This window comes from Carassius carassius, chromosome 15 (genome assembly GCF_963082965.1).
Source record: "Carassius carassius chromosome 15, fCarCar2.1, whole genome shotgun sequence".
NCBI classification, from domain to species: Eukaryota; Metazoa; Chordata; class Actinopteri; order Cypriniformes; family Cyprinidae; genus Carassius; species Carassius carassius.
Genome location: NC_081769.1, coordinates 20278109 through 20522598, shown reverse-complemented (window position 1 = coordinate 20522598; position 244490 = coordinate 20278109). Strand labels below are relative to the sequence as shown.

Below are 244490 nucleotides of genomic sequence, written 5' to 3'. Positions count from 1 at the left end.
AAATATATATCTGAAAACAAGCTGTGTGACAGATGAAAATCACTGTATATTCATACAGAGCGTAAAGGTCACCTTCACACAGCTGTGTGCTCACAATCTTGAGTAATACAGGCCAGCAATCTTTGATCCTTGATCTTTTGACAGAGTCTGGCATGGTTGTGCTCCATGCTTCTCAGTTTCATCTAAATCTGAAAATGAATACATCAGATAGAACTTCTAAGCTATTCAGCAGTGACACTTACTCTAATATTGTTTCGTTCCAAACCTGCATGGCTTTTCTTTCTTCTGTGGAACACAAAAGATGATGTTGTTTTGGACCCCGTTAACTTTCGCTCTATTGACAAAAACAACTGAAAACATTTTTTAAATGTAATCTTTTAAAAATACGACCACAGAATGATTTGAAACATCAGGTATTACAGGTGCGAGTGGCGGCACACTTACATAAGATAAAGCAAATATGGACATGAATACTTCTGAAAAATCTATTGTAATCACTTCCTGTAAAAGTGACCCCTTCCATGTAAATGTCTCAGGTTAAAGGCACCTTGAGTGGTAGTTACTCAAGAATTTCCCATGGTTTTCCATTGACTAATTATTATGAAGTCATATCAGCACAATGGAGAATAAGTAAGAGGGTAAAGGTTAAGTTTAGGAGCGACGATACTTACTGCAGGCACTGGTACTGAAACAGAGAACCCTGCTGCTGCTACTGTGATGAACTATTATACTGCAGGTGACCACATTTTAAGTAACTTTGCAATGTAGATCTGACAGGTAATGGCCTCAAAATGAGCAATTCCTGACAAGCTGCCAAACTCCATGTGTACTCACAAACGAACAGGCAACGGATGCTTAACTAGCTTCAGTCTTACAGTTTAAACACATCTTCTACATTCATAATCATTCACACAGCAGCGATCACACATCAGCTCAATGTGTCATTTATTTGTCCTTCTCACCTTTGAAGGGAAGGTAGGAGGAGTGTTTCTGAATAACAGGAACAAATGTGTTCCTCTATTACACACATACATTCGTCAGCAGGGCTAAGGCTGTAATCAAATACGTCCGTTATCTGTGAATTATCGTAATTTATCAAATAAATAGATAAATATAATAATACTGTATGTTAACTGGCAGCACTTATTCATCAGTTAATGTTAGTTAATCCAGCGAAAAAAAAATGTGCAATATATATGTTACAGAATTACTATGTTAGCATAAAAAATATAATGTCATATATTGTAAGGCCATGTTCACTAGATGTTGAATTTAACATTGACTAAGAGTAACATTTCTTTGTTCTTTGATTATAAAAAAAAAAAAAAAAAAACTTGGTTAAAAAATGGTTATTTCCAGTATTAAATATTAAACCCCAGACTTTCAGTGTATATTTAGACTTTACAGTATGCCTAATTGTAAACTTGTTAAAAACACACGATCGACGTGTAAAAATGATCATTTGTGCATAATGGGTAGAGGACATATGTATATCTAAAGTTGTAGTCCCTGAATAATATGTTGTCATATGCACACCATAGGAACAGCTGGTGTATGTTTTTTTATGCATTTATGTTATATGATATACTTCAGCGTGACACCAGCCGAAAAGACATTACCATAGATATGTAATAAAAGTGCTTTTCCAGATGTGTGCACTTTTGAAAGGACCGAAGTATTTGAGAGTTATCATAAAAAACAATCTTTTATTTCTTTTGAATGCTATATGCTCAAAATGAGCAAAAGCTGGACAAACCGTTTCACACACAATGTACCTCAAAGAAGTTTCTCAATTCAAAAGCAAATCCATCAGGAAAATCATAAAAAAAGTAAAAGGACCACTTTTAGCGAGGTGGGGTTCCCACAAAAACATTTTAGTATTTTATAGCTTTTGAAATGTTGGCATGTGAAATGGACGATGGGCAAGACTAGAGCGTTCTGTCCTTCACAGAGGGAGCGAGAAGCCTGTAATCGATGCTCTTCTACAGCACAGTCTAATATAGACATCCATCGCTTTTTTAGAAATCACTAAATGGGGAAAAAAACAAACACTTGAACAGATACTTTCCAGAATGTTTGCACCCAAACTTCACACAATACAATTCAAATTTTCAGACCAATTCAAAGTCTCTGCACTACAGACTCATCAGGTCATGACATGATTTGGACTTGAGTTTGAAGGCTGCTTGCTTGTTCTTCTTAGCAACCATTCTGTTAATGAAACGCTTCGCTTTCTTCGGGAGACTCTCCCGTCGCTTTTGAAGAGAACAACGTCTGGTGAGGTTCTCTGTGCTGTCTCTTCGCAGACGGAGCTGGCGGATGATGCCCTCAAACAGCGGCCAGACATTGTGTTGCATAGCTGCTGACGTTTCAATGAACTTACAGTCAAAGACAGCAGCAGACGAGCGACCCTCTAAAAAATAAAAAATAAAATAATAAACGAAAATCCCCAGTGATCTAAGGTAAAACAAAGAGTCATTTATTAATCCCACAAGTGGATTTGCAGATTAAGAAGATGCTACTGGTAGCAGTAACATTAGTTTAAGAAGTAAAGAAGCACTGAGGAGTTTTACTATTTAAGTTCAGAATCACTCACCACTAATGGACACTTCCCTGCAACGAACCAGGTCACATTTATTGCCGACGAGGATGATGGGAGTTCGATCGGCCTCACGTTGGCGTCGAAGCTGAATACGAAGATCTAATGCATGAAGGAAGCTTGAACGATCTGTTATGGCATAAACTATAATGAAAGCGTCTCCTGTCTGCAAACATCGCTCCTGTGTCCAGCCCCCCTCACCCTGATGGAAACAGAAATCAGAATTTCTCTAAACCTCTTATAAAGTATATTAATTTACATTTCTGATGAACTAAAGGTGTTACCCGTGAGTCCCAGGTGTCGAGTAGGGTAACTGTGGCCCTCTCACCGTCTACTGTTATTGTCTGCTCAAATACTTCACCTGAGAACATTAAAAAGGACAAAGGGTTGAAGGTTATCAATCGCGGCCATGGAAAAAACATACAAAATTACAATCAGATCCACTTTATATCTTATAGTGACAATAAAAACTGGTTTATTTGAAGATTCCTGTTCAATCTGAAGAGGTTTGATTTGCGCAACACGGTTACACAAAGGCCAGCGATTTCTGTTAATGAGCCTCTGAATATATTTGAACTTGTTGCTATAATAATATTAAATGCTCATTCTTGTATTTATAGAATTATTGCACTTATATTAAATGTTTAGTGTGCACTTCAGTAGTCCTAAAAATGCCTCTAAATATGCCGTTAAAAATATTTCCCTAAATATGACTTTTTGTCAATTTTAGCCCCGGACCCCTAGTTTGCAACTTCGTTTATAAATGTCAAAAAATCATAAAAGTCATTTATGACCTGTTGTTTTGAATTTCTAATTCTACACAATTCTCTCTAATTCTAAATGACCTCTAGACTATATGATTTCCAATTGTAAACATTTCTTAAATTGCACCATTATGATGGGAAAACGTTGAATAGGTGTAGCCTAAACATAACTTCTATAAACAGGCTTAGGCTATATCCAAATTTCAATCTGAATCTAGAACATCAATGGAACGCCAAGTGATGACTTGCGATAGTTGGTTGGGAGTACAAAGAGTAAAGGCAAAGTCCAGTTAATTGTCAACATACCTCCATATAACTCGCATTCGCTGCCCATGCTGTCGGATGCTCCAGCGAATATACTAGCGAGCGCGGACTTCCCGACGCCGTTGTCCCCGAGCAGGACAACAGTGAAGGGTCCGACGGATGTTGGAGTCGCAGACTCGCTGGAGAGAGCGGAGTCTGAAGAGGCGGACGAGCAGGAACTGGACCTGGACATACCGATGTCGGGAGGCGCGAAACCATCGCTCAGCAGCTGTCCTCCGTCCGTCCCGCAGATGCTCCACCGGTGCAGGTGATGCTGAACGCGGATACTGTGGCGCCGCATGCTCGCCAGCAGGGTCATTTGTGCAAGTCGACGACAAACGACGGGTGTCTCTTCGAATGTGACTGCACAAAGAATTGACGAACTAAATCAGACGCTCCAAATTGTGCTCCAATAAAACATCCAGTCCCATCCAACAGAAACCTGTTCGACAAGATCTGATTGCTCTTGGCTTCTTTGTCTGCAATTAAGCACACCTGAGTGAGGATTGGAGCTGTTTGCCCTGGTAATCCTGCACGTCTATATTTTGCGCAGTAATGTGCTTTGGGCTATCAGTGCAGTTCATGGTTATATTAAGGTCTCAGTAGCAGTGAGGATTTCCTTGACGTCACTTTTCTCTCCCAATAAGCTGCAGCGGGTCTTTCCTTTTAGCGCCCGATGGGTGTGAGTTCCTCTTGTGCGCATCGAGACGTGATTCAAGACCAGGGGCCAAAATTGAGAGAAAACCAGATTCAAGGAAACTTGTGGTTATGAAAATTCATTTTTAAACACATTTTATATTTGTACAGTATTTTTTAGATAATGTGTTAATTTCCACTCTCTATCTCATAACCCTTAATATTTTCTAACAAAGTATAAACTGGTCTTTATGAAAATACACAACTACCTTCATATTTCTCGATAGGGTGCAAGATCTTCATATAGGCTATTTGGGGTTCCTTGGCATCAAAAGTTTGAAAGCCCCTGATATCCAGGTAGCCTAACAAAAATATGCTTTTAGAACGTTTTGCTAACATCCCACTAAATTATAAGAACATTACTTCAGAATGTTCACAATGTTAAGGAAAAATGCCATATTATCATTGCAAACATACTGGAAAGGTTTTAAGGTTTCACTTTTATAGTAACAAATGTTAGATGAACATCCAACTAAAAAAAATTCAAGAAAAAAAAAAACGTATCATGAACGGTTGTTACAGACAACTTTTTACAAATGTGACCCTGGACCACAAAACCAGTCTTAAGTGTCAATATTTTCATTGATGTGGTTTGTTAGCATCGGACAATATTTGGCCGAGATACTACGATTTGAAAATCTGTAATCTGAGGGTACAAAAAAATCTAAATACTGAGAAATACTGAGAAGTCGTGGCCTATAGTGGTTAGAGAGTTTGACTCCTAATAGGGTTATGGGTTCGAATCTTGGGACAGTCTCTTGAACCCCCAACTGCTCCCTGGGCGCCGCAGCATAAATGGCTGCCCACTGCTCCAGGTGTGTGTTCACAGTGTCTGTGTTCACTGCTGTGTGTGTGCACTTTGGATGGGTTAAATGCAGAGAACGAATTCTGTGTATGGGTACCATACTTGGATGAATGTCACGTCACTTTTTCACTTTAACATCACCTTTAAAGTTGTCCAAATGAGGTTCTTAGCAATGCATATTACTAATCAAAAATGTAGTTTTTTTATATTTACGTTATGAAATATACAAAATATCTTCATGGAACATGATCTTTACTTAATTCCTAATGATTTTTGGCATAAAAGAAAAAATGATAATTTTGACCAATTCAATGTTTTTTTGGCTACTGCTAAACGTTTACCCAAACGACTTAAGACTGGTTTTGTGGTCCAGGGTCACAAATGTTCTGTTAATGTTATTTGAATTACATTTGCTTATAACGTTGATAGAACCTAACCAGAACGTTATCCAAAGTTTGAGAATGTTCCCTGTTTATTGGGTCTGTTTGTCTAAAATGCTGTACAGACTGGATAAAATGAACTGTGAGTGTCATTGTCAGTGACATAATGCAACCTTGATTAGTCTGCTGGTCAACCAGTTAAGGCCAGGTTAAAGCAGGACACCTAGGCAGAACAGTAGATCCTATTTGGCTCTTCAGGACACCTAATCACATTTAGTATAGACAGACAAACAAAACAAAAGACATTCTCAGTCACTAGTTTGCTTATACATGTTTGGTACAGCAAATAATAAATATATTTTAAATTAAGACTTGTACTGCAGAATGCAAATCGCAGTTTGAAACTCGAACAAATCTCGGGATCCTGTTTTCTGTCGAGGCTTGCTTGCTAACACCAATTTAAAGGAAATCAATGTGGCCAATTCTGAACTAAATCAAAACTAAATTCTCATCAGGCTACATCATTCTCTTTACATCTACGTCAGTCTATTACATACCATGCAAACAAATCAAGGGTTCAGACAGAGTACAGCACCACAGATGCTCATGCTCTCCATGTCACGCATGCACAAACGTGCACATAAACACGTACCGAGATACAGATTGACACTGACTTAATGCTCAAAGAGGGACAAATGACAGATTATAATGAGTTATTAATGTAATTGCTGGATTATGATGATTGCTTCTATATTCAGAATTGATACAGATGAAGGGATTGGATGGATAAGAGAAATCGCAGTAGAGTGCTGGATTACCTCTTTCATTCATTCACTTCTCTAAGAGCAGATCAGAAATAGGGCATTAGAGATCAGAGCGGGTCAGAGACATAAATGGTGTTTTACAAATAATATGAGTGATGCACCACCAACACAAAACCAAAAGCAACAATGGTATTTTAGGTTGTGATAGCTGAAAAAGCTGATCAGTCTGGAACTTTTTCAAAAGTGTTTAAGCAGCAACATCTACAAAAAGGGATGTGAATGGGATAGTGCAATTTGTGTGTGGTGTTGCAGTAAAGTGTGGGTTACGTTAGGTTAGTGCTATGGCCATGAGACCTGAGCAGACCATTGATCTCGAAACAGTAATTGCAGGATCTGGGCCATGCGTCAGGAAAGAAGGAATGAAAAGAGATAAGTTAATTTGGTCTTGGAGAGCAAAAACACTACAGAGAGACAGATTAGCAGAGTGTCAAGTGTTAAATTACCTGCATGGTCCCCCACCATATTATATATATATATATATATATATATATATATATATATATATATATATATATATATATATATATATTTCTCACATTATCAATTTATTTGCTATAGTTTAGAAAATGGTAATAAAATATGTAAAAACTCTAAGCTAAACTGTGTCAGAACAAATGCATCTGGATAATGTCAGATAACTTTGATAGATACGTATGTAATGAATAAGACTGAATAGCTGTCAGCTGTTAAATTTAAGTACACAATTAGATAATACCAATTTCGGTCAACCAATTATCAAGCAATGCTTAATTTTGTTCAGTCTGTTGTGTAAAAAGTTCACATAAGCAAAACATGGTCAGGTCAAAGTTTCTGAATTTACATGTTTTTGAATTTGCAAATTTTACTGATAGTCCACTGTATGAAGAATTTTTGGGTATTATATGTCACAGTTTACTCTATTTTGCTAATTTCACATACATAAATGAACTACAGTGTCCTGCACACACACACACAAACACACACTACTGGTCAAAAGTTTGGGATCAGTGAGATTTGTAACGTTTTTTAAAGAAGTATCTTATGCTCATCAAGGCTGCATTTATTTAATAAAAAAAAAACTGCTAATCTGGCAAAATGTTGTTACAATATAAACTAATGGTTTCTATTGTAATATCCTTTAAAATATAATTTATTTCTGTTACACAAAGCTGAATTACCATCAGCAATTTCTCCAGTATAAAGTGTCTCATGATCCTTCAGAAATCATTCCAATATGGTGTTTTATCATTAGAATTATCAATTCTAATTAACTTTTTTCTAATTTAACTTTTTAATTAACTTCTCCTCTTAACTTTTTATTCATCAATGAAACCTGAAAAAAAGTATCACAGGTTAAAAAATATTAAGTAGCACAACAGTTTCCAGCACTGATAATAAATCAGCATATTAGTAATGATGCTGAAAATTCAGCTTTGCATCACAGGAATAAATTAGATTTTAATCTATATTAAAATAGAAAAACATTGTTTTACATCATCATAATATTTCACAACATAATTTTTTTTGTTTTAACTCCTGTAAAAAACAATAGAAATCATTTTGATCCCAAACTTTTGACTGGTAGTGTTAGAGTGTATGTGTGTGTGTATATATACTGTACATCACAGAAAAATTAAGCAGCACAATTAAGCAGCACAATTGCTTCCAATAATTAATAATAATAATAAATGGTATTAAATAATTAAGTAATAATAAATAATAATAAATCCTTGAGCACCAAATCAGCATATTAGAATGATTATTGAAAGAATCATGTGACACTGAAGACTGGAGTAATGATACTGAAAATTCAGCATTGCATCACAGCAATAAATGACATTTAATACAGATATAACTGCATTTTGATCAAATAAATGCCTTGGTGAGCAAAAGAGAATAAGGTGAGCATTTTTCAAAATCATAAAAAAAACTACTGGCTGATATAAGATACACAATATATTTAGCACTGCCTTTATATATATATATATTATTTAGATTTTCCTAATTTGAAATAAATAAAAAAAGTAATAAAAAAATTCAGCTGTAAAGTTTTGTTCCTACTAGTTGTGTCTTTCATTATTACATATACATTATTTCACTAATATCAATAATTTTCTGTCTACTCCTAGCATAAATACAAGCTTTGCTACATTTGCAATGGACAGTCACCATTACGTCCTCAACAACCTAACTGATCTGAGCACACGTCTTTCCCTCTGGGATTACACTGCAGGAACAATCTGCACACCTGATGGTACTTACAGTAAAGGATTGGCTGAGGAACATACACACTTCCCTACAGACCCAATACACATTGTATTGTTACTCAGGAAACAGTTGCTGGGATCTCATCATCACAGCCTGGACAGTGTCAGGCTCCCAAGAGGTTGCTTATACACAAGTGTCTGACTAACACGCCATCTCCAAGACTTCACTCTCCCCCCAGAGATACAGACGCATACAGATACATACAATCTGTGACTCAGACATTATATCACAGCAGAATGATCTATCAGTGCCCCATTCAAACCCTGATACTCCAACAATAAACAACATCACCAGCGAACGTGCACCCAGGTTTATTTCATTAATGAGTCACAGGGCTGACAAGTTCATTTCCTGCTGGTGACTGTTCCTCACTGCTTTCGTGATTGCTCTGTATTTCAGATTCCTGTAGTCAGTGTTTGTGACTACAGGAAACAGATTTAGCTAGAAAATGCATTAAATGGACCATCTGCGCAACAAATGTAATCCTGCACAGCGTCACATTCAACAATTCTCCTACTGAGATGGAACAATCCTGCTTTTGGATACATTTCATGTAAACCATCCACACTGTATAAATTATGATGATAACGGGAGGAAACAACATAATAAACAAGATGATGGAGGTCAATGGAAACTGGTTCTCAGACAGGATTTTACTAGAAACTTCTATAAAAAGAAACAACAACAACAACAAAAAACTCTTATTGTGACATATTTTTTCTGACAGATGCCCTGATGCCTTTTTTCCGCTTCTATTAATGTTTTTGATTGCGCTATTAATCTATTTCTGTGTACTGCTGATTCATTCTGATATTTAAATCAGCGGGTTCACCTAAATGGACACAAACACACTTGTGCACAACCAAAATATAATTACTACATAAGGTTTATTAAAGGGAAAAATGTCAATGTTCAATCCTACACCAGATATTTAGACAGAGCACGTGGGCAGTAGGTTTTTATATGTTTTGGAAAGAGGAAGAAGAGTTTAGACTGTGGTTTGGGATTTGGAAGTGCTGCTTTGAAAGGCATATGTGATGTGGTTACGGGCATGATTTAGATAAATATCATCATATGACTGAACATCTCCAGAGAAATGCCTCCAGTGCATGAGCTCGGACATGCTGACTCGTTGTGGACATGATACCGTGCTGTCGCAGTGGCGACCCAGCTGACATGCCCTTACGGTGTCCTCCTTTATCTCCTTCACAAAACCTGGACATGTTCACATTCAAATGAATTAAAGTGGTTACTTTTTCATCTTATTTTGAGAGCAGATCAAAAAATTGTGAAATATTATTAAGAGATGTAATTTTTTTATATATATTTAAAATGTAATTTATTCCCGTAATAAATAGCAATGCTAAATATTTAGTTTTCAAAGCTGTTGCTTAATGATGCCTGATATTTTTGTGAAGACTGAGACACATTTTCTCATTCCTTTTGTAACATTAAAAATGTCTGTACTTTCACTTTTGATCAATTTAATGCATCTTTGCTAAAAAAAAAAGTATAAATTTCTATTAAAAGAAATGACCCCCAAATTTAGAGCAGAAGTGTACATAAACATGTATAAATATATATTCATCTACTATACCTCAAATATATATGACTGATTGCAATTAATTAATCTGTATCTTTCAATGATTTAAATTTTTTTAATTGATTAAAAGCCCAATTGCATAACAGCAAAAAAATCATCTAGTTCCTCCTCTACTTAATTTGCTTGTATTTATTTACCTGGAGTATTTCCATCTCCAGAGCACTGGCAGTCCAGTAGGTCATATGTGAGGCAGGTGGTGTTAGAGTCAAAACTGAAAAGGTCCCGTAGCTCCTCACCAGAAAAGCTAATATGCTCCGCTTTCTTGGACAGGTCCACCACTGTCCCAGAAAGCCCCTGTTAATTCACCTGCCTCTGATAAATCTTTTCTTCTATTGAACCTACAAGACACACAAGGTACAGTATTGCAGACCCAAATTTGTGTGCAAACTCTGTAAACAAATGCCTGTTCCATCCATGAATCATCAATCTGAAAGCCAAAAATAAGAGTGTGATATGTGTCATAATATAGAGCAGTCAGTTTGTGTGGGTTATGATGAAAGGCTGTGAGATGTTTCAGGTCAAGTACTTCTTTCATAACAAACAGCTATTTTATTCAGTGACAGACAGGCTGATTATACTTATTTTATGGCTAGTTTACAAATGTTTTGGTTACCTGTTGTAAGAAATCTGTAGATGTGAACTGTTTTCTTCTGTCCATCCCGCCACACTCGTGCCATGGCCTGACAAATTTACATCAATAATTGTTTAGATGATTTGAGCCTTATAAAACAGTCACTCAAAGCCCTCAGGGGGCATTCATCATGGCAGCGAAACAAAATGATGGTGACACATAAAAGCAGAGCATTCAGACTGATAAATACCAGAGAGAGAATGGTAAGAATTACAACAGAGGTTCAAGTTTTTTTTTGTATTAACTGCCATCTAGTGGTCTGAATGAAAAGGCGTAACTAAGACAAGTAAGTGGACTCAAAAAACATTGAGCTGCATGATGATCCATTTTTGGTTTTGTGAGAAATATTGTATAACATGTGTTTTATTGTTGCTTTGCAGTGTTACATGGCTAACTGTAACACTGGAAGTCCACTGACCTGTAAGTCATTGGCAGGGTTCCAGTCTATATCATATAAAACCAGATGGGAGGCACCAATGAGGTTTAGTCCCACCCCTCCAGCCTTGGAGCTGAGTAGCAACAGGAAGCTGGACGAGTGTGGGCTGTTGAAGGAATCAACAATTCGTTGTCGCTGGGCTACAGGTGTCTGTCCATCAAGCCGACACCATTTATATCCTATATGATCACAGACATCCTGCAGTAAGTCAAGAGTTTGTGTGTAGTTGGACACCAAAACTACCCTAAATAGAGAGACACAGAGACAAAAACAGACATGAGTTTCACACTAGATATGTCAATTGAATGTGTAATCCCCAATTAAATGGATAATGTTGGTAAAGGGGTCAAACTGTTTTTTCAAATAATATAATGTAATATATTTAGTGCTGTCAAACAATTAATCGCATCTAAAATAAAAGTTTGTGTTTGCATAATATATGTGTGTACTGTGCATATTTATGTGTGTGTGTGTATACATATACATATATACATATATATATATCCATTTGAAATTTTTTTTTTATATATATATATATATATATATATATACAGTACAGACCAAAAGTTTGGACACACCTTGTCATTCAAAGAGTTTTCTTTATTTTCATGACTATGAAAATTGTAGAGTCACACTGAAGGCATCAAGGGCTATTTGACCAAGAAGGAGAGTGATGGGGTGCTGCGCCAGATGACCTGGCCTTCACAGTCACCGGACCTGAACCCAATCGAGATGGTTTAGGGGTGAGCTGGACCACAGACAGAAGGCAAAAGGGCCAACAAGTGCTAAGCATCTCTCGGGGAACTCCTTCAAGACTGTTGGAAGACCATTTCAGGGGAGTACCTCTTGAAGCTCATCAAGAGAATGTCAAGAGTGTGCAAAGCAGTAATCAAAGGAAAAGGTGGCTACTTTGAAGAACCTAGAATATGACATATTTTCAGTTGTTTCACACTTTTTTGTTATGTATATAATTCCATATGTGTTAATTCATAGTTTTGATGCCTTCAGTGTGAATCTACAATTTTCATAGTCATGAAAATAAAGAAAACTCTTTGAATGAGAAGGTGTGTCCAAACGTTTGGTCTGTACTGTGTGTATATTTATATATATATATATATATATATATATATATATATATATATATATGATTTTTATAAGGTATAAATATAAACATTTTATACATAAATATAACATATGTTCCTTAAAAATATGCATGTACGTGTGTGCATTTATATATATACATAAATACACAGTGCACATATTTTGTAAACACATACATATTTTGGACACAATTAATCACGATTAATCATTTGACAGCATTAAATGTAATTAATTATAAATAAAATTAATATAATTTGTTAGATGTACTTTTGTTTTTCTTTTTATGTGTTTTAGCACTCAAAATGCATTATAGTGTATACCAAAAAAAAATATATATATTCCTTTAATCAGTTTCATCTGTTCCATGATTTTTCCTGACTGTGTTGTAAGCTCTTCGGTATAAATTGGTACTTTAATAAATTCATTTTCTTGTGGCAATTATTTTTTCTCATCTTCAATACTGAAAGTAAACTTAGCAGCAGCAGTAACAGTCGAATTTATTGGCAAGACACTGTTTGTAATGTGACCTCAACTTGGTGACACCCTTGTTATAACTAATATAACTTTCACAAAGACACTGATATGACCTCAGTGTTTACTGTTGAGTGTACTGTACATCATCTACGACATTTATTTATCAGATTAGTCATTAGTTGTAATCATTTCTTGATGTGAAACCTTTCAAATGAAATGACGTCTGTAATGAAGCCAGACAGCAGTTGTACATGTGATACCTGTCTGTGCGATTGACGTGCTGTATAGCTGACAGCAGGTCTGTTAGCACTAGAAGTTTCCCAGAGTCTGCAGTGCTGAAGGCACCTGTTGAGTATCCCTCAGGAAAGAGGTCCATCATTCCATCCTCAAACATCTCATCCGACTTTTCCTGAAGCAAATACCACAAAGAATAATTAAAAATCAGCAATAATAAGACAAAAAACAAGGCATGGCAAAATACCAGCACTATTGTACCTGTAAAGTGTTGTAGAGCAGCCCGGGGTGGTTGCAGAGTTTCTTGAGGGAGTTGCATGCGAGGTGTGGGCTGTGTGTGTAAGTGTGTGTGCGGGCACCAGTGAGGCAGGCTCTGATGGGCCGTGTGGCCAGCAGGACTCCATACAAACGCAGCTACAGTTCAGTGGGTTGGCAGAATACGGGCCACTCTATCCGCTCGGATAAATACTGATTAATGATCTCCTGAGTGCGCCGTAACGTAAACAAACCTGTTAGACGAAAGAGCTCAGCGGCACGCTCCTCTCCAATGCACCGCTCTTCCTGAAACACAGTTGTGATCAATGCCACTACAGCTAAAGGACACAGACTCACAGTGAGGGGGACAATTTTCTGAAGAGATTTTTTTTCTATCTATTAATATCGGATGATGATCATTATTGGATACGTAATTGCAAATGTTAATGTCCTCTATTTTTACATTTGCATCACCTTTGCCATTAAATATTTAATATTTAAAATGAATAAAAAATTTCGTAGTGAACATTATGTTGTTGTGATGCATTAATTCACTTATATAATTTAAACTTATATAAGACTGATTTTCTGTTATACCTTCATATATCATATGCATTTACTTAAAAATAAATAAATAATATATATATTATATATGTGTGTGTGTGTGTGTGTGTGTGTGTGCGCATATAAATATATATGTATATACATATATTTTAAGTAATATAATAATCATTTAAATTAAAATATGTATTTAAAAAAAGTAATTAAAATAAATATTATTAATATTTTATTACTCTGAAAATGCAGATATTTACCTCAGTGCAGGTGGGCTGGCGAGATCTGAGAATGGGTTCTTCATAAATCTTCCTGTAGGCTGCAGATGTTCCCAGAATTCCTGGATTTACAAACTCAATGATGGAATAAAATTCCTGCAGGTCATTCTGCACTGGAGTTCCTGTTAAATTAATAATTACACTCTTTTTTTTTTACAATTACATAATGTTATACTACTACACGTGTTTACAAAAGTGTGTGTGTTTGTTTGAAATAGGAAACCTGTTAATATAAGACGGCGTTCACATGAGAGGGCTGTGAGTGTGCTGGCCGTTTTGATGTTGCTGTTTTTAAGGCGATGACCCTCGTCACAGATGAGCACTCCAAACTCCAGCTCTTTCAGCTGGTCCACAGAGCGCAACAGCATCTTGTAACTGATCACCATGACGGAGCAAAGAGGAGAAGACACACCACAGAAGTCCTCCACACGGTGATCCTACAGAGACAATATATTCTTTTACCTTTCATCACTCTATCTATTATATGACACAAACAGCCACACATACACACTTGGTCCACAGTGTGAACACTGATCCTCTCCCTGCCCAGCCACTTGTTGAACTCAGCAGCCCAGTTCTTGACCAAACTTCCTGGACAAACCACAAGTGCCCTCTTCAGTACGGGACGTCTACCGTAGGGGCCCTGTCTCAGCAGCGTCCACAGAACACAAACACACTGCAGCGTCTTTCCCAGTCCCATCTCATCTGCCAGAATACCCCCGCAGTGGCCAGGGAGTCTGCAGCACACAGACATACATGTGTAAAACAGTCATATGTAAGAACATTACAATAACAGATGAACTCTTATTTACCTCATTCCCATTAAACATTCATAAAGGAAGACCACACCCTCTCTTTGATGTGGCCGAAGATGATTGGTCAAATGGGAATCGATGACCACATCCACCAGAGGAGAACCAGATTTATTATATAGCCACTGGTGATCGGTTGTAGGTCGTGGCATCACAAGGGCACCTTGGGACCAATAGAAAGTAAGCGGTATGGATATGGATAGCTTGGATTAAAATGTAATAATTATAATGTACTGTATATGAACATTTCAGGGATAGTGTTTATCCTGTAATGCAACCAATTTTAGCAATTTTCTTAAACGAAATTTCATTGTACATTTTTAGAAGTATAAATATTACATGCATCAATTAAATCAAGTTGAGAATGTGCTATACCTGGTGCGTTTGGGTCATGTCTTGGTTTACAGATTGGTTTCTCAGGTTCGGAATCTGTAAGTGCACCTCCCTTGAGCGCTGGTTTGGTAAAGGATTTGGACACTGGTCGATATGCAGGAGCCTTTAAGACTGTTTCTGCAGGAGTCTCAACAGCAGCATTTTGAAAATAACGGCCTTTGGCGTAGTCCTCATCGGATATGACCCTCATTACCTCGATTTGCTTCCCTCCTACCATAAGAGTCTGACCCTCACACAAGCTCTCCAGCTCTGATGCCTGCACCTGACAGAAAAACACTGATTTAAAACACACATCTACACAAACTCAAACATATTACCTCAAAAGTGAAGTAAAGGGAGAACTGTGCATTTCAAACAGGGATGCACCAATACTAAAATTCTTGATTTATATGATACTGCTGAGATTTTTTAATATATTTTGATGTTTAATGTTCAAAAATTTGAATGTTTAAAAAGTGAATTTAGGTAACAGAAAATGATAATGTACAGTGAAAATAATTGGTATTCAGAGATTTACTAGCAATTCGATTTAACAGTGTTAGTTTAAATTAGCTCTAAACAATCAGATAACAATTTGGGGAAATGATCAAAGCTTGCAGAAATATAAAATATCAACAGAAAAAAACTCTTATAGGCTGATAAACTATATATTGAGCATCCCTATTCAAATATGCATTTATATACAAATCCAGAACTATTGCTAGAATGTGCTGTGACAGGCAAACCTCGTCCAATGTTCTGCCCCTCCATGTCTTTGAGGACAACAGTCCGCCCCCTGGCAACAAGCACAGCGTCACCTTCCCAACGCTTATGCTTCCTTGATGACGCCTTGCACCACATTACACTATAGTAGCGTGCTTTAAAATAAACAAAAAAGTATTGTTTCAATAAAACAGCAGTGATATACGACACAGCAATAGCCTAATCATTGACAATGTTTTACTGATTACATAGTCTCAAATTAGAAATGTGCCTTTTACAGCCACTAATCATATGCATAAATGCTCATTTTGCGCCTTGTACTTTTGTTCTTTTAAAGTAAACTACATGACTGGTGAGACAGACAGACAGAGACAGACAGAGAGACAGACGGACAGGCAGAAACAGACAGACAGACAGGCAGAGACAGACAGAGAGACAGACAGACAGAGAGACAGGCAGACAGACAGACAGACAGACACACAAAGACAAGTGAGTGAGTGAGTGAGTGAGTGAGTGAAGTGACATTCAGCCAAGTATGGGGACCCATACTCAGAATTTGTGCTCTGCATTTAACCCATCCGAAATGCACACACACAGAGCAGTGAACACACACACACACTGTGAGCACACACCCGGAGCAGTGGGCAGCCATTTATGCTGCGGCGCCCGGGGAGCAGTTGGGGGTTCGATGCCTTGCTCAAGGGCACCTAAGTCGTGGTATTGAAGGTGGAGAGAGAACTGTACATGCACTCCCCCCACCCACAATTCCTGCCGGCCCGGGACTCGAACTCACAACCTTTCGATTGGGAGTCCGACTCTCTAACCATTAGGCCACGACAAAGAGACAGACAGACAGACAGACAGACAGACAGATTTTTTTATGTTTAAGTATTTATTATGAATTATAAATTATTAACAATTGAACAACAACAACAATCCAAACGATTCCCAACGGACAAAATCAGTCCTGGTCTCATCTGAGAAGCTGTTTTATTCTGATGTCACAATAAGGGGAAAAAAAGCCATTTCTGTTTCATTACACTGAATTATGCTGTAAATAATCACCCAAATGAAGTTCACATAAACATCTTGACTGATATGGTTTCCATTCATTTCTGTTGCTATGTAACACTCCCTGTCTAACAAAAAAGAATAACAGGACAGGATCAAAACAGAGTTAAAAGCAATTATAAATTTATTAGTGAATACATAGAAAATAAACTCTTATTTTCTTCTTTAAGTAGGCATTCACCCATTTAAAAAATATAAATTTCTGCTTCAAACATCAGGAACAATCCTTGTACAAGTGTCGATCTAATACAAAATCAAGAAATAACTGTACAAACTGTACAAACAAGCCTGTTCATTTTAACTTCACATTACAGAGTTCCCTTTGTGATAGACTTTCAGACGTGACACCATACGTGTCACATCAGCGGCAATCCTTGGCGTAGCCTGGCCGCCCTCAATTTCTCCACTTTGACCCTTGACCGAAGTAGCTCCTCTTCCAGTTGTTGCTTTCTCTTAAGCCCCTCCCTCTTCTCCTCTAGATATAGTCCAAGCTTTCTGTGATTGGCCAGAAGCAGCTCATGCTCCTCTCTCATCATTTGCAGAGCTTCTGCCTCAAAAACGGGATTCTTGAACATTGCCCTCCCTCTCTGAAACGCGCTCCTCCTGGGGCCAGGGTCTGACGGCGAGGGTGGCAGGTGTGCAGAAGAGGGGCACGGAGACAGAGAGGCCGCATACACGTGGGAGGCCAATTCCTCCTCCTCATCATCTTCCTCCTCTCCCACTACTTCACTGTCCCTCTCGTTCTGTCCGTGGTGGGCCTGACTGCTCGGGGTGGTGATGGTGACAGGTGAACTCTGGGATGTGATCAGGTGGATATCAGGAGGTGGTTTCACATCCTCAGTCTCCACCATCACAGCCGCAACAGGTGCATAGTCCGACAATGCTGGGAGGGATAAACTGCTGCCTGGCTGCTCTACTGGAGAATTCCTCTTGAACTGAAGCCTAGCACAGACACATAGAAAAAAAATCTAATTTTGAACATGATAAATTTGATGAATTTTGACCTAATAAAAATGCTGAATCTGATTCACCTAGTGAATTCAAATGAATCAGATCATGTGGATCCCCAGCTCTAGGCTGGATTTGTGGTGATAACTGACAAAAAGAAAGACCTGTTGTTTTGTCAACACAACCAAAAGACTTGGCAATGCTAGTGGAAAGTAATTTCTCTGGCACATGGTGGCAAACCTGGCATTAACGCAGCATCGGAAATACAGTTAATGACATCCAAATCCCCTCAGTGCTGCAGCTTACCTCTGGCACAGGACAGAGTGAAAGGACAGCGAGCGTGTGACTACAATGTGTGCTTTGACTGCATGAGACATATTCAAACTAGCAAAGGAGATGTTCGCATATCAAAACTGCTGATTTCTAATGTGTGTGACAATTAACACAGCAGCAGAAGGAAAGATGGGAAGATGTATGTGAGGATATTAGCAGAAGCTGAATCAATATTTTAAAGTCCAGTGGATGCACAGGATCTGATTCATTTGAATTTACTAGTGGAATCAGATCCATCTTCTCAGAGTAGACAATTAGGCCTCCTGAGAGTATGTGTTTTATGTATTTACTTGTTATTGATTTCATTTTTCCATTGGGTGATAGATGTTTTTAATTATGGATGCACCTAATAATGTGCCAGTTTTGTCATGCAATTATCTGTACGCTCAGTCTCACCTGTGGAGTGCGTTCGGCTCTTTGTCCCCCACATGAAATAGTTGAGGTATCATTTCCATAATGCGCTTGGTTGGCTCTGAGATGCTGCCCCGGTACTCGGGTTGGGCATGGCTTCGCTGAAGAACTTCCTGCTTGGCACTTTCTTTAAGTCGCTTATAGAGGGTCCGAAGGCCCTGAGCCGTTCTGGGGGGCCTTTCACCTCCGAAATTATTATAGTGCTCTGCTATGCTGTCCCAGCACCGGTTCTTATCCACGATCACGGCATGCTTGTTGGTGTGCTCCTCCAGAATGCGTATGTGAGGCTGGACCAGCCGCAGAAGATCCAGTTTCTCAGATAGGGTGAAGTTGGAGGAGCGGGCCTTGCCGACCATGCTGTTTGACATGAATATGGTAGACATCCTGCCTTTAGGCTGGTCTCAGTGCTCTAGGTTTGATCTCCTTCTCTTCTTTTCCTTGTGCTGTGTCTGTCTTTCTCTACTCACTTGTGTGAGCAGGCTGCTGCACTGCTTGTCTCAGTTAAACAACACACACATGCACAAACTGGCTCTCAAGCACACATTACACAGACGTAAGAAAAAGAATCAGGCTTAACTAGGCCAGCCTCGATTAGGCCCACGCCTACCCGGGGAGGGCTTTGCTGGAATTCCTTTTAGCTTAAGCTGACGCAGGTTCAGTAAAGCTGCTTAAGCCTGGCCTGACCTACATAACAAACCCGACTACATTAAACTAGAAACACAGCGGAGCTCTTTTATTCCGCTGCAAACAGCGACACATATTGCATTTTAGCGGGAAACGACAAAGTGCGTGTTTTTAAACGTGTTGTTATATTTGAAGCGCGTCAGGTCCGTGTTTTGACTGCTAAAACGCCAGAGGAGACCTTAAACTGACGCTTAACGCGTTCGAGCCGCGTTCGAGTGTGTGTGTGTACAGACAGTGTTTTGTGTGTGAGAGAACTGCTTTTCGGACACCAGTTGCTATTTATTTCCCAGGCTGACTGACAAATGCACCATAACTCGCACTCTTGAATCTGTGCAGTTGCAAATCCGTGCGCGCCACGATTCACGAACACGATCCAATAAGCACATTGCGCCTGTCAATCAAGCGTTCCGTGCGCACGGATTGGTTAGTTTCACTCAAAGCCTAAGTTGAAGGCGGGGAATAGAGACGTCGCTTGTTCAACCAGACCGTTCGCTGAGCCTTTTGCTGTTTTTATCTACTAGATTTAATCAAATAATTTAATAGTGCATTTCCTCTTTATTAATCTTTATTTTAATTTCTTTCTTAGTTTTTAAGTGTACACTACATCCAAGCAACTTTGAGGAATAGCAGTGTAATAAAGGGAATAATACAGTCATTGTTGCAAAATAACACCCATTAAGGTAATACAGGTCTGGGATTTGTTTTACGACAATGAACGTCAGCTCAATTAAGTACTTTGATTTTTGGATTATGGGTAAATTAAAGCAGATTTTAAAACCTAACGTTACCAGTTTCTAAAACCAATTGTTACAAGAAGATAATAAATTTAAAACAAAAACAGACCATTTAAGATGAGTTGTAACTACAGAACATTTTTTTCAGCAATGTGTTTATTTTGTTGAGTGGCACTGGATTGTAAAAAATTAAAATCTACATATAAAAATGTGTTATTTTTTTTTTTTTGTCTTAGTTTAAAATGCAGTTACAAATAATGCATTACATAGATATTACCAAGGCAAAATCATTTTACTTATACTAATATACACTAACCAGACTGAAAAATCTTTTTTACATTTACTGAACAAAAAAATAATAAAAAAATATTTAATAACCTTTCAATCATAACATGCACCCAAAATCTGGTAGCTGTGCCACTGGAAAGTTTGTTTGGCTGCGTTGAACAGCTGTCTTTATCTGCTCTGCTTTTATCAGGTTCAAAACTGAAGCTGTTTTCCTTACATTCACCGTGAGAAAGTGCACTCAGCACCCTGGCTAAAGCCTTACTGGCCGCTGGAGCATTCACAGCTGGAGTATCTCCACCACTCAAACACCTCTGGACCTGCAGAGAGAATTCACTTTTGAAGCAACATCTGCAAGGGAAAACAGACCCTAATGCATGCACCTCTTCAATCACAGTGTTACACAGAATTATTATCATGACACTGATGAAAACACTAGTAATAACACATACAAACAACCTGAATAGAAAATGTGAATGTTAAGATGTTATCAATAACATATAAATTACATAATCACATATAAACACTGCATAAGATTTGTCATCATGACCACTTTTTAAATATCCTCTTGTTTGTGACCTTATTGAGCAGCACATTTCCCAAAACAGGTGTGGCTGGTGCTGGTACTGATGGTTCTGGATGGGGATGAGATAAAGGTGGTCCGTCATTCTTTGCAGGCCCTGGTGGCATAAACCTGGGTTTCTTAGCAGTATTTCCATGGAGCTGACTCAGAGCTCCAGATCTACGCATTCTGTCAATAAAGACACACAGTAATAAAACCATAAAACCATTAAAGATTAAAAGGATAGCTTATATTCTTCTTTAAAAAAATAAATAAATAAAAATAATTAACTGAAGGAGAAATTTTATTAACCATTATTTTAGTACATTTGAGGAGGCGATATTTGGACAAACAAAAAAAGATATGCAGTTCTTATTGTATTTATTGCCCCAGCAGTTTGTTGTCAATGATTTAAAATAGAACTGACAGAATCCCAGAAATTATTTTAGTTAATTTATTCATTTATAGTGTGCGTTTACACACTTTTAGACGCGGAATGAATGCCAGCAATTGGTCATAATTATACACTGAATAAAACCAAAAAAGTGTAAACATTTCATTATTTTACTTTTTATTAAATTCCACTGATTACAACTAAACTCATATCTACTATTTGATGTCATATGAACATCCAGTCAGTAACTATGGTGATTTAAGTCTCACGGTTCTTAACCTTTAATCACTCTTTGGGGTCAAAATGACCCCAATGGACTTTTCCTTCATTTTTTAAAAGTGTTACCTTCATCGCAGGGGCATGAAACTCTGACTTTTCCTAAATAATCTATCTAAACATGCACAAAAAAACTGGGCTTGATTTGGTTGTTCTAAAGGTGTGTAAAAATTTTTTTACCTTTTAAGGTCTTTGGGGTCAAAATGACCCCACATTGAAAATGAATGGGAAAATGCAAAAAATGACTTTTTAAAATTTTGTTTGTCAAAAAAATAAAACTAAATCCATTATAAATCTGAAAATTTCAACAAATAAACCAAGATCTGGTCCTAGAGCATAAATAAAAAGTAGAACGAACTTTGTATCTCATACACACACACACACACACACACACACACACAAACACACACATGTATGTGACTGCAACAGAGAGCATTTTTACAGAAATTGGCAAATAAAATTAACTAAACTGGCATAAATCTAAAAATTTTTACATTTAATTCAAGGTCTGGTCCTAGAGCATAAACCCAAAGTGGAACAAACTTTCTATCTCATACACACACACACACACACACACACACACACACAAACAAACACACACGTATGCCACTGCAACAGAGAGCATTTTTATAGAAATTGGCAAATAAAATCAACTAACCTGGCATAAATCTGAAAAATGTCACATATGCAACATGGAACAAGCTTGTTCCCACACACACACACACACACAGATAGAGAGAGAGAAAGAGAGGGAAAGGGCAGATACAAGAAAGATGAAATGCAGCTGAACTTTTGCACTCTGAGAAAGTTTACAGTTAGATGAAAGAGCTGCAGCAGTATTTTGAAAACATCCCAGTTAGAGTATAAAAGTGGCAGTCTGGTTCCCGCACACAGCTCATTCTGTGACAGCACTATGGCCAAAAGGTCTTTAGTTCATCCATCCAAAAAAGAAAGCGCTGTGAGGTGTGTCCACGCAGCAGAGACGTGGATTTCAGATGGGACTGCACAAACTGGAAGAACATCTGCACTGCTCATACTGTCAACATCTGCCAGATGTGCATCGACTTTAGTTCACGATATGAAGTGCCATTATCAGTGTTTTGCACTCTGCTTGTTCTTTCACATGTTTATTAGCCATGTGATTTATAAAAAAAGTTGTTCTGTGTACCCTTCACTCCTGTTCATTACAGTTTATTGGTGCTGTTGTTTTGTATTATATTGGTTTATTTACTTTTAAAATTCATCTTGTTCTAAAATCTCTTGTTCTAAAAAAATAAATAATTGTTGATAAATAATTTTCTGAAATAAATAGTGTGTGATTACAATCATGTCATAGTGGTGACTTGTAATGTTTTTTTCAATTGTATGTATAATAATTTGCAAAAGCAGATAATTCAAAATATATTAGAAAACAACAACAAATTCTAACTCTGACAAAACTACTGATTTTTTATGTATTTCAAAATGTTTCAATAAATATTCACAAAATATATATCATAAAGTTGTGAGAAGTTGAAGCATCAAGAAAAATGAAGTGAAAATGAATGAGTCTCTATAGCACTCTAGTGGATACATGTGGCCATTGCACTTTAATTCCTTAACCATAAGAAATACAGTTTTTTGACTAACCTTTAGATGGCAGTATTCTATCCCTAACACATAGAGCAATGTCCAGAAACTATTTAGATTTAATTAAGATCATCATTTAAGTGATTTTTCTTTAAATAAATAACGGTGGCTCTCGTAAGATTCATTCATTTGGGAATCGGACTAACTTACTGGCTGTTTTTTCTCAATTCATTAAAAAGAACCTGCTCATACGGGTTTAGGATGACATAAACAATGAAATAAATTTTATTTTGGGTGAACTAACGTTATTCTTCCAGTCTACCTAAAGGACATATAAAAAGCACCAGTCGCTGTTTTGAGCTAAACCGGGGTGAACTACTAAAGCTTGTTGACTGTCTCTACTTGAATTTAATATTGTACAAGTCGACAGACAGTACGGTAAACGCTTACCCTTTCTTATGTTTTCTCCTCGTATGTGAATCACTTTTCCTATTTTCAAAAACTCCCTCGAAAAGCAGCAGAAGCTCGAGTCTCGCGCGGAAGTGACGTGTCTTCACCGCGATTGTTCGAATCGCGACGTCACGTGAAGGGAGTGGCGTGCAGGAGCTTATGAGCAGCAGAAATCAACAGTAGAGGAGTGTCAAGGAAACCTGACAGTAAATGTTGGCTGCAAAATTGTATCTAATCCAGCAGAAGTAAATGAAGCAACATCAGAAGACGTATCAAAATGTAGATCTCTGTCAACCATCACTTATCAAAGGCAAGTACTATGTGCAACTCACACATTATTAACCCTTACTTGTTTTATTTTAATTCATGTACATTATACAACAGATATGACCATACCGCTTTGTACATAAGTATAGTTTGACATCAAACCATTCATTGATTTATATGTCTTTTATTCGTTTCAAAATTAAAATCAGACATAAATCCTTACAGTCTTTCATTAATTACTATCATTCATGCTTCAGATTCATATTAACTGTAGAGATGGGTTATTAATTAACATGCTTTATTGACAAGCAGTACATTTTTATTTCTGTATGGTTTCGGTTTTCATTTGTACTGTACAGGTTTCCCACTTATGTCAGTGTTTTGTTTCTGTCTTTAAAAAGACAGTATAAAAGAAAGATGCTTCTATAACCAAAACACATCTTTTTTTCTCGTTATCTTTAGCTCTAGAATATTTAATTTGATGGTATTATTCTTTGTAAGTAACATTTCTGTAAAATATATTTAAAAACATTTAAGATCAGAAATGATCAGAAATGTCATAGAGAAATCATAATAAAGGGTAAATTACATTCATTGGTCAGTTTGTGGGAATACTGATTTTAGTCATTTGTAATATATAGTGCTTGACTGTGATGGTATTTCATTTTTCTTTCATGATCACATGTGTTATCTCTTGCATGTGCACGGATGCATGTCTGCTGGTTGTGTTTGTGCCAATGTTTTGCTGCATGTCTGAAGGTGAAGCTACTGTGTTGCTGTGTGAAAAATAATCCAATCAGAGTGTGAGAAAGCGTAATCCGGTCTAATCCCACCACAGCCATGAAGAACAGAGATCATTCAGGCAGTGAGAGTGTTCAGACACAGACACACCAGCACAAACAAACATCCTCTCCCTCAGAAAAGTGTGTGGATCTGCAACAAATGACAATAAAGGTTTAACTAGAGTGCAGTAGTATAGAAAAGAATTGGACATGTGAGAGTTGACATCATAGACTAGATCAGTTGTTTTACCTCTCACATGTCCAGACACAGGTCACCTGTTACTTTTAAGGGGCTCTTTTTGAGGATGTCATTGAGGAGGAAACAAATGCGATCTTGCATTTATCTATTTTACCCATGGTTTTATTGTTGTGAAATGAAGATGAAATCTAATAAAATCAGAACTAAAATGTTAAATAAATATACGTTTTGCATAACAATAATAGGACATATAAACAAATCATTGGTATTGGTTATAAAAATCTTTATTGGTAATTCTAAAAAAAAAAAAAAATTCTAAATCTAAATTTATTCTCAAACATGCATCTTAAATATGAGTTTTGTATTTCTGAACTCTGATGTTTGTGTTGTCGGTAGATGGTGTGCATCGATCTGTGTATGTGTGTGTTTGTGTGTGGGGTTACCAGGTGCTTGAGTCTCATGTGATCACAGCATGAGGATGAGATTCCCAAAGGGTTCCTCTAAGTGATTTAGGCAAGTGTGTGTTGTATTTTTTTTTACATTTTTTATCAGATGGTTTGTGGTACAGGTGAGAGTTGCCTCATACAATTTATGCTCCTTGAGGAGTCTGTTTCCTGACGTTTAGTATAAATGTATGCCGCGTTTCCACCGAAATTACCTGGAACATTTGTACCAGGAATTTTCCCCCCCCAGACCTGTTGCTTTCTGCGTTTCCACCGCGGTGTAAAGTACCGGGAAGATTAGGCAAATAGACTGGTGACAATATACAAAGTATGCTGATTTTGGACGTGCATCCTCGGTAGTTCAGACTTTGTGCATTCGACTCGGGAGTGTGATGTCTGCGACGACGCAAATCCAGTAATTCTGCAAACAGCAGCTAACATCAGTCAGCTCACCTTGACTACTGCAATTTTCCTCACTGTACATTTACAATAAAACAAATTATGATATCAAATACCACTGCCTCATTTCGTTTTCATTTAAACATAATAACAGCTGCAGAAATGTACTTAGTTCAGGGATATGTGTACAGCCATTACAATGAAACGAAATATTATATAAATTTGCCTTTTTTATTTTCATTATAACATATAGTTAAACTGAATACAGACCAAAGATAACCTGTTAGATTTACCCAAAACGAATGATGTTTTATGTTTAACCGCTAAAGAGACATCAGAGCCAGCGGCACATATCAGAAGGTCTAGCCGAGCTGAGACTGCTCTCGGCGGATACATAAACACGCTGATCTCGTGGAGCTCACGTCTCCGAGATCGGCGAAAAACATTTTTAAATAGGCGCTGTATTTATAAATAAACCACAGATTTGAGTTTTAAACAACTACATTCTTGCCTTAAATACTTTTAAAATTACATTTCATGACACAATAACAGTAATATCTTGAAAATTATCCTAATAAATGGTGGTTGAACTCAACCAATGCTGCGTGAACTCAACCAATCAGGATGTTTAGCGCCCAAGTCCCGCCCCCAAAGTTCCGGAACTTTGAAAAAGTACCACCTCGCCAGCAGGGACTTTCTGAGGGGCATTTTTTTACCCGGAACTTTATTTAGTTCCTGGTTCCTGCGGTGGAAACACACCAAGTACCAGGCCAAAGTCCCTAGTTCCTGGGTAAAGTTCCTGCGGTGGAAACGTGGCAGAAGATGGCAAACTGACCCCAGATCCCCAGTGAATGTCTTCACCCATAACCCCTCCCACTCATGTTTCAGTCCAACATCTGCCACCTGGCTGTTTCTACGGCAACTGACCAGACCACCTTCAGCAAGCACACCTGAGAGAAGGAGAGAGGAGAAGACAAGATACCAGACTCTGCCAGGTAATTTAACTTTCTTTTTTTCTCTTTTTTTTATATATATTTTAATATATATTTAAAATATATTTTAAGAAATATTTATTATACATTATGCTGTTATGTTAACATTAATAGCCTGTATGTTTTAGTGTGCGCATGCAGTGCATGCAGCCTTCAATATTTTAAACCTTATTTAAATATTTTTTTATGTAAAAAAAAGATAAAATATATATATATATAATTATTATGATTACTTTTCATTTTTTTCAACGGTTTAACATTTGGAAAAATCCATTATTTTATTAAAAATCATACTTTTCTGTACCAAATGTAAAAAAAAATACTCTATAATATACAATTTTTTTGCTAAATTTTTATTTTTAAAAGGTTAAGATATTTAAAACATTAATGTGCAAAATATGTAATCTTTGTTTTTGTTATTTGTATAGTTTTGATTTAAATAGTATGGTTTATATGAATGTAACTTAATATGACTTTGATTAATACAACTTTAAATTAAGTCATTTTTTTTTATTATTTTTCGAATTATATTTTAGGAAATTTAGGAAAGTTTAGATTTTAGTGTGCACATACAGTGGACTTAAAGACATAATTTTCTAGTTTTATCTAAGTTTTATTTAAAAAAAAATCTATTCCATTAATTTTACTAAGTGAAGTTGTTGTTTTTGACTAAATGTCTGGTTTAAAATTTTGAAATGATAAAAGTATGAATGTGCAAATTATGTTATTATTGTATTTTTGGATCCATCCATCCATTATCCAGACAGCTTATCCTCTGCAGGATAGGTGTATTGTTGAATTTCAAAATTAAATTATAAATTTTTTCGTTATTTTAGTTATTATATGTATTTTGGTACTTTACATCAGTTTGTTGAGTGTTGTTTTCTGCGTATGTACTCTAGGATGGGGTACGATCTAGAACGTTTTGTAGGCTATGTGAACGAGGGTCTGTTGTGCTGTGTGTGTCGGGACGTCTTAGAAGATCCTTTGCAGGCTCCTGTGAACATGCTTTCTGCAGCTCCTGCATTCAGGGATGGCTCGTCCACCATAACACCTGTCCAGAGGACCACTTGCCTTTAGACATCTCACATCTACGCCCGCTGTTCAGGTAACACAGATGTATTAAATACCTTGCAGACAATCACTTAAGATAACCTGATCGTTAATGCCATTTATTTTATTGACTTATAAATACATGTGTATAGTGTTACAGATACATGAGAAATGATTTATCAAGGCTGCAGGTGAGGTGTGTATTCCGGCCACAAGGTTGTGAGGTCATATGCACTCTGGAGTCTGTTCATCGGCATGAGCAACAGTGTGATTATGCTTTGCTGAACTGCAGTAATGCAGGTACATATATACAAGCATATATCATTATATCTTGGTACCCACAATTTGTTGGCAGGGAACAGGTGGCCCATACACAGCAGCTACAGTCTCATTCATACATATGCAATACTAGTGCTTTTGTAACAGCAGATGAAAGAGAGTTGTAGCCGCAAGATAAAGCATCTAGAGTTGAGTGATCACATTTTTAATTATTAATGAGGGACCCCCTCAGGCAGCCAATGAGGTGAAACGTTTATGTGAGAGTTAAAACAATTGAGCTGTTCCGTCAGTAAGCTAAGCAGATTCTTGAACATAATACATATGTATTAGTTTTAGTAATCTTAATGCAACATTCCCTAATCCCGGAAATCTTTGTTTGTGTATGCATGTATATAAAAAGCAGGTGAGGAGTACCTATGCTATCGTTGTGGTAGGTGTACTGTGTTCTGTGTGTTGTGTGACTGCTGTGTCTTTTTCTTCAACAATAAACCTTTGCTTGCTGTGCCAACATTTTCCCTGGCTGCTCGAAGATGACACATTTAATTTATTTTATAATTTCATAAATTTGATTAAATTGTATCATTTTTATTCATGTGTAATTTCATATTTTTGAATGTGGTTTAAAAATGATTAATAATCATTTAATACTGTAATTATATATATGTATATATATATATATATATATATATATATATATATATATATATATATATACTGTATATAAATTTTTTATTCATTTACAAAGAAAATTGGCATTATTAGCTGGACATTATACAGTAATTATAATTAGATATAAAATAGAAAACAGTTATGTAAAATTGAACAATATTTACTGTATTTTTGATTAAATAATCAAACTGATCTAACCCCAAACCTTTTTTTTGTCATTTATTTAGATTAATATTTAGGTTCATCATTTTTAAATGTTTAGTTTTCACATTTAATATTTGAAAAAAAGAAATGTTATACTTTTTTAAAACATGTCCATTTTTATTTATCTTTTTCAAATGTTATGTTTACTTCCTAAAAAGAAGAGGCAATTATAGCTGGAAATTATATTAGTTCTACAATGAACTCAAAGAGTCACAAATTCATAAACACTTTTGCTGTAAAGTGTTGGCATATATGTCAATCATGTATATAAGATTACTGACTGATTTGTAATTATTGACCCATTCTCACTGATCCTGGCAAGACTATCATATCATTCTCACAATTTCAACAAATCCTGAACTAGATCATTTTACCTAGGACTGTCCTTATTGTTCAGCCCTGCCTGGGTTTCCTCTATTTTTGAGGTTTAATGTTCAGTTTTCTTTTGCGGTGGCATTCAGGCTGCCCAGTTCAGGAGTAGCGGCGCTCTCTGGAAGCTCATCTGTGTGTGTGTGAATACAGCAGTAGAGTCTGTGCAAGCGGCTGTGGATACACAATCCTAAACACAGAGGAGGACCAACAAAACTGTGTGTCGGAGCTACGAGCTGAGCTGGATATGCTCAGGGAAAAACATCTGCTCAAGTCATACTGACTGTCACCACGTAAATGTTTTTTTGAAGCTTGAAAAATGCCAGCGCGTTTGTTACAGGGCAGAATTAGACTGCAAAGTCGAACAGTGCGACAAGAAAAGGAATCTCGCTTGGATATCCAAAGACGACACATGGTGCAGAAGGAGAGTCTGCTGAGGAGTGAAATGGACAAACTGAAGGTACCATACTTTTCACATCAGCAGGGTTTTGTATGTGTAGCGAGTTACTGACAGGTGTGTGTGTGTCTTTGTGCAAAGGGCCAGCTGTCAAGAGTCATGTCAGATGTCCGCGTTCTGCTGGGTGCAGAGAGAGTGCGCAGACAAGAGCTGGAGAAGGCGGAGCTTCTTGAACTTTTTAAAAAGGAGGGGCTCAGACCAGCCACGCCCTCTGAAGCAGCACCGCCCCCTGCTGAGGTGCAGAGAAAGCTGAGCCCAAGAAGCCTAGCTTTGGACTGCATCAAAAGAAAGAATAGAGAGGTGACAGTCATCTGAGGAAACTGCTTTTCACAGCAGAACTTTAAGGAAGAAGGAATGTCACATGATGCCAATAAAAAAAAAAACACTAACTGGAACTCATCATCTGAATGAAGCCCCATTATTGCAGTTCCTCTGGGTGAACCGAATCACTGCTACGAGATTGGCTATGTTCTATGATTTATCCAAATTGTGTAGACTTTTTTGACCAGTTTTCTATTATTTTTTTTTTACTTTTATAGGCTTTTCCTATTTAAAAGTACATGCATTCTGTTAAATCCGTTGATATTACAACAGTTTTGACAAGGTAGACTGTGGATTTCTATATAAAAATACACTCAAAAACATATACTCACAAGAATTTAATCATATTTAACGGTTTTAAAAATGAGAGAAACACAAAACATGACAATGATATACACAATATCATCCGATGGTTGCAACAGATACAGCAGATCCACATCCTGATTGGTCCTTTAGAGCCTGACGGCTGAGTCTGCTTTGCTCCAGGAAGGGTTTAGCGAGTGAATGAGCGGACGTGACGGCCCCGTCCGCCTCCACTTCCTCCACTGTTGAACTTCCCTTGACCACGACCACCACCACTTACTCCACCTCCTCCTACACTAACACCACCACTCAGCCAGGACAGGCCCGTCCCTCTGCCTCTGGTGGCTCTGTCCCGAGGAGCCAATCGGTAAGCACCTGAAGAGTTGGGACAGAGGGGTCAGGAACTGTTTGACATGTAGATGTAGGGTGAGCTAAAGAGCTTGTAAAAACAGTTTATTCATTACAGAAATATTTTACACATTTAATGATGAGTAAGAAGTCATCTCTGAGGGACACATCCAGCAGGTGGCAGTATCACTTATTTACATTTATCACACCAGTTTAAAATAGCAACTCACCAATATGATTTTTTAAACCGGTAATGTTGAAAGAGAAATAACTGTATTGTTGTTATTACTGTTAAATGTAAAAATGATAATATATATATAAAAAGCAACTTTTATATTTTATTTAAATTTCATACTTTTAAGAAAAATTTTTTTTTACATTATATAAGGGTAAGATAGAGGTTTAAGATAGAGGTTGAACAATAGATTTAATTTAATAGCCAATGCCTAAAGAGAATATAATTGAATTGATTATTATTATTATTTATTATGTTTACATTTTTATATTACATACATAGCCATAAGAAAATAACTAAATTATGATTACTGTTACATCTGATCAAAATAGTTGAAAACTAACCAATTATAACTTAAATCTGGAATCTGATGGTACAAAAATAATTAAAATATTGAGCAAATTGCCTTTAAAGTTGTCCAACTTAAGTTCTTTGCAATGCATATTACTAATCAAAAATTCAGTATATATATTTACAGTAGAATATTAACAAAATATCTGAACATGATCTTTACTTAAAATCCTAATGATTTTTGGCATAAAAGAAAAAAAGTGATAATTTTGACCCATACAATGTATTGTTTGCCACTGCTACAAAAATACCCTTGCTACTAATGACTGGTTTTGTGCTCCAGGGTCACACACACATACACACACACACATATATCTTCTGCCCACCAACCCTGCATTTATTTGATCCAAAAAACAGCAAAAGCAGTAATATTGTGAAATATTTTTTTCTATGTAAAACAACTGCTTTCTATCAGTTTTCTTTTTGATGAATAGAAAGATCCAAAGATCAGCATTTATCTGAAATAAAAAGCTTTTGCAGCATTATACACTATACCATTCAAAAGCTTGGAGTCAGTATAATTCTTTATTTATTTATTGGGAAAGAAATTATAGAAATTAATTATTTTATTAAGCAATGATGCTTTAAATTTATCAAAAGTGATGATAAAGACATTAATAATATTACAAATGTTTATTTTTCAAATAATGTTGTTCTTCTGGAATTACTATTCAAAGAAACGTGAAAAAAATCTACCGTATTTTCCTGACTATAAGTCGCACTTTTTTTCATAGTTTGGCTGGTCCTGCGACTTATAGTCAGGTGCGACTTTTTTATCAAAATTAATTTGACATGAACCGAGAGAAATGAACCAAGAGAAAACATTACCATTTACAGCCGCGAGAGGGCGCTCTATGCTGCTCTGTGCTCCTGTAGTCTACACTGAGCAGCATAGAGCGCCCTCTCGCGGCTGTAAACGGTAATGTTTTCTCTTGGTGCTTGGTTCTAAATAAATGTGACTTATAGTCCAGTGCGACTTATATATGTTTTTTTTCCCTCGTCATGACGTATTTTTGGACTGATGCGACTTATAGTCCGAAAAATACGGTACTCGGTTTTTTTTAATAATAATAATAATAAATGTTTTTTGAGCAGCAAATCAGAACAGAATGATTTCTGAAGGATCATGTGCCTGGAGTAATTATGCTAGAAATTCAGCTTTGAAATCACAGAAATAGATTACATTTTAAATTATATTCAAACCAGAAAACATAATTATTTTTTGGATCTTAAATGCAGGCTTGGTGAGCAGAAGAGACTTCTTAAAAAAACACCTGACTGATAGTGTGTGTGTGTAACATTTCAAAAAGCCTACCTGTAGGTGGCTGTCTGGATGGTAACGGTCGAGTGAAGTTGTTTTGCCCTCCACGAGGATCACTGTAAGTCCCTCTGTGAGTGTCAGCGGTCACTGGAGTGCTCCAAGTGGAACCACGACCACCCTCACGACGAGGGTAGTTACCTAAAACAAACAAATTATTTTGATGAATGGGTCAAGAGTATATATATATATATATATATATATATATATATATATATATATTTGCTAAATCAAACATATATGTGTACCAGCAAGCAGCACACTCTTGGGGGCTGGTGGAGTGAAGAAGCGGGCGTGACTCTGGAAGCCCCTCCCTCTGGTTCCTCCAGTAAACAAGCCTCTAGTTGGTGGCTTGGCTCCTCCTCCTTTTGGTGGGCGTTTGGGCAGGGTCAGACCAGTGGGTTGACCCACGTCCTTGAACTCTGCAGCAAGAAAATCATCTACATGCATGGAAGGAGGTCGACTGGTGTTCTGCTTGCGCTGGCGGAAAATGTCATGTGGTCGAGAGAGCTGGCCAAAAGCACCACGACCCCGACCCCGAGGGGCCGGCATGAAATGAGCTCTTTTCGCAGGCTCCACATAATCTGGATTCCCACTGCAAACAAAAACAATTATTTGTAGCTATATAGAGTTCATACATTCAAGGAAGAGTAGTAACCCCAGACCAGAATTGTAAGCAGACACATTGTGTACCTGGATGTGATGAAGGTCTCATGTTTGTGTTTGCCCAGTCTGAAGCCTTTGGGGGGTTTGCTGTGTCCTGGGGAAGAGGGTTCACTGAGGAACGAACGTTCTACCTCTGCCTTTAGGTCTAGATCTGGACAACACTGCTGGGCCAGTGCAACTAGGTCTACTTTCACCTGCAACACATACATTAACAATGCTCACACAAAACACTACACATAACAACATTAAGAGCATTTTATACTTTTATAATTTATTAATAATACAGACTAATAAATGTATTGTCGCCATAATAATTCTGCATTCTAAAATTTGTATAAGGAAACAAAAATGTGTTACCATAAACTGTAACTTGTACGTTGCTCTCCAATTGCTTAATTATATATTTCAATCACAAATATATTTATCGTTCCCGCAAACACGTCTCACCATGTCAACTTCTGTCTCCATCTCATCTGACTGGAATGGAGAGAACCACAGGGCCTTCAACTGCTCATCCAAGACATCCGAGAGAACGAAAACAGTCCTGAATGTAGATAACCAGTTAGTGAGGGGAAAAAAGAGAATGTAACATTTAGGCATTCAAGTATTTTCATTTAATACTAAGCATGTGCAAAACTACATATTTAGAATATTAACGAATCCACTTAGACACATTCAGTTGGGGCATTTAATTAAATAAGAAGAATTTTTTTTTGCATTCAACTAGATCACACACAACAGAAGTAGAATAGCAAGCAGGTTTCTCAAGTTGAATTTAAAGGGGTCATATGATGCTGCTAAAAAGAAAATTATTTGGTGTAATGAAATGTGTTTATGCGGTTTAAGGTAAAAATAACACATTATTTTCCACATTATGTACATTATTGTTTCTCCTCTATGCCCGCCTTCTAAAACGCGTCAATTTTTACAAGACTCATCGGTCTGAAAAGCGAGGTGTGCTGTGATTGGCCAGCTATCCAGTGCGTTGTGATTAACCGAATACCTCAAGCGTGTGACGGAAATGTAACGCTTCCTGTTATTCATTTCTCACTCAGTGCTACCTAATCATATTGTGTGTTATGCCTTAACACCGTTATCTCTGTGAAGGCCCTTACAGTACCGTTGTTGCTTCTGCCCTGTTCTCAGCACAGCCTACGTTAGTACTGGCCAGATATGGAAATTTTGTATACCTGTCTTTAAGATGCTCATTGGTTTATCTCCACCTATCAGCTGCGAGCACGCCTAACAAGTATCGCTATTGGTTGGGAATTGTGTGTGTTATATCTTCGTTGAGTGTGTAACTTGTACAGGCTGCTCGTAGCCTCTCTCATGGTGGGATTGAATATCGAACGGAGAAATATCTCTGTGATGTCGCGGCCTTGAGTGAGCGAAGTGTGTGAGCCTAGGCGGCGGATTCTATGAAGGGGTGTCCATTGGGCTTGCGGCAATCACATGTGACGACCCCAGGCTGGACTCCTCTTCGTTCATGGTGAAAGCCGATCCTGCGATCCACAGTGCAAAGTTGATGTATTTCCTCAGTAACCAGCACGGATCCCCATATGTAACCATGCCTCATGTTGAAGTTCTGCTCGACACCAACAAGTATTCTAAACTTAACAGGTTTAACTAAACAAGTCTTTTATATCGCAACTCACTTGACTCAATTCACACACAAGTGTTATTTTAATGTTACTGAGATACTGTTATATATTATATTTTAGCACATCAAATTAAATGAAAATGAGAAAGCGGCCTTGGCACTGAAATGTTAATTTTTTAATATATAATATTTTATTTAAATTCACGTTTATTTCAAGTAATATTTCAAAGTTTTAGTTTTTTATGGATTTCGTTAACTCTAAAAAAAAAACCCAGTCATATACACAATTACTCTCTCTGTCTGTACTACCTGTGGTTGAACTGTGTCTGAAGGGGTTCTGGTGCAGGTAGAGTGGGCTCTGCTTCAGGCTCTGCATTAGTTGGGGCATCTCCAGAACTTTCAATAATCTGTCGCAGTCCAGCCACATTCTCCAGCAGAGTCTCCAAAGACTCATCCTCCTTACAGAGCTTCTGCACACATGGGGATACGAGAGAGTAGGACAAGATAAATGTGTGTCTCTCTTCATTCAGGCTATAGGGCACAGCTTAATTATGATATATAACCTAAGCTGCCACATGTACCATGATGTGTTTCTCCAGTTCTGATAAAGGATGTTCCCCTGAGTCCTCCTTCCACTGCAGCAGCTGCTTCATGTCGCTCACACTAAGAGCTAAAGAGCGACTGTCTATGTCTTCATCCTATGTAGCATAAAGAATATGTATTATTAACATATACACGCATGCATGCATACAAGCACAAATGTACTGATTCTATGGTGGGCCTACCATGGCTTCACTGTTCAGAATCTGTCTCAAAAAGTCAAACAGGGCTGAGAGGAGCTCGGTTAACTCTTTGTTGAAGGACGTGGTTTCCCTGCGGATCAGAGAGGAAATGGCCAAGCTGTGTTTCTTCAGAGAGCTGGAACACAAACACAAGAACATTAACCCACAAATATCACGCATAAAAACATTTTCATCTTTCATATTACTGTAAAGAAGCCTAGGGATGCTTTGATAATTATTTTCACTTAATGACCGATAACCGATAAATATGAAAATCCTATACTATTTTGTCTAAATAAATAAATATAAAACATAAAAATGAAAATAATTTTAAATGGTAAAAAAAAGAGAGAAGATTGCATTTAACTGTTTAACAAAAAAAAAAAAAAAAAAAAAAAAAAAGAGGAAAATGAGCAAACAATTAAAAATTCTATATTAACCATAACATTTTAAAAATTCTCCAATAATGACGTCAAACGCATTGTGATACCTTTTCAGGTGATAGAGACCATAGTCATGCTCAGTGAGAAACATCATGGTTCGCAGACATGTGAGCTGGAGTGTGTAGCTGCTGTGTGCATTTCCCAACACTTCCAGCATCCCGTCACATATGCATGTCATCATGTCTCTGGTCGGCAGTGCGTTGGCCAGCTGCTCTACCTCAGACACCGAGGCTTCACCCGAGCCACTCACGACCAGTGACACGTCCTGGTCACACAGTGACAGAAGGATGGTAGCCGTCAATTCAGCATTCTGCTGTGCTGACAGTGCAGCGTCTGCAGGTAGGATAAGCATGGCAACCATTGAGGGAAGAAGTTCAGACAGTTTGTCCTCCACTTTCCCATCACTCCGGCCCTCATTGCGTGCAGATCCACCCAGTAGAGCCAACATGGCTGATTTGCAAGCCCGTTGAGATCCCAGTGAGTCGAGGAGAGCTAGTAACCTCATCAGGCGTGAGCCAGCTGCCTCCCTAAACACACAACACAGTCCATTTGAGCTGTCTGGAATATAAACACCAGTCAAGCTAACCCATTTAAAAGTATCTAGGCTTAATCAGTTATCACTAGACCTAGGGACCTCATAATTATTTTTTTATTATATGTTGGTGATTTAATTTAATTAACTGCATATAGCTAAAAATATCCCCCAACAAGAGGTCCACAGCTGAATTACAGGAAGTCTGCCAGATATGTCGCACATTCTAATTGCAACTCCTACATTTGTAAATTACTATTTTTAATAATATAATATTTAATAACAATAAATATTTATAATTCTGAAAATTCTGTCATTAATTACTGTCATTCCAAACCTGTTAGATATTTGTTCATCTTCGAAACACAAATTAAGATATTTTTGATTAAATCTGAGAGCTCGATTTTTAACATAATCAGTGTTTTTACGTTTAGGAGAAAGTGCATTCGTCGTGGTACTCTTCAAAAAGGTGGAAGACGTTACCTTTGGGAGAAAAATTGTTAAATTGTGTTATTTTTGTTTTCGTTGTGCACAAAAAGTATTCTCGTAGCTTCACAAAATAGAAGTTGAGCCACTGATGTCACATGGACTGTTTTATCGAAGTCCTTGCTACGTTTCTGGGTCTGGGAACATATTAGTTCTGTCGCTGTCAATGCAGGGTCAGAAAGTTGTCAGATTTAATCAAAAATATCTTAATTTGTGCTCTGAAGATTAACAAGGGTCTCACGTGTTTGGAACGACATGAGGGTGAGTAATTAATAACAGAATTTTCATTTGAGGGTGAACTACCTCTTTAAGTCATTAAATACATCATTAACTATGTTTTTATAACATTTAGATAAGAAATATATGTGTATATAAAAATGTTTTATAAATGTTTAATTATAAATGCTAAAATAAAATAAAAAAAGTGTTATTTTTATGTTCATGTGTATAAATATAAATGTATAATTGTTCTTGAAATCTTATTAAAACAAATCTACAAGCTATTAACAAACTGCCCTTAATATGACGACTGTGTCTTACTGTTGCATTTCCTCCTGCAGCTGCTCCAACAATGTCCTCATCACCAGAGTCGCAGTGGGGGCAGCAAGATCACAGAGCTGCACACACACGCGGCGGAGCATGGAGAGCAGCGGCGGACAGCTGTTGACACACACGCACCTCAACACTTCCTGTAATACTCGAGCCTGAGCGTGTAAGTGAACACTCCACAACTTTCTCGTGTTCATCGCAACCCCGATGTCTTGCACAGATAGTGCCTAAAAGAGATAAAGAGAGATGGAAAGAGTAAATTAAATAAACTATTTTCTAGAAATACCTCCTGGTAATTAACAAAACAGTTATGGAAGCATAAATTAGCTGCCTGTGTTTTGAAATCATCCTCATGTTAGTAGTTTTGTCCAAATTTGTCTAAAAAGTGTCTAGTCAGGCTGGCAGATCACAAGGGTTTGGATCAGAGCTCCTGTTTGTATGACAATCAGCAGCAAGCAGCGACAGGTACTTGTAGCCGCTAGCGTGTTCAGTTACCTGAGTGGTCTGCATGGGCAGAGGTAGAGGAAGCAGTTCTGACAGCAGACTAAGGCTGCTGTAGATGTTCTCTGGAGCAGCCAGTACAGAGTTCAACACTTCCCTCAGCATCAGAGACCAGCTGTTTCCAGCCACAGTCTCCTCTGAACCCGTCATCTGTTGGCTAACAGCATGTGTGAATGTTAACAGTATCTCGGTCACGTCTCCCTGGATACGCAGCTCCTCTGCATCCAGGCGACCGGTTGTTGGGGTGGAGCAGAGGATCTTGTGAAGGGCGACACAGACGGAGGGCACACGCACGTCACGGAACTCACAGGTTCCACCGCACAGTAGCTCTGTCAGCATGGCTCGGATGAGTCTCAGCGAGCAGGAAGCCACTGACAGCATCATGAGTCTCTGCGCTGTGGGTGCCATTGGACCATGTAGTCGCCATGGCAGCAGCAGCAGCGATGTAAGCTTTTGGAGGACTTTAATAAAAGTGTCCATGCCCTCTGCACTGAAGAGTGCTATGATGGCCTGGTTCCACTTCAAGTCTTTCTGCTGGCCTGCAGATACACAATGATTCACATAAGTTAACATTTTTATTGGTAATCAATAGGTTTCAGCAGTCAATAATACCAGTGCTAAATGAAACAATTTGAGAATGCAGCAAAGCAGATAATCTACTGAACATTTCTTTAAAATTAAAATGTATTCATTTAAATATTTGCAACACTTTTTTATTTATTTAAGTATTTATCAAAATATAAATGACAGGATTTATATTTAAATTGGATTAATTATAAGAATATAATAGATAATGTCTAAAATTAGGTGCATTTATACTGCAAAGCCTAGATAGATAGATAGACTAAAACTTTTTGTTTGTTTAGTATCTATTTAAGACAAGCCAAGTTAAAAGTAAGGCATACAATATGTTTACATGTACCTGGCACAGTGGTTGGAGGGCAGGCAATGTGACACAACACTCTGAGAGCGGTTACAAGACCCACCCCATCTGCTGTCATCAAGTTCTCCAGATTCTGACAAAGAAACAGCAACGTTTCAATGCTACACCATATTTAATAATTGTATGATGCCTTGAACATTTGAGCATATGAGTGGAGTAGTTAGTTTTGTTTTATGGGAGATCAAATTGTTGTGTTTGTTCTTGTTCTTGTTGAAACTTAAACCATCAGTGCTTTAATGTCTTGATCAATGCCTAACATTAAATTAGCATACATGATTTAACTCATTCTCTATAATCTTAAACCCCTTTAAAATGCCATATTATGTGGTTGATAACCTCACCTGCTTTATGTAGTCAATAAGTGTAGGAATACCACTGATATCAAAGTGTAATTTTTCAAGTGGCTCCAACCACTTAGAAAGCTCTGAAAAACACATTTTATCATAGAGGTCAGATGTGATGGCACTTACATTTATCAAAATTATTAAATGGCTTTTAGGGCCTTGGAAAAAATTGATCACAGAACTGCTTTTTAATAGATCACAGAACTGAAGGTTTGACTGATATTGAAGTGTTTGGTGGGCTGCAAAAGAGTAGCAGTCTCACCTTGAAGCTTGGCATTGTTTTCATCCGCTTTGGAAACATTAAGTAGTTGAGCGGCATAGTGCTCCATCATCCGGAGATCACCTGATGTCTGAATCACCAGCAGTACAAGCATACAGGCATAGTTATATGTTACAGACTTCCTTGCTTTTCCTTCCCTGTATGAGAGAGTTAGAGGAAATCAGCAAGAGAACAAGTCACGTAAGAAGACACAGTACATTAAGTGAAAATGACTATGGAGTGCCTCAGGGTTCTGTATTTGGCAAATCTGTGTTTACTAACAACCTATCTACTACATGGTGTCAAGAAACATTCAACGCAAACACATAATATTCTTATACCTCATTATATAGATTGCCAAAATATACACTCTGGCAGATCAGCTATTTTTAAAACCCTGTTTATATACAACAGGTGTATTAGCATATTCTCACCCTTGGCCCTCTTTGGCATGGAATTCCACCAGGTTGACCAGACAGCTGAGGTTGTTATCCAAGCTAAAAGCATGTGCGACAGCATTTCGGCCTGTGCTGCTAAAACTAATGAGATACAGGCTGTGAAGTGTTGCCAGAACTCCTGGATTATCGCCATCTTCAAGCTCTGCCCCGCTCAGCTCAGCAACACCCTGTAGTGCATGTAGAGTCTGCATAAGCCACACCCAAAAACCATCATCCATCGAACCCTCTGCCCCTGCAGAAGCATCTTCACCCTCACCCTCTGAAAGGGGCGTCAGCAGAGCCAAGTGAGAGGGTGGGGTCAGGTTAGTAAGAGGTGTGAGGAGACGAAGCAGCAAATTGGTGGTTTCGTGTTGGCTAAGGAGGAAGAGGAGGCCCTGCTGGGACTGTGATAGGAAACGCATCAGTTCTCTGACAGCATGCAGGACTCCGATGTGGGCACATGTAGCTGGATACGACAGAACAACTGCCAGGGATTCCAGAAGGTGACAAGCATGCATGTATCTGTAAAATAATAGGGTAAATAATAAAATGCAATATTAAAGAGTTGCTAAATATTTGAACAAAAGGGGTAAATAACATAGCTGAGTACACATTAAAAATAAATTAAAAATTATTATATTTAAACTTAAAGGGATAGTTCACCCAAAAATATTATTATTAATTACTCATTAAGGACTTTATTGTTGAATAAAGTCGTTATTTTTGTTTTCTTTGCACACAAAAAGTATTCTCATAGCTTCGTAAAATTATGGTTGAACCCCTTACCGATGTTATTGCTATGTTTCTGGACCTTGATTGTGGTAGTACCCTCTCTATGAGAGGGTCAGAAAAGCTCTATTTGTTTTTATCAAAAATATCTTAATTTGTGTTCTAAAGATGAATAAAGGTCTTACGGGTTTGGAACAACATGAGGGTTAGTAATTAATGACAGAATTTTCATTTTCTGGGTGAACTATCCCTTTAATAACAATTAATATTGACTATATATATAATAGAAACCACAAATTTTCATCATAAATAAACAAGACAATAGATTTGTAGCCATATGGTCCTGACCTGTACAGTGTTGGATAGGGATCATCACGCTCTGGTGGCCCAGTGATTCGAGCACTGGTGGGAAAAGCTTTCCCAGGAGGCTGTACCATACAGTGAGGTGCTGTCTCCAGCAGGTGGAGCAGTTCTTCCAGAAGACCTTGCAGCCTTTCCAGGTCACCTTCTGACAAAGAAGCAGATTCCAGCAAGGTATCAATGTCCATTGGGCTTTCCCGCTCTACCTCCTGGGTTTCCATCTCCCTCTCATCTCCTTCCCTCTCAGTGCTTTCTCTGTCTCTCTCTCCAGCTTCTCTCTCACTCTCGATACCCTCTCGCTCACCCACCTCCCCTACTGTGTTATGGCGTTCAGCCCAAATGCTGGCTGTTTTCTGCAGGTCAGTCAAAACCTCATAAAAATGTCCCTTTTGTAAGATGGCTGCGCCAGCCATTGCGACACGCACGGTTTGGTCCAACAGAAACAGATCCAGCATACGCTGGTACCCACTCGTTCCATCATTGTCATGGTGACGGTCTCTGAGCAGGGCCTCCATACCCTGTGGCTCACTGATGATGCTGTCGAGGGAGCGCAGCACGTTGAGTTTCAGAGTGGATGAAACGTGTTCTGCAAACAGCAAGCCTAGGAGGCTGCCAACAATCCCTTTCTCCAGCAGATTCTGCACAGCCTGGGCACCACAGTCGGCCAAGGCAGAGGCCAGTTTGGTTCCTGCTTTGAGCTGGCGTAAGTTCAGCGCTATGGGCTGTGCCAGGGCAAAGTCCAAATTAAGAGCTTCACAGCTCCAGTCGACCAGCTGCTTCAACTTCTCACTCAGCCCATCAGGGTCCTTAATAGACAGGAAGCTCATCCCTTTTAGCAGAAAGGCAGGGATCTCCTCTAAGGCAGTTACCCATCCTGCACCTCGCTCTGCTCCCTGTCCCTCCCCCCAGGCCTCCAACATTTCTGATAGTTTTGCTGCAGACTCCGCCCACAATGAGCTTGAGTCCTCGGTGTCCACCGTCTTCAGGTGTTTTAGCTCTGCCTCAAAACGTGTAATGTGTGGCGGTGTGGAGTGCTGGAGGGGTCGGAGTTCACGCTCGTATGGATCATACTGAACGGTTGGTAGTGATGCAAGGTCTTCAGGTGTGTAGTCCAGGTCAAAGGCAGGCAGCTTGAAAGCCCCACTCTCCAAATCCTCCTCATCACTGGATATCTGCTCATATCCATCATCACCTGCGTACAATAGCAAAACATTTCAGACACAGAAAACACAACATCTGATACATTGTTATTGGCTCAGCAAATCTAGCAAGTTCAGTCTTGGGTCATTAGGGGGGCAATATTTGCAATTGTTTACCTTATGAGAGCATTATATGTGTGGGTATGTATGCATATATGTATTTATTTAATTGTTTCCAATAAAATAAATGATAAATACATACTTTTTTAATTTTTGTAAGTTAACAAATAGTTGCACATTTATATTTAATGAATTAAACAAATATACATAATAGATTTCTTCAATTTGATTTAGGGAGCATTTTTTGCCCTCAAACATGAAATATCTGGGTCATTCTTCCCCAGAGCACCTGGTTTATTCACCCTCACAAATACTGCAACTCCTCACCTTCTCCATCTTCATCTGTGACCTCCTCAACCACTTCATCTTCTTCAACATTTTCATCAGCCTCACTTCCTTCAGACTGCACATCCTCATCCTCCTCATCATCAGCCGGACCCTCATCATCCTCCTGCTCTGCGTCTGAGTAATTCTCATCTGCAGGAAGAGATCCTCGCTCAGGTGAGACAGGCTCCAGGTAATCATCACTCTGTTCTGTGCTCTCCACCTTTACTGGACCTAAACCAAAGACAACACAATAAAGGTCAGTGCTCAACATACAAATATATATATATATATATATATATATATATATATATATATATATATATATATATATATAAAATATACACATACATATACATAAAGTGCTGTCAATCAATTAAAAAATTTAACTAAAGCACACATTTTTTCTTAAATTAATTGCGATTAAGCCCACCTAACATTAAAGTAAAAAAAAAAAAAAAGTTAAATTGCAATAATTTCCAATTAAATTTTCAAACTAATGTAGAAACAACAAGGACAGTACCGGTATATTTGTAATATTTCTATAACAGCATTTTTTTATGACTAAATACTAATGATGTCTCTGTGAAAGATTTTTTCTCCAAATATTTAACCATTGACTAGCCATTCAACATGACAAGAGCTATCAAACTTAACATTTATTATACTACTTAAAATAACTTCCTTAAATACTTAAAATAAAAGTGAACTTCAAACAATGTTCACATAAACCCATTATAATTAATATCATATTTAGTTACCTGTGCCCTTCAGCAAGTAGGAAATATACAGAAATTGAATAAAGTTATTCTGACCCACTTCAGGTCTTAAAGTCTCTACTAATGAGTTGAATGGGGTGTGTTTACATGAGTGTGACAATGATGGAGTGCTCCTGGACAGTTAGGAAAACCAGTGTATTTCAGAGACATGTTCTTAAATGTGATTCATGTAACAAATACATATATATTATCCATCTCTCTCTATCTATAGTCGATCTGCTAATATCCGTCTTGTACTCAAACTGAGCGCTCTCTTCTCTCTGTCAATAAAAGACATCCCCCCTTATTGCTGATTGGCAACAAGTGTGTTTTGGGACTCGGTCAAAAAAAATCGCTTAGTGCACCTTTAACTGAAAACATAATTTAGACATTGCATGCTTGTAGTTTTTCATGCTTTGATATGAAATGATACAGGCTACAGCACATGCTGGTGCATTTGGGAATGTAATTGAAGAGCACATGCTATGAGCACAGTAGCATTTCCACGCTCTTTTGGCGAAACTGGAGCACGCATCTGAAAAGTCTTCTGTTTTATGTGGTTGTAAAAATGTTATGCATTTGAATAAATAATAGTTCTTGTCAAGAAAAATTAGACAGAAGCAGCAGTTATGAGTGGGGTGGACAACCATAGCTCTGCCCCGTGTTAACTGCATTAAATATTTTTTTCATCTGCATTAACTCACTAATTTTGATAGCACTGATATATTATATATATATATTTTTTATCAGCTTTTTGAGTTTTCTTCTCTTATATCTAATACTTAATCTTTTCTACACAGACATACACTGACCAGGTGTAGGTAGTGCCTCCTCGTCATCATCATCTGGAGGTGGTGGTCCTGGTGGTGTCCGTGGCCCCCTAGGTTGTGGTCTGGGTGGGCTGCCATTAAACTGTTCTTCATTCTCCCACTCTGCAATAGATTTACACACTCATGTTCAATGCTTGACATAATGACCACGTTATATATTTGTGTATATAATATTTGTGCTGACCAGTTTTAACGATCCGCTTGGATCCCAGCTGCTGCTGTTGGGGCAGAGGGGGTGGTGGAGGGGGCGGAGAGTCCCGCTCGTGGCTGTGGGGGCGCTCGGCTGTGCCATACACTGCCAACGTCAGGCATGTGTACCATCCACGCAGGACTAACCCATCTGTGTTTATCTTCAATAGCACAAAGACAAAATGAAAATTAGGACACGGTTCGAGACTCTTAAAGGGGAGGAGCAAAAAAATTGCTCAGTCCAAAACACAAATGAAGGATCATTTGTTTGCAAGCCACGTGAGTGTTGGAGCTGACAGCTTTAGTCATTAAAGAGGCATCTGCAAATACATCGTGGATTTCAGAAAATGCTTTTGAAGTATTCAAAGCCAAAGAAAGATGCTGTCAGTTGATGTGGAGAAACCAGAAACATACTGGTGAATGTGTGTAAGTTTTATACAGAAGTTTGATGCCGAGTTGTCATGAGGGGGTCTCTTACCTTCCCATTAGGCCTGAAGATGATTGATTTGTTCTCATCGTACTCGAGGCTAGTGCAAAACGAACACCAACTTCAGTGATTTGAACAATCCAAAAAGTACATGAATCTATTCAGCTAGAGATTTGTGAGACAGCGTACTGTATTTCTTGCTGAGCCTGTCCGACACAGATGTGCATGTGTGTGTGTGAGTTTATTTAGTACCTGCCCAACCTGTCAAACACCGGGGCGTTGGGTTTGGACACATTGTTGAAGAACAGGTCCAACTGGAATGCATGAGGGGCTGTTTCCCTGAAGATACACAGGAAGGGGCATTGTAACCGTCAAAACTTAAACTGAAACCCCTATTTGCCATCGGAAGCTATTTTCTGTCTATTCAAACTTCCTGTAAATCAGTTAGTTTGCAGGAATCATTTAAAAAATGCCTCTTTTTCTATACAGATTTAATGTCAATTTTATCATTTTAAAAGGACAGAATAAAGAATAGTGTTATGTAGTCTGGGCTATTAAAACAAACTTCCCTTTACTCTCATTGGCCTCTTAACAGGTATGGAGACAAGTGGGATGAGATCATGGGAAAAGCTCAGAGTGGTCAGAGAATAAGGGGTGTGGTGGATCTGGTTTTAAAGAAGGAACAAAAGGGATAACAGAAACCTTTTCCAATTTCCTCAAATGTCCTCCAGCCATTTCACTCCTGAGGACACCACAGAATTACTCACTGGAAAAGTTTGTACACACTATAAACATGGTAGAAGGCTTCTAGAAGCACTGTTAACTGTCATATTAGGTGTAGTGAATTTTTTGTTTTTTAAAGGGGATGAATTCAGATTTTCGGATTCAACTTTTCTTAACTTCTTTTATAACTGTTAGAATGTCAGCAGTCAAAAAATCATTTTGGATAAGTTGTCTCTAGATTCACCATACTGGTACTAAAAAAAACATTATAAACTTCTTGAAATAAAAAGCCTTCTCTAAATGACTAGCTGGCTGTTGGAGGACCAGTGAACCATCCTAACCCAAGATTGGTCATGTAATGTGGATGGCACAGACCAATAAGTAGCACCTGTGTAGAGGGATTCACTAGCTGTTGTGTGATTCTTTATAGACTATTTCATTTGTTGCTGTACTTTTAGACAAGAGTGTGTGTATGTTGTACTTTTGTATGTGAGTGTGTTTTCTCACCCAAACGCTCTGCTGTCAGGCAGGTTGCTGTGTGCTTTGATGCCAGGGGGAATGACTCGCACTTCTGTGATCAAGACGCCGTAAGGAAACCGCACAACGTCCACATTTGTCAACTTGTAATAAGACAGACATGGAAAAATGTTACGAAGCTTACTTATCAAGACATGGATAAATGTTATGACAGATAGACTGATACAAGGGCCCGACACACCCTGACTGAGCAGCCAAACAGAAAAACTGTCCGGCTTATTCATCTGTTAAAGTCTTGGAATTAGGATTCCTATGATTCATGGTATTTGAATACACAAAAGAATTCTCAGAAGTTCTAATTGAATCTAAAAATGGCTGAATGGTGTATATAGCCTAGTCTCTTCTTCAACAAACTGTCATAGGGCAACAGGCCTGTCCAACCTGTTTTTACAGAGCTGTTGGAATACACCTGTGGGGTTGCAGATCACTAACAAAACAAAAACACCAATCAAACAGATACATACATACACACCCTAACAAGACAAATTCCAGGACAAGAGATCTGTCTCCAGCCTTCACTAACAGGATACTATTTAAAACATTGGAAACAGGAGAAATTGCATGTAAAGCGATTCTCAGATAAAGGCTATAACTGTTGATAGCAATTTAAGATTATTTTAATCCATGCCAGGTAACTAGTTGAAACCTAAAAATGAGCTTTATATAGTAACAATTTTGTAAGTTTATGAGGCTGTATCTCTCATAATTTGAGCACACTGATTTAAACTTTTTTTTTTTTATCTTTGTGCTGTCAACGTTTAGTCATGATTAAAATTTTAGGGTACATTTCTGGAAGATACGATGATCAGCAGAAAAATCTGCACACGGTAATATGCAGACTTTACACTTCCTCAAAAAAATCTTTTACTTAATGCTTTATCAGGAGGCCGTAAAAAACAAGTGAAAAGTGCAAAGCATTTTCAAGACAAAAGCTCTTCCTCAGTGCTAGACAAAACATCAATATTCACCCTGGACGCGCATCTCATCAGTAAAAGCCGGTTCTGTGATTACTAGTATATCTTCATCCCATGCTTTCAGATGGAGCAGCATTTAATACACAGAGCCCTAGTTCACTGATAAGCTATGCAATATCGCATTTATAATCACAGGTGATTCATCCTCAATTATGAATGCGATATCACATAGCTTGTCAGTGATCTATGGCTCGGTGTATTAAATGCTGCTCCATCTGAAAGCACTCATTCTGACGGCACCCATTCACTGCAGAGGATCCACTGGTGAGCAAGTGATGCAGTGCTACATTTCTTTAAATCTGACCCAATAAAGAAAACTCATCTACATCTTCAGAAAATTTAGATTTTTAACTGAACTATTTCTTTACCAATAGAGAAGTTAAGCCACATTCACAACTATAAGCGACTAGGGTTATGACAGTGAGAAAATTTTCCCACCGGTTAATCGATGTGTGACAACACCGGTAAAACCAGTTTCAACGTGGGGGCATGGGCATTCCCCTCTTTTCGAACTGAACTAAAGATTTTTATTACTATGGGGATGACAGTGGGGGTCAGTGCCACGGTGGGCAAGTGACATAACTGGTGTTGTGGCTTAAAGGGATAGTTCACCCAAAAATGGAAATTATGTAATTAATAACTCACCCTCATGTCGTTCCAAACCAGTAAGACCTCCATTTATCTTCGGAACACAGTTTAAGATATTTTAGATATAGTCAGAGAGCTCTCAGTCCCTCCATTGAAACAGTATACTGTGTGTACAGTATACTGTCCATTAGGGATGCACCAAATATTCGGCCACCGAAAGTTTTCGGCCGAAAATGGCCCAAAAGTATTTTTGGTTTTCAGCCGAAAGACTTTTATCACCGAAACAACACGGCCGTAATTTTGTGATGACGCAAACAGAAACCGCGACCTGCAAGTGCACCTGCATAGCGCAGACCACGAGCTCCCCACGACATTCACTTCACAACAGAGGGTTTTAATAGAGAACATTCTCTCTCTTCTTATTCCTTTATTCGCAGCACTAAAGCGTCTCCTAACAAAGAGATTGAGACGGACCACGAAGTGAAAAAGAAAAGTACAGTCTTATAGAGTCTGTTAGCACACGTCTCACTGAGATCTTTTCGGATCCTCTGCACTTCATCACGAATGTGCTTGATCCGCGTTATAAAGACCATTACTTGGATGCGGAAATAAGGCAGCGCGCATGAGAAATGATCCAGGCCGTGCTGGACGTGGAGAACGCGCGTGGAGACGGAGAAGCTCCAAGCGCAGGAGACAGATCAGAGAGCAGAAAAAAAGACTCGTCTCTGCACCAGATGAGGAACATGCACCCTCATTGTCTGATGTGTTCAGTGAAATTCTGCAAGAAAGTGCCTCAAATAATAATAATACGTTGGCTATTTTGTTCTTAGGCTACTATATATGTGACATATATATTATATATTATATATATATATAGACACACACACACACACACACATATACATACATAATATTAGATTGTAGCCATATTTCTGCTAGATTTTCTGCTAGATTTCTGCTTTAATTTGATAAAAATGTTTATTTATGCCCTGGCCCTATTTAAATACACTCTCTCAAATATTTCTCAAATGTCAGGCAGATGACAAGCTCAACTGCTCAACAGCTAGATGGTTATCTGTCTGAAGTCCCCATCCCCAGAAGTGATAACCCTCTTGCCTATACTGGAGAAGTAATGCACTTTCTAGTCCTACAGAGAAATAAATTCAAATGCACTTCACCTAAATGCACTTTGTTTTTATGAGAGAACAGTTCATTTTAAAACCTTTCTGCAGGCCTGTACATTAGGGTTGTGTCGATAGACGATAGTATCGTGTATCGACGATCGTCAGAGATATCGACATAAGCAGAATTCTCTGTCGATAATCAAGATGATATTATGATACTTTTCTTAAAGACTGATCACTTAACTTATAAAACACACTGTGTGGTGATGACGTAGAAGGACTACGTGAGAACCACCATGGATAATAAGTTCAATCTGCCGTCTTGTTATTATTTTCATGCACACCGCACTATAATGTGATGCATGCAAAATACATAGTTTTGGCCGTTACAAAGTCTCCATCCACAAACAGACGTACATCGTCTGCAGATATAAGGTATTTAATTGCACTTTAACAAGTAATCTAAACGGCCTATATACTGTATGTGCAATATATTAAACGAGCCCTCACTAACTGAGTTTAATGCCAAAGTTATGTTAGGATGCATCTCATTCTTGTTTCTGTGACGGTGCGTCAGACTCGTCATGAGGCGCGCGGTCCGGAGCGCTGTATGAGTGATGCATCAGTTCAATTCAACTTTACTACAAATATATCAACTTACCTGTTTTAAATACTTTATATTTAAATGTTTGTTTATGCCCAATATTAGTGTTAAACTGTTGGACTTGAAATTAAATCTGCTATTGATTTTCACCGTTGACTGATTTTGCAGAACATTTAGACTGATAACTTCCCTGCGCAGATGCAGACGTGCGATATGACAGTTGCATCCGACTATGTATGAACTAGCTGTTTTAAATACAGTATTTTTATATTAAACGTTAGTTAAATCAGTCAGTATGTTTGAAAGTATTATTTTTTGATTATTGGTGACTTCATAGGCTCTCTCTCTCTCGCACCTGCGCGGTTTAAAACACCCAATAGTTATGCTATGACAAGAACAAAGAGTCTCTCTCTTGCTCCACCCATGCATGATAATATGGTGTATCATCGATCTCATGGGCTGACGATATGACGATTTGAAAAATGACCATATCGCCCAACACTACTGTACATTATTATTTATTATACACATGAGTGGGATAAATTTTTAGTTTGAATTTTATTTTATACTGTGCATTGTTGCAATGTGCTTAATGAATATTTGCATAATTTGTAATTATGTATTTTTATGTTTTTTATAATTTATGTAATTGTAATTATCTTTGAAACTTTAATATTAATTTATGCAATTCCAATGTCTTAATTTTAGTAAAGTTAATACACGGTCATAGCAATAAATGCAATGGTACTAATAATTGGCATAATTTCTTTCGGTGTTTCGGTTTCGGTTTTCGGCCTTGGTTTTCTCTTTTTCGGTTTTTGGTTTCGGCCAAGAATTTTCATTTCGGTGCATCCCTACAGTCCATGTCCAGAAAGGTAAGAAAAACATCATCAAAGTAGTCCATGTGACATCAGAGGGTCAGTTAGAATTTTTTGAAGCATTGAAAATACATTTTGGTCCAAAAATAGCAAAAATTTGTCCAAAGACAGTTCAAAACAAAGCAGTTTGTGATATCCGGTTCGCGAACGAAACATTCGATGTAACCGGATCTTTTTGAACCAGTTCACCCCAGTTACGTCCATTTCGCTCTACGTAATGGCGTCATTGGCGATGATTGCAAGCCTTCGGTTTACCTGGGCTCATAACATTAGCACAGAATCAGTTCAGAATCAATCACCAAAAGAATAAGTTCAGTTCAGACGCTCTGTGTGTCGGTTTGCTTCACGTTGAATCACACATGCGCAGTATCATCATCTCCTCGGTTCTCGAATCGGACACGTCTGACAGAAACGGTTCTTGACTCGTGAACGAGTCATTATCTGGCTCGGCTCGGTGTTCATCTTCAGTTCTCTCTTCACAGCAGTTCAGTCAGTGTACTGTTGGAGTACATGAATTACTCCAGGAAATTGGTTTGTTTGAACTCAGAGGGAGTGTCAGCCACATTAAAAAAGTTAACAGCTTAAGTCATTAGCGGATTAATGCGTATTGGAGACGCGAACCGTTTAAAACGATTCAGTACGATTTGGTGAACTGGTTAAAAAAATTAGGTTACATCGAATGATTCGTTCGCGAACTGGATATGACAAACTGCTTTGTTTTTAACTGTCTTACAACAGACACGGAAGAGAAGACAATGCTGAATAAAGTCGTAGTTTTTGCTATTTTTGGACCAAAATGTATTTTCGATGCTTCAAAAAATTCTAACTGACCCTCTGATGTCACATGGACTACTCTGATGTTGTTTTTCTTACCTTTCTGGACATGGACAGTATACTGTTAACACAGCTTCAATGGCGGGACTAAGAGCTCTCGGACTAAATCTAAAATATCTTAAACGGTGTTCCAAATATAAACAGAGGTCCTACGGGTTTGGAACAACATGAGGGTAAGTTATTAATGACATAATTTTGCAAATTGGGCGAACTAACCCTTTAACACCGGTATCACCATTTACACCTTCTATCGCGGCAAGCCTACAGGCGACACGCAATACAAAGCGACACGATACCAGATTTCAATGGAGATGGATGGGGTGTGTCCAGCAACGTGACAAAGTTCAGAATCCTACAACTTTATGCAAATGAAGAGCAACTTTTGGGAGGGACAGCCAATAGGAAAGAAGTGTGATCGTTCTCCTCTCAGCTCAGCAGTGATGGAAATGAGGCTGATCCCTGCCATCATAAGGGGCGAACTCAACCAATAAGCGGGGTAAACAGCCGTTTAGGGGGCCCCCATCTGATATTGGCAAAAAATATTTGGCAAACGCTCCAGTGTTTATTTGTGTTCTGGAGAGCGTCAAATGTTTTATAAGTTGTGAAGAGGTAAATAAACTATAAACTATGAGTGTGAGAGACAGAGACAGAGAGAGAGAGCAAAGTAAGGGTTAGGTGTAAAAGAGCATGCTTAGTAGTTGTGTTGGGGTCCCATAGCTGACATTTGCTTAGGGCCCCCAAATTACTAATTCCGCCCTGGCCGTCTTCATTAACTTTTTCGTTTTTATGTAAATGTTTAATTTATATTATCTTTTGTCTTTTGCCTCCAAAATGTTTGTATTTAGCGGCAAGAAAACTGATTTGTCAACTTAAGAATGGCCAGCCCCCAGCAACATGCAGTGAAAAAAGTCACCTCTAGTGTGAATGCAGCTATACAGAATCATAAGACACAAAGAAAAAAAAAAAAGCTTTCACACAACCACAGCGGTTAAAAGAGCTCAAATAGATGCAATTCAAATATTAATCACTAGCTAAACGGTACATTGAATACACGGTGTTTCTGCTTTCCTATTGACCCCAACTCCACACACTTTAACCTCAGGCTACTTCTGTAGATTACAGACAGATCTTCTTGTTTACATGCACATGGGGTGCTGTCAGATAAACATGAACCAGGGGCATATCTGAACAGGCACCGGTTGATACCTTTACAACAATATATGAGCATCTTATTGTTAATTAATACATTAAAAAATGAATTATCGTCACAGTAACGTTACAATCTACTTGTTAAAAGCAACTGCACTTACGCGGTCAACAATAACAATATAACCACGAGTTTGCTTGCTCTGGGGAACAACTTAAACGTAATACAATAACGTCAAGTTAACGTAACTGTTTTAAATGAAGAATAACGGGTGTTATTATGCAAATGTTACTAACATATTTCATGAATTGAATATTTATGAATTACTGTGCTACTTAGCAAGCTAACGGTTTACAGCGCTCAGTGCGTTAAAACAATGGAAACTTTAAGAAAGCGAAAAAAAAAATATTTTAACATCTGATAGACTTTAGTGTCTGTATCATGCGGTTAAAAAGACACGGGTGGAGATGGAAAACTTCGCAAGATTACCTCTGCACTCTGATGCTTGAACGTATCTAAAAAGAGCAGCTCCATTGCAGAATCCCCCGCCATCTTTCTTGGTCACATTAGGACTTCCGGTAAAGAAAACACTTCCGGAGTTGAAGGCGAACGTCACAAACGTTGGTTGTGTTGTAAAATCAGTAGATTTTAGAAATAGCATTTTACATGTTCTTAAACATTTCAGTAAAGCCATAAACATACATCGTTTATTAATTATTAATTAGGCTACTAGGTTTAGATAATAGTTTTGTATATCACAACACATTGTGTCCAATGTTGCCCATGTAGACTATTCCAAAAGTATTAAGAATAGATTATAGAAAAAATATAATAACCGTTTCAGTAATAACCGTTATATATATATATATATATATATATATATATATATATATATACAAAATCCTCTCACAGTTATTTGACTTTTACAAATAAAATGCATATACAATTTCTGGGGCTTTTTATGCATTAATAAATCTTTTTAACAGCACAATATTATAAAGGATTGACTGGAAATCCCTGAATGATTAATCCATAGAAATTACAGAAGAAAAAATCAATTTACAGGTTAAAGTAATTAATCTTCATTCTATTAAGGACATAAACGAGTCCAATAACAGGTGCAAGAATGTCAGAAACATTGCTAAAGTTTCAAATGACACAAAATGTATAAATAAATAAAGGCTTTCGGTGATTTGCGTGTTGTAACATCTAACAAGCTCACAGTACTGCTGGAGGTGCCAGATGTGGTTAAGCAAGAGTTGTTTACACAAATACTTTCTGTGTATGACATAGCCTAAAGGACAGAGGTTTGTTGATTGATCACCTTAAGTGAACAAATATATAATTATCACAAAATAAGGGAGTCCCTCTTAAACAATAGTTTTGCTTTTGTTGCATTTAATGACTTAGCTTAAATATTATCAGAAAAATATTGGGATTACTGGCATTTATGTTATGTGGCATCTTTCACTTTCTCTTTTTTCAGTGCCTGTGATGATCATACTAACAGATATAGGCCTAGACTGACTGCACATTTACTTCTGCTTTACAACTGTCGAAACATTGACTTATAACATGGTTATATAATAGTTCAGATACATTTTAAATCTAGGTATTTGTTTGGTCTGGCTAATATATTTTAGTTAGTAGGCTACAATATTTAAACTAAAGTGAAAGGCTTTGCGTCATTTTTTTCATATGTAGCCCTGTTTGCGTTTGATGGCAGGGGAGCAGGTGTTAACGCTGGGTTATTTCATTAGTAGACTGTGTAAACGTGTAATAAACAGATCCTGAATTCCCTCACATCATGTACCACGAGCGCGTTTTTGCGTGCCATGCCACGTCCTTTGTTTCTCAGCAGCAGTAGGAGGGCTTTCTTTTGGGCAGGTATCTATTACCTGTGTCACGTGGGCGGTGGCCAGGTAGGGCGCACACAAAACCAGCGCGATCCAAGCAGCCATTGCGGAGCAGAGCCGACGGTTTCGGACTTGTTTGCATCGATTCTCACGCAGTTAAAAGGCCACGGGACTCATCGAGGCGATACCGAGCCTGGCACAGATCTTTCTGTAGGTGTGGGGTCACTGGGCTCTTGGCTTCTCTGTCACCTGGAGTTGATCTCTAGGGTTTTGCTTTTGCTATCAGGGTTGGTGTGACAATAGGTTTTTCCCCCTTCTTAAAAATGACGGTTAATCCAGATTATCTGGTGCTTTTATTCACCACCACATCTGGCGCAAGTGGGGACCAATTGGGATCAGATGAGAAGGAAATTGTACAGGTGGTTTGGCAGGTTGTGGATTTAGCGACTAAAAAGGTAATTTCATATTTCCCCATGATGGTGTGTATGCGTGTTATGCATTGGTGTGTGTGTGTGTGTGTGTGTAATTCTGGTGGAGGTCAGAGAGAGAGAGTAAGTTTTTTTATTAATAAAAAAAAAAGGAAAATTACAATTTATTCATGCATATATTTATTTATTTCATCTATCTGTCTGTCTGTGTGTATATCTGCATTTGTGTGGGTGTGGGTGTACTGTATATTTATATAAGGCAGATATTTAAACAACAATTACAAAGTCAAATCTAAGGCTCTATCAGTCTTAATCCAGATCTATTCCCCTGCTATGTGTAAATCTATATGCTGGAAATGAGCATTCCTCTGCTTTCCACATTTAGGCTGGTCAGGTAAACGAATTGCTATTCAAACCGGATCACATTGAGCTCTCTGAGGATTGTCAGGAGGTGAGTGGACTTACCGAAGAGACCTTGACAGAAGCTGAACCGCTTGAGGAGGCCATCGAACAGGTGATCAGTCTCATACAATCTGTCCTGACAGGCTGCTATTTAACTTTTTTATTATGTTCTGTTCAAAATACATAAAGATATTTGCATTTGAGAGTGGATCCTTTCATAGGACAGTTAAACTTTCTTTTCTGATTCTCTTTGAGGGAGGGTCTGCACTCTGCATATAAACCATTTAGTGGCAAATCTTTACACACTATTATATGCATTATTGAACAGCTTGCGGACTGATATTTGCACAAGCAGCCTTGTGGGTATGTGTTAAATGGCACATAAAAGTAGCATTCACTCAGAGTGTCCATGTGTGTGCAGTTGAATCAGAGGTTATGTGCAGAAGTGGACGCAGGTGCAGGAAACACCTTCTACCTCTGTACAGATGGACAGCTTCATGTTCGACAGGTCCTCCATCCCGAGGCTTTCAGCAAGGTATTAAACTCTAAATACTGCAACTGAGCAGGTGATATTTATTTATAAGGAAATCATTTATAAGTGCAGATGTGTGTTCTTGACTGCTTGCTTTTGTGCTTTTCAGAATATTTTGTTGCCTGAGTGTTTCTTCTCATTCTTTGACCTGCGAAAAGAGTTCAAGAATAAATTCCCATCAGAAGGGGAGTTGAAAGACTTGAATCTTCAGGTCATGGCTGACTGTATCCTTAAAGAAGATCATGACATCATTTTGTGTGTTTTTTGTAAGACTTAAATGGATGATATTATAGATTATGACACATGGTTGTCAATTCTCTGACAACCAGTGTAAGGAAGTTGTATTTGAGTGTGTATGAGAGAAAAAGATAGGCAACAGGGTGTTGGCTGCAGGATCCCAAGGTTTTGAAATGCAAATAGACTCACAATAGTGTGGGCTCAATTGAGCCAGCAAGAGAAAGCCAAGAGTGTTTAGCCAACAAGCTTAACCTGCCACACCTACGCTGTAACGTCTTAATATACACACACACACTTACTGAATCAAACACACAATGCGATAGCACAGCCCTCTGCAAAGCAAGAAAGGTTAATCGAAAGTCATCCTCTCCCTTCATGTTTCTATTGTTACTTTATGGAAGCCTGCTGTGTTTCAACGGTCCCTGTGCGTTTATAGACGCCATCCTAGTTGTTCCTTGCATCTTTACTGTGTCATTAAGTGGTAATTATCATGGTAACACTAAACACAGACGCTGTATTCCTTGACTAAGTTTGCGATCAGACCTAAATGTGGTTGTGGATTCTTCTCTTCATGCTTTCACTGCTCACAAGGTTCAGCAGATGTCCGAAATTGTTTTAGCACTTATCTCGGAGCCTGTCTGTAAGTCATGATAACTTATTATATATTATTGTCTGAACAATTTATTGTAATATTCAGAAGTGTTTTTTGTTATGAACCTGCTTTATTCGTCTTCATAGGCCACCAGTTCTCCTTCCCAGAAAAAGTGAATGACAAGTTTGAGACTGGCACTTGGTAAGTGTTTCTTATTCAAATTAAACTATCAAACAAATGTTTGCAACTTTGTTCTAAGTATTGTTTTTATTAATTGATATATATATATATATATATATATATATATATATATATATATATATATATATATATATATATATATAAATAAATAAACTGACAGAAAAGTCATGGGATTTTTTATAATGATTATACATTTTGTAGATTATACTGTTTGTGAATCTAATTTCTATCAAATTAATCATAAATGACTATAAAATGGAAATTGAAGATGTGTGTTAAGTTTAAATGTTTTCATGAAATTTTATGTTGCTGGAGCACTTATGATAGAGATGGCTATAATTCGGAGAGGATATTAAGTAGTATTGAGTATTTAATATAAAGGTCTTTTTTTCTTTTTCCCAATATTTTAATAAATCCTTAGAAATTCATGCAATTTATCTGTTTAGATATTGAAGTTTTGTTTTTATTAAGAAGTATTTATTTAAAGAAAAACATCTGATAAGATGCTGTACAGTGTCACACATAATTCTAGCCAGAGCAAATTTTCTTCATGCAGGTTACTGAAATCTCTTGTTGAATCCTATGAGAATTTCTGTAAAGCTTAAAGTAGTAGTAACCAAGGACATAGAGCTTTAACAAAGGGTCACTTGATGTTAATTTTTGCCTGGTGTGACATATTTTTAAATTGCATGTATGTATGTGTATAGTAGTAAGATGGAGAGGGTGGATGATAACACGGTGATCAGAGCTCGGGGTCTTCCATGGCAGTCCTCAGACCAGGACATCGCCCGATTCTTCAGGGGTCTCAACATCGCCAAGTATGCACACATACAGTAACCTGCAAACCACCCATATGCAGCACTTATTAATAAATTATTATCATTCAGTCTGTGCACAATGCAAGTGTTTCTAATGAATGCCTGCATGTGTGTGTGTGTGTGTGTGTGTGTGTGTGTTTGTGTGTGTGTGTGTGTGTGTGTTTGTGTGTGTAGAGGAGGTGCTGCGTTGTGTCTGAATGCTCAGGGCAGGAGGAACGGAGAGGCACTAGTGCGGTTTGAGAGTGAAGAGCACAGGGATTTGGCCCTGCAGAGACACAAGCATCACATGGGAACCAGATACATTGAGGTGCACACAGATTCATAAAGCTATTATGTTAAGTATAGTGTAATACTAAGTATAGTGATATATAAATATATCATATTAATAAAAAAATCTGTTTTGGTACATTTAGTACCCTGATGTCCAGTTACTATAACCTTTTTTTAATTGTAGTGAAATTGTATGTACGGTACGTTTAAAACTATTTACATAATTTTTTATTGCAGGTTTACAAGGCAACAGGTGAAGACTTTCTGAAGATTGCAGGAGGTAAAAAGACGTTTTTTTTTTTTTTAGTTTGCATGTATGTGATATTTGTGTTTGTATCTGGATAGGGTTGGGTTCGGAGAACTGGTTCCATTATTAATTAAACCAGTGTAGATTCCCAAACTTAATTATTTGAGCCACTTCTATGAATTTAAAAATGAAATGTGCAACCAATATAGTGAACAAATGATTCAGAGTCAGTCCTTTGCAGTGAACCAAAATCAGTGAGATCTGATTTACATTTATTCATTATTGAAGTCATCTAATTTTTCCAAATAGAAAGACCTACAGGAAGTAAAATAACTGTAATCATTTACAAGAATTGGAACAGGAACTAACGTTCTTACCTTCCCATCCCTATATGTGAACAATCTTTGCACATTCTAGTCTTACTAGCGATTATATTAATGCTGTTGTAATAAAACTTTGTATATACACTGATTCCCTGAGTTTGTGTTCCGTCAGGTTTATTTGTGTTGGTTTGAGTATGTTTTGTGTATTTTAGCTTCACATTGAGTGGCTCATGTGTCAATGTCTGACCGATAGGTACCTCTAATGAAGTCGCCAAATTTCTGTCGAGGGAGAATCAGGTTATCGTGCGCATGCGTGGACTTCCATTCACCGCCACTGCTGAGCAGGTGCTGCAGTTCTTCTCCCTGGCGTGTCCTGTGACAGACGGCAGCGAAGGCATTCTGTTTGTACGCTTTCCCGATGGCAGGCCCACTGGGGACGCATTCGTCCTGTTCTCCTGCGAGGAGCATGCTCAGAACGCACTGAAAAAACACAAGGACATCCTGGGCAAGAGGTACATAGAGCTGTTCAAGAGCACTGCAGCTGAGGTGCAACAGGTGAGAGCAGCACTTCCTATTTGATTTGAAACCATCAGTTGTGTGGAGTGTATTATAGTTGGTTTAGACAGACAGACTCGGCTGGGCAAGTAAAGCGTGATGTGTTTGGGTGTGTAAGTGTGTGTACAAGCATGTACTCTATCGGCTCGCTGAACAAACACTCAGCTCGACAATCTGTAAAATATTAGCTTTTCAAAGATGTCATAAAATCTTTCTTCTAGTCTTCCTGTTCTGCAATGCAAAATCTTTCAAATGTCATTGTTACTAATTTTGTAGGATTACTTGGAATTTCTCTTTGTTAATATTTAGCTGCCGTCATATATATCAAACCAAAACTACTCAACCATAGCAGGTGGTTGAACTCACTTTAACCTGTTTTTGAGCAGATGTGTGTTTGACTAGCTCAGCTGTGTTGTTCACCAGCAGTGGGGTTTTAGTGTTATAAGTGTGTGTCATTTAGGCAAAGACAAGCCCATCGTGCTTTAAATTAATAGTTGACTGGTTGTTAGGTTCTTTAATAAACAGAATACTTACAATTGAATCATCACGTCACAAATTTGAATTAAACATCTTTTTTTTGTTTGCTTGTTTTTATAACCAGTACATTTTTTTTGTCTAATAACAGTATGCAGAACTGATTTTTTTATTGTTTTATTTTTACTTTTAACATAATAAATGCATAATCATCAGACTACAACAATGAACGTTATATGCATAATAAATCTATTTTATTATTTTTAGTTTAGTCATATATATAAGGGCATTTAAGGGTTCAGACACACCAAACGTTTGTGTTTGCATGGTGGCAAACAGTATCAGTACCTGCAGGTAGAGCACAGTTCATCCATCATCTCCACACCTGGAGCTTTAAACAGGCAGAAGTCTTTTTGATGATCTGCATTGCCAGTCATATAACTCCAGCATTTGTGTCAGGTTCTGAACAGATACTCATCGGCCCCATTGATTCCCGTGGCCCCATCCCCCATCCTGTCTATTGTGCCACCCCCCACATTCGTGCCCCCAGCAGCAGCAGTGACAGGTGTGCGGGACTGCGTGAGATTGAGGGGTCTGCCGTACGATGCCACCATCCAGGACATATTGGTTTTCTTGGGGGAATACACTGCTGACATCAAGCCACATGGAGTGCATATGGTGCTTAACCAGCAGGTAAGGATCTCAGACCCACTTATATACATATGAACTGTAGTATTCTTATGAAGTTCATCCAGTTACAAAATAAGCACACCTATGCAGCTCAGAATGTGTTCTTTCAGGGAGTTTTCCCCCTTTGGCTCAACCGCTCCGTGAAAGGGGTGCTTAATCACAGCTTCTGTCAGGACTTGTGATTCTTCATTCCTTTACAATGTGTTTCTATCATTGCCCGCTGAAGATAACTGTACTTGATAATAGTTTAGATTATACAAATGTTTCCACACAAACTGCCTTTTCTTTTTTTAAGTTGGCTTGCTGGCTTGTATATTTCCAGCTAGATAAAAAGAAGGAATTTAATGATTCTGATTCCTCTTAACGGTTCCATTAAATATCCTTTTACAATACCGTTCAAACGATTTAGTCGGATATAATTAAAAAAGAAAAATTAATGTTTTGAAAGAATTCAAACATTGTCCATTCACGTATTGAACTGAAAGAACAATTGGACTGTTTTGCACTGTATGCTTTTGATTTAAAGAACTCATAAGTTTGGGGAGTTAGGTTTTTGATTCTATTAAAAGAACTGGCTGGTAAGAGTCTGTAATTGTCCTGAAATTAATCTATGTAGTTTACACTGTCTGTTTGCTGCTGTCAGATTAAAAATAAGAATAATTAAAAGATTCTCATTGTGGATAAGAATCAGTTTTCTGTTCCAAACCCTGCTGTTTACTTGGCATTTTAAAAACCAGATGTTCCTGGCAGAAGATGCTGAAAAAAAAAACATTTAGTACTTTGACAATTTAACAATTAAATCAATTTGAAGTGGAAACAGGTCCTGCTCTGTTGTTATGTGCCTGTTTGTTTTTTGTTTTTGTTTAAAGTGAGTTTATGAATTCAGCATCTTTTTGTGTGTTTGATCAGGGCCGTCCGTCGGGTGATGCTTTTATCCAGATGCGTTCAGCTGAGCGGGCGTTCCTGGCGGCCCAGCAATGCCACAAGCGCAGCATGAAGGAGCGATATGTGGAGGTGTTTGCGTGCTCTGCTCAGGAGATGAACATCGTGTTGATGGGGGGCACGCTCAACAGGAGCGGCCTCTCACCGCCGCCATGTAAGTTACGACGTAAGTGCCGCTGGGCTCTGGGTCTGCTTCTCTCAGCTGTGTGTGCGGGTAGGTGGCGCTTCACGCCTTCCTGTTTTTCCCCTTTTCTCTCATTCATTCACTTATTCATTCATGGTGGGTGTCCCGTCCATTTTCCTGCCCAGGCAGGAATGGGCTTCAGGAGACGTAGGAATCTGGGTGGGTGAATGTTTTTCGATAGCGGGGGAATGGAGGGCTTTGATTTGGGGTGATTTATTGCAATCTTTCTAAATCTAAATGTGCACAATTTTAGTCCTTAATCATAAATGTCACCACATGCACTTTGGTGTGTTTGATTTAGTGTAGATTTCTTTCTTTCTTCGGTTATAGATAGTCAGCTCCATAACTTTGCTATCCTATCAACCAACACATGTAAAAGCCTCGGCACGCCACAGGTTCAGTCCGGTTAAAGGCATCTAAATGCCTGTGGCTGTGTACTGATATGTGTTGAAGGGTGGAGGAACATACTTGACTTGTAGCTGAATTATAATGGCAGTTATTGAGAGTTTTGGGTTATGGTCTGCTGGTCACACTGGAGTGTGAGATAAAGTTTGGGCTAGAGATTTTAATAGATATATATTTATTCTCCTAAACTGGTATTTCTTCAATACAGTGAGCAAAACATTTTGACAGATTTAATATAACAAGACACATACCATTCACATGATTGATGAGATTTGTAATTGTAGCGTTAACTATGAGGCATGCTCAAATTAGCTGCAAGACAGCTCATTTATTTTTCAGGCTCACAATGTGACAGGTGGGCTTTTGAGATGGCTACTGCTTGTGGCTACACCGTATATAGTTCATTGTTTGTTTGAAGAGATGACTGCATGAGCCTCTGATGACAAACAAGGAACAGGACTTGAAAGAGGTTTTAAGGTGTAAAGCCCTCATTGTAACTGGATTAGGTTCAGTCAGGACCACTCCCTTTAATTATTTGGCAAAAATACCTTGACTACCTCACTAGTTTTTATTTTATTAGTAATGATGTAAATTCACTTTATTCGCACTGAAATGATATACACAAAGTTTTGTCAACAATTTTGTGCCATCTTAGTGAGAATAAAATGAATTAAAATAATATAAAAAATTATGAAATTATGCATTTAAAAATATATATATATATCCTATCCCCTGCTCCATACAGGACACAATATTTCCAGTATTTCTGCTGTAATTTGTGACAAAACTTTTTTAGTTAACAGAAACGGAGAGTATTAATATATTAAATTTCTTAACCTGAAATTAACTTTCTTTTTTTAATCTTAAAGGGATGGTTCACCCAAAAATAAAATTCTATCATTAATTTCTCAACCTCATGTTGTTTCAAACCCGTATGACCTTTGTTTATCTTTGGAACACAGTTAATATATGTTTGTTGAAATCTGAGAGCTTTTTGATCCTCCATAGACAGCAATGTGACTGAAATGTTCCCAGGCCCAGAAACATAGTAAGAACATTTTTTAAATAGTCCATGTAACATCAGTGCTTCAACATTGCTATCTGTGGAGGGTCAGAAAGCTCTCGGATTTCATCTAAAATAACTTGATTCATGTTCCGAAGATGAACAAAAGTCTCATCACATCTAGTTGCAAAAACTGGAAGCTTCAAGGTTGTTTTTTCACTCAATAATTCCTCAATATACCACCTCCACCATTTCAGGTTTGTCCCCTCCATCATACGCATTTCCTCACGGGACAGCTGTTCTTCCTGCTGGAGCGGTCCTTCCTGCGGGAGCAATGCTACCTGTGGAACCAGCAGCTATCTACCCCTCCCAATTCCTGTTGAGTCCCCGACCCCTGGCACCAGCGACAGCCTTCTACCCTGCCAGCAACCCATTGTACATGAACTACACCACCTATTATCCCAGGTAACAGTTATATCCCTTATGGTTGTTTTTCAGTCAAAGACAAGCCATGCGCATACACTTATGCAGCATAAGATCAATAGTTACCTGCAATTTCATTCACAGAAGATGATGAATGGATGATTGAATGACATTTATTTTGGATTTAATGACATGTCTAATACTCTAGTGTACATATTAATCCAAGTCAGCGTCTGTATCCAAAACTTAGGGAAATTACTGAGGAATGAAGGCGTCACAGATGCATAAATGGTTTCAAGGCACTGCCTTTAATATTCCATAATGCTGTGTGTGAAATGATACAAATGGCATCTGAAGTACTGGTTAAAAGGGAAAAAAATTAATTAATGAATATCCACTGGAATTCATAGTTGCAGTTCTAACAAGAAATTAGCAGTGTAGTCTTGAAATATTTCCTTAGTTATATCTAAAGTTGTTCTAGATCAGTAGTTGTGATGCCTTGAAAACCTGTCTGAACCAGTTTCTTTAAGAGGCACCTTTATGTTTTGGACACGTTGGTCAATATGTCACTCTTACATGATGTCAGAATACTCATCGGTAGCTGTCTTATGTTTAATAAGATGTTTCACAAAATGTGATTATTTACGTACAACCCCTTTGTGTATTAAAAAAAATATTTTATTTTTTGAAGAGTTGCTTAAATGAAGCTCTCAAAGCTGAACATAATGACTTTGTCTCTAAGAAGGACTTGCACAACCAGGACTGGGTGGGTTTACAAGGGTAACTACACAGTGAGTGTGTCACACCCGTTTAACACAGCATTAATGTGCATTTTAGCTCACTTCATAGTTGAAGAACTGGTTCAGTTACTTATTGTCCGTGTGACATTTAGGGACAGAAATATGATTATCTTACTTTAGGAAGACTACAGAAACCCTAGAGAAGATCTATAGAGTTATCTATTACTCCAACACAATGAGGTTTGATTGGGGTGGGACTATTTGTTCAACCAATAAGAAGAAACAGATAATAAAAAAAATATATAAATATTTCATATTTAATCTAAAAGTGTTATAAAATACATATATATATATGAATATTTTGACTAATTTACCTTTTTTGTTTTAGTTTTTCATAAATTTGATCCATGTCTGTTTTCATACAGCCCACCTGGCTCCCCGACTAACATCAGCTACTTCCCTACTGGCCACACCCCTTCAGCTGGCTCAGTCCTCTCAGCCCCACCCACAGCACTGATACGAATGCAAGGCCACGCCCCTTCCCATGTTTATAATAGCGGGTTTAAAGAAATCCTCAGCATGGTACATGGATATCAGGTGAGTTTAAAATACACCCGCGACTGTATTATAATATCAGTGTGAGTTCAGGAATTTCTTTCATACCATTTCTATGATTTTTTTTAGTTGACTTCCTACCAAATAGCAAGTAACTCAATTAATTGCAGTTCACTGCTGGCCTCTTTTTAAATGTATTAGTAGCCAGCTGCACAATGTTATTGAGTGCCACTGATCCAAATACAAGTCCTAGTTTGTTCCACATCAGAAACTCAGTGTGTATGTGTGTGTGTTTATAGGCAGGGCAAGGCTGGATTGTAGGGAACATTAAGGTGTGTCTTTTGCCCTGAAGTGCTCAGCATTGAAGATTTAGATGCTTTAGTGGGTTTGAGTAAAAGGAATGCTTAGTTGCATTGTCACAACCCCTCGATGAGCTAAACAGGTTCCTCTGGTCTAAATTCCCTCACAGACACACACACACACACACCGAGCTAAGGTGCGGTGCATTGGCCTGCTCTAACTTGATTACTGGTTTTCCGTTGCATTGCAGTAGGAGCCCGGTGGTAGTCTAGATCAGGCACACAATGAACACTTCCATATTGCACACCTACTCATATTATATATATATATTCAATTAAGTTTCAATATTTATAAAAATGATACATTTCATTTTTTATGCTTATTATTATAACTTGATATATTATATAGCAATCATATTATAATTATAATTTTAAAATACATTAAACAAATATATATGTATATGGGTAAAAGACAAGATGTCCCATTTTGGTGTCTGCATCAAGTTAAATGTACAAAAGTGATTTTATATTCATAGAAAGCGATATTTAATGCAAGCTTGTGTCTAATGTTTCGAATAACTTTTGTGAAAAATAACATGATATGTGATATAATGTTTCATCATCATGCAACATAACAGATATATTTATGTAAAAATTAAACGACATGCAAGATAAGATTTTTGGGTATATGAACTATTGTTACACTGAATAACATTTTAGTGTGTCTTGTAAATCATAGTAAAAAAAAGGATGATAGTCATCTTTTTTTATTCAGAAAACATTCAATTAAAAAGGACACATTTCAATATACAGGAAAAAAATGTTAAGCTGTATATTATATATATATATATATATATATATATATATATATATATATATACATACTCGATCACTGTAATACATTTCATATTTATTTCTAATAAGGGAAGGAGACCCTTTGCAATCAGAATAAACTAGGCTAGGGTGTTTCACTTTCTTTTTAACATTCTTGCTTCAAGTTAAGGGCGTGAAGGGTTTCACCCAAAGTATCTATATGTGTTCAAAATATATTTTTTCACAGGAGTGAAACATTCTATTAGGCTGCCTAATGGGCTAACAAACCCATTCTAAAAACAGCTGTGACTCCTGGCATGCACACCCACAATGTGCGTCTCTCCCATGCAGGCTGTACATTCGCCTCAGGCGGTTTGCTAGTTAGTCAGTAGGAGGGCTGTCATTCATTTGAGATGTGACCTATTACAAATAATGAGGCATAAGCATGTGTTTCTTGAGTAAATGTAATTTCTTTCTGTCTCCTTTAGCCCGGCAACAGCGACGCTTTGGTAACTCTCCCTTCTATGCTGTCGGCCAAGCAGCCTATTGGAGACCAGACTGTAGGAGGCGGAGCCTATCTTGACTTGCAGTTGCTTTAAGCTAATCTATTGACGAGGCCACGCCCCTGTGGTGGATTCAACAAACCCCTCAATACAAAGCAGTTTATGCCATTTATGCTATTTATATAAAAATTTGAAAAATAATTATATGTATTTTGACATTTATTGTATATTGCACATTGTTTTTTTTATGCATTAGAGCTAATATTCTACTCATTCGGTTTGTTGCGTGAGTTTGTATGTTTGTGTCCATGCACATGTAGTGATGTTCACTCAGGAAATAGCTTCTTGAACCAGGGTCTAAACATTAAACCTGCCGAATAGAGGCAGACTTTCACTGATACCATAAATTTAAGCCAAAGGACCAGAAAATAAGTGTGTTTGTGTGTGTCAGTGCCTCCCTGTTGATGTGACTCTACCGTGAGTATGTGTAAATATGTAGAGACATTCTCAAGCCTCTCTTTTTTTTCTTTGAAGGTTATAATTTGCATGAAGTTCATAAAGCTAGCTGTTCTAACATGTTTACAAGATTCGCCAAACTCTTGCACCACGCACAGTGTAGTTCGTGGATGTATGCAACATAGTTCTTTTGTCATTTCGCCAAAAATAGCTCAGAACCAGAATCAGGATCAACTTTTGTGCTTTATATCTGTCTGAAAAATATGTATTGTCCGTACCAATCAATGTACAAAATTCTATAGCTAAATGTGCTTGTTGATGTGTGCATGTATAGTAGATGTAACCAACTAATGAATGTGTGTGTGTGTGTGTTTAGCCAAAAAAGTCAATGCATGTGTGTTTATTTACTGCACTCAGAGAGTGTTTCAGGCCTGCTGTAATGCACACAGGTGTATTTTCACCCATTGTCTGTGTATTAAGGAGAGTGTTTGTGTGCATCTGCTGGAATGTGAACAGGATCATTTGTTACCTGCAGCTGTATCCCATCTATACCCTCCTGTTTGTTTATGCCAGTGTGCCTCATTTATTATACTCTGTGCTTATTTTTAAATACTAGGAGTAATTTGCATGTTTAGGCTTTTATGAGCAGTAGGAGTAAAGTGTATGACCATGAAATAGTCAGTTTGATTTATTTGTACTAGTACCCACATATGCCAATGGGCAGTAGTTAAGCAAAAGCACTACTCTTTCATGTTATTGATTTGTTGCCATCATCATATTTGTAATTCGAAAACATATGTAGAAAAGAGAAATCAAGAATTTGGCTGTTTGGAGAAAGTATTATTTTATTTTGATATTTTATAATAATTTAAAATAAAGGAAATTTAACAACGTTTCTGAGGGACTGAGTGAGTGACTCACTATGTATATGTATTAACATTTCCACACCTAAAAAAGTGAGAAGTGATTGAGCTACATTAAATAGATTTTGTTTCAGTAGTTGTGGTCATATAAAAATATTAACACGGGAGTTGCTCTCCCTTATGATAATCAAGGTTGTAAACAAGAAAAGAAAAGGTTAGATCTACCTCTCAAAAGAAATTCTGAAATGCATATTTAATGCCCTCTAGTGGGCAATGTAAGCATTAAAACATAATCTCTTTCCAACGCACTACCGGAAATGTCTTTGTTTTTATATTACAAGAGAGATAAAGGAGGTTGTTGTATAAAACTGCAGCTTCATATGACAATGTATATAGAGATAGCAGTAAAATCTTTCACAAAATATATATTAGAAACCTTTAACTTTGCAAGACAGTTACGCACATGTTAAGAATAGCATATTTACTTTCATACTGCGCAATACACACTATATAGGCTATACTGTCTAAAAATAGTATATTATGCAGTACAATATACACCTTTTTAAACAGTAGTATGCTAAATACATTCGTGACCCCATTATGCTTTCAGGTCAAGTGGTGCTAATAACTTCAGAAATAAAAATGAATTTTTATCCAATTTTAAAGATGTTTAAAAAACAAAAACCAATAGTGAATAAATACAGATGTTCAAGTGCACAAGTCACATTTGAAATAGGTGTCTGAACACATTGCATTGTGGGATATAGTCTCCCTGGCAGTGTGTTGTGCTGTATACCATACATTTTGGCAAATGTGAAAGGTCAAACTGGTATTTTGCATACTGTGCACAGTATTCATACTGCATACTACAGAAATAGTATGAGTAGTATAGTAGTATTCTATTCCGAACATAATCAAATATAGTTGTTCTATAAACTGAGAGCTTTAAGCAAAGCCTGGCTCGTTTAAATGAACTCTGCCCCCTAAACCTCAGGAAACCATAGACAGATTATCAAGCATTGGGAAAAATAAGTATAAAGAATTATTAAAAGTTAATCAGCCTGTTTATACAGCGCCAGTGCCATGCTATGAACAGAGCAAGCAAACAAACAGAAATTTTGCTGTTACTGATTTAAACAATGCTATGTTAATGCTAAATGCTAAAACAGCTCTTATAGTTTAGAGGTTTGTTTAGGTTCATATACTGGTTAACAGTAAAAGTAGTGCATTGAGTTAAGGGCTGTTTTGTCTGTGTAGGTTTTGTGGTCTGTCAGCTGCATGTTGTCTCAGAGTTCTGTCATTAACAGAGCCCTCAGCAGTTTCTCTCTCTCCATCCGCAGGTCTTCAGAGCTTCACACATAAGAAGACAGACGGATGAACACAAAGAAGGATGGGAACAATCAGAGAAACACCAAGAACCATGTCAACAGATGGAAAGAAAAATGGACAAACACATAACAAAAGAAAGATATGAATAGTCACAGAGAGGCAGCCAGAAATATAGTAGGAAAATATATCTACTTATATGTTAATGAAATTATTCAAGATTTTGTAAAGGGCCTGAATGATGTGTGTGTACTAAGTATTCCCTACATTATGGGGACCAAATGTCCCCAAGGACAGTAATACCAGTCATTTTTGTTTTTGTGGGAACATTTTATTTTTAGTAGTCCCCATGAGGAAAACAGACTAAATAATACATAATTACATTTTTTGTAAAATCTAAAAATGCAGAAAGTTTTCTGTGAAGTGTAGGGTTAGGGTAAAGGGATAGAAAATACAGTTTGTTCAGTTATTACATCAAAAATCATTACATCTATTGGAAGTACCCCATAACACGTGGAAACCAGTGTCTTTGTGATAGTATGTTACCTTTCTGTATGTGTAGCATACGGCAGCAGGTGAGGTACAGGACTTGGAAAGAACGGTGGAGAGTTGTCACGCTCTAATCGTGACGTATCCTTCTGCTATAAAGGAGAAAAAACAAAACAAAAACTAAGGTCTGTATATTGTCACATAGCATCTCTAGAGATTAAACAGAGATTTTAGTGGTGGGGGAACTTGTTTGCACAAATTTGTAATAAACCAAATGAAACTGTTATTGGATATAAGCAGATTTATATTAGAAACAATGGTTGCATTTTATTTTGTGATTTAACTAAAGCATACATTATTTATCTTATTTATACAGTATACGTAGGCGTAGGTCTACACCATATTCGTTAAAGTGCCCCTATTATGGATTTTTGAAAACGCCCACTTGTTGGGTCTTTTCGCGTTGAACTGCAAATTCATTTTTTGCCACTAGATGGCCGCTTTTGCAGCGGTAAAAATAGCGGTTTCCCCGGTAACACTGTACACAAAACAGCACTGCGCTCACAAACGCTGCTTTATCACGCATTACAGCATGATGAAGTAAAGATGAGACCAATTGGACCATCACCGCAGATTAGTTTGGAAAAAAAATAATCGTTGAGCGACTCCTTTTGGAGTAAATGCATATTATAAGATAATGAAAGAGTGCATGCATGTCAACTTTTTGTTGGGGTCTCCCAAAACCAAAATATGAACTTTTCATTACCCATAATTACTCACTTTAACAGGTGAGTAAGTTAACTTAACTAGAACAAAGTGCCATGTACATAGTAAAACTACTTTAAACAAATAGTGCAAACACTAATTTTACACTGCTAAAATAACTGGAAGTGGCTGACACCATTAAAATAAGGTGCATAGCGGGAGTTAGCGCCATTCTCCCGGTCGCGCGCTGCCGCGTGAACAGTGACGCAGGCTACAACTGGCTAGAGGGATGCACAAATGCTAAAGGTAACCAACTTCAAGCGTTTTTTGACCGAGTTTCACTTTCTAAATCGAGACGGATTGAGTCTACTGGGCTAGTCTATTGGTGTTTTGCAAAGTTTGCAGCTTAAGCAGTTTTGGTGTTCATTCACATTGTTTCTAGATTATTATGTAGAGTGATCAGATGCATTTTAAATAATTGCTAAAAGCTTATCTCGCCAAAAAAAATAACTTTTCGCAAAAAACAAAACTGTTTTCACTGTTTTTGTGATCCTGACACAAAATGACCAGCTAACATGAATTAATAATCACATTAATAATAATTAATAATCAATAATCATATCAACAGCTAGGGTTGCCACCTTCAGCAAGGCAAAATAAGGGAAACCCATTCACGGCCCCCTCCTGAAGGAGTGGGGATATAGTAAATCTTACCGGTGGGTATATGGGTGGTTGGACTTGTTTGTCCAAGGAGCTGTTTGAGGAGGATTTTCCCATACTGCACTGGGAGGATATGGCTGCAAGTGCCTCAGGGAGGTCATCTTCATCACTATGGTTACTATAGGACGCATAAAATATATCAAGAGAGGCCATACTGTTAAATCTAAAAGGCCCCAGAAGTTAAACACTGTCGTCCTACTGACTCACAAGCTAAACTGTCTGACGAGGCGTTTGCGCCGATCCACTCTGGGCTTCTCTATGTTCAGACTACTTGAGCCTGAATCCTGTGAGGAGCTGGGATACCTGGGATAGGAATCTGAAGTCAGTGAATATAATAACACATGGAGACAAAGATGTTTGATGCTTGAAAACCATTTGAAAACCAGCTGTTCTCACCTGTCAGTTTGGTCTCCACTTGAAGAGTTCCCCTTTGAGGTTCCACTATCACTTTGGGTGGTGCGCTACAGTAGAAGAGAGCAGAGCACAAGGTATGCATCATCTCACCATTACTGCCACATGCCCTCATTCTGTAATCTGAATATTTGTGCTTTATAAACGGTTATAATTATCCTGTGTATAGTTGTACAGTATTTGACAATTTTTTCCAAAATCCAGCCAAAAAGATAGGTGGCTTTAGTTTATGTAGTTCCTAGCTGGTCTTTAATTTCTACACCCTTAAAAATAAAGGTTCTCTGTTGGCATCTATGTTTCTATGAAGAAACTTTACTTTCCATGGAACCTCTCCACTGCACAAAATGTTCCACTAATAAAATGTTCTTCATACTAAAAAATGGTTTTGTAAACTGTTCACCTAAAGGTTCTTTGAAAAAAAAAGAAAAGGTTCTTCTATGACATCACTGCAAAAAATCCTATTGGAACTATTGTTTTGGTTATGCCTGAGGTCAACCTGGTAGATCTTGGTCAACCTCAGGTTTCTTGGACTTGGTAAAGGAGACCTAATCAAGCTGGTTAAAGGGTTAGTTCACTCAAAAATGAAAATTAAGCCTTAAATTACTCACCCTGATGACTTCACTAGGTGTATATGACGTTTTTCTTTCAGACTAATCCAGTTGGAGTTACTTTAAAAATTGTCTTTGATCTCTCAGGCTGTTTTTTTAGCTGTTTCCCCTGGAACTGCTTCCGTCTTACAACTGTGAGCGCAAGCTAGAAGTGATTATTACATTTTGAATTAGTGTTGTCAAAAATATCGATATTTGGTAAGTATCGATACTAAAATATCTGAACGGTACCAATACTAATTTCTCTAAGTATCGATACACCGATACTAGCCAAGCTCTCACGTTCACTTCTCTCCACAGGCGCGTTGACAAACACCACACTTGACCGTGGTGCCTGTCTCGTCTCATTCCCGATGGTGAAACAGCATAAGTGAATAGAAAGATGGCGAGTGCGGCACCCCCGCGGCCAGCTTTGGTTGATAAAGAACAAAGCAGTTCTCAATGGATGCGCAGTGCACCTGTATTTGATGTACCGTGACCACACACACAAGCACACTTTGGGTCATGCTCACGAAACTGTTGAAACGCCATGGCACTAGTTATTTTAGATATTAATCATGCAATTTATTAATATATAAATACACCATAATAAAGACAATACTGTTCTCTACCTTGCACAAAGAATAATTTCAACATAGGAATTAATTATTTTTGCATTTTATTGCTTTTTCTGCTGAAATTCTCATTACCGCAATGCGTCCAGCTGTATCTTAACTTATGTTATGTTGTAATTTAAACAAATTACAATTAAAATATTCTGAAAAAAGTAAATGGATATTCTTCTATAATTTTTGACTTGACAGAAAAATGACAAACTGAATACTGTATTCATGTATAATAATAATGATACAATAGTGGACTAATGTTCTCATCCTCCGCAATATTTTTTGAGGGTCATTTACGCACACAGTTTTTTCTTAATATAAATCTTGATTTTAAATTAAGCAACACATGAGGCAGAACCTTCAAAATACCAACAAGGTAGGCAGAAATCTTCATATTGTTCCAGTTAAAAGTTTAAAATTCTCTTGTCAGAACGTGTACATGACAAATTGATTATCATCACTTAAACGGGTAGTTTTCCACATTTAGAAAAATATTATATTACAAATTTTCTATGAAAATATATTTCATTAATGCCTGATTATATACACAGAGTAAAAAATTAGCTAAATCATCATGGTTCTCTGTTGTTAGCAAAACATGCTAAGACGCCTCATTGTCCGCAACACCATTTTCACTCACCGCAACAATTTAAGGCCAGTTGCGGAAGAGAGAACCTCTTTTTCGGTAATGAGAATTTAATCATACAGACTATTTTTAAATGTATATAATGAGTTATTAAATTAAATATTATTTAATAACAAAACAAAAGCTTAAGCAAAGGCTAGGGTGACCAATTTCAGAAAAAACGTTTATACCATCCCACCAACTCCCAGGAAGGAGAGAGACATTATGGGTTAGAGGTGACAGCAGGAGTAGTTATCAAAAATAGTTGGGAAGCCTACACAAATGTTTGTGCATCTATCATTATGAGGACTTTCTATAAGTGTAATGATTTTTATACTGAGCAACAGAACTTTGTGTGTGTGTGTGTTCACTGCTGTGTGTGTGCACTTTGGATGGGTTAAATGCAGAGCACAAATTCTGAGTATGGGTCACCATACTTGGCTGTATGTCATATTAGAATAATTTCTAAAGGATAGTTTGACACTGAAACCTGGAGTAATGATGCTGAAAATTCAGCTTTGTCACCACAGAAATAAAATTCTGGTTTAAAGTAGAGCCCGGCCGATATTATCGGCTGATATAAGCTAATTGCATTTAAATCGGCATCGGCATTTATAACGGCCGATGAAACATGAGAAACAGAGTCTCATGCTTCACTCATGTTATGAGTGTTGCATAGTGTGCCCACCAGAGGGAGCTCTGCAGCTCCAGAGTTAACAACAGCGCCAAAAGACCACTACAGAAGAAAGCGATCAGCCAAGGAGATGAAGGAGATGTAACTTACTGTTTTGACGGTGAGTCTGTCGTTCGTCATGTGAAATGATTGTAGATTTAGTTCATACCCTGTATATAAAAACTGTGTGGTAGTTCTAGCTAACGGTCCTATCATTATCACTTCTAAATATTCTGTAACATCACTTACAGCCGCTAATGCATTGCTATATTAGATTAGCCACAAAGCTAATACCATGTTTATCAGTGGAAGAGCGCGAACGTTAATAGGAGGTCAAACTATAACGTTAGCGTTTAACTTATTCTTATTCTATTGCGATGTGTTTCCCACATAATGACCGCGTAATTGGGCCTTTCACACAGGACGCGGTATGCACGGCGCTTGCCGCTGGGTTCAGCGTTGCCCTTCAGATACAACGCGATTTGCGCTGCGCTATGGCGTAGGCGGAGTTTTAAAAACGTTTAGCGGGAGCTCTTTCATAGTCTGTTGTTCCTCCTTTCGGTCAGAAGCAAACATGTATCTGTCCCGTTGTCAGAAGCGATCGATAGCGCTAGTCCTGCTGATGAGAATTAAGAGAGAAGCAAGGAAGAAGAGGCTACCGTCAGGTCCAGAGAACAATTTGGTGAATTCAGGCTGGTTACGTTACTCTAACGCTAATAGCTTCCTTTTTAGCAGGCCCCTTAAATGCTTGCTATTAACTTGTTTGAAGGTGGTTCTTCTCAAAATTGACAGCGGTGTGTTCATGACACTATCGTTAACCATTCAACTTCGAATTGATTCCGTAATCTTCCGGTAATAGTAGGCAAGACGATGTTTTGATTCAGACTGCACAAAGAGAGGAGGAGAAGATACGGGTCTGTTGTGAATGTGTCTGTGAGAGCAAATATAGTGTAGTTACAGTAACTACAGTAGGTGCGTCAGAAATGATTAAACCAGAGGGGACATGTAAATAAATGTGAGCTGAACTAGCGCTTTTTTTTTTTTTTTTTTTTTTTACATATTGTTTCAAAGCAGCTTTACAGACATAACAGGAAAATGTTGAAATAATATTGTTAAATATAAGTAGGTAATACCTATTGCTTGACAAATAAAATATATATATATATTTCTCATTTTTGCCTATGTAGGAGATCCCAGTTTATTATTATTATAATTCTAATGATGACATGAGTAATGATACATGGTGATATTATTAATACACATGCTTATTCTTTCTCCTTCTCTCTTTCTGCCTACAGATGGCTGAAAAGGTGAATGCTGTAGCAGCAAAGTGTGGGACTACTTCTGCAAATACTTTAACTTTAGTATTATAATTTATTTACAGTACACACACAGACTGTAAAAACCAGCTTCAACTGGAAGAAAGTTTAAATGTTTAAAACCAGACTGTTTTTGATCATTAAAAAATATATACTTTTGATGTGCAATTGTTTAGTCATTGAGACTGTAATCTAAGGCTTTTTTTTTAACATAATCCATTCTGGAAAATGGTTTATACAGCCCACATACATAGAACAGGCAGATATTTTGCTATTGAATGTTGTGTAAGTGCAGTTTATAGGAAATGGGTCTAATATCCAGATTATTTTTAAAATCAAAATATCGGCTTATAGATCGGCCTTTTTTCGAGTTAATATCGGCATCGGCATCAGCCCCCAAAAATCCACATCGGTCGGGCTCTAGTTTAAAGTATATTAAAAAGATAAACTTTAAACTGATTCTTTGCTCACAACAATATAATATTCTGTATTCACAAAACCTTTTATCTTGCCACTAAGAGTTCTCCTTAACAGCAGTAAAAGTCTTAAGGTACGAGTATTCTCATAAAACCTATTCATAAAGCAGCTGAGACAGGATTTTACTAAGGAATGGGGAGAAATCTTAAGCTAAGAGAAAGAGTGAGGATGACCTTTTTGGTATGGATGATGTCAGCATGATTACTAACTACACCCACAGTGATTGGCTGATAGGGGATGGGTCTCTGTCAGTCATTTTATAATAGAAATATTGTAGAATGAGATCATGTTGCCATAATCAAATAAAGATTTCAAAATTAAAATAATGCAATATTCAAAAAAAGTTTTTAAAATATAGGCTGCTAAGTGACACTAATTAAACAAGAATATGCTCAGCTAATTGTCAGCCTCAACATGTCTGCATCTTATAAGTAATTGTTATATGTATAAGCAGCCTTTTAATTAACAGACTAGAATTATTATGGCTGATATGACAGTAAAATTTAGTACAAAGGTAAAAGAAATCCAAACTGGATTGCTGTGGAAACAGCCATTTTAGGATTGTTTATGATTTGGTCTTTGTGATTTAGGTGTCCTCTTGACTACCACTAACTTTTCACATATTTAAGAGCTGATTTTTATATAAAAACACTTTGTGAAGTACTCCAAGAACAAAAATCTATGAGTCCTAAAGATGAGGAGTTAGGAGCAACATTTAGTCTTAAAATATTTTGTGAAAATGGCCCCTGATGTTTTTACCCTATGTTATCTAGTTTTGAAGCACTGCAAAATAATTTATGCCAATATTATCTAATTTATTTTCTACATTAAATATTATTTGTTTGACTATACCACATACTTAATATGCCTATTATCATTACCGAAATCATGAACCTCATTTCCGTAACCTATGTATCATTACCACAACATGTGTTTTTTTTATATTTAAGAAATTGAAAAATAGTAGTCTGCTTTTAAATGTATGTGCAGAATCTATACATTATGTTCTTTCAGGTTTGCCACATCATTTTGAAAATATTTAAGTTTTTAATGAAAAAAAAAAATAATTGGCTGCAAAATGCAGAAGGTGTTGCGGTAATGAGAGAAATAATTGAAAATTACATAAAAATATTATTATAAAAATTTATTTTATTTCAGAGTTTCCAGTATTTGTGCATGACTGTTAATAAACCATTTTTAAAACTGTAAAAATGTATTCGTTTTCCCCATGGCACTGGCCTTTTCAGAGTGTTACGGTAATGAGATTTTTAAGGACGTTTTGGAAAATATGTTCAAAAAGTTGTTAAATTGTCAGTAAAACTTTTTTACATTTATGGTCACCGACACTTCAGACCTGGCTCTTAATGCTTAAAAAGAAAATTTGTTGATACAAATTTTTTTTAAATGTCATATATGAAATCTTTGAAACTACGATTTCGTGAGAATCACCCCTTTGCACATGTGAGTGAAAGTGATGGCGAGTCGTGGAGTAACCTTCACTTACACACGCAAAGTTTAAATTGTTTTATTTATTTATTGCTAAGGTTTGCATATGGTGGTGTGTTCTTAATGACAGCTTTCCTAAAAATATATCCTATTTTTAAAATAACACATATCCCAACATATTGCCTTGCTTACAGTATCGCAGTGTATCGCAATATATCGTGTTGCAACCCCTTGTATTGTGATACATATCGTATTGCCAGATTTTTGCCGATACACAGCCCTACCACTGAGTGGCATCAAACAGCTTGAAAGATCAAAGATAGTTTTTTATATAACTCCGACTGGATTCGTATGAAAGAATAAAGTCATATACACCTAGGATGACTTCAGGGTGAGTAGAAAAGATGTTGCTACTTCCATTTCATCGCAACTTTAAATCTGGAATGACCTGTTTTTTTTCAGTCACTTTAGATGCAGATATATAAATAAGTAAACTTTGCATCAGCTTTTATGAATAGAGTGTCATGTTCATGCAGTCTTTCAGTGTGTGCAGTTACTTTTGAAATGTTGCTTTTGAGCTGTTCCTGTAAAACCGCAGGGGAGGAAGGAAGACTTTTCTCGGAAAGTGGTTTTTCTTCTGCCTGTAGTGACAAAGGGAATTGAATTCTTATTCATATGGAATAAACGAGCCATAAAAATATTTTCTGTTTGTTCCAGGTGGCTGTGATCTCCATTACTGACCATGTCTATATTGATGTGGAGGGCTGGCCAGGCTGCAGGTTCTGCTTCTAGCTGGTTCTGTAGAGCTCGATCCAACTCATCCGGGAGCCCAGGAGGCATGACCCAAGCTTCTGATGTAAACAAACATACTTCATCAGCATACTTATTCTGAATTTTACAAGGTAGTTTCACTCCTCAAATGTGATTGGCAGAGCGGTATTCCCGGAGTGCAGTCCAAAAGATCTTAGTGAGGGTAGCAGCATGTTTAATTTTTGACAGGAATGAAAACAAGGCTGTGAGGGATAGAAGTACTTCCCAAGTGTTCAATTGTTTACCAACATGGAATTGTTCAGCTCATTATAAAGTTCTTGTAAATTGTAACTTTAGAACATGAAGTGTTATCTTGGATCTTTATAAAGTGCATGGCATGCCATTATAAAGACATTAAAGAGTCGTTCACACCAAGATCACTATAACAATAACAATTACGTTTTAGAAGTTGTTCAAATTCTATGAGAATAGGGGTCCACACCAGATATTGGAATCACTCTAAGAAGGTTTTTTTTTCAGCTGATAAATGATAAAAACATGACAGCTAATAAGAATCTGTTGAGAAAGGGTGAAGGCCCTATCACACCAAGATTGATAACTAGTCTATAACTATATTAGCATCAACAACAAATTCTGATTGGTTGTTAATGTTTGTTTTGTTATTCAGCTAGTTATTCATGCTGAATAAGCATAAGTCCAAGTGGACGTCCATGACGGAGTCTCACAAGGGTCAATTCTTGCACCGCTCTTGTTTAGCCTGTATATGCTCCCACTAAGTCAAATAATGGAACATTGAACATGAAAAAACATGGAACATGGAAAACATGGAAACATGGAAAAAACTGAAGTCATTGCATTTGGAAACAAAGATGAAGTTCTCAAGGTGAATGCATACCTTGACTCTAGGAGTCTAACAACTATAAATCAAGTCAGCAGACTTGGTGTGATTATGGAGACAGACCTTAGTTTCAGTAGTCATGTCAAAGCAGTAACTAAATCAGCATACTATCATCTAAAAAACATTGCAAGAATTAGATTTTGTTTTCAGTCAAGACTTGGAGAAACTTGTTCATGCCTTTATCACCAGCAGGGTGGACTATTGTAATGGGCTCCTCACCAGCCTTCTTAAGAAGACTAGACAGCTGCAGCTCATCCAGAACGCTGCTGCCAGAATTCTGACTAGAACCAGAAAATCTGAGCATATCACCCCAGTCCTCAGGTCCTTACACTGGCTTCCAGTTACATTTAGGATTGATTTTAAAATGTAGTTTTACTCGTTTATAAATCACTCAATGGCCTAGGACAGGGATAGGCAACTCCAGTCCTGGAGGGCCACTGCCCTGCAGAGTTTAGCTCCAACCCTAATTAAACACACCTAAACAAGGCAATCAGTGTTTTCGGGATTGCTAGATAGATACAGGCAGGTGAGTTTTTATGAGGGCTGAAGCTAAACTCTGCAGGATAGTGGCCCTCCAGGACCGGAGTTGGCTATCCCTGGCCTAGGACCTAAATACATAGCAGATATGCTCACTGAATATAAACCTAACAGACCACTCAGATCATTAGGATAGAGTCAGTTAAAAATACTAAGGGTTCACACAAAACAAGGGGAGTCTGCTTTTAGTTATTATTCCGCCCGCAGTTGGAATCAGCTTCCAGAAGAGATCAGATGTGCTAAAACATTAGTCACATTTAAATGCAGACTCAAAACTCATCTGTTTAGCTGTGCATTTATTGAACGAGCACTGTGCAATGTCCGAACTGATTGCATTATATTTTATGTATAATCATTTTCTATTCTTAACAGTATTAAATAAATGTTAAACCTTTTAAACTAATTTTAAATCATTTTTAAATTCAAAGTTTTAAAATTCCTTGTTTTATTTTTGTGATTTTTTTTCTTTTATGTAAAGCACTTTTAATTACCATTGTGTATGAAATGTGCTATATAAATAAATTTTCCTTGCCAGAATTTTTTTAAAGGCATTTTTTATTTATTTACTTTATTAGTACAGGAGAGTGTAGAAGTGACAGGAAGCGAAGTGGGAGAGAGAGGGGGGCAGAATTGGGAAAAGTCCTCAAGGTGGGATTTGAACTCGGGACACCCGTAGCACAACTATATGTCAGCTGCCCACAATGGTATCAGTGCCACAAGAATTTTTAGTGATCCCCATCTGCAGGTTAAGTTGATAGGCCTACAGGTGGCAACAAGTGAGCGAGTCATTAAATCATTTACTTAACCGACTTGACTCGTTCAAAGACAGGAATCGCTAGCGCGAGTTGTTCAGAGATGTGTGCAACAAGGATTTCTGCATTGGTGGAGAAAATATAAACAAAATATTTTACAATATACATGTCTTAAAAATGTTTAAAAAAAAAAAAATATATATATATATATGTATATATAATCTCTTATTTAGCAAAAAGCTGCACCCATATTAAATCAAGTAGCTATAGTCAGACTCTGGACTCACTAGGTTTAACTGTTGTGAGGCACAATGCTTCCTGTTTTTCGTATCCATGCCGATGGTAGCAGCGATAGATCTTTCCAGAAAGAGGAGCTTCGTTCTCTTCCACACTAAACCTCCGGGTGTCTGCAGTGCTCAAAGGGAAACTATAAAACAATGCACAACAATGACAAAGAGTACAATGGTACATATGACAGCTCCACATTATTTTTGGTCTGTATGACGTAAAGATTCAGAGAACAAAAGAGGCTCTCATGTTCATTCATACATGCACCAGAATGGCATATGTCATCTTTATTGATCCTATACATTCACAACACAGTTAGCACCAGCATAAGACCAATGCAAACCTGAACTGGTACTTATATATATTGAATTATTTTTAAGTAGCATGTTATGAATAACCACGGTAAAATTACATGTAGAAACATGCACACACAGCTTTCCAATATAATAACAGAGTGCTTATGAAAGTAATTTCAGTGGCTGGACCAAAAACAACAACTGTTTATGCAAATGGTGTTATTAAACAGAAAATGGAACAGTGCAAATGTTAATACAGAAATGAGAAGCAAATGTCAAGGGTCGATTAGTGTAAACAACACATTTATTAAGGCAGGTCTCATTGCTGCAGTCCGTAATCATTAAAAGCCACGTCCCTTGCTGATTGAACAGATTTCAATGGCCAAACACAAAGGTTTCTAACTTAACACTTCAGCAAATATACGTAATGATTATTTGCACATATAGAACTGCTGTCACTTGTACTTTCAGTGTGAATTTAAATTAAGTAAAGCAGGGTTTGTAAACAGTGAAGTGCTTGGCATGATATTATATAAGTGATTTGCACTTAAACATTTAGACATAATATGCACAAATCTATGAACTAAAATGATAAAATATGCTATAATCTAGAACAATGGTGCTCAGTCTGGCTTTTGGAGGTGCTTGCACACTTGTCCATAATTCTTAACAGCTTGGAGAGATGTGTTAAGAGTAGCATTGGAACTAAACTGAGCAACCTTGCTATAGAATGTAAAACCACAACAGCAGCAGTTACATATCCATTGCTGGCATCGTCTTTCAGATAATTTTCTAGTTCTAAATTTGATCGTAAATCATGTAAAACTCTAAAAGCTATAAACATTGTCAGAGTCAGACGTCAAGGTCTACATATGCTGAATATGTTTGTCATTTCAGGATGCATTCAGTCTGTTGCGACATTTCACATGATGGATGATCACAAGCAATGGATGAGACTCCTGCAGGTGTGATGATGCAGATGGATGACACACTGTGACTGGATGCGAGCGTTCAGCGGTCTCTTGTACTAAGGTGAGTGGCTCATCCAAACACTCTTTCACATGCTCACAGCGCAGTCATAAGTTTGTCTCTGTGCATGATCGACACACTCCTGCCACTGCGCTCAACCAAACTGGTCTCACCAAACCCACCACTGCTCGCAGGGGGTCTTTCCACATTAGAGGGTCTAAATCAGACACATATGCACATGCAGGTGAAACACAGATGAGATCGGCCTACATTGTGTGATATTTTTAACAGAAACTGGAAGATTGGCATAGGTTTTATCTTTCAGTTTCGGTAGATAAAAATGTATACCTGTGTGGTGGCGGAACATGTCCCAGTTCCATAGGCTGTACGTATAGGGGAGGGGTTAGACTAGGCAGATGTGATCTTTGCCAGGGATCCTGTCCAGTTGGAATGTTGTGCTTATACTGGAGGGAAGCAGTAAAATATGATTCATGTGAGTGAAGTCTCTTGCTAGCTACTTCAGCATTAAGAATTTTTTCAGCTAAATATCAGAAAAAAACATCTCATTATGCTTTGCTCATAAAAATCTTTTAGTTTTTTGTCAGAATGTTATTTGGAGATTGAAATGAGTCATACGACTCAGGTTTTCTATGGGACTATGTTGATGAGAAAAAAATGTGATGGGAGGAAAAATGTTATTTGAAGTATTTTGAGAACAATTTCCTGCAAAACTTTAGTTTTCTCTTTGAAAAAACCTTAACGTTTCCCTTTGCATTTGATTGCAAATTTTTGTGATTATTATAATTTTTTTGTTAAAAACTATAATGCAAAGCGTGTTAATGCAAAGTTTCTTGGGGGAAGTCGATACTAAAAGCACCGAAATACATAACTTTTTCTTTCATCTCCTATTAGTTTTAAAAAAATTTCGCAAAGGGCTTCCGGATATGATGTTTGCCTTGTGAAGGAGCCAAAAAAATCTCAAAAAAATATTTCACAATAGATTAAGAAAACTTTGACTTACAATCAACATTTACTACTGTTACACAGTCTAAAATAATAAAACAATCAATTTCCAACCTATCTTTTATAAAACTTAAACCATAAAAATATATATTAAATAATAATGATAAAAAAAAGTATTCAATTAATATTTAGGCAGCCCTTAAACAATGTAAAAAAAAAAATAATTTTTGGATCCCAGTCAAAAGTAAAAGCTACTAAATCCTCACATGTAATTCTTCCTAAAATAATCACATAAAGTATGAAGTATATTTAAAGAGTACCGGTGATAAGCTTGGCTCGGGGCTGGTCTGTGCACTACAGAATGGAAAGAGAATCTTTCATTACTCAGTCACAACCAGTACAATAGAATAATTTTTCATTACACAAGCAAAACAAAAATAATGAAATAAGCATTAAAAAACATGTTTTTATATCTGAATACTCATAATTGTGTGTGTGGCTTTACCTTAAATGTGGATGTTTTGCTGGAGTTATGGCTGTGGAAGACAAAAGCTATTATATAAATATGACATATGTGACGTGGCACTTAAGTTAAAGCAGCATTTAAAGGCTTTAGAGTCAGTGGCAGACACATAGATTAAGATGTCAGAAATGCATTAGGTTGATTATTGAAAGGAAATATTGCATATGGCACACAGACATACTCTTGACCATAGACTGGGCTCGTGATGGATATCTTTTACTTGGTCTTCTCTCAAAAGTGCTTGCTCTCCTGACTTTACCACTACGTGTGGCCTGATATTCAGTCCTTCCACTGTAATAACAAACAACATGACACTTAAAAAAGGCGACAGTGTAAATATGTTGCCAGATTAGGTGTATGGATATGTACTGTACCTGAATCTGAACCGTGAGCCGAGGCGTGTGAAGTCACTGCGGCTTCTGTTGTTGTGGGTTGGCTGTCTGAGCCGGAAGAAGGCGTGACTCTCGACTGCACACTTCCATAAGTGCTTACACTCCCAAGAACTCGAAAGCTGAAACACAAATGTGTGCTCCTGCTCTCGGCCCTGCACCCACAAACATACAGGCGCTTACGTTTTAAAGCACTTCAAAATATAGATAGAGCACAGGATTTTTCCAAATTATGAAGTCATTTTTTTATGCTTTACTATTAGATTGTAATATTAAAATTATTTTAAATTAATTATGAATGAATCATTTAAAGAGTTAAATTAGCCTATGATTTACTCATCTTTAAGACCTCCTGGGTGTATATGACTTTCTTCTTTCAGAAGAATCCAATCGGAGTTATACAAAAAAAAAGTGTCCTGGATCTCCCGAGCTTTATAATAGCAGTGGGCAGGTGTTTTTGTTCAACATTCCAAAAGAAGTCCAAAAAAGTGGATCCATCTATAATAAAAAGTGCCTCACACAGCTCCGGTGGTTGAATAAAGGCCTCCTGTAGCAAATTGATGCATTTGTAAAAAATATCCATATTTAAAAATCAAAAACGAAATCCTCCAAATATATTTCTTTACAAATCCTCGTTTTGTACTTTTAATTCGTGTGACCGGTGTTTGTTTTGCTCTCTCCTCTACGCTTCCACGTTCGTCACTTTTCACCGGCACATGCGGTACGCATACATCCTACATCATCCGCTCAGAACAACTTGCACTTATGACAGTTAGCAAAAGCTAGAGAGAACTGTTTTGAATGTGGATATTTTTCTTACAAAAATGCATCGATTACGACTACAGGAGGCCTTTATTCACCCCCAGAGCTGTTTGACGCACTTTTTATTATGGAAGGAGTTTTATTGGACTTCTTTTGGACTGTTGGACTGACAAAAACACCCAACTACTCCCATTATAAAGCTTAGAAAATGCCAGGACAATTTTTAATACAACTCTGATTGGATTTGTTTGAAAAAATATAGTCATACACATAGGATGCCTTGAGCATGAGTAAATTTCATTTTTGGGTGAACTAACCCTTTAAAAATGATTTGTGAAAATTCAAGTAAAATATGAAGTCAGCATGAACAAAGCCATATTTCAGCAAAATACTCAATTGTTTATCCCACATTAAAATGTATTAAGCAAAATTAAAATATATTGTACAAGTATGACATCACAGCAATAGTGATTATTTTATCAGCTTATCAAGCAAGGCTTAAAGCCCCTGGTATAGAGGAATGTCTACAATGTAAGCACAGATAAGCCAGTGCAATTTTGTGTATGTAAAACTTACCTTCTCATCATCCTCCACAACTACTAATGTCAGTCGGTTCTTCCTGAAGTCAAGACGGGTTATTTTAGGCCTGAATGGAAACATTTACGTAAAGAATGTTGAGATGGAAAATATCAGCCATGACTGAAAAGTCAAAGGTCAGCTACTGGTCAGAACAACTAGAGTGTATATGTGGATCCTACCAAAAGAAGAGACCAATTTTACTGGATCCCTCAAAAACAAGGATTCCGGTTGGTGTGAGTCCCAGAGCATATTCTCCTCCATCCCGTCCCTGCATGTCAGCATAGAGCATTTTACACAGCAGTCCCACAAGTACATTACACACGTTTTACTGAACAGGTACAATACACTACTGTTCAAAGGTTTGGGGTGAGTGTGATTATTATAATAATTTTTTTTATGTTTTTGACAATGCTTTTATGCTTATTTATTGTAGAAGACTGCTTAATACTGGGTGGAAGTCATGATACAGTTTTGCAGGATTTTTGAGAAATTTATTGGAAATAGAAATATTTTTAACATCAACTGTCACTTTTGATCAATTTAATGCATCCATGCGGAATAAAAATATTAATTTCTTTTTTTTTTTTTTTTTTTTTTCCAAAACATTTAAAATGGTAATGTCCCTCCTGATATTACAGTTCTTTTTCTAACTTCGCTCGGTGTTTCACTATGGGAATCGCTTTGGGCGTGACCAACTACGGAAGCTCCTATGCCACCACGTCTGTCTTTGACAGACAGGTCGACCTGAGATCAGGCTCCGCCCCCACCTATATTACTCAGGTCGACCCCTACGAAGTCATTCTCGCTTTCTTCCCGTGATGGACTACAAGCTCTCTCAGCACGTCCGACCTTGTCGCTGATTTCGCTTAACTGTTCAACAGGCGGGCCGTCATTGGTTTTCGCCACCGAACGCGACATCAGTGGATTGTATTGGGACTGTGTTGACTGTCACACTGAATAGTGTCCGCGTCAAGGCGAGCTATTCTGTTCGGAATATCGCGTGTTATCACGACGGTAGGATTTTCAGTGGTGTCAAGCCACCGTAGGCTTTACGCGTCAGGGCGGGCCGTGAAAAGGGCTAACTACCCTGTGAACCATCAATCGGACTAACGTGTTGTGACGAGTCTTCGAATCACTCCTTCTCTCTCCAGCCATCATGTCGACAGTCATTACCCCCGCCAAAGGGAATGAGTCGAAGAAGGAACCCGCACCCCGCCCATGTCCATCATCATGTGGAGCAACCATCTCGGGCAGGGATCCCCATCCCATGTGCATCGTGTGCATGTGCGCTAAGCACGCTCAAACGTCGCTTGCGGACCCACAAACGTGCGTTCACTGTGCGTCATTGCCGGTTAAAATTTTAGAGAGAAGGCTGAGAGTGGCGGTGGCTAGCCAGCATGACCCATGTCTGACTGGAGCCATCGCGAAAACTAAGGCTAACGATCATCAGCGAGCTACCACGACGAGCTGGGCTGAGATGATGCAAGCCGAATCCCCGGATATGCCTCCTCTGTTCGATGGCCTTCTCGCACACGAGGAGGAGGAGCCTGGAGATGAGGACGCAGAGGGCGATGCTAACTCTGACCTCCTCGACTTGGACATGGACGAAGAAGAGAAGACAACGCTCTCTTCCCCGTCCAGCAGTCGAGACCTCCTAGCGCGACTGACGCTGGCTCTCAGGCAGACAGTAACCTGCACGAGGTATGCAAGCGAGCCGCGGCTAAACTGGGGCTAGCGTGGCCTGCGGCCCAGGATTCAGAAGGAGCAGAGAGGGACCTTTATGACGGTAAAAGGCTTCCGCCTGCTCAAACCACAACGAGACAACTCCTACCCGCCGTGCCGGCGTGCATGAAGGAGATGTCCCGCCATTGGGGTAGCCCCTTTAAGAGCAAACTCCCGACCAAGGGATGCTCTAAACTTGAGATCCAAGGGATGGGAGAGCTGGGGCTGGCCGGACCCCCAGCGATAGAGTCTTCAGTGGCCTATCACCTCCATCCGAATCGCCGATCTATTTCTGCCTCTTCCCAAATTTCACTGCCGAACAAAATGGAGCGTCTGACCGCGTCAGTCTATCAGAGGATGTACAAGTATGCGGCGCAGTCAGTGTGCTCGCTGAACGCGGTGACTTTACTGTCAGCGTACCAGGCGGAGATTTTGGAGGAGATGGGGCGACAATTAGATACGGGAGTGCCGAACCCAGCTCTCTGGGAGGAGATATGTGTGGTAAACGACCTGATTCTCCGCTCTTCTCGTGGCGCTGTTCAGGGCTGTGGCCGTGTTATGGGCTTGGCCGTTTCAGGTGAGAAAGCGTTATGGCTGAACCTGTCTGGATTAAGCGACGCTCAAAAAGCTGAGGTGATGGACGCTGCGTTCGACCCAACTAAAGGCCTTTTCGGACCAGCTCTCGAGAAAATGAGAGAAACCAGCACCCTCAGGAAACAGGAGGACGAGGCTTTTAACCTCTGTTTACCGCGCAAACAAACACCGCGACCACCCTCTCAGCCAGCACGGCAAGGCTTTGCAGCAGCCGCTGCGGCGAGAGGGAGACAGACGGGAGCTAGAAGTGTGAGATCGCCTCCCAGCGGACAACAATCTGGCTATCGTCTGAGATCTGATGGCTCCGGACCCTGGGGGAAACATTCATTTGCGGCCGCGGCGGCGAGAAACCGCCCACCCCGAGGATCGGAAGAAAAAGCGTGCGACCTGACACGCGAATGTTCCCCTTCACTTCTCTCTCCGCCCGCAAAGAGAAAAAGGAGGTCCAGCCCTGTTGTTCTCAGTTCAGTAAGGGCTCCAGCAATAAGCAATCAAGTTCAAAATGTTCTCCAGTGTCACCAAGCACTCACTCTGGGTTTTCAAACGCCCATCAGTTCAGGGGAATGTTTAATAAAAAATGCATTATCGCATCCAGGCCACAGGCTGAGGGCGATAGGCTCCCCCAACTCATTAAACACAATAAATATTTCACTATCGCAGCCAGGCAGACAGCCGAGGGCGATAGATTGCAAAAAAATCCAAACATTGGGATGTGTATCCCTAGCCTCTCCGCTGGAGGGAGCCCACGCGTCTCAAGAAGGGGTCAGCGCGGAGATGGTAATGACGTCATCAAAGCGCGCCTGCGTTGGGGAAGTATACAGGGGACCTCTCTCGGCTCGCATACTCAGCTGGCGCACATGCGCAGCTCATCCGTGGGTTGTAAACACGATTTCACGGGGATACAGGCTTCAATTTGCCATGAAACCACCCAGATTCAATGGTATAATAGCCTCAGTGGCCGAGGGAGAATCAGCTTGCGTCCTGACGGCCGAGATAGACACTCTTTTAGACAAACGAGCCATCAGAGTAGTGCCAAAGGAAGTGAGCTGTCAGGGCTTTTATTCCCGTTACTTTGTGATCCCAAAGAAGGGGAGCACATCTCTGCGCCCAATTCTAGATCTATGTGTGTTAAACAAGCACCTACGGAAATATTCATTCAAAATGTTGACACACAAAACACTTTGTCGATCCATCCGCCAGAACGACTGGTTTGTGACGGTCGACCTGTCAGACGCGTATTTTCACATAGATGTTTACCCGTCTCACAGGAAGTATCTCAGGTTTGCATTTCGAGGCACTGCTTACGAATTTCAGACGATGCCCTTTGGTCTGTCTCTAGCGCCAAGAGTATTCAGCAAATGTGTGAAAGCAGCACTTTTCCCATTGAGAAACAAGGGGATAAGAATACTGTCGTACATAGACGATTATCTGATATGCGCCTCGTCAAAAGAGCAAGCAATCAAAGACGCAGACATGGTGTTATTGCATCTCGACAGCTTGGGATTCAGAATAAACATGGAAAAGAGCCGCTCAGAGCCAGCTCAGCACACAGAATATCTAGGGCTCAGTTTAAACTCCCTCTCGTATCGAGTCACTCTGACAGAGAGGAGGATCGCGTCATTCACTCAGTGTCTCTCCCGTTTTCAGATGGGGAAAATTGTCCCGTTCAGACTGTGCCTATGAATGCTGGGTTTAATGGCTTCAGTGATATCTGTAGTACGGCTGGGACTACTAATAATGAGAGACTTTCAGCGCTGGGTCGCGCGTCTGCGTCTGTGTTCTCGGCGTCATCTCAGCCGACAGGTGAGAGTGACTTATGCGTGCGTCAGAGCGCTCAGACATTGGGAAAGCCCCGCGACCCTCAGATCAGGGATTCCCTTGGGGGCAGTGTCGTCAAGAGTCACTATGACGATGGATGCATCATTAAAGGGCTGGGGAGCGACGCTGATGGGCAGAGCTGTGAACGGCGTTTGGTCTCCTCAGCTGATTCACAAACACATAAATTACTTGGAATTATTGGCAGTGTTTCTAGCGCTGAAACATTTTCTGAGCTTCATCAGGGGTCAGCATGTTTTAGTGAAAACAGACAATTCCACAGTGGTTGCTTATATCAACCGACAGGGAGGCACACGCTCTCTTCAGCTGCACCAGCTGGCAAAAGAGCTGATTGTGTGGTTCGACATAAGGCTTTTATCCATCAGGGCAACCCATGTTCCAGGGATATTGAACAGGGGGGCGGATTGTCCCCAGGAAAACGCTCAATGTCCTCTGTACTTCTCTCTGGCAGACGGAAATGCACCGTTGGGTGTGGATGCTTTAGCCCACCCATGGCCAAATGTTCTGCTGTATGCATTTCCCCCTCTGAGCCTGATTTCACCCACTCTAGCCAGAGTGAGGGAAATGGGATTGTCACTGATACTGGTAGCCCCGCGTTGGCCATCCAGACCTTGGGTGGCCGAGATAGTTCAACTACTATCGGGTCAGCCGTGGCCCCTCCCTCCCCAGAGGGACCTCCTGTCTCAAGCGGGGGGGGGAAATCTACCATCCTCACCCAGACAGGATAGCTCTCTGGGCCTGGCCCGTGAGAGGTGGAATTTAAATGCAGCAGGCCTGCCCCCATCAGTCATACACACTATACAGAGTGCAAGAGCCTCTTCCACTCGTTCACTGTATAGTAATAAATGGCGAGTCTTTGAAGAATGGTGTGGACGGAGTCATATTGTCCCTTTTCAATGTTCAGTGAGGGACATATTATGTTTCCTGCAGGATCTGTTAGATAAAGGAAAAGCTTTTTCTACGATAAAGGTATACTTAGCGGCTATATCTGCTTGTCATGTGGGGTTTGGTGACAAGACAGCAGGTCAGCACCCTTTAATAAGTCGATTTATGAAGGGGGCACGACGTAAGAGGCCAGTGGCCAGGCGAATGGTCCCATTGTGGGATTTGTCTACAGTCTTAGAGGCCCTTTCTCAACACCCTTTTGAGCCGTTGGAAACTATAGGGTTAAAGCTTCTCTCTCTTAAGACAGCACTACTGTTAGCGCTGGTGTCAGCTAAGAGGGTGAGTGACTTACAGGCGCTGTCGGTCAGCCCGTCTTGTCTGCAGTTTTCTACAGGGTTGACAAGGGTTTCCTTTCAGCCTAACCCTGCTTTCATACCTAAAGTAGTGGATTCGTCATATAGATGTCAGATTACGGATCTTGCAGCTTTTCACCCTCCTCCGTTCTCTTCTCCGGAGGATAGGAGGTTGAATGCCTTGTGTCCTGTATGGGCACTTCGTGTGTACGTAGAAAGGACAGCAGGTTTCAGGAAAAATGATCAGCTGTTTGTGTCATGGGCTACTCCTCACAAAGGGAAGCCATTGTCACGTCAGCGACTGTCCCATTGGATTGTAGAGGCTATTTCCTTATGATATGAATGCAGAGGTTCCCAACCTCCCGAGGGCTTAAGGGCCCACTCCACTAGGGGCATGGCGACGTCATGGGCCTTACTTAGGGGCGTTTCGGTCCAGGAGATCTGTGCGGCAGCAAGCTGGGCCACACCACACACTTTTGTGCGATTTTATAGACTGAATGTGTCTGAGCCATCCTTAGCTCATACAGTGTTAGGAGCCAGCACGTCGAGTCTCATATGATTGGTATAGTGTACGTTGCAATCCGGGAGTGGTCTATATCTCCCATAGTGAAACATCGAGCGAAGTTAGAAAAGAACGATGGGTTACTTTAACGTAATCCCGGGTTCTTTGATAACAGAGTGAGGTGTTTCACCAACACTTCCCTCCTTGCATAGGAACGGGAAGAAATCTCTCTGAATGACTTCGTAGGGGTCAAAGACAGACGTGGTGGCATAGGAGCTTCCGTAGTTGGTCACGCCCAAAGCGATTCCCATAGTGAAACACCTCACTCTGTTATCAAAGAACCCGGGATTACGTTAAGTAACCCATCGGTACTTTTAATTGCATCTCTTTATCAACATTTCAACCACTTATTATGTAAACATAACCAAACCAACCAACAAACAATGCCAATCTTTTACAATTTAATAGAAAAGAAAAGACAGAAAGAAGAGAAAGGGGGGGGGGGGTGCACATAAATACATAACATACCAAAACTCAAAATATTACTTAAACATAAATAAAATCCTATGGAGTCCAAACTTGAGGTAAAGCTTCAGTTCACATACAAGTTACACATTAGATCATGATAAAAATACGATTATGGTTTTGTGCAGCTTGTCAGTGAACAATGGCTCTGTGTAGTTAATGCTGCTCCATGTGAAAGCATGCACGTGATTGAGATTTACCGCTGATTACAGAACCAGCTTTACTGACAAGATATGCATTAAATATCGCATGCGATTTATTGGGCAGCCCTACTGTCTAGAGGGTCAAAGAGCTCTCAGGTTTCATCAAAAATATCTTAATTTGTGTCCTGAAAATGAACGAAGGTCTTTACAGGTTTGGAACAACATGAGGGCGAGTAATTAATCAGAATTTTCTCTTTACTTAACTTTAATTACCTTCAGATAACAGATTTTGTAGAGGGCAAGGTAACTGTTAAGCCTCTAAATCAAGCCAAATAGATTTAGGTCCTCTTTGAGCCATTCGGCTATGAATCAGAGCTGACAGGCCAACTGGTGTTTTCTGACATTTGGCTCATTGCAGTGCCCCAAAGAACCGGAGAGTTGCAGTTTTGAAAATTTTGTCTTGGCTTCCGCTTATTCCATATAAATGAGCTAAACCATTCTGTAATTCTTTTATTTGGCAATAAGATAGATATCATCTGTAGTGGATAAAGAAGCCAGGGCATTATATTCATCGTAACAGTAATCCTCCCATCAAGGAAAGAGGGAGATCTGACGATCTTATTAAATCGTCACACAAATGCAGCTTTTAAGTAGGTATAGTACTGATATAAAATGATGTAATGCAGGTATTATATGGTCTCATATTGTCTTTGTAAAGTACAGAATTATTAAAGAGCTCTTATGGAGATTAATTCTCCTATTGTGAAGGTACAACGGGGTGAAGATAAAAAATAAAAATGAAACCAAGGATTTGAATACACTCTTAGAACTGCAATCCTTGAAATTCAAGTACTGGAAGGATGTATATTAACTAAAGGGAGTGATCTCACCTTTACAAAGTGCATGTCTACTCCATACATCTCCAGCCACTTGCACTTATTCAGGAAATTCAGCTCAGCTTGAGAAGGACTCATTCCCCTGTAGAGAGACGTACTGGTGAACATTCAAATTTATGAGCAGAAATGAACATCATAATTCATCATTCAAATCTGTCCAGTGCCCCGTCATTTCATAGCCTGGCTACAGCAACTCCCTCTTGTACAGCCTGACAGCATTTACTATATGTCCCATCAAGCGCATCCAAAGTCTTGCTGCATTTGTTATTAACCTCCGGAAATCCTCTCACATTATACCTCTGCTCTGTTCTCAAATCGTTACATTGGCTGACAGAATCTGCAAGAATTCAATTCAAGCCTTTATTTTCGTCTTGCACTGAATATTTTCAACCCCCAGGTCTATAAAGTTATACAATTTCTAATTTCATTTCCAAGATCAACAAACAATCAAGACCCATTTAACAAATGCAACAGCTCATCTGTAGGGAATGATCTGCAGCTAAGCACGTACTTGTACAGTAGCACACTGACTTTGATGATTGCTCTTAAAACAGGGTCAAATGCAGAGCTGAGGATTTAATTAAAACCACAGGGAGACCGAGTTTTCAGTTCAAGTTAAATGCATGTAAACAGTTCAAGTGTGATTATCACTAGCAAATGAAAGTGTCCAAATCTAATTGAAACTAAATCGGACACTTCAGTCATTCTAAGGATGCAATGTGACAAAGCATCAAGCAATAAATCTCTGTTAATCTTACTTTCTGTCCTAACAAGATTGTGAAATTACATTTTTTTGATCGCTTGCTCAGTGATTAAATGCTTTTATATCAGATTTACTATCAGCTTGTGCCAGAGCAAACCCTCATTTGGCATTAAAAACTACCGTCAGGATTCACTAAAGACACACAGTGGGAAATTAGCACCGAAAAGGCTTGGACAGTTATTTTTGCGACTCACCCTATTGAATATGCATTTGTAGGCGTTTCCCTTTCGATCGTTAAATTTATGGGAGGAAAGTATTTAAATTAATCATGTAACGCGATTTACTAAGATTTCCGCTCGTCTATTCACTGTTATTTGCAGCATTATTTAATGCACACAGAAATCAGGCAGTAATTTGCGCTGCTCTTGGTAGATTGCGTTGGTCATTATGGAAATGAGATGTTGTGTCAGTAAATCACCCACAGAATTTTCCCCTTCCATCTGAGCTTTTATGGAATTGCACTGTAATGCTAATTTGTCCTGTTTAGTAAATCTGGTTCCAAATGTGTTCCGATTGGCTATGATTATTCAAGTTACATAGTTTGTCAACTTATATCTCAGGACATACAGTACTGTTAGCTGCCAAACTGTACACTAGTACACATACACAAAAAATGCAGGTTCTTTACTGGCATCAATGCTTTTAACATCAGAGGAAACCCCCCTTTTGAAATCTTTATTTTTAAGATTGGGAATAAGAAATACCTGCACTCAACCCATTTGCGGTAGATGTCTGCCTCCATTATCTCCGTCTGTTTGGGTGAAAAGCGAAACTCTGATACCAAAGCTATAGAGTGTTCTAATGGATCACAATCCCCAAGTTCACCTATTAACACGTGAAATAGAAAGGAAATAGAATACAAATGGAAATGAAAAGGCAAAAATCTGCTGTAAATATGCAAATACATGAAAAAAAAAAATCCAAACTGCCCATAAAACACATAGAACTCACTTTGTAAGCAATAAGCCCCGAGCTCCACAGCCACATCATATGGACATTTTAACCTGCTCAGGGAAGAAGGCAAGGTCTTAATGACCCTTAAAACAGCAAGTAAATGTGTTTGTGACTTACAAAAGGCAACTTTCAAAGCATTCAACAACATAGTTATCAAACACTTTTGTAAAATGTGAGATGATGAGACCCCGGGTTTATGTAAGAAAGTGTGTGCCCCCTGTGTGGGAAAGTGTGTCGGAGCGTATCTTTGCTCTTAAATTAGAAGCTGTGTGTTGGTTCTCATCTGAGTTTCTTTTATTAAAAAGGAGCAGAGCAGCACCCAGGAGACCAGACCCAGATTATACACAATGAAACAAGCACTTTTATTGGACCCCGGTAGAAACCCTGCCTTACTGTGTGTGCACGTAACAGAGGGAGGGTCAGAGGTGTGACACAGGGCAAAAAGAAGGATATGAAAGGCTCTCTCTCTTTTTCCACTGCGTGTGCATGTTTGTATGTGTCTGTCTGTGAGATATGGGTAATTTCTTACTTGCCGGACAGTATGTCTTGTCTAAGCTGCAGTACGAAGAGATACCTTCAAAAAATGTTTACATAAACATAAATGTCATATCATAGTGCAAATATTTTACCATACATACAGTGCCTTGCAAAAGTATTCCCACCCCTTAATTTTTTGTCTTATGTTGCTGCCTTATGTTAAACTACTTTTTTTTTTTCACGTCAAGCTACACTCCACACACCATAATGACAAAGCAAAAACAGAATCGGCACCAATTCAAAAACATATTAAAAATAAAAAATCTGAAATACTGTAAGTACATTGAATAAGTATTCATACCCTTAACTCAGTACTTAGTTGAAGCACCTTTACAGCTTTAAATTTGTTGTGTATGATGTGACAAGCTTTGCTCATTAGCATTTGGGGGCCGACGCACATTTTCAGGTTTCTCCAAACATATCTGATTGGGTTCAAGCCCAGGCTCTGGCTGGGCCACTCAAGGACATTCACAGAGTTGTCTATAAGCTACTCTTGCTGTGTGATTAGGGTCACTGTCCTATTGGAAGGTGAACCTTCTTCTCAGTCTGAGCTTCTGAATGCTCTGGAATGTGTTTTCATTAAGGCTATTTCTATATTCTGCTGCACTGAGCTTTCCTTCTGCTCTGACGAGTCCCTCAGTCCCTGTTGCTGAAAAACAGCCCCACGGCATGAGACTGCTACCAGCACACTTTACTTTTGGGAGGCTGCTCTGCAGGAGATGAGCAGTGCCTGGTTTCCTTCAAATATGATGCTTGGAATTGAGGTTCATCTGACCAGAGAATCTTGTTTCTCACAGTCTGAGAGTTCTCTAGGTGCTTTCTGCAAATTATCTTCATTGAGGAGCATAAAGCATTATTAAAGCATTATTGAAACACTATCATTACAAACCTCCTCCTGCCCAAACTAACTCAGCTCTCCATGCCCACCTCCGTCTGTCAGTGGATCTAATACGATCAGCACTGGAGCTCCTCAGCGCTGTGTTCTCTCTCCACTGCTCTTCTCCCTCTACACTGACGACTGCACATCTAAAGACCCCTCTAGTTTGCAGACGACACTACACTCATCGGCCTCATTCAAGACTTACAGGCAGGAGGTTAAAGAGCTGGCTGTCTGGTGCAGTCTTAACAAACTGGAGCTCAACACTCCCAAAACTGTGGAGATGACCGTGGACTTAAGGAGAAAGTCATTCAGATGGAACAAACACTATTTATACACTTATAGACTCATTTATCTAACACACATACTTAGTCTCAATTTGCACATAATATACCTGTACATACAACTGTCAATTTGTATAATTTTATTCCTTATTTACTTCTATCTTTTTCTCCTGTTACTGTCATTCTGTTACACTGTGGAAGCTTCTGTCACGAAAACAAATTCCTTGTATGTGTAAACTTGCCTGGCAATAAAAGATCATTCTATTCTATTCTAAAGTCCAGATCGGTGGAGTGTTGCAGTGATGTTTGTCCTTCTGTAGGTTTCTCCGATCTCCACACATGATCATGGAACTCAACTAGAGTGACCATCAGGTTCTTGGTCACCAGTCTAGACAAGGCCCTTCTCCATCAATTGCTCAATTTGGCTAGGAGGCCAGCTCTAGGAAGACTCCTGGTTCACACTTCTTCCACTAAGAGTAGCGGAGACTACGTGCTTCTGTGAACCTTCAATACAGCAACATTTTTCTGAACTCTTCCTCAGATGTGTGGCTTGATGTGTTACAATTTGAATGATACAACTGTAACAGCTGTGTGATGATTTGAATAAGGTACAGAGTGTCACATTAAAATCCCTTTAATAGATGCAATCCTCTTTCTGAGCTCTACAGACAGTTTTTGACCTCAGGGCTTGGCTTTTGCTATGATATGCATTTTCAGCTGTTCAGACATTAAGACAAGCCTTTTCAAATCACACCCATTCAATTGAATTTGCCACATGTTAACTTAACTCAAATTGTAGTAACATCTACAAGCAATATGAATGCTCTGGAGCTAAATTTCAACTATCCCAGTTAAGGGTATGAATACTTATGCAATGGAATCATTTAAGTTTTATAATTTTTTTTACAAATTAGCAAAAATGTTAAAAACCTGTTTTTTCCTTTGCTATTATGATGTATGGAGTGTAGACTGGGGAGGGGGGGGGGGTAATTTAAAGCATTTTAACATAAGGCAGCTACATAAAAAAATGTAACAACATAATGCAGGGTACTTTCAATAGGCACCGTGTAGGATGAACTAATAAAATCTGGCCAATATATATAAAAATAAACAGAATAAAATAAATAAATATACCCATACATTTTTAAATGAATTTAGGCACCACAATATAATATACAATAAGACAATTTTGAGATTTTATTTTGAGATTTGCTAAGTTTATAGTATTGTTAAATTAAAGTGTTTTTAAAGATGAACTCTTAAGTAAGCATTTGACGATGGCTGATATATCATGCATCTCTAAAACATTTAAAGAATAATTCACCCAAAATTAAAAAAAACTAAATAAATACTCACCCTCAGGAGTATGTCAGTCTTCTGAAGCTATATGCTATTTTAACTTTACATCACTTCAGAAAACAGTATAGTGCATTAACCATACGGACTACATTTTTTATATTTTTATAGCACCTTTTTCCATTTTGGAGCTTTATAGCTGCAGTTTTCATCAACTTGTGGAGACCAGGATATTGTTTAAAAACATGCAAACATCTTCTGTGTTTCACATAGAAAAGTAGGTCAGATTTATGATGACAATTTCCTTTTTGGGTGAATTAATCCTTAAAAAAGTTTGATACATTAAAGAGCTTTACAAGACAGTTAGGCATGTATGACTACTACTGCTGTTTACCTGGTGAACTCTTCGTGGAGGTTATTGGGCTCTGAAGAATAGAATTTAACCCTGAAAAACAATCTGTATTGAGGTCCATCTACAACAAAGAGATTTTACAAATAAGAGTATGTGCACACCGGAACAGACCCCCAATGTCAGACACCCAATGTCAGTGACTATGAAATTTGTACATAAACTTTAAATGAAAAAGGACAAGAAGCTCTCTTTGAAGGTTATGAAAGATTGTTGTCATAGAGACAAGTCAGCTAATGTTGATTCAGTGTGACTCAACGGCTTTTAAAAGTGTTATAAAGCATGCACCATTCTGAAGGGTAGCACTGCAGTTACACTATAATATAGAAAAACCACCAGAGAGACTGAATCAATGGTCTTATTTTACTCCTTTTTGAATTGCACACAAGTTGCATAGTCTGAAATATTTTAAATCAGTGCAGAAATCAAATTATATTGATGCTATTTCCATCTCCCACTTGTTCCATCTAACAACTGTGTGGGGTATGTCTTGCACAGCATATATTGGGATTAGCTCTAGTCACACCCATAGTATTCACTCATAGACGCTTGTAACTAGTCACTAAGGCAACAGTAGATCATGAGCCCAAGGTCATCAGCCATCTGTGACCAGCCGAATAAAAAACTCCACAATAACTACTTGTATTAGGGTGTGTGTATGTGTGTGAGACTACTCACGTCTAATCTGCTTTTTTATGGGCTTGGCTGCATCCAACCATTGCTGAAACATAAGGAAATGTGAAGAACAAGAGAGCAGAAAACAGCATGGGAGGATTGGGGGAGACAGTGGGAGGGAAGGAGAGGAAACAAGACAAAGAGTTTGTTATTAGTCTGAGTGCTGATAAAAAAATCCTTTTGTTCTGATTGATTTTGAGTGGCTGTTTCACATCGACACTCTCCATTTCTCATTTCTGGTCTAAGAGCTGCAGTTTATAGAAAAACAGGTCACTGCCACACACACACGTATACGAACGCACATTAAGTGACACTCACCGCAACCTGCTCTGGGTCCATGAACTGCAGACCAAAGTAATCAGCCTCCACCAGATCCAAATGATACATAATCTGATCAAACAGATCCTGTCCCTTTGAGTGTTTCTGAAACACATTTAAAAGTACAGATTAATCACTGCATGTGGCAAGCTTAGCGCTACACAGTGATCTTGTGACAGTTTAAGGGGACACCTGTGGAGCACGTCGTCGGCAGGAAGTTGCTCCAGTGTGCCTGCAGGGCTTGATGGCCTTGATTAGGCAGAGTGATGCACATGCTACATTGATTTTCATATGCACTCGCTACAGCTGAGGGATATAGCTTAAAATATCTCAGAATTATTTTCAATTAATTTTAGTCTTTTGATGTTTTTCTTTCAATCAGAAGAAACATCTTTTTTATGTTTAATCAAGTTACATACAATGAAAATATAGTCAAGAATAAACAGATAAAATAAATACAATTTACAAATTGTTCCTTTTAAATGAGATGTATATACACAAATATATATACACACACACACACACACACACACGTATATACAGTGTTGTGAAAAGGGTTTTGCCCCTTCCTGTTTTTTTTTTTTGCATATTTTTCACACTTGAATGTTTAAGATCAAACTAATTTTAATTACACAAAGATAACCCAAGTAAATACAAAATGCAGTTTTGAAATAATGATTTCATTTATTAAGGGAAAAAAAGCTGTCTATACCTGCCTTGCATTACATGAAAAAGTAATTGTCCCCTAAATCTAATAACTGGTTGTGCCACCCTTGGCAGCAACAACTGCAATCAAATGTTTGCGATAACTAGCAATGAGTCTTTCACATCGTTGTGGAGGAATTTTGGCCCACTTTTCTTAGCAGAATTGTTTTAGCCACATTGGATATTTCGAGCATGAATGGACTGTTTAAGGTCATGCCGCAGCATCTCAATTGGATTTATGTCCGCACTTTGACTTGGCCACTCAAAGACCTTAATTTTTTTTTCTTGAGCCATTCAGAGATGAACTTGCTGGTCTGTTTTGGATCATTGTCCTGCTGCATAACCCAAGTGCACTTGAGCTTGAGGTCACAAACGGATGGCCAGACGTTCTCCTTCAGGATTTTCTGATCGAGTGAAGAATTCATGGTTCCATCAGTTATGGCAAGTCATCCAGGTCCTGAAGCTGCAAAGCAGCCCCAGACCATCACACTACCACCACCACGTTTGACTGTTGGTTTGATGTTCTTTTTATTAAATGCAGTGAAAAGTGTTGGTTTTACACCAAATGTAATGTTTCTCAACTGTTTTTGAATTTCTTTAGATTGCAGCATGATGTGTTGCTCTTTAAGCATGCTTCACTTTGTCAGACAGGTTGTATTTAAGTGATTTCTTAATTCAACAGGTCTGGCAGTAATCAGGCCTAAATTTGGCAAGTGAAAATTAACTCAGCTTTCTAAAATAATGTGGTTAATCACAGTTCTTTCTTGATTTAACAGGAGGGGGCAATTCATTTTTCACGTAGGGCCAGAGATGGGCTCTCGAGTTGGTGACTTGGACTCAAGTAGCATTTTTATAGACTTCAGACTTGACTCAGACTCGACTTGAAAATAATCCAGACTTGTCTCTGCTCGAGGAAAAGGACTCATGGACTTTTATCTTTAAATACTTATATAACTGATATTCAAAAGGAGGACCACATCCACACCCCAGCATCCATGTAGACTGCGAGCTGTAACACAGCACCATTTTAAGTGAACAGCGCGTCAAAACAGCAGAGCGGATCACATGACAAGCGATCAGTGTCATTTATGGTAAATATCTTTCAGCGCTATATCCTCTAGTATTTTTATCAAAAGCTTTATTCAAGCCTTTCCAGTTCTGTGCACTTTCTCTCTCTCTGCCAAGTTTAGACCTGCAGATGACGCGGTTATTTTAGAGGGATAGTTCACCCAAAAATCTAAATTATGTCATTAATAACTCACCCTCATGTCGTTCCAAACGCGTAAGACCTCCGTTAATCTTCGGAACACAGTTTAAGATATTTTAGATTTAGTCCGAGAGCTTCCTGTCCCTCCATTGAAAATGTATGTACGGTATACTGTCCCTGTCCAGAAAGGTAATAAAAACGTCATCAAAGTAGTCCATGTGACATCAGAGTTAGAATTTTTTGAAGCATCAAAAATACATTTTGTTCCAAAAATAGCAAAAACTACAAATTTATTCAGCATTGTCTTCTTTTCCGTGTCTGTTGTGAGCGAGTTCTCGAGTCAAGAACCAGTTGCATCGGTTTTCGGATCACCAGTAGTGGTGGGAAGTTTGGTTCTTTTCCGCGAACGAGTCAATTATTTGTTCGTTATCTGGCTTGGCTCGGTGTTCATCTTTAGTTCTCTCTTCACAGCAGTTCAGTCAGTGTACTGTTTGAGTAAATAAATTACTCCAGGATATTGGTTTGTTTTAACTCAGAGGGAGTGTCAGCCACATTAAAAATGTTAGCACATGGGTGGTGCTAGCGCAGTGGATAAGACACATGTCTTTGGTGTGAGAGACCCGGGTTCGAATCCACTGTGAGACACCAATGTGTCCCTGAGCAAGACACTTAACCCCTAGTTGCTCCAGAGGCGTGCGACCTCTGACATAAATGTAAAAAAAGTTAACAGCTTTAACTAAAACCTAGTCTTATTGAAAAGCCATTTGATGGATAATAACAATCCCAGAGCACCTTCAAAGGCCAAAGAGAGTTTAAAAGTCTGTATTTTCTATTTCATGCAGGGTCTACATGAGGGGGACCACAAAAGGACACACAAAGAAATAACTCCATAAACTATTTTGGAGATAATCGCAGCTGAGTGATGGTCCATTTATTTTCAAGGCCGACATTCCACTGAGATAAAAAATGCTCAGGGCATGCAAAGAATTTGGAATTTAGCTATTGATTGGTTCCATTTTACGGAGCTTGACTGATTTCTTTTGTTGGTTGGAGAATATTGTGAGGCAAAGGACTGAGCACATGATCAGAATAGGCCATGGAAATGGCAAGAACTCCTTGTTGAGCATGAGGATGATGGACGATGAGTATTCCCTGACAATATTCCCCAAAGACAATATTAAATAAGCTGCTAATATAAGTGGCCTCCAATTTTCTAAGCCATTTTCTCAGTTGTACTACCATTCAAAATTTGGGGGCCAGTAAGATTTTTATTTATTTTTCAAAGAAATTAATATTTATTGTAACAAAGCATGTTGTAAATTTATCACAAGTGAGAGTAAAGACATTTCTATTGTTACAAAAGCTTTCCATTTCAAATAACTGTTCGAACTCTATTCCTCAAAGAAATGTCACAATTTCCACAAAAATATTAAGCAGCAAGACTGTTTACAACAGAGATAATATTAAGAAATGTTTCTTCAGCATCAGCTCGGCATGTAATGATTTCTGAAGGGTCATGAGACACTGAAGGCTGGAGTAATGGTTGCTGAAAATGCTGCTTTGCCAGCACAGGAATATATTACATTTTGAAACATCAAATAAAAAAACACTAATATAACAATAGAACTCTTTTACTGTTTTTTTGCCAGCTTTAGAGAGCAATAAGAGACTTCTTTCAAAAACATTAAATCCTACTGACTTCAAACTTTTGAACAGTATACATTTAACCTATTTAGTTTAATGACTTTGAGACTTTTTACCAAAGAAGTGTGATTAAATTCCGCTTGGTTTGAGTTGATTTTGTCATGAAGTGACAAGTGTGGCTTAAGAGTCTTAAAACTTCTGTGAAATTAATAAAATAAAATATATATATAAAATGTAAAACGAAGTCCAGCTGCTTTGCCTGAACATACTGAATACTACAATACAATGATACAATGACTTGAAGGATTTATAGACAATGTACTTCTTGTCTTTCAATTGAAAGCACTAGTCTATTGTGCTAACATTTGGTGTTGATAAAGACTTAACATTTTGACATTTACAAGAGTACCACAAGGCACCCAGACTTAATCTAAAAAACAGATGAAAACACACACTCATTCTGTATATAAGTTGCACACAAAGCAAAGGCCGGAGCAAAAATAGCTTGAAGTGACAGAGGAGAGTGGCTGGATTTGGGACACACCCTGGGGGGGGGCTATTCTCTTTGATACTTGCTGCTGTTCAGGTTGAATTGAACTGAATTGATCAACTTTTGAAACTATACTGGTTATCAGGTTCCATGGTTGGAACTCATTGGTAATCGTCAAATCAAAAGAATGCATGATTTGTTATAGGGCTGCACGATTATGACAAAAATCATAATTGTCGATTATTCCCTTGAAATTGTAATAAAAAAATTATTAATTACGATTATCACAATTGACATTGAATGATGTGTATACCATTGTTTGATGCAACTGCATGCCTTATTTTTATTAAAAAAAAAATATCAAGCTGAAAACACTAACTGGAAAAACTTTTAGTGCTTTTCCATAGGATTAAGCCTCAAATAAAAATATGAATGGTATTATAATGTTATATTAAAACTAAAATTAAAATAATGGGGAAAACCCTTAAGATAACATGTAGAAGGAAAACAATGCATTTTAAGCAGGCAGAATAACATAAGTGGACTTTAAACGATTATGTAATTGTGACATCCATAATTGTAATCGCGATTAGAAATTTGATGAATTGTGCAGCCCTAATTTGTTATGCTGAGGTACTGACAAACAAGTCTTTTTATAAATTCTTAGGCATGGTTAGACTTGAACGGCATAACATTGCCTGACTATGACAGCCATGTTTAGAAACCAACAATCAGCAAAACTGTGTCTTTGAAATATAAAACAATAATATTGTCTTGTGCGCCACAAGCTTCAGGTGTTTACAGGGCTTGTATTGAAAAAAAGGAAATATTCAACTTTAAATATAATTGTGTAATCGTTCTAGTAGTCTAATTTGATTGGCCCAGAGGCGTTCCAAGAGTGCTGATATTCTTTGACACACTTTTGTATAATTTCCATTAGTCTATGTTCAGGGATTCTAGACCAGAGTGGTGTGGAAGCAGATTTTTCCTGAAGAACAGATTTTGACAGTAGGAGCATCCGTGTTTTCTTTTGCTTCATGATCGCTCAATGGGTTTCTCTCACCAATAAGGAAATAAAAAAACGTGGAGTGAGTTAGAGCCGATTGATTACAGAACACTTTGATAGGGGGCGGCAAAGCCAGAATTGTATTTGGGCAAGTATACAAACGCAGAGCTGAGAACTTTTACGTTAGTCTGGTGGTATTGTTAGGATTACATTCATACTATATAGAATTTACATTTTTAATCTACTCAGAGTGTATGTCATTTTAGATGCAGCCATTGTTTTTGGTCTAGAACTCGCTATCCTAACTTTTAATGGGTAGTCACTTAAGCACTCGATTGCAATTATGAGGAGCGTTGATGTCAGCTTTAGCATACCATACAAATTCTGAAATAACGTAATAGCTTATACAGTACACAGATGTGCGTATTCTACATGTATTTACATTTACACACTCGTTAATTGTCTAGATAATTCAGTTCTTAAAAAGACGATGTGATAATGTTCAGTTATTTGTAAATTATTATTTATTAACAGTTTATCAAGTGAAGGAAATTACATTGTCCATTTTATTTTATTAATCACTATATTTTAAGCAACTATATACATATTTTTGTTTTGTTGCTTTGTACTTGAGAAAAATTCAAGGAAAGATCTGAACTCTTAAGACACGGGCTTTCTGTCTGTTGCTTGGTGACAGAGCTTAATGATTTGGGTTCTTTGGAAATGTTTTCATTGGCTGAGAAGAAACATACAATCAGTCAATTTGGTCCAAAACTTAAGTAAATGGATATTACTTGGATATACCTCAAATTCACAAATTTACTCTCGAAGTAGAAGGTATGGTGTTAAAAAGAGACATTCAGTAGTGAACTGACAATACGTTGAGTTACACAAACAGACGAACTGTCAGTCAGAAAGTGTTCGACATTACATGGCGCGAGCTGCATAACAGGGACCAAAGGTTAAGCTCCTAACTGGTTCGCCGACCTCAAATGGGAAATCATTTCTGGACAACACTTGAACAGAGAGAGGGAGAGAAAGAAAGCTGGAGCTGGGGAACACCTCGTGTGTTTATCTCCCAGGTAGTTTCATTTTTCAGCGAAAGCTCCCAGAGCTCGAGGGAATCTGAGGGTTGTGTGTGACAGGTTGAGCGGTCGCTGTAGGTGGGAAGTAAACATGAGCACGGGAGCACGAGCACCATCTGTTTACCGGGACAGGACCCAACAACGAGGAAATCCGGCCGGCCACACAGTGACAGGTTGTTAAAAACGAACTTTGCTGTTAAGCACTACATTTAAATCAACCAAGGTGACTTTTCTCTGACGAAAAGCTCCACTCACCGGTAACTCCACACTGACATCTGATCCGTCCAGCAGCAAGACTCTGCATGTGATGGCGTCTTTGCTGTTGCCCGCCGCGGGGATGTGGACCACGGCTCCACCGGTCACCACGATCGGCGCGTGAATCACCTGCTGCTGGTGCGCCTGAAGCACTGCGTTTCCGCCTCTGACGGTCCCATCCAGCTCCTCTGACGTCCGAAAGCGTCGTTTTGACCGACGGCTAAACGTCCTGCGCAGAAAGCCCATCATCTTTCCCCGCGAGACAGCAAAATTAATCAACCAGGAAAAACGGCACCGATACCGGACCGATCAAGAGGAAGGCATCTAGCCGTTTCCCTGGCTTTCCGCGACGAAGAAAGGCGGCTTCTACCGGACTGAGCCGTTCAATGCAGTGAGGACAAGTCGGGATACGGCGACCTGTCACGAGCTCCGTTTCCTCGTGGCGTATGGGCTAGAAAACACGAGTGCAGCTGGCAAAAATAAGAGATGATACTCCGGTCCTTTAACTCGGTCGAATAAAAAAATAATTGCGCTTTAACTGAACTTCTCGCGTTCGCCGGAATGACGGCGCGTTAGTTCCTTTCTGTTATTGGCCGAAACTGATGTACCTCTCAGGTAAGTCAACCAGAGGAACTGGCCAGGCAACCTGTTCTGCGCAAGCGTTAAATCTCAGAGCAACACTCAAACTTTTTTCCCCTCTTCGGGTCAGTGTGCGCGAGGCAGCGCTACCTGCTGGTAAGACAAACAGTGGTCTATCTTCACGAGAGCTACCATCACTGAATTCCCCAGCAACGACCACAAATCAAGCATCCTTCATACTGTGCAGTGCAAGTGCGTCAAGTCTGCTATCAGGAAACGGTGTGCGCCAATCGTCAGCATTTCTCGCACGCTCATTCAAGTCACCCCCCCCCATCACCCCCTCCATGAATAATAGAAGAGACACAACGTGATAAGAATTACACATTTTTATTATTTATTTATTAACAGAGGTGAATTTAATTATTCTAGTAGTGGTTTGGTTGGTCAATCTCACAAAGAATCTACAGGTCACACTTTATCCTCAAAATCAAAAGGAAAAAATATATGTATTTAAAGAATGTAGCTTGTTTATTTGTTTTTTTTAAAGTAAGTTTACCATTATGATTTCTTGGCACAATTTTCAGAACATTTCAAGCTCATCTTGTCATCCCCCCCCCCCCCCCCCCCCACAAAGTCTAGTTTTTATTATTGTTACATGAAAAACAAAAAGATATGAATTTTTTTAAGTAGGCTATTTATTCATCATGACCTATAATTAAGATATATCAATTTCAAGTAAATAATTCTGTCATTTATACTGCAATAAAAAAGACAATATCAAAGGGATTCATGTAGTAATGCGAATTTGGGAGTAAAATGTGCTTAATTGCTCTTAAAATAGGGTATTATTTCCAAAAAAGACAAAAACTTTAAATGTTCTAAACGTAGATTTTTAGAACTACTTTTACATTTTTATTATATGCAAAAATATGAGTTACATAGTTTTTCCTCTTAAGTTTAGGGTGAAATGTGGCCTGAACATTTCTTGACAGATTTTGTGAGATTAACCTGAATATAGCACTTGGGGTGTGTGTGGGACAGAGAAAGTGAGAGTATGTGTGCTGTAGGGCCCTATAAGCTTATACGTGTCAAAGTGCTTTATGTTCTTCCTTGATCCGCACAGCTGTCAGGAGAGCCACAGCAAGAGAAGAGATTGTCCATCCATCTTTATCCAGACACACAGTCTACTTCCTGCCCCTTTTTCATCCATCTTTATTGACAGTCGGATCACAGCTTTTTCCTTCACTTGTGTGTTTTCGAACACTTCCCTCCAGTCCCTCTCTTCTTATCAACTGTTAGGTGTTGAGCTCTTTTTCATTCTCTCTCTGTACACCCTCAGAATGGCCTCACACACAAAGGTGAACTGGCACTGAAAAACAAGCATGCACAGAGTGCATAATGTTGGCATATCCAATAAAATCAATCTAAGATATTAAACCATTTGATCCAGTGGACGAATCTTTAAAAGCCATTTTAGCCAAACCTGGTGTGATGCTACATCTGAACCACCATGACTGATCTCCTTTGACCCTTTCACATAGCTAATGTGAAAATGTCATTTTTTGGGTTTCTACTGCATAGACTGACAAGTTTTGTTACATGTCCATCTTTCCAACCCTTTTAAATGAGTCTGTGACTCCTTTGAGCGAAGTGTAAAGGGTCACTGCTGTTGTATTTTATCTGAAGATATGTTCTAACTGAATATGTAGTTAAAGGTGAAGCATGTATTTTCTGCATCACATCAAAAGTGCAAAGTTTTTTTTTTTTTTAACCAGTCCAGCTGGGCTGAACAGAGTAGCATCAGCTCAACCAATCTATATGAGTTTGAGGCAAAATAATCGGTTTATCAACGGAGAGAATGTTTTAAGTTCTGAATCTCTGTTTGATAGTGCAAAATGACATGTCTTTAACTTGTGTGTATCGTCTGTGTGTGTGTTAGTACCGATGTCTGAACCATCATGGCCCTTTGTTCTCTCATCAAGGTAATGATCTCTAGGGGATACACTGGCTTTTCCTTCTCTATCAGTGTCATGGCGGTCTCCATGGTGATCAACACACCCGTCCGCCCGATCCCAGCACTGCAGAAAAACATTCTCTTGGTAAAATGAGTACCTGATAACATCGGTGTGTCTGCGTGCTGGAAGTCCCCTCACCTGCAGTGGACCATGAGAGGCACAGACTCCTTTCTCATACTTCTCATTGACTGGACAAAATCCAGGAAGTCTGAGGAATCTTCTGGTACCCCATGATCTGGCCAGGCGACATACTGCAAATGAGTGATCGAGCGCTGCTGTCCTGTCTGTAAAAAAAAAAAAAGAGGGTGAGGCTGAGTGCAAGAGAATGCTTGAACGAATACGTTTAAAAGCAGACAAGTCTAAGCATGCCTGTTTTGCCTTATGGAGATGGATATTTATATGAAATATTATTAGAATGAAAGCACTACATGTTTTTATATAATCAGTGTAACATCAATTACTGGCATATGAGCACAAAAAGTTTGTATGCATGCATTTTCACATCAGTTTCTGCCTTTATAAATTCCAGTATGTTCCTCACTTTTGACATAACATGAAATTCATGGAATTTAGGATACAGTCAGATAATACTTGGGTTTTATAAACGAGGCCCCAGGTTACTGTCATTCTTTAAAACATTTTCAACTCCATATTAGCTAACTACAATGACATTTCGAATTCCCTCTCAGTTCTATCATGATCTTATAAGTGGGTGCAAGAAGACGAAGTGATCTTTAGGTGAGTCACAGTCTGAAGGCCAAAGTGGAAAAAATAATTCATTTATTGTGACAAATCGGCCAGAAAGGAATAATTGGTTCGCAAGCTGTGTGGTATGAACACTCACACACTGGCATTTTTCCTGTATCCCCCAATCATCCTTTTCCTCTCTCCTTTTCTTTATTTTTTCATCTGAGACACACACACACCCTATATAGAAGACGAACGTGTGATGTTATCTCTGTCTGCTGTCCGTGCTGAGATTAACTCCCACCAACAGAGACAACAGATGGGTCTCCTTTCTCCAGCAATGATAGATTGTTTGTGAGTGTGTGAGCATGTACTGTATGTGGATGTACATGTATGCGCATGGTCCCGTGCTCTGTTTGCCATATTTACCATTGCACACAAATGTTCCCACACATTAATGCTCTTTCACACACAAGAAGCTTTCACATTAACACACCTAAAGTCAAAATTCTGTTTTAAATGAAACTTTAAACTCCAGCATAATGGGACTGACAGAGCATGAGTAATTACCAACATTTACATAAGAAACAGAATTTTGCCAAAAATAAGACTAGAATCATAAACTGAGGGACCAAAATGGCTCTTGAGCATACAATATCTTGACCCTGCGAACAGCTGTGCATAATTTCATGAAACTTTTTTTTTTAAATTAAAAAGCCCCCATGAAATGGCAAAAATGGTAAGAATAGTATAATATTGCAAATTAAAATATTCTATGAATCAAATATTCTTACTATTTACTTGTTTACATATGCTATATTCATACTATTCCGTATTTACATTTTACAATAATTAGTATTAGAATAATTAATCTGCTTACTCATATAGCTATATAATAATAGTATATTACTATTTACTCCTTGTCTCCTCTAACTATTTCTGCCATATATAGAGAAGCAAAGTTAGTATATACTCTTACTATTTCCTCATATAGCTACATATAAAGTACCTATACAGGTTTTATTTTTGTGCTCCACCTCTCTGTCTCTCTCTCACAGCAACCTAATGGTTGGAGGGGTGTGGTTACGAATATTCTGCCCAAGCCATCAAACTGACATCATCAGAGAAGGAATGCCATTCCAGAGAGGAAGTAAATGTTCAGATTTTGATTAAAGATTACCATGAACATTTTTTTCAGTGGATTAATTTGCACGGATTAATTGTTTACCTCGAGACTAGCAACGTGCGCTAACAAAATAAAAAGTAAATTTTGATTTCATGAAGCTTTAAATCTAAACAGATTTTAAAACACTGGGCATCATAAACTTGCCGACTCTTTAATAGTCAGAGGAAAAACTGGCCATCATACACTACGACTGACGTTCACACTCTACCAGGAATGTTTTTTTTTTAAGATTAATTTTTTGGCCTTTTATGCCTTTTTATTTAGTCAGGATAGTATCTGTGATCAGTATCTGATTTTCTATGAAATCTGGGAACTCAAATGTGCAGACTAGCTCTGACTTTCGGCAACTAGCAACAAGTTTTCCAGACTGTAAATTAGGGGAAAACCATATAGTGTATTCCAGCCTTAAGAAAAGTAAAAGAGGTATTCTAGTATGTTGTCCCGAATTCATCCATAGATTATGAACAGCATACTGGCACACTGCACATAAGATTTTTCTCTTATAAAGATTAGTATAAAAATAACAATATGCTAGTGTGCTATTCTGAATTCAATTCAGCCATAGTTAGTTGCTAACTTAATAACATACTACTCAAAGTATTTATGCCATAAATGGTATAAGAAAAGTTATTTTCAAAAGCAAATTCCAGTAATACTCCAAACTATGCTTTGATGTGTTGATTTGTGGGCAAACTACTCATGCTGTTTTTCTCTTACAAAGATATATGCTGAATTTGGAACCACGCACAAGCATACTATTCTCACTATATTTACTACATTGTTTTAAGGCAGAACTATTAAGAGTAGTGCATGGTTCTAATTTAGCCACAGTATAAGACTAACAGTATGCTGGTAGTCGTAGTAGCAGTTGCTGAGCCGAATTCAGGCTAAGGGATATTAGGAGGAGAAACTTTCTCATTCTACAGAGCATGTGTTTGGACAGAAATCTGTCTAGTGCCAGATAAGTCATCAAAATGTTTACTCCCATTCCCAGAGGAGAAAGACTGTAAAGTTTAAAAGTGCATTTTGTCAAACCATGAGTACGCTAAACCACAAGCTCACGTTTAAATTGCTATTGTCTACCTATATACATAACGGTGTATATTCTGTGAGCATTATATGCTACTTTAAGTGATTACACAAGCTCTTGTTTGTTTCTACTGCACCTCACAGAGGTGGTGTCTGTTTAAAAGTATGCCCAGTGTTACCTGAGTATTTGTGAGTGTTAGTTCTCGAGTTACGTATGCCAGGTTACACTCCTCTGAGTGACAGCACACCTGAAGATACCCATAATCCCTCACTTCAGGGGGATGCGGCCAGTATTGGTGGCACTTGGTCTGTGGAAATTTAAAAGAGATTACTGAGCATAGAAAAACATACACACATACACAATTGTGCTCCCTCTCTCTCTCTCCCTCCCTCCCTCACACACAGAGTTTATTAAATCATCCCTCTGGAAAAGAACGCAGAACGCTTGGTTACCAAGCAACAGTCAAGCTGAGCCGAAGTGTACAGTACTCACAATAAGCTGTCCTTGGGGAACTGGAGGTGTGTGATGGGTATCGTCTGATTAGGTGTACTGTGTGTGCTTGTTAATAAGAGTTTTTCTGGCGTATAAGTAGGTTCCTGTCTTGAGTATGTGTGTATAGTGTTCATGGTTATGAATGTTGCAGCACACTGTGTAACTCTTTGTGTTGTTGTAACTGTTTTCATATGTATGTGTTGAAGTACCCGTCCTCTCTCGGTCAGTGTGGTGAGCATGACAATAACACTGACGTTCTGCTCCCACACGCTCCTCCAGAAGTGTGTACAGGTGTGCGGCAGTGGACCCTGAGCTGCGATGTACCATAAAACACAACCTGCTGGCTCAGTCTGACAGACACACACACATTGCGGAGTCATCAGTGTCATCTTGAGCCATAAATTAAAACCATTCACAACTAGAAAAATGAAATACTGAATAGAAACGAGGCAGACATGTAGTGATCCATACCTTCACGTGACTGGCGTTGATGTAATCATCCCCCTCTTCTTGCAGTACCACTCTGCTGATGTCATCTGAAAGAGAAGTATGAACGAGCAGAGAATGAGGAACAGGGATTTACGGATTATGTGAAAACACCTCAGACGACTAGTTTTAAAGAGCATTACGCTTCATCTGCTGATCGAAAGCTTATAGACAAATAAATAAATGATATGTTTGACCTTACTCTGTAATCTACTTCAGTATTGTAATTTAGTTCAATCTCATCATGGTCATTCAGCAACCACTCTCTACTTTTAAAATACAACCCCCCTGAAAATTTGTTTTGAATTTTAAAATGTTCAATTGAACCTTCTAATGAGATTTTTGAAGTTTTAATTGTTCTTTGAGCTCTCAACCCAACATAGCATACAGTTCTGGATGCTGATTGGTCAATACCCAATAGTGTAACAGCAATACACACAATATCGTCACAGCAATGACAAAGCATATGTTCACCTAGCTTATTTTTATGCTTTATCTGAAGTGCCTTGCATTACATTCACACTTTATCATGCATTCCCTAGGACCTATGACCTCGCGGTTGCTAGTGCTACAGTACCCTACTGTCACTTTACAGCACTCATAGAGACCGTCTACTAACCTGTCATGTACTATATTTTCCAGCAGAAGGATATCTCTTAATAATATATGAGTCTTTAACTAGGACTGGGTTTTGACCTATCCAATGACCTATTGCAATTTCAATTCAGTTTAATTTAGATACATTTTAATATCATTTTAAAATATAAACTTTTAAATGGTGACTGGTCATAAAACATACTTTTATGATCACTACAGCAAATGGTCAAGACACATTTAGGAACATCAAAACATTTATTGTTTGCATTTCTGACCGACTGTCAATTTTCAGCATAAAACCAATCTTAATATATAATTGGTCATTATTTAGATTGAATACAATAAAAAAAACAATATCATCATCCCAGCCCTAATAGAATACATTTTCAAGCAATAACACCATAAGTGTGCTATATTGTGAATATAGGCATAACAGGCCTAGCATGTATACATTTTTATCAGGAAAAGCAATAAAACTTACATGGTAATACATCTTTGTACCGATTCTTGTCCATATTCTCGGACTGTTTTGCACAACACATTGCCATGCCTTCTTTCTTCCTGTACAACTTCTGTGAGTAGCAAAACACACATACACATGCACGGATGACAATTATCAGCAGTGCACACACATGCCAACTGAGACAAGCTGTAAAATATTCACATCCCCCAACCTCAAAGTGCAGAAGCAATGTGCCGGTGACCAATCCCCTCTCCAGACGGGTCATGGACTCCTCTAGCGTCTCTCCAGATGGCTGAGTGGACAATGGGGATATTTCACCTGGTAGAGTGAGACCCTCACCTAACTGTAGTGTGGGTTCGACTCGCAAAGAGACACCTGTAAACAAAGCCTGTTTGTGGTTTCTGAATGTTCAAGCTAAATGCACAAGACACATCAATGATCCAATTAAACCAATCAATTCCCCTCAAATCACATTTGCACACATGCACATCAACAAAAAAATCATACCTTTGCGGCGCACAAGCAATGCAAGTTCCTTGCTGTGTGACTCTCGGCTTGCTTTGATAAACATGACTACCTGCTGATGTGTGTGTTCTGAAATGTCCCGCCCATTTATCAACAGCACCTGATCGCCCTCCATCAGCGGAGGCACACAGCAACTGGCCTGCAACACAGTCAATATTTGTACAAATGCAAAAACCAAGAACCCATTCACATTCAAAAGCAGAAATTATTTTTATGGCTTACCGGAGATGCAGGGTTAACATGAGAGATGGCCAGGGGCATCTTCTGATCCACGCCTCCCTGAATATTAGCCAACAATATTTTGATACATGGTCTCACACACAAAACTCTATCTGAATGCAATTTAAACAATGACGATAAATAAATATTGTGAACCAACTCACTTTAACATTGAAGCCAAACTTCCCATCTTGGTCTGGGCTGATCCTCACAAGTAGCAGATCTCCATCAGCTGTCACACTCTGTATACATATAAACACAAAAATAGACCCTTTGAAGCAGGTAGGACAGGAAGAGGATCAGAAAATGGAAGATTCTGAAGTCTAGCTACAAAATAATGACACATTAGCATATGTAGACATTTTTCACAACAGCAAACAATAAAAACAACAACTGAGTGCTTCAAAACGTGACCTCAGAATATTATTGTTCTTTTGTCAGTAGACAGCTTCATTCTCCGCTGTTTTACACACTGATAGTACTAGTTTCAATTTAATCAAAAATGTCCTTGTTTTTTTAATGACAGCAGCAGAGTTGCATGAACTCAAGTTTGTGTTCTCCAGCATGATTACACTCTTAAAATGTGCTTAATAGGTTCTTTACAGCGATGCCATAGAAGAGCCATTTTTGGTTCCACAAATAACCATTCAGTCAAAGGTTCTTTAAAGAACCATCTCTTTCTTACCTTTTTACAATCTGAAGAACCTTGTTTCGCTTTTGTGGAACAGAAAGGTTCTCCAGATGTTAAAGGTTCTTTATGGAACCATTTCAGACAAAAAAGTTGTCTGAAATGTTGTCAGTTTTTTAAGAGTGTAAAGAATTACCTAAAGAGCAACTTGTGCTTCAGTGGTAAAAATGTGACCTAGAACTACCACATTATCGTACAAATTTCGTAACATTTAGCTTTCCGAAATCCAAAAAAAAACTTGTAGTCTCAGATTTTGGACCCCACTGTAGTTTTAAAGTTTTTTCATTCCCTAGTGACTCATCAGCATGACTGTAGTATCAGTGTACTGCTTGGATTTGTCAGAATGGCAAACACTGGATATTATTTCTGACAGCTGACTGCCCTGATGCTGGATTCAGACATTTGGTTTAGGTCCTGTGCCTTTTGTTCTGTGCCATACAGGGTTCATTAATGAACAAACATGCACACACACACACACACACACACCGTGAACAAACACCCAGAGCAGTGGGCAGCCAATGCTGCAGCACAGCAGTTGGGGGTTCAGTGCATTGCTCAATTGTCTCACCTCAGTCATGGTATTGTTGGAGAGCGTGCTGGATATGCATCCATGCCGGACCTGAGACTCAAACCTGCGACCTTTGGCTTACAAGTCCGACTCTATCTATTATGCAATGCCAAGAATATGTCTGGGATATTTAGTTAAAATTAAAAAATGAAGCCCACTTTAGGATCAAAAATTATATTTAAATTACAATTGTATTTATTTTTGCACCATTATATTTTTTATGGCCATTTTTTGACTTCTCTATGGCCTTCCTTACAACTCCGGGAAAAATATCAACACTTTGCTGCATTTCCGCATAATCTAATATAGTTTTTAACTGCCCCATCTATCAATCAAACCCAACCACACTGCACTGAAATGAACCACAGGGAACTTCTTCTTTCCAACCACTCATTTTTGAAGCAATGATCCTTTGGAAAATATGCAAAGAAGCTTTGAAGTTCAGAAACTGTTTTTCCAAGTGAAACACATTTCCCTTGATCTTGCATCATCGGCGATCATGTACAATAACACTCACCTTATCCCAAATGTGCAAATCATCCTCTTCGGTGTTCATATCATCACTATGAGACCAACTACCACTTGTCCGCCCCTCTTCCTGAGGTTTCCTTCAGTACAATCAGTTTTAATAAGTTACTTTGAGTGTACTATTGAATACATATGTATGGCTGTAAGACTGTGTGCATTTGCATATGTAGAGTAAATTTGCCTGTAAGTATAGAAGACATCTTCACTCTCAGTCACATAGCTCATTTCATTGGTCAGGTTGTCCACAGACGATGGGCGTGGCTTACGGAAGTCATGACGTAAACGAGGACTCCGCCTAAAATGAAATATATATTCACACTATTATAAACAATTTTCCTTATATTAAGCCTATAAGACTAAGACCTTGTTTAAAATGTATATGTGATATATTTATCTTAATATTATAAACTTCTTTTGTTCCTTTTAAAGAATTCTAAAAATAAAAGTATTATTTTTATTAAGTATTTTTTACAAATCTTGACCCCAAACTTTTTAATGGTAGTACAAATACATTTCATAATTTGTTAAAACACATTAAACAGCTCTAATCCATTAATGAAAAGTTAAATGTATTTGCGTGTATCTGAGCACTGTTACCAGTTGGGCGTGTTGGGTGGTGACCGTGAGGGTAGACTCTTTGTCTCTAGTTGTTCCACTGAGATGGACCTCACCACAGGGTTCAACATTTTCTCACCAATCAGCTTTCGGTACAGTGGGATAGAGCTTTAACAAAAATATATGCAATTAAACTCACACTCATTTGGTGGAGGCAGCAATGAACTCTATAATAATTTATAATAATAATAATTCATTACATTTACATAGCGCTTTTCTAGGCACTCAAAGCGCTTTTACATAGACAGGGGGTATCTCCTCATCCACCACCAGTGTGCAGCATCCACCTGGATGATGCGACGGCAGCCATATTGCGCCAGAACGCCCACCACACACCAGCTTACTGGTGGAGAGGAGACAGAGTGATGAAGCCAATCAGCAGATATGGGGATTGTTAGGAGGCCATGATGGTCAGAGGCCAATGGGCAAATTTAGCCAGGATGCTGAGGTCACACCTCTACTCTTTTCGAAAGACATCCTGGGATTTTTACTGACCACAGAGAGTCATGACCTCGGTTTAACGTCTCATCCGAAGGACGAGACTCTAGTCTCTAATTAACTCCAGCAATAAAGAACACACTATATCTTAGAATGGCTCCGTCGTGACTCTGCCTGTGTACCTAAGTTTTGAAGCCGAGTGAGAGGGTTTTCTGTTGTAGAATGTATGGTGGTCCACACAGGATTTCCATAGATTTTTACAGGCACGTGAACTTGGCATGGAGAGAGAAACCACATGGTGACCCAACTCGCCCTGTACCACACAAATATATGAGGGGAAAAAAAGAACACAAGAAGAGTTTCACACAAAGATGTTGATTTTTCAGTATTCAACATCTTTAAGTGTCTGGCTTTTATATGGTAATTATTTTGCTTCTATTTTGAAGGAAGAGCATGATTAATCATGCATATCTTACATGTTTCCGGCGTAGGTGGACAAAGAAACGTTTTCTTTTGAATGAAATCTTGATGATGTTAATCCTGAAAAAAAGCAGCCATTCAAAAAGCAAAAGTACACCAGAATCAACATAAGAGATACTGTTTCCAGGGCTCTTAATTACACTAATAACAGTAATTATACTTTTCTACAGTGTTTGCATCTCATCCATTGTGATGATAATCACAGCTCTGACAAACATAGCCATAGCACTGTCAAACATCATTCATAACAGCTGTAAACATCAATGTAAGATGCTTAAAAAGAGTGTGTTACAAAGAACATACATCAAGCATATATGTGAATTGAAAAGTAAAGTGAACCAAAAACATTCAAGAAAGAATCTGATTGGCCAAAACTTACCAGGGGAAAAAACTGGAGCAAATTAAATGGCAAAACAAAGCCACGCCCCCAGATGTAATGCCCACCCAGAGGGCGGGGTTGTTAACATCCTATGAATAGGGATTTAAAAAATTTTATTAAATAAATTATTAATCCAATTTAAAACAATATTAATAGTTATTCCTTAACATTCTGGTACAAATTGGAAAAACAGGATTTTCAACTTAAATCATTATACCTGAGCATGATGTAGCTCCACTCCATACAGGTCTAATGTTCTCGCTGTATTCAAATAGCAAAGCTCAGCTTCACTCTGAGACAAACCTCTGAAACACATTCAGAACAAAAATATAATTAATAACGGTATGTGTGTGTGTGAATGAATGCATGTGCTGACATACTTGTGCTGTGGATGCAGCGACTCTACTTTCAGAAGGAACTCTTGGTCTTGGTCAGGAAGAAAATGAGTCTGACTGAGGTATCCTGAAGGAGTTTCAGGGACATAGTCTCCAAGCTCAGCTGTCAATCAAAACAGGAGTATTAGAATGTTAGGTTTGAGAAACGGTGATTGTATGTGCTTAGTTCAGTCATCTCCAATTTTGACAGAGCCATTAACCCCCGCTATTTCCTGGAGAAGACTCATACTCCCTACAGGTACATAGACACATCCTCTGCAATATCAATTTCCACAACTTACACTGAACAGAGTAAGAAGCCAGTACCACGGCTGAGCTTAAAGGACACTTTAATCTGCAATAAAAAAAAGAGCATGATATTGTTGAGTTGTGACTTTTTTAGTATTGTATTTGTCAGTATTAAATATTTGGTATTTAATTGTCAGGGTGCAAATGTCCATAGTGTATTATAATTCTTATACACAATAGTGTTTATCATACCACACACAACCTAACTTCCTGAGCTTTAATCTCTAACCAGAATCACCGGTTATTCAAGTAATTCATAACCAGCATCCTGCATGTATTATAATTATGTGGGTTGCTGGTATTTTAGGCTTTTTTAAATTCATAGAAACAATACAAAAGAATTATAAAATAAATAAACGGAGCAATTCCAAGAGGGCCCTAAAAAAATAAATACATACTATATACAAAGTACATTGGTTATATTTAATAATTTATACAACTACCTTTTTCAAAATAAATTTATAGTTTGCCTTCTTCCATATCGTAAATTATAATGTTATGATACCTAAATTCAGTTGTAGCATAAAACAAATCCTAGTTTTATTTATAAATGGTATACATTTCAAATCTCTTTTGTTTATCGGTTATTAGCCTAACATTAAAAATGTATTTTGTCATCTGCATCAGTTAGAATTTGATATCACTTTCTCTTAAGACTAGATTAATTGCTGCTAAAATTCACCTTTACCTTCACAGGAATAAATTACCATTTAAAATAGAAAACAATTATTCTAAATTGTCAAAATATTTCACAATATTACTGTTTTTTTGTTATCAAATAATTGCAGCCTTGGTGAGCATAAGATGTCTTTCAAAAAAAATTAAAAAGCTTACCAACCCAAAACATTTGAATGGTAGCGTGGGTGCAAAACTACAAATATTTACCTCCCCTCACAAATGTCCTTCTTAATTTGCAAGAAATAAAAATGCCTGCAAAACAAAATAAGGTTAAAAAAAAAACATCTCAATCAATTCCTATAAATAATATATGTATTTCAATCTTATTTGCACATAAATAGGGATATGTACCTGGTCTGCTCGTGCTGGAGGGAGTTTGGGTCAGAGATGAAGAACCGCACTCTAAATATTAAAAAGAACGGAGCGGAACCTGGGAGAGAGAGCAAAAGGACACAATCAGAGGAAACCGTGGTTTTGGAAATTCGCCAGAAATCTAAAGCAATTTATTAAACCATAATTTAAAGTAAATAAAAAACAGGTAGGCACTGAAGCGCGAGCTGCAATCACTATCTGTGCCTTATTGCATGCACCTCACGTCTGATGACTCAAGTAAGGTGATTAATTAAATCAGCCACCTCCAATTCTCATGAGAAGACAAACATGTCTCCGGATGTGCTTTTAAAGGAAACTAAATTATTTGTACTCCTATGACATAACTCATATTACACACTCATCAAACATGTGCACTCTGTGCCTGCATGGAGTCTGATTCCACAGAACTTCTGAAGAAAGGCTTGCACAGAATTCAAACAGCATTCAATATATCCATTCTTTGTGTTTATCATAACTGCATTTCTTTAAAAATATTTGTTATAGCTGACCAATATTAAAATGCAATATTATTTTGTCCAAATAAATAAATAAATAAAAATAATTTATTTAAAAATGAATCATCTTAAATGCTGCGACTTTAAGTGAACATTAAATGAGGCCAAAGGCAATCTAAATGAAAAAAAAAAGTTTGGAAAGTGCATGCAAAATTAAAAATAACCTGACTTAATCTGATTTTCCACCACAAATGTAAAATATAATATACTGACTCCAGGTAGGCCTGTGTGTGTGTGTGTGTGTGTGTGTGTGTGTGTGTGTGTGTGTGTGGTTTCTCTCTCACCCTTCAGCTGTTTCTTAAAGGGCTTGTTAGGGTCCAGCCACCTCTGAAATTACAGATTTAATCAGTTCAACTACTGAAACCATCATGTTTCTTAAGTCAGGGCATTACTTTTCTCTATTTCTGGGTCATAGCGATAAACACTTGCTCTCTTGCAGCCACACATTCATTTACCGGAGAGCTGGATGTGTCCTCGCTGATCTGCAGGCTGAAGTACTGTTTTTCCACTATGTTGAGGTGTTCACAGGCCAAGTCGGACAGCAGATGACCAGCATCATGTTTCTGCAAGGCAATGACACATACTGTCCCATTAAGAACTGTAACGGTTTACCAAACCTATATTTACAGTATGAAGTGACCATATTCTACAGGGGTTAACATAGACAAACATAACAAAAGAACATATCACAAATGTTAATATTATTACAACTGTGTTCTTTTTTGTAATATATTTAAAAATGTAATTTATTCCTGTGATGACAAAACTGAATTTTCAGCAGTCATTACTCCACTCTTTAGTGTCACATGAGCCTTCAGAAATCATATCAATCATGATTTGATGATCAAGAAACAATAGCCATGTTTCCATCCACCTATTTTTATGTTCATTTTGGATTATCGCATAAAAAACTACTGGATGGAAAAATGCGAATAAAAACCTTATGCGCACAACTGAGTAGGACAAACATTTTTTCAGATAAGAAAAAATTTGCATAAACTACAATGGAAACACATTTACTAAATAAATTCCACCGTGGGCATTGAAAAAGTCATGTGACTTTGCGTTATGAGATAACTGCACTAACCAGCGCAACGATCTCGTTCACAGCATCAGTATGTGGTTTTGGTCGTTCTGAAATGCCTGATCAAAGTCTGTCATCAAAGTATTTCTGTATAAATACTGTCTCACATGACTGCGTTCCTAAACAGAAGGCATCCACCTCTAAAAGCAATGAACGCATTTATTGTGTTACGTCTGCTTTCTCTGAAGCGCAAGTAATTTATTACTTATGAAAATTATTATATTCAGTGGCTTCACCTAGTTTTCTTAGTGATATTTAGTGCCAGTTTATAATGAAGTGACTATTTTGTTCTCGTTGACTCGTTGGATAGAAACGGTGCTTTGCAAATGTTTTATGTGATATTCCAGTTTTGCGCACAAGTTAAATTCACATCTTTGGATGGAAACAAAGCTAATGTTGAAAATGGTTGTGCTGCTTAATATTTTTGTGAAAACTGTGATTGTGGCGAGTGGGGCGGGGCCGAGGGACGTGGGAACAAGGAGTGAGGCCGGCAATGATTGGGTAAATCAGTGGCACCTGTGGCCCACTGCCAGTCTCTCGTCCTTCACTGTCGTCGCTCCAGTTTTATATCCTTCCATCTCCTACGTGGGAGTCGAGACCGGCGGTGGGCCGCAGGTGCCACTGATTTGCCCAATCATTGCCGGCCTCACTCCTTGTTCCCACGTCCCTTTGCCCCGCCCCACTCGCCACAGTGATACATTGTATTAAGGATTAAAAAGTTATTTGAAAAATATTTTTTTAGATATAATTATTTTTGTAATATTGTAAAGGTCCCTTTATGGTCACTTTTGGTCAATTGAATGCTTTCTTGGCTGAATAAAAGATAGAAAATGATTTAATGATAGATGTACTCATGCTGAAATGATGATAACATTTGTTTAAAATTTATTAAACTAATATTAAATTAATATTATCCAGTCAATGTTATCAGTCACTGTCAATAATCACGAGTCAATTACATGAATCAACATTTTAATATCCATTTAATATTTTTTAACTCACTATACTTTTGTCAAGCAGAGCCCTCAGGCCCACTGCCCTCATTTCTATCATCTAGCATAAGACCCTATTTCCTGTTGACTTCATGACTGTTTCTGCCTGACAACGTGCCTGTGTGTGTGTGTGTGTGTGAGAGGGTGGGTGGCTGTCCTTCAGAATATGAAGCCAAGGTTGCAGGAGTGCAGTATGGAACATGAGAAGAGAAGCACTAGTGTAATATCCATCTCCACCCTCGGACTGCCAATAAAGGCAAGCTCATGAACACATGCACATTACTTCTCTCTCTCTAGGGCTTTAACAGTCATATTCGCTCATCCTACAATCCAAAGAAATCTGCATATACATTTATACTCACATTGACAGTAAAATTTTGGGTTGTGCCATCAGGGAAGAGCACTACACAGAGTAGGCCGGAGCGCGGCATGTGTGTATGTTTGAATAGGTCGGCGCGTCCAAGAGCAGTGATCTTGTTTCCAAGCACGCACCATGGAGATGTCATCTCCGAACCCTGTCACATATGCACAGCTGCCAAAACAAGAAATCAGACAGGCTAAACGCAAGCACTTGTTCCAAATGAGAAGGTGCCGATGATGAAGATTATGACTACCTGTAATAAAATAACGTGACACTTGTGCAGAACTTCTGTACATGCCATTCCAATGTTTTGAAACGAATGTATGCAGTACATTCTCTTACTGTGTGCAACAGACATTTAAAAAACATGTTGTGAATTGCATCCGATGACGAGGCCTTAGCAAATCCCTTGTAACTGTAATTATACATTCTGTACAGAGAATGTTCCACCCCAAATGATGCAGATACTGTGCCTACGACAAGCTCACCGAAATTAATGAAAATGTAAAAAACACATATCACATAAATAGTGATTTTAGTAACAGTCAGCCTGTTTTTAAGATCACACTGATTGTGGGAGGCTCTTTAACTTTTCATAACATCAAAATGGCGCTACATGCTATGAGGTCATCAGAATCAAAACCGTCAGTTTATAAGCATTTTGGTTTCAGTAACTCTCTCTTACTCATCCTCATAGACACTTAAACACTCAGTCACACTCTCTAGGTCTAAACATGTTCTCGCATTGTTTTTCACACTCTTCTTTTCTCCTCCCAGCACAGTCCAGGAATGTGGACTATTTTACTACCCATAGAGACACGAAAGAGCGAGAAAGAGTTTCACAGTCAGAGAAACACTTTCTCCTTAAAACCATCTCAAAAGAGTGAAATATACTGAACATTTCTTTCCTTAATGCTCTACAATGTCAAAGAGTGATCAAATGCAGATGTTATGGGGGAGGACATTCATGCATCTGTCACAGACAAATTTATATTAAAAGCAGCTTTGATCTTCAAACACACTCGGTACAACAGTGACTTAAAGTTCATTAATGTTCTGAGGGAAAGTGTATTTTATTTTGTATGTTGCATATTTTATGTTATTCTGTCTTTTCAATGTGTTTTATGTACATACTTTATATAGTTCGGTGACAAATCTATGCTTTCATTTGTAAAAACAATACATTAATTAATGTTTTAATACTATACTTAAAAACAGTTTTTGGTTTGGTTGACATTTATAATTTTTATAATTAGCTGTACACAAAAAAAGGTTTCTTTAGATAGCCAAGTTAAGGTTGATCAGTGCCTGCTTAAAATTTAGTGTAAAGATATGATGCAGTATAAAAGCCTAAATTATGCCTGCTCTGACCCACCTTTACCCCTAGGATCACAATATACAGCTGTAATTGCTGTGTAAATGCACCTCTGATTAGTATTAAACAGTCTGGGTTAAGACACTTAAATGCCACTTCAGAAGCGCTTCTGTGCCACACTTGAGATGTACATTTGGCAGAATGTCCCCATTTAAAGGGTTAGTTCACCGAAAAATGAAAATTATGTCATTAATAACTCCCCTCATGTCGTTCCAAACCGGTAAGACCTCCGTTCATCTTTGGAACACAGTTTAAGATATTTTAGATTTAGTCCGAGAGCTCTCAGTCCCTCCATTGAAGCTGTGTGTACGGTATACTGTCCATGTCCAGAAAGGTAAGAAAAACATCTTCAAAGTAGTCCATGTGACATCAGAGGGTCAGTTAGAATATTTTGAAGCAGCAAAAACTACGACTATATTCATCAGTCTTGTCTTCCGTGTCTGTTGTGAGAGAGTTCAAAATACTGCAGTTTAGTGATATCCGGTTCGCGAATGAATCACTCGATGTAACCGGATCTTCTTGAACCAGTTCAACAAATCGAACTGAATCGTTTAAAACGGTTCAGTCTACAATAAGTATTAATCCGCAAATGACTTAAGCTGTTAACTTTTTTTTTAATGTGGCTGACACTCCCTCTGAGTTCAAACAAACCAATATCCCGAAGTAATTCATGTACTCAAACAGTACACTGACTGAACTGCTGTGAAGAGAGAACTGAAGATGAACACCGAGCTGAGCCGGATAACATACAAATGATTGACACGTTCACGAGTCAAGAACCGGTTGCATCGGTTTTCGGATCACCAGTAGTTCTTTCGGACAGTTCGATTCAGTAAACCGGTTGAAGAAAACAGTTCACCGGTTCTTTTGCGCTCGACCTAATGACTTCATTTGCGATGATTGCCCTTGATTCAAGCCTTCGGTTTACCCGCGCTCATAATACTAGCACAGAATCAGTTCAGAATCAATCACCAAAAGAATCAGTTCGGTTCAGACGCTCTGTGTGTCGGTTTGCTTCACGCTGAATCACACATGCACAGTATCATCGGCTCCTCGGTTCTCGAATCGGACACGTCTGACAGAAACGGTTCTTGACTCGTGAACGTGTCAATCATTTGTATGTTATCTGGCTCGGCTCGGTGTTCATCTTCAGTTCTCTCTTCACAGCAGTTCAGTCAGTGTACTGTTGGAGTACATGAATTACTCCGGGATATTGGTTTGTTTGAACTCAGAGGGAGTGTCAGCCACATTAAAAAAGTTAACAGCTTAAGTCATTTGCGGATTAATGCTTATTGGAGACGTGAACCATTTTAAATGATTCAGTTCGATTTGGTGAGCTGGTTGAAAAAGATCCGGTTACATCGAATGATTCGTTCGTGAACCGGATATAACAAACTGCTTTGTTCTGAACTCTCTCACAACAGACACAGAAGAGAAGACAATGATGAATAAGGTCGTAGTTTTTGCTATTTTTAGACCAAAATGTATTTTCGATGCTTCAAAAAATTCTAACTGACCCTCTGATTTCACATGGACTACTTTGAAGATGTTTTTCTTACCTTTCTGGACATGGACAGTATACCGTACACACAGCTTCAATGGAGGGACTGAGAGCTCTCGGACTAAATCTAAAATATCTTAAACTGTGTTCCAAAGATGAACGGAGATCTCACGGATTTGGAACGACATGAGGGTGAGTTATTAATGACATAATTAAATTTTTTTGGGTGAACTAACCCTTTAAGGCATCTTGACATCAATAAGTCAGGACTGCTCTTTTCACTTCAGAAGCACTTCTATGTCACAGTCAAGTGTACATTTGGCATTACAGAATAATTGATGAGCATATACGCAGTATGTTGATGCTTTTGCAGTATTGTATGCAAAACATTCATGTAAATAAAATATTGTGTAATTTGAAAAAGAGAAAGAGAAAAAGTGAGATAGGCAGTGGATTTGATACAGGCATAATTACAATGTTATTTGGTACTAACATTATGATAATTATTGTTAAAAGCCTGCAGTTATTTCAAATGAAACAACATTAAATCACTCTTCAGACCTTACCTTACAGATCCTGATCGCTCTCTGGGACTCTTCTGCAGTTGCACAAGTTGTAGCCAATCTCTGAGACTAGGGGAATTATAGTGACCTAACAGACGTTTAGCAGGTTTGTTCTCACTTTCTGACAAAATAAAACACACTTCAGAAGTCTAAAGTATATATCGTTACTTTCACTTACACGTTTGGGAACGGTTTGGCGAGCTCAGTAGCTCAGTTGGAAAGCGCTAACTTACACGCTCGAGCTCACTTTTGAGAGGCGATATTTACGAGGTAGGAAGTGTAATTACTTCAGACCGTACTTAAAAACAAAGGCCCTTCCGACTCTAAATACGGCAATGTAAAGTATTTGAAAAACAAAAGCAAGACTGGACATTTCAATACGAGAAACAAGCAGCTCAAAATTTCTGTGTGAGACACGGGCTTTCTCTGGGTGTGACGTTCACGTTTTACGTTTCTGACTCAAGTCCACGGTGATCCGCTCGGTCTCCTGTTCTGTCAGATCCCAGAACCGAACTGTCACGAAACCGAACGAGCCAATGAACAGCCCTGCACCAACATTCAGGCTCGAATAAATGTTTCGGACTAAACGGAACAAGAAGTGTCGAAGCTTATCGCGATATCTCCCAAGAAGAACCATCCAAGAGTGAAAAGATTTGTTGTTTTTAAAGCCAAAATAAACGTCATTTGCCATTTTCCTTCTCCAGCCCACAAATCTAGAGTCCAAACGGGACATTTCCATAGAATAGAAAAGCGTCAGAAAATTACCTTCTTGAGGTGCTGTCAATGTTTCCGCGATGCTATAAGTGCTTATAGTTCCCGTGATGCGAGACAACTTTCCATGTTAAGGCGATCGTGGTCGCAGGTGTCGGTAAACTTCCGGATTATGTTATTTTTTTCTCTCCGGTTTCCTTCGGGAGGGCAATCACGGCGTCACTGCACTCAACATGAGATTTAAGATTTATCGTGGACATGTAGCAAATGCAGTGTTATTATGTTTCCCTTCTTACTTATAGTGTGCTTATAACACGTTTCACAAATTTCATGATGTGCATGTGATTGTCAACCCACGTATGGACACTTCCGAGTTTACACGAGCGTTGATTTTTAGGCGTGATTCGTGCTGCGCGTGAACTCTCAGGAATTTCAAAGTGTGCGCGCAGTCTCAGGTGCGTGTGCCCGCCGGTTAAGGGCGCTGCCTCCCCTGAGTCAGTACAGCATGCAAACTGGTCTCCCAGCCTAGGTAGGCTGGTTTTAAATGTTTTTGGCGTCCTTCAGCTAGGTAGGCTGGGAGACCTGCTGGTCTAGAGTGACCATATTTTAGTTTTCCAAAAAGAGGACAGTGGGTACTGGCAGTGCTGGGGGATGGGGTGTGGTTAAAGTAATCCCGAAAGCGCCCAAAGTAGCGCAATCTCAAATATCAAAACTCAAAATATGTCATTTTTATACCTAATACAAACCCGATTCCAAAAAAGTTAGGACACTGTACAAATTGTGAAAAACAGAATGCAATGATGTGGAAATTTCACATTTCAATATTTTATTAAGAATACAACATAGATAACATATAAAATGTTTAAACTGAGAAAATGTATTATTTTAAGGGGAAAATAAGTTGATTTTAAATTTCATGGCATCAACACATCTCAAAAAAAGTTGGGACAAGGCCATGTTTACCACTGTGTGGCATCCCCTCTTCTTTTTATAACAGTCTGCAAACTTCTGGGGACTGAGGAGACAAGCTGCTCAAGTTGAAGAATAGGAATGTCGTCCCATTCTTGTCTAATACAGGCTTCTAGTTGCTCAACTGTCTTAGGTTTTCTTTGTTGCATCTACCTCTTTATGATGCGCCAAATATTTTCTATGGGTGAAAGATCTGGACTGCATGCTGGCCATTTCAGTACCCGGCTCCTTCTTCTATGCAGCCATGATGTTGTAATTGATGCAGTATGTGGTCTGGCATTGTTATGTTGGAAAATGCAAGGTCTTCCCTGAAAGAGACGATGTCTGGATGGGAGCATATTTTGTTCTAGAACTTGGATATACCTTTCAGCATTGATGGTGCCTTCCAGATGTGTAAACTGCCCATGCCACACGCACTCATGCAACCCCGTACCATCAGAGATGCAGGCTTCTGAACTGAGCGCTGATAACGACTTGGGTTGTCCTTGTCCTCTTTAGTCCGGATGACATGGCATCCCAGTTTTCCAAAAAAGAACTTCAAATTTTGATTCATCTGACCACAGAACAGTTTTCCACTTTGCCACAGTCCATTTTAAATGAGCCTTGGCCCAGAGAAAACACCTGTGCTTCTGGATCATGTTTAGATATGGCTTCTTTTCTGCCCTATAGAGTTTTAGCCAGCAACGGCGAATGGCACGGTGGATTGTGTTCACGTTTTCTGGAAGTATTCATGAGCCCATGTTGTGATTTCCATTACAGTAGCATTCCTGTATGTGATGCAGTGCTGTCTAAGAGCCCGAAGATCACGGGCATCCAGTATGGTTTTCCGGCCTTGACACTCATGAAATCCAAAATGAGCCAATATTTGGCATGACATTTCAAAATGTCTCACTTTCAACATTTGATACATTATCTATATTCTATTGTGAATAAAATATAAGTTTATGAGATTTGTAAATTATTCCATTCCTTTTTTAGAATCGGGTTTGTAGTTTTGTTTTCCAAAAAGAGGACAGTGGGTTTGGGCGGTACGGGGGGCTGGGGTGTGGTTGGTTGCTGTTTAAACTAATGCTGAAAGTGCCCAAAGTAGTGTAATCTCAAATATCAAAAGTCAATATATGTCATTTCCATACCTAATATACATATTTTACAGTCACTGTTAAAAATATGTATCATAAACACATCTAAAAAGCCTCCTACCAGTGGTCATCCTTCACAAAACAGTTCTATCATAGGTAGAATGCAGAATGTTTCATTACAAGCATTTCAGTCAAATGTAATTTAGGTAACATTTCTCAACCTTTAACCCACAGGGGAAAATCAAGCCATGTCAACAGTTTAAAACTAGCCCAATTCCATAGAGAAATAAACAATAACCCTGCAATCCAACACAAGCTGCAAGAGTAAGATTCGACTGATCACGGGGTTAAGAGGAGAGATGGCTAACAAACCATGCTGGAGGATGTACTGCTCTTGTCACTGAACTCATTGACAAATATCTGATCTTCCTTTACACAGAGCACGCATGATCACAAAATTGATTACATTCTCCGTATATTGATTTCCCCTGATGTGCGAAAATTATATATGCAATATTAGAATATTTTGCGGGAGTGGGTGGGATTGGACAGTCTTCTTCAGGTTTCTAATACAAAAATTCACACTAATGGCGACTGTAGAATGCAAAAGCCAAATCTCGGACATTTTAGCCAATTTAGAAATCCTGGCCGGACGCATTTTTCAAGGTCCAAAAACAGGACATGTCCAGGGAAAAAGAGGACATTTAGTCACCATATGCAAGACCATAATATGTTCAGAAAACAGGCAGATGAATCTCAGGGTTGTCATTTACTGTATTTAGTCATTTATCAGACGCTTTTATCCAAAGCGACTTACAGGCGTAAAAGAATTTAAATATACATTTTCAAATAGTTGTATCTCAGCCAAATATTTTCTATCCTAACAAACCATACATCAATGGAAAGCTTATTAATTCAGCTTTCAGATGATGTATAAAACTTAATTTAAAGAAATTGACCCTTGACTGGTTTTGTGGTCCAGGGTCACAAATGGGAATTGAGCTTTTACTCATAATAAATTCGTTTTTTTCAAGTTGGACCTAAACTAAATTTTAAGGACGTTAAGCCACTTTGTTTACACTATTCGTGTGTTTTGGATTTCTCTTGTACCCAAGAGATTTTAAGAAATTAAAGATTAATATTTTAGCCACAATGTGATTCTGATCTTGCAACAAGACAAGCAGCTTAGATTTAAAAAATCTACAATGACGTTATTGAGGGTCTTGTGCAAATGTAGTGTAGGTCAATATGAGCACTTGAACGAGGCACCTCATGTGGCTGTGATCAGGCACGGGGTTGATTTAGCATGTGCCACAGCTACTGTACACTGTGATATCTTAATCACAATTTGTTTCTAGATTGTTAACCGTGTCTCCCAATGAGAAACCATGAGGTAATTTAACAAAGATACATGGATCTGTGCATGTGTATTTGTGTGTCATGGTGTCATCTCTCTGATTTGGAAACTAATCAGGGCTGACTGTCCCTTAACCTTCTTCTTGCCAAAAATAGATTTCTCTATATCCCCACCCCTCTGTGATGTCAGAGAGATCAGTGAATTTCTTGGAAGTTACAACCTTAATCACACATATCTTCTCTGATTTTCACTTCCTCACACTTTTTTCTTATGTTGTGTAATCTAGTCTAGCGTTAATCTGATATAATATATCAATTAATCTAGTGTAGGTATCATGCTTTATATTACAGTACGTAAACCAGTCTTTAGGGTTGTATAGCCTACCTCAGCATGCATGTGTAACAACCTGTGCTTATCCTAAACTGTTGTTGTCATTGCATTGAGACTGTTAACAGACACTATACTTGTTCAGGTTTCTACATTTTCAGCATTAATGTCAAACGCATGAACATTATCGTTTCTGTGTGTTTTGCATACGTGCATTTGGCTGTGGTGACAAGCAGGCATGTGTCTTATGTAACCTGTAAAGTTGGCTGATTGTGAGGGTTAACATGCCAACACGGAAATAAGAGAACTTTTAATTTGAGGAGTGTTCCCCCAAGTATCAAAAAGTAGGATATAGTTAGCTATCCAAGAACAGTTATGAAACCTTCCAACCATAGGCCAAACACATTAGTGCAAAAAGGAATTTATGTCCTGCCTGTAATTTTCAGAGAGAGGCTGAGGTTACTCTCGAGCAATCAATATTAATTTGTACAGAATTAGTGTTCAGTACGATATTCGAGGTTGCTGTGGTTAACTCCTCGCGAACATGAATTCTTTACCCTCTATGTAGCGCGCTCTAACAACCTTGTAACTTTTGTGGCAAGTGGCAACCGAAATGTTGTTTACAACGTTTCATATTTCATTTGGGTTCAACCTTTATGGAATTTATGGGATCGGAGTCGGACCCAGTATGTTAAAGAGAAAGGCGCTGTCCAATTGTCGGATAACGGGCGTAGTGGCGTCACAGCTTTTGGGAGAACCACGTGTCCTGCTAAAAAAATAGCCGGTCAACGGTTCCCTTCATTAGGCAGCGCTCAACCAGAACTGACAGACTAACAGACTACCGACGGACTCACAAGTCACAGCTGTCCTTCTCGTCGAAAACATGGTGAAGAAGACTAAAAGTCGCGTCACTTACGCAAAAATGAAGGGAATCATTTCATATTTTACAGGTAAGCTCAAATACTAGGCTATTCCTTAAACTTTAATAAAAAGAGACATTTTGAGATTTTAGGTCTGATATACCGCAGAACGTATTTGACACATTAAATGTTTTAATGTATACTTTAACAACGTTATATAAATGTACTATATCTAATATATACATACAGACATGGACATTTGATTATTTTTAAATTTGTAAAAGTAAATAAATATATATTTACTGTCTATACATATTTGTGTGGAGATATCCACTATATGGAGATATTTAACTAATTAATTATGTGTTTTATTTTTGTCAGCTTTAATTAAGGACAAGAAGCTCAGATCCAGCCACCCTATCTATCAACAGTGAGTTTCGTCCTAGTCATCATTTTCCATTGCATGAGCTAAAAGTGAAGCAGAGCATGGTTCTATATGTCTTCCAGTACAAAGAGTTCAGAAGATTGACTTATAATTTCATCATTTCTGCAAAGATCAGCTGAGAAATCAGGAATGACTTAGTCATTTGCACTACGATGTCATTACAGATTGACCACGAGTGTGCTTTAAAGACCATGACCTACTTATAGTAACATTCCAAAGAGATACCAGTAACCAAGTGCTGTTCCAAATAGGTGTTGAATGACTTTGAGGCAGTTTTAGGAGAATACATAGCCGTAGAACTAAAGCTTAACATTTGTCTAAAGCACTTGCACTTTTCTGATATGCTTGCTTTCTTTCTTTCATTCCAGGATGGATTTTTTGCGATCTGAGGGTAGACTTTCTGAAGATAAGGGAGCAGCAGCTGTAAGTGAACTTCACAAATGTTCACTTGTGCGTCTTGGCCTACATACAGATTAGCAATATCGTACTCTAAGTATTAAAGGTCTCCAGTTCTTTCAGAGACATTAGGTCAAGTCAGTTGCTGCACTGGTTGACCTACAGTAATCTATAGATGTCACAGGAAGTGGAGTGAACTGTGCTGTGGTTTCATATGTCACTGTAAACTGCTGACTCGCGCTCTCTCCCTGATCTCTCTCTCTCTCTCTCTCTCTCTCTCTCTCTCTCTCTCTCTCCCTGATCTCTCTGCCAGGTTTGTTATAGTAATCCACAATCAGAGGAGCCACAGTCTCGGTAAGTGGGTGCTCAGATATCAAGTTATATGGATAGAAACATATACAATTACATAGAAATATTTATTTCAATATGATTTTAGGGTATCTGTGGCTGATTTTGACTACTTGAAGGTGATCGGGACAGGAAGCTTTGGCAAGGTATTATGTTTATAGCATCTCACTCTGCTTTGTATTCCTTTAATGTAAGAATATTTTTGAACCTTTCTTTGATTGTCTGTACTCAGGTGTTCTTGGCCACACACAGGGAAAATGGCAGACATTACGCAGTCAAAGTTCTACAGAAACACATCATCTTATCAAGGAAAGAGGTATGACTGTATAAATATGTGAGTATAATTAGTTGATTCATAATCTGTCTGTGTATTCACTGTGTTGTTTTTGTACAGGAAATAAATGTCATGTGTGAGCAAAGAGTGTTGTTAAAGACTATTAATCATCCATTCCTGGTGAAGCTCCACTTCAGTTTCCAGACTAAGGACAGACTCTATCTAGTGCTGGACTATGCATGTGGAGGAGAGGTATGTTTACTTAGCTACTAAATAGGGACATTCCATATTATTTTTGTTTACTGCTAGTTATAAATACTACAACCTAACCCTATAACCCACACAAAATTTACACTTAATTGTGTGTGTGTGTGTGTTAGTGTGTGTGTATATATATATATACATACACAATCAAGTACAGCACAGCTTTGCATCTGGACTTGTTTATGGTGATAAATTCATTCGTAAATTCAAGTCAATAACCGGATTACCCAGGCAGAACTTTATAATTGAGCTAGAGCTGGTTTTCAGTTTGTATCTCTCTGACACGATGTTTAATTGAATATTGAACTGAAAAATCACATCTGTGAAAGAAAACAACAGCTTAGCCATTTGTAGTGGACAAAGTTGAACTACAGTCGCATTATCTACATCTGTTAGTCCATCTCTGCAAAGCCAGACTGGTACGATTTCAGAACTAAAGTGTTTATAGGACATAAGGAATTATTGATTTAGACCATCTGAAATTTAACTTTAAAAATAGCTGTTTTCAACCAGGGTCCACAGGATGACTTTGAATTACTCATGTGTTTGTGGCAAATCCAAATAGTACTGATGTGCATGTATTAATGATTGTCTATGTCATTTTTGCAGCTTTTTTACCATTTGCAGCGTGTGGGGGTGTTTGGAGAGCCCAGAGCCAGATTTTATGTGGCTGAGATGGCCTGTGCTATAGGATACTTACACTCCCTGAAGATTGTCTATAGGTACCAACATTCTGAAATATCTGTGCCTCTATAATGCAGATAAGCCCATTCATATGTGCTTAGTGAGAACAGAATGAACACTAACTTCCAGCAGATTTGCAGTAATCCATCTCTCTCACATGCTCACAGGGACTTGAAACCAGAAAACATTCTGCTGGATTCTGCAGGTCATGTGGTTCTGGCCGACTTTGGCTTGTGTAAGGAAGGAATGAGTGGACATGACACCACCAGAACCTTTTGTGGAACGCCAGAGTACTTAGCACCTGAGGTTCTGCTGCAGAAGGAGTACGACAGGACTGTGGACTGGTGGGGTTTAGGAGCTGTTCTTCATGAAATGCTCTATGGCCTGGTAAACGAAACCACCAAATGAATGCTCATTTAAATAAATAATACAGGTAGACAGGTGTGTTTTACACCCACTAATTCTCATTCCAGCCACCTTTCTACAATGCAGATCGTCTTGAGATGCTCAGAAATATTATTTATCAGCCATTGGTATTAAAACCTTTAGTGTCCAGTGCAGCCAGAGATCTGCTGAAGAGACTGTTAAACAGGGACAGGGCCAAGAGACTTGGAGCAAAACGTGACCTGGTAACCCAACAAGCACACACACATTCACAAACAAACTGAAATTCATTTGTCTTGTGAGTGGCTAAATGTCATTTTGCCCTCAATTGGCTTTTAGAGCGAGCTGCAGTCTCATCCATTCTTCTCAACTATTCATTGGGATGAACTTGTTGCAAAGCAAATTCCTCCTCCTTACGTTCCCCTATTGGTGAGTTTTTCTTTTTATTTATGTATTTGTTGTTAAAGGGATCATTCACCTAACAATTCACATGTTTACTGTTTCAAATCAGTACAACTTTTTTCTCTGTGGAACGCAAAAAAATATTTTTGGAAAAATGTCAATGTTGATTTTCACTGTATGGACAAAGACTTTCTTCAAAATATTTTTTTTTCTTTCTCTGTTTTATTTTTTAGTCTATAAAGTGTTACATTTCACTTTATGCACAAATGCATTTTTCAAAATATCTTCTTTTGTGTTCCACAGAAGAAACAAATGCTTGGAACAACGAGAGGTTGAGTAAATGGTGTGGGAGATGAGAGATGATTTCAGAGAGATAAAATGTAAATCATTTATTTGTTTACATGTCTGTATTTCAGTCTGGCCCTGGTGACCTCACCAACATCGACCCTCGGTTTACAGAACTTCCTGTTCCGCAGTCGCTAGGAGCGTGTGAGGAGTACGGAGCTACCTTTCCTGGCTTCACCTACATCAATGAAAACATTCTCTCACTGACTCGTGGACATTAAGACAGAATTCTGTCAGACCAATGTTTCTAACCATGTTTAACTTAAGCAAACTCTGAAACACAGTTCATTTTTATGTTAGCTGGACCAATGCTTTTGCACAAGACTACAAAGTTTCTATCAAATGTGACTGTGTTTAACACTCATGTTATTTAATTCCTTTTTTTTAGCCCTATTTGATAAAAAAAAAAGAAAAAGATATTTGTACTGAAATACAATGATTGGTGTTCTTACTGTGATGAGATGAAGCGAAACTACAGGTTGCATCAGATGTTTGACTGTAAAAGTTGCGAGATGGAATGAATATCTCAAAGTTAATGAAATCGTGTATAGTATTCAGATGGCATTGGTTAAATGTTTTTGATTAAACTGTATCATCAGTAAAAGAATGTCTGTTTTTGGAGTAATTGTGGAAACAATAAAATTATTTTAAGCAAATGCGAGGTTATGCAGTTTCATTATCATTATGGAGTTTACTTATAAATGGTTTAAGTATCAGATAATATGTTTTAATTAAATTATCAAAAACGTAAATGCTTACAATTCAGAGTTGTGCACAGACGCTGTAAGTTATTGTAAATCGAGACCTGAATCACCAAGTAGCATACAGTTGTCATCTACAGACTACTGGAATTTATCATTTGCGACTGCTTTGCGGTGTTTATTGCCATTTTTATATGTTTTACGCTCTGCTGCCTAAATTTATCTCAACCCTACTTTGAAAACAACGCGCTAACCTCTGGGGGTTATCACTTTTAAGCTCACAGCGCCATCTTGTGGCGTTGTCGCTGTCTTCCTTTTTCCCCACTTTTGCCACGATGCGAACGTCAAAACATTATTTAAATATTATATGAACTTCAGTTTACAACTTGACGCCGTGTTATTTTTTTAATAAGCTCTGCCTTTCTCTTTTAATTGCATATGACCAAAATATGCCGTAAAAAAAAGATATTTGTGGAGAAAATCCGAACACGTGATTGATGCAGGAAATCAAATCATCACCACTAATGACTGTAAACTGAAAGGATATGAACATCCAACTCTGAAAACGGCATGTTTCAGCGAGCACGCGCTTTAAAGACTGCGTTAAAACGGAACGATCACAACCCGCTTGAACGACACAGACGGCTCTGTTTGTGTTTAAAGTGCATGGAAGACGCAAAGAGAATCAACCATTTCCCTTATCGGTATTATTAAGGCCTTAAATTGTTTTACAGCAACAATCCCCGATTTTAAAAAAACGAATATAACGCACAAGTAAATTCAAGAGTCGTGTAAGGACACACTAGGACTAAGTTGCTCTGGCTTTTTGTTGAGAGCATCTGCCACACATATTTGTTGAGATGAAGTTTATCAGGGCTGCAGAAGTTGGACAGACACATCTGAACCCGCGCATGCGCAGTAACGCCACCATCCAGCTCTAAATAAGAGTTACGAAGAAACGAGGTAAGTCGCACGTTTATCAATAAATACGACGTTAATGTCGTCATCCACGCAGTAAACAACGATACGAACACAGAGTGCGTTTCTTGTTTAATACTTTTCAACCACCGCGGATATTTTCAACGAGGTTTAAAAACCGTAAAGATAAATAGAAGTGGCAAGTTTGTGCAGAAGAAATTAAAAGCATGCAATTTATTAGTTCCTCAGGTCTGCGTGCACCCGAGTAGTTATATTTCTATACGGATGAATGGCAACTCACTCCAAGTGCCTCGGGAAATGTTTTTCTTCTGGAGAAGCGCGTGAAATTGTTGGTTTGGTTTATTGTAGGATGCGCTGCTAATGTTAGAGCTAGCATCAGTCGGGCTAACGACATTCCGTGACAAGGGGAAAGTAAGGAGTTTGTTGACGAAGGAGAAAACATTGCGTTTTAATAAAACAAGTTGTACACTTGCCCTTCCCGTGTTGGTTAAAGGTCCAAGCGACGTGAATCAGATCAGATAACTGTTATAATTCACATACTTTAAACGTGTCGGCGGCCCTTAGCTATGCTCCGCCATTTTGTGTGTCAGTCGAATGCTAATAATGGGCGCTCGCACTTTATTTATGCTAAGAATAAATTCCGTCCTCACTTAAAATATCAAAATAAATGTTTTTTACCAAACCAGGCGAGCCTTTAGAGGATGTTTCCGATGCGACGTCACAGCACGGTCTGGGATCTTGATGAAATTTAGATTTATGATAAACGGCAGGTCAAGAACGTTATTACTCTATTGCACGTTTCATGCGAACGATAACGTCCTTAAATAACGACTAAATTATTTAAAACAAATCCATCATAGATGTGTTCGTTTTAACTTGTCATCGCAAGCATCCGCGAGGTTTTAAAGCGCAGATTTAAGGAGATTCTTTTAAAACAAGGAAAAGCTGAACTTGTTCGTCTAACTTTACTTTTAATCGCTTTTCTCCATTAGTAACCACCAAAGTAGTTTAAATGTGTCAGTGAGAGTCTGCATACATAGATAGCCCATAAAAATTGACATCATAACTGCATAGAAATACATATTTTGGTGCTCGTTGGAGTGCTTGGGTCTGTCCGTCCTGCGACCAGCAGTCGCCCTCTAGCGGCACTGAGCGGAACTACGAGCGCCGCGCTGCTCTTTCGTGAGTTGCGGACGTTTTAGCCGCAGTCCAAACACTGTTTTCGAGGCGAAGTCGTCATATTTGAATGATGGAAAGCACAGTTCTGTGTTGTTTACTATAAAAGTGTGTGCTGGCCTATCTAATTAAAAACGTCTTCGCGAATTTGGAAGTGATTATTACTAGGCCTGTGAAGATCACTGACCATAGACGGTACAATGACTAGTATTTTAAAACCCCAAAATCAAAGGAAATAAAGCATTTGTATTTTAGTCTCACATTATATTGCATTCAAAGTTTTCTATGCCAACCGCAGTAGATTTTTTTTTTGGTTTTGAAATGCACTGATGGGCCTCAACAAAGTCCTCAAGACTTAAAATAATTTAAAACAAGCATTAAAGTAAACTGAAACAGCTAAAATGTTTTTAGCATATTTCTACGATATTTTTTTTTTTTTTTTTTTTTTGGAAGACTCCCAGAGTCTTGGAAAACCTGAATATATGAGAAAGAAAATTATTTAATTTAGCATTAAATAATGCCAGTGGCATTTTTATAATGCTGGTTGTTGTACATTTCAGCAGTTATGCCAAGCTCTAAAATATAATGTAAAACATTTGTAGTTTGATAACATTTAAGAAGCTTACTTCAGTCACCTGTCCATGTCGTAACAGTATATTTTCTCTTTTGACCTTCATAGGTAAAGATGGCAGAGACATCTACGGGTGATGGTCCTGTCGTAGGAGCCGATTTTGACATGATGACCGCTCTTGATTGGAAGGACGGCATAGCCACCTTGCCAGGAAGTGACATTCGGGTACAAATACTTAATGTATATGATGCAAAAATAGAGGAGTGAGGGACATATTCGACTATTAGGAATGTGCTGATGCAAAGAAAAAAAAACAATATCTGGTCTGTTTTTAGTTTCGGATGACTGAATTTGGTACCCTGGAGATCGTCACAGAGGTGGAGCCCAAAGTTAAAGAGGCGGAGCTTACAGGCCCACAGCCTCAAACTATAGGCACCAACAACACTCATTCTCCTGAGCAAAACAAAACGTCAATTCAGACTGCAAAGCCCCAGTCAAATACAGAGCATCAGTCAAATACAGTGGGTGAGTACCTGTAACTCGCACGTATTCCTACCAAATAATCTTTTGGGACTCAGTATCTCTTTGCTTTCTTTCAGTTTCCACTGAGCCCCACAGACAGGCAGGGGGCAACAATGCTGTGGAATGCCCCAGTGTGAGTACAGTGCCCAATGCCATTGTTCCCATGACTGAGGCGACTGCAAACTGCAGGTCATGTGGTCACTCTGGTTCACGCGAATCTTTTCTACAAGGCAAATACTGCAGCGCTCCTTGTGTACAGCCCTCCAGTGGCAGGTACATGTTTTTTGCCATTCACTGAGCTCTGCTGGTTGCACTGTTTATGGTGGGTTAAGTCTTTGTGTGTGCGTGTGCAGGTCAACCCCAGCTGAGGCTGTCGAAGGGGAACGTTTAGGTAAACGTGTGAGAAAGAAGAAGAAGATGTTTATGGAATCTGGAGATGAAGAGGAGGACAACATCGAGGAGGAAGAGGTAACGCACACACACACATCCATCTCAAACAAAGCAGAGCAAATTCAGTATTAATGAGATGTGCTGAAGTGGAATTGACTGTTGCTCAATAGCAATTTTTGTTTCTCAGGAGAAGGTTAAATCCTCAAAGGGGAGACGAGCAGCTAAAGTTGCTAGACTAGGTAGGTAATATCCATTAATCTCTCACATACATGCAGAAACACAAACTCAAATTAAAAACATGAATTATTTAATAATGCTATTAAATGTAATCTTTATGTAATTTCACAATAAATACATTATGATGTTGTGATGGCATTTAAACAACTGACTATTTAAGTGTTTAGTCTTTTATTTAGCTTGGACAAAACAATAGAGAATTGTAATATTGGCCATTTATCTGTTATCAGCCATAACATGAATATAACTTTCGGTTGGCCAAACACGTTTTCTTTTTTTTTCTATTGGTGCATCTCAACTTGTATGGATAGATTTTGTCTTGTATATTTTCACTCAGTTTCAAAGCGTCCTTTATCCGGTGTATTATCAATTGTAATGATGATTTTTTTTTTGTCCATGTATAATCAGTTTAATGCTTTTCTAATCATATAACTTGCCACTTTTTAATGCTGTGTTCATAGTGACTGCACCTCTGGTTAAGAAGAAAACCTGGAGTTGGTCAGCGTATCTAGAGGAGGAGAGAGCCATTACTGCTCCCTTGAAACTTTTTAAGGAGGTGAGAGCCGCAGCACACTGTAGATAGCCTGTGTGTCTGTTCACAGTTATATACAGTAGGTAACATGGAATGATTAGGATCCTGATTAGGATGGTTAGTTTGATGTCAATCCATTTTTGTCATTAGAAACAAAAAAGTATTACCGTACTTGGAACTGGACGGAATTTTTTTTTTTAAATGATGAATTCTGTGAAATTCTAGAATTATGTGTTTGTGTGTGTTTGCAATCCAGCACCAGTCGTTTCCTCAAAGCAGGAATGGATTTAAAGTTGGCATGAAGTTAGAGGGATTGGACCCCAGTCACCCTGCTCTCTTCTGCGTTTTGACTGTTGCAGAGGTAACCAGAGTCGAAAGTTCCTATGTTCCATTTTTAAAGAAACAAAACAAATTAAGTTTTTAGCTGTGCTTATTGTAAAATGTGTATTTGGACATGTACACCACCTGTTTCAGGTGCAAGGCTACAGGATTCGGCTTCACTTTGATGGTTACCCTGAGTGCTATGACTTCTGGGTAAATGCTGACTCATGGGATGTGAAGCCACCAGGCTGGTGTGAAAAAACGGGCCTCAAGCTATTGCTGCCAAAAGGTGCTTAATATAGTAACACATATGTACCGCAAAAATAATCTGTTGGCAGGGATACAACGTGCAAAGCAGCTCTTGTGCAGAGCTCTATTTTTGTTCTCTGTAACATATTAGATGTGTTTTGTAGATGTTTCTCTCATGGTGTGATTACAAAATGGTCTACTAGTTTTTATTCCGAGGTTAAACATAGATGTAATAGTATAGTAATTACATGATCATTGATTCTAAAGAAGTACCACAAAATATAATTAAATAAATTAATTGAAATATAAAAATAGAATTTTCTAAACATAAAATATATAATGAAATTATAATTTATTTTATTTGTTTGAAAAATGGTTACGTTGGCATATTTTTCATGTTTTATAACATGGGATGGACAAAACTGCAGGGCTTTTAGACACTCTTAGGGGCTATTCACACAGAGCATGTACTTTCTTTGAAAAATGCGAGATGCAGGAAGGGGAACGGAGTAAAAAAAACGCAGGGTCATGAGATGTGCTGTATTTATGGAAGTCAAATGTGTTTGTTTACAAGGAAAAACAATGGAAAAGTAGCACTGTGGAATGGAAAAATCTTGCATGGGCCATTGCACATTCTTCTAGAATATTCAGTTTATTTTAAAAATACTGTTAAATTTGTTGCATATGCAGTTTTTTGTAATATTTGTGTGTTTGCTTACAGGCTGCAGAGATGGAGAGTTTAACTGGAACACATATGTAAAGAACTGTAGGGGTCAACTGGCCCCCAAACATCTCTTCAAGAGTCTTAATACAGTATGTCATTTTATATGCACACAATGTTCAGTGTTCGTTTCTGTTCTGAAGATCATGCTGTGTTCTCTGCCATATTTAGTCGGTCACACCGTCAGGATTCCGCGCCGGGATGAAGCTGGAAGCCATTGACAGGAAGAACCCATCACTCATCTGTGTCGCAACCATTGCTGCTGCTGTCGACAACCGACTCCTCATTCACTTTGACAACTGGGATGATTCGTATGACTATTGGTAAAGATAGTGACTGAGCAGAATTCTCTGCATTGCCCATGATTGTGTGTAAGGTAGTAAATCAATTGTGTTTGTTCTTAGGTGTGATGCCAGCAGTCCATACATTCATCCAGTAGGGTACTGTGAGGAGGCAGAGTTAACACTCACTACACCTGCAGGTGAAACTCTTTTCATGCAGTCAGTGCATCGTTTACATTTCTTTCACAAATTATTATGGAATTCTATTTTAGATTGTGTGAGAAACATAGTAATACTATAAACACAAAATGTTATTTCCAAAATTAAGTTATTCGCTTTTTTTAACGTATAAATATTTATCTAAAGAAAAATATTTACAATTTACAGTGTACCTTACATTTTCTATTCAGTTAAAATTGATTAGTATAGTAGATTAGACTAATGAGCATGATGACTAGTGGTTTTATATTTACTTAATTATCTGTTTATTTTGTGTCTTAGATTATAAGCCTCCCAAGGTTTTCACTTGGGAGAAGTACCTTGAGGAAACTGGAGCTCAGGCTGCACCAGCAAGAGCCTTTAAACAGGTGAGGCTTGATTCACCCCACTGAACCATGAGAGGTGGAGTTCAATCATATAGAATTTTTACAGTGTTAGTTTAAATAAGATATTGTGATGCAAAAGTGCAGAGTCAGCATGCATAACATGGAAATAAAATTTACAAAAAAATTGTGCTGTCAAACGATTAATCGCATCCAAAACAAAAGTTTTTGTTTCCATAATATATGTGTGTATGTTGTGTATGCTTATTATGTATATGTAAACACACACAAACACATGCATATATTTAAGAAAAAAATGTGTTTGTATATTAAATATATTTATATACAATATAAATTAAATGAATATAAATAACATGTAAATATTTTCAAAGTATACACTGTATGTGTGTGTATTTATATATGCATAAAAAATGTACACCGTACACACACATTGATTATGTAAACAAAAACTCTTATTTTGGATGCGATTAATCACGATAACCACAGCACTACAAAGAAATACAACCTTTTATCTGGTTCAAATTTGTGGACATTTTGACAAAAACCCGTAATGTATAAATTATAAATGTGCTATTTTTAGACAAATCTTGTTTATATATTTAACTTTATATTCTGTGTAATTTATTCTGTGTAATTATTAGTTTCATATTGTTGAAAACATTGGGTAAAAAAAAATGATCATAAAATTATAAATTGCATTAGCAGAGCAAAAGGTTGTGGGTTCGATTCCCAGGGAACACATGTTAGGGAAAAAATGTCCCTTTGGATAAAAGCCTGATAAATGCATAAATTTTATTTATTGATTTATAATATAAATTATATGTGTGCAGGTTTTTTAATTATTTATGTTTTTATTTGAATTGTAAATGACCTTTGATCTTTGGCCATCCAGAGACCACCACATGGCTTCCAAGTCGGGATGAAGCTGGAGGCAGTGGACAAGCGTAATGCCATGCTCATCCGTGTAGCCACCATCTCTGATGTCGAAGACCACAGAATCAAGGTTTACACACAAATATATCTGTATCTCATTAATAAAGTCAACTAAAATCCAACATGAAAACAATTATTACTTAATTAGTCATTTATTAATAGTTATTCACTTAAATTGTATTTAATCTGCCAATACAAATAGTATATCATTGCTAACTCTCTGTGTGTTTATATATATATAGATCCATTTCGATGGCTGGAGTGAGGAGTATGATTATTGGCTAGATGCTGATAGCCCAGATCTGCACCCAGTAGGCTGGTGTCAGAAGACAGGTCATCCTCTACAATACCCCAACGGTAACATACTGTTCAACACATGTACATACAGTGTTTCCACACATGGCCCCACCAGACTCATAATCAAACTCGTAATTATAACTATATCAGGTCCCAGAGTGTCTCCAGTGCCTCCAGGACAAGGGTGCCCAACCACAGGATGCAACGGAGTCGGACACATTAGAGGACCTCGGTATGGGACACATTACACGTAAGTTATACACATACTGTTGCAAATACATCCCATAATGTTCATTCTAAGGCAAATGTGTCTCCCATTTTAGGGCGGTGAGCTGTCCATACTCAGATGTGAATCTGAATAAGGACGGGCTGGTGCCGGACAGACTGAACGGAGAGAGACCGGTCACACTCAGTGGACCGCCGCGCCACCGCCGTGCTGAAACGCTCACTCAGACGCACCCTCCCACACCCAGCGCCGGCACCCCTGAACCCCCTGACACCACCACAGATGCCTGTCCACCAGCTCACTCAGTGCATGAGCACATTGTGTGAGTGTCATGAGTCACTTAACCGTTTTACTTCTCTCTCCCTCTCACACACACATACACACACACACTCACACTCCTCACCTCTTTCTCATTCCTCCTGTACTTCAGGTCTGGCAGCGCTCCCAAATGTGTCAAGCCACCTCAAGTGAAGCAGGAAGGTGACGGGAAAGGTACACATTGATCAGATTTTGTGATATTCTGGCTTGATTTGCATTTATGGATAATCCATAAACTCTGAGAATGTTGCCCATGAAGTCATGCTCATCTTTTTTGCCTGTCTCTGTTAAGTTATTCGAAACTAGTTTCTTATAAACAGTCATTTGAATACACCTCTTCTATAAGCATTTCTCTTAAGTAGTTTGATATTTATGGTGGATATAAAGTCAAACTTATGTATCATAATGAAGCCAAAAGCTTAATTAAAAGAACAATATTCTTCAAAAGACATTTATTAAGTAGTATCACAGTCTATTATTATTTCTTAGAGCAAAATTGCTTTTCTCCCTGTTGTCATGTGGTGCAACTAAGATAACCAAGAAAAACATGAAATAGGAAATGATATCATAGATATGTTGGCCCTCATGGCTCTCAAGGTCAGATAATTCGACCTTTTTGTAACAAGACAGATAATATGTAAAATATTGTGCTGCGAGTCCACAAAAACATAAGAAATTCTGTAAATATTTCATTTTAACTCATAGTATTTTAAAATGATATGTATAGTATAACTTTTTGCAAAGATGAAGATGAGTACACTCATTTCAAATAAGAGTCTTGATGTTTTAACACCATATGAAATGAAGAATATAAAAGTACATTTCTAAGAACTTGCTAAATGTATTTTTAACTAGTAGCATGTTCTTTGTTGTGGACACATTTGCAGACCATGTCATGATTAAAGTCTGTCTGTGTAGATTCTCTTCAGCAGTTCCTGCATGAGTCTGTGTTTTGTGGATGGGAGCCACCGAGGTTTCATCTGTGTTGGGAAAAGCATGGAAAACTCTTGCCTGAAGCTTTAGGCCTCACGGCTAAGAGTGTGTCCAAGTGGAACACAGAAGAGGTGACATTTCATACTTCACCTAAGCTTCTAAAGAGTTCTTCTAAACGTATAGGTTTATATTGGGTCTCTTTTGTTGATGTTTTTCTTTCAGGTGGCAAGTTTTGTAAGAGGCCTGCCTGGATGCAGAGAGCATGCTGCCACCTTTAGGAAAGAGGTAAAGGGAAAAAAATGGTAGTGTGTGCAGGACTCATTTAGCACTAATCTGTGAGTGTTCTTAGACAAAGTAATTATGTATTTAATATCATTGTTTTACTTTTCCCTGCAGCAAATCGATGGCGAGGCCTTCCTGCTCCTTACTCAGTCAGACATTGTTAAGATTCTGAGCATCAAGTTGGGACCCGCTCTTAAAATTTACAATTCAATCCTCATGCTGAAGAGTGCAGATGAGGAGTAAACTGCTGCTCCATCAAACAACATGTCTCGCCCCCACCGATGTGTCCAGCAAACACAAATGTTCAATCATTGGTCTCCTAGATGGATATTGACAGAATACGCCAATTCAACAAATTTTGTGATCAGAAATATCACAGCTCCTAAAGGCCGATATAGATTTGATGTCTCCCTTTCCGACTCTGCACTCGCTCTTAATTAGGTCTGATATTCTCTTTTGAAACCGATTCATATTAGACTCTGGGAGGGGGGAGTACACTACACTGAGGCACCTTAAATTGTTGAAAGCTTAAACTTAATTCTTTCATTGTTGATATTTATGTTTTTATGGTTGCTAAAATGACGGCTAATTACGATTGAAAGGCACAACGGTGGAGCTATTACTTGAAATGTTTTTTTTTCTTGTTATAAAAATGCGAAAAGACATTTGTTTGTAATTGAACACGCATACTAAATAATCCAAATGAGCCTGTTTGAGACCACTAGAGGGCAGTAGGATTGTGTGTGTGTGTGTGTGTGTGAGAGACTTTTGCAAGCCTGTATGAGTGAGGGAAAAAAATGTATAAATGTGTGCTTGCATCTAATGTCAGGGAATTCTTGCTCTGGGCAAATCTGGAATTGAATGTCTCTGTTTGTACTTACTTCAGATGAAATGTTTGATCTTGTAAAATGCATTTGTAAATTGAAGAAATTGTATAGTGAATTGGACGGTGTGGACCGACTGATTGGACTGACTCTAAATAGAGTTATGAATAGAAATGAGTGGGTGTGTGTGTACTTCAAGCCTTTGAGACCCTGACATTTTGCCTTGTGCATGCATTCCTGAATACTAAGAAAGTTTGTTCTGTCATTCACCGAACAAAAGCTTTTTGTACATCTCAGACCTGCTGTATAATACAGCTGTAATTCTCAGCTCTGCCTCAACTGATTTTACATGTTGTTCATGTACTGGCTTGGATTTGCAGTGCTTCTCAAAGTTGTCAATATATGCACATGCATATGCAGGTTGTAATAGGTTCAAAATAATAGATCCAGTTAGGGTTGGAAACTGGAGAAAATTTTGAAAATGGGGGTACAAAAATTAGACCCTGAATAAATATAGATAATAGTCTGCAGATGCATTTTGCTATAAGTAATAAAGGCATTTGGATGGTGATGGAAAATTAAGATCTGGGGAATCCTCATCACAGTGGTTAGGGTCAAGGATGGGTTAATATCAGATTTTGATTGTTTTCTTTGGTTTATGTGTGTGTCTGTAGATTAAATGTCTCTCTAATCAGACTTTATGTGGGACTGTGTGAGTTTTTTTTTTTTTTGGGTTCAGTCTCAAATGGATGAATGGATAAATTGAGTGAAAGAATAAATAAAAATTTCCAACACGGCTGTTTTGTTTTCTGTCATACAGAATACATAATTCAGTTTTATCCCACATGCTTTTCTTATACCAAATTGAAATGTTGAAAGGTAACACTTATAAAAACTGGATCAACTGGTATGGATTTTCCCTCGTGTCTGTTTTATACATCAAGCATAATGTGTTTGAGAGCAAAAAAAACACAGAAGTAACTCCACACACTGGGCATATAGCCTACACTACGGAATCTCAAATACTGAACAGTCATAAATGCCCAGTCTGAAGTAATATGCATATGTATTCTAATAATTTAATATAATACATAATAACAATCTGAGTCAGTCAGGAAAAGGCTTGAAATGGGCCTGGGTCCTCTGAGACTCTAAGAATAGGTTATTCTGCCCACCGTGGGACCCAGCGGGCTTGCCCATGTTCCCATGACCCTCTAAGCACACTCGCTCTCCCTCTCTCACTCCCACGTCACTGGCCGGTTAAAGTGAACGCGCCTCGCCTCGCGCTCGTGATACACGCGTTCGTTATGGACGGAGACTGATGGATTAGCGCGTCCCCGTCATCATGGGAATTAGAGTAGAGTCAACTGAAGGAGAGAACAGAAGCAACTGAGGTGAGTTTAACTTTAGGTGGTGATGTGTGGACTTTCTACAGCATGGTCTCTACGGGTATGAACCATAGGTATGAACACAAGTGTACTGAAAAACAGACCTTACTGCGCTTGCGTAATATGTTTGGAAGACACCACAAAGTTTGCAACTGTAAATGTGCTTTTTTTTGTCAATGCTAAAACATTTTGCCAATCCCATTGTAATGGGGCAGCTATAATTAAGCCATTTTCATGTTGATTGCAGCTATCATAATATTCTGTTTGTTTGAGAATCCATTTAGCCCAGTCTAGAAATATTGACTTAACCAATGATATGAGCTTAGGGACAAACCTATACATTTTTTTTCAAGTAATGTTAACCACTGACTAAATCTAAAACCGCTATTTAGGAATTTTAGAGGTAACCTATGGTGACCTCAGTTGACCTTATATGTGACCCTGGACCTCAAAACCGGTCATAAGAAACATGGGCATATTTGTACCATAATGATAAAAATAAAAAATGAATGCCGAAAATCATTAGGATTTTAAGTAAAGATCGTGTTCAATGAAGAAATTTATAACAATTCAGAACTTAATTTTTGATTAGTAATATGCATTGCTAAGAACTTCATTTGGACAATTTTATTTGGACAATTTTAAAGGCGATTGTCTCTCTCTCTCTCTCTCTCTCTCTCTCTCTCTCTCTCTATATATATATATATATATATATATTGATCCTAGATATTCAAATAGTTGTATCTAAGCCAAATACTGTCCTATCCTAACAAACCATACATTAATGGACATTTTTTTTATTCAGCCTTCAGATGATGTATAGAGAAATGATGATGTGAAGATGATGTGCTCCAGGGTCACATATGAATAAAGAGTTTAGTGGAAAAGAAAAACATCTAAATAGTGCTCACCATTACACAAAAATATGTTTATAAATACAATTCTAAAATTTTTGCAGTGCCAATGCAGTGTCATTTATAGATCAGTGCTTAAGCTTTAAAATTTGAGTTGGATTTGTTTGTATGTTCTGCCTAGAAGCACTGGTAGTTAACAATAATGATAATTACGGTGGCTGAGAGATCGCAACGTGCTGCAAATGAAAAAAAACACACATGTAAATAGAAAAAACACCTACAAATTAAGAAAACATATTCATCAATTTGGCAACAAGTGCTGCAAATGCTCACAACTCAAACAAAAACAGAAACAAACTGCAAATATAAATATGTAACAGTTAATTATGTGCTATTTGCGTGTTTCTTTATATTTGATTGGGTTGAGAGTATTTGCAGCACATTTCTTTATTTGTTTGTGTTGTGAGGATTTGCGGTGTGTTTTGTATTTGTTTGTGTTGAGAGTATTTGCATTACTTGTGCTGTCAAAATAATGAAGCTTTTTTTCTTAATTTGCTGGTGCTTTTTCTATTTGCATGTGTTTTCTGAAGTTGCAGCTCGTTGAGCTCTCTCAGACAATAATAATAAATTGTAAGAAATTGGTTACAGCGATTCTAGATCCTGATATCTATTTTTTTTTTCAAATAAAATAAAATTATAGTTGCAACAAGTATGGAGAGGAATTGCGTTATGTGAGCATAACCCACTCACTCTTTATACTTTTTAACCAACTACAATTTATATTTAAATCTTCCTCTAAAATAAGATTTTGTTGAGTATTTGAAGTTTATAAGCCCATTTTTTGCTTTTTTAGGAGAATGTCTGAGATAAATGCTCCCACAGAAAAAGTCTCTATAGCCGCCCCAGAGTTGGAGACTCCGCCCTTAAGGCCAGATACAGGGCCTGTGATTGGTGGACTGCGTTTGCGATCTACACCAGGGGCGTGTTTGTTGTTTGCGGGTGTTTTGCTGATAGTAGGAATCGGCGTTGCTGTGGGGGGGTATTGGAATAATCAACCCCAACGACAAAAGACACGTCATGTTTCAACTGGACGCACCTTTTCAGAGAAACTGAAGCTGATTGGTCCTGTTATTATGGGGGTGGGGCTTTTTATCTTTATTTGTGCCAACACCATTCTCTATGAAAATCGTGACCGAGAGCAACGTCACAAGCGAGGCCAACATAAAGACAACCCGGAGATCCTACCCCTGGTACAAACTCCTGGAAACAATCATTTAAAACCGTTCTCACAAACAGAAACGAACACAAACATGCATACACTGGACTTGTCTGAACTCAATATCCATTGCTTAGAGGAAGGGGCTGGAAATCCCACCCTAAAGTGTTCTTCACCATCCTCTGGCTCATGTAGCTCCATTCAAGTGGACTTGGAAACCGGATCACCCCTCGGAGATCGCAGAAACATGGAAAGATTGGCCTTGCCTGTCATTAAAGTCAATGACTGTCTGATTGGCTCTTCAGACCCAGTGCCTCCACCTCTCCCTGATCGGACATACCGGAAGAAGATGGGAGTGGAAAATATAGCAAATGTGGAGCTAACACAAGTGAATCTTGCCGATTCATCTCTAATGATATTGAACAAAGAAGAGCCAAAGGATCGGTAATCCACACTAAGGTCCACATAGTGAATATATTATAATAGATGTTAGGGTTGAGTATAGAAGAGATATCTCTATACTGATTCGACTCATTTAAACTGATTTGATTCATTTGGGTGTATTTCCCTTATAATGTCCAGTTTTCTTACAGTTCTTTCTTTGCTAATGCTGTGATTATATAGTGTTTCAGATGGATTCAAGCTAATCTTTTTAAACCCACTCTTTTGCATTAATCAGCTTCACTGGTCACACCTATGTTTTTGATTCACCAAAAAGAACTGAGTCATAAGAGTCATTTGTTTGTGAATGTCTGTCTACACGTGTCTGTTTATACAAGGAGTCATTTTAGGTTGTCATATTGCTGTAGTCTTTTTTATTACATCACAGTATACAGAACTCTCAGTTAGCTTAACCATTTAGGTTAACCCTTAGCTTAGGGTTTTCTGCGAGAAATACAAACCCGATTCCAAAAAAGTTGGGACACTGTACAAATTGTGAGTAAAAAAGGAATGGAATAATTTACAAATCTCATAAACTTATATTTTATTCATAATAGAATATAGATAACATATCAAATGTTGAAAGTGAGACATTTTGAGCCAAATATTGGCTCATTTTGGATTTCAAGAGAGCTACACATTCCAAAAAAGTTGGGACAGGTAGCAATAAGAGGCGGAAAAGTTAAATGTACATATAAGGAATAGCTGGAGGACCTATTTATCCATTTGCAACTTATTAGGTCAATTGGCAACATGATTGGATATAAAAAGAGCCTCTCAGAGTGGCAGTGTCTCTCAGAAGTCAAGATGGGCAGAGGATCACCTATTCCCCCAATGCTGTGGTGAAAAATAGTGGAGCAATAACAGAAAGGCGTTTCTCAGAGAAAAATTGCAAAGAGTTTGAAGTTATCATCATCTACAGTGCATAATATCATCCAAAGATTCAGAGAATCTGGAACAATCTCTGTGGGTAAGTGTCAAGGCCGGAAAACCATACTGGATGCCCGTGATCTTCGGGCTCTTAGACAGCACTGCATCACATACAGGAATGCTACTGTAATGGAAATCACAACATGGGCTCATGAATACTTCCAGAAAACGTGAACACAATCCACCGTGCCATTCGCCGTTGCTGGCTAAAACTCTATAGGGCAGAAAAGAAACCATATCTAAACATGATCCAGAAGCGCAGGCATTTTCTCTGGGCCAAGGCTCATTTAAAATGGACTGTGGCAAAGTGGAAAACTGTTCTGTGGTCAGATGAATCAAAATTTGAAGTTCTTTTTGGAAAACTGGGACACCATGTCATCCGGACTAAACAGGGACAACCCAAGTCGTTATCAGCGCTCAGTTCAGAAGCCTGCATCTCTGATGGTACGGGGTTCCATGAGTGCGTGTGGCACGGGCAGCTTACACATCTGGAAGGCACCATCAATGCTGAAAGGTATATCCAAGTTCTGGAACAAAATATGCTCCCATCCAGACATCGTCTCTTTCAGAGAAGACCTTGCATTTTCCAACATAACAATGCCAGACCACATACTGCATCAATTACAACATCATGGCTGCTTAGAAGAAGGAGCCGGGTACTGAAATGGCCAGCATGCAGTCCAGATCTTTCACCCATAGAAAACATTTGGCGCATCATAAAGAGGAAGATGCGACAAAGAAAACCTAAGACAGTTGAGCAACTAGAAGCCTGTATTAGACAAGAATGGGACGACATTCCTATTCTTCAACTTGAGCAGCTTGTCTCCTCAGTCCCCAGAAGTTTGCAGACTGTTATAAAAAGAAGAGGGGATGCCACACAGTGGTAAACATGGCCTTGTCCCAACTTTTTTTTGATGTGTTGATGCCATGAAATTTAAAATCAACTTATTTTCCCCTTAAAATTATCCATTTTCTCAGTCTAAACATTTGATATGTCATCTATCTTGTATTCTGAATAAAATATTGAGATTTGAAACTTTCACATCATTGCATTCTGTTTTTATTTACAATTTGGAATCAGGTTTGCAATTGATATTCATGAAAGTGGATAAATAAATAGTTTATTCATTCAAGATTTTGAATGAATCTTACTTTGTATTGTCACTTAATTCTGTTGTCTTTTTTATAGTTGCGTTGTTTTGTTTGAATAACGGCTTGTTACCTGACTTGTGAGAGTTACGTAAGGCTTTGTAGATTTTTGTTCATGTGAATTTAAAGTAATCAATTATATATGATCCTATTTTTTCATGTGGTGCCACCCACACAAGCCCGAAGGAATAGAGACTATGCTATGTGTCACTGTGTTTGTAGTGCTGGTCTTTATAGTTCACAGAAATGTCAGAGCAAAAATGAAAGGCAGCCACCTGTGAGACACACGTAAATAGACACATGTGCATGCATTCAGCTTCTCCTTTTCTCCTGTCTCAACTGTTCTGCGTCCAACATGTTAGAGACTGAAAGACAAGTTTCAAGCAGTCGCAGCACAAGTGGTGTTAGTCACATGCAGTCGTACAGTAGTTTTGATTAGTTGGGTTTGATCCTGAACAATGCTATTGCTGCAAAACCAGTGCAGCTGTCCGATACCCAGCAAAAGAGTTTAATAATGTGGATTATTTGCTTGTATTATTTAATATTTAATTGATAAATTATTTGCTTATTTATCCTTTTTTTCCTTTTAAAATGATGTTTAAAATAAGAATTATTTGAAGAGATTTGAAGTTCATTCTCAAAAAAAAAGAAAAAAAAAGGAAACACACCTCAAATTTGGCAGTGCATATGACAGCTTTTATTCCTTTTGAATATAACTGAATTGGTGTAAGCAGTTAAAATAAACCAAATGTAAGCCTGAGATTAGATTTTTTTTTAGTCTGAAGGTCTACACAAATTAAGTGATGCTCTTGATATACTGTTGTGGACATGATTAAGGAAACGTCTACTATCAACTATGTAAAATTAGATTGATCAAACATAAGAGAAATGCAAAACAGAATTACAATCTACTGTATAAAACATGCAAAGCATTTGTTTTTCAATATATTCACATCCTTGAATGTTTCAGCAGTGATTATATGTAAGTGCATATAAATCATAAGTTTAAGCTGTTAGAATTCACACATATATTATCTCTTGAGAACGAAACAAGATTGTTTTTCCATCTTCTTCAATCTGCAAAAGAAGATTTTACAGTCAGAACAGGTTTACAGACCCTGGTTGAGACCCACTGATGTAGATTGTTTGTTAACGTATGTAACTTACTAAGCCCATTCCCACGAGTATCTCATCGTTGGCATGCAGGAACTCAGCTTTGGCAGTAGGTGAGTATGACGAGAGACGTCTGTCCCATTCAGTGGGTCCGAAATCTTGCTTGACATCCATAAAGACACGCTTAAGTTTCGAAATTCTGGCATAGTGCTTCAAAATCATCTCATGGGACACATCAAAATCCTAAAAAGAGCATATATTAGAAGAATTGATTCGACTAGACAAGCCTTTTTAAATCCTTAGCGCATGAACCAATAAACATTTCACACACCTCCAGCATCAGACTGCTGTGACGAATATAGATGCTCTCTCCTTCACTCCTCCTTGTCTACAAAAACACAAGACTATGGATTAATATGGATAAGAAGGAACATGACAAAAATGATAGAAACGGATGAGTATCTCACCTTCCTCATGAGCACCGACTCAGTTGCAGATTGCTAATATAAAGAAAGATGATTTTAGAGAATTGAAACATACGGACTTTGACATCTTGCTCTTGAGTGTGTGTGAAGTTTGTAGTACAGTATGTGTGTTTGTAACCTCAGACTCCAGTGTGATGTTCCATACGTCTTCAGTCCTCTCCTGATAGGTTTTCGTAATGGACACAGGACGTGCGGTCGGAGTGGAAGTGAGTGGTTGGTCAGCTGGGATCTGTGGACGGGGTTTGGGCGGAGCCACTGGGGAAATAACAGGTGTGGGTCGAGGAGTGGGAGCTAGAGACAGAGGAAGAAATGTTCAGGAAGACACAGTAACAGATGAACTGACATTAGAGAATATTCATTTCTGATGTCTTTTGTGATTCATACTGTAATCTTTAGGGGAGATGCCCATAAGTGTGAACCAGTCGTCCTCCGCTTCTGTCTGCAGGTGTACTGGTTTTTTCTCTGGTACAGATGGTGTTTTTGTTCTTTCCTCTATTTTTATCTGCTTCCTCCTTTCTTCTTCCCATCTCCTCTTCTCTTCCTCAGCCCTCCTGTCCACTTTAAGGACATCTGCAACAACTTTAAAGAAAGTAGAATGAGAATTTGTTGACAAAGACCGCCAGTTGTGTGATCATGTAATCGATCCCACTTATATGTTGTTACTTTGTATATTCACAGAATAATAATAATAATAAAAAAGCACTAAATATTTGGGGTTTAATAAGTTTTTTAGAAAATAAATAATTAAATTATTCAGCAAGGACACATTAAACTGATAAAAAAATGGCAAAATAATTGTACATTATTTTTCCACAAGGACATTATGCAAATGTTTTCGATAATAATAAATGTTTTTTGAGCATCAAATTAGTATATTAGAATGATTTCTCAAGGATCATTGGACACCAAAGACTGGAGTAATGGTTGTAATGACATTTTAAAATTATATTAAAAGAGTTAAAAAAAAAGTTTCCACAATATTACTGTTTTAACTGTATGTTTGACCTAAGTGAGCATAAAAATATATATAAATATAATATATTAAAAATGTATAAAATGTGTATGCACCTGCTTCTTTTGGTGAAACATCAAAAAGAATGAACCAGTCGTCATCTTTTTCAATCTGAGGCTGTGCTTCTGTCTTCACAGTAACAGCTGCTTGAGCTCTTCTTAAATCCAGCTCCTGTTTTCGCTTCCCTTGTTCTCTTAGTCTCTCCTCCTCCTCCTCTCTCACTCTCATCTGCTGCTGTCTCACTCTTCTGTCTTCCTGTTCTTTCATCCTGCGCTCTTCGGTAGCCACTGCAACTGTAGATCAAATGTATAAAGGTTTCACTAATTATAATATGTCTTTCACCTGAAGCGAATGAGACATGCAGCTCTTGTAAACACCTGAAGGGATGCTCCTCATCTCAGGAGGTGCTGCATCCAAAATGTCAAACCAGTCATCATCAACTTCCCGAACCTCGACAGGAATCACAGCATCAGCTCTCTCTCTGCGTTCATCGATGATCACTCTCTTTTCTTCAGTGATCAGTCTCTTCTCTATCATCTGCTCCTCCACCACTCTCTGAACTCTCTGGTCTTTGATGGGTTCACGGGCCTCAAAATCTCTGCCTCTGACATCTGAAAGTTTGCATCATTAGAAGCTTGAGAAATTATTTGTATCCTAAATTTATTTTAAAAATTGCATTTATGAGAAGCATGTATTAATGATTCTTAGTAGTCTTGAGTAAAAACATTTTAATTATACAGTTTACAATAAAGTTGTATATGTCAATTTTAGCCCATTAGGTATCATGACTGTCTAAATAATCTTTGTTAAATATTATGGTATGCAATGCTATATGTCAAAATAAATTATTAAGTGGTTTTATTTGTATTTTTGTTGCTGTATATTTGTGATAGTGTTCAGGCATGTGTGTTTCTGTACCTGATGGAAAACTCTTCTGCTCATGCGGCTCTTTGTCAAAAAGCTGTAACCAGTCATCATCAATGTCTCTGGGTGTGACTGGAAGCTGTGGTGCTTGTATGATGCTTGTCCTCTCCTTCTCTAGTACGATTATTTGTTCTTTTGCGCTCATGGTCATCACCTCAGTCACTTGCTCTTCTTTTCTTACTCTGCTCTGAATCACTTCCTCTCTGGTCTCCTCATACAGCTCCACAGCTGGAGCTCGCCGTAGTGGAGATAAGGGCACTGAAACAAACACAATGTATGATATACATTTTGATTATGCTTTTACATATGTGCATTTGTGCTTGTGTGTGAGTGTCTGCACCTGATTCTTTAGGAGAGACATCAAAAAGGAACCAGTCGTCCTCCACGTCTCTTTGAGGCTCTGCTGCTTTCTGCTCCAGAATAACTGGCTCTGGCCTTCTATAAACCTCTGTCATCTGCTCCGGTTGGTTTATCTGCTCCTCTTCTCTTCTCCTTCTCTCCACAGCTCTCTTTTCTTCGGCCTCCAAAGGAGGCACAGACACAACACGAACTTCTGGAGTGACGGAAATTACACATCATCAATGACAATCACCACAGCAACAATTTTGTGTTGCAAAAGTCATTCAAGCAAAAATTCATTAACTTTCTGCTTTATTTCTCACATATAATTTAACATACACTAACAGCATCTGCTCATCATTTTCATGTTACTTAAAGATTAATTTTCATACTTAACATTAACAACATGGTTTTTGGATCTCAAATGCCACAGTTACTCTTCATGTTTGTTTACAAAAAAGTGCAGTTTGGACATTCTGCTCGTCTTTGTTACATGGATAGAACAGAAAATCATATAGGTTTAAAAAATTAATATATTACAGTGGCACAGTATAAAACACCCGGTTCCAGAAATGTTGGGTGACTTAGCCCTCTAATAATGAATTACTGGCAAAATTTGAGTGTGATTTATGTTTGCAGCAAAAAAGTACTTCACCTGATGGGAAACTCTTCTGCTGATGCGGCTCTTTGTCAAAAAGCTGTAACCGGTCATCATCAATGTCTCTGGGTGTGACTGGAAGCTGTGGTGCTTGTATGATGCTTGTCCTCTCCTTCTCTAGTACGATTATTTGTTCTTTAGCGCTCATGGTCATCACCTCAGTCACTTGCTCCTCTGTTCTCACTCTGCTCTGAATCACTTCCTCTCTGGTCTCCTCATACAGCTCAAGAGCTGGAGCTCGCAGTAGTGGATACACCAACGGCTCTGCAACAAATCAAATCCATGATGCATGCTAAGATATGTGTATTTATGTTTGTGTGTGTGTTCTTGACTGTGGTTGTGTACCTGATTCTTTAGAAGAAATGTCAAAATTGATGAACCAGTCATCCTCCACGTCTCTTTGAGGTTGTGTTGTCTTCTGCTCCAGAATAACTGTCTGTGGTCTCCGATAATCCACTGTCGCCTGCTCCTGTTGTTTTATTTGCTCTGCTCTCACTCTTCCCTGGATCACCTCCTTTCTGGTCTCCTCATACAGCTCAACGGAGGGCACTGAAACAAACACAGTCCATCATGGCATATAATAATTTGTGTGTTTTACATGAGCATTTGGTTATGGTTGTGTGTGAGTGTGTGTACCTGATCTTTTAGGAGAACCATCCAAAACAACAAACCAGTCATCCTCTTTGTCTGTTTGAGGCTCTGCTGCTCTCTGCTCAAGAACAACTGGCTGTAGTCTCCTATAATCCACTGCTACCTGCTCCTCTTGTTCCTCCTGGACCTCCTCTGTTTTCACTCTGCTCTGAATCAACTCCTCTCTTGTCTGTGTTTTTGTCTCCTCGGGTGTCACCAGCTCTTGCTGTACTTTTCTTTCTACCACTCTCTTCTCTTCTTCCCCCTGATCTTCTTCAGGACTGTATCTGCTCACATCTGGTTACAGAAACCCATTTTAGTGAGAAGTAGGCTATTTTAAAATCCTATTAATGCATGTTTCTAGTGTTATAAAGAGCGGTCAGGAAGAACACATTTGCTTAGCTACTCGCAGGGAAACAGATTCAACTTATATAGAAGGAATAATGTAGACACACAGTCACCAAACAGACATGAAATATTGATTTAAACTTTATCTTTAAAATTAATTATTCATTTTGTAAAATATAAATTAGCTTTTTTTGATTAAAATAATCATTTTCTTAGCTTTCACTTAGAAAAACTAACGTTTTAGTGGTTCTGAAAAATATTTCAACGATTCCTCTGTCATTATCGTTACAGTTGTGCAGTTCACTATTCTCATTGTAGGCTATTATTATAATGATTATTAAAACTTTTGAAGATTTTTCATAAATACCTGGAAGGGGGTGCGATATTTCCATAGTTTTTGGAAGCACATCAAAGACAATGTACCAATCGTCATATTTCTTCATTGGTTGGGGAATATACACTATCTGTTGCAGCTCTTCTTGAATTCCTCCTGAAAAAAAATGTGATGTATGACATTCTTAGTTTTCAGAGGCATTTCAATTAACTTTGAAATTGAAAGCATTTCAAGCATTTGATGAAAAGCAATGAACACAATTTCTGGTGACAGATGCACAGCTGATCACATGACATACCTCTGGGGGTTATGTCAGCAGTGAGCATCAGTGGCCTGCGATCTAGTAAAATGTACCAATCATCTGGCTCTGCTCGTTGAAGCTCCTCCTTCTCAACTTGCTGCAACCTTTGTTCCAAACGTTCCACTTCCTGTAATCCAAACCTCAGCTCTTCCACCTCAACTAGCTTTTGCTTGATAGCGTCCACCTCCTCTAGTGTCTGTTCCATGATTTCCAGTCTCTCAAAAATGTCCTCAGCTCCCAGTGTCTTATTTTCAGTGACTATTACACGTCTTTCCACCATCTCCATCATCTCTATATTTCTGTCTACATCTTGTGATTCCACCAAAGAGTTGACCTCCTGTGTCCACTGTTTAGTGATCACTACCCTTTGTGTTCTTCCTCCATTGACTTCTAGTACTTCTTCCTTTAGTGTGTCCTTTAGAGGTTTTACAATGTCCTGTTTGAATTCAAAATCAGGAAGTTCTTTCTCAATAATGTCAGACCCTTCCTGGACGACCTGAACTTTATATGATTGTTTTATCACAAGCTCATCTGTGAGCTTATCCTCTGACCGCTCCACAACTTCCACATCTTCTCTCATTTCTTCAGTCTGAAGGGGTTGCTGGACACCCAGTAGTATAACTGGAACAAAATAAACCAAAATCACCAAACACAGCTCTTTCCTTGAGGGAATGTCAAGTTTGAATGGAAACTAAAATATTTACTTATGCACATCAGTCCAGTGGGACTTGGACATTTCTTTAGGAATGTTTTGGAAAATGTCAGCCCAGCTAGCCATTTTATCCTTATGTCAACAAATGTATCATTGGTGGCTTGACTTCTTATTGGTATGTGGTGAAGTGACTCTATCATCAGAGTCTGTGCCCTTCTATAATGTACACAGTGGTCTTTTGGTCATGTTAAAAAGACTTACATGGGCTGCCGTCAAGAAGAACACACCAGTCGTCTGGCTGATGCTTCCACTCCTGCAACTTCTCACTTTCTAGCATGACATCATCTGTACAGGATGTTTACAGTTCATCAGAATATATATATATATAATTTATTTATTTTCAAAAAGAAAGAGAAGGGAAAAGACATGTATAATGCAAATGACTGTGTATGTTTGAACACATGAACTATTAATGAAAACAAATTAAAGTATGTGTTTAACATGAGGTCAAATGTATTTTTTGTTAAATGGCAGGAGCAAATAAGAAATTCTGCCTATTTATTTATATACTCTGCTCATGAAAGTGACAAATATTTATAATGCAGTCAGTTTTTTTTCTTTAGATTATTACTTTAATTACTATTTTAATGATTTTATTATGCCTCACCTGATGTAGAAATGCGCCATTTATCTGGACCATAGACCAGGAACCAGTCATCCAACTCCGTTCGAACTGGTTGTTTTAAAACATCAAGAATTTCTTCATTTCCTGAAAATAGATATATTATTTACCTTTGTCCAACTAAAACAACTACTTGCATTTAATTAGTTAATCAGACAGATAGATAGATAGATAGATAGATAGATAGATAGATAGATAGATAGATAGATAGATAGATAGATAGATAGATAGATAGATAGATAGATAGATAGATAGATGCCTTTTCTCTTGATGATAAAACGTGTGAACTGTGGAGGAGCCCGGGTGATGTTGCCGCTGGCTTCCAGACACTCAGACTGAGTGCGCCCTTGGTAACGGAACCTTGAACCCAAGGTCAGGAGCCTTTTTGTTTTTGTGTCTTGAAGTCTATTTCTGAAAAACACATTCAGAGGTCTTGAAGTCTATTTCTGAAAAACACATTCAGAGGTATGGTCTTATGTCTTGAAACTTATCCAGTCATGTTTCTGAGCATGTTTTTACTATGTGCAATTCTTTTGAATACTGTTTTTACATATCTCACTAGAGCGCCCCCTTGTGTTTCTAATGGTCATAAACGCTGCACCTTGTCAAGCCTTGGTTTCGTAATACATATACATGGAAGTACCTGAAGAAACTATGATGTTCCACACAGCATTTCCACAGTTGTTTGCAGGCTCGGTAGCTGGCCAATTTGAAGCTGATGACACCCTCAAACTCATCCTCCTAAATCAGGTCACATGGAAAAATGTAACTCATAGAAACCCAACAAAACTCCTGAGTTTGTCACTACACCAAATGAGTAAACACTAATATATGTAGAAAATAAAGATAAGGGTTATGGAGAATAAAATGAATGTGCATGAATACCTCAGAAGAGCGAATCTTCAGAAGAAAGGTGCTGCGTTTGTGGGAGGTTTTAAGAACTCTGGGCCAGAGGAAAATGTTTCTTTTAATCTCATCCTCATATACCATAAGTCCCTCAAAGCAAACCCCGATCATCACATCTGCACCACTGACATCCTATGAACATATCAAATAATACATTATATTAAAGACGTACACCCAAAACTGAAAATTGTGTCAAATTTATTTACCTTTATATTGTTTCAAGCCCACATGACAATATTTCATCTTTAAACACAAAATAAGGTGTTCAGAAGCATATTTTTGTTCATACATTGAAAGTCAGTGGGGTCCAAACGTCTTTCTTAAAAATGTCTTTTCTGTTCTGCAGAAGACAGAACGTTGTAAGTGTATAGAAAAAAAAAAAAAGTCTAATGTTGTTTTGGATACTATTGACTTTAATTGTATGAACAAAACATTCTTTAAAAAAATCGTCTTTTCTATAAAGTTATATGGGCTAATAATGACATAAAGGTGAAAAAACTATGCTAGGAGTTTTTATTTTTGAGATGATATACTATGAAACCTTTCCAAGTTGGCTTTTCAAGTTAAGTTCACTAAATAAAATTACTTTGGCAGGATGCAGGTCTACTCCATACATGGGGAGCTGCATGGCGTTCTCGAGGAAAAGCATATCTGCCTGGGCAGGACTCATGAATCTGTGTAATAAAAAGAAATGATATAAATGTGTGCGGTTGTTTATGTGTTAGAGGACATGTGTGAGTTTGATTGTTGGTATAGGATACCTGTATGTGGAATGCAGCTCCATTATTCTCTCCTCCAACTCTTCACTCTGATTGGGTGCAAGAACAATTTCACTGACATAGTTGTTCTGGTGGAGATTTGGATCATAATCACCAAGTGTTGACTGAACGGTGTATGAACCCAACAGAGCTAGGATGTCTGATGGACAGAGCAGTCGACCAATCAGAATGTCTTTCCTCAGCTGAAGACACAGGAGATATCTGAGAGAGTTACACAGAACCAGTCAACACAGAAAGATAAACGGACAGAACAGAGATGAAACCTAAGTGAGAAATGCAAAAGTGTGAGGAAACATTTCAGGAACAAATTTCAGTTAAGTGTTGAATATCTGGATGGTTTGTGTCTTATTGTACCTTGTGATGTCTTCAGCTAGGATGGAGGGATCAGGCGGGTAAAACTTGATGTTAAAAAAGAATTCAGTTTCTGGACCTGAAACCAACACATAGGGAACAGATGCAGAGATCAAAACGCAAGAGTCTTTACAGGCCATTAATAAAGTATATGTAAAAGAAAATCACATACTTTTTATCTGTTTTCGGATCTCTTTAGCACAGTCCAGCCATACCTGAATTAATAAACACAGAATGATTACATATAAAAAAAAACAAAAAAAACTTTTATTTATCAAATATTGAATATAATAGAATCATATGTCACCCTGATAAAAAAATAAATACCTTGGTACTAGGAGAATCCCACATGACCAGACCATAATAATCCCTCTCCAACAGGTTGAGGTGTTCACAAACTTTATTGAAGAGATCCTGTCCCAGTGCATTTCTCTGTGGAAGAAAGAAGGTTTTTAATATATATATATATATATATATATATATATATATATATATATATATATATACTTTATTTATTCATTTAAAGTTTTCTTCTTCTTGAAAGCATACATTTTATTAATAGTGATAGATAGTAGAGATAGTAGAGGGATAGTATAACTTGAATAAAGAACTATTTGCCAGTTGAGAAAAAAAAGCTTAATCATTATTACTATAAGATATTATATTTGGATGTAAGATATATTATTATCTTTTGTTCAGGTACCTCCAGCTCCCACACAAAGTAGGTGTCGTCCAGGAAATTCACTCGGCACAGCAACATGTCTCAAACTTTTCTCTTCTCTTCTATTTATTCCTCTGGTGGTGGAATTCAGTTGGCTTTGTCCTTTTCTCCACTTTGGATATCAGGTAATAAACTAAAAAAGTTCAATTCTCTTCAGAACGGCACTTTAGTTCACATTTCTGTTACTGCGTTCCTATACTGTAGCAGCACACGTCTGTGAGAGGCATCATAAGAAGCCCTGCCCTCCTGCACTGTCCCGTTTTGTGATAGTGCTAGGAGTGTTTTAGAAAGATATGACACACCCTGAGACAAACACATATAAATACACACACATGGCTGTTTACAGTTGTGAGTGAGGGGGTCAGTCATCACATGACGAACATTAATTTATTTATCCATCATGACTGGAGAAAGATGCGGCAAGGAGAAATCGCTTCAGTATAAATGGATTATTTACAGTATTTAATGTGATGTTACCCGCACTTTCTGACTGAGATAAACTGATAAGAATGGGTGCGGTAGTGAAAACCTTCATGTGACTCTTTCCTCACGCAACATCTTACGACAAAATATGTGTAACTTCAAAGTGAAAAGCTAGTCTCCAATGGACAAAATATTCCAACCACATACTCACTGATATGAGGCACACTAACATCTGTTTACCCATCCTCTAAACCTGTATGTAAGGTCGTGGGGAGGTTTCCTTACTATTTAACATTATATACTGTAGAAGTGCGTTGTGGTATTACTATATAAATGTGTGTGTCTTGGGCAAATGAATCCCAGAACAGCCCTCTGTTTGTTATCTCTCAGTGCAGAGGAAAGCATGAGAACCTCAGATAGATACACTGTAACCGTCATACTTTTATACATGTACAGCCTAAAAGTCATTTGAGACAATTTTATAGATGGTTACTTAAAAAATATAGATTGGGTTCACTTGAATCAGAAAAGTAAAACTGTCCAGCTGTCAGATTATTGCAAAATGAAGTAGGCTCCAATGATAAACTCTGTTAATGAAAGCCAACATGGAAAAGTACCTTTTAGTTTTCAATATCTCACATATGAGAGTTTGTTTCATGGTTGAAAAGCTGAGTTTGCCGCAATACTGAAATACTTCAAACACATCCGACAATTTTCAAAACATGCACTTTCACGGTAATTTGGACATCAGTAGCTGAGACTGCTGATTTTTTCCATTATTAACCAATGTAGTGTTCCTTTTTTTACTGCATGGAAGATATTCAACTAAATGCAGCTGGAGAAAAAAGAAAGAAAGAAAAAACACATCGAGTCTGATAAGTGAGATCATTTATTGTTATTGTTTCATTAAATCTAGGTTATTTAACTGTCGCTGATAGCAAAAGCTGTACTATATTATTGTAAATAAAAAACCTGGCACAAATAAATGGCAAATGAAAACGGAAATCAGTCATCTTTAACGATTTCAAAAAATTATAAATAATGGTTGAAATTGAGTTGTTCTTGTTTAATTCATGTTTATCATTTAACAATATTAGTATTATGTGTAAGATTGACTGATACAGTATAAAAGACATTCTCTGCTGAACGATCAATAGTGTTTCAGCAACAATAAAGGAGGATGGAAAAATTACCTCCATCCTGACACGGTAAATCACAAACACACAAAAACAAACAAACATAAATCATGACATATGTTTTAGTATAATATATCGGCAAATGCCATCTTTCCCATTTTCTGGAATTTTTGGTGTTCAGTGCAAGTTATTCACAATCAACAGCATTTGTGGCATGTTTGAAAAATTTCAATTTGTCCCTCGAAGCAAAATCCAAGGATGACGGTTGTGCTCCTGCACTTGAAATGAAAGTGAACGGGTCCAGTTTTTGGAGGATTTAAAAGTAGAAAAGTGCATACATTCATTCTTCTTTTAAAACTATTACTTGATCTGTAACATTGCTTAAATCATGATTTTACAGTCATTTAAGGGTTGCATAAAGCATAGCATTATTGTGTCATGCTTATGAAATTGTAAAACTGGATATTGCCTTACACATAAAAGGATAATAAGTAATTTTTTTCCATACTAAAATCATGTTAATAATGTACACTGCTTATGCTTATGTCTTGTGGCTATACCATCAAAAGACTGAGTATTTTCATGTTTATGAATTGGCCACATTCACTTTCCATTGTAAATTTCTAACTGTAATTCAGTTTTTAAAGAAAAAAATAGACATGGAGAATTATGCCAAAAATGCTGTTGACAGATTAATTTGCACTGATTCCGAAAAGTTCCTTGAAATCTGTTCAAAATAAGTAGCAACTTTAGTGAATGTTTTAGCCTCTTCAGCCTCACCAGGTTTAGATTTAAAGCATTATTTACAAAGCATATTTACTTATTGTTTGTGTATGGTCACTTTAGCAGGCAAGATAGTGATGGGTGTGCTCTGGAGGCCTGGGCCAAAGATGGGGAACAGCTTTCCATTGAACTTATCATTGTATGTACATAGGTGCTTGTTGTTGCCTGTATCCCAGAAGGACACCTCTCCCTTCTCCATATTGACCTTTACCCTGATAGTTTCAGGCCTTCTATCTAGACTCAGCTCAGTGCGTGGAGTAGTCAGTGCACTGTAGACTCCTTTACTCAGACCGATGGTCCACACTCCAGCTTTTGTTGTTACTGTGAACTTTCTCTTCCGAACCACTGACTCCTTACATACTCCTAAGATCCATTTGGGGTGGTCAGCCACACGGACCTCCCAACGGTGGCGCCCTGAGGAGAAACCCTCTGAGCCAAGGACAAAAACACAGGGATCAAACCTCTCAGGGTTGTCTGGGAAAGTCTGTCTTTCCAGACTCTGCTGCACACTGGAAAAATCTGGAGATATGGAGAGCCAGGGCGAGACTGTGTTGGGATCCAGGATTACAGGCACTGCAGACAAATCAATGTTACAGTGACTAACAAAGATCTCAGAGTTAATCTTACATATATTTTAGACAAGGTGAAAAGTGCACTCACAACATGTGACATGAGTCAGCATCTGCTCCCAGACTTTGTAACCCAAAGCACCTACATGCAAGGCCATGTTGATGAGTGCTCCTTGAACCTTCTTTGGTTCCTCACTAGTCCACTGGGTTCTGTGACAGACATCAAGAGGCCATCTTAGCTAAATTAGATTCACAAAAAATCGTGACAGATCTTGTCTGACCTATATTGTGATGTACATCCAAAACAAAATCACAGAAAAAATGCAAGATGGGGACATGGTTCTGTGCATTGGTTGTTAGGATTTTGGAAAATGATAAATGCATTTATCATTAGACAGAAGTCTTGTCATTTTCACCGTAAGGTCCAGTAATAAAATTTGTTTTTATATGCACAGATAAACTGTTCACAATAAATGTAAGGTCATATTTACTGTTGTTTGCTTAGTTTTTTGTGGGTGAAATTCAGTTTCAGTAGGAATCTACTCTATTGGTAATTTCGCATGAGGGCTAAAGATTTCCCAAATCTGATTTTGCATTTTGCAAGTTTCAGGTTGGTCATACAAATTTGGCATGTGGACCAACAGAAGGTTGCTTTCTTTGAAAGTGACTTCTTTGTGAGCTTTGCAAAAGTACATGGATACCACTTTTATGCATAAACCCTACCCTATTGTATATCCACGGAGCACTTGAAATAAATGGCACGAGTCACCAAGAATAATTCTGTGATCATGTTTGTCTCTATTCACTATGGACAAGCAGGGCATTTTCACTAATCATTGATTAATGATATTTTTCAGTAATTTTAATTTTTGGATGAACTATCCCTTTAAGATGAATTAAGAAACTAGACATTCATGTTGACTTTAATAACATAATCGATGTGTAGAACAAAAAAAATGCATCAGTGTGAGTAAATATTACTTATTTATAGTTGTATTAAGTAAGAAATTCATAGCAAAGCAGAACTAAGAAACACTTGATAAATTGGCACATACCGTCTTTTTAGCTTCTGGAAATTCTGTGGAAGAAGAAAAATTGACTTATAAGAGCTGAATGTGGGACATGTCTCATTTATTTATCAGTTATGTTAAAAGTGTGAGAAAACCCAGTCAGTATGAATATAAAGGCTCAACGACACGATTTCATGTCAAGTCCTCTTCTACACTTGCCATATTTAATCTAGGTTGAAGATATTTCTCAGCATTGCCCATTAAAAATGCAATTCATCAATACAATGACTGGAATACACATAATATGAAAAAAAAAGCTTTTCATTTTTGACAAAGTTCATTCAGATTTTTTTGGTAGGGGCGTGAGGCATAAACAATGACCTGACATGAATTTGAAAGGAATTCGACACAACAGAATGAGCTGACACTTTTCAGACAGTGAATTTAAACTTATTGTGAAAAGACTTTCAAAGCCATATGAAACCAGCATGAATAGAAAAAATAATTTAGGCACATGTGCGTTAAACTAATTTTTTTGTCATTGACCCACCAGTGATTAGTCCAAAGGATTCTGCCTGTAATCTAAATATTGAAAACAACACTTCATCAGACCTGTTAAAATATCTGGATGCATATGTGTATCCTGTTTACAACTGGTAAACACAGAGTTAAGTTTTAATTATTATCAGGGACACATACAAAAGCTATTAAAAATGTACCTGAAGGAAAGTCAAATCCTCAGCTCCCATTTCCCTCTTTACTGACTGAATCAGTTCTGCAAGAGCCGTGATATCACGACTGATGGTTTCAATCTTCTCATTCACCATTTGCTTCTTCTCATTTTCTTCTCTATACAACGCATGTATTCTAGATGACTCCTCATCACGTAAGACCTGATGGAGTCTTTCAAACTCTTCTTTGATTTGTTTCTCTGCATCCTTAGTCTGGTTCTGCAACAATATAGACAAGCAGAATGAGAATTAGTTCTAAATTATAGTTTTCACAGCATTTTATGCATTTGGCCTTAAAAAAAAAGTTTACGGAGACTGCTTACCTCAAGAAAGGAGATGGTTTCTTTATATCTTTTTTTCATTCTTTTAAAGGAGTCCTGCTTACTTTCCAGTATTTTGATTTTCATGTTAAGCTCTTCCTATAAGACACTGCACGTTAGAAATGTGTATTTATGTATTTCAATAAAAAGGTCACTATTCATTTCAGTAGCTGTAACACGAAGTGAGTTGCTTTTTATACCACAATGGGGGAAAAGCAATGACTTCACCTTGCAGAAAGGCACTCCTTGCTCTATAGGCACCAACTCGTGTCCCGGATGAAGTGTCACACACTCGACGCAAACGGGTTCCTCGTCTTTAATGCAGAAGAGCTGGAAGGGCCGCTGGTGCAAACCACAGATAACCTCGTCTATACCCGTACCCTGTCCTCTCCAGTTCCTCTCCTTCTTATAGGACACGCAGGTGTTTTTTAGTGCGCGGTTGGGGATCGGGGTCTCTCCGTCGCAGCATTTTCGGCACATCGGGCACTGCCGCTTGGACTGGTTCTTCCAACTGCCCTCCAGGCATTCCTGACAGAAACTGTGGCTACACGAGAGCAACACGGGCTCCTTAAAAATGTCTTTGCACACAGGACACGTTAAGTCTGACTCTAGAAGTGATGGCCTGTCTGTGATATCTTCGTCACTGTATTCTGCCATGTTGTAGCTAACGTTAGCTAACTTTCACTTTCATTAAACGGCAGTTTTCTCAGCCGAGTTTAAAAGACGTTTAAATATCGCAGAGCGATTTAAAACATTATACCTTCTTCGTTTAAAAGGTTAAGTTTGTTGTTTAAAAAGAATGAAGGAAGCGTTTTTAAGGAAGAGACGTTCTACCTGTTTTCTTCTTATTTCTGTCAACTTCCGCGTTGTGACGAAGAGGAAAGCAGGGTTGCCAGGTTTTAACAGGAAAAGCCTCAAATCGCTACTAAAAACTAGCACAATCGCGTTCCAGGGGTCTCCAGTTAAAAAATCGCGTTCCGTGGGGTAAAAAACACGCGTTTTTTGTTGGGGTTTCCCTGTGAAAATTTGGATTCCGCGGACATGAAAAACAACCCGCTGGCGACAACAGTTTAAAAGTAGCTCAATTTCGCGGGAAAACCACGTACTTGGCAACCCTGAAACCATAGCAAGGGTGGGCGATCGAGAACTTCCGAGATCAGACGAGATCGTGCGCATATGTAGTTCGGTAAAAATGGCAAGATATTCACAGATTCGACTTTTCCGGATCAATAACTCGCGAGCAGGGGCGTCGGACTGGGGGGGTAAAGGGTACCGAGTACCCAGGGCCCGAGGCAGGGGGGGGGCCCTTAGAAGTCAGTTTTCTATACATACATATACATGCACTAACATTTGTATAGCATTTATGTACAACTAAAAAAGTTCCTGTGCAAAACTAAACTTGTAGTTAGGCGCTGGTTTGGTATAAAAAAGTCATTTTCATGCTGTGCAGGGCCCCACACCCCTCTCGAATCAATGCAAATGGTACGACCCGGAGGTCAGGTGCTTCTGCTGCGGACCCGCGGTGATTGAATCAGTTGATGAGACAGGAGCTGGAGTGAGCCGTGAAGAGTCATGTCTCTCCTTAAGAAAGGAAAACCAGGGGCTCAAAAACGAAAAGAGAAGCAGAATAAAGAGAGAAGGGCAAATGAGGGCAAGCAGTTGCTCACAAATTTTTTTGAAAAGAGAGGTGAGCTCCAAATGCATCATCAAGCATTGACATTGTTTTAACATAAATATCTACTCCCGGTAGAATAGCATACATTTATGTTTGCATTTATGAATAATATACCAATACTTTATAGTATCACACCCTTCATAGCGAGCAAACAATGTTTCTGATTATTACATGGCTTGGCTGAATTCCAATATAGAATGCGGTCTGTTATTTCTTGATAACAGACCGCTGCGAAGTATAACAGACCGTTGCCATGAAAAACAGCGCGTTGCTATGGACGCGGAATGGACTATTTTCTTTGGCGGAAGCAATACAATCGTTTTTAAATCAATAAACTCCTTTTTAAATCAATAATTCGTGGCAAATTATTTATTTATTTTGTGGGTAGCCATGTAATAAGCGGGATAATGTATAGAGAGGCGGTCGTTATAGCGAATAACAACCCCGACAGGCTGAACAGGACCCCGACACAAAGCGGAGGATAATGTAATCTAACGTTATACATTATCCCTTACGTAAATAACAGGGAGTGAGAAGCAGACGGAGCTCAACACACTGCCACTCCAGGCAGCTGCCTAAACGCTTGTCTCCTCTTCTGCTGCAGTTCTCCCCACTCTCAGAGTCAGAAGTTTACATGAAAACACTGTATATTTCCCTCCATTGTCAAAATCTAACACCCGCGAAAACACAGATCGTTAGCGCCTATTTTACCGCATTGTTATGCAAATTAGCTCGCACACGCTCTTACATTAAGTACAGGATTGTTCTCAGTATAATAATGCACATCTTAATGATTGAAAAATGACTTATTTTAAAACATAATTCAAAGACTGAATGTCTAGTTTGGCAGTTAGTTTACCCTGTGATTCTATAGTCTAGTCTGCATTTATTTTAAACAGACAAATAATCATCAATTATCTTGTACTTAGCCTACACTTTAAAAAAAAGGTATTGTGACAATAAAGGATATTTTAGCAACCATTTGAAGCCATATATTTCAGTTTCAGAGTCAGACCCTGCAGCAGCAGGCCCCTCATCATGGCTAGGTGAAAGCAGTGACAGTGAGGTGGATGTGAGTGTGACAGTGAGACAAGGTGAGCTTTTTAACACTTAGTAATTAGTAATTAAGTGTTAAGAGGAAATAAGCAAAATTAGTACATTGTTATTGTACACATTTAAACTTTAAAGTGTAATTACTAATTACAGTTTAAAGTTTACAGTTTAAAGTTTAAATGTGTACAATAACAATGTACCCATTTTGCTTATTTCCTCTTGTAGCAGAGGCAGAAATAGAAGATGAGGTTGATATTCATATAAGTGATCAGAGGGAAAGTGAAGAATGTGATGAAGGTAGTCAGGAGCAGGAGGACAGAGCTGAAGAGGAAAGAGAAGAGAATGAGAGACTTAGGGATACTGGAGAGGGATTGTCAGAGGACCCAGGATTATGGCCAACAACTCTTACTGATAAGCACAGGAAAACTATTGTTCAAATGCTAGCAAAAAACTGGACTTTAAAGACCTGATCAGCAAATTTGCGCATGCAAAGACCCGTCAATGGGCATTTACCTGACATTATTTAGTTTGTGTTTCAGACCAAAGTTTTTCTCATTTGGTATGGTCATTTTCAGAACTGCTTTACAGTATATTTGATTTAGTCCAGGTTTGGACCTGCTAGACCTTTTGTCATCTCAGTAAGTAGTACTTTCGACAATAAAACAAAAATATATTAATCGGAGTGTGGCCTATTTTGTTTACATTTTAAGTGTTTGTATGATAAAAATGCAATACCTTGCCCATTGGTATCACTATGGTATTGGGGGCCCAGCAAGATGGTTTGTACCCAGGGCCCAAAATTTGGTGCTACGCCCCTGCTCGCGAGCAAAACGTTTTTAGTACACGAATTAGGCCTCTTTTCACTCGTAGTGATGTAGTAAACGAGCTACAAGCGAGTTTGCCTGAAAACAAGCGTTACTGCCCATTCTCTATACAAAATACGTTGATCTCAATGCGCTGGCGTCTGAGAGGCAAGTCCGAAGGCACCGTCTGCAAATTTTTTATGATTTTGTTATTATGAAAAATAGTTAAATAATTATTTTTGAAAATAATTGGTTTTACACTATTTTTATGAATTTTATTAAAGAAAACCCTGTTAATAATGTTATTGCTTTTTCACATTTTTTATGATTTTTTATTATGAAAAATAGTTAATAACTTTACTGTAACACACTGTACTTTCACCAAATTCAGTTCACACATCACTGCTCTCCGGCTGGTTATACTACAACTTTCATTTTGCAAGCAATTGCTTTTGCACCTTTTTAATGATTTTTTATTATGAAAAATAGTTAATAACTTCACCGTTATTGAACATAATAGTTAATAACTTTAATGTAACACACTGTACTTCCACCAAATTCAGTTCACACATCACTGCTCTCCTGCTGGTTATTCTACAACACTGGTTTTGAATATAATTGGTTTTACACAATATTTATGAATTTTAATAAAGAAAAAACTGTTAATAACTTTACTGTAACACACTGTACTTCCACCCAATTCAGTTCACACATCCCTGCTCTCCTGCTGGTTATACCACATCACTCATTTTGAAATTAATTACTTTGACACATTTTTTATGATTTTTCTTTTAATGAATAATAGTTAATAACCGGACAGGATGGATAGGACCAAACAGCATCTCCGTCTCCTTCCATCCCTTCCATCAGCTACAGCTCCATCTCGAGCTCCATTAACCGAGGGGGTGATAAAGTTTGAGGCTCGGGGCTGGTGGAAGAAAGAAGAGATGTAAATCATATCAAATGACACATTCATTTAGACACTAGGCATAAATTGTTTTAATCTTACCTGCTGGCTTTCACTTCAGCTACAGCCATACTACAGTTAACAGCCGAGGGGTCATCCATCCCACCCCAGTCACCTCTCAAACACCTGTGAAGAACCAGAAGGGCCGGATGTAATATAAGAAGGAAAACAGTGATCAGAAGTGTTACTGAAGATGACGGTTGTTTGGTGTATTCACAGACACGTTCCTACCCTACCTGCCGATAGTGGGGTTGTTGTAGTCTCCACACCAGCCGCACTGAAACGTCTGCAGACACTCTGAACAGGTGCCAAGAGCAGAGCACTGCTTACACTGAGGGACAGAGTGAACACTGGAGAGAGAAGATCAGAGGACAATTTTCAGCAAAAGCATTAAAAGCATATGCAGTATAATACAACAAAAACTATTGAAGGAAAAGCAATGAAGAATTCAAGTCATTATAATTATTATGAATATTATTTCAGTAGTAATATTTTGCCATCTTATTTTTACAGTTATAACAATTACATTAATAACAAAATTTCACAATATTAACTATATTCACATTGACTGGGTTCCAAAAGAACAACATTGTAAATGTAAGGTAATGACACTAAAGTCCGCGTCCATTGTTTAATCATTTTGTGACGGTTAAAATTTTAAAGTGAACTTTTTTCAATTATTCAGTCAGTCATTTACAGTTTAAACCACACAAAGGAATCTAGTAAAATTGTGTCATCATTTACTCCCCCTTAGGGTTGGGTATCGTTTGAATTTGAACGATTTCGATTCCGGTTCCGATTCCGATTCCGATAGGGGAAGTCGTGGCCTAATGGTTAGAGAGTCGGACTCCCAATCGAAAGGTTGTGAGTTCGAGTCCCGGGCCGGCAGGAATTGTGGGTGGGGGGAGTGCATGTACAGTTCTCTCTCCACCCTCAATACCACGACTTAGGTGCCCTTGAGCAAGGCATCGAACCCCCAACTGCTCCCCGGGCGCCGCAGCATAAATGGCTGCCCACTGCTCCGGGTGTGTGCTCACAGTGTGTGTGTGTGTGTGTGTGTGTGTGTGTTCACTGCTCTGTGTGTGTGCATTTCGGATGGGTTAAATGCAGAGCACAAATTCTGAGTATGGGTCACCATACTTGGCTGAATGTCACTTCACTTTATCTTTATCTTATCGATTACGATTCTTTTAAGAGGCAAGGTCAAAAAAAAGTTTAGAATATTTTAAATGGCTATCTAGCTAACCAACGCTCTTTCTGAAGGAAATAGTCTGACCTTTTTCATCAATTTTAATTCTATTAACTCCCTACATTTTTTCTTTTACTTTAGAGAGACGACAGACTCTGAAATCACCGCGAGCCTCACGTATGCTTCCGTGTGTGTGATGAATGAAGACGCGCTTCTGCGCCATTCATTAACAGACAAGCAGAACATGCAGGATTCATATTTAAATAGACTTTTCCGGCTTAATATTAACAGATACTAGTCCATATCGCTATTTGATGTAAGTGCAATGAGCAACTTTGATTAATTCATTCAAAATTTGTCAAATTCTGTGACATTCCGCATTAAACTATAAATTCCGTTTTTATGACTGTATTCCGCGATTCCGTCCGCGTTTTCTGAATCTCGGAAATCATAGGGTCCTACAATAAGAAACAACTTGTAAAACCCAGTATAGATTAGCAGCAGGTACAGTATAAAATCAGAAACAGTTCTTGTTTAGGAAAATTATCATATCTGCCTTCTCAGGCAGGATACGTGAGCATTCTGGACAGATAACTTTATTATCTCCTGCTGTGGAGAAAACACGTTCGCTGGGTGTAGAAGAAGCTTGAAAGCATAAATAGGAGAAAAAAAAAGAGGCAGCGGAGGACGGTCGGCGCAGCGCTTCAAAGACGGGGGACATATTTATTTCTACTCCATGAACTCGGAGGTGCATTATCATGTTCGATGTGCACCCTCCTATGCACGAAACAATCTTAATGCAAATGTTGCATTTTGCTGAGATTTCGTTCTGTTTTGGAAAGTGAAACCACACTTAGGACCGCCAACGCACGCTATCCATGTTCGACTCGCTCGATTATGCCAACACTTCCGGTGTACGCTTCTTTGTTGGTGTTCAGCGGTTTCTTCTTCTTCCGGTCGGTGGACTAGGAAGCAGAACCTGATTTTACCAAGTGAGACATGCTGGAACAACATTGTGATTAACCAATCAGATTTGAAGAACCAGTTTATAGATTTTGTATAGTTTACGCTTAAAATCACTTTTTGTTGCTTGTACATAAGTATCATTCATCTATCATTTCCTCTGATTTTAGGGATTACTCATGGTTAGGGTTAGGTTTAGGTGTAGGGATATGGCCAAGAATATATTTTTGGAGTAAAATGTTGCTCCAGGGTCAACAAAATATGTTGACCAAGGAACACATCTAACTTAGCAAAATCAGGACGTGTGACTAGGAATCCAAATTTTAACTTTTGAAAGATTCCGGGAAAATCGCAAATCTAGTGCTGGTTCTAATCGATACTCGATACCCAAGCCTACTCCCCCTCATGTTTGCCCTGTTTGACTTGCTTTTTTCTATGGAACTTGAAAGATGATATGTTGGTAAAAAAAAAAAAATTCAGTTCCCATGTCTTCCATTAAATTAACAAAAAAATAAAATAATAATACAATGAAGCTAATGGGAAGCTTAATGGTTTGATTATCAATATTCTTCAGAACATGTTTTTAATATATATATTCCACAGAAGAAAGAATGTCAAACAGCTTTGGAATGTCATGAGGCCGAGTAAATAATGACAGCATTTTTATTTTTGGGTAACCATTTTCCTGGACATCTAAGCAACAGCAACATGAGATAAAAGTTAATCATTAGATGTTAAATGTTTATCAAACTGCTAAAGCAATATGACCAAACAGTATGCTTCTTTGGCCCAATCGTGTCCTTACTCCAGACAATTCAGTTTTCCTTCAAATGTTATTCTTCATTTAAGGAGTGTATCCAGTTTTAATTAGTGAAGGGATAGTTCACCTAAAAATTTTGATTCTGTCATTAATTACTCACCCTTGTGTCATCCAAACCCGTAAGACCTCCGTTCATCTTCGGAATACAAATTAAGATATTTTGGATTAAATCCAAGAGCTCTCTAACCCTCCATAGACAGCAATGCAACTGAAATGTTCCCAGGGCCAGAAACTAAGTAAGGATATTGATAAAAGAGTCCACATGACATCAGTTGTTTAACCACAGTTTTACAGAGCTACGAGAATGTGCAGTGGTACTCTTAATAATGGTGGAGGCATGATTTAGAGGGCAAGAATTGTTAAATAAAAGTCATTATTTTTGTTTTCCTTGCATACAAAAAGCTTTGTAAAATTGCGTTTGAACCACTTATGTCACATGGACTGTTTTACCGATGTCCTTACTACCTTTCTGGGTCTGTGAACATTTCAGCTTTGTTGCTATCTATGCAGGGTCAGAGAGCAACAGTGTTGTGGGTAACGCGTTACAAAGTAACGCGTTAGAGTAGTCTAATTACTTTTTTCCTGAAAGGTGTAATTTAACGCGTTAGTTTCGTGCGTAAGTAATCAGTAACTTCGTTATTTTTTTTAAAAAGTAATCCGTTATTTTAAGGATTGGAAAATCCCGACTGAAGCCTACTTTTTGTCAGACAGTAGGTCTACTGTGCCACCTGCGGATGTATCAGCGGAGCCGAAGCTCTGTGATCGTAAAGTCAATGGCTGTGATACGTCTGTGCCCTGCGCCTGACCCTGTGTGTGTGTGTGTGTTTTTTTTTTCGAACTCCCGGCAAGATGGCAGAGAGGACAGCGTTTGGTTTATGGACTGTGTTAAAGCGAATTTAGGCTTGTGACTGTGAGTGACACTTTAATAATAATTAGTTCGGCTATTAAGCGATTTGTCATTTGCCTGTGTGGCAGTGAAGGATTTAATTTGGTTTGTTATAATTTTTGTTTGACAGGCAGTTGTTAATTTCTGTTAGATCATTGGTTGGCTGGTTGTTCATCATTTCTAAATGGATTTAAATCTGCAAGCCTGTTTAAGGTTGTGTTTACAAGTAAGCATACTTGTACTTTGATAACTGCATTATTTAAAGTTAAAGAAAAATCAGGAGTTATCTTGTGGTGCTCATAATATACAGTAGCCTAGGCTACCCGGGCTGGGTAGGTGCGAATTTTTATTAATAATATGTTCTGTGATAATAAATAAATAAAACGCCATGTGGAATAGCCTATTGCCTACTGTCTTTCCTGTTATTGTTATCCTGCAGTGTTAATTTAGTCGGATGACTGATGTTGTTCATTGTCGGGAGTCACGACTTCTAGGTGCTTTTAAAGGGGCCGGGGGCTGTGTCTGTCATGTGTGAGCCGCTGCAAACGGCTTTTAATTTTTGGTAACGCATGAGTACTCAAACGCGTTACTTTTATGAATAGGTAACGCTGTATCATAACTGATTACTTTTAATTGATGGTAACGTTGTAACCTAACTAACTACTTTCCAAAGTAACTATACCCAACACTGGAGAGCAAACATATCTTAATTTGTGATCCGAAAATGAATGAAGGTCTTACAGGTTTGAAACGACACGAGGGTGAGTAATTTATTACAGAATTTTCATTTTGGAGTGAACAATCCCTTTAAGCACTATAAGTGTCTAGTGTATGTGAACCACACAGAGGATTTCATTCGCTTTTGTCAGACAATGAAGTATATATGGTTTATGTAAATACAGTATTGAGTCATGTACTTAATGGAGCTCCCCTGTTAGTTATGCATTATAAAACATGTTTACAGCAAAATCACAAATATGCTATATTATGTAGCCTAGGTCACAGACAGATTGAGCCTGTGATACCTGGGGATAGCGTCTTTAGACCTTTTGCTTATATGTTGCTTACTTTACGCCTTAGTTTTAATAAATTATTAACTCCAAAAACAATACCACTGTATGAAAATGACTTATACACTTCAATTTAAATAATTATTTCGGGAAAAAAAAGATTCTCACTGTTGTCTCTCACAACAAGCTGTCATATTCGTCTTCTTTCCAGTTTAATGGCGGTACGCATCCAGCTTATTGGTGCAATACCGCCCTCTTCTGTTCCAGAGTGTGGATCAGATAATACGTTTTCCTACTAAAACGTACACTCTCACATTGTCCCCTAACATTAATATCTACACACATCATGCATCAAATCCTGCCTAAAACCCCTGCCTCCCTTAAAACGTAATCAATATTCTACTCTGTGCCGCCATATTGCCAAAAACTTATATCGCCTGCATATCATATGGCGTTGCCTTTCAATATCCTCATCGTCTGTTATGCGTTCTGAGATTAAATGACCAAGGTATTTTACTTTCGCACACACAGTAAGACTCTTATTAGACAACTTGAAAACTGGAAATTGTATACTTTTATCCTTCTTTCTGAAAATCATAACCGGATTATATAAAATATCATGTGTAAAACCATAATCAGAACACACAGTTAAAAGCTGTGGAAGACCAGCACTGCTAGGACTAAACACCACAAGATCATCTGCATACATAATATGTACACTAGAATATTCCCAATCATACACCCAGTTTTACAAGCATTCAAACATTCAGATAGATCATCTGTGTAAAGATTAAACAAAATTGGAGACTAAATCCATCCTTGTCTCATGCCATTACTAAACCCAAAAGGGCAGAGACTCTATTGCCCCATTTTACGCGCATCATCTGGTATACCATAAACCAGGATTCTCACGATGTATTCTGGCACCCCTCTCTGTGTCATTTTAAAAAATAACTTTGCATGGTTAACTCGATCAAAAGCTTGAGATGCATCAATGAAGCACATAAAGACAGATATGATTTTATCTCTATACTTGTTTACTATTTCCTTTGATGCAGATGCAAAGATCAGTACCATGTTTAGCCTTAAATCCAAACTGCTTGTCTGTAGAATTAATAAACACATTTAACCTATCCAGCAAGATTTTTTCAAACGCTTTAGATAGGATACAAGCTAAAGCTATAAGTCTTTAATTATCTAAGTTGCCTACCATTGCAGCTTTGTTCTTAATAACTGGCACTAACAGAACAGACAACATTGAACACACCATGAATCAGAAGGCCAGTAAAACAGACAGCTAAGGGGCTAACCGCTTACTTCAATATTTAAGATGTTCATCAGAAATATTATATAAGCCACTAGCTTTATTTTGATGCAATTTACTTATAGCATGATCCACCTCACGTGATATGATCACTGTTGGATCATTAACTTGAATATCATCCACATTATACAATTCATTTTGGATGCAATTAAAAAGACTACAATAATGTTGTCTCCATAATTTGGCAATATTCTCTGCCTCAGAAAAATATTGCAGTTTATTTATATTGTTTATTTGTTGCCTGTTAAACCATTCCATAAATTGTATCCATGTCTATATCAAGCTTGTTACTACTTTATTGACACATTAATGATTTTCGTCAGTAAATCATTAAAAGTCCTTATAAGTTTGAAACCTCTTGTTACATGGTTACATGAGAATAAAATGCAATACTATCAGAAGACCAGCAGAGAACCCGTTCAGAATGCACATGATTATTAGGCTTTGTGTTGTTGACAACCATCTGGAAACACACACACCTCCCCAGTTAACAAACACTCACAGCAAGACGCGTCCTGGATATCAGGGAACAAACTCACGCACAAGGCTGATCATGTTGTAACACTTATTGGTCGGATTTAACCAGAATTTGAAACAGAGAGGATGCGCACGTTGTTGTTAATAACATATGGAGATGTTTTTTAAATAAAGCCACTCTGTGAGCGGAGCTCGAGGCCTTTGATTGCTGCTGCTCACACATCATCCTCATCCGCGGTGGTCTCGAGCTTTAAACCGTCGCTGGGCTCCGCAGCACAACAATAACTGCAGCGCTCAACGCGCCTTTTTATCATTTCACCTGATAAAGGATGTGAGTTAAGAAAACCTCTATGCTTTAGAAACATGGAGACCAATACTCGGGAATTGGTGAGTAAATGAGTGAAAACGGTTTGTTTTTTTCCCAACAGCTAGCGGGATAGACATGGCAAGTCGGTTAGCCTGTTCAGCTAAAGCGAAGGGTCGGTTGTCAGTTTTAAATGTCCCTTTGATTGATATGAATCAGTAAATACTGAACTGACAATTGACTGGTGTACACTGCTGTAGGAATTATTGTAATTGTGAAGTTTAACAAGGGACAACAGTAGGTTAAATATGATGACAGAACAGCTAACACTAAGGTAAACCGTTAGCTCACCATTGCTGTTACAATGATGCTTGTGTAAGCTAACATCGGACATACTAGTTAAAAAAGACAAGTGTCCCTTTTAGCTCTTATGTTGTGTAACTTTTGTTTATTTTATTTTTATTTTTTTAATAGTTCAAGAGTTTGGTTTTAAAAGTGTTTGTATAAGATGTTGTCTTTTTTGACAGTATAAGATTAGATAAGAAAGCTTTGTCATTTTATAGGACAACAACATTACAGTTTGTACTTCGTATCAATGACGACAAATTGTGTCTGTATTTAACAACATCAATGATAGATAATACAAATTATGTATAAAAACACTTTTATTCTGTTTCCCCTTCTAAAGCGTTAAATATTTTTTTAATTATTAAATATCATACATTTTTTTCTTTAAAAATTAAAGTTTATTTAACCTTTACACAAAACCGATAAAACATAAATAAAAGTTTACATAAGTGTTTCATATTTTGTATCTTTTGATACATCAGACTTTTATGGCTCACATAGTGTTATATAGTGAGAATATGTAGCTCATACTTTTTGAGGAGTAAAAACACATCAGTTTTATTCAGAGGCTCAAACTACAAAATTATCCAATTTGGTGCAGATGTTGTTATTTATATGGCTAAAAAATAAAATTCTGAGACCTTATGTAAATCAGTGAGTATTTTCTTTTAAATGTTACATTTACATGTAGTCATTTAGCAGACACTTTAATCCAAAGCGACAAATATTATTTGTCACTTTTATTTTGATCAAAGCTCTGTTGTTTTAATTTTGAGGGTCAGAAAAAAATGTGATACAATGATTGAGAAATGTATACATAAACATGAAGGAAAAATATATGGAAGGTTGTGCACAAGTTGTACAGCGGAGTTTTGATCATGCTGATAATTTAAAGGTTTTAAAAATTAATGTATGAAGTGTGATACAGTAGGCCTTGTAGTATGAGGTTCCATTTTGTCTACGGGTCTACAGTCATGTACAGTGCAGTTACTACTTGTTAAGATAAATTAGTATAATGTTGATGTGTATTTTATGTATGTCATTAAAAACTGCTTTGTACCATGCAGCAGTTGTGTATGTTTACTGTTATTGCTTTTATTACTCTCAGTGAACTTTCTGCATCACATTATCCAAGTAGACAATCAGTTTTTATTAATAACAATTAAAAAGACTACAATAATGTTGTCTCCATAATTTGGCAATATTCTCTGCTTCAGAAGAATTTTGCAGTTTATTTATATTGTTTATTTGTTGCCTGTTAAACCATTCCATAATATATATCCATGTCTATATCAAGCTTGTTACTACATTATCACATTATCCAAGTAGACAATCAGTTTTTATTAATAACAAGTTCTCACCTCTCAAAATTCTCAAAATTATGACAAAGTACTAAAATGAAGATGACTATAGATTAATTCACATTTATAGATAAATTATAAATGTTTTAAACAACTCTAGATTTAAACATTTTGTTATTTTACATCAATATCTATAAAATGATCATATTAACTTAAAACCTTAGCTGAGTGCATGCATTTTTTTTGCCATACTATAGGGTTAATTTATACGCTTTGCTTGAGATGTGTTATTCGTAGATAATTCCACAATTATTTTTTTCTCTCTCTCTCTCTACAGGTCTCCATACTGTGAGCAGGTCCAACCACTCTCCAGTAGTTTCTCCATCTTTATCTCACTTTGTCCTTTGTCTGTGGAGGAGAGGATGACTTCTCACATCCCGACTGTCCTGCTGCCTGTCTTGTTGGTTCTGATACCTGCTGTTTGGGCAGGAGACTGTAAAGGCCAAAGACAGGTTCTGCGGGGTGTCCCAGGATATGTCACAGATGGACCAGGAAACTACTCTGTGAACGGGAACTGCGAGTGGCTTATCAAAGGTTAGTGTCAAAAAACTATATGAATGCTAACGAGAGCAGATGAATGAAAGAAGCTTTATTAGCATATAATTATAGGATTTAAACTCATGACTGTTTTGCTTGTAATTCAAAGTCGGCATGAAATGAGAATGTGTATTGTTTTTTTTTGTTTGTTTTTTTGTAAATGCATCTTATTTATCTTATTATTTTTACATTTAATTTACATTTTGAATTAAAATGTCATAACTGGATCTTATGGTGAAATATTCCAATCATTTAGTTTGCTTAAATCCCTTTCTTACAGTGACCTCAAATTTGCATTAAGATCTCCATCCATCAAAACAACCACTGATGGATAGAACAAAGTCTCCACTTCTTTTATTATGTTCTTTATTTGATAATCGGTTTCACCTGGATGTATTTCACAACACAGAAGAAAAGATCTGTTGCTGCTTCCATTTCATTGCCACTTTATTAGTAGTTATGGGTTGATTAGTAATTATAAAAACAACTACCAATTTCAGTAACTAAGTTACCATGACCCTTCTCTCAATTTGTATATTTATTAGAAATGTCTACCTCTTGAAGGTGATATTAAGACAAGCACAGTATGTTTTTTCTTCTGGTTGTAATGGGAACTCTTCTGTCCTCCTTCAGCTCCCAGCAGAAATCATCGCATTGTGCTTAACTTCACATTTATGGAGACGGAGTGTACCTATGACTACCTGTTTGTCTATGATGGTGATTCCTACCAGAGCCCCCTACTGGCAAGTTTAAGTGGCAACACCCTACCACAACCAATTGAGGCCAAGTCCGGTAAGGTAAGACCAAAAGTATCAGTTTATACCATTTGTTGAGTTATACTTGTCCTGAGAGCCTTACTTTTCAGAGAATCAAAATGCACTCCCTTTCTTTAATGCTCTTTGTTCAACGAGTTTGTGAAGAAAGGAAGCTCCATTTGAGGTTTTTCCATTTCTCTCAGCATGTGTCCATTTTATAACACTGTGAGTCATAAGAAACTATGCCAGTGCTCAATTGATAGACATGTTGTTCACAGTCTGTCTCTGTTTTCCCACAGTCATTATAAATTGTTCATCTTCTGTTGTGTTCTTTACAAGATGCTGCTGCATCTCTTCAGCGACGCCAACTACAACTTGCTGGGCTTCAATGCCACCTACACGTTTTCAGTTTGCCCTGGGGACTGCGGTGGTCATGGGCGCTGTGATGGAGCTACTGCCCGCTGTCAGTGTCATCAGGGGTGGGGAGGAATGGACTGCAGCACCCCTCTCTGCTCCCAGGTCTGCACTCAACATGACCACGGTCGCTGTGATAAGGTAGGCAAGAAGTAGGCTCTGCATTATGCATAAAGTGAGTACAGAGTGTAGTTTTGTTGTTTTAATGTCACGTATTGTTTCGCCCTCTCTCTAACAGAGGGGTGAGCATTGTATCTGCAGCCCCGGCTTTGTGGGACAGAACTGTCAGCTGGGTCTCCGTGACAACAGTGGCGCGGGCCAGTGGTGGGAGGTGAGCCCAGGTGACATTAAAGTAGCCCCTCGCACCGCCTCTGCTGGGGTTTACCTGGCTTCCACTGGAGCCATGTACATGTTCGGAGGTAAGCTGGAGGTTTTTCAGCTAGCCTTTCCCATCACTGACTGATTGTTGATCATTTATCATGATCTGGAATGTGGGCAGCTGTTTGACATGTTTTCTTGTATAAAAGCCCATTTATACTTGTGTGATAAAAATATTAAGCTTATTATGTTTTTAGGATAACACAATTATAAATAGTTGTTTACAAAATTAAATATTTGTAATTTGTATTATCAATCAATTTGCTAGATTAATATCTGTAAAATATTAACAACGTTTTGTTTAGGGCTGTCGTCATTAACGTGTTAATGCATGCAAATAATTTTACAATTCTTAATGCGTTAAAATAATTTAACGCATTTAATGCAAAATTTCTATTCTAACCGAATAACGATATATCAGTTGACATCGGTTGACAATTTAGTATCACAAATTTACTTCTCTAAAATGTTTAGGATAGGCTTAGATTTTGACATGGCAAGAAAAATATGAATAACTACTGCTCTTCTTTTATTTTAAAACTTCAGCTTTAAAGTACGCTTGAGGAGGGATTTATTTCAACCCTTGGTTTTTATTTATAGGGTTTGATCTAAACAGAGCATTGGAGGACCTTGTTGTTTACAATTTTTCGACCAATAATTGGGAACAGAGATCATATTTATATAGTCCAGTAAGTTTCTTCTTCTCTTTTTTTTTTTTGTCTTGCGTATTTCTAATGATCTGTTTTCATTTTAATGATCCTCTAATTAATAATATCTTTGTACCAGGCTCCTCGACATTCCCACACAGCTGTAGTATGGCAGGGCAACATGCTCATCTATGGCGGTGAGCTTGCCAACCACTCATTGGCTAGTGATGTCTGGGTGTACCGTGCTCAGCAAGATGAATGGCAGCAGCTAGGCCAATCAAACGCTCCAGGGGCACCAAGGCTGGCAAATCACGCAGCAGCGATGGTAGACAACTATCTATATGTTTTTGGGGGTGAGTAAATTGTATTCTTATTCTTTAGTGGAGAATATAAAAAGAGTGTTATTGTCATTTTGTGAAAAACACATGAAAAGGTTATCAGCATTATCATCTCGTCTTTCCTTTCTTGACCTCTGTCAAACTTTTCTGGTTGTGTCGTTCCTTAGCTTGTTCTCTTTTTATATTTCTTTACTTTCCTATATATTTTATATATCTTTACTTTAAAATAATTGATCCACCTGTCTTTTCAGGAAGGACAGAGGAGGACATGTTCTCCTCATCTCTGTACCGGTTCCGGTTGAGGGATGGAGTGTGGGAAGCGGTTCAGCCTACAGGTGGAAAACCACCTACTACTGCAGGACACAGCATGATCTACCATGCCCCTTCCAAAACACTGCTGGTATATGGGGGACACAGACCTACCACAGCTAGGTATTGTACACGTGTGTACTGTCTAGTATAAGCTGAACATATAGTAAATTGCCGCTGAGTGTTTGTTTATATCCCTGTAAAATCTAAACTGTTATATCCAAGCTTTTTATATAAAGTTTGATACAATGTGTATGTCCACATACTTTTATCTACATTGCATACATACTAGTTTTGTCAAAAGACCTGGTACTTCGGTACCAAGTCGGTACTAAAAAAATTAGTTTAATTTAAGTACCAGTGGTACCGAGTACCCGGTCAACCCGGTTCTTGACGCATACAGCGCTATGATTTCCACGAAGCAGAAAATGCGGACGGAATCTCAAAATCCAGTCATGAAAATGAAACCTACATTTTAATATGGACAGTCACGGAATTTGTCAAAGTTAGCATAAATTAATCAAATCAAAACTCCATATGGACCAGTATCTGTAAATGTTAAGCTGCAAAAGTTTGTTGAAATATGAATCCTGCATGTTCTGCGCGTCTGTGTGAATGGATGAATGGCAGAGACGTGCAGGTTTGTTTACTACATAGACTGAAGTGCGTGACTCTTGCAGTAATTTCAGCATCTGCCGTCTCAATGAGGACATAAATACATAAACAACATCACCAGAACTGTTCTGAGTCACTTCACAGGCATTTTACCATTTCATTTGAGTAAAACCAGTGTCAATTTAAAGGTATTCACGGAAACCCGTCAAAATAAAAGTTCATTTTTACATAAAGGCATTGTGCTTCAAACATTACTATTATTTAGTAGAATGTATGTGATACTGCTACTAATGTTGAAAAAAAAATTTTTTAACTTTATTTTTTAAAGAAATAAAATCACACAATATTTCTTCTAATTTAATTTTTAATAATTTTAATAATTTTAATAGCAAATCCCCTTTATTTACCAAAAATAAAATGTTTAAATTAAAAGACAAAGTAAATTTGGGTGAAACTTGTTTACTGTTTTTCATAATTGTATTACTTGTAGACACAATTGTAAATAAGTATAAAGAATGGCATTGGTTTTATTCTTTTTATTAGCATATTGTTATGTTTTGCTTTGGTACCGAAATTGGTATCGAGAACCGTGGATTTTCTCTGGTATCGGTACCGAATACTGAAATTTTGGTACTGTGGCAACACTAATACTATGGCTGTCATTTTTAGTTCGAAAATCGATTGCACAATCGATCGGACCAACCAAAAAAAGTTTCGAAAATTAAAATAGGGAATCGATTTTAATCAAATATGTACACTATTAATTTTGAAATAATTAAAAAATATAGATGTAACAAAACTCACAAACAAGCAGAAAAAGAAAATAAAGAAATCCGAAAGTGCAGTATGTGTTACGTAAGACAGAAAAAGGATGTAAATGCAAACGCTGTTTATTAAATCAGCACAAAGGTCAGAAATATGAAGTAACACAGATGCACAGGCGGGCGGACACAAGGCAGGTGTAACAGTGACGCAGGGACTTCGATGGACAACTGGTGGTGGTGCTCAATCCAGTGATGATCCCTCGAATAATACCCGGTCAGTGTAGAAATCCTTCGTGACGGTGCTCGGTGATCCAGTGCTGAGTGGTAATCCAGAAGAACGACGACAACACGGGGAATCCAACCAACTAGACAGATAGGGGAACAGGTACAGGAACACACCGGGAAGAACAACGATCTGACAACATGAAACACAGGTTACTGAACTTATAAAGGGAACAAACAATTGAATCCAGCTGGCGCTGCTGATCATCGCTGATCAGTGACCACACCCACAGACACACACACAACAGCACATTAGACGAGAGAGAGATAGTGAATTCATGAACCGTGACAGTATGCCTTGCGAAAGCTAGACAGAAAATACCTGCAATTTTACGCGCCTATAAGACCCAGTGACGTCGAAAGCGAACTCTTATGCTGCGTTCACACCAAACGCGAATAGAGCATCTGGCGCGAATGATTTCAATGTTAAGTCAATGTAAAGACGCGTTTACGCACGTCTGGAGGTCTCGCGTGGCGGTAGACGCGAATTCGCCTTATTCGCGCATCTAGTTACAGGAGATTCTGAGTTATGAAAAGGACCATTGCAAGCTGACAGCGACCAGCTTTTTAGGTGGAAAATTGGCAGTAATACCCCCACCTTGCGCAGCTGTAGGGCCTACCTGAGTGTCCCTGGCACATCAGTGGGGTCAGAGCACGATTTCTCAACAGCTGGACATATAGTGAATAAAAAACACTCTGCTCTGGACCCCGAAAATTTTACAATCGATTCAATGAACACTTATGTCTTAAAAATCGAAAATGATTTTTTCACAGTGATAGCCCTAACTAATACTACAGTATACTCATGTTGAGCTCTTTAGCCCCCTTCACACTGCATGTTGGTCCCGGAAAATTGCCGGATTGCCTTCTGTGTGAACACAAACACGTCCCAGGATTGATTATCGTCCGGGGACCTAGTAACATTGCCGGGTTCAGTCCTGGAACAAGCTCTGTGTGAACCAAAGCCAGAACCAGTGCCATAAAGGGTGGGTCGTAGTGATGACGCACGTTAGCGTGACTCTTTTACCGGGTGTTTTGAATGCATATCAATGTTCCAGACGGAAAAATATGTGGAAACTGTAATGAAGCAGAGATCAGGTAGTTCCTCACTATCCACGCTGAAGCTGAGATCGTTTGCCAGTTTAAGTGAAAGTTAACGTGCCTAGCGTTTTCGACTCGTACATTACATGTCACATCCTGATGTCACGTATCATTACAGGACCCTTATTGGTTGTGTGTGAATGCACGCACAGATTCCGGGAAATCACTGGCAGTGTGAATGAGCCAAAATCGAACGATCCGGGAACAATTGCCGGGACACATTACCTGTGTATTATCCGGAATCTCCGTGTGAAAGGGGCTTCTGTATACAGTATATAGAGCATAATTCAACTGCAAGATCGCTTGTATCATAGCAAAGTGTATTATCGCCCAGCTCTAATCTGCTAAATACAATTGTAGGACAGGAAGATATTATAAACGTTAAAATCATGATTTGCTGTTATGCACAATATAGATTAATTTGTCTTGACTTCACAGACAGATGGAAATGCTGTTTAAAATCATACTGAAAGGTCTTAAAACAGATGCAGAAGTTAAGTTGGAAATGTGTTCCTGTAGTGTAGTTTATAAGGAAAAATCACGTGAATACATTTAAGATAGTAATCTGCTACTTGGAATCGGACCGTGTTTAGTGTTTGGTCTGGCTTCTTTTTCTTTCAGTTTTGTAATGTTAGAATCATATAATAATTGCTGTTAATAGTGTTCATCGTCTGTTTGATTACGACTTTAATTGATTTTTTTTCCCGAAAATTTCTGCCATATGGACATAAACTGACAGTCACCACTGATAAGCTACTACTAAATATTGTAGAAACTTAATTTTCTGTAAAATTGATTTGTATCGTTAAAAGCGCTATGCAAATAAACTTGAATTGAATTGAATTTGTAATGTTACCATCTACTCCTGTCTCAAGGTTCAGTGTGCGTGTGAACTCAACTGATGCTTTCCATGTTGAGAAACGCTTTTGGACTTCCTTCCGTTCACGTTTTCCTGCCAGTGGCCCGAGGGAGAGAGCATTCCACTCTGCCACCGTCATTGGCAACTACATGGTGGTGTACGGTAAGTAGAAATCACATTGAATTAATATTAGAGCTACAGTCAACCTCATTGTGTCTGCGGTTTGACTGAGTGAATGGAATGTGAAGACTTTTATAGCGATATTAATTAATGGAGATCTGTTTTTCTTCTTAGGAGGGAATGTTCATATCCACTACACGGAAGAGAAGTGCTATGATGAGGAGATCTTTTTCTATCATCTTGGTTGCCATCAGTGGGTGTCTGTTGGAGAGAGCCTCAGTCAGCGTAAGTGTGTATTATTTAATGGTCAGAGACGGAGTGAATCTGTTTGATATGTTTAGAGAGGAGATGAAGTATGATGATGTACTGTATGTGATTGATGACCCATGCTTCCCTGAGGATTTGTTGCACAAATAACAGGAGAGCCTTTAAGAACTCATGTTCAAGATGCTTCAGCTTGACTGGGGGCTTGTTATGACCTACTCTTGAGAGGTCATTTGTTGTGTAAATTCCCTTGTGTCGGATGCAGATTTACTTGCCTGCAGCTTTTAAACAAATGGATTGATGAGAAGTAAAACTGCCCTCAGATGAAAATGTTTTTTTTTTTTTTATCTTGTAACTTAACCACAGAAAGCTGAGATGGGTTTGGTACCCCTCATAGTCAGGATTTTTGGCATTGTTATTTTTGGTTTGCAAGACATTTTTTCTCAAAGTTGGTATTATTTTATAATGATGCTTCAGTTTAGCCCTCTAGAATATTGTGCATTTCACTCTGGGCTTCTTCTAACTTTTTAACTGTACATCAGTTTATTGTTTACATGCTTTAGTTATTTTCAGTCCGTTATTTACATCATAACCTTAGGATATATATAAAGCAATGTTTAAAGTTAAGCTCAATCAGCAGTTGATTACAACAACAACAAAAAAATTCAACCTGTCTTTTCTTAAAAGTAAAAATCAGGGTTGAATTGAGGCAATTACAATGGAAGTAAATGAAGCCAGTCCCTAAACTTCAAAAGTATAGCCACAAGACTTACATATTCTATTTTAATGTCTAAAGTTACAGCATGCCTCAGTAGTGGATGTGAGGCACTCTTGAGTTTTTTTCAATCATTTGTACATATTATTTGTTCTCTGAAATTTTCTCTGTGCTCTTAAAGGAGGTGTGTCCGTGAGGGGCCGATATTCCCATGTTGCAGCTGTCATGGAGGGCCGTGTGCTGCTAGTTGCTGGCGGTTACAGTGGAGTTGCCCGTGGAGACCTTGTGGCATATAAAGTACCACTGTTTGTAAGCAGTGACCCAGGAGACAGGGTAATAAAATAAGATCTAGATGATATATATATATATTTTTTGTAAGTATTTGTGCACATATACATGTACTTTTGAAAGTATGCTTATACTCACCAGTGCTGTATTTATTTGATCACAAACACAACCATTGATATTGTTAAAGATTATTAAAATGTAATATACTTTAAATTGTGATTTTATTCCTGTGATGGCAAAGCAGCCATTACAATCTTCAGTTTAACATAATCCTTCAGAAAGCATTATAATATGCTGTTCTGGTGTGCAAACTTATATATTCATATTCTAATAATAAATGTCTTGAATATCACACTTTGATGAATTCAGAAAAGTCATACTGATCTCAAACTTTTGATTGGTAGTGTATATCAAGGTGTGTGTGTGTGTGTTGATGTCTAACAGGACACAGTATGTGCTGAAGCTCCAGATGAAAGTTTATGCCTTAAGAATCCAGAGTGCAGTTGGTGTGAAGGTCGCTGCCGGGAGTACCAGCCCAACAACCCGGTAATACTTCCCCAGGCTCCTTCACTTGCATTTTGCTGGCTTTTGATCACTCATCTGATTTATGTGTGTGTTTCTATATAGTGTGGCAGCACCGGATGTCTGGGCCTGGCTCGTTCTTTGCCAGACTGCCAGTCATGTCTGGTGTTCAGTGGGGTGCCAAACTCTCTGCCACGAGTTTCTGGGGAATTCGGCTGGTGTGTGCAGAATGAGTCCTGCTTGCCTGTTTCAGGTAAAGAAAGAGGAGAGAGCAGACCATAACATGAAGGTTAAAACAACCACAAACTGCTCAGTAAATCTTTATTTCTAGACACTTTTACAGTCAGTGAAATAATGTGTTACTGAGTACTGTTTGTAGTCATATTGTGATAATATCACTGCTATGTGCTCTTGACTGGTTTTCAAGCTAATTTACACAATATACTTGAATGTCCAGTGACCTGCATGTGTGGCATATAATCTTTTGGCATATCATGAGTAAATATTGTACACTTTGACCCCTGGCAGAGCAAAGTGCATGCCGCGTGGACCAGATCTCTGGGGCGTACGGCTGGTGGGGGGAGCGCACGCGTTTCCTCACCTCCCTCCCCTTCTGTCGCACCGAGAACTATGTCCCGGGACTGCACCTGCTTACCTTCCAGCATCCACGCAATCAGTCACAGCCTGACAAGGTACGACAAGTTCAATCCTCAGCTCTCATGACCTTCTGCTCTGCAGGCACTTCCTCTCTTCTATATTTAATATTAAATTACACTTGTTTCTGTTTGTTTACGCCCTTTTCTTGTGATTTCACTTATAATAATCAGTGTTTTTAAGTATCATTGTTTTCATATTAGTTTGAAGTTTGTTTTGTTTTTTTCAGTTTCATTCGTTTTTGCTTTTTTAATAATAAAAAATTGTTTATTCATGTATTTAAGTTTAGGTAGATCAAGTTAGCTAGCTTAAATTTTTTTTTTCAAGTAACAAGAGTTTATGGTTTTAGTCAACTGTAATAATAACCCTGGTTATTATTTTTATTATTTCTACATCCAGGTTTTGTTGTACTTTTGTAAAATATTTGTTACTAAACTCTTCCTCTGAGAACCCCACCATGCCTCTGCACTCTCTTACACTCATGCACACTTCTTCATAGGTATCTATCCTGCGCAATACCTCCATCATCCTCAGTCCCTCTACAGAGATGGATGTGACCCTGCAGTTTCGGGGTTTCATTCATCCCTTATGGGGTGCCCCTCAGGAAACTGTTGCCATGTGGGCTCGAATACAAAAACTCCATTTTACTGCTCAGATGGCTGCTGGACCCAACTCTCTTCAACTGGTATGGGAAATCACAAAATCAGGTTTTGTCTTTTAGACAAAAAAAAAAAACATGGCATGAAGTCTCTTGAGGCATGTAACTTGCTAAGTCTCTTCTAAATCTTTCTTCCGTGCAGACAGATGTGCTGGGAAGGTGGTCCGCTCAGGAGGAGAAGGAGATCCGTATGCTATCCCGGCCAGATGGTTCCCGTCTGTTCCAGAATCTTACACGAGGAAACTGGTACATGTTCCAGGTGGAAGGCTACCTGAATAACTCTGCATCAGGACAGACTAGTGAGATGGCTCTTACCTGGAACCGCACCGATTTACCTAGAGGCAGCGTAAGTGTTTATTACCTAACAAAGCAACTTAAAAGTAGACTCATATTGTGCATTTCTTCATTTGACATAATTTCACATCTGTAATTTTATACAATTTTAAGGTTACAACTAGTGCAATACAAGTGAAATTTCCTAATTCTTATAATTAGGTGATTTTCAGAAAACTCTTGAAACCACTTGAAAGCATCAGGGCCCGGTTCCCCAAAACGTTATTATCGCTAAGTAGTTCTTAACCTATTCCTTAACCTCTCTCTTGACGTTATGGCAAGATTCCCGACATGTTCGTAGGCAAAGTATATCTTCTGTAAGTCCCACTTTCGTAAGGTTGGTCTGGACCATTCGTAAACTCTCTCTTAGCGTTGTTTGAGCTCAAGACTCTAGTCGCCGCCACTGTGCAGTAGTCTTTAGAATTCAGCGCTGCGCAGTACAAGTCAAACTATGGTATGTTGACAATGTTGTGTGTGGCTGAACAATGTTTTTATGTTATGGACATTTTAAGACTCATAATAAATTATGTTCGCAGTGGATACAGGCCTATTTATGAAGTTGACTTTATGTGGTATCAGAACTAATATGGTGGTAATTAGCCTAGGGCCTAGGATATTTCGGAATGTAATTAAAGCGAATTGGCAATCACTTTTGATAATTAAAATCTGGCAAACAATTTGGCTCTAAATGGCTAAGATCTATAAATGAGTAAGCATGGTGGTGTCCAGTAAGCGACCAACTATGGCAGCGATCCAACGTGTCCTTAATTGAATCAAAGACGGAGCCGGAGCTAGCGCGCTAAGAAGACCTCGAAAGATATATCTTACCAAAGTTGTTTATGTTCCTAAGTGTGTTCCCCGAAGTGTCCCTTAGGAAGCTTCTTAACACACTGCCTCTTACGTCCGACGTTACAAGAGCGCTGTCCAAAGTGAGGGTGCTGAATTAGTTGGCATCGATTGCTCAGGAATCGATTTTCCACTTCACGCGAAGGTGCAATACAGCGTTAAGAAAGACAACACGTTCTATGCAAATGAAACATTCCTCAAATTATTACAGTAATATTTATTTTAACATAGTTTAAGTTATCAGTAGAATATAGACTATAAATTAAATGATCAAATGGTCAGTAATATGTTCACACGATATGTTATCCCTCTCTGCCACTTGTGCCGCTTCTTGACATGGGTTTAACGTCTTCTAAAAATTATGTAATACACTTTTATATTAATGGTAAGGTACTTTACAATCATAATTGATTGGCAAGCAGCTGCAGTTACTTCTGTTTAATCCGGTATTGATTGCCATTGAATGTTTTCAATAAAAAGCAACCTATCTACAATGAACAGAGAGAGAGAGTTAGATACAGAATATGCTGGGGAAGCAACGTAAAAAAGGGCACCAAGCTGCTCTTCAGAGGAACTTGAAGTTTTGCTCTACCTTGCCACAAGGTCAGAGATCACACCCTTATGGTCCACTATAACCTGCACGTTTATGGCCGCGTATCCCTTTCGCGATAAGTACGCCTGATCAATCACTGACGGATTGGTGATAGGGATAAGTGTGCCATCCCAACGCCACCAGAATGTAATCCCCCGCATGGCGCAGAAGGGCATTGGGGACAGTGTGGACGCACCTCCACACCGAGGTCTTGATTAGGCCGTAGCCCTCTCCCACGACCTCGATGAAGCTCTCTGTAGCAAAAAAAAAAAAAAAAACGTATCGCTGCAAGCAGGTGGACTTCAGGGCTTAAAGCAAAACTCCGCCGCGTTAGCCTGGCAAGCGCAGGTCTGAGAAGGTCCAGCAGCTCCATAATGAGTTTTCTTGGGGGGCGAATTTTTTTGTAATATAGCCACGTCAGGCAAAATGTCAAAAGTGCTTAAGTTTTGGCCGAATAAAAAAATTGACATGGACTAAACAACGGAGCCTTCTTTGATTCAATACAAGGACACGTTGGATCGCTGCCATAGTTGGTCGCTAACTGGACACCACCATGCTTACCCATTTATAGATCTTAGCCATTTAGAGCCAAATTGTTTGCCAGATTTTAATTATCAAAAGTGATTGCTTTAATTACATTATGAAAAAGCCTAGGCAAATTACCACCATATTAGTTCTGATACCACATAAAGTAAACTTCATAAATAGGCCTGTATCCATTGCGAACATAATTTATTATGTGTCTTAAAATGTCCATAACATAAAATCATTGTTGAGCCACTATATTGTCAACATACCATAGTTTGACTTGTACTGCGCTGCGCTGATTTCTAAAGACTAGCGTCTTGAGCTCAAACAACACTAAGAGAGAGTTTACGAATGGTCCAGACCAACCTTACGAAAGTGTGACTTACAGAAGATATACTTAGCGTACGAACGTGTCGGGAAACGTGCCATAACGGTAAGAGAGAGGTTAAGGAATAGGTTAAGAACTACTTAGCGATAAGAACGTTTTGGGGAACCGGGCCCTGTGCTTTATTAAATCCCATTTAAGTTGTTGTTTTTATAAAAAAATATTTAATGTTGCATGTAGGATTTAAAATGTAAATTCTGATACATTTTTAACCCCCCCAAAAAATATATATTTAATATATTACAATATATTAACAAATTACATCATATAATGAATTACTGTATTTTCTGGACTATAAGTCGCACTTTTTTTCATAGTTTGGCTGGTCCTGCGACTTATTGTCAGGTGCGACTTATTTATCAAAATTAATTTGACATGAACCGAGAGAAATGAACCAAGAGAAAACATTACCGTCTACAGCCGCGAGAGGGCGGTCTATGCTGCTCAGTGCTCCTGTAGTCTACACTGAAAACACAGAGCGCCCTCTCGCGGCTGTAGATGGTAATGTTTTCTCTTGGTTCTTGGTTCTAAATAAATGCGACTTATAGTCCAGTGCGACTTATAGTCCGAAAAATACGGTATACAAAAGTAACAAGTCAGAAAGATGTTTTTTGGAAAGTATGTTTGCACATATAGGGAATTTGTTTTAGGTTAACAAGCTTTAAGTACACAGGGACAGCAACAAAGCACGGATATTAAAAATTTTTATGTGAATAAAATACACATGTGTATATATAAATAAACAAAAATAAATACATAAATAATAGAAAAACAAATAATAATTGTATGTACAGGTGTGCTATAGAAATTTTTAGTTCCAGCCCTATAAACTTTCTAAGTGCACTATAAAATTTAGGTATTATCATATAATGCTGTTCATTGCTCTTTTACATTCTTTCTAGGAGATTTCTTTCCTGTTCCTCGAACCCTTCCGCTCCAATTCGTGTTCCCAGTATCGCTCATGTTTGGCCTGTCTGTCTGATCAGTCATGCGGCTGGTGTCCCACCATGAACCTGTGTTTTCTGCGCTCTGATGTCGATCAACAGCCCTGCATAGACTGGCAAGGAGAAGAGCGCCACCTACTGCTCCACCCTCAGCATTGCACACTGTGTGAGGAATATAGAGACTGTGCTGCTTGCACTCAGGTAACAACATGTCTGAAAGACTGCCATGAGTGTTTTGATCCAGAGCAGCATGCAGTCTGTTTACCAGCTTTCATGTTCTGCAAGGCTGCAGTGGAGTTTCTCTCATGTCTGAATGTTGGTAGGACCCCTACTGTGAGTGGCAGATCAACTCCAGCAAAAAGGGAGATTATCTGTGCAGTCGCCGTGGGAGATTGGAGGGGTCTATCCGGGAACCAGGAGGGTGTCCTAAAGTTTGCAACCAGTGAGTTTGAAGTGATAAACTTGTCTATGAATTATTTGGTTTATGTAATATTTGATGAAGCTGAAGGACCTCAAAAAGATATCAACTTTAGTTTTTATTTTTATATACCATCCTGTTTCTCTCTCTAACAGGAGGTTGACGTGTGGAGAATGTTTGTCTAACTCCAGTCAGTGTGCATGGTGTGAATCTGCTCAGTCCTGTTTCTACTTTGCTGCATACCTCACAAAGTTTCCCTATGGAGAGTGCAGGGACTGGTATGACAGGTAGGTTAGTGCAGCTTCTGCTGGGATTTTAGGTCATTTGTCTGACAAAAGCAAATGAAATCCCCTGTGTGGTTCACATACACTAGACACTTATAGTGCTTTAAGGGATAGTTCACTCCAAAATGAAAATTCTGTCATTAATTACTCACCCTCGTGTCGTTTCAAACCTGCAAGACCTTCATTCATTTTCGGATCACAAATTAAGGTATGTTTGCTCTCTGACCCTGCATAGACAGCAACAAAGCTGAAATGTTCACAGACCCAGAAAGGTAGTAAAGACATCGGTAAAACAGTCCATGTGACATAAGTGGTTCAAACGCAATTTTACAAAGCTTTTTGTATGCAAGGAAAACAAAAATAATGACTTTTATTTAACAATTCTTGCCCTCTAAATCATGCCTCCACCATTATTAAGAGTACCACTGCACATTCTCGTAGCTCTGTAAAACTGTGGTTAAACAACTGATGTCATGTGGACTCTTTTATCAATGTCCTTATTACGTTTCTGGCCCTGGGAACATTTCAGTTGCATTGCTGTCTATAGAGGGTTAGAGAGCTCTTGGATTTCATCAAAAATATCTTAATTTGTATTCCGAAGATGAACGAAGGTCTTACGGGTTTGGATGACACAAGTGTGAGTAATTAATGACAGAATTTAAATTTTTAGGTGAACTATCCCTTCACTAATTAAAACTGGATACACTGCTCAAATGAAGAATAACATTTGAAGGAAAACTGAATTGTCTGGAGTAAGGACACGATTGGGCCAAAGAAGCATACTGTTTGGTCATATTGCATTAGCAGTTTGATAAACATTTAACATCTAATGATTAACTTTTATCTCATATTGCTGTTGCTTAGATGTCCAGGAAAATGGTTACCCAAAAATAAAAATGCTGTCATTATTTACTCGGCCTCATGACGTTCCAAAGCTGTTTGACATTCTTTCTTCTGTGGAATATATATATTAAAAAAAAACATGTTCTGAAGAATGTTGATAATCAAACCATTAAGCTTCCCATTAGCTTCATTGTATGTGTTTTTTTTTTTTGTTAATTTAATGGAAGACATGGGAACTGAAATTTTTTTTTTTTTACCAACATATCATCTTTCAAGTTTCAAGTTCATTTTTCATCTTTCATCATCAAAGTCAAACAGGGCAAACGTGAAGGGGAGTAAATGATGACACAATTTTACTAGATTCCTTTGTGTGGTTTAAACTGTAAATGACTGACTGAATAATTGAAAAATGTCTAGACAGTTCACTTAAAATATTTTAACCGTCACAAAATGATTAAACAATGGACGCGGACTTTAGTGTCATTACCTTACATTTACAATGTTGTTCTTTTGGAACCCAGTCAATGTGAATATAATTAATATTGTGAAATTTTGTTATTAATGTAATTGTTATAACTGTAAAAATAAGATAGCAAAATATTACTACTGAAATAATATTCATAACAATTATAATGACTTTTCTTCATTGCTTATCCTTCAATAGTTTTTGTTGTATTATACTGCATAGGCTTTTAATGCTTTTGCTGAAAATTGTCCTCTGATCTTCTCTCTCCAGTGTTCACTCTGTCCCTCAGTGTAAGCAGTGCTCTGCTCTTGGCACCTGTTCAGAGTGTCTGCAGACGTTTCAGTGCGGCTGGTGTGGAGACTACAACAACCCCACTATCGGCAGGTAGGGTAGGAACGTGTCTGTGAATACACCAAACAACCATCATCTTCAGTAACACTTCTGATCACTGTTTTCCTTCTTGTATTACATCCTGCCCCTCTGGTTCTTCACAGGTGTTTGAGAGGTGACTGGGGTGGGATGGATGACCCCTCGGCTGTTAACTGTAGTATGGCTGTAGCTGAAGTGAAAGCCAGCAGGTAAGATTGAAACAATTTATGCCTAGTGTCTAAATGAATGTGTCATTTGATATGATTTACATCTCTTCTTTCTTCCACCAGCCCTGAGCCTCAAACTTTATCACCCCCTCGGTTAATGGAGCTCGAGATGGAGATGGAGCTGGAGCTGGAGCTGATGGAAGGGATGGAAGGAGACGGAGATGCTGTTTGGTCCTATCCATCCTGTCCGGATGTGGAGGAGTGTCGCTTGGGCTTGCATACCTGCCATCCCTCCGCTACCTGCGTCAACACCCCAACCTCCTACGAGTGTCACTGTGAGAGAGGCTTCACAGGAGATGGAGTTCACCACTGCAACCAGACGTGAGACTTTCTGTTGACACTGTTGCGAGGGTTGATCTATTTCATCATCATAGTACATGCTTGTAATATATAATCATGTTCATGCTCTCTCTCAGATGTTATAACGAGTGCCGCCAAGGCCGGTGCAGCGGGAGTCCTCGGTTTGAGTGCGAGTGCTCTTTGGGTTGGACCTCTGATCCAGCCACTCTGGTGCTGAGCGGAGTGGAGTGTGATGTTGATTGTGGATGTAACTTCCACAGCACTTGTATTACAGCTCCAGGGATCTGTGATCAGTGCCAGGGTAAAGATCCTTCCTGTGTGTTAACCCAGGACTCCTTTTATCCTTTTAGTAACCATAAGCTACTATATTTTTCTTTCCTTCCTCAGACTGGACAACAGGGCCACACTGTGAGCACTGCAAGCCTGGTAGTTTTGGCTCTGCTTTGGCAGGGGGTGAAGGTTGCATTCCCTGTCAGTGTAATGGCCATGGTGACGCTCTACAAGGGTTCTGCCATAACCAGACCGGCCAGTGCTACTGTACTCACCACACCCAAGGCCCACACTGTGAATCTTGCCTGCCCGGATACTATGGAGACCCCAGGTAAGTCTGAGAATTAGCTCTGTTTACTTGGTGAGGAAGGTGTCTCCAAATTCGAGGGCAGATGAAAATGTGACATAAACCAGGGGTTTTCATTTGGGTGCCTGCTGATTATTTGATCTCAAAGTTAAAGGGATAGATCACCAAAAAATTAAAACGGTCATCATCATGTGCTCTCTCATGCAGCTTCAAATCTATTTTTTTTCTTCTTTAGAAGTTATTTTTGTAAAATGTTAAGCAGTTACATACTATGGAAGTCTGTGGGATTTTTGGCCTAGTCCTAAAATACAACACTTTTATACAATATGTGACATTGAAATTCACATTTCTCTCACAGGAACAATGGTACCTGTTTCAGGCAGTGTCAGGGTCGCTCTGTTCTGCTTTCTTCTTCCTCTTCTATACCCCTGTCCCTCTCGTCCTCTCTGGGGTGGCATGGAGCGGTCGGTGGCCATGGTGGGCTCTCTCACTGCTTGTGGGTCCTCTCTGTGTCCCAGGATTTGGCCCCATGCATGCCAGGGCAGTCATGCCCACCCGTGGCGCTGACCTGGCACCCGGATTCACACACACAGTGCACAGTGAGTTGATTATTCCACATAATTAATCTGCAACTTACTGTCAAAACAGCATAAAAAATATAGTTACCAGCAATATTTTGACCAGAAATGTTTGCATTTCATTATCCAACAGAACTCCTATGTTTACGTGTTTGACGGCTTGCCACAATTCCTCAGCAGTGATGTTGTGCACTCTGACCACAACCTTATTGGAGCATTTTGCGGGACAACGAGAATGGAGCCAATTACTGTTGAGGCTACATCAGGTGCTTAAAAAACTAAGGACTGAATTGTGTTTTTTTTTTATCACATACAAAGCAAAGTTAGATATAACTTTCAATGTGGCACCATGTCATGATAAATTAGGTGATTTCTTCTCCTCTAGGGGTGGTATCTGTGTATTTTGAAGCAAATGTTACCTCAGGACGTGCTCAGGGTTTTAATGCCTCGTTCTGGGTGAAGCGATGTGGAAATGCAAGTTCTGGAGAGGGTACAGCCGTCTCACTCGAGTGCCAGGCAGGAGCTCAGTGTGTAAACGGGCTCTGTGAATGTCCTCATGGTTTTGGTGGTCCACAGTGTGACCGTCCTGTCTGTCCAGGGAATTGTGGAGCAGAGGAAGGCAGAGGCATTTGCAACATGGTGTGTGACATTCTTATTGAAGCCAGTTGTTTCGCTTTAGAACATAAGAAGCACACTAAATTGCATTTTAGGTATGTTCCACAGTTCTCATCTTACATGTTTGCACGCGCTTTTACAGACCCTTGGCCTGTGTGTGTGTATAGAAGGCTGGGCTGGATCAGACTGTTCTTCTATCTCGGACTCAGACAGCCTGGTTTGGGAAACCTTGCTCGACACTCAGCTCTCTGCAGTGAGATTAACTTTCTCCTTCAAGACTACAGAAATGAGTCTCTGTTTTTACAGGCTCTCTCAATTTTCTGTTTTATTTTCTTCCACAGAATAAGGCACACAGGTTCCTCCAGAGGATGGGTCACTCCCTTGTGTCCGGGCCACAGGGCACTCTTTGGATGTATGGAGGCCTCTCACTCCCAGAGGGCATCCTGGGAAATGTTTACAGGTAAATTCTTGTATATTGTACTTGATTTTGTAATATAGTTTTTTTTACACATATTTCCATAATACATTTTTATTGGTCTAGGTATTCCGTGGCTGATCGTCGCTGGACTCAAATGTTGACCAGTTCAGTGGAGGAAAATACAATGACCCTGTCCCGTTACCATCATGCCTCTGCTCTGGTGTATAATCATGACCCGTTCTCTGGCTCCCAGGCAGCCACTCACAGTTTAATGTTTGTGGTGGGTGGGGTCACAAAGAAAGGTGTTGCAAATGACACATGGTGTCTGAATCTCAGCAGTCTGGTGTGGAAGCAGTATAAGGTATTGCATGTTGAATATCCTCACAGTGCTCTTGTGCTCCTCTTCAGCTGTGTTATGAGTGTTAACTGACATCTATGTTTAGAGCTCAGTGCTTCCCCCTGTGGCTGGACACACTCTAACTGTGCGAAGAGGCTCATCTGTGCTGCTGATTGGAGGTTACTCACCAGAGAATGGCTTTAATCATCATTTGCTGGAGTTTAATCCTCAGTCTGGGAACTGGACTATCGCTCCACACACTGGCACACCCCCTACAGGTGCAGATTGAACACTGCACTTTTTCTGCCACAAATGGGACATTTGGTCTGACAGTTAATTGTCTTACAAATAATTGCACTTAACAGTTTAATTGCCTGTTTTGTTCACTTAATGTTCAAGCTTAATACCTTTACTCATCGTGAAGAAATCATTTATTGAAATGGTTTACAATAACATAGTTAGTTTTTTTACAATAACGTAGTTAGTTTTTTTATAAATATACTATAGTATGCTATAGTATACAGAAGTATACACTACAGTTAAATTTTTTTTGGAAGAAAATATGAATACTTTTAGGAGGGGTGCATTAAATTAATTTCATAAGCTCCGCATCAGCATATAAGATCATGAAGAGTAATTTTAGCTTTGATGTCACAGGAATAAGTTACATTTTAACACAGTTATCTTAAACTGTAATAATATTTCACAATATTACAATTTGTACAGTATTTTTGGTGAAATAAATGGCACCTCTGTGACCATAAAATACTTTGGAAAAAAAAATATATATATATAAATAAAATATTTTTGTAGTGTACTAGTGTACCTAGTAATATTTTTTCAGACTTAAGCAATTTTCTTTTCACATTGATGTTTTTGAAACACAGCCAAAAACAAATACATATAATAAGTTTTATTTATTGTTGTTACTCAGTTGTGACACATTTCTATCCTTTATTCTTCACTTTCTTCACCAATAATGGGAAAACGTTTCAATATTATGATGAAGTTAAACAGCTCTACACTCCTGATTTAATTCTTTTTCTATCCTCCACCTTTTCAGGTCTTTATGGCCATTCAGCAGTGTATCATGAACAGACTGATGCTGTGTATGTGTTTGGTGGTTACCGTTTCCACGTCGAAGCTGTAGAACCCTCAGGAGAACTTTACAGTCTTTATTACCCCAATCTTACTTGGTCTTTACTGGTGCCCTCTCAGGGAAACAAGGTAACTATAACAAAAAAAAAAAAAGTCGGGCAGAATGATGAATGTTATTAGCAGTTTGGCATGTAGATGACACGAATCATCTCTCTTTTCTTTTCTCCAGCCTCTCTCACGTTTCTTCCATGCGGCAGCTTTATTGAAGGACACCATGGTAATTGTTGGAGGCAGGACAGGGGAAGAGGATTATAGCAACACAGTTTCTCTCTATCAGATCAACTGTAACACATGGATACAGCCAGGTAAAAGTCATGTCTGCATACAGTATATTAATTATGCTCTTGGTAGTCTGTGTTTACTGACAGAATGGTGTTGCCTTTTCTTGTACCATTTCTCTAGTGTCCTCGGTGGGTGAACCTGTAAACCGTTCGGTTTCCTTGGCTATGACTGGGTGGGGTGGCCGCCTGTTCCTGTCTGGAGGTTTTAATGGAGTGACGCTGGGGCGACTTTTGACTCTTTCCTTGCCTAGTGACCCCTGCATCCTGCTGTCCACCCCTGAGGCCTGTAACAGCAGCACTGGTAGCTGTGTGTGGTGCAGAGGTACCTGTGCTTCGTCAGACACTGCAGAAAGGTACTACAGGAACTAGTATCATCTTTATTCACAGGAGGCTATTATGGCTATGCAGAATGTTTTTTTTTAATGACTATATATCCTCTACTCTTTTTTGTTTAATAGACTGGGTTGTGCTATTGGACAGGCTACCTGTTCTCCCACTCCTCGTTCCCCAGATCAGTGCCGCAGACTCAAGACCTGCAGCGAATGTCTGGCCCGCCATCCTAAAACATTTTCCAGCCCTATGCAGGTACGATCATCACATGGTGTAGTATTTTAAGACCGAGCAATTTAGTAAAAGCACTACATAGCCAAACCATATCTAATTAACAGATTTAGGTTTTTTATTGTGCAGTGAAAATATGAAATCATATTGTGTACAGTATTGTTCAAAGGTTTGTGGTCTGTACATTTTTATTTCTTTCTTTTTTTTTTAAAGTCTTTTATGCTCACCAATGCTGCATTCATTTGATCAGAAAATACATTAAAAATGGTGAGGTGAAGTGTTATTACAGTTTAAAATAATTTTAATGTTTTAATGTAGTTTTTATTTCTGTGATGGTAAAGGTGTATCGTCAGCAGTTGTTACTCCAGTCTTCAGTCACATGATCTTTCTGAAATTATCTTAATATGCTGATTTGGTGCTCAAGAAACATTCCTTATAAATATCAATGTTGAAAACGGCTGCTTAATATTTTTTTTTTTGTGGAAACTTATACATTTTTCAGGATTACTTGAATAAAAAATTAAGAACAGCATGAATTTAAAATTTTCATTTCTAACAATGTAAAATTCTTTTAGATTTTTACTGTGATTTTGTATCACTTTTAATGCGTCCTTGCTTATTATTTTCTTTAAATAAAAAATCCTACTGACCCCAAACACTTTCTAAGATCAATAAGATCAAAATGAAGGTTTAAGACTAATTAGTTAAAGCTGATCTTCTAATTAAAAAATGGCTTGAAATTCTCTCCATCTTTCAGCCTGCTCTGCAGTGTAAGTGGTGCACAAACTGTCCTGAGGGAGCATGTATCAGCAGCTCAGTAAGTTGCACATCGGAGCATGACTGCAGGATAAACCAAAGAGAGATCTTCCTCTCCAGTAACTGCACTGAGACCAGCTGTGAGGCTTCTGACTGCCCCAAATGCACAGCTTCTGTGAAATGCATGTGGACACGCCAGTTCAAACGTACAGGTAAGAGCGACCACACAGTGAGCACAATTCTGTGGAGACATGCGGGGAGGAAGGAAAAAAATATGAGATGGGAGGAAAAGTTATATTTCAAAGCTGTTGGATTTGTTCTCAACTTTAGCATTCTCTTGCAAAAGTATTACGCTTCCCAAGAAGATTTGAGTTTGCTTGCAAAAATGTTGAAATATAGGATTTCCTTCCACCTCCTATCATTTTCTTCACCAATTTTGCGTTCTCTTGCAGAAAATGTTGTCTTCCCCATACAAACAAATTCCATAGCCAATGCAAAGTTGTACAAATTTAAACATCTCTTTTTATGAAGGCCAGCAAAAACCGCTTGTAGTTGATGTTTTGACTCTTGGTTTAACCATTCAGGTGAGACCAGACGTATCCTGAGTGTGAACCCAACTTACGACTGGACTTGTTTCAGCTATGCCTTGCTCAACGTGTCTCCTATGCAAGTGGAGTCCTCTCCACCAATGCCTTGCCCTGAACCCTGCCATGAAATCAAAACCTGCAGCCAGTGTTTAAGCTCTCGTGGCTCTGATGGAGGCTGGCAACGTTGTGTATGGAGCATGGCACTGCAGCAGGTAACATTTTATAAAGTTTGTTCCAACTCTGTAACTTTCTACAAGAAGTCCGACCAGTAACCTCGTCACCTGTCCTCTTTCTTCTCCAGTGTATGAGCCCCTCCTTTGTTCCATTGCGCTGTGAGGCTGGTCAGTGTGGCCGTTTGCTCATGGATGAAGACTCCTGCTCTCCCCAGTGCTTCCAGCTCACTCAGTGCTCTCAGTGCATTTCCAGGCCACAGTGTGGCTGGTGTGCTGTCCGTGGTGGAAACGGGGCAGGACGCTGTCTTCAGGGAGGACTGAATGGTACATGTATTTATGTCTTTCTGCAGATTAAGCTAGTGAAAATAATGACACTGATTTTATGATTAGGTAATGAGTAGAACTGAAGGCTGAATTGTTGGATGTTTTCATGTGGGTACAGTCGGTTGCTCATTATTGCAGAAATGATGGGGACAGTCATAAATTAATCGTTTTGAGCCACAAGATGGCAAAAATTAGTTATTCTAATATGTGTTAGAAAGGGAGAGAGGCTGAAGAGTGAAATAAATAGGAGACAAAAAAGTTGTAATAGTGTGTTGCTGTTAAATATCCTGTTACTTACAATATACAAAAGTATTTGAGTGCTCATTGACATGATTGACCAGTAAGAATCAAGTATCATTTTTTTGTTTTTATGGGATTAAAACTTAATTGTCTTTCTACTCTCTACTTACTGCAGGTGTGAGCGAGGCTTTTTGCCCACAGTGGAACAGTAGCTGGTCCTTCCTGCATTGCCCAGAAGAGGACGAGTGTGCCAATGGACACCACCACTGTAACATCACTCAAGACTGCCACGATCTGCCTGAAGGCTACCACTGCACCTGCAGACAGGGCTACGTACTCAGCAGGTATATTTAACAGCTTTCATTCTCAAACAATAGCACTGACTTTGCCACGGTTGAGTAGTTCATATATGTTTTCTTCTCTCACTCTCTTATTCAGTGTGTTGGGCCAGTGTGAGCCAGTGTGCGCTCAGGGCTGTGTTAATGGGACCTGTGTGTCCCCAGGAGTCTGTCAGTGTCACTTTGGGTTTGTTGGAGAGAACTGCTCCTCACAGTGCGGCTGTAATAAACACAGTAACTGTAAAAGCATCTCTCAGCTGGACGCCTGTCTAGAGTGCGAGAATAACACAAAGGTACTGAAGCGTTTTATTGTATATTTTTATTGAAAATATGAATAACATGAAAATATCCTCATATATTGCATACTGTTTAGAAGTCTCTTATGCTCAACAATGCTGAATTTATGTAATAAAGAAGTGGTAAAAACAGTAATATTGGGAAACATTGCCAATTTAAAATAAGTCATTATTTTAGTAGCCATTACTCCAGTCTTCGGTGTCTCATGATCCTTAAGAAATCATTCTGCTATGCTTTCTGATCTGCATCAATCAAGCAACTTTTCCTATTATTATTACAGTTTAAAAGCCGTGCTGCTAATAATGCCTTTTTTTAAGGGATTCCTTGATGAAAAGAGTTCTAACAGCATTCATTTGAAAGAAGAGGTCTTATATATCATTATAAAATTATTTACTGTAACTTTTGATCAAATTAATTGATTTAATGTGTCCTTGCAGAAAAGTATTCCCTTCAAAACAAGACAGCAGTAATACTATGTTTGTGATATTATTTGACAACAAGTCACCTCTATTTCTTTCTTATTTTTAGGGTCAGCACTGTGAAAAGTGCAAGCCCTTGTTTGTGGGCTCAGCAGTGGGAGGTGGAATGTGTCGTGCCTGTCGTGAATTCTGCAGAGGAAACAGCGATATATGTCTGTCCAAAGAGGAGCATCGGAGGGCAATGGAAAATCCAAAAGACTATCCACTGGACCGTGCGAGTGTGAGCAATTCTTTGGAAATCATCTTTCCTTTCTGTATTCGGTATGTGAAGTGTTGATGCAGGGCCTGAGTCATTCATTATATGCTTTTGCTTCTCAGATTGAACAATGGGCAACAGAAGGCCCTACTGAGGACAATGCTGTGTGTGTGAGCTGTCAGAACAACAGTGTGGGGGATAAGTGTGAGAGCTGTCTCAGTGGCTACTTCCTTTTGCAAGGGAAGTGTGAGAAGTAAGTGTATCAGAAAATTTGCATTGGCTATAATTGTGCTCCAGTATTTATTTAGGTGTTTGCCACTTTTATTCTTCCAAGTTGCAATATATGCAATATATTATTATAAAATTGGACTTTCAGAAGTTAGCGCCTCACAAGCATGCTAGAGATAGAAAAATGTCTCCATCTCAAAGGTTTTCACATCACATTGTAAAACAATTAATGTTTCTGGATCTAACATCAGTATTTCCATTCCTTCCTATTGTTTGTTTGTAGATGTCAGTGTAATGGCCATGCAGACACGTGTAATGAACATGATGGCACTGGCTGCCCCTGCCAGAACAACACTGAAACCTCATCCTGTCTGAGCAGCCCACAAAATGACCGCAAAGAGTGTTACAGACAGCAGGTAACGGCCAGTTCATTACAACCAATGACATTACACTCCATATGTCACAAATAAGACCTTGTATGAAATCCTGTTTATTCTACTTACAGTGTGCAAAATGCAAAGACTCATTCAACGGCAATCCGGTTAATGGGCGGCAGTGCTACCGGCAGTTCAATGTGGACAATGAATGCTGCTTCGACCCCACATCACAGGTCAACTGCTTCCATGAGCCTAACATCCGCAATCTGCTCAGGGGCCGCACCGTGTTCTTTTCAGCCCAGCCCAAGTTCACTAACGTTGATATCCGCGTCACCATAGACGTTACGTTTGGAGAGGTTGAGGTCTATGTGTCCAATTCGCATGATACATTCATTGTAGGGGTCGACCGCCAGACCGGTGTGCATACCATCAAGATCGAGGACGAGGCCACCTCTGCGACCACTTCACGAGAAAAGGAGGTTCCTCTCGCACCACCGTCACCCATGAAGGTGTTTGCGAACTCCTCGTCAGCATTACTCGGCACATTGCAGTCCACAAAGTCACACGGAACAGAACGTGAAATACGGGAAGAACGAACCGAAGATCTCATAACCTATATCACCGTGTGGAAGCCACAGACGGTGTTGATCGTACGTGGCGTACGGGACCGTGTGGTCATCACTTTCCCACATGAAGTGCACTCGCTCAAATCCAGCCGCTTCTATATCGCCCTGCGTGGCGTGGGCACAGATACTCATAACGGAGAATCCCAAGGTCTCCTCTTTCTCCGACAGGACCAGGCCCACATCGATCTCTTTGTCTTTTTCTCTGTTTTCTTTTCCTGCTTTTTCCTCTTCCTTTCCGTCTGTGTGCTGCTCTGGAAAGTCAAGCAGTTCTTAGACTTCCGCCGTGAGCAGCGGCGCCACATTCAAGAGATGACAAAGATGGCCTCTCGGCCGTTTGCTAAACTCACCATCTACCTAGAGCCAGAGGAGCCGCAGCTGGTTTACTTGCCCTCGGCTGGAGGGGGGAGCACCGTGTCCCTCGCCCACATCCGGACAGGCAAACTCAGTGGCATGGTGATGGGCCAGAGGGGACGAACAGTAGCTCTGTCCTACAAACACGACCCCGGCACAGGCACTGTCACTCATCACCACCACCATCTCGCTCTGAGTGGAGGCAACAACGGACAGCACCTTCCACTGCACTACCTGAACACTCACCACTACGCACCCAGCTCTACTGCAAACCCGACCTTGCATCACCACCACCATCACCCGTCCTCACACGGCAGCTACCAGCATTTCTGTCGCTCCGACCCCTTCTTGTCCCAGCTCATGGGCTTTTCGTACTCGTCCTTCAAAGTTGGGCCAATCACTCTGGAGCCCACAGATGACGGGATGGCAGGGGTGGCCACCGTGCTTATACAGCTGCCAGGAGGCATCCTTGCTCCCAACCGGGCCTGCTTAGGTTCGGCACTTGTCACTTTGAGGCAGAATTTGCAGGAATACTGTGGACATGGAGGAGCGGGAACGCATCCTGGCACCGGGGGTGGCCGAAAAGGCTTGTTGGGCCATCAGCATCTAACCACCATGGCCATGTGAAGAGAACGTACTGTGATGAGGGAAAAACAGATTGAAAAGGAAAAAACAATCATGAGAGTGAACAGAAACGACAAAGGAAGTTGCAGAGATGTTAAAGGGACAGTCCACCCCAAAATGAAAGTTTTTTCATTGTTTACTCACCCTCATGTCGTTCCAAACATGACTTTCTTCTGCGCAACACACAAGAAGATTATTTAAAGAAATGTTTTTGTCCATACAAAGAAAATCAATGGGTTCCAAAACCAAAGGACATTGAAACTGACTTTTTACCAAACAATTTTGGACCCCATTGACTTTCATTGTGTAGAACTTTTTTCTCATTTTTAAACGAGTAAATTATGACAATTTTTTTGGTTTGCTCTGTTGAGGGTTACAAAAGGCATGCATTTGTTACAAGAGAGGAACAAGGTGAATAATAGGAAATGTGATTTGTACATATACTGTAATTAATTATTAGGTGTCATTTACTTGTTTATCACTGCTAAAAGCTCCATATTGACATGAAGCAGCAACCTTTATGCAATGCACTACTCCTATCTCCAAGCTTTGTTGCTTCATTTTTTTGTCCTATATACACTACTGAAATCAGCTGGACAAGCTGTTGACTATGGCATGACATCGACCAGTGAAAAAGTTGTCTTTGCAGCTGAACCAATGTGCTTTATATCCTCATGTGACAATCTGAACTGCCATCCAAACCAAGAGATGGTGCAACATGTCTGCTTGAATGTGCAAAACATTGATTGTCTGAAAAAAAACTGGCACAGATGTTTTTAAAAAAAAAAATGTTGTTGTGGTTTTGTTACTGGTATTTTGTCATGGCTGTGATTGGTCCATGCTTCCTGTAATATAGCAGATTTGAATCTAGTCAATAGATCTGTTTCATGGTGAGCCATTGGCTTATTTTTATACATATTCAGACTGAAGATGCATTTCACACCACCAGTCAACATTTTATGATTACACATCTTTTTTGTTTGCATTAATTACATGACCTTTACTCACTTTGCCTTGACCAGATGTTAATATAACTGTGTGACAGAATCCTCAAACTCTTTTTGTATTAAATTTAGGATTTAATTTCTGTTTGAGTTTAGGCCATTAATCTTTAGTGCTGCAATTGTGTGTGTGTATATATATATATGAAGGAATAAGCTGATTAAGAAGGAACGTTACATTTTTCTTACATTGTGTAGGAAATGAAGGATACTATTTTATTTTTCCCCTTTCTTACACTACTAATTTCATATTACTTTATTTTTTAAAGTAAAGCTTACAGCATGTATTATCAATGTGCTAATGTGTTATTTCCGATGATTAATGAAATTTATCACACAAGCTGGGTTGCTGCAGCATTTTCATTTCAGTGATGGGTTATGTTTCACTAGATATATGAGAACTAAAAGTCCAATGGAAATTTGAAACATTTAAATATAGAATGCTCCTGGTGAGACACTATTAAGTAATGAAGAGGAGAAAACAGTGATAATACTAAAGTTTGTTACTGTATTGCCATTTATAAGGAAATTCCATTGTTTTGCTTTATTGCAATTTGTTTCTTTTTGCTTGACTGTTACTTTCTGAGTGTAATCTGACTGGTATTTATAAAGGACAGGTTGGTGTAGAAAGATCCTTTTTTTAAGAATTGAAGTCATAGTGAAAAGTGTTCATTTGATGTTATGATTAATGTAAATAACAGAAACATTATAGGAGAAGCCATATGTTTATCTGGGATTCCACTCCAGAGAAAGCAATTTTAAGATAAATTGGTTAATTTGTTAGGTTAAACCAGAAAAAGTGATAGTGCTATAAATTATGCACAATACCAAAAACAGATTTGTGTTTGAATATGGTAAAGAAAGCTTTGTGTTCGGTCCAGACATTTTCAAATTCTTTTACAGTTTTTAGTGTGGCTGCTGAACATGCCTTTGATGCTTGACAGCGGTTTGTCCATAATAAAATATCATCCATTAATGGTTACCACGGTTTGTTGTTTTTGTTGTTGTTTTTTTTACCCGATTTGACACTTCCTCTAAAAATGAAACCAATGATTCCTACTGCAGTATAAAACCAAAAACAGTAGCTGCACATTTGATTTAAATTGAGTTATGATTGAAATTAGACTCTTATTACTCTTGTGTTATGTGGATTTATCTCTATTACATAGATGCTAAGAAAACGGTATGAAAGTACGGGATTTTAAAGAGTTTAGAATTATTTTATAAATAGGAAGCTTTAAATATGTCCACTAAAATCCTACAACAAAAAAGGGTTCAGGAACTTTTATTTTGAAAGGAGGCGTCAGCGTTGACCTTATTTTGAAACGTGTTATCGTTTCTGGCTTTACCTAGTATCTATAAGCAGCATCGATATAACGTATTTCAGACCTGAAAAACGGGGTTAATGCAAACTGCTATAGGTCTTTTATAGCTATACTGTCACTAGTATAAGCAGGCGAGTTGGTGTGGTTTTAGCAGTGGATGTGTAAGATGCCTGTTTGAGCTGTAGGATGCTGTACACTGAGGGCTGTGACAGTCTGCAGTCCAATCGAATATTCATTGCTGCCTAAATGCAGCAGATAAACTAAAGCTTTAATATTTCCGGTAAGAACATTTTGTGCTTCATTTAAGTCAACACTACACTTCTGTTTACATCTGCATGTCTGCAACCCGCTAATATGAGCTATTGTGAACCTGGGCTATTATGAACCTTCATGGTTAAACCTCCCTGCTGAAAAACACAAACCAGCCTTTGTCTGTTTTAATTCAGATTATGTTACTCGATATTGGATTTTGATATTAGAAAGGAGAATCCTCCACCTATCCGTCTGCGTTATCCTTAAAAATAAGAAATTATACTTCTAAAAACATAACGTTAGTATAAATGCTATACCAGGAATATATTGTAAATAAAACCGTAAAACTATATTAATGTCCTTCTCAAACATTTCTTTAGGTTGTGCACAAGAAGATGAACGCTAAATTGCTGAAGAAAAGAAAATCACCCAGAAAAAAGAAAACCAAAGAACTGACAAATTGTGAAAAAGAGCCATTGCCAACAAATGGTGATGGCATTAGGACTGACACAAATGAAACCAAAACCTCTAATGCCACTCGGGACTGTGCTATGAACACCTGTCCTGAGGTCACACAGATCAAACCAGAAGAGGGAGAGCTGGAAGCTTTGGGAGTCCTAATGGTGTCCTCTGAACAACACCAACAACATCTGCAGCCTCATCCTCCTGCTTTCAGAGCATTTGTTCCTAAGACAGAACCAGACTGTTTCCCTTTAAACCCACCTAGTTTTCAGGTAAAAACTGAGCCTGGTATTTTTGAGGTGCTGCAGAGAGAGTCTGCTTTGATTGTGAAGGAGGAGAATGACAGCTGGAATGAAGTGAAGCTTGAGACGCTAGATGAAAATTCAGTGGGGGATTCTTGCCTGGAGAAAAACACAGGTAATACATTTATTTAATAAGCCTAATCTTGCAAATCACACAGTGTCATATATTAAAGCTGACAGCAAGAGGCATAAACCTCTTGTAGATGACAACCTAAACCTAAGAAGATTCACTTGACTTGATACTTGACCACACATATTTGATATTTGTTTATCAGTTGGCATATTTTTCTGTCCCTTTTCCTCTCCACAGCTTCCTCCTCCCTGATTTTTCCGTGTCCTCATTGCTCTGTTACTTTCACTGACTTTACATACTTGGAAAAACACCTCAAATGGTGCCATCGAAGCGAATACCTAGCATGGGTAAAAAAACACAAAGTCTACAACTGCTCTAAAATATCTTCCAGGATGCTCAGCTGCTCATCGTGCCACTATCGGTTCTTCTCTCAAAGACAGCTGGAGACCCATGTGCGCAAAGCCCACCTCCCTACACCCAAACCTATCCGAAAACGCTACACCTGCCCACAGTGTGATCGCAGCTTCGATTACATCGGCAACCTGAAAAACCACTGCCACAGATGCCATGGCTTAGCCACGGTGTGTAAAGATGGACAAATTAGCTGTGCTAAATGTGGTCAAAGCTTTGCTGGAGTCTGGGGTCTCGGACCACATCGCTGCCATGAGGAGGAGAAGAAACCCAAGGTGGGTGTCGAGGAACCCATTTGCAGGGACCGTGGCTATCTGTGCCGAGACTGTGGCAAGAACTGCTCTACACTTCAGTGCCTGACGATACACAAACGCATTCATACTGGCGAGAAGCCTTGCGTCTGCGAAGACTGCGGCCGTGGATTTCATGATATGGGGAGTCTGCGGAATCACAAAGTCATACATACAGGAATCCGGCCTTACGAGTGTCCCGAATGTGGTAAAGCGTTCGCAAGGATGGCCCACCTCAGATGTCATCTGCGAACCCACACGGGTGAAAGGCCGTACCCTTGCCCCCAGTGCGGGATGAGCTTCAGCCACCGATCGACGCTTCTCATCCACCAACAAATTCACTCCAAGGAAAAAACATTTTCATGCCCAGACTGTGGCAAGATGTTCTCCGCTCTGAGGTACATGAAGGTCCACCAAAGAGTGCACAACTCGGAGCGAATGCTGCAGTGTGGAGAATGTATGAAGACGTTTTCACGGGAGGATGTGCTTAAGAAACACCTACGCATTCACACGGGCGAGCGGCCGTACCAGTGCAACGTCTGCACCAAACGTTTCAACCGCATCTCGCACCTGAAAATCCACATGCGAACACACACCGGCGAGAAACCGTACTGCTGCGAGCAGTGCGGCTCCAGCTACGCTCAATCCGGCGATTTGACCAAACACATGAGGAGACACACGGGGGAAAAACCCTTCGCCTGTTCTGACTGTGACCGCCGCTTCACCAACTCAGGCGACCTGAGCAAGCACAGGCGCAGTCACACAGGCCACAGGCCCTACAAGTGTACAGAGTGTGGGAAGAGTTTTCTCATGCCCCAGCACCTGAAGATACACAAACTGACACACACGGGCGAGAGGCCATACAGCTGCCCACAGTGTCTCCGGACCTTCACTCGCTCGCACCATCTTTCTCAACACATGGAGAAGCACAATAAAGATGGATAGCTGCACTACTTCTGTCTAATCTTAGTCTCACTGAAGAAAATGAATTGGGAGTTCATTGATGAATTGGATATCAGTTTATTTCAAACTAAACGTTACTGAATCCAGATGCATAGTCTTCCTTTCTGGACTGACTGCCCTTAAAAGTTCTAACACTATAGCTATTTTGCATGCTCTCGATCGATCGAATAGATTTAATGCCTTACAATTATTGTTGTTAATATGGGTAGTAAATCTGGCAAATGAACTGTGCTTTAAAGTGTCTATTTAAGGAACCGGCGTCGTTAGCATAAAGTAATAACTTAAAGCTCATATTTAACCATTTAAAGACACTGTTGGCTCACAAGAATGAATAAAGATGTGAGTTTTACTTCTGCTGTGGCTTAATAATATTCTATGATTATTATTAATTTAATATTAATCTGTGAGCTGTATGATGGAAGCGTTCAAGGGCTGCATCATCTATAATTTGAGGTCTTTTTCTCTGCTGTACAAGAGGCATCTGCAAATATGAATAAAAGATAAATGTAAGGCAAAATTACATCATCTGTATTTCAGTTTCAACACTGTGTAGTGGTGATTTTGGAGTTCCATTAATTCAATTTTGTGTTAATATGAAATTATGTACTGTTGCCTCGTTCATTTTTAATCATATTTTCAGATGCCTTGTGTGCCACAAAAAAGCTATTTTGTATTTTCTATCGTAATGCTTTATGGAGGCATTGTAAATCTGTTGAATTGCGTGTTGAATTTTCACCAAGTAAGTACTGTAATGGGTTGGTTATTTTTCCGTTCATTGTTGTAGTTGATCAATTTAATGTTACTGTTCAATGCCAAATACTTTGTAATACTGAGGGTAAGATCATTTTATTATTATTGTCTAGTTAAGTTGAAATACTTTTACATTTATGCTTTGAAGCACTGGTGTTCCTGATGTGATAAAAAAAATGAGTATGAAAGTGTAAGATATTTAAGTTCGTAAGTTTACTGTTTATTTTGAAATCGATGATGACCTCAAATGAGTTGCGCTAAATAAAACTTAACGCAGCACTCTCTTCATTGTATTGGCTTGAACTGTGCTTCTGAAACTGTATTCTTATCTTAAAACAGTAAATACAAAATGCAAACCATGGCCATTTTGTCTAAACAATTGTCTTTTTGTCTTTCCTTCTCAGCTTGTGCACAGGCAACCAAAGCGTCTGTGCAAATGCTCAAAGCCAATAGATGGATCACTTGGTCAAAGGGCCCAAACAGGTCTGCTTCAGTCAATGTTGAGGGAATAGCTCTATTATTTTTATGTCTGCGATTACGAGGACAGCAGCGTGACTGGTGAACCGACACAGATAACAAAGATGTATTTAGGGCTAAATAATATTGAGTCTACCTTTTGTTTAAAGCTGGAATCAATACTTCTTAAAGCATGTCCATTTTTCATTTAGCAAGCCTCTTGTCTGAGAGGAGGGTCAGGGAGATGTATGGAAGGGAGTGTGTTTTAATTCCCTCTGTTGCTGTAGTAATAATAATTGTCAGAACAAGCACAGCTTCTAAAGATTGGGTGATAGGGAGGTGAGCCAGATGACCAAAATTAATAGATTTTGAAAATTGAGACGGATTACATGACAGGATTTTTTTTTTCCCTCACATGATTTTCTTGTTTTACAGGGTACGGACATAAATGACCATTGGAGACATGGTAACATAGGTAAACCTTTTTAGTTTTTGAGTATATGTTTTATAAACACTACTTCTGTTTTTCACTAGTCATGTCTTGAGTCACTCTATAAAGAATGTCGATTTTTAGAAATGGCAACAAACGTTACATTTTTGGTAGCAGTTCTTCCTTTGGGGCACCAGGGGGAAACAGATATCTGTCAAAGTGTGCATTTGGGAATTAGGATGTGCTTTGGTGCCATCTGTTTCTCTCCTGTGATTCTCACTCTTCCCACAGTGAGACAACCTGCTGGGATACTTCACACAAACAAGTGAAAAAGTATAACAGCTTCTAATGCGTAACATGCAGTTCTGTTTGTGTTACTCCCTCGTCTCCGTGTCAAATTATCATAAAATCATACTTTTTTTTTTTTTAACCCAGAATTTGTTTGTGGATTTGCGCTGCTTTTACATATTTTCCTTTGTATATTTTGGCACAACGTTGACATTACAGCTCGTTTCTTGCGAGTTTTTAGCCTTTGCGGGAATTAGGGCTTAGGGCTTAAAATGCGTCACAGGACTCGGTGTTCTTGATTTCTGTTGCACTATGTCCCGCGTTTTTTAACAGAAGAACGCTGTTTGTGAGAACGGTAGTGGAATACACTATGAACAGATTTTAAAACACTAGTGGTCACACACTTGCTGACTTTGTAAATTGTTACAGAAAAACTCAACATCATACACTAAACGACTGAGGAGTCGAGACTTTCAAGTCCTTTCAAAAAGAGAGAGTACCCATCATGCACTACGATTTTCTGTGAACTGCGACTGCTCAAAATCTGAAAATTGGTGTTGACTTTCAGCCATTAGCGTTGACCCCAACAGACAAATCGGGCAAACATGTAGTGTATTCCAGCCTTTAGTTTGTCATGTAAGTCACTTTGGATAACAGCGTCTGCCAAAAAAATGCTTATAGTTATTACATAGCTATGCTAACAAATGTGTTGACTTGTTTTCTGAGATCATAGTTTGATCTTTGACCTGTGATTTTACCTGTTCTTTTGTAAAATACTCCATCAGTGGTCAGTGCTGAAACTCTAATACCCTTATTTACAGCAAGTTTTCTGACTGACCATCTCTATAATACTCTAAAATTGAATTACTTCAATGTTGAATTAAATAAGAGCCCTCTTGCACATTTTTCCCCCATCTCCAATTTTTTATATGTAATTCCAGCGGTCCAATTTACTCCATATTTTCTCTCAATACTCTTGTCAATCTACTGAAGGAACACATTGTTGGATTTGGTGTGCCGGTGTCACAGTGTCGTCTCGCTGCAGTGGTTTTTGCGCTTGTTGGCCTCAGAGGTCAGTGTGTGGGAAGAGCCGCCGGCTTTCGGGGTCTTCAGGGGGCTTTAGGGCCGCTGTGTCTGTGTCCCTTTGGGCTCAGCCATGCCCAAATCCACTTCTCTCATTCATGAAAGGGTTACAACAGAGGTCAAATCACCACTTTCCACTCCCTGCGAATAACACAAGCCTTGCGTGAGGGATGGTTTATGTAGGCGTAGATGAAACTGTGTATTTTAGGTGTTTTTTTGGTCATGGTACTTTCTTGGCACGTATTAACAGCCTGACAGCTCAGGCGCACAAAAGACAATGAAAAGATGCTGTGCGTTTTGCTTAGGGGAGGATGGTTAGCACAGAAAACGAGTAGGGTCGGTGCTGTCAAACTCAAAATGAGGAGCTTCTCATTTTAGATTAGCGTCACGGAGCACACAGTTGCCATCTTTTTATATGTTGTGCGGCTCCAAGCACTGGTTCTTCTCATATAGCCCAAAATCTTCAATCCACAACTGCTCCTTTCTTCTCCACCACAGTCCACCCTTATGTCCTAACCTTTGGCTCTGGGTGTCTGTTTAGCACACGGATAGAGATGTGGAGGGTGAGGGAGACTGACAGTGTGCGCTCCCTTACTCAGTAAATATGAACTGCACCCAACAGACAGCCTCATTTATCACAAGGGAAAGAGCGCGGGAGGGAAGGAGAGAGAGAGGGAAAAGGGATAACTGGCTGGGACGATGTGGCCTCAGCAAGCAAGAAGAGAGCACGGGGATGAGAGACACGAGAGTAAGGAGGGGAAGACAAGAATAACACAACAACTCAAGCGAGCACGGGAGGAGAAAGACGACAAGCAGACGTGATGTTTAGAGGAGTCAAATAGTGAGATCAAAAGAATGAAGTTAGAAGAGAGGAGGTATGGGAAAAGACACGGGCCTGCTTAAATACTTTTGAGTGAAGAAGAGAGAGCAGAGACCTGACAGTGTGACCAGATGAAGTGCTAAAAAAACACGTTTGTGATAATTCTGTTGGTGTGATAAGATCATAAGAGAATAAGGTAAAGTAAGACCAAAAGAAACGACAGAGCTGTGCCTAGGGTCGGTGTAATGAATAAATCTCATTTTGATCTGCAGTGAATGAACTTATTAACGGATCCCACCCTTTTATCTGGCTGTGAGTGTGGATCCTGACAACTCTGCTCCAGTTGATAAGGCTTTAATCCTCAGTGCTGAACACAGGAACTGACCACAGAGACCAAAGGTGACTGAGCTTAAGTTGCTCAGACACTTGCGCTTGCTATCGCAATTAAAGCGCTAAAGGTAAAAGTTCAAATAGCTGATGATGATTTCTACGTGCTTTGCTGTATTAAATGCATACTGTATTATATGCATACTGAAGCTGCAAGCTTTGTTTTTTTCAGAAGTTTATATGTGTGTATATATATATATATATATATATATATATATATATATATATATATATATATAATGGGCCCAAAGTTTGCTTCAATCTGATATCATTTCCCACTCATTATAGGACACAATATCTATCTATCTATTGTTATCCATATATCCGTCTATCCATCTATCTATCTAGAAAACGCTATAGTTTATTCGCTATAGTTTAGAAAATGGTAATAAAATATGAAAAGAACTCAAAGCTAAACTGTGTCAGAACAAATGCATCTGGATAATGTCAGTGTATGTAATGAATTAGGTTGAATAGCTGTCAGCTGTGAAATTTAAGTACACAATTAGATAATACCAATTTAGGTCAACCAGTTATCAAGCAATGCTTAATTTTGTTCAGTCTGTTGTGTAAAAAAAAAATCACATTAGCAATTAAAGAAAAAAAAACATTTAAGCAAAACATGGTCAGGTCAAAGTGTCTGAATTATTTTTTTTATCAATTTTACTTTTGGTCCACTGTATGAACAATTTTTGGGTATAATATATCACAGTCTACCTTATTTTGCTATTCTTACATAAATGAACTATAGTGTCCTGCACCCACTAGTAAAGATATATAAAAAATTATATCTGGTGTCTGAATGATTTTTAGTTTAACTGTATCTATCTACACAATGAAATGTGTTTCAATTCACTTGCTAAAACGCTGCACAAGTAAATATATTAATGGTAATTAATATTTTAGTGTGGTCCATCACTAGCTGCTTTATAGATTTTTGCATTAAAAAAAAATCAATATTTATTTTATGAAGCAGCAAACTTATCTGTATTTAAATTTATTGTATCAAAACCTTCAGTGTTTAAAATTACTCATTTCTGTGCATAGCACATGGTAATTACAGTCTACATAATATAGTTAATATCCTTGGCAATAAGATCTTCCAAAAGGGTCAGAATACTTGTAATTAAGAGCTCCTTTAATGAACTGCCTGAGTGGACTAATATCCCATAATTGGCGCTAATAGCTGCTAACTCAAAGCCAATTGTCTGCCAATAAGAACCTTGTACATTGCCCTCCAGTCTTTGTTATGGTCAGTATCTGACCTCTGCATTCCCAAAGACTCATCTTTGCATTGGGAACTGTTTTCCCCCTTCATTCTTAAGAAGTTATATTTTTTAGATTGCTACTAATTTAGATTAAAAAAGTGAAAGGGGTCATATGATGACTTTTTAAATATCATTATTTTGTGTATTTGGTGTAACAGAATATGTTGACTTGCTTTAATGTTAAAAAACACATTATGTGTGACCCTCTCTCTCTCTCTCTCTCTTTCTCTCTCTCTCTCGGACACACACGCGCCGCTCAAAATTCTGCAATTGAACATTCAATAGCAAATGCTTAAACTAATAAAAAACATACTTACAGTAGCTGATTCAGAAGCTCCATATTGTAGTAGCATAGTCAGAATTACCTCGTCTCCAAGGTTCACGAAATGGTCGTCCATAAAATGCGTTGCTGTTCTGTTGTAAGTAATCTTAAAGATTCCTAAATGCATATTTTAGAAGGCCAAATAATGTGCTTTTGCTTTTGTCTAGAAACACACAGCATCTCCCTGACATGGCTACTTCAACACTAACTGGTTACTGAAACCAAGCCTTCTTTCTTTGTGTGAACATTTGGGTGGCATTATGCAAATATATCCACATAGTGACGTAGAGATGTGGGGGCATGTTTGAATGAGCCGTTTTAGGGGGGTCTGGCAGAGTCTTAATTATGATAAAGAATATCTCTTTGGATTAAACACTTTAGTCTTTGCAACTTTACAGATCTTCTTCATGCACCAAGAGCTTGTAGCGCTCCAAAGAGAAAGGACAAATTGAAATCGCATAATATGACCCCTTGAAGAAAATAAAGTTTTATTAAATAAAATGTTCAAGAAGCACATAACTATTATTTTAATGGCCTTGCAAAGTCAACATTATAAAATTATGTAAACTAGATTACTATGCATGTTGTTATGGTCTCTGTTCTCTGTACACTGAAGAGTCCTAGACCTGAAAAAGGTTGAAAACTTCTGACTTAGATGGATGAGGGAATAGGAATGACAGCACTGTAGGCTGTTCATAGCTCTACGCCTACAGCAGAGTTTCTGTTGACTCATGCCACTGCTTGCTACACATTGTTATGTTACAGTATAAGCTGAAAGGCTTTAAGCAGGTCTATAAATTAAATCAAGGCCTCAATAAGGAAATTGACAGAGAGAGAGAGTAGTGCCCCAATGAAAGCAATTGGATGCTCGTAAAACGATCCCTGGTGGGCCCTGTATATCTTTTTATCTTTTCTCGTGTGCATTTTCCACTTTTCCTCTTGTCAGTCCTTCTTTTCCCACTCCAACACCTCATTTAGCTCTTACACGATTTACCCTGTTAAATTTATTTCCATGCGTACATCTCTTTCTTTTTCTGTGTTTACCACATTTCGGTTGTTCTCTCATTTTCATGTTTTCTCTCTCTATATTTCTCTCACACTCTTTCTCTGTCTGAACCCCCACTCCATGGAGAGACAGGAGAGAGGAAAGATGATGTGTGACAGTTGCTATATTTCGATCTTCTGTCAGTGAGATTAATATTGACACAGTGTGTATCTTACCAGAGGCCTGTTGACTGTGTATGTTGTGTATTTATTCATTAGTCTAGGTTGGGGCATTTTTCTCAAGAATCAGACAATAACTGATGTGTGGACTTAGAGATAGTATATTGGTGGCCTGAAATGAGTCGATATGGTCACATCTGGGTTTGTCTTAACCATCGTCTTGTCTCCATGGGGTGGCTGCAAAGTCAAACCTTGTTGTAGTTTCATGGGGTTTGAAACACCTCGTTTTTCTCTGACAAGCCCTTAGATACAGTCAAAGTTTGTCAAGGAAGATATATCAGATAATTCAACATTTGGACTACTTTGTGTTTAAATCATCCTGAGAGAGTTTGGCTTTTCTAGTTACAGGATCAACTGATCAGTTGTTTCAGCATAATTATGTTGAATGCACTTCAAAATGTCCGATAATGTCCCTTCAATTTTTACTATAATAGGAGAATAGGGTTTCTGACATTTTTATGTTAATATTATTGTTTTTATTCAATGTAATTTCACATCAAAGTTGGCTGCAAAACAGAAAGGATTCAGGAGATAAACAAATAGAAACAAAAGAGGAAAGGAAAGAGTACGAGAAGTGCAAGAGCCCAAGGGGGGAAACAGTTGTCGCTGGAGACTTTTATTGACTTTCCTCCCCTCTTCAGTCGCACGTGACTGGAGCACGCGCAGGGGCCAACAGATAAATTCACAGAGAGGGGCTGAGGAAGAGAGAGAAATGGGAAAATAAATTACTCTGGAAAGATATGACGATGGGCTACATGCGGCTTTAAATCTAAAAGGGAATTCGCGACACACTGACCGATTTGTCACGGCGCTTTTTTTTACCCTTCTCTACATTTCTTTTGGCTACCTTTTCTTTATTATTTTCTCACGTCTTCAAAATACGTACAGTACATGTGTTTTTTTTCTCTCTTTTATCCGTTTTATCTAATAAGGAACAATTATGGTTCACTGAAATGACTAAAATGCTTTATGTGAATTTATAACTACGATAATTTAGTTACTTTTTATGGAAAGAAGGTGTGCTTTTAAAGTAAATTATTCTTTTAAAATACAACATGTTTAAACAAGGTTTTAATAAAATAGAAATTTTCATCAAAAGGTATGTCTCTGAAAAACCGTAGGCTAACTAATCGCGGTTGATTGAGGCAGTAACCATGGCAACCGTAGGCTTTACCGCTGGAATAAATTAAATTAAATGTATGCATTTAGCAGACGCTTTTATCTAAAGCGACCTGCAATGCATTCAGGATAACAGTTTTTACCTAATGTGTTCCCTGGGAATCGAACCCACAACCTTGCGCTGCTAAGGCAATGCTCTACTACTTGAGCCACAGAAGCACTATAATAGATTATAATAGAATAGATGGTGTTATCAGATGGAACGCAAATGCGTATTTGATATTATTTTAATTAAAATGTAAATCTGCAAAACCAAAACTTTCCTATTTACTTTTTCAGCATTCTTTTAAAAAGTCAACCCAGGCACACTGTTAGGAGTATTGTGAAAGTGTTTACATTCATTTGTTTATTTTTTCGTTATGTCCTGTTTGATATGCTCGTTTACAGTTTCTGGAAAGATCCATATATCTATCACCCCAATCCATTTGTCTTTCCCTCGCTCTCGGATTATGTGTAATACACGTCATGCCCCACCCCCTAGCCTATAATACCTATAACAGCCACAGAAGAGAGGGAAATGAGATGCAACAAGGGAAAAAAGAATGAGATGGACTTAAAGTGAGGGATAGCTGGAAAAGGGGGAGAGAAAGAATGGAAAAGAGAAAAGAAAGAAAACGCGGTCTTAAAGTATACCCCCCTCTTTTATTTAATTTAGACGCCAGGCGAAAATCGATCCTGCCATTCGATACGCAATCCGAATCAAGGCGAATTAAGCGGGCGGAAATTAACTCTGAAAATATTTTTGATGGAGTGGCTTGTAGTCTCTCGGCCAAATGGACTGCAAAGTGGAACAAATGACAGGGGCCTAGTGGTGGAGACAGCGGCGCTCCATCTTCCATTAGGGCGTAATGGGATAGGTCCAGCCCCCTAGCTCGACTCGGCTGCATTAATCAAAACAGCCTCTATATGAAGATTTATGGTTCTCCCAGCATCGCCGCTTCACTTCAGTGCCGCTGAAGCCGGAGCCAGTTCTTGTGTGTTTCTCTCACTCTCCCTCCCTCCCTCTCTCCCTCCCTCTCTCTCTCGCTGTCGCTCTCTCTTATGCTGTGTTTAGGTGTTAGAGAGACCTTCTCCCTCCTTATCTCCTCCTTTTTTGTTATACGTAGTACTAGTATACTTAAACAGAAACGCGTTTCTCGCCTCGGTAATCGTATCGTGTCCTCATCTGCACGTGTGCGGTGTAGGCTATTTCTCATTCTTTTACAACAACGTGGGTCAAAATCCGGAATTGCAGTCTAAAAGCTGGAATGGACGTTTTTAGACAGACCATCATAAAAAGTAAACAAACTTAAACTAGACACAATCCTCTCAAAATTCCTACCATAACGTGATTATGAATTATTGCTTTATTTTGTATACTGTTCTTTAGTCAGGTTCAGCAATGAATCATTTCTCTGTATAGGGATCTTGAGTTAGTTTTTCATTATAAGGTTCTTGATTCTTCACCTTTTTGTATCTAATATGAGCCTTTATTTTCAAGAGAGCAGTTGTGTGGGAGAAAGAGGAAGACAGATAGTGGAGAGCTGAAGTAGTGGAGAGACTTTTGACCAAGAGGGGAAAAGCTTGGGTCCAGTAATTTTTTAAATCGCATAGTTGGTTTCAGTTTTTGTCTCCCGCCACCCTTTCAGTCCTAAGAAGTCCCATCTCAATGTTTTATTTCTTTTGTTTTGGTCCAATCTCTTTACCTCATCTAGCTCTGTTGTTTTCTAACATCTCTTTCTCATTTCACCCCCTTCCAGCCCAAACTCTCATACTCCAGAGCCAAATGCATGTGGAGACATCTCTGTATCCCCCCCCATCCATCTCTGCTTTCCTCCTGCCCTGCCTCCTTTCCTTTTTCTTTACTTTGCTTTCTTTTCCTGTGCACAGAGGGGAAGCCGGCTGCCAGTTTTAGTCTGCCGAAGGGTTTATTCAAATTAGAAACGCTTCAATCTCCTTATCCCCTCTCCTCTCCCTCATGCAAGCATTCACTCTCTCACCTGCTTTCCGTGACTCCCCTCTTCCCTCAGAAGTCTCCAGAGCCCTGCTAGTTTAGGGAGACAATGTTTGTGGAGAACTGGGAGATGAGGGGAAGGAGAGGTTAGGAGGAAATCAGGGAGGGAGCATCACTGACGGCGTTCAGATTTGGCTGGAGGGACCTGTTAGCCATTTGGTTTGTGGTCCCTCTCACATTCTCGTCTGATTTAGAAGCTGTTATGAGTGTTTACATATTTCCCTTCAGTGAGATTCCCTTTTTGTCTGACAGTAGTATCACACTAACAACTTGTGCTGCAAGTTTAGTTTTCTGTGCTTTTCATTGTCTCGCTTCTGTTTCTGGTTGTCAGTCATCTGTCAGTGAAGCAGATAGGACTCAGAGGTCAGTCAACCCTAGTTATCATCACTGAACTCCTATAAACTGTAAATCTCTAGTATACCACCTTTGAGCATAGAATTGTTTCATCGGTTTTGAGTCATATTGTGGAGATCATACTTTTTTAAACTGATTCACAAAGCTGTGATTGTTTTCAAAGAACTTTAGGTGTGCTTCACTGTAAAAGCGTTAGAAAGATATACAGGTTTGAAGCAATGTAAAGGTGAGTAAATAATGTGAGAATTTAATTTTGAGGGGAAATATTCCTTAATTCTTTGCAGTCAGTATACTAGTTTACATTATATTATGTAACCAGTACAATTGTTGTAGACCTCCAAAGCAGGATCTGAACAATAGCATGCATATAGATTTCAAGGAAATCCAAGCATACATATCAACCAAACAAAGCAAAATTAGACTAAATGGAATGGATTAACATATTCATTAATAAGACTTATTCAACTCAGGGAACATGTTGGACATGCTGCTTTGATTCCATTATATGACCAGTGGGAATGTGAATATTTTTGTGCTGCTTAAAATAACTAAAAGATTAACCCCATTCAAGTCATTATACAAATGAGCCAGGAGGCCTCAGCTGGGCCCCTAGGCCTGTCATATGCAAAGCAGGAGATGGGTTCTGTTTGTCATATGGAGAGACATGATATCACATTAATAGACACAGAGTAAGTGCTTCTAATCATCCAACTGCGTTTGCATGTATATTGTTACCTTAAATGATGGATTCTAAAACTGATTTTTTTATTGCAGTCATGTTTTGAAAGTGTTCATAGGACAATGCAAAAGAAGCATATTTAGTAGCTCTTGACATTATAAGACCTTGATGGCTTCATATAATAGTCTGCATTTAATTATTGTCTGGTATAACATATGGCATTGGCCATTTATAGGCCCTTAATCCCATAAGGATTAGCCTTTGCCAATCTTTACATAAGAGTTAATAGATAAAACAAGCCAAAGATTCCACCCAGGCACACAACTTCAAAACTCAGAGCTGGCATCGATTTGCCTAGGCATCCTAATCACTCAGAATGGACTTCTATAGTCATTAGAGCACTTGTGGAGATTTGTAATTGCAATGTACATTGTAATTAAGAAGCATGAGACTATCGCCTTAATCACAATTCAGGTTTAATGACAGCGTGACCATGTAGTCATAGAGTTTTCCCCTCATATCGATTGCTAGTGTACTGTAGGCCACATTATCTGGAGCTTAATGGTCTGAGAAGTTTTATGAAATCTTACTTGTCAACAAACCAACATATGCAACCATAAGTTTATTAGAAAATAATCTTGTAAAAACATGTATAACACAAAACGCTAAATAATACATTTTATATTCCATTTCTTCATGTTATGCAGTTTGTGTTTTATGTTTATGTTTTATGTGTGATTTATTTGGTTAGAGTTTATTGCTCCACTCTACAAACTCTTTTCTGCCTGGGTTCTAATCTTTTTCACTATGTGAAATTAACTGCGTTTGCATAAATAATTAAATAATTTTCTTAAAGAATTATACGTTGTCTTGAGCTACTTGCTTTTGATTGATGTCTGTTTATGATTCGTTCCGCTTAGAAATTCTTACAACATTTCTTTCCTGATAATATATCAATTTATCAGGAGTGGTTTTATGTTAATTTCCGCCCTCCCCCATTCAAATACCCATCATAGTCCAATACCATCTCGAGCTAATTAAGCAAGTGTTAATTAAAATGCTGGAGAGTATGAACGCGAAGAATTGTTATGGAAACGTTGAAGTTAATCAAGCTTCCAAATTATTGATAACATCCTGAGACCGGTGATCGATCGGGAAGACATTAAAAGAGGCGAAATAAAGCAGATATTTGTGCTTGCGAGAGAGAGAGAGAGAGAGAGAGAACGAGAGAGTTAGTATGAATATGGCTGTATTTTATGCTTTGTGTGTTTTTGTCAGATCTAATGTTCTTACACTGCCATCCATTTTTGTACCCTATTAACGGATAGTTTCTTACTGAGTGCTTACAATCACCTACACACAGTATTTTGTGCCTGACCTGCAACTGCTGAATTGAACATGACTCTCGAGATGCTGCAATGGAAAAATCACACTCACTCACAGCAATGCAAAGGCCACTCCGTTAAGTCTTTGTAAATTAATATTTCCTCGTCCCCTGTACATGCTCTCATTCAATCCAGCGCACGCTAGCTGTGCTTACACGTTTTCACCCCTTGTGTGTGTGCTTGTATGTCGTGTACTACAGGCCCGCTTCATCATTCAGCCAGCGATAGGAGCAATTCACCCATAAAGTGGCGCTTTCGGCCATAAATAATATTCAAGTCGGTCTATTGTTAAGTGAAAAGTTGACTGGTGTTTGATATTTTTTTTCTTTTTTTCCTCCTTCTTTTCCACGGCGACCTCGGGTTAGGACTCATACATCACGGGATGACAGCTATAGAAAGGCCCTAAATTAGCAACTAAATCGAATATTGATCAGCTATGTGCGGCCCTTCGCGTCGCGGTTCCTTGCCGTTTCTCCAGTGGAGAGAGTGAAGAGAGGTGTACGAGAGGAGGGGTGAAGCAGTGGCGGTCTCCCAGTGTTGTGTTGTTTTTGTGTATCCACAAGGTGAGGATTAGCCTATACAACGATTTTAGGGGGACCAGCTTTTAAAAAATGGAGTGCAATCTGTTGAGATTCATCTCGAGCAACTCTGATTAAAAAATAGCAGTTAATTTTCAATGACCCCAAAAATTGTGATAATAACCCAAAACATGTTTAAGTAGCCTACTTTATGCCTCCTCGCGATTGACCGCCAGGTAATTTTTTTTACTTTTTAACTTTTGTAAACACTGAAATTTTTGGAACCCCAGCTAAATGTTTTTAGCCCACACACAAAACTTTTAGTGGTTTAAGTAAGTTAATGCCCTCTGAATCGCCTCGACTTACCTGTATACGCTATTTGCTGAATCAAGACAAGGCGTTTCAGCTCCTTTATACCAATTATTCATCATCGTTACTCATATACCATAATTTTATTCAATGTATGCAAAAATAATTATGCACGCCCAGTATCTCAATTAAGAGGAAATTAATTGGCCTGCAGTTATTAATGACTGAGTGACAGCAAGCGTGGCCGCTTCTCAGCGCTCACTTTCTTTTAGAATGCAAACTTTATATTATCCAATTATCTATTCACCCATGCAGACTAATCCACTCATCCATTTATCTGTCCGTCCGCACATCGACATGGGTCTTCCTTCATCTCCATTTCATGTGAATGCTTCCCTAATATCTGTGTTGAATGTGAAGTTCTTGCTCAATGAATGCTGATTGTCAGTGTTTTGTAAATGATCGTTGCATGCTATTGATGTTTTCGCGCTTTTCTGTTGGGAGTGGGAGGTCCGTTAGTTAGCGCGCGCTGTTGGACAACGTTTGATGAAACGATCCAAAGACCTCTGGCGGGAAGGCGCTGTGTCCGGGGCATGGTCGTCCAAACCCAAGGCCGCAGTGTAGGTGGTCAAGGTCATACAGGGTCACTCACATGAGCCCACTCGGGGGTTTTTTTTTTAACCAAAGAGCGGGGTAGTCAGGGTTGCCGAGTCCAGATCAAATATCGAGTATTGGCATCATGGTAGAACCAGCAGAGCACAGAACCGAGAAGTGCTAGAGATTACAACAGGCTAATTTAAATGGATGCTCCTGAAGCTGAGTGCTAAATGAGGCCTCAAATATTTCTGTTGTTCACTCGAGAGATATGTCCGGGCCATACACTGCCCCCTGTATCATTCCCCACATCAAATACTGACATTTGACATTAGACACATTTATTAAAGAAATCTGTCAAAATTCGAATATCGATCTGATAAATGCGCGGCAATTTAAGCACCATGGACAGCGCACTCCTTTCGCCTATACCAAGCATCTAACTTTCTTTTTCGTTATTTACATTCAGTCATTTTTGGCATGTCTGGCATTTAGTTGAATAAGCTACTGTTTTACATTTTACTTGGTCACTGGGACAGCACTGCATATTCTTTGCAGAGCTGGAGCTGAAAGTCGTCACGCACGTGTGGAAATCTTAGAATATTTGATACGCACGCGTCTTTGTCTTTAGCGTTTTCTTTCCATTAGAAAATTCATAGCGTGCTACTAGCGCGTGCCCTTGCCGCTCATCAGCGACGTTCTTGGCAAACACTTTTAGAACTTCGCTTGAGGACAATTCCGGCAGCCATCTGTTTCTGGCAGAACTATGCGCACGGGGCAGGAAGCTGAATTAACGAATTTTGAGGGGGAAAGGTGTTTGTCAGCTAGTAAGATCGTTACTGTGAATGTGCACCACTTTATTTATTTTCATTCTCGCTCCCACTTACCTTGAGAGCGAACAGAAGGTAAGAAAAGACGTTATTTTCCTGTTCCTTTTTTTCTTTTCTGGCAAAGTGCCGTGATCCTTCCTTTTGCAATTCCGAATCTTAACACGACTTTTTTTCTTATCACTCTCTGAAACAAAGTCCACCGTATTTCCTAGAATTCCTTTGCGCTATGTATCCCTGACTTGGAAAGTCATTAATGCTAAATCACTGCATGCATTAATGCCAAATGACTATACATTATAAAGTCAAACAAGATTTTGAGTATATGTCTAAACAGAAGTGAATGCATTTTAATCATTCAGTGTAGGTTTGACAGGAAGAAATAATGTAGATAGATAGATCTATCATTTGTCATAGAGACACACACCTCAAGTTGTTGTTTAAAACTTTTGAGTGACTAATACCAGTTCATCTATCTATCTATCTATCTATCTATCTATCTATCTATCTATCTATCTATCTATCTATCTATCTATCTATCTATCTATCTATCTATCTATCTATCTATCTATCTATCCATCTGTTTCACTACATGTTCTCTTAAGCGTACTCCTGAAAATACTTGTACGCAATAGAATAACTCAATACATCAGTATAATTGATTATTGAGCATCTCGGTTATTTGTGTCTTCAAGGTGTAGGTGAAGATGAAGTGGAGGAAAGTGTGACCAGGGATCTGGAGGGAGACAAAGATTTTCACACAGTGGAACAGCTGCGGTGCCCATCACAAAACGAGAAGTGAATCAGAGAGAACCACTGCAGAGTAAGTAAAGGAAACCAATACCCCATAGGGTGAAGTAATACAAACAGAGAGCCAGATTATAAGGAGGAGGATGAAGTGACTGAGAATGAGAGAGAGAGAGAGAGAGAGAGAGAGAGAGAGGGAGAATGAAGAGATGAATGAAAGGTAATTGCATTAGAAAGAAAAGAAGGCCAGAAGGAAGGAAATGATTAGAGGAAAAGAGACTGATAGCCGATAGAGAAGGAGTGGGAGATATGGACAGAGGGTGGGGTGAGGTGTTCATTTACTCCTTTCATTCAATACATACTGACACTCCCTCAGTGTCAATACAGAGTGTGTGTGTCTCCTCTAAGCATAATATCTAGGTAACTTGTCTCTATTAGTTACTGTAGTACTGTATGTCTGAAAGAGTATAATACACAGTATGTATCTTTTTTTTTTTAAATTTTTTTGGCATCTATTCATATTTTATTTTGTAGTATTCTTGAAACTTCAGTTAATATATTATATTGCATACTATATTAAAAAAAAAAATATATATATAAAGTGATTTTACACACACACACACACACACACACACACACACACACACATACATACTATATACAATATATATATGTACACACACTTGAAAATTAATTTATTCTATTGCGTATATAGTTCATACAAAGTAATTCATGTTAAATAACTTTGTATAATAATAAATCCATATATTATATAAATGTATATGCATGAAATGTTGCATATAATATATTTAGAAGTGATTTGGCATAAATGGCTTCATAGGGATTTTTCTTTATATGTATACTCTAACATTAATTCAGTGCATTTTGTATTTTTATCTCATTTGTATTTATAAACCCTAATTTGGTGCATTTTCTAGAATCCCCAAAACATGTTGCAAAAGCATGTGATGATCAAGAAAGGCCGCTGGCCTCTGACCCTCAACAGCCATTTTCCTCTTAAGCATCATAATCTCACCTCAATCTAGCATTCGCATTTGAGGCAATTCATTCATTTTGTCGACTGTTTAGTATGAAATAACCGTAATCACACCAAATGCTGAATGTCTTTTCTCTCTGTGTCTTTCTGCCTCTTCTTGTTCTCCTTTTGTCATTGACCTTTGGACCTCATCTCTGTCTGCATATTGACTGTTGGACTGTTGAGTCACTTGAGCTGGCTGTCAATACTTACCTGGTTTAGACACCCCAAGAGCTGTGGTCATCAAGCACACACCGTGAGAGTGGGGGAAAAGAGACACATGTCGGATGAGAATGAAGAGAGAGAGAGGGATTCATGAGGTCATTTGATTATATTAGTCCAATCTTTTTTTTTTATACAATATACAAAAATTATACAAAAAAGTGAAGAAAACTCACAGATCTGGATTTAAGATTATTCACCAAGGTTTTATAACAATGTGTCATTTCACAGGCATATTTAGAGAGACCTTTGCAATGCGCGCCTATACTTGTCACTTCTACGGCGCACAGCTCTATCTGCACCTGTTTTACAGTCCACTCCACCTTCTCCACGCTCTACCTCTCATTCCTTCTCTTCCTCTTTCCTTTTTACTCTTTTCATTTCCTTTAATCTTTCACTCCCTCCTCTTTCTCCCTCCCTGTCACTTTGATTTCCCTATCCACTGGCCCGGCTCTCTGTGTGCATGTGTCTCTGTGAGTCTGTAAGTGAGAGCAGGAGAGACAGACTGTTAAAATATGTTTGTATTCGCAATCAACTGTTGTTCTTTTGGTCTAATCATCTGACGGAAAAAAAACTAATATGCGCAACTAATATGCATAAATTGCAATCTGTCTCTCAGTAAACTTGATTGTGTCTGATTTTATACATTTCTAATTGTTTCCACATTGTCACATGTATAAACCAGACTCCCATGCTTGGTCATGATTTTTTCACTAGTTCTTTTATGTATGAATCTGAATTTATATATATATCTGAGAATAGCTGAGAAAGAGCTATGCATGTGACTGAATGTGTGTATTTATATAAGGGTAGACTTTGTCTGCATGGGCCACGGAAATCCTGGTAGTGAGAAGGGCAGAGCGTCAGCGTGCGGGTGTTGGGGCGTGTGTGTGTGTGTGTGGATGGGGGGAGAGGCAAAGGGTCCCCCTCTTGTAGACAGTTTGACTGATGACATGCATTAAACAGTTAATCTGTCTGATTGAATGTTTGCTTCCTCCAAATTGAAACATTAAACAACAAGGCGGGAAGCAGGAGGGAGGGAGAGGCCGAGGAGGAGAGTGGGATATGGCTTCATCTACTCCCCAAATCATGCAAAGAACAGACTGGAATATATAATATCGTTCTGTGAGTGAGGGAGAGCGAGAGCGAGAAGAAGAGGGAGATTGGAAGGGACAGTGCATATGTGTGTGTGTTGCAGGAAGGGACGGGGAATAAGTGAAGGGGAAAGCAGCCGGACAGGAACAAGCAATGAGAATGAAGGGACGCTGAAAGATGGTAGTGAAAATGAAGGAAAAGAACAAGGATTGATAAGGGCGTGTTAGTCAGAAAACAGAAAAAAATTGTGAGACGGAGTGAAAACTTGATCTGATGTTTATTACTTTGTAGTGAAAATTGCCACCCCTTCTAGTTCTGTCATAACATTAAATCTGTGAAATGAGGTGACTGCATTCTCATGGGCCCCTTTAGATGTAAAAGTGCAATTAAATAGAGTTACAAACAAAAATAACTATTTTTTCTACATCATTGTTAGAGTGCCAAGTGTGTTGCCAGTCATTCTCTTTCTTGCTTTTTCACCCCATATATATATGTGTGTGTGTGTGTGTAGTGCACTTAGAGGATGTGTAGTATTTATATAACAAACAATATATATATATCTTGTATGTACAGTGTATAAATCTATATTTCCTTAGGCTATGCATTTTGCCAAATAACTGCCGTTTTTCCCTTTCTGCCATCACCTGATCTTTTTTTTCTTACATTATTGCTGGATAATTGCAGAATGCCACACAAGATGACGGATTGACGACCAGATGAGTCTATGGATGCTCTCACATCAACGAACACGAAAAAGCAGAGCGATCACAACATAAATAGACAGATTGCAGGATGGATGAATTGATAGATCTTTTAGAGAAGGTCAAACTTCTGTGCGCACACTCTCAAACCATCGTGAAAAGAAGAGAAATTGATTGCTGCTCACAAAAGGGTTGAAATGACCAAGAAATTATTTTTCTGGGCAATGAACATTGTGAGAGAGAGAGAGAGAGAGAGAGAGAGAGAGAGAGAGAGGGAGAGAAAGGGGGAAAAATGCCCAGCCTCTTTGTAAGAACTGTCTCAAAAGTAACTATAGTCATCTTCAAGATGTTTCCAGTGTTCTGGTCAAATGGCCACTCTACCAGACCAGAGTGGTTTTGAGTTTCGGTACCTCATCTGAAGTTTGGCCTCCAACGTAGCCTTCACATTTCGCCGAAGGAGTTGGTCATGATGTCATCATTTCACCTGTCAAGAGTCTGTCAAGGTTGCCTTGGAGACAACTGGCACCCGTGGAACCCTAGTGCCCCATAGCACAAGCTTTCGATTGTGGATATCACTGTTCCTCGATTGATGGATGCCTCCAATCCACACTATATTACCCTGCTGGGGTGACAAAGAAGACATCTAACACTCCCACCCTTTCCCACAGTGCAAATAAAGACATCTAGGGGGAAAAAAATGAATGCTTCTTTAATCATATGACGTCTGTGTGCACCAAGCCGTTCAAACGGCGTGCCACTAATGGACTGCTGATGAATAGACAAAGGGAACAACCATCCACAGTGAGCAGAACAAATAGGCCTCCAGCACAAATGGAGATGTAAGTGAACCTACTCACTCACGTTTGGATATGTAGATTGGGGTTCAGATGATCACACCCGCAGACAGAGATGAATATACGGGCTTGTGAGCGAATAAACACATCGAGCCTTATTGTGAGCTCATCGAGAGGCCATTACCACGAATCCGTGTGCTAATCATAATTAATCACTTACTTATTAAGCGTTAATTGCGCTGCGCAAATGTATCCTCACCCAGAAATGCCCCAGTATTGAAGTTGCTGGGCCTAGACAAGGCAATATTAATTTATTCTTACTTATTAATATCCCTAATTAAAACAACAAGACCTAGATATATAAGTGCATTCTTTGTGTAATAAATGAGGCTTTTGAAAAGCAATAGAGAGTCAAGCATGTCGCTGTACCAACCATAAATCATCTTCTCAGGGTTGATTCATACTCTTCATCATTTCTGAGCCAAACGAAGATATTAAGAAGATAGCACCCGAGTCTGTATAATTACGCACATCCTTTAAAAAAATACATAAATTTATTTAGATAAACGGTTTTACTCCTAATAGAACTTGCTGATCGCTTTCCACTAAAGCTTAATCATCTATCTAATAGGATCAGGATGTGTTACTGCTTTAAAGGCCTCTCTGAAACTAACAATGCCTCTTTTAGGGAGAGTTTGCCACTCACGGCAGAAACAGTTTATTTGGACTTAAACTGTTGGCATGTTGCAGATATTTTAGTCTAGTTCTCGGTTGTGGGTTAACTTAATGAGTGCCCCTTGTTTCCCCCTCCCGTTGTCGCTTTTCTCCATGCATTTTTATCGGTTTCCTCATTTCTTTTTCTCCATTTCCAAAATGGTCCACCTGAGCGGGCTAAGCGAGGGCGGGGTGTCGTAATAGCGCTAATGCCCAGTAATACGGGCCAGATATTATAATCTAAGCACTGTCACAACGCGTTAGCCGCCGCAGACTGACGTGTCAATGCTAGTGAACGCAGGTGATATTGCGGGGCAGGAAGCGCGCCCGGTAATCGTCTAACACAGACACGTTTATTTTGAGTCTTGCTCTCCCCCTCTCTCTTCCTCCCTCCACACTCCACACTCACACACCGTCTTTCTCTAGGTTTTGAGCGCGTGAAGGCTAACGACCCGTGCGCGCTCCTGCGGTCACGGTGCACTGCGCGCTTCGTTGGTGATTTATGCGTGTGTGTAATTGAGTGTTAATAAAAGGTTGTTCGTAGCGCGTGTAATTGTGTGTTCAAGACTTTCTGTGTGCGAGCGTGAACGTAATTGGGTGTTATCGATGTTGCGCGCGCGTTTGTATGAGGCTGGGCGCGCGCGGTGTAGGCTACATGTTTTTTTTTTCCTACAGGTTATGTTTTCTGTGTTTCATATATACTGTATCTTGAGACGCTGTAATCGCCCTTTAACAGACCAGAGACGAGGTACACTGGAGGCCATTCTATCAACACGTGTGTATGGCTCAGTCGAAGAATCTTTTGCCAACTCATCATTTCTGACAGCATCAAAACTACTCTACTTAAATTATATATATATATATATATATATATATATATATATATATATATATATATATATCACATAAGCAGATATGTGAATCGGCTGTAGTGCTCTGCACTGTGCTGATATTCAAGAGGCCTTCTGTAGCTTTATTGTGAAACTGATACTGCTTTACAGCAGCTCTAAAAAGATGCTAATATCAGTAACTTAATGTCCACATATATGACAAAAAAGTGTTAGTTGGTTTATTTCTTCTTTCCATCAAAAATATTTTTAAATGAAGCCAAAGTGACAAAATCTGTTCAGTAGCATAGCCCGGGGATTCTCAAATCCCGTCCTGGAGGGCCAGTGCCCTGCAGAGTTTAGCTCAAACCTTGATCAAACCCACTTACCTGTTATTTTCTAGGGTTCCTGAAGACCTTGCTGAACTTGCTTGGGTGTTTTTGATTAGGGTTGTAGGTAAAAGCTACAGGTCATTTGGACTCCAGGGCAAGATTTGAGGAACCCTGATGTAGCCCATGAGTGGAGCGGAGTGACAAATTTCCAGTCACCTTCTTTCATAATAAGCCTGATCCAGTTCCACTGCTGGTTTTCTGTTTCTCCACATGTGAGAGAAAACCACTTTCGGAGTGATCCTGGACAAACTTTGCTCTTGCTCCACTCATGTACTCTGGTCTAAACCCTATTAACTTTACCAATCAAATTAAGAGAATAAAACTTGAGTTTGGTTATAGTTTATAGGCTTTACTTAATGTATTACAAATATAAAAAAAGCTGTACAATTTGAACTTCACACAGTTAAATAGTATTCATTAGCAGTGTTGGGAAGTAACTAGTTACATGTAACAGATTACGTAGTTTAATTACAAAATAAATGCAAATGTAATTAGTTAAAAAAAATCTGTAATTAAATGAGAAGTTATTTATGAAAATGTTAACGATAATAAAAGGGGTTACATAATTAAAAAAAAAACCATACAGATTTAATTGATTTCTTTCATAAATTGCATTGACTGCTCTAAAATATGAGAAGCCAGTGTTTCAGGAGTTTAGGATACAGAATAGGACATGTGCTTATTCAATGACTGATTAATTCTTTTGTTTAGGTCTATATATATATATATATATATATATATATATATATATATATATATATATAATATTTTTTTTTTTTTTTTGAAGTTTAACTGTTTTTTTCCAAGGCATTGTTTGACGTTTCCTGTTATACTGTAGCTATGTGAAGGTTTGATTTCAAAAACAGTAGCTATTAAACTATATCTTATAATTTTAAATCTGTATTTAACTTTAGAACAATATCAAAGTAAAAAGAGGTGCTAAAGTATAATTTAGTGGTGGCTGTGCTTTAAAATGTAAAATCTTAAGTGCAAAAATTATTTCACATCAACTTCAAGACCTCCAGCAGTAAGAGAAACATCTCCCAGCCCTCCTAAATAATAGTCCCACACCTGTGGAGTTTTCCCCATGTGATGACCTTGAAGTTGGTCTTAAAGGGATAGTTCACCCAAAAATCAAAATTATGTCATTAATAACTCACCCTCATGTTGTTCCAAACCCGTAAGACCTCCGTTTATCTTCGGAAAAAAGTTTAAGATATTTTAGATTTAGTCAGAGAGCTCTCAGTCCCTCCATTGAAACTGTGTGTACAGTATACTGTCCATGTCCAGAAAGGTAAGAAAAACATTTTCAAAGTAGTCCATGTGACATCAGAGGGTCAGTTAGAATATTTTGAAGCATCAAAAATACATTTTGGCCCAAAAATAGCAAAAACTACACTTTTATTCAGCATTGTCTTCTCTTCCGTGTCTGTTGTGAGAGAGTTCAGAACAAAGCAGTTTAGTGATATCCGGTTCGCGAACGAATCATTCGATGTAACCGGATCTTTTTGAACCAGCTCACCAAATCGAACTGAATCATTTTAAACGGTTCGCATCTCCAATACTCATTAATCCACAAATGACTTAAGCTGTTAACTTGTTTTTAATGTGGCTGACACTCCTTCTGAGTTCAAACAAACCAATATCCCGGAGTAATTCATGTACTCAAACAGTACACTGACTGAACTGCTGTGAAGAGAGAACTGAAGATTAACACCGAGCCAAGCCAGATAATGACTCATTCACGAGTCAAGAACCGGTTGCATTGGTTTTCGGATCACCAGTAGTTCTTTCGGACAGTTCGATTCAATAAACCGGTTGAAGAAAACAGTTCAGCGGTTCTTTTGCGCTCGACGTAATGGCGTCATTGGCAATGATTGCCCTTGATTCAAGCCTTCGGTTTACCCGCGCTCATAACATTAGCACAGAATCAGTTCAGAATCAATCACCAAAAGAATCAGTTCGGTTCAGACGCTCTGTTTGTCGGTCTGCTTCACGCTGAATCACACATGCGCAGTATCATCAGCTCCTCGGTTCTCGAATCGGACACGTCTGACAGAAACGGTTCTTGACTCGTGAACGATACATGTGTGGCATGTCTTTGTAGTAAACTGTCACTAAGTCTGTTTTTGCCAGGGGGTTGACATCCTGTGGTAACTAGGATTTACACAAGCTTCAGTCTGGATCCAGAACACCTGAGAAGAGATGATGCCCACCCCTCAGAGGACCTCAGATGATGCTAACCCTAAAACAACATACAGAACTAACAAATATTGCTAAGTATGATTGCGTCATATAATCATTACTGTTAATAGTGTTCGTCGTCTGTTTGATTAATTTTGCCATATGTAGAGAAACTGACAGACACCACTGATAAGCTACTACTAAATATTGTAGAAACTTAATTGTCTGTAAAGTTGCTTTGCGATTTGTATCATTAAAAAGTTCTGTACAAATAAAACTTGAATTGAATTTACATGCACATGACAGTCATCTGTGAAATATACTAGTCTAAGCTGTATATTTAGATCAGTCAATGAGTGCCTGACACATTATGCAAGGCAATCTCAACCTTTGCTTATATATATACACACACACACACACACACACACACACACACACACACACACACACACACACACACACACACACACACACACACACACACACACACACACACACACACACACACACACACACACACACACACACACACACACACACACAGGGGTATTTAGACTTATGAGCACAACTATATATGTCTCTTTGTGTGTGTGTGTGTGTGTGTGTATATATATATATATATATATATATATATATATATATATATATATATATATATATAGTACAGACCAAAAGTTTGGACACACCTTCTCATTCAGAGTTTTCTTTATTTTCATGACTATGAAAATTGTAGATTCACACTGAAGGCATCAAAACTATGAATTAACACATGTGGAATTATATATGGAATTATATACATAACAAAAAAGTGTGAAGCAACTGAAAATATGTCATATTCTAGGTTCTTCAAAGTAGCCACCTTTTCCTTTGATTACTGCTTTGCACTCTCTTGGCATACTCTTGATGAGCTTCAAGAGGTACTCCCCTGAAATGGTCTTCCAACAGTCTTGAAGGAGTTCCCCGAGAGATGCTTAGCACTTGTTGGCCCTTTTGCCTTCTGTCTGTGGTCCAGCTCACCCCTAAACCATCTCGATTGGGTTCAGGTCCGGTGACTGTGGAGGCCAGGTCATCTGGCGCAGCACCCCATCACTCTCCTTCTTGGTCAAATAGCCCTTGATGCCTTCAGTGTGAATCTACAATTTTCATAGTCATGAAATTAAAGAAAACTCTTTGAATGAGAAGGTGTGTCCAAACTTTTGGTTTGTACTGTGTATATATATATATATATATATATATATATATATATATAGTTGTGCTCGTAAGTTTAAATGCCCCTTGCAGAATATGCAAAATGTTAATATTTGAAACAAATTCAGACAGATCATGACAATCGCATGTTATTTTTTATTTAGGTCTGTCTTGAATAAGCTATTTCATTTAACAGATGTTTAAATATACTCCACAATATAAAATAATAACTGAATTCATAAAAATTACCCCATCCAAAAGTTTACATAATCTTGAATCTTAATACTGTGTGTCATTTCCGGAATGATCCACAACTGTCATTTCACTTCATGAGTCCCTTGTTGGTCTTGAGCAGTTCAACTGCCTGTTGGTCTTGAGAAGTTCAACTGCCTGCTGTTCTTCAGAAAAATCCTCCAGCTCCTGCACATTCTTTGGTTTTCTAGCATCTTTTGCATACTTGAACCCTTTCCAAAAGTGACTGTATGATTTTGAGATCCATATTTTCCACAATGAGGACAAATGAGGGATTCATACACAGCTATTACAAAACGTGGAAAAATTTACTGATGCTCAAGAAAGTAACTCAAGAGCCGGGGGTGAACTTTTGAGCAGGATGATTGTGTAAATTCTTCACATTTTGTTTAATTATCATATATATATTTTTTCATTTAGTACTGTAATTCAGACAAAATAAGTACAATTTACCCTTATCATTCAATTTAAAAATTTACACCCTGTCTCTTAATGGATTGTGTGGCCGCCTTGAGCATCAGTACATTTTCACCTTTTGTAATAGTTAAGCATGACTCTCTCAGTCTCTCTAACTGTCTCAAAAGAAAACTAAAGAATGTGCAGGAGTTGAAGGATTTTTCTGAAGAGCAGCAGACAGTTGAACTGCTCAGGACCAACAAGGGCTATCACAAAATACAAAAACAGTCGTAGATCATCCAGGAAATGACAAAATGTATTCAGATTCAAGGGTATGTAGACTGGTCTAAAGTTCACTTCAGTGTTGAAAGCAAGTTCAATTTATTTGGATCTGAGGGGAAACATTATGATCTTCATCAATCTGGGAAATCGGCTAATCGGGAAAAGCAGTTCCTTGAAGCTGAAAGCATTGAAATAATGGAATGGCAGCCAAGAGTCCTGATCTACGCTGACTGAAAATACTTGATGACTAAGTTATGAATAAGAAACCCACTACACTCACCAAACTGTGAAAGAGACTGTAACCAAGAGTGGACCAAGATCACACCAGAGCAGACAAGTTGAGAGAGAGACAAGTGATGTCCTGTGGACGCAGATGTGCTGAAGTCATCCAGAACAAGGCCCTCTAAACAGCTCCACCTCCAGACTTTTAGTTGTAATCTTTCTTCATGCTACAATCATTGCGTTATTGTTTTCCACAAAACAAAGGGTTTGTTGAAGTGCCTTGGTTATTTTTTAAAACTATTCTACTAGCATGATATAGCCACAACTAAAATTCCTTCAAATTCTGAATGATGAAGAATACATTATTTCTGAAAAAAATAGTGTTCATAAATTGTTCACTAATTTGGATCTACACTGTATATATAATACTCACATCCATGAGATGCCTGTGATCTACAACTACAAACTATTAGTAAATATAGGTCCATCTTTACTTATTTAGGCCAGCATTTAAATCCCTTGCAATCACAATCACTGGCATACATTTGTTAGAATAAATACATAACTTTACAATACAATTAATTCAACGTAACCCTTTTCCATTTTCTTCACTACATTTCTACACTCCTCACGTGCACTATAATTATTATTGGCAGTCTGTCACATGTTCAGCATAATGTGTTTGCAGATTGAATGTTTTCATTGCAGTTTGCATTAGACCCGCTCCCACTCTCATTTTATTGAATTCATATAACTAAATGAACTACACCATGCCTCTTGGCAGTCCACCATTACAAATAAAAATTTCTTAATTGCTTTTCTTGCTTAAAGATGAAAACTATCAAACTGATAAGTGTTGAAAATTCAATACACATTCAAATAAGCTTTACATTTAGTGTAAAAGAACGGACAGATAATGTGTTTGGGAGATGACAAACAAGTAGTGAATCTTACAAACTGACAAGGGTCATTGTGACTGAACATAATGGGCTTAAAATCTTATTATATTGCATTGAAGTAATTAATAGTTGCTGATTTTCAGTTTCAGAGGGGATTGCTGACATATGAAAGGTCAGATATGTGCCCCGGTATCAACAAGTGACAAGTGGTGAAAGCTAGTGTCAAAAATAAAGAACTGATATAAATGGAAAGGCTGGATAAAAGCAAAAACTTGTAGAAAAAGCTGGAGAATCGAAATGTACTGACCAGTGAAGTGGCAAAACTGAGACACCTCTGGAGAGGAGAGCACCAGGGAGAGTCAGTCTGATGTGGAAACCATATCACGGCTACCAATCCCCAAAATCTGCCACCAGCTTTCTGTAACTGGGCTGTCACCTTCTTTAAAAATGTGAATCCACTATGAGATTTATGAGAACAGATGTGTACCTGACAAAAAGCATTACGTGTGATAACAAATTATGACATCTACAGTGAGGAGGAATAACTTCAGATAAATAAACAGCACACCATCAAACACAGTTTCCTGTGGCTCAGTGGTAGAGCATTGTGTTGGCAGCACAAAAGATCATGCATTCAACTGTAGTAAATACAAAAAAAAAAACAAGTATAACCTGTATGCACTGTAAGTCACTTGGTTCTCATAAATGTATGTTAAAATGTTAAAACTTTAGCTAGCCCTTGCAATACATGAAAGATGTTTGCCATTTTTAATTGTAAGAGGTAATTAAGAGATAATATAAATTAATAATTTTATTCAGCAAGGATGCATAAAACCAGTCAAAAATGACAGTAAATGTGTTTATAACGTTAAAAAATAATTATTTTTCAAATAAAGGCTGAACCTTCTGGTCATCAACCACCCTGAAAAACAGTTATGTGATTTATTTTTATTAAATTATATAGCAACACAACTGTTTTCAGTATTGATAATAATAATAAATGTTTCTTGTTTCAAATCAGTATATTACAGTGATTTCTGAATGATCATATGAGACTGAAGACTGGAGTAATGGCTGCTTTATTCAGCTTTGCCATCATGGGAGTATGTAATATTTTTAAAATATATTAAAATAGAAAGGTTCTTTTAAATTATATGTTACAGTATTATAGTTTTTACTGTATTTGGTCAAATAAATGCAGCCTTGGTTAGCATAAGATACCTTTTTCAAAACATTAAATAATCTTACCAACATCAAATATTCGAACAATAGTGTATATGTTTAATATAGTGTATATTTAGGCATTTATTGCATGCAACTGTACTATTGTACTAAATGATAAAGCTTACATACCCTATGTATTTATACAATCTGTGTTGCATTAATAAATGTTATTATTTGTAGGAGTCTCCCAACAATCCAGAGTGGAAAATCTGAAGCTCAACATCCTATAGTCACTGTGAGGAAGAAGTGCATGCTGGGAAACCAAAGAACCTGTAGAACCTGGGAGATTTTTGTCAATAACTGCAGGCAGCTTCATGTTTCAGTTTACATGAAGGTAACAGGGTTGTTTTAAAAAAAAATTCTAACATAAAAGAACATAGAATGGTACAGAACAATTACTGTTTTTATAATTTATAATAACATTACATAATTAAAACAGCACAGATAAAGAAGACCAGCATACAAAAAAAGATGGTTGAGTATATGGCTGGTAATGTGAAGGTCAAATATTTATGCGTTTAATAATGTTTTTTGCCTGAGATTGAACTTTACATCATATTAAATTTAGTTGTCAAAAGTAATATTATTTTCTATATGTGTAAAACTTTTTCAAGTGGAAATAAAAAATACTAAAAATGTTTAGAGAAATTATGTATAATTTATAGGTAAAAATGTATAGAGAAAGAAAGAGAATGAAAAGACAGAGAAAAAAGAATTTAAGAAAGGAAGATTGGGAGTGGGCAAAAGAGAGTGATGGTGGATTGAGTGTGTGTTAATGCGCTGTGCTGTGGATTAGTACGGGCCGCCCGGGCAGCTGAGCAGAACCAGCCAGCCCTCACAAACCAATCAGGCCTTCATTAGGCCAGGCGGGGGGGATCGATGCTCAGCCCACATCAATTAAACAGGCCCCAAACCATGCACACTCTTCAACAACCACACACACACACAAAACTATCCTGCACATGCACGTTCTGTTCTGTTCTACATCAGATGTGCACAAACATCATCATATATTTCACAAGCTATTAATAAACAAAATACATTTTATTTATTTGAAATGACTGGATCATGTCAACTTCTTTATCCAGTCAGATGTTTTCTTTTTAGCACAGTATGGCATATACTGTATTATAGTGATAGCTCTGAATCATCACACAAACACACCACATTCACAGCAACAAGCTCTTTTTTCTTCGTAACATAGTTTGGACATGCACACATCTGAAGAACACACATCAATCATTGTGTTATATATATAATTTCTGCCTCTTACATTTTTGTTTATTAAATATTGGGGATAATTTGATCTTTTATGCTACAAACAGGAATATATGGCTATCTTATGGTTAATTCCATTTTGCATATTTGAATACAATCTCGGACTAGACGTGGTTTGGACTAGACACAGTGCTTTTTCATTTTAGGGTGAACTATCCCTTTAACAATTTTGCAGTACAGTGGTGGATTTCTGGGCCCACACAAATATGTATCGGTACAGTATATACTGTATACACATGCTGTTACACATACATTCACACCCCCAGCTTAAAAAAGTTGGCTTTTATGAGATTACCTGTAATAGATTACAGATTACAGTTACCGGATTTGAAATGTAATAGTGTGACTATTTCATTTACTTAATGTAACTGATTACATTTGATTACTTCTTGGTTTCTTTTTTACATTTCCAGTGTTTTCAACTGTTCACCATTTTCAAACCTTTAAAGCAGGCAGGGTTAACTTTACAGTAGCACTCAACACTGATTACGGTCAGACTTTCAAAATCCTTCATCACTTGAATTAATGCATGTTGCTGGTTTCATTCTGAATGATACATCAATATTTGGCTTCGTAATCTTCAGTCAAAAAAGGTCAAAACTTGTTCTACATTATTGTAATTTTTCTTCACAATATGTTGAGCACAATTTCCGTTTAATTATGCCTTTGAAGGACAGATCAATTACTTTAGTGGTTAGAATTCTGAAAATACTTCAGGAGTGTGAATTTGTCCTTCAGCACTAGCTTATCTCTTGTTTTTTAAGAAGAAAATATCACAAGCCTTATACAATCAACACACAATCACTGTGTGCCATTTTCTTTCTGTCAGTGGGTGACATGAAAAGCTCTCAGTGGTTTTTAATGATGTTACAACATTCAGTTTCCCCTCAGATGGCACAATAGGAGCTTTAGCAATCAGTCCTTCGGCAACAGCTCAGTTTTGGTGGTTCAACTTATGGACTTTTTTTTTTTTTTTTTGGCTTCTCATTGCTGTCAATGACAGCATATTTGAGTGGATGCTGTCTGAAGACACAAATAATGTTTAATTGAATTTAGATTGTAAGGTAGAGCAGATATGGCTCTGCATCACCTCAATGTTTTTATCATGTCAATATACTGTGGTCTGATGCTTAAAACTGAGCTTTGATGTTTTGCTTAAACAAAAAGGAAACAGTCACTGATCAGAGGTGTGGGTCATCACAGCTGTCAATCACTCAGCAGTCAGGTTTGTCATTTTAGTCAGTACTGGTTTCCACAATCCTCTTTTCACACACACAAACACATTGGCAGATACGCACTTACACACACACATGGTGCTAAGTGGTGTGTGTTTACAGCTTGTTCATTTCCACTCTGCAACTGTTGGCTAAGGGAGTAGGGGCAAGAGAGGGAGAGAAAAAGAGGGTGATCGGAAGATAGAGGGAGGGCTGGCGGGCAGTGTTTTTGTCCTGAAGAGAAATAGCCCTCTAGCTTGTAATTGGAGGCAAAGAAAGAGAGAAAGAAGAGGGAGGGAGCGACAGCAGAAATTGCTTGGCTGGGGCTGTGTGGGATGATAGTGTTTTTGACAGGTAAATAAGGCTGTGATTGTCGACAGTTACACTGCACCTTTCTGACCCCCACACACACTGGCCTCCTCCATCTATATTTCACTCTGACACTCGTGCTGACTGCCCCTCTCTCTTTCTGCTTCTCTCTGTCCCCCTCTATTCCTTTCTGTCGTTTAATCCCTCAATCCTCTTTCTAGTTCTTCCTTTTCTTGCGTCTTTATTCTATGTTTCGTTTTACAAGAAACTCAGGATACAGCACAAGAATGCTCTCACCTTAACTTTGAAACTGATTTACTAAACAAATTCACTTGCACACTGTCACACAGTGTGCAGAATGGCTTGTTTTATAACATATGTGTTCAATTTCTATATATATTTCTATATATGATACAACCACAGTATTCTGCAATACTCAGATAACTTCATGTTACTTTGTGCAGGTGTAATCCTCGGTTTTATAGATAGATAGATAGATAGATAGATAGATAGATAGATAGATAGATAGATAGATAGATAGATAGATAGATAGATAGATAGATCGAGGACAAAAAGACAAGATAGATAGATAGATAGATAGATAGATAGATAGATAGATAGATAGATAGATAGATAGATAGATAGATAGATAGATAGATAGATAGATAGATAGATAGATAGATAGATAGATAGATAGAGGACATAAATACAAGATAGATAGATAGATAGATAGATAGATAGATAGATAGATAGATAGATAGATAGATAGATAGATAGATAGATAGATAGATAGATAGATAGATAGATAGATAGATAGATAGAGGACAAAAAGACAAGATAGATAGATAGATAGATAGATAGATATATAGATAGATAGATAGATAGATAGATAGATAGATAGATAGATAGATAGATAGATAGATAGATAGATAGATAGAAAGACAGACAGACAGACAGACAGATAGATAGATAGATAGATAGATAGATAGATAGATAGATAGATAGATAGATAGATAGATAGATAGATAGATAGATAGATAGATAGATAGATAGATAGATAGATAGATAGATAGATAGATGGGCATCTCTTCTTTCCCTTCTTCCATCCCTTCCTATCCTCTTTTATCAAGTCAACAACCGTCTCTCCCCCTCCCGCTCTGTTCTGCCCTTGCCTCCCTCCCTCCCTCCCTCTCTCTCTCTCTCTCTCTCTCTACCTCTCTCACTTCAATCTCAAGTGTTTTCAATTTTATTCTAGAGTGGAATTAACTACCCCCGATGTCAAATTGCCGACGAAATCGATAATAATATCTTTACAAAAGAGGATATTCCAGTCTCTCGCGTCGGCTTTTGAAAAATGGAAAATTTAGCCGAGATTGATTCATTAGTTGACACGTTATAGGACGGTATAAGTATTGATCGCGGCCTGTCATGTCCCATCTCGGCTAATCGAAGCTGAGGCGCTCTGTCGATGGGCGCATTTTTCATAATTCCAACGCCGGGGAGAGAGACTAGCCGACAGAGGCGACTGCAAGACACCGAGAAAAGGAGAGAGTGTATAGGGCGAAGGGGGGCAAAAAGAAAGATAGACGGAGGAGAGATGGCTGTGCGGAAATAGGTAGGGGGCAAAGAGGGGAAGAGCGAGCAATAGAGTGAAAAAGAGGTATGGGGTAAAAGGGGGAAAACTGGGGCCGCGTTAGGGTTTTTTTTTCAGCGTTTACGGAAACAGCCCCAAAGTGTTTAAGGGGAAACGCCATGTTACTAGTGCAGGTATTAGGGAGTAAATAATGAATGCATTGACCAATTAAATACAAAACGACAAGAAAACGAGATGGGGTGAGAATGCGACAGGAAAGAGAGTTACGGCCACTCGTTCACCGCTTGCGAAGAATGGGGTTTAATAGCTGGAGTTGAGGCTTGGGGGTTTGAAAATGGTAAGATCGGATGAGAAGGCTGAGTGAACGGTTGGTGGAGGGGGGGGGGAATGGAATGGTTTGAGTTCGGGAAAGAAGTTCTGAGGCGGAAAAAAAATATATAGGCCTAGGCTATATACGGAGAGTGAAAGCGGTGACGCTGATTGAGAAACTTTTGATAGTTGTTCAGCCTGAAAAGTTGTTTTAAGGGCACCAGACTCACCTCTTATGTGTTGGCTCACACAGATTACCACAGATAGGCCGTTTCATCTCCAATCACTGTAATGCATCTGCTCTTGAGGTTTTTTCCCAGTTATATAGTAGAACGTATTTTTGTGAGCTTTACAAGGACCATGCACCTGGAAGAGAACAAATATCTTAGTCTCATCACTTGGAAAACGTACTTAAATGTGCACTAAATGTGCATGTCTTTTTTTCTAGATTAAAAAAAAAACACTATTATCAGTAGTCCAATAAAAGCTGTTTTATTTGACATAGACTTTATGATTATCTCCACAATCCCCTTTGTTATCTGAAAATTAAGCTTAGGCATACAGAATATAGTTATCATGTTGAAAAGTTTTGTTTTTCATGATGTTACATTCAGACTGCTTGTGTGTCAGTAAGTATCAAGTCATATTGGCCGGTGAAGCAATGAAAATATTACGAGTGCATGTTTAAATCAGGTTAATACTATTTAAAATATTATTAAAATAAGTTATAAGCAGATATTTTATCTTTGCACATCTCATCACTAATGTTGTCACGGATCTCAGGTCATAGGTTTCTTATACCACCAGACAGAGAGGGGAAACCTTTCAATTGATCATGCATGTCCACTCTATCCTATTACAGTCTTCCATTATTCAATTAAGCTTGTGATCTGTGGCCAAACTCTGGACTGGAACAGATGTTAGATGTGGATTCAAC

The 244490-nt window shown here is 38.4% G+C and overlaps 13 protein-coding genes and 2 pseudogenes across 19 annotated transcripts in view; 7 read left to right on the top strand and 8 right to left on the bottom strand.

The window, feature by feature from the left end:
• Window positions 1–1693: 1693 nt before the first annotated feature.
• Window positions 1694–4382, bottom strand: LOC132157776 (GTP-binding protein GEM-like). The gene is made up of 4 exons (XM_059567060.1): window positions 3670–4382; window positions 2884–2960; window positions 2597–2801; window positions 1694–2413 (listed from the first exon to the last, which is right to left on the bottom strand). The coding sequence occupies exons 1-4, from the start codon at window positions 3983–3985 to the stop codon at window positions 2136–2138; spliced, it is 876 nt and encodes a 291-aa protein (XP_059423043.1). The 5' UTR covers window positions 3986–4382; the 3' UTR covers window positions 1694–2135.
• A 5007-nt stretch (window positions 4383–9389) lies between these two features.
• LOC132157924 (DNA repair and recombination protein RAD54B-like) lies at window positions 9390–23971 on the bottom strand (annotated as a pseudogene).
• LOC132158482 (fibrinogen silencer-binding protein-like) lies at window positions 17270–19415 on the bottom strand. The gene is made up of 2 exons (XM_059567916.1): window positions 18841–19415; window positions 17270–18105 (listed from the first exon to the last, which is right to left on the bottom strand). The coding sequence occupies exons 1-2, from the start codon at window positions 19236–19238 to the stop codon at window positions 17520–17522; spliced, it is 984 nt and encodes a 327-aa protein (XP_059423899.1). The 5' UTR covers window positions 19239–19415; the 3' UTR covers window positions 17270–17519.
• Window positions 23972–26723: 2752 nt separating the features above from the next.
• Window positions 26724–30566, top strand: LOC132158483 (E3 ubiquitin-protein ligase NRDP1-like; annotated as a pseudogene).
• A 2-nt stretch (window positions 30567–30568) lies between these two features.
• Window positions 30569–53236, bottom strand: virma (vir like m6A methyltransferase associated). Of its 2 annotated transcripts, none has more exons than XM_059567914.1 (23): window positions 53115–53236; window positions 46447–46559; window positions 45469–45555; window positions 45268–45316; window positions 44785–44950; window positions 44583–44702; window positions 43016–43246; window positions 41418–42621; window positions 40338–40862; window positions 39907–40061; window positions 39642–39724; window positions 39280–39373; window positions 38352–38896; window positions 37848–38083; window positions 36337–36816; window positions 35850–35982; window positions 35646–35762; window positions 35374–35534; window positions 33912–34008; window positions 33492–33658; window positions 33047–33393; window positions 32796–32939; window positions 30569–30921 (listed from the first exon to the last, which is right to left on the bottom strand). In XM_059567914.1, the coding sequence occupies exons 1-23, from the start codon at window positions 53175–53177 to the stop codon at window positions 30737–30739; spliced, it is 5502 nt and encodes a 1833-aa protein (XP_059423897.1). In that variant the 5' UTR covers window positions 53178–53236; the 3' UTR covers window positions 30569–30736. The 2 variants fall into 2 exon arrangements, with proteins under 2 accessions (XP_059423897.1, XP_059423898.1); XM_059567915.1 differs by having other exon boundaries at window positions 35374–35531.
• A 1316-nt stretch (window positions 53237–54552) lies between these two features.
• Window positions 54553–67468, top strand: LOC132158479 (epithelial splicing regulatory protein 1). Of its 2 annotated transcripts, none has more exons than XM_059567912.1 (15): window positions 54553–54936; window positions 55295–55423; window positions 55733–55846; window positions 55953–56067; window positions 56622–56720; window positions 56819–56873; window positions 57581–57691; window positions 57866–57998; window positions 58199–58241; window positions 58785–59086; window positions 60020–60253; window positions 61160–61358; window positions 63042–63249; window positions 64373–64544; window positions 66103–67468. In XM_059567912.1, exons 1-15 carry the CDS (start codon window positions 54805–54807, stop codon window positions 66211–66213), a joined length of 2157 nt encoding a protein of 718 aa, XP_059423895.1. In that variant the 5' UTR covers window positions 54553–54804; the 3' UTR covers window positions 66214–67468. The 2 variants fall into 2 exon arrangements, with proteins under 2 accessions (XP_059423895.1, XP_059423896.1); XM_059567913.1 differs by having other exon boundaries at window positions 54555–54936; window positions 61160–61346.
• Window positions 67469–67660: 192 nt separating this feature from the next.
• LOC132158477 (band 4.1-like protein 4B) lies at window positions 67661–105421 on the bottom strand. The gene is made up of 23 exons (XM_059567910.1): window positions 104529–105421; window positions 98137–98241; window positions 97822–97864; window positions 97129–97207; window positions 94270–94314; window positions 93738–93790; window positions 93491–93611; window positions 92018–92105; window positions 84747–84835; window positions 84565–84634; window positions 83212–83381; window positions 83019–83128; window positions 82820–82850; window positions 82635–82668; window positions 81700–81815; window positions 80086–80225; window positions 77582–77691; window positions 77398–77481; window positions 71073–71137; window positions 70884–70979; window positions 70671–70794; window positions 69309–69403; window positions 67661–68786 (listed from the first exon to the last, which is right to left on the bottom strand). Exons 1-23 carry the CDS (start codon window positions 104775–104777, stop codon window positions 68723–68725), a joined length of 2181 nt encoding a protein of 726 aa, XP_059423893.1. The 5' UTR covers window positions 104778–105421; the 3' UTR covers window positions 67661–68722.
• A 516-nt stretch (window positions 105422–105937) lies between these two features.
• LOC132158478 (tyrosine-protein phosphatase non-receptor type 3-like) lies at window positions 105938–125861 on the bottom strand. The gene is made up of 26 exons (XM_059567911.1): window positions 125393–125861; window positions 121190–121359; window positions 119207–119314; window positions 119036–119078; window positions 118216–118294; window positions 118072–118116; window positions 117180–117232; window positions 116884–117001; window positions 116721–116808; window positions 116504–116592; window positions 116121–116184; window positions 115827–115957; window positions 115189–115314; window positions 114773–114886; window positions 114581–114671; window positions 112972–113049; window positions 112811–112867; window positions 112571–112727; window positions 112275–112438; window positions 112082–112172; window positions 110989–111053; window positions 110727–110867; window positions 110204–110332; window positions 107261–107406; window positions 107050–107185; window positions 105938–106476 (listed from the first exon to the last, which is right to left on the bottom strand). The coding sequence occupies exons 2-26, from the start codon at window positions 121331–121333 to the stop codon at window positions 106396–106398; spliced, it is 2538 nt and encodes an 845-aa protein (XP_059423894.1). The 5' UTR covers window positions 121334–121359; window positions 125393–125861; the 3' UTR covers window positions 105938–106395.
• A 3700-nt stretch (window positions 125862–129561) lies between these two features.
• sgk2b (serum/glucocorticoid regulated kinase 2b) lies at window positions 129562–134128 on the top strand. 2 transcript variants are annotated; one of them, XM_059567909.1, is made up of 12 exons: window positions 129562–130020; window positions 130312–130360; window positions 130744–130798; window positions 131085–131125; window positions 131208–131265; window positions 131352–131435; window positions 131514–131645; window positions 132267–132379; window positions 132509–132728; window positions 132815–132970; window positions 133065–133154; window positions 133431–133568. In XM_059567909.1, the coding sequence occupies exons 1-12, from the start codon at window positions 129954–129956 to the stop codon at window positions 133461–133463; spliced, it is 1098 nt and encodes a 365-aa protein (XP_059423892.1). In that variant the 5' UTR covers window positions 129562–129953; the 3' UTR covers window positions 133464–133568. The 2 variants fall into 2 exon arrangements, with proteins under 2 accessions (XP_059423892.1, XP_059423891.1); XM_059567908.1 differs by having other exon boundaries at window positions 129662–130020; window positions 133544–134128.
• Window positions 134129–134744: 616 nt separating this feature from the next.
• On the top strand, window positions 134745–145251 carry l3mbtl1b (L3MBTL histone methyl-lysine binding protein 1b). Of its 4 annotated transcripts, none has more exons than XM_059567906.1 (21): window positions 134745–135136; window positions 136968–137084; window positions 137195–137384; window positions 137459–137654; window positions 137735–137849; window positions 137959–138010; window positions 138470–138564; window positions 138797–138901; window positions 139015–139150; window positions 139832–139923; window positions 140003–140154; window positions 140236–140312; window positions 140614–140699; window positions 141568–141678; window positions 141851–141965; window positions 142056–142155; window positions 142229–142453; window positions 142562–142623; window positions 143368–143513; window positions 143605–143667; window positions 143779–145251. In XM_059567906.1, exons 2-21 carry the CDS (start codon window positions 136974–136976, stop codon window positions 143905–143907), a joined length of 2358 nt encoding a protein of 785 aa, XP_059423889.1. In that variant the 5' UTR covers window positions 134745–135136; window positions 136968–136973; the 3' UTR covers window positions 143908–145251. The 4 variants fall into 4 exon arrangements, with proteins under 4 accessions (XP_059423889.1, XP_059423890.1, XP_059423888.1 ...); XM_059567907.1 differs by lacking the exon at window positions 134745–135136 and adding an exon at window positions 135192–135210; XM_059567905.1 differs by lacking the exon at window positions 134745–135136 and adding an exon at window positions 135276–135523 and having other exon boundaries at window positions 142056–142137.
• Window positions 145252–151213: 5962 nt separating this feature from the next.
• On the bottom strand, window positions 151214–160953 carry epb41b (erythrocyte membrane protein band 4.1b). The gene is made up of 26 exons (XM_059567903.1): window positions 160684–160953; window positions 160308–160412; window positions 160153–160195; window positions 159984–160059; window positions 159612–159830; window positions 159437–159524; window positions 158830–158982; window positions 158588–158685; window positions 158204–158355; window positions 157930–158031; window positions 157524–157607; window positions 156608–157231; window positions 156343–156465; window positions 155634–155924; window positions 155343–155546; window positions 154995–155261; window positions 154341–154553; window positions 153995–154258; window positions 153454–153687; window positions 153133–153369; window positions 152449–152643; window positions 152183–152355; window positions 152047–152079; window positions 151911–151967; window positions 151634–151822; window positions 151214–151543 (listed from the first exon to the last, which is right to left on the bottom strand). The coding sequence occupies exons 1-26, from the start codon at window positions 160738–160740 to the stop codon at window positions 151487–151489; spliced, it is 4338 nt and encodes a 1445-aa protein (XP_059423886.1). The 5' UTR covers window positions 160741–160953; the 3' UTR covers window positions 151214–151486.
• A 1954-nt stretch (window positions 160954–162907) lies between these two features.
• Window positions 162908–166654, bottom strand: trim35-28 (tripartite motif containing 35-28). The gene is made up of 6 exons (XM_059567902.1): window positions 165902–166654; window positions 165677–165772; window positions 165342–165572; window positions 164668–164690; window positions 163704–163822; window positions 162908–163616 (listed from the first exon to the last, which is right to left on the bottom strand). The coding sequence occupies exons 1-6, from the start codon at window positions 166328–166330 to the stop codon at window positions 163081–163083; spliced, it is 1434 nt and encodes a 477-aa protein (XP_059423885.1). The 5' UTR covers window positions 166331–166654; the 3' UTR covers window positions 162908–163080.
• Window positions 166655–176825: 10171 nt separating this feature from the next.
• On the top strand, window positions 176826–206034 carry megf8 (multiple EGF-like-domains 8). The gene is made up of 44 exons (XM_059567901.1): window positions 176826–177227; window positions 179131–179387; window positions 180024–180187; window positions 180485–180700; window positions 180798–180978; window positions 181538–181626; window positions 181724–181937; window positions 182174–182354; window positions 185869–186014; window positions 186147–186257; window positions 187133–187284; window positions 187684–187785; window positions 187867–188014; window positions 188290–188453; window positions 188915–189100; window positions 189216–189419; window positions 192660–192902; window positions 193025–193143; window positions 193275–193406; window positions 194983–195096; window positions 195207–195290; window positions 195372–195629; window positions 195725–195909; window positions 195996–196209; window positions 196544–196784; window positions 196897–197029; window positions 197149–197402; window positions 197521–197631; window positions 197720–197838; window positions 197920–198157; window positions 198240–198411; window positions 199197–199360; window positions 199461–199596; window positions 199694–199925; window positions 200031–200157; window positions 200891–201101; window positions 201474–201688; window positions 201778–201973; window positions 202389–202557; window positions 202652–202844; window positions 203377–203547; window positions 203646–203776; window positions 204035–204167; window positions 204257–206034. Exons 2-44 carry the CDS (start codon window positions 179216–179218, stop codon window positions 205730–205732), a joined length of 8601 nt encoding a protein of 2866 aa, XP_059423884.1. The 5' UTR covers window positions 176826–177227; window positions 179131–179215; the 3' UTR covers window positions 205733–206034.
• Window positions 206035–207460: 1426 nt separating this feature from the next.
• Window positions 207461–244490, top strand: part of cd79a (CD79a molecule, immunoglobulin-associated alpha) — a 131028-nt gene continuing 93998 nt past the window's right edge. Inside the window, exon 1 of the mRNA XM_059567900.1 lies at window positions 207461–207465. The gene's annotated coding sequence lies outside the window, so the exon portion shown is untranslated. The remainder of the gene's footprint in view (window positions 207466–244490) is intronic.
• LOC132158467 (zinc finger protein 883-like) lies at window positions 208051–211937 on the top strand. Its single transcript, XM_059567893.1, has 3 exons — window positions 208051–208335; window positions 208688–209186; window positions 209382–211937. The coding sequence occupies exons 2-3, from the start codon at window positions 208703–208705 to the stop codon at window positions 210788–210790; spliced, it is 1893 nt and encodes a 630-aa protein (XP_059423876.1). The 5' UTR covers window positions 208051–208335; window positions 208688–208702; the 3' UTR covers window positions 210791–211937.

Bases quoted from the DNA above. Each gene is read 5' to 3' on its own strand.
- LOC132158479 (XM_059567912.1), top strand. From the start codon at position 54,805: ATGACGGTTAATCCAGATTATCTGGTGCTTTTATTCACCACCACATCT. The intron at 55,424-55,732 runs GTGATCAGTCTC...ATGTGTGTGCAG, and splicing joins TTGAGGAGGCCATCGAACAG to TTGAATCAGAGGTTATGTGC. The intron at 59,087-60,019 runs GTGAGAGCAGCA...CATTTGTGTCAG, and splicing joins CTGCAGCTGAGGTGCAACAG to GTTCTGAACAGATACTCATC.
- megf8 (XM_059567901.1), top strand. From the start codon at position 179,216: ATGACTTCTCACATCCCGACTGTCCTGCTGCCTGTCTTGTTGGTTCTG. The intron at 181,938-182,173 runs GTGAGTAAATTG...CTGTCTTTTCAG, and splicing joins CTATCTATATGTTTTTGGGG to GAAGGACAGAGGAGGACATG. The intron at 203,548-203,645 runs GTGAGCAATTCT...TTTGCTTCTCAG, and splicing joins ATCCACTGGACCGTGCGAGT to ATTGAACAATGGGCAACAGA.
- LOC132158467 (XM_059567893.1), top strand. From the start codon at position 208,703: ATGAACGCTAAATTGCTGAAGAAAAGAAAATCACCCAGAAAAAAGAAA. The intron at 209,187-209,381 runs GTAATACATTTA...TCCTCTCCACAG, and splicing joins TTGCCTGGAGAAAAACACAG to CTTCCTCCTCCCTGATTTTT.
- l3mbtl1b (XM_059567904.1), top strand. From the start codon at position 135,473: ATGTTAGAGCTAGCATCAGTCGGGCTAACGACATTCCGTGACAAGGGG. The intron at 140,700-141,567 runs GTGAGGCTTGAT...TTGGCCATCCAG, and splicing joins CAGCAAGAGCCTTTAAACAG to AGACCACCACATGGCTTCCA. The intron at 142,156-142,228 runs GTAAGTTATACA...CTCCCATTTTAG, and splicing joins CGGTATGGGACACATTACAC to GGCGGTGAGCTGTCCATACT.
- sgk2b (XM_059567908.1), top strand. From the start codon at position 129,954: ATGGTGAAGAAGACTAAAAGTCGCGTCACTTACGCAAAAATGAAGGGA. The intron at 130,361-130,743 runs GTGAGTTTCGTC...CTTTCATTCCAG, and splicing joins AGCCACCCTATCTATCAACA to GATGGATTTTTTGCGATCTG. The intron at 131,436-131,513 runs GTATGACTGTAT...GTTTTTGTACAG, and splicing joins TCATCTTATCAAGGAAAGAG to GAAATAAATGTCATGTGTGA.
- LOC132158477 (XM_059567910.1), bottom strand. From the start codon at position 104,777: ATGATGGGCTTTCTGCGCAGGACGTTTAGCCGTCGGTCAAAACGACGC. The intron at 93,791-94,269 runs GTAAGAAATTAC...TTCCCTGAGCAG, and splicing joins CAAGACATACTGTCCGGCAA to GTTAAAATGTCCATATGATG. The intron at 77,482-77,581 runs GTCAGTAATGGA...TTGTCACTACAG, and splicing joins TCCACATCAATATAGACATG to GCAGAAGAAAAACCACTTTC.
- epb41b (XM_059567903.1), bottom strand. From the start codon at position 160,740: ATGTTGCTGTGCCGAGTGAATTTCCTGGACGACACCTACTTTGTGTGG. The intron at 155,925-156,342 runs GTATTTATGAAA...TTCTGTAACCAG, and splicing joins AATATCGCACCCCCTTCCAG to ATGTGAGCAGATACAGTCCT. The intron at 153,370-153,453 runs GTGTTTACAAGA...TTTGATCTACAG, and splicing joins GATGAGGAGCATCCCTTCAG to TTGCAGTGGCTACCGAAGAG.
- virma (XM_059567914.1), bottom strand. From the start codon at position 53,177: ATGGCGGGGGATTCTGCAATGGAGCTGCTCTTTTTAGATACGTTCAAG. The intron at 35,983-36,336 runs GTATCACAATGC...TTTGTGTTCCAG, and splicing joins GGTCTCTATCACCTGAAAAG to CTCTCTGAAGAAACACAGCT. The intron at 34,009-35,373 runs GTAGTACAGACA...ATCTACATTCAG, and splicing joins CAGACACAGTTCAACCACAG to GACTGTTTTCGTTCTCTCGG.
- trim35-28 (XM_059567902.1), bottom strand. From the start codon at position 166,330: ATGGCAGAATACAGTGACGAAGATATCACAGACAGGCCATCACTTCTA. The intron at 164,691-165,341 runs GTACATTTTTAA...CTTCTTCCACAG, and splicing joins AGGATTTGACTTTCCTTCAG to AATTTCCAGAAGCTAAAAAG. The intron at 163,617-163,703 runs GTGAGTGCACTT...ATTTGTCTGCAG, and splicing joins GCTGACTCATGTCACATGTT to TGCCTGTAATCCTGGATCCC.
- LOC132158482 (XM_059567916.1), bottom strand. From the start codon at position 19,238: ATGTCTACCATATTCATGTCAAACAGCATGGTCGGCAAGGCCCGCTCC. The intron at 18,106-18,840 runs GTGAGACTGAGC...TGTCTGTGCTAG, and splicing joins GAGCCGAACGCACTCCACAG to GCTTCAGTTCAAGAGGAATT.
- LOC132158478 (XM_059567911.1), bottom strand. From the start codon at position 121,333: ATGACATCTCCATGGTGCGTGCTTGGAAACAAGATCACTGCTCTTGGA. The intron at 111,054-112,081 runs GTAAGTTTTATT...CTTCTCTTTCAG, and splicing joins GTACAAAGATGTATTACCAT to ATGACATCAGCAGAGTGGTA. The intron at 107,407-110,203 runs GTAACACTGGGC...TTTTTTTTACAG, and splicing joins TAACACTCACAAATACTCAG to ACAGGACAGCAGCGCTCGAT.
- LOC132157776 (XM_059567060.1), bottom strand. From the start codon at position 3,985: ATGACCCTGCTGGCGAGCATGCGGCGCCACAGTATCCGCGTTCAGCAT. The intron at 2,961-3,669 runs GTATGTTGACAA...TAATGTTCTCAG, and splicing joins CGAATGCGAGTTATATGGAG to GTGAAGTATTTGAGCAGACA. The intron at 2,414-2,596 runs GTGAGTGATTCT...TTTATTTTTTAG, and splicing joins CAGGGAAGTGTCCATTAGTG to AGGGTCGCTCGTCTGCTGCT.